This window comes from Sturnira hondurensis, unplaced genomic scaffold (assembly GCF_014824575.4).
Source record: "Sturnira hondurensis isolate 20B ecotype Veracruz unplaced genomic scaffold, ASM1482457v3 Scaffold0012012, whole genome shotgun sequence".
In the NCBI taxonomy this organism is placed as follows: Eukaryota; Metazoa; Chordata; class Mammalia; order Chiroptera; family Phyllostomidae; genus Sturnira; species Sturnira hondurensis.
Genome location: NW_028084643.1, coordinates 5,612,126 through 5,900,483, shown reverse-complemented (window position 1 = coordinate 5,900,483; position 288,358 = coordinate 5,612,126). Strand labels below are relative to the sequence as shown.

The following is a 288,358-nucleotide window of genomic DNA, read 5'->3' as shown; positions in this document are numbered from 1 at the left end:
TTTGCTTTTAAAGCTGAAAATTCACAGAGTAATATATGATTATTGTATTGATGTTAACAGAATAGATATTTGACAAAATTTTGAGATATTTAATCTGTCTTTGTAAAAATGTAATTATAATTATGCTGTGATACATATTTTATAATAAAATTTTTACTCTATTATTATGTATGACAAGACAGTATTTGATATCCAGTGGGAAAATGTTTTATCATTAAGGACTATCAGAAATCTAGTGAATATTTTCTCAGAATTTATGGACATTAGATATAGTTTCTATTTCCATAATTTCATAAAACAGAACATATCTCTAGAATGTATATTCCAATTAGCTATCAAAGCACTGTATTTTAAACAATTTTGCATAAGATCACATGTATCTTTGGAAATTGCTGTATGTTACAGAAAGCATAATGAAAGTAAGACAGTTATATGTTAAAAAATAGGAGTAGAGCATCAATAATAATTACTGACAAAATAAGGGTTGTGTCCTGGAAATGAAGCCAAACATGGAATGAAATGTATATTGAAAGTAATAGATGACTTTATCAATTAAATTTTTTGGTAGAGAGGTATGTACACTTCTCCAGAGTAAGTGGAATGAAATCTTGTTTCAAAGAAACACACTATTATCAAACATGAGGTAACTTCCTAACTAAAGGAGCCAATAGCATAATATATTGTATAACATGAATTCAAAGCACGGGAGGAGGTAACATTAAGGTGATAGAAAGTCATGTTCAGGGCAGTACAATCAACTTCGTCATGTCACTAGAAGTGATTTTAACAATGCCTTGTATGCAAGAAGGGGAAGTCAAACAGTGTGTTGCGTTGTGGTTGTGTGTTCTTTGGCCCAAATGAGGCTTTGTATGATCAAGAATTGTTATGGCAGTGCTGCCTACTCAGTCCTAAAGTTAAAAAACTTCAAACATTTTTAAGCTTACTTTGAACATTTAACATTAATGGGGAGAATCATATTATTATGTTCACATTTATGACTTTCGATCACAACCTGCCCTTTGATGTGTGGAAACCTCGGTATCTATGCTTCGACGACCTCCCTTTCCCTTTCCCACAGTAGATATTCCAGACTTGGATGACTAAATACAATTCATCTACCATTCATTTTCAGAATTTTGAACATTTTTCAAAAGAAATGTTATGCTTTTTAGAAAAAAAATTGAGGCTATGGGCTTCAAACGCTGTTTTTCTTTCCTTTTTAATGGTAAGCCTTTTAGGTACAAGCTGTGTCTCCATGCTGAGGGTATAAATGCAGCAGAGTAGCAGTATCCTCTTCCATTAGCCCTCGTCTGCCACTGGTCAGGCCGTCCTCCAGTGCAGGGTAGAGTCCTCAGGCAGGGAATCAGTCACACGTGCTGTCAGACCAGCCCAGTCAGCTACCATATGGCACCTGTCAGACACTGCTGTTGTTACCTCTGCTGAGAAATGTCTGTCCACCAGGCCTCTCTGCTTCTCCTGGGCACCAGTGCCACAGCCACTTGGGTGCTACAGTGTTGGCAGTGTCTCAGCACAAGCGTTGAGTACTTCTGCTGCTGTCATTCGATATAAGAATGCCTGCCAAGTATTGCTGACATCACCTGGACAAACAGTGGACAAACAGTGGACCACCTGGCCCTGTGGCTTCTACCATTTTTCCAAGAGCTGCTGGAAACGAATGTGCAGGATTAAAACCTATCATGTGGTCTGTGAAAACATGGGGAGAATGAACCCCACTTCATCTCTAATAATATATATTCTGACAGACAATCTTATTTCTTGCTGCAATTCACTAAAATTTGTCATTCTATTATTCAAAGTTCATCCTGGAGCCAGGAGAGCCAAAAGAGACCCCCAAAAGCTTTTAAAATTTTATGTGCATTAGAGTTCAAAGGAGATATGGTTTTCTCAAATAAACTTGACTAGAAGATTTCCTATGATTTTTTTCAAAAAGTCATGCATTTTGAAACTGAAAGGGCGTTAGTGAGTGTGGACAACCTTCCACCTTTGCACCTGCTTGAGATTTAATACCTTGCAACTATGTAGAAAAGTATCACCTCCTAGATGTCAGAGACAGCACTAATAAGGCCGTTATAATAGCTGTTACATTGTTAACATCTTTTATATTGTTCTTGTAATAATTATCTAACTTGAAAAGTATATAAGACAAGGAAAAACAGAAAAAAATTAACAGATGTACATGTTCTTATCAATAGTTTACTTACTTATTTTTTAATTTTAACTGTTTTTCAAGTACTGTTTTCTGCCCTTTACCCCCATCCCAGCACACTAGCCTTCCCCACCCCCTCACTTTTCCATCCCTCCTTGTTATTGTCCATGTGTCCTTCATACTAGCTCCTTCAAAGCCTTCCCCTCTTCCCCTGAAATTCCCCGCCCCTCCCTTCTGGTCACTGTCAGCCTGTTCTCTATTTCAGTGTCTTTGGTTATATTTTGTTTGTTTGTTTATTTGTTTGTTTTGTTTAGGTTCCCATTAAAGGTGAGATCATATGGTATTCGTCTTTCACCACCTGGCTTATTTTGCTCGACATAATGCTTTCCAGCTCCATCCATGATGTTGTAAAGGGTAGGAGCTCCTTTCTTTCTGCTGCATAGAATTTCATTGTGTAAATGCACCATAGTTTTGGGATCCATTCATTTACTGGTGGGCACTTAGGTTGCTTCCTGCACTTGGCTACTGTAAATTGTGCTGCTATGAATATTGGGGTGCAGAAGTTCTTTTGGATTGGTGTTTTAGGGTTCTTAGGATATAATCCGAGCAGTAGAATTGCTGGGTCAAAAGGCAGATTCATTTTTAGTTTTTTGAGAAAATTCCATAGTGTTTTCTATAGTGGTTGCACCAGTCTGCAATCCCATCAACAGTGAGCTAGGGTCCCCTTTTCCCCACAACCTCTCCAACATTTGTTGCTTGTTGCTTTGTTTATGATGGCCATTCTGACCAGTGTGAAGTGGTATCTTATTGTGGTTTTAATTTGCATCTCTCTGTCTCTCTGATAGCTAGAGATACTGACCATCTTTTCATGTGTCTCTGGATCCTCTCTGTGTCTTATCAATTGTTTAAAGATACATTAACATTTGATCAAAATTGGCTCAGTTTTCTGTTCTGTGCCAAGATGATAATGCTGTAAATTCACCTAAAGTGTCATAGTTAATTTTCACCCCTCCTCCCAGCAATTACTTCCCCTCCAGAAGGGGTCATTTTCTAAAGAAGACATGCATTATTTCTTAGCTTTTTTCCTTCTTCTTTTTGGTAAGTTTGCTACATTTGTATGTAGAGGTATATACATAAATATTATCACACTGCATATATAATTTTGCTATGAACTTGTTTTGCTCAACATTTTTAGATAAATTCTTTTGATACTTTTAGATCTAATTTATTCATTTAAGCAGCTGTATAATGCTGTGTTTCATAACATTTTCTCAGTGAGGTACACAGTTATGCTGTGTTCCTATTTTACTGTTAATCAAAACAGTGCCAATTATATTTTATGCCTGCTGTATACCTAAGCAAAGTTTTCCTATAGCAGATGTGATGTTACCAAGTTGTAACAGACACGCATCTTCCACTTTTCTTGGTTTATTTTTTTACAAATATATTTTAAAGAAACTCTTTACTCACAAATAATTGTGAATTTTCTAAAAAACTCATAATATTTAATTAAATTTATTATTTAATATTTCTAAAGTATTATCTTTAAGATAATGGACAATTATGATTTGGGCTATGTATATTTATTCATTTGATGACTTTTCTTTAAACTGAATTTAAATTTCACTTGCTGTGAATTATGATAGCATTAAGGATATAGAAGCCTAATATCAAGATTGAGTTAGCTGCAGATTTTGAGGGGCCAAAAGCTTTCAATTTTGTTCCCATATTTCAGTCTTAGAGTATCTACTAAAGCAGAATGTTTTTCATGATTAGCCATATGTAGGTTTATAGGTAGGTTTTGTTTTTCTTCTCCACTAAATACATTTGAACACCTGTTAAATAAACCTACCTCAAGACTTTTGTTCAGATATCGCTCTCCAACCATTACTTCCAAGGCTATGGTTGGAACTGGATTACAAAGGTATGCTTTTAGAGCTACCCCAAATTTAATTATTCTTCATGAAAATCTGTCAAAGAACAAACTCTCCAGTGCAGATGGCTAGATGCTGGCAATTATAAAATGCCAAAAGTTCTCTAACACAGCATAAGAGATTCACAATTCCAAGCTTTCTTGATTATATTTCTTCTAAGACTTTCCTTTTCCTGTGTAATGGGCAGGCCCTGGGTTGGCAGGGGTATGAAAGTAGTGAAAAGGGCCTTGTTTTGTTAACTGAATTAAGAACTATGGTGATTATATTTTCTAAACCTCTGGATCAGGTTTGGTCTGGAGTGTTGTCTGAAACCTATGGCAAAGGGCTGTGCATATGGCCAGTAAAATCTCTAAGTATTCTGCTGCCTTATATTGCAGTCTCTGCCTTAACTTTAAGTATCTCAGAATTTTAGAGTTTATAACTTCATTGGGAAGTGAGCACTGAGATGAAACACAGAAAGATTTTGGATAAAAGAATTTATGATGGATTAAAAATAAACACCAATTTGTGTAATATCCAGGGTACTTTCATATACATTTATTACATAGTAACCCCCACCTTTAGAGGCTGGTAGATGTTATTATTCCCATTTTACAGATGAGAAGGTTGAGGCTCATAGAGATTAAATCACTTGCCTAAGACCACAGAGCTTGGTTCCAGATTCAATTATTTCATACCTGGGACTTATACATTAATATAGTCAGATGTCACTTAATTTTTAAGAATTATGTTACAGTAAACCTTGTTGAAGTCAATTTAAGGTATGCATAGAACCTTCTGTCTTCTTCCAAACTCTCAGATTAAATCAGTGATCTTGATCCTGCTATGGGACTGAGATAGAGAAGTTCAATTTTGTCACCTTTCTGACCTACATATACAAGGTCTTGTTGCGGGGATGGGATTTAAAAGTAGCCACATTACAGCCTATCTGGAGACAATGGTGTAGGATTTAAGAGCAAACTGTAGCCTCTGGTTCAATTCCCAGCTCTGCCATTTGTTATTAATATGGCTGTACACAAATTACCTTACTTCAATTTCTCCTCTTGTAAAATGGTTTTAATAACCCCTATCTGAAGAGAGTTGTTCTGATAATTAAATGAGTATCAGAATCTTCATAGAGTGTCAGAGAATAGTGCTTGCTATATAATAGCTGTTATCTATTTGTTTGATGTTATTATTATTCCAGTTGGGAATAATTGTAATTAAGCAGGACATATTCCAGCACAGATTCTCTGAGGGGTGATGCATATCTGGGCTGTTCAGTTTATGCACCAGGATACCGTTTATAAAATAGCTGCCAAGCCTTCCTAAAGTTCTTCTTCATGGACTTTTTAGAAATTTAATTTAGTAGGGTGACCTTGGTGCATAATTATATGTTTCAAGTGTAAAATTTGATGATAATTCATCTGTGTATTGCATTGTGTTTGCCACCCAAAACCAAGTGTCTTTTTGTTATCATATATTTGATCCCCTTTTCTCCAGCCAATAAGTGGTGGAGTTGAGCATGGCAGTTATGACAAGAATATGAACAAAGTAGAGTTTTCCAAGTTAAAGTAATATCAGGTAAACACAAAGAGTTCTGGGGTATTAACTGCAGTGAGGTTCTGCTGCCTAAGGAACTGGTGAAACAATAGGTTAGGGCTATTTAATGTCTACCAATCACTTACCCCTGTGTTTGTGAGGCATGGATGAAAACAAACGATGAAGTTTCTAACAAAATGCAAATAGAATACAATTTTTTGTATCATTTAATAATGAAGATATAATAAAACACACAAAGATCTGTGTCCGTGTCCTCATCTCTATTCACCACCCAACCCTCTCTAGTTTAATTTCTTTCTTCATGGCTCCTTTCCATTAAAACATGAAACACAACAAACAACTGTGGGAGCATTAAGAACTAAACTGCACTGAGAGATTACTTGTGTGACTGACTCTAGTTGTAATAATAAGATAGCCACTGCATCGTTAAAACAATGAGTCCTTTTTGTCCTTTTTACTCAGACTGTTGGTGGTATTAAACACTGCTGGCCATTCCCCTTGTAGGGCTCTCTGACCACCCATTTTGTCTTAAGTGAGATTTTGTCTTCTTCTGACTAACAAAGTATAGTTCTGTGCAATCAACATCCTCATTTTTATTATCCCTTCACTGATTATGACATCTTCAGTGACTTTATCTACCTTCTTGATTTAATTGCCATTTATACATTGATAATGTTGAAATAGATGTACTTAGTCTTGATTTCTCTGATGGAAAAAATACCAATGTGAGCTTTTCCAGAAAATACAGCTTGAGCCTTGTAAATGTTGAGAAGTCCTTAAAAATATAGCCCTGGCTGGTGTTACTCAGTGGATTAAGCACAGGCCTGTGAACCAAACAACTGCAGTTCAATTCCCAGTCAGGGCACATGCCTGGGTTGCAGGCCAGTTCCCAGCAGGGGATGCACAGGAGGCAACCATACATTGATATTTCTCTCCCTCTCTCCTTCCCTTCCCCTCCAAAGATAAATAAATAAAATCTTATATATACACACACACGCACACACACACACAGAAACTCACCAATTTTGATGTTTTTTTAATGCATGCTGATATGACAGCTGTCAAAATACAATTTAACAAAATCAGTTTGCATGAAGGTAAATACAACTAAACACCATCTTACGGAAAAATAATTATTTCTTCACATATATATATGATATATAATAAATTATTTTATATATGTATATGAAGAAATAATTATTTCCAGTTTGTCTTTGTGTCTTTCACAGTGTGACACATATTGGCTTGGCCGAAAAGTTCATTTGGATTTTTCCGTAAGATGGTGTTTAGTTGTATTTACCTTCATGCAAACTGATTTTGTTAAATTGTATTTTGACAGCTGTCATATCAGCATGCATTTAAAAAATATCAAAATTGGTGAGTTTCTGTGTAGCCATTTTAATATTAAACCTGGAAGAAAATAAATAACATTTTGGCATATTATGCTTTATTATTTCAAGAAAGGTAAAAATGCAACTGGCATACAAAAAATGATTTGTGCAGTGTATGGAGAAGGTGATGTGACTTATTGAACATGTCAACAGTGCTTTGAGAAGTTTCATGCTGGATATTTCTTATTGGATGATGCTCCATGGCTGGGTAGACCAGTTGAAGTTGATAGAAATCAAATCAAGATGTTAATTGAGAATAATCAGTCTTATACCAAGTGGGAGATAGCCAACATACTCAAAATATCCAAATCAAAAAAGTTATTGTGAAAATGAAAAATGTGTCTTTTATTTTATGGAAAAAGCTAAATGAACTTTTTGGGCAACCCAATATTACTTAACAATGTTCAGGACTTAGATGGTACTCAATACATATTTAATGGAAGACTTTAATTTCTTAAATAATTATAAAATGCAAAAGCAGCTACTCTATTTATCTTTTTGAATTAAAAACTATAAGTGTATTAATGTCAAGCATAAATTTTCAGAAAAATACCTTCTCACAAATTGAAAAACTTTCATCATTGTTTATAAAATACAGCAACAGAACTCTGTGTGTCCCTGAAGAGCAAGCCATGTGTTCCCAACATATTCCCAGAACTGCAATTCATTACCCAGCTGTTCATTAGTTTATGTAAATTATTATTCCTGAAAAACTTACGGTTGTAATGAGTCACTCAAAAGATCAGTTAGTGCAGGTGGATCCACAGTGCTCCCAGCAAAGGCAACATTCCACATCCCTCTTTCCGTTACTGATTTGTGATCCTGGAAACGATCCCAGGTTTGCTGTGCCTTGTTCTTTCTAATGTTAAAATAAATCCTTAATTTGTAGTACAAAGATTATTTGAGATACAACTTTCTAAGGAAAAGATAAATTATATTGATCATTAAGTAAGTTATTTCATTTAGGATGGTTTTGCTGTAAATTATAAATTCATAGGATTTCAGTAATAGAAACATCATTGTGGTGAAAGTGATATGCTGAATGATTTCTCACTTCCCCCACCAACACACACAGATTCCTAAAAATAAGCCAATGAAATAGGTATTACTTCTCTGCTTTGGAAATGTGGAAATTGCACAAGGAGTCTGAGAAGAATAGGTCAAAATGGAGGTATAGTGGGTAGTGATGCTAATGCAGAAAGAGCAGAGAACAAGAATAAAATAGTTTCAAGGAAATTGGAGTAATCAAGAGCCTCTTGAAAAAATAAGTGGTCCATAATATTAAATATCAAAGAGAAGTTTTGTGAGGTAAGATAGGAAAGTTACTTTCCTATCTTAGGAAAGTAAGGTTAGGTTAGGTAGTTAGAGAGTTCTGGTGAACTTATTAAAATATATTTTTGTGGAATGACAGAAGAAGGACCAGGGTCCTAGGAGTGAGGGAATATGTGGGAGTGAGGAAACTGATCAGCAAATACAAGCAAATATGCACCACCTGGGGAAGTTGGTGCAAGGTAAGACACAAAAAAATAATTGCTAAAGGAAAGTAGCTTCTCAAGAGACTTTTTTTTTCCAATTTTTTTATTTAATTATTTTTCAAGTACAGTTTTCTGTCTATTACTCCCATCCCCTCCCACCCTCAAGAGACTTTTTATTGTGGCTTTCAGAGTACTTTGCTTTTTTCTTTGTTAGTTTTAAAAATAATAATACTCTAGGAAATTCATGTGATTACAGCAGGAATCAGGAGAGGTGGAGAACTGAAGACCTAATAAGTAGGTGTGATGACAGAGAAGGACCCCAAGGTGGTGAGAAGGTGCTGGGGACCAAATGAAGGGTTTAGTGTCAGTTAGAAATAATAGGTAACACATAAAGTGTCAGGGACGGGTAGAGAAAAGAATTTTAAAAAGTAAGTTGGGAGCAGATTGAGAAGTTGACTTCTCTTAAGGGCAAAACACAAGGCCCAGAATCCCAGGACCCTGTATTCTTGGGGCTCGTTGTCTGATGAGTGATCACACTTTGTGATAAACTTCAGTGAATGAGGATATTAGGGGCCCTGCAACAGAACATTTCAGATAATCAGGGAGAATTCCAAGCCAGGTATGCAAAGACATGGCAAGCAAGTTGTGTAGGGAAGGATTAATTGGATTGCTGAAAATCTACCCATTAAAACAACAACAACAACAAAAAACAAAACAAAACAAAACAAAAAACCCACACCTCTTTTGGGTTCTGGCCCTTCGCTGACCCCTGGGACATAAATTCAGATACGCTGCCTGAAATGAGCACTTCTGTGTGCCTGTTAACTGTGATCAGATAAGTTCATCCCAATAATGTGAGTGACAGGGGCTGACTGAATGCCCAGTAACACTCCTAGACACTTAGGTTTGAGTGACCTTGCCACATTTGACAACACTTTGTCTACATCGTCACATATTCCTGCTGGGAGAATTGTGCCCTCATGGGACTTCACTGGCAGGGGACACCTGGAAGTTTGCTTGCTCTTGGTTTCTCCTGGACTTTAATTTATCCCATATGTTTTCCCTCTGTCGATTTCAATCTCTATCCTTTCACTGTAGTGAACTGTTTCTAGGAATATAATGGCTGCCCTGACCTGAGTCCTAGGGTCCTAAGTTCTAAGTCCACTTAGTCCTGTGGGTCCTAGTGAATCCTCAAGGATTCCTTGACATGACCTTGGGATCCCCAACTTACAAGTCAAGCATTATTTACAACCTTTTAGAAGGCATCTGTCCTTATGATTTTGTCATTTGATTATTTATTATTTATTTGTGTATGGAGTGCTTGCTATGGTCCAAGCATTGTACTAGGTTCAGAACATGTAGTGAGCTGAGGTCTACAGAGCAGCCTTATAGAACTTGGAAGAACTACAGAGGAAACTAAGTAAGAGAAAACTAACAACCTCAGGCATGATAAGTGCTAAATAGTAAACACAAGCAAACTCACCAAGAGATACCCTGGCTGTGGGGAACTAAAGATTATGTGATCTCTATAGGGAGAGATGCTTGCTAGAAGGATCATGAAATCATCAGGGGAAGAAAGGAAACTTAAAAACCCTGATAGTGGGAATATATATATATATATATATATATACACACATACATACACACACACACATACATACACACATATACATACATACACACACACACATATATATATACATATATATACTCTAACTACAAAATAGATGAGTGAGAAAAATTGGTAAGAATTAAAATCAGAGCTTAAATATATAGGTGGTATAAAATACATTTTAAAATATTCCATAGTGACATGAATAATCTCTGTGACTTTGGCACATGGAAGTGTTTTATTTTAAAAAATATTTTATTAATTTGTTTTTAGAGACAGGAAGGAAGGGAGAAAGAGGGAGAGGAACATCAATCCTGACAGGGACCAAATCTGCAGCCCACACATGGGTCCTGACTGGGAATCAAACCAGCACCCTTTCTCTTTGCAGGGCAGCACCCAGTCAACTGAGCCACACCAGTCAGGGCTGGGCAGTTTTTATTTTAACTTTGTCTCTAAACTCTGATATTTCATTGTGGTGTTTTACCTTGATATGGTAACTATTAATCATTGCTATGACATTAACCAAAATTCTTTGTATTTGAAGTAAAGGCACATGGTGAGTACAATGCATTTGAACACATGCCTTAATCTTTATATTTTCTACAGTAGCAAAGATTATATGAATTCGTAGTATAGTTGCCATAGAATTATAATAATTTTCAAAATCTCATTGGTAAATACTTCTTATTCAATCAAAAGCAATTAAGGGATATATAAATAGGATATACAAAATTATCTAGAAGCTTTTCACATTGAATTACTGTCTTGTTTAAATACTTCTTGATATAGACACCCATTAATGACATCCTTCTTTCCTCAAGCACCTGTTCCTGGTAAAAACAAGGACTGTATTGATTTTCTGCAATTTATCTTCTCTCAGGATTTTTGTCTTGACAATGTGAGAAGATTAATTGGAATTAATGGCATTTGCACAGCTAATTAAAGTCACTCTTCTTAAAGTCAAATCAATCCCTTTAATCAAAGGAGTGACAAAGCTTTGCTTATGTGTGTTATAGTCTGCATGTAAATGTTGACTAGATGAACAAGAATCTTTGCAAGCATTGGGCATAAAATATGGTACCTGCTTGGGTTGGAAAGGAATTTCTCTTGTACTTAGTAATTTATAAATTTTTTTCTAATGCCAATTACATATACACAATGAACATTTGTAATCAAATGCATTTTGATAGAATTTACATGGGTTTTATATATAGCTTCTGTTTAAAATTCCTTATAGTGATTGACATGCATAAATTCTCAGAATAGTTCTTAGGAAAAGTTTACATATGCAAGACGAAACAGAATTCATCAACTTAATGCTTAGTTTTTTTGCCCTGTGGCTCAGTGGATTGAGCACTGGACTGAGCATCAAAGGGTCACCAGTTCAATTTCCATTCGGGGCACATGCCTGGGTTGCAGGCCAGGTCTCCAGTAGGGGACTCTCAAGTGGCAACCACACATTGATGTTTATCTTCCCTCTTTCTCTCTCTTTCCCCCTCTCTAAAAATAAATAAATAAAATCTTTAAAAATTTTGATGCTTAGTTTTTCATTGTTTGATTTTAGTAAATTCTGCTAGCTCCTTTCTCCACATTGGTTATGCAGCTATAATAAAAGTGTTCACCAAAGACCGAATAATTTGGGCAAAAAGAAAACATTTCTGAGTGAAGTTTAGAGAAATGCGTCAGTCAACATTTTTGTCTATATTGCTGTTTGCTGTCAATGTAGCAATGATAACGACATTACATACAGGAGCAGAGTGAGGGGATAGGGACCTGCACATTCTCTTCCTCCATTTGTCAGAAATAAATATCTTAATATCCTAGACACGAAGGGAGCATAGTGAATGTATGAAAAATAAAGCAGTGTAGTATTTGGGATCAGCTAAAATATTCTGCAATATAAGTGGCAGTAATCTGTGCTCTGTCATAGTGTAAATATCAAACACCAAATGTCCAAGTCTATGTTTTAGTGTTGGATACTTCCTAGACACACCTTACTCTCTTGTCCTGGACACAACCCAGTCATAGCTGTAATGGCTTTCAACACTTTAGTACTACATACCTTACCTCAAATATTTAGAGATAGTGTCTTCCTTCCAGGAGTTTCTCAAATTCTGACAAAGAACCAATGCATTCATGTACCTGCAACTCCAAAATTTAGGAAAGTAATGCCTTATGGATCAACTCAAACAACATGGTACAAGAAGTGATAGATGAATGTGTAATACATTCTGTAGGCTCTTCAGGAGGTTCTGATTGTATCAGCACCTGAGTGGCTTGCAGATAGAGCCAACTAAACACGTTTTGTCCCAGTTATCATGCTGCTTCCCCTTCCTCCTTTTGGTTTCTCGTCCCTCACTCTTGCTCTTTGGGCCACTTGCCAATTGGCCCAATTTATCTCTACACAAACATTTATTTCAACCTCTATGCTCCTGAAATACAAGTTATGACAGTTTTGATGAATGTACTTGATGGTATAATATTGCATTAAAATAAAATCTTATGAGAAAAATCTTGTGAGAAATAGTGTAGAGTATAAAAAATGTAATGATTGAGGAAAATAACTCATGATTTTTCAATATTTTAAAGCCACACAGAACAAGTAATATTTTGTGGGGTTATTTTGGGAGGGCGGGGTTGGTGGTGCAGGGGAATGGAATTCCCAATGTATCAACATGTAAAAATCAATATATTGACATTTGACAATTTATACATTGCAATGCAATTTATGCATTGGTTTGAATTTATTCAAATNTAGTGTAAAGTATTAAAAATGTAATGATTGAGGAAAATAACTCAAGATTTTTCAATATTTTAAAGCCACACAGAACAAGTAATATTTTGTGGGGTTATTTTGGGAGGGCGGGGTTGGTGGTGCAGGGGAATGGAATTCCCAATGTATCAACATGTAAAAATCAATATATTGACATTTGACAATTTATACATTGCAATGCAATTTATGCATTGGTTTGAATTTATTCAAATGATTTATTGATGATAAGAAGCTATTTAATGCATATTTTGCATTGATTAATAACATGAGAGATAGATATGAACTTGGAATCTGGTGATCTCCAGTTATTGAAGCATCAACAATATGTGGATAATATCCACCTTACACAAGTTTTAGGGACTTAAATGAGACTTAAATGAAGTTTTTCTCATTGCAAAGTTACCTATTCATCTAGAAAATATATGTAAACATATAGTTAAGTGTTTACTTAATAAATGCTAGTTTAACTAAATATTTAAGACCAAACATGAACTAAGATCCATAATAACTATGTCTTCCCATAGTATTTCAGTTGTTTTATCCCAGTTCATTACACTTCATCAATCCAGTTAAATCACAAAATTTTGTGACTCCTTGCCATGATTTTATCTCTTCTAGTTATTTGGAATGAATAACAAGAGATGCAGAGAATTTTTTTTCTCTCCTCAATAATGGGAAATCTGGTTTCAAATCAAAGCCATAATTTTCTAAATAAGGATGGTTGGAAGGAGCTGCTGTTCTTTCTCAACAGAGGGATATGTGTGAAAAGAAAATCTTAAATAGTAGCCAAATCAGAATTCTTAGAAATTATTGAAGACACATCAGTTATCTTTCCAAGTTCACTCTTGGGGATCCTTCTTTTGATTGCAAATATTTTTTTGTAAATTTCAGCTATGGGAGAAATATAGCAATGCCAATTTAGTAAAAGATGAATAAAAAACAGAATCAGACAAACTAAAAAATACTTTCTGATATTTTACAGTGTCAATACTATAAATGAAACACAGCAATCATTGGAGACTTTTTTCTTTGTTTTTGGATGTGTGGTGGAGTGTCTTGTAAAGCAGAACTTTGAATTGTTTCTAACTACGTCCATGTCTGTAGCTATTTCAATACTTGTTAAGGCTTTACCTTACTTGTGTGGACAGTAGAAATTTCCTAATAATGAGACAAAGCATAAGAGTATCATCCTTAGTAACAAAAGTAAATATCAAAGCAGACAATGATTACATGAAGAAACAAGGGCTCCTATTTTTTTCTTTTAGTGGTCAATAATGACTTCTTGATTTCTTATTTTTTAATAATCCTTAAATGGAAAGTTCGGGTAAAGTCAATAAAACACTTAAAGTCTAATGAGCATCTTCTTTGGAAACCCAACTTTACTACATACATCCCCTTCCTGATTATAATCATGTAATTATGAAGTCTACTGCACATCAAGAACCAATCATGTAGGTATAATCCATGGAACCCAATGTATTATTTTCCATCTTCACCCAGAGAAGATATAAAAAGCTATATTAAAGTGGGAAAAATAATTTTATATTTATCATTATATGAAATAAATATAGCCTGGGATTTGGAATGAACCTTGAATTAAGGGGAAGAGTTGACTTAAAATGTTGAACAGGTTGGGTACTTACAAAAAACTTCAAATTATGTTCCAATTAGTGTTGATTCTAATTATTAAAAAGATTGATCATTACACTACTATGAAGAACAAATAAATGCAAATACCAGTGTATAGTAGTAATAAGACTATAGATTTTAGCCCTGGCTGGTATAGCTCAGTGGATTGAGCACGGGCCTGCGAACCACACGATCGCAGTTCGATTCCCAGTCAGGGCACATGCCTGGGTTGCAGGCCAGTTCCCAGCAGGGGACTCACAAGAAGCAACCATACATTGATATTTCTCTCCTTCCCTTCCTCTCTAAAGATAAATAAATCAAATCTAAAAAAAAAGATTAAAAAAAAAGACTATAGATTTTAAAACTAAAATGACCTGAGGTGCAATTGCTTCTTTTTTGTCACTGTGAGTTATATTCTATCATATGTTTTACTCTCAGGAAACAGAGATTGTTGGGAACCACCCCGTCTAGTTTCAGGAGTCATAACCCACTCATGGCTAAGGCTGAGTGAGCGACCTTTGGACCAAAAGCCACTAAGGAGACAAAGCTTATCTCCCTGGCAGGAGGGCCACTTCTGCTTCTTCTTTCATGTTGAAAGAAGTATTGAGGGCCAGTATTGACTGGCCCTCAATATTTGATCAGTTAGCCAATGATGGGTAAGATTTCTCAAGGGAGAATGACCTAAGCCAGGCACTATCACAGGGAGGCCCCAGGGAAGGACTTGGGGGGCTATGGAGAAAGGGGTTGGACCCTGATGGACCCTCACCCCTCGGCTTTGACAAAGCCTGACTCCCCTGAGTCCGTGAGAAGTCTCCAAAAATTTCTTGGCTATCTGCCTCCTCTGCCTGACTTAAGCCTGAAATAATGACAGAGCGCAGTGCAGCCCTGTTCTGGAAAGGGAAGGCTACCTGGGTGATCAGGCCTGAGAAAGGATATATAAAATCCTCTGAAGCCTGCTTTGCTAACAATGCTGTTAGTTAAATGATAAAGGTCCAAGCAGGAAATGAGTGTGTTCCCCAAAGTTTTGTAGCCTTTTAGCTGATGGACCCTGACTCAGAAGAAGTTCTAATAGTTCTTTGTATGCTATCTACTGTTTGATCCTTACTGCCTGACAATGATTAATGAGCTGTACCTCTATTCCTGTGCAAATTAAACCGAATAAAAGCTTGTCTAGGCAAGGGTCAGGGTGCTCTCCCCTTGAGAGAGTGGTCAGGCCATTCTGAGGTGCTCCCTCCTTGAGGGACTGACTAGTCATGCCATCCCTTATCCTCCACAGGACACGGTACTCCATGTGGATTAGTCTCATGTCTCAGCCATAATGCTGCAGGCACTGTGGGCCAGTGCATGTGTCAGAAGATACCCAATTTCCCTAGTGAAATAAAAGTTTCCCCATATATACATTATCCCAGGTAATATTTCAACCAAATTATAAACAAGCTCCATGAATTAATTTTTTTGGAAACTAGATATAAGTGGGCCTTGCCAAGAAGTCTTCTTTTGATGACTTATCCTAAATTTATTTTCCCCTAATTATCTTGTTTGATTCTCCACTATACTTTCTTTCATCTTCCAAACAAGAATGATTTCTGGCATTCTCCCAGTGAAACTATTGGTCACCAGGGACTGTGTCTTTGGCCAGTTCTTTTAGCCACCCCCACTAAAAGACTCTTACTTATGAGATTTCTTTCTATGTGGTTATTTCTCTCATGAAAGAGAGTTTCCCATACATAATCATATAGTCACGCATTTCGTCAGTTGTTTCAACTAAAACAGGTACATTGCTGTTATAAAACCTTTAGCATTTCACTTCATTCTTTGTAGGTCTATGTTTCCATATAAATTCACATTTAATTTGTTTCCCATTAACACTCCCAGAAATCATTCAGTAATAATGTTTTCTATCATCTTTGCTCATTTAATATCTATTACCAGTTATGCATTCTTGGAGATATTAGATTGTATCCTTCCCAGCAAAATTCTATTTTGTTATTTCGGATTCAGAGTTCTGTGACTTTTGCAACTATTTCAGTTTATTTCTCTCAATCACCAATTTTTCAAAAGTTCTAGACTTAATATTATTGAAAACATTATGCATGTACTATGTATTTCCTGCTACCTATCATGCTAGTGCTTTGACATAAGGTCAAAGGAAATGCAACCTGTAGACTTTATATAAAGCTCTTCTGTATATATTACCTCCTACTTGTCAACACCTTTCATTTTGCTTAAGATTTTTTTTAATAAGACAGGTTTTGCCTTAATGCTATGTGAAAAAAAATACTAAACAAAGGGAGGTATATGGAAAAATAAATGCATATACATTTGGGGTGATTATAATGGCTAATAATAACAGCAGTACATCCATTCATTGAGCTCAAATCATTTGTTTTGCAATGTTACAAGGACTTTATATATGTTCTTTTAGCTAAGGCTTGTGATACATGTTTAAGCTAGTGACTGTTTTAATCCCCATTTTTGCAAATAGGTAAATGGAACTGAAAGATTCAGTAACTTCTCAAAAGTCTCACAGCTAGTAAGCGGGAGATCAGAAAGTCTGTTTTCAACCAGTATGCCGTTATTCTTTAATTGTGCTGTTTATTGTTATTTTATGCTTGTAAAAGAATACACACAAAGCTCAAAATCATTTCCCACCCTCCCACAGTGGGAAAATAAGCAATAAAAAGAAACAATGGCTTCTATCTTACACTTAATATGATTTTCTCAGTCTTTGAAACTCTCTTATTATAAAAATTTAAACAAAGCAACAATTTTACCCATTGGTCTAAATATTTACTTATTTTCCAGATTTCATATTCATCTCTTAATACACTCTCTTCTTTTTTTGTGGTTGTCTCTTCATACTGACAACTTTACAAAATCATATTTTATTTCTTCAGGTTAAATTCAAAAAGTTGTTTACCATTAGTACACTGCAGTGATCTTCAAATGATGCAATTAAATACAGAATTTTATGAATAAGAAAATGTTTGACGGTTTATTATTATAATCTACCAATCATAAACAAGATACTTTCTCATATTGCTGAATATGAATATAAATACTTATGAATGAGAAAATTATTATAAAGTAACAATTAAGAAACTCAGTAAACTACATTTATCTCCTCTTTAAAATTATGTTTTTCTCTGTGATGAGTATAAAAGAAATATCTAGGTAAATCTTTCATTTCTGGAATGGTTGCCAAGGTGTTAGGATTTAGTTGTTACAGCAAGTATGAAAATTCTGTTTTTCATTTAGGTTTTTGTTTATAACATACATTCTAAATACTACCTGTTTTGACTAAATATCAAAGTCCATTGTTTACAGTAGTACTCATTGTGGAACTTTTCCTGAAAAAGAAAAGCCAGCATTTATCAGTACAAGAATAGCATATAAGAAATGAGCACCCATATATCACAGATTATGATCATGAACTAAAATTAAATTATGTTAACATCTGGCCAGATGCCAGCCTCTGATCATCAACATCAAATGCCTTTTAGTTTTCTTATGATCACTTTCATTTTTAACCAATTTCAGTACTAATTTTGTGATTTACCAAAGTAGACAAGCATGAAATGAATTTTTCATAGTAAAGAGATATTCTTGTGAATAATAATGTTGTGTGATGGTGTTGCTTTTCTAGATTTGTTTTAACTTCACTACGTAACCCCTCATTCACTGCAATAGAAATGTGTACCTCTTGCTCTTCCTATGTTAGGTGGGACAATAGAACTGACCTCAGGCCAATGAAAAATGGGTATAAGTGATATTACCACCTTTACATTAAAATCATTTTCACATAATTCCACTTTCTTTTCCCTTCTATAGACACCCTCGAAGCCAAGTGTGATAGATGGTTAAATAGTGGATCATAAATCATAAGAGGCCAATGTCCTCTTAGCCTCTTTTTCCAACACACACACATGAACACACATATCACTGTACTGTGGTGGGATTGAACAGTGATGTTGCTACTTGTGAGCCACTGAAATTTGGGGTATTGGAGTAATAGTCTTGCTTGAATAATACAGTTAAAGTTTTTCCAAATGTAATGTAAAGTTGCATAGTAATTAACACTATGGATTTTGTGTAAGAAGTATCTGAATCCACGCTCTGTTTTTCCTTTTGTTAGTTGTGTGATAAATTAGTTAAACTCTTTGTCTCATTTTTATCATCTTCAAAATTAGGAAAATAGCTATGTGACAGGTTTATTTTAAGTATTGACTAATATTATACAAGGTCTGTCCAGAAGGTATCCAGCCATGTAATATGAAAAAATAGAAACATTTATCGAAGAAGATATAAGAGACAAGAAACATTGCATATAGGGCAATGACTCTCCAGTCCCCTTCAAATTAGGCAACTTGGGTCCTCATACAGTTCTTCCAAACAGCTGCCCCATTATATTTTTCTGAATCTCATGGACAGTCTGAAATCTTTTCTCTTTCAAAGGTGATTTTAGTTTTGGAAAAAGCCAGAAGTTGCAGGGTGCCAAATCTGGGCTGTAGGGGAGCTGAGTCACCTGGGTGATTTGGTGTTTTGCCAAATAACTCTGCACAAGTTGTAATGTATAAGGAGGTGTGATGAAGCTGCTCATAGCCATGGCCTTCTGAATCACCTGAATATTAGCTATGGAGCAATGTTCAAGCAAACTTTGATGCAGATTCATTGCTCTACTTTCCTAGTCACTTTGAATGCTATGGCCACACATTCTCACTGAATGGTATCTATAGTCCCCATTGACTAGTACAGTGAAGTCATCATTGTTTGTGCATGTGCATTCCAGTCCACTCTCCTTGGCTGCCAGGTTACACCAATGTTGCACAATACGTTCTCATTATATTAACAATGGCTGGGCGTTTTCCAGAGACATGGACCTCATATCTATTACATATTTGGTAGATGTTAGCTTTTTAAAAACCTTTTTTAAAATAATAAGAATTGCAGTTTATTTAGTTCATGTTCCATCCTTAAAAAGACAAAATTGAGATAATTAAGTAATGAATACCATCAGTAGGAAATGGTGGAATGGAAATCCCCATGTGAAAACTCAGAATTTCATTATGTTTCAGCCTTGTAAAATTTTACAGAGAATATTTCTCCACTTTATTTCTGATTACTTTAATAGAACTTTGGATTCTTTTCCCCAATCCAAAATCTCTACTAGTTTCTCTACCTTCAGGTATGTCCCAGATTTTTCCAGGCCAAGGGGGAATTTCTGGGTTTCTACTGACGAGAAGATCATGTTTCAGTTTGCAGCTTCTGTGTCTTTCCTAGTTGTTCACGGCACCCTCAATCTCCTATTTACTCTCAGAGCCTGTGTTTCCCTCTAATGCTACTGCAATAATCACATGCACTCTTCTTATAACCCCCCACAATCCCTGAATGCAGATAAAAAAAACTTTCTTTAACATTCTACATATTTCACCACTCTTATGTCACAGGCAACAGTTATAAGACATTTTCTACAGGCACAATTATCTTAAGGATATTGCTTTTCCTATGCTAATTATGGTTCACATTCTGTAGACTAATTTCAGGGAGCCTGCAGTGGGCATTGCTTGGAAAAACAAGCATTCTTTCATACTTTGAACTCTTCTTACTTAGAAGAAGAAGAGGCAAGAACAAAGATTTACATATGGAAACAAAATTTCCAACAAAAATGACAACTACAAATTCAGATTTTTTCTTTTTCCACTATATGTTAATCCACTAAATATAAAAATTTTGCTGGACCTCCTGAAGTTTGTTGAGGTAAATCTAGACAGAGAAATCTGGGCCTATGAGAATATGTGAGCAGTTCAACTTACTTGGAATTTAGTGTAATGGAGAATACACCAGAAAGAGATAATAGTGCTGTATAGTAAAGAAGATATCTCACATCTCAGATATTGTTGTAAAGACAATAAGGACTTCTGGGACAAGTTTAACACTACAGAGGCTACAGTAAAAAATATTACAGCATAGATCATGTATATCCGAGAGATACATTCATTATTAGTATGTGCTGAAATGCAAAAACAAGCAAACAAAAAAAACCAAACTGCAAATTTGTATTTATTATAGTTATATAATAAAATACAAAATTTTTATCTATTTTCAGTTACAGTCTAGAAATTATTAAACAAAAAAGTAAAAACATAAAGAATAAACATTTTTCTTCCAAATAACAGAAACATGAATATCACTAAAAAAGTACAACCAAAAACCTGTCTGTAACATTAATTAATAAGAATCTTCAATAGTTGGCTTTGCAAAACCTTTGTAATAGTCATTGCAAACAATATTGCCATGCTTAAAGCATGAATACTGTTCACAACACTTGCAAAAGTATTTTGATAAACAATCATTTTGGATGCATAGCACCTAGTACACTTTATTTCTGCTTGTCCAAGGAGCTGTATCTATGTTGTCATTAGAATTTTCTTCAATTTGTCTTTGAAATTGATGATGTTTCAGGTTTAAAGGCTTATGCACAACTGTAGAGATTTCTGAATGTTTTTTATTTGTTCTGACACTAACTGCATTACATTTCTAATAAATATTCTACACCTTATTTTTGCATTGTTGTTCAGCATGTGAATAGTCTGAGGACTTATTGCTGCAATGTTCAAAACTGTATACAATATAACCATAGACCATCTTCTGGTGTTCTTCACCACATTACATGTACCTATCATTTGGTCCACAGTGTTAAGTCCTGACTTCCTTTGGTTGTAATTTTTTATTACGTCAGGCTTTTGCAAACATAAATTTACAGAATCATTACAATGCATACTTGAAACTAAAATTACACTTTTTCCCTTTTGCATATATGAAATACAAGTGTGCAGTCTGTACCAAAAACAAATAAACTGGATTTTCCAGGCCTATTTCTAAAAGACATAAATTCATGGGGTAGTTGGGATTTATTCTTGTGAACAGCACCTACATATGAAAGTCACTTTTTTTTCAAGTTGGAGGTAAAATTTATATCAGTGAAGCAGTTATCTTCTGTAACATTATATCCTGATAAATAAATGGGTTCCAAAACTTTCTTGATTACTTTTGCTACTTTTTAGTAACCAAGTAAGGACCTTCAGGATGCTTACCAGCATATATTTCAAGATTTCCTGTGCAAAATACTTTTGAATCAAACATAGCAAACCATTTTTATGCCATAGTTACTGGGCTTGGATGAAATATATTGTCTGAACCCACATTTGCCTCTAAATCTAGGGAACATTTCATCTATTGTTACATTCTGTCTCATAGAGTAATTTACAATTTTCTGCAAATACTGAGGAAATGTCTCTCACAGGTGCTAATTTGTCCACTTTCAAGCGCACTAAGTGAGAAAGTTTCTCATCAAAACTGATGCCATTATGAATACATCAAAATCTCTGTAAAGATATCCTAAATTTGAAGAGTTCAATCCGACTACCACCCGTAGCCCATCAATCCTGCAAGTTTAGCTGATTGCTGCAATGTAAACCAGCTAGATATGAGAACTAAACATTCTTTCAATTCAGTTTCGTATGTTCAGTAACATCTCTTCTCAAGAAAAACAGGTTTAGATGTAATCAAAGTATTTATTTGCATATCATAAAATTAGATGTAAAATGCAATTTGTGATAAAGCAGATTCAAATTTCTTCAAGTTCTGTCTTGGCATTTTTTTGTGTGTTTGGCTGAACTAATGAAAATTGACACAAGATATCCTGTGGCTATTTTCTAATTTTCCTTCTTATTAGATTTTTTTCTTCCATTTTGATTCTTTGTCCTTTCTAAAAAAAACTCTTTTATCATTTTAATTGTCATTCTAATACAGTTGTCTCAATTTTTCCCTTTGCCTTCCTCCACCCATCTCACTCCCAGGTTCCACAGTCAATCCCCATACTGTTGTTGTGTCCATGGGTCATTCATACACATTCTTTGACTTGTCCCTTCCCCTTCTTTCCACCATTATTGCCTCACCCCTCTCCTCTGATTGCTGTGAGTCTGTTCCATGTTTGTGGTTATACTTTGTTCATTAGTTTATTATTTTCATTAGATTCCTGTGTAGGTGAGATCATATGGAATTTTTTTACACCAATTGGCTTATTTCACTTAGCATAATGCTCTCAAGTTCCACCCATGCTGTTGCAAAGGGTAAGAGTTCCTTCTTCCTTTATGTTGTGTAGTATTCTATCGTGTAAATGTACCACAGTTTTTCATCCATTCATTTACTGATGAGCACTTAGGCTGTTTCACCATTTGGCTATTGTAAATAGTGCTGACATGAACATAGTGTGCATAAGTTTTTGAATTGATGTTTTAGGATTCTTAGGGTGTAATCCCAGCAGTGAAATCACTAGGACAAAACGTAGTTTCACTTTTAGGTTGTTTTTTTTTTTATAGGAAATTCCACATGTTTTCCACAGTGGCTGCACGAGTCTGCATTCTCACAAACAGTGCACTAAGGCTCCCTTTTCTCCTCATCTTCATCAGCAGTTGTTTGTTGATTTATTAATGATAACCATTTTGGCAGGTGTGAGGTGATATCTCACTGGGGTTTTAATTTGCATTTCTCTGATGGTTAGTGATGTTTAGCACTTTTTAATATTTTGGGGTCCATGTGTATGTCTTCCTTGGAGAAGTGCCCATCAGATCCTTTGCCCATTTTTTAATTGGATTATTTGTCTTTCAGTGTTGAGTCATATGAGTTCTTTTTTATATTTTGGAGATCAAACCCTTTTCTAGTGTATAATTAGCATATGTATTCCCACATACAGTCAATTTCCTTTTCATTTTGATGATGGTGCCAAATCTGTGAAATATGCCATTGGTATTTTAATAGGAATTATATTAGATCTATAGATTACTTTGGGTAGTATGGACATTTTAATGATGTTAATTCTTCCAGTCCTGAACATGGTATATGCTTCCATTTATTGGTATCTTCCTTAATTTCTTCCTTCAATGTTCTATAATTTTACAAGTACAGGCTTTTACCTCCTTGGTTAAATTTATTCATAGGTATTTTATTTTTCTTTTTGCTATAGTAAATGGGATTTTCCCCCTAATTTCTCTTTCTGATATTTCATGGTTGGTGTGCAAAATACCATATATTTCTGAATATTGTATTTTATATCCTTCTGTGTTGCTAAATTCATTTTTTAGGTAGAGTGGTTTTTTGATGGAGACTATAGAGTGTTCTATGTACACTATCATGTCATCTGTTAATCATGACAGCTTTACTTTCTTTTCAATTTGGATGTTTTTTATTTCTTTTTCATGTCTGACCACTGCAGCTAGAACTTCCAGTACTATGTTGAATGAGAGTTGTGAAAGTGGACACCTTTGTCTTGTTTCTAATCTTAAGAGAAAACCTTTTAGTTTTTGCCCATTGAGTATGATGCTGACAGTGGGTTTGTTATATATTATGGCCACTTTGCTGAAAGTTTATATCATAAATGGGTGTTGGATTGTATCAAATGCTTTTTCTGCATCTATTAATGCGATTATGTGGTTTTTATCCTTTTGTTTGTTTGATGAATTGTATTTAATGGTTTGGAATATTGTACAAACCTTACATTCCAAAAATAAATTCCACTTGATCATGGTGTATAATCTTTTTGATTCATTGCTGTATTTGATATGCTAATATTTTGTTGAGGATATTAGCATCTATTTTCATCAGGGGATATTGGCCAATAATTTTCTTGTTTTTTAGTATCTTATCTAATTTGGAATTAGGATAATGCTGACCTAGTTAAGATCAGCTTGAGAACCTTCTTTCCTCTTAAAAGTTTTGAAATAGTTTCAGGAGGAGAGATGTTAGTTCTAGGAATGTTTGGCAAAATTCACCTGCGAAAACATCTGGCCCAGAACTTTTGTGTGTCGGAAGTTTTTTGATTACTGCTTCAATTTCACTAACTGCTGTCAGTCTATTTAGACTTTCTGCTTCTTGATTCAGTTCCAGAGAATTGTTTGTTTCCAGAAATTTGTCCATTTTGCCAAGGTTGTCCAATTTCTTGGCATATATTTGTTCATGCTAACTTCTTACAATCCTTTGTATTTCTGTGGCATTTTTTGTAACTTCTCTTTTATTTCTGAGTTTATTTGAGTCCTCTCTCTTTTTTTTCTTGATGAATCTGGTTAAAGGTTTGCCAACTTTGTTTATCTTTTCACAGAACCACCTCCTGGATTTATTGATCCTATGAATTGTTCTTACAGTATCTATGCCATTTAATTCTGCCCTAATCTTCATTGTTTCCTTCCTTCTATTCGCTCTGGGCATAGTTTGTAGTTATTCCTCCAGCTCTTGTAGATGTAAGTTTAGACTGTTTATTTGAGGTTATTCTACATTCTTTAGGTGGCCTATTTTGCTATGAACTTCCCTCAGTGTTGCCTTCATTGTGGCCCTTAGGTTTGGGGTTGTTGTGTGTTCATTTTCACTTGTTTCATGATAATATTTGATTTCTTCCTTGATCTTATCGTTGACCCTTTCATTATTTAATAACACATTATTCAGTGTCCAAGTTTTTAAATGTTTTTGATTTTTTTCCTTGAGGTTATTTTCTAGTTTCAATCCATTGCGATCTGAGCAAATGTTTGATATCATTTCAACTTTCTTATATTTGTTGAGACTTGTTTTTGTGCGTCCTACCATGTGGTCTATCCCTGTTAACGTCCCATGTGCATTTGAAAAGAAAGTATATTTTGCTTCATTGGAATTAACGTTTCTGCATATGTAAATTAAGTCCATTTGATCTAGAGCGTCATTCAGTAGCACAATATTCTTGTTGACTCTGTTTGGAAGATCTATCTGTTGTTGACAGGAGGGTGTTAAAATCCCCTATAATGACTGTGTTTCTTTCAATATCTTTCTTGAAGTCCTCCAAGTTTTTATTTACATATATGGTTGCTCATAAGTTGAGTTCATACATGTTTACAAGGTTTATATCCTCCTATTGGACAACTCCCTTAAGTATTAGGTAGTGACCTTATTTGTTTCTTATTATGGCTTTTGTTTTGAAGTCTATTTTGTCTGATATAAGTATTGCTACTTCAACTCTCTTTTCATGTCTGTTTGCTTGAGATATCGTTTTCCATCCCTCACGTCAACCTGTGTAGATCTTTTGTTCTTAGGTGGGTTTCTTGTAGACAGCATGTATGCAGGTCATGTTTTCTTATTCATTCACTATGCTATGTCTTTTGACTAGAGCATTTAATCCATTTACATTTATGGTTGTTTTTGATTGGTACTTATTCATTGCTATTTTCTATGTCTGTGCTTACTCTCTCTCTCTGTCTTTCTCTCTCTCTCTTCTTTTTTCTAATAGCAGGAGCCTCTTTAGTATCTCTTGCAGTGGTGGAGGTGTACTCATTTAGCCTTCTTTTGTCTGAGAATCTTTTTTTTTTTTTTTTTTTTGCTTTTCAGTTTAAATGAGAAACTTGCTAGATAAAGTAGTCTTGGTTGTAGCTAAATACACACCTAGTCATGAGCTTGAACCTATGTATCCAACATATGTAATGATATTTAATAAAATAGTTCATTTGCATCTTTGAGATCATCTGCTACCTCAGCTGAATAGGAAAGGTTTGTTCCCAGAAGCTGTAGATAGATTATTTTCAATATGTTTATTCATCAATTTAAAGATCAAAGAACCATCACATTTTAGAAATAGGAAAGTCTTGGAGATGTTATTCATTTTCTCAACTTATATAGGCAGAACTATATAGTGCTCAGGTTCCAGATACTCCATGACTTGTCCAGTGCTCCCCCCGCCCCCCGCCCCCAGCTGGTTACCATAGTTGGGGCTAGAATGCCTTCTGATTTCAGACATGTATTCCTTCTAATACCTTACTTTTCTACTTACTTCTTCCTTTTAAATTTTACACTTGCAGCATTTTTTCAAAAGTAGATATATTTATATGAATGTTGTCACTTTTTATTTTTTTATAATTCTGGTAAAATAAAATGTTAATAGTATAAATATTAAACTAAGATTCATTGTAGAATAATGTATGAATGCATTATTATTCACTGTAACCTAGTAAGTATGTTTGATATTTAAAGCACTCAACAGGTTCTAACCTGACTGTCTTTAAAATGTCTATCAATTTATGTTGCTTCTACCAGTCTAGGCCTATCATCTTGCTTATCCTCTAACTCTGTATCTTTCTAAATCTCTCTTTCTCTCTATAATCTACCTATCAATAGATTCTTCTACTGAATTATAAAACTGTATGAAAGCCTTCCTCATAACTATACCTACAGCCAAATCAAAATTCACACCTGGCAGTATTATCCTGCTATTCAGATCATTTGTATTAGTTTGTCTGAGTTTTTTTCTTTTTTTTCTATCACAGTGATGGATGAGGACATACCAGATCCTTCCTTCTCTTTCTCTTTCTTCCTCTCTTTCTTTCTTCTTTCTTTCTTTCTTTTCTTTCCTTCCTTCCTTCCTTCCTTCCTTCCTTCCTTCCTTCCTTCCTTCCTTCCTTCCTTCCTTTCCTTATGACCAGAGTAGCTTTTTTCCCATGTATTCTTTACTATCTCCTCTATGTTGTGAAAGGAGACCCAACTAATCTGGATGAGCAGAAATTTGGTTTCTTCCTGGTCCATGCTCTGAGATTGTATCAGTTTGGAAAAGAAAAGTGTCATAAGGTTATGCCCAGCTCACTTTTTCTTTGGCCCAAGAAAGAAGAAGAACACAGGTTTATTTGGTGAACTCTTCACAATATTTGTCTTGGAAGTTTATTTGAAATATACTCCAAATGACTATGTTCTGAAATAATTCTCCCAGGATGCTTTAGTATCACCAACATCAAATCATTTAGCAGCATAAAGTTTCTTCCCCTGGTGTCATTTCAACATTATGATGTTTTCAAGGCAACACATCAAATAAGGCTTAAACATCTCAGAATGCATTTTTTCAGTAGGGCTTCTTCAGTCTAAGAATCCCCAAGTTTAGGGAAAGAGAGGAGACCCTCACTTATCTATACTTATGAAGATATTACAACCTTCTATAAGCCCTTGTGAGTTCCATACTATGTGCCTCAAAGATATTCTGTCTGATTAATAACAAATTATCTTTCTGTAAAAATTTTCTGGCTACAGAAAAAAGTGAAGTAAATAAAAATCATCCAGCTTACTTTTTCACTCTGTCTCATACTTGCTTTGGTCTCTAATAGTTATCACTGTGCATTTGAGGCTGTGCCCATGTTCTTATTTTGCACAAACAACCAAAACATCATAAAAATCCAAGATTCATTTGAAGTATAAGGTTTAGAAAGAGATAGGAAGTTATGTTTAGATTTCTGGTGTAAACTTATTAAAATAGATTTTTATCAGACTATTATATTGGGATAATAAATAATTTGATTTAAAGATACCATGGTATATCATTTTTAAAAATGACTATGGTTTCTTACATATGTCAACACAGACAATGAGAGGTGAGATACAAAGTAATGGATAGGTTAGTGTTTGGACAGCTCTGTGTCTCACTCTAACAAGACTGACAAAATGAGGTGTGGTAGTAATGGAGAAGTATGGCAATTCATTTAGAATATAGTATTGGATAGTGGGCATGGCTACCACACACATTAATTCTAGAAAAATGGGTTACATATGCGAATAGATTTTTTATGTTTGTTTCTCTAATTAGAATGATAAAATCCTGGAATTGGAAGAGCAACTTAGCTAGGCTATTTAATGTCCAGTTAGTTATGTAAATGCTAATCTATGTGTTACCATTGATTTTAAGTTAATAAAATTATCCTCAATGATATGGGTGGATGTCTTCCATTCAGTTGAAAGGCTTGAAGGGCAAAACCAGAATTTCCCTGAAGAAGAATAAATTCTGTCTCAAGACTAAAGCACCAGCTTCTGTCTCTGCCCGAGACTCTCCAGCCCTCTGGCCCATCCTACAGATTTCAAATTTGCTTGCCTCTACAGTCCTATAAGCCAATTCCTTAAAATGAAGATCTCTGTGTCTGTGCATCCATCCACACATCCATCTATTCATTAATACATCTAGATAATCTATCTATGGGTCTACCTGCCCAAACCTATCAATCTAATTTCCTATCATTCATCTACCATCTGTCTATCTAACCAACTATCTATCATTTATCAATAGAGACTTTTACTGGTTCAATTTCCTATGAGAATCATAACTTATATTTCTATCCAGTCTGATTTCCTACCCAATGCAAAAATCTCTTTTACATATCTGACAAAAAGAGCTTTCAGTTTTTCCTTTGAGTATTTTTATTTATGGAAAGCACCACTTTGAGAGGTAGCCTTTTGCATTGTTGTATCAATGGAATAATCCCAATGTTCTACGTTTTAAGCTTTAAACTAAAATAACTAACTCCTGTTTAACTCTCCTATGGTCTTTAAAATTTATCTTAATATGCTTAGGGTCCCTTTTTTGTTCATTAGATATTATGATACCCAATAAACAAATTGGCATAAGTATGTAGTGTATTTCAGTACCACATAAACATACTTTCATCTTATAACAAAAGTTCTTTGAGGCTAAGGACTGTGAAGGACTATGCTGTATTCGTGTGCTTATCCTTGTGCATTTTTAGATACTCAAAATCACTGTTGAATTTTATGTCAATCTTGGGGTTAGTGAAATCTGTCATACTATTACTTGTTGGTTTTTTTTTCTTTCTTTCTAGCTTTGACTTCTAGTTAGAATACCACTCAAGTACCCGTATCCAGCCCCACACCATTTAAATCAATGTTTCTTGCACTGGTCCAGGTGCGTGAGTTTTCTAAGAGCTCCTCAGATGACAGTCGGCCTGAGCCAGGGTGAGCGTGCTCTGCCTTGGGACATCAGAGAACCTCCTCCTGCCTCTCCCCACAATGGCACTTTAATATCTGGAAGATATTTTTATATCTTCCTGTCTTTTCCCCAAATGAAACATTGTATTTGTAACAAACATTTATTAGTATTTATCTAGAACCTGCACTGTGTAGTTTATCATCTTCTGGGGCTTATATTAATGGATCAGAACCTTCATTAAATGTGGCATTCTCAGCATATAGTTTCTGTGAACCTTTCAGAGATTAACAGCCTCCCAACTGAGATTCAGAATTTATGAGACAAAAGCTCTGTTGTTATAGAATCAGATTTTATTTTTCTTGTTTGAAAGTGATACTCACAGTAGTTGACATTGGTTATTGTGTCCTAATTTACTGTTGAATAACTTTTAAAATACATTTCCTTTCTAATTGAATATTAGTCTGAGATTATTATACAAAAAAATGTACAGTATGAAATCTGAAACATCATGAATGGTTTCTGGCTCTACCAATTGGTAACCAACTGGTTCCCTAAGAAAAGCAGCAATAGTTGGTAGAGATTTGTTTCTCCTATCTGTAATAGGAGTGAATGCAGCAACATTATTGTGCATTATTAGTGAAGATTATAAATAGCATTTGTAAAGGATTTAGTACAGAATCTGGCATTTGGAAGGTGACCATTAAATTAGATCTATCATCACATCATACATGGATTTAAAACAGCTATACCTCTTCTATTTCAACCTCCAATGAACTATGCTATAACGGTTTTCTACCAATAACTGAAGTATTAGTGAATTAAGTTTTGATATTATGCTGTTTGGAAGGTAGAGAGGTCTACACAGACTGTAAGCACCTACTTTGCAGAACTCGTCTGACACTTTCTGGCTATTTCAGACACACTTGGGTTTTGTATCTATCCCAGACAGTGCTGGGAAACCCAGCAGAGACTAGTGCTCAGGCTGATTTTGTACTTCTTGCACTATTAGATTAGAATCACAAAGTATGGGGTTAAGGGTGGATTAAGTACAAAACCAGAGTCTGCAAGGAAACAAAAGCAGGCACAGGTTCCCCATCTACTACATGACAAAAAGGCATGGTGGCAGCTAGGACATTTTGCTTGATTCCCGAATTTGGGTTAATGTTTCAAAAAAGGGATAATTTATCTCTGTGAGTTTCATTTTCTTTTGGGAGGGGGGATGAGAATTAAAAGTATAAATAGGACAACCTCGTATGTGAGGCAATATTCAGATGATTTTGATTCCTGGCAGCAGAAACTGAAAGATAGCTTTTTATAGGTGTTGCTGGAAAAGAACTCAGGTTCTCAGGGGATGTTCTTCTGGGGAAGAAAGTCACTGTTTCTACTGAAATATTTATTGGATAAATTCACTCTATTTGGAGCACAAAAGCCTGAGTTTCCAGCCAGTCAGGCAACCCAGAGTGAGCTTTTGGGGATCTATACGTTGAAAAAAAAGAAAAAAAAGAGTTAATAAAAATGACATCTTAAATTTCCTGAATATCTTAAGTGAAGCATTAAAAAATGTGTGGCTTGCACAGGGATTGCCCTGAATATATGGCATCTATCAATATGTTGAAAAGATATGGTGTATATATTAAAGCATATTATAATATAAATAATAGATTTTATTTCAAAGCAGCTACTAGCACACTTGCCATTTCATCAAGACTCCACCATGCTTTCCTTTATATCTGTGTTTGTATAAATCGCTACCTCTTTTTGAAATAATATAATTACATGACTCAAGTAAAAGTCATATAAAATCATTTATACAAAGAAATTTTTTTTTTTGGCCAAGCATTTTGAAAGTATAAAATTTATTTTGAAATAATTATATATTTATTTATATATAGTTATAAGAAATAATGCAGAGGAATCCTGTGAATACTTTACCCAGTTTCTCTAAATGATAACTTCTTCCAAAACTATAGTAATTGTGTAGTTTTTAATATAAGCTAATCTTATTGGAATGTTGAAGACATTTTTTGTTTTGCAGGCAGTTCTGTTTACCTACTTGGTTTAACCAAGATATTGAAACCTAGTTTTTGATCATCACTGTAATAAAATCCTCATTCTCTTTGCTTTAATGACTATTTTACCCATTGGCCTCTGTCTTACTTAAAATAACTTTTTAATTTAATCTTTATTGTATTATTTTCCTTTATCATTTAGTCCATTTTCACTCCTCTCCCTGAGTACTATTACCCTCTCATCTCCACTTACCAGTAGAAATAACCATTTTTATAATTGTAGGATTTTATCATGCTTCCATTGTTTCTAAGGCAAATGCAAACAAATAAATTTATCTATGTTCTTATATATACAGAATTCTAGCATATGAGAAACAACATATTGCATACAGTGTTCTGATGAAAATTTTGATAAATTTTTACAGCATTCCCACTGGGAGTAGATGTGAGGAGGAAGTGAGAATATGAGGGATTGTTTTTCTTTAATACTGGCTTATTTTTTTAAATTCTCTATCAGTGGCCTTACTCTCTCTTTTCCATGATTATCTTTAGTATTCTCCCTGACTGACCTTGCTATAAATTGTGATCACTTCTCTCCTCTTGTGCCTAACACCATGCTGGGATCATGGAAGGAGAAAATAACAATGTGGTAGTTGAATGAGTGACAAAAACATTAAATACCCCAGGGCCTGAGACATGGGGTCTTTGTGAGGCACGCCACAACACTTCTATCAAAGCATCTCTTTCTGTTGCAAATTGATGTCTTTAAGAATTTTATTAGTCTTGTGAGTGTGGGGAGGGCTCTGCCTGAAGGGCCCACCCAGCAGCCATGGATGAGAATAAGTCTACCAAGACAAGATCTGTTTGGGGAGAAAAGGTGGCCGATCTCTCAAAGGACAAGGGCAAACAGCCTGTTCCTCAATGGGCTTTTATTGGGTTTAATTTGCATAGGAATACAGACTGCATACATAAAGATCATCAATTATTGTCAGGAAGAAATGATCAAACAATAGATAACATTCAGAGAACTCCGAGGGCTTAGTTTGAGTTAGGATTACACAGCTAAAGGGCACTAAAACTTTGGGGAAACAAACTCATTTCATACTTGAACCCTTATCATTTAAATTGAGGGTATTAGTGAAGTAGGTTACACAGGATTTTATGCATTCCTTCTTAGTCCTGCTCATCCCAGGGAACTTGCCCTTTCCAGCATGGAGCTGTACCCACCTCCAGCATTGTTCAGGCTTAAGTCTGGCAGGGGAAGTAAGGTGCAGGGAAAGTAAGGCAGCCAAGAGGTTAAGAGACTTCTTGAAGACAGTATGAGGACTCAGGCTATGTCAAAGCTGAGGGATGAAGGTCCATTGCCCCCTTTTTCTATAGCCCACAAGTCCTTCCCTGAGGATCCCTTTGTGAATGTGCCTGTCTTAGGTCATCCCTCCTTTGAGGAATCTTACCCATCATTGTATAACCAGTCATTTCCCCGGGGCCAAGCAGGATGAAGAGAAAGGGGGCAGAGACAGCACCCCTACAAAGAGGATAAGTTTTGTCTCCTCAGTGGCTTTTAGGCCCAAGGTCTTTTTACTCAGCCGTAGAGATGGGGATTACTGCTCCTGAAACCAGGAAGGGCAGTACCCAACATGTGGGGATAGTGTTTTAATGTGTCAAAGCAGTATGAAAAAATGCATTATTTTTTGTAATGAGACATTTTCAGGTGCTCATAACACACTGCAAGTTTTACCAGAGCACATGCAATTAGTTGCTTGTTCACCTCTAAGAAATATAATATTTGAAGAATTTTTTATTTTCATGTGACTTGCAAGGTGTAAACAAATAAGTCTTGGAGATCTAATGTAAAATATAATAAATATAGAAAAAGTATTGTACTATAATCATCAAGCTTGTTAAGAGACTAATCTTAATTATTCCCACCACAAAAAATAAATGACAATTATGTGATAATAGAGGTACTATCAATAGAATGGTAATCATATTGCAGTACATAAATGTAGCAAATAAATATGTTGCACACCTTAATTTTATAAAGTTTGGTATGTTAAACATATATTTCCTTAATATTTATTCATTATGTATAATTTTTAATTTTTATCATCTATGCTATTACAGTTGTCCCAATTTTCCCCTTTTGTGTCCCTCCACTAGGCACCCCCCACCCAACTCCCTCAGGCAATCCCTACACAATAGTTCATGTCCATGGGACCTGCATATATATTCCTTGGCTACTCTATTCCTTGTGCTATACTACTATACATCTCTATGACTATTCTGTAACTATCAATTTGTACTTTTTAATCACTTTGTTTTTTTGCCTAACCCCCTGAACTCCCAACCCATCAAAATGTTCATTGTATCTATGATTCTATTTCTGTTCTGATTGTTTGTTTATTTTTTAGATTCAATTGTTAATAGATATGCATTTATTGCCATTTTATTGCTCATATTTCTTGTCTTCTTCTTCTTAAAGAAGACCCTTTTAGAAAATTATTTATTTTGACTGCTGGTCAAGTACAGCTTTCTGTCTTTTACTCCCATCCCAGACCACTCTCAGCCCTCCCCACCTTCCTCCCATTCCCCACCCCCCGCCAGTTTTTGTCCATGCATCCTATATACTTATTCCTGTAAACCTTTCTTCCCCTTTTCCTCTGAAATTTCCTTCCTCCTCCCCTATGGTCCCTGTCAGCCTACTCTCTATTTCAGTGTCTTTGGTTATATTTGGCTTGCTTGTTTGTTTTGTTGTTTAGCTTCCTGTTAAAGGTGAGATCATATGGTATTTGTCTTTCCCCACCTGGCTTATTTCACTCAACATAATGCTTTCCAGTTCCATCTATGCTGTTGCAACGGGTAGGAGCTCCTTCTTTCTTTCTGCTGCATAGAAATTCATTGTGTAAATGTACCATAGTTTTTGGATACATGAATTTACTGATGAGCACCTAGGTTGCTTCCAACCCTTGGCTATTGTAAATTGTGCTGCTATGAACATGAGGGTGCATAAGTCCTTTTGGATTAGTGTTTCAGGGTTCTTAGGATATAATCCTAGCAGTGGAATTGCTGGGTCAAAAGGCAAATCCATTTTTAGTTTTCTGAGAATATTCTATACTGTCTTCCATAGTGGTTGTAACAGTCTGCAATCCCACCAACAGTGAACTAGGGTCCCCTTAAAGAAGACCCTTTAACATTTCATATAATACTGATTTGGCAGTGAAGAACTCCTTTAGCTGATGTGTTTACTTTAACTGGGTGATTTCTGATTCTGGTCAAATAAAGATAAACCTTGAAAACAGGATTTTTGAGGCAACTACCAAACACCTCAAATAATAAAGGTTATGTGGGAACTGGGTTTTGGAGAAGCTCTAAATCCTTCTTCAGAGGCTGTGAAAGTTCTGACTTTCATTGTGATTTAGGGGCTATTAGTTTTCAAGGCTATCATAATTTAGAGATCTGGATTATATTAGGGTAATTAGTACAGCACAAAGCTCCCTCTTCTTATCACGATGCAGCTGTTTTTTTCTTGAATAATCACTTTTCGGTGTTGCAAGCTTTTTTTTTTTATTTCCGGAGTTCATAAATAGATGATTTTGACAATTTCTACCAGTGTTCTCATTGCTATGGATGAGAGAATTTTTGGAGATCATTATTCACCATTTATAGTGACCACTTTCTTTCTTAATATATGTATTTGTTTTCTTATTTTCCAATTTGACTCATTCAAGCCTTATTAGACAAAAACTCATTCTTTCTCTCACCACTGTTATCAGATGCAATACTTCACTGATAAAATAAATGAAATCTGGAGGTGCTAAATTATATACATATGTAATTACATTACCACTTACCCTGCTTTTTTAATGGAAGAAATGATATCTGTTTTATTGAAGTCTAATACACTCTCCTGTGCTATAAATCTTATCGCTTTCATACTCCAGAATTTCATTCTTTCAAAATTATTCTGTCATTTGAATTATCGTGTATCCCTTCTCTACTATGTAATAACCAAGGATCTGCAACTATGTTGTAATATATTCTTTATTAAAATTCCAACCTATCAATTTTACTCTTAGGTACACATCCAAGAGAAATTAAAAACATGTCCACACAAAAACTTGTATGTGAGTATTCCTAGCAGCATCATGATAGCCCGAAATGAAAACAATCTAAACATGCATCACTTGTTATAGCCATACAATGGAATATTATCTATCCTGAATAGGTGAAGAAGTACTAACATACACTACAACATAGATGAACTTTGAAAATATTATGAAACAGAAAGAAGCCAGACAGAAAAGGACATATATTTTATGATTCCATTTATATAAAATGTCCAAAATAGGCAAATTCATGAGGACAGGAAGCAGATAAGTGATTGCTGTGGGGTAAGGGGAAATGGGGAACAACTATTTAATGGGTGCAGGGATTCTTCTGAGGATGTTTAAAATTTCTGTAATTACAAGTAGTAGCTGCATAACATTGTGAATATTATACTGTAAGCCATTCTAAAATGGTTAAAATACTGAGTGTTATATGAATTTCACAGCAGTTAAAAATAAAGCAAAATTTCTTTTTTTTTTTTGACCCTTACCCCAGACCTGTCCCCTGATTTTAAAGAAAGGGAATGAAAGGGAGGGAGGGAGGGAGGGAGAGAGGAAAAAAAAAACACTGATGTGAGAGAGAAATATCCATAGGTTTCCTCTTGTAAGAGCCCCCACTAGGTATCAAACCCAGAAAAACCTGGGTATGTACCCTGAATACAATCTTCTGGTATACAGGATGACGATACTAAAACAATGCTTTTGCCCTGAACAAGCTGGTCAGGGCAACAAACTTTCTTCTTGAAAAAAATTATTTTCCCCTCCTTTGACCACTCATTTTTCTACTTTTTCTCTTTCCTTACTACTAACTGAATTATTACTCTACTCATCTTTTTTGCTTACAGTTCACAGATTTGCTGTTTTTAACTCTCCCCATTTTCTTAATTCCAATTTCCAAGAAAGGAGCCTTTCTTGAGCTGTGTCATCTCTGGGGGCTGACAGGGGTCAGAAGGTCTTGAATGAACACAAGCAGGGGTGAATTGAATTATCACTAAAAGCAGGGACGAATTTTACAGATTCATGTCTGGAAGACCCATAATCAGCAATAACTTGACATATCAATTATCCTTAATATCAGTAATAATTTAATAATTTCTAAATTATATAAAATAAAAAAGGGAAAGGCAAAAGAAGCTTGTGCCATCTTGCATTTGTGATGCATAGGATCATCAAGACAAAAACAATACCATTCCAATGCCCTCCTAGATCCAGGCTTAAACTCTTTTTAAGTGGAATAATCTCTGAGAAGACTGAGCAGTGGGCCTTCAACTGCAACTTTAGATTTTATATGTGGGTTATTTAGAACTGTATCCCCAATGTCCAAACCTCTTAAACTAAAGTGAAATCACAGATAATTTTAACTTTTTCTACCACTTTTTACCTTAGCAATGAGACATAAGAGTCTCTATTCTCTAGGAAAAATATATAATATTATCCAATCATCACTATCTGTACTATATCCAGTATTACAATGAAAGGATATAAATGATATGAAGAAACAACATGGAGCATATATTTAAGCAGAATTTATGCCACACAAACCAACACAGAGATGACTTGTATATTAGATGTAGCAGACAACTTTACAGTAGCTATTATTTTTTTAAAGATTTTATTTATTTATCTTTAGAGGGGAGAGAAAGAGAGAAGGAGAGAAGTATCAATGTATGGTTGCCTCTCATTAGCCCCCTGCTGGGAACTGGCCTGCAACCCACACATGTGCCCTGACTGGGAATCAAACCGCGATCATGCGGTTCGCAGGCCCGCGCTCAATCCACTGAGCTATGCCAGCCAGGGCCAGTAGCAATTATTAATCTCCTTAAAGAGTCACAGGAAAGTGTAGAAAATGAGTGAATAAATGTGGATATGGAAACCGTAAAAAAAGCAATATAAATTCTGAATCTGAAAAATATAAAATAACTGAAACCTAAAACTGAAAGATTTGACAGGAGAGTGACAACCATGGAAGAAAGAATTAGTGTAAATACAGGTAAAATAAATGCTAAAAATTGAGGCAAAAAGAATAGAAAGATAGCAACAATAACAACAAAACACTTTGAATTGAGTCAGTATGGAGGACAGTATTAAGCCTAATATATGTGTAATTTGAATCCCAGAAAGGGTAGAGCGACGGTGGAAAACATATTGAAAAAATATTGACCTAGACCTACTCAATTTGATGAAAACCTTAATTCACAAATCACAAATGGAATAAATGTTCAGAAATCCACACCTAGGCACATCATTATCAAGTTACAGTGCACTAGATAAAAGAGTAGATTTTAACACTATTTAGGGTCATTGGTTATTTATTCTACACAGGGAAACAACAATTAGAATAATCATTAAATTTTTATTTAACACTTCAAGCTAGAAAACAATGGAGTGATATCCATCAAGAGAGAACTAGCTGTGTCTTTGAGAAATTATTAATTAAGTAAGCCAAACTTACTTAACAACCGAAGGAAGACTTTCAAATATTGTTTAAGAATTAGAGGTGAGATGGCAGGTAAATTTCAGGAAGTAGAGCAGAGACACAAGTGGAGAGTCAAGAAACAGTGATGAGGTACAGAAACAATTAACGAGGTGAAGGATAAGTTAATGACAGGGAGTTTAAAGCACCCAGAATGCAGACTTACACATATACAAATGCTTTTTGACAAAAGTATCAATATAATTCATTGGGGAAAGAAATCTTTTAAACAGATGGCAGTGGACTAATTGACTATCTGTATGAAGAAAGTTGAACCATGACTTATACCTCTTATTATACAGAAAATTACTGTATAAAAAGTAACTAAAGATAGATAATAGACCTTTAGGTAGAAGCTAAAGTTATGAAGTTCATAGAAGAAAACACAGAATATCACTGCAGTGTGAAATGTGACTTCAGATTTGAAAGAATGCAAAAGCACTGAACTGCTCTTTATCAAAATTAAATATATATCCACCTATGAACCAAAAGTTTCACTCCTGGTATTTACTCAAAAGATATAGAAGCACAGAATGACATGTGTAAAATGTTTATAACACTCCATTTATTATACAAAAAAACTGAGAATTTCCTTGTTTCTAACAACTAGAGAAAAATAAAGAGATGGATATAATGATAAAAACATATCATTCAGCATTGGAAAGAAGTAACAAACAAAAAGGAATAAATACATGCAATGACATGAATGAATTAGAAAAAAAGTGTCTCCTTCAAACCCTCATCCTTGATTGTATTTCTAATTTTCATAAAGTAAAAGAATTAGGTAAGTGGATTTTATTTTATTGTAAAATTTTCTGCATATTTTAAAAATACATATGCTACAGAGTATTGTTTTTGTCATGTTGAGATACACACACAAAACATGCAAACTTTGCTTGCTACTACATAAAAGAAACAAATAAATGATCTCAGTTTTAACAGGAACCTAAACAGCAAAACAAACAAATAAGCAAAATATAACCAAAGACACTGAAATAGAGAACAGGCTGACAGTGACCAGAGAGGGGAGGGAATTTCAGGGGAAAAGAGGAAGGGTTTACAGGAACAAGTATAAGGGACACGTGGACAAAAACTAAGGGGAGTGGAAATGGGAAGGAGGGAGGGAGGACTGGGGGAGTGGGCTGGGATTGGAGTAAAAGACAGAAAACTGTACTTGAACAACAACTAAAATTAAATTAAAAACCCTGTTTTTTAACCATATTTTTTGGTGATCAGAAAGTAATGTTTCAATAGAAGACAAGCAACCCAATTAAAAAATGGGCAAAGGACTTGAACAGACACTTCTCCCAGGAGGACATACAGAGGATCCAGAGACACATGAAAGCATGCTCAGTATTGCTAGCTATCAAAGAGATGCAAATAAACCCACAATGAGATATCACTTCATACTGGTCAGAATGGCCATGATAAACAAAGCAACAAACAACAAGTGTTGGAGGGGTTGTGGAGAAAAAGAAAGCTTAGTGCACTTTTGGTGGGATTGTACACTGGTACAACCACTATAGAAAACAGTATGGAATTTTCTCAGAAAACTAAAAATGGATCTGCCTTTTGACCCAGCAATTCCACTGCTAAGATTATATCCTAAAACCCGGAAACACTAATCCAAAAGAACCTATGCACCCCCATGTTCATAGCAGCACAATTTACAAGAGCCAAATGTTGGAAGCAACCTAGGTGCCCATCAGTAAATGAATGGATCCAAAAACTATGGTACGTTTACACAATGAATTTCTACGCAGCAGAAAGAAAGAAGGAGCTCTTACCCTTTGTGACAGCATGGATGGAATTTGAAAGCATTATGCTAAGTGAAATAAGCCAGGTGGTGAAAGACAAATACCATATGACCTCACCTTTAACAGGAACCTAAATAACAAAAAAAAAAAAAAAAACCAAGAAAGAAAATATAACCAAACACACTGAAATAGAGAACAGCCTGACAGTTACCAGAAAGCAGAGGGGAGAGAATTTCAGGGGAAAGGGGGAAGGGTTTATAGCAACAAGTATAAAGGACACATGGACAAAAGCTATTGAGGGGTGGATATGGGAGGAAGGTGGGGAGGGCTGGGTGGGTTGGTTTAGATGGGAGTAAAAAGACAGAAACTTGTACTTGAACAACAATTAATTAAAAAAATAAAATAATAATTTTAATGATAATTTTGTGGCCTTATACACAGGTTCTATTTTTTTATTTTTTAAATATTTTATTTATTTATCTTTAGAGGGGAAGGGAAGGAGAGAGGAAGAGAAACATCAATGTATGGTTGCTTCTCGTGCATCCCCTGCTGGGAACTGGCCCCTGCCGGGAACTGGCCTGCAACCCATGCATGTGCCCTGACTGGGAATCGAACCGCGATTGGTTCACAGGCCTGTGCTCAATCCACTGAGCTACACCAGCCAGGGCACAGGTTTTATTTTTTTGATTTTGTTTTAGGAAATTAGAGGTTGGTGTGGTAATACAATGCAATATAATTTTTTAATGTAGTGGAAACAAGTTATAGTTTTTTGAAAAAATATATAATTTTTATAAGCAGTTTACTATTAGGCAAGAGATTGCTGTAGTTGATTCAACCTTCATGTGTCCCTATTTGATCCCATGAAGTGTCTCTAAGAAGTCTCCATGAGGGGGACATGTACAAGTAAGTAATAATGCCACAGACATCCAAGTAACAGATTTCCTTTTTAACATACCTCTCTTTTTTCTCAAATACCAAAGCAGCAGTTTCTTCTGAATTAGGGTATGTGAATATATAGGTTATCTCTTTCACCTTCCATAACTCTGCAGTATTGTGCTTATGCCATGTTGTTGCTTGCCGTATGAAGCTAGAGAGAAGATGTGTCAGGAGAACAAAGCTGACCTGGCTATCACTGAGTGAGAGCTTGCCTTAGATTAATTGTTGTTCCAGTTACCGGGAGAAAGAGTATCACCCTGATTTTTTATTTTGTTCTTCACCTCTCATTATGCACAACTACCTGACTATGATAGTTCATCAGGATAAATTATTTCATGAGTGCTATGTGATACTAATATGTATATAATGGGGTGCCAATATTCATATAAGAGAAATCCAATTTTATACAGGGGAAGCTAAATTGATTTCCATGGAGAAGCTAGCTAAAAAAAACCCTGATAGCCCTTGTCATTTTAAACATATGCTTTAAAGTGCTACAAACTATAATAAATATGTCAAAGAAATGAGTTTTAAAATCTCTTTTCCCCAGTTTCAGGGACAATTTCTTAAGCATTTCATAAAGTCCTTTGGTCTGCTCCATGTTACATGTTGGTGGGTTTTTATATGGCTCCATAAACCTTAAATTGACATGTGAACTACATATATAATCTCACATTTATCAACATATTCACTCACGAATTTTGCCAATTACCTTTTGTGCCTGGAGTCTCTATCACAGGTCATTGTGTTGTTTCTGGTTAAACGGAGAAATGCATCTCATAAAATACTAGTATGTTATAAAGAAAAGTAGAATAAACTCCCTTTATATACGTTCAAGTTTGTCAAGGTTTCCTCTAAGACTGTTTTAAATCATTTTTGTTTATGGATTTGATTTTTTTTTGCTACAAGCTCAATACTATTATTACCTTTCCAGGTGTTATAATTTTTGTTTAATGATGACAGTGTAGTGACAGCATAATCAAAATTTTAAATTATTCACTAGATCTACATTCTTTCTTATTTCCTCAAAATACAGAAACATTGCCAATTTTCTGAAATGTTTAAGGGAGATGTAAATATGAAACCATTTTTATGAGTCTTATAAGGAAGAAAAAACTCAATAACTGATGAAAAATAATAAAAATGGAAGCAAGAGCACTATTTTACTGTGTGTGCATGTGTGTGTAGTTCTATTTGTAAGCAAACAGATGTTTCCAACCCTGTGATTATCATTTATCTATTTGTTCCTTTAAAAAAGTACAGTTTTAATACTCTAGTTCTTAAGTCATATATTTTCAGAGAAAAAATCAAGTGGGACAGAATAAAAATCATTTTTAAGTTTCATCTGATCCTGATCCATTTAATCTCGATGTCAGCTACCCAATAGCACACTCTTCCCTTGAACCTGGTTATCAGTAGAAAAGCCCTACTTGCCAGATGGCAGAGAAAATCTGTCTGAACCCAGACTCCTGTTTTTAGTAAGTCAGAGAGCTGGTATGATATATTTGTTTGATTTAGGATAGAGTTGTGATTTTTGTTGCTGTATTTGTTCATATTGTGTTTATTTCCTGGAAAACAGAAGTTTTAAATCAGTCTATGTAACTTATAATGGCTTTAGATCAGTTCCATGGAAGCTTTCATTTCAAAGAGTTTAACATTGGGTAAATAAAAAATATTCTTCACATAAAACCATTTCACAATGTTTTTCTAGCAACGCTGAACAACTTGTTGGATACCATATATCCCTGTTGCAAAATATGCTTTTTGCTAAAATGAAGTTCAGCTTGCAGTCAACTGCCTGGGAATAAACTGAAAGACCTGAAACCAGCTCTTGCCCTTTCCGACATGTCCAGAGAAGGCAGCATTGCATATGAACCTAGCAGAACAAAAGCAGATCTCTGACCCAAGTGGATATGAAGCCCATAACAGTTTTAAACTGCTATTCAGTGATCCACACCATAAAATAGTTTTATTGAAGCGTTAGTTGAGACAACACTGGTATCCTGTCAATTCACAACAGGGGCCATTGCATCTAGACTGTCGACCGCAGTATATAGTTTGTGATAGGAAGGGATGCAGTTAAAATCCTCTGTTAAAATCCCTTCCCTTGTTCCAACTGTGATTATAAGCACATTTCCTTTCCTCAGCCAACTTCACAGAAGATTTAAATAAAAAAGTGGTAGTGCCATGTTACACCAAGATGAACAGAGATTTTCTACTTTAGCAAAAGGAGAACTGTGTCCTTTTTTTAAACTATCAAATTTTCAAGCAGCATAACTGATTGATGCTCTCAAATTGATACTTTCTGTGTCTTGCTAAAAACACAGGTGCGTGCGTGTATATCTCAGAGAAGCTCATCAGCACAACACATCCTACAATGTGATATTTTCCACTTCAGATAGAAAATGCCTGTCCAGGACCTTTGTTTTTCAGCCCAAGAGTGGATCATGTGCACCATTCCAAGAAATATCATTTCCCTTGGCAGCTTTTCATTTAAACAAAGAGTGAATTTGTCTTGTAGAGAGTTGTATTTATATTTACCAGGGGTTGCATTTACATATTACAAGCTCCCTGCTGCCCCGAGAATACATGAAGACCCTTTAGTCCTCTGCGTTTCTTGTCTATTCAGTTCAAACAGCTCAGGAATGGGCTAGGCCCAACTTACACACCAAGCATTGCAGAGCAGTTCATCTCTTTTGCAAGAGTTAAATCATGATATTTTTTAAAGTTGTGTTTTGTTATTAGTTAAAAACCAATGGCACATTTTAAAAAAAGAAAAGCACTTTTTCCTGGCTGGTGGTGCTCAATGGGTTGCCGTGTTGTCCTACAGGCATGGGTTATGGGTTTCATTCTGTCAGAACACATGCCTACATTTCGGGTTTAATCCCTGATCAGGAGCATTCTTCTCTGGTCCATGCTCATACAGGAGGCAACAAATCAATGCTTTTTCTCTAGCATAGATGTTCTTTTCTCTTTCCATTCCTCTCTCCCTTCCACTCTCTCTAAAAGCAATGAAAAAATGTCTTTGGGTAAGGAAAATAGATAAACAAACAAACAAACAAACAAATAAAATTACCTGTCATTATTAGTTGAATTTTTATGTGATAATTTTGGCTACTCTTCCAATTAATCTCTTTGTATTTATTTCCTTGAGAAAACTCAGTACGTATCGCTTTCTGGCTTAAGGAGAAGTTGCTTCACAATGTTGAGATTCAGTCTATGCTTTCTAGTTTTACTGGTGACGCCAGCTTTCTTACTTGTTACACATTATCTTAATTAACCATGAGACAGTCACAGCCAAGATTAAATTATCAAAGTATTTGAGACAAGCATACAATTTTACTTTGTTATGTCTCTTTTTTTGTGTTATGATATCAAAAGTCAGTTTTTAGTAAATTTTGCTTCTATAGAATCTCCATAAATACATTAAACAATAGGCTTTGTGGTTTTATATAAAATACACAATAAAGTGCTTTATTTTTTTTAAGATTTATTTATTTATTTATTTTTAGAGGGGAAGGAGAGAGGGAGGGAAACATCAATGTATGGTTGCCTTTTGTGCATCCCCTGCTGGTAGTTAGCCTGCAAGGAACCGGCCTGCAACCCAGGCATGTGCCCTGACTGGGAATCGAACCGAGATCGTCTGGTTCGCAGGCCCGCACTCAATTCACTGAGCTATGCCAGCCAGGGTCACAATAAAGTGCTTTAAAATACTTAAAAATGTTAGGCTCTATACCATCAAAGAGCAAGTTTCTCACATTCATTTGAGGAATATATGCACCCCTATATTCATAGCATTGTTATTCACAATAGCCAAGATTCAGAAATAGCCCAAGTGTCCACTAGTAAGAGTAGATTTAAAAAAGTGGTGATGCATTTACACAATGGAATATTATACAACTCTAAGCTGGAAGAAAATCTTACCTTTTATAAAAACATGGATGGACCTGAAGAGTATTATGTTAAGTGAAACAAGCCAGTCAAAGAAAGATAGGTATCGTATAATTTTATTTATGTGAAAAATCTAATGAACAAAATTAACTGATCAAAAAACAGAAAAATAGAAACAGATGCATGGGTACATGGAACAGACTGCAAGACGTCTGAGGAGAGGGGGAAAGGAGGGAGTGGGTGGAAGAAGGTAAAGGGGTTAGAGAAAAAACCTATAGGCATGACTCATGTACACAAACAACAGTGTGATGACGGCCAGAGGGAATGGTGGGCAGGGCTGGGTGTAGGTGGGCAAAGTGGGGGAAAAGAGAAACATCTGTGATATTGCCAACAATAACAATGAAGTTAAAGAAACAGCAAATTTATTATGATCTCAGTTCTTGTTTCCTGTTTATCCAATCACCAGTTGTGTCATTCAGTAGGTGTGTGTTAATTTATCTGATTAGTGTGCTAAATGTGACAATATAAAAATGGTTAAGATGTGATCACCTTCTTTAGGAGTTGACTATGTTATGTAATCTAAACTCTTCGTACATTTAATCTCACTCTTCGTAATTTTTTTAACATTTTCTATTTTTGAATTTTATTGTATTTTTTACATTACCATTTAACCCCTGTGTAGCTTCCTCCTCTCACCATCACCACCCTCTTGTCTATGTCCATTAGTGCTTTTTCCTTTTGGCTCGATCCCTCCACCCTCTGACCTCCCCTTCTAACAATTGTCATCTTGCTTCCTACCTACAAGTCCATCTCTGTTTTGTTTGTTAGTTCATTTTGTTCATTAGATTCCACATATAAGTGAAACTACACAATAATTGTCTTTCTCTGACTGGCTTATTTCACTTAGCATAATGTTCTCCAAGTCTCCATAATGTTCTCCAATTTTACACCATCACAAAGGGTAAAATTTTCTTCTTCTTTGTGGTCAAGTAGTATTCCATTATGTAAATGTCCATAGCTGTTTTATCTACTCATCTACTCATGGACACTTGGGCTGCTTCCATATCTTGGTGATTGTAAATAATGCTGCAATGAACCTGGAGGTGCTTATATATTTTTTGAATTAATGTTTTGGGTTTCTTCAGATATATTCCCAGAAGTGGGATCTCAATCTTCATAGACTTCTTTTTTTAAAGATTTCATCATTATTTTTAGAGAGAGGGGAAAGGTGGGAGAAATAGAGGTGGAGAACTATCAATTGGTTGCCTCTCATAGGCACCCCAAGCCAGGACCAAACTCACAACCCAGGCATGTGCTCTTACTGGAACCCCACTGGTGATCTTTCCCTTTGTGACATAAGGCCCAGCAAACTGAGCCACACTGGTCAAGGCCATCTTCATAAAATTCTTGCATTAACTGCTACATCAAGAGGGGAGACACTAAGAAACTATGACCAGACATCTAATAAAGGGGACATAATATTGTGGAAAAGTAGGGTATCAGAAGGGCAGGATTTGAATATCTAGGTTACAACGTCTTCAAGTTGCACAATGAAAATAACTTAATTATTAAAAAGATTAAAAATGATATACAGGGTTAAAACAACATTTGGCATATACTTTGCCTTTACTAAAAATAGTAGAAATCATAATTGATAACATCATTGACAGATACTTCTGAAGATAAACCAAGAATTTGCCTCTCAGTTAAGGTATTTTGCCCCCCTTTAAGCTATTTTGCCCCATTTGCTATGTTCTAGTGACATTGAACTAACTCCTGACAGGGCTGATTTATTAGATCTTTTTCCTTTATATTAATTTTTAGATAGACTAAAAGAGAACAGCAGGAAAAAATACCAGACAAGGAGAAAGAAATGGAGTTTTGTAAACATAGGGACTCTAAATCATTTATTTCTGTGATTCAGAGCCAAAAGAGTATCTGCCACATAGTCAGTTCACAAAAAGTTTTATTCAAGTAAAACAAACAAGATATCCTGATGCCTCTACTTTAATAACTATAGTGGTAAGGAAAAATGCTTTTATCATTTTTTGAACAAATGAAAAATTTTAGGAATCATAGTTGATAATCAAATGTCAAACTTCTCAAAATAACTTGTATTTGTTCTGGTATTTTTGAATAGCACTGGAAAGAAAAATGTGATTCAGAGAAGTACCATTCAGAAAAAAGCCACTGCACTCATATGAAAGCTGGCCCACTTCCTATGACATCCATTGGAGTCATTGCCATTTATTTTGAGCCAGGTTTATGGTAATTAGAACATACACTATTATGGTGTATTTTTACATGAAATATAGTAACACTGATGATAATTGTAAGATCTAATATTTCTGGAGTTAATTCACAGCTATGAATCAGGCACTGTTCAATATGTTTACATATATAATACTATTTATTCCCATGAATACTGTAGTAAAGCACATATATCATTGTTTTCAATTAAAGCAATTGAAGCACATGGAGGTTTGGTAATTTGCCCAAAGTAATGTAGTTGTTGCTACACACAAGAAGTAGAATTTGAACACTGGCACTCTTACTCCAAGATCTATAACTGTAATCACTAGGTTTTGAAATGTGAAAGGAGTGGAATATTCTTGTGTTTGTTGTATGAGTTTACATCTAATTCTAAAAAGGGCAATGAGAACATTGACAAATATCTGTTTTGTGGCTATTCCTAATTAATTTTACTTGCTCACCAAAAATAAACATCAGTACTATTGTGTCCACCCTCCACTCTCCTGCCTAACATTCACACATTTCAAGCAACTTGATCCATATAACTTCAATAATCTGAGACATTTTTAACATATTCATGCTTGTAAATACAGTCCCTGCCCGACCATTTTTAGAGTCAAAAGAGATAAACATAAGCATGTTGCTAGTAAGATGACTGCCTAACAACCTATGTGTTCATTATACATTGCCTACACTTTGAGCTTGTCTAAAACGAACTTTGTCACAACCATTAAATTCTACCCTTACAAGTTTTGAAATACTTAAGAGGGATGCTTGAATAAGGTGCCTGAATGTTCTAGCAAAATTAATATGTACTTATATTCTTCCATCTTCCAGTTTAACATGACTTACATCAAAACATCCATTATGGGAAACTAGTCCTGTGTCAGTCTCACTATTACTGGATGTGTTTCTTTAGGTTAGCTTTTAAATAGTGTGTATCTAAGTTACACCATTTTAAGAAAATTACCATCTTCACAGTGCTACTGGTAGAACAAATCATTTGAAAATGTGTGCTGTTTAGCTTACTATGTGCTACACTAGAAGTGCTCAGTAATGACTGGTGATGATAATAAGACCACCAGTTGATCAGAAGATGTAAATGTTTCATTACAAGTATGCTCTAAAATGAACACGGTCTTTTTGCTTGGGTCTGTCCAGCAGTCTGGTTTACCAAGCAAGACATCTTATAAAGTAAAAGTGCAATATATTGTTTGGAGTGAGAATGTCTAAACTCTAGTGGCTCTTGAGTGAGCATTGAGAGGTCTCTTATTGATTATGAACTGGCACGCTACCGAAGAATTCTGGTCCTGGCTACCTTTCTGACCCCCTCTCTCTTCATCCTCCATGTCCTTGCTACACTTCAACTGACTTTTAAAAAACAGTTTTGTTAAGTTATAAACGATATACAAAAACTACGTTTAGTTAACATTGGTTGACTTTTGTCTGTTTTGAAACCTAACTAATATGTTAGTCTATAGGGCATTTACTTGGGAAAATCCCCATAACATCTACTCACCCAGATCTTCTTCTGGCTGATTTCATTGCTTCATTTAAGTTCTAATGTTTAAAGTCACCTTTTCATGGGAGGTCTTCACTGGCTAGCCTATATAAACCTGACTCAGTTCCCAATTTTATTAACTTCTTAGCAATTGTCATTATCTGAAATTATCTTATGTATCACTTTGTTCACATGTTATTGTCTGTTTATCCCTGATAGAAGGCCATTTCTATGTAGGCACAGACCTTGTCCATCTTTTTAATGCAGTATATCCTGACACAAAGTAGATTCTGAATAAACACAAATTGAATAGAAGAAAGAAAAATTACCCTATTATTATGAGACAGTTACTGAGGACAAATACAATTACAGATAAGAAAGCATCTCCTGAAATGTAATGCACATTAAAAATTACTCCTATTAGATCTTATTACTTCCGTGTTACTTGACCAAGGTGACAGAGCTATTGCATAAGAGAAACAGAATCTGAACTCAGGCAGTCCGACTCAAGGACCTATAATCATATTCACAGTGCTGCAGTTCATGTGCAAATCACAGAAGCTAAGCAATGTAATGATGGCCAACTTTTTCAAACAAAATAATCATTTCTTTCTTAGATCAATTTGGTGCATCAAAGGGATTTAAGCCTATTGAAGCTTCCAATTGCACAGATAAATGAAACAACAAATCAATGAAAAAAAACAGTCACCAGTGGGTAGAGCCTAACATGATATGGGAAACTAATCTATTTTAAGAACTTGGTATAGGGCATTTAACTTTTTGTTAATATCTAAGCTCTCTTTTATTGCCAATGCCTGGTCGGGATCATCACAATGAACTATTCTTTATTTTTTACCTTCCTAATGATATGTCAAGTAAGAACTTATTGGTGAAACAAGTAGTAGAAAGACTGTAACTTCTCAACCAATTCATCCATAACTTTCAGAGAGAAATGTGGCTATATTTTGATTTCTGTGTTAACGCATATTTGTCTAAAGTGAAGTCTTTTGGAAATTCATTCACAGCTGCTAGAAAGAAAATGTCTTAAGAAAACCATATGTGCTTATTTTATAACTGTTTCAGGCACTTGACAAAAACTTTTAACCTTAAAATATTTTTATGTAACTGGCTTAGATGATGTAAGTGTCGTGAGTTTTTTTCATGACATAATCAGGACATTAGGTAAATATGATTTTTCCTCATCCGTTTTTCCTCTGTGTTATTTTAATGTTCACTTATTTATATAATTCTTATATAATGATGAGTGAATTTTTCTTTAGATCTAAAACAAACTTATATTTGGGTTTCTTCATCAGTTGCTTTATTAAATTTTTCATGGAGACATAACTCTAAAAAACTAATTTTCTATCTAGAGAATAATGAGAATCTATTGGGAGGATAAAGCATTAAGAAATTCAAATTTTCACTTTCAGTCAAACATGGTAAATAATTAAGTAATAAAAACTGCGTAACAAGAAAACCCTTATAAATGTCTTTGAAAATGAGATTCAGATCTTATGTAATGACTTTACTCATATGTTAAGAGCAAGAACAAAGCAGTATAATTAGAATGCTAAGAGGGCTCAGATGTGTTTCATCCAACACTAAGGAAACAGGGCATTTAACCTAAGAAAGAGGTGGTTACAGAAAGTCTTATTATTACTCTCAAACATTGGAAGAAATGCCATTTAAAAAGCCATAGCACCTTCTTTGATCCATTCCTTGGACAGCAAATGTTGTGTTAGTAGGTGGTAAGTTTCCAATAACTGGAAATGTTTAAGTGTGGGTAGAGGACTGCTTCCTAGAGATGTTATAGGTAGGAATCAATTTGAGGAGGTTGAGAAAATGAATTTTTTCTTTCAAGTCCTGAATTTTTTGAGATAGTAACTGGCAGGACCAGAGCTCTGGATGTCAGAAGAGCTGAGATGTAGAACTAGTTCTCTCACAAACACTGAGGTTTTTGGCCACATAATTTAAGCACAATTTTATTATCTTTAGTGTCTCCTTTAGATCCAGCCAAGCACTCAAGTGGAACAACTCTCTGGGGTAACTTTTTTGAAAAATGTAAGTTTTGCTTTAATTACCTGGGACAAGCCAGGGCTAGCAGTATCCAGCAGGGTGGCCCCACATCAGTGAATGGCAGGGCCTATTGGCCCCCACTCTCCAATCCACATCTACATGTTCTCTGAACTCTAGCTCCATGCAAGAGGTTGACCATATGACCCAATGAGCTTCATAATTGACTTATATACAGTTGTCTAAGGTCCTTACGTTCCAGTCCAGGTCTGTCAACTGACTCAATTATTTCCACTGACCAGCATTATATTTTTCAATAGATCATATGTGCTGGGATTTCTGAATGGTGCTTTCTGATTCTTAATTATTTAACACAGAGAAGGTTGAGGTCAGGCTCTGGATTACTAATAACCCACTACCAAATGTTGGACTTAAGCTATCTGTGTGGTTTCATGTATAAATTCTTATTTATGTATGTTTCAACTGTGGTGCAGCCTCTAGTCTACAATAACTGAGAGCAGCAGGACTGGAAGTAGATAGCTTTTACTCTGTGCATTCCATGCTACTGGCAATCATGGCGGTCACTCAACACCCTCTACAGTCTCTGTGCTACATGCTGGAGCAGAGCCTATTTCTTTCAAAGACCTTTGTGACTTTTTCTCCTCAAAGACAATGAAAAATTTCAGTTGATGTCTTTTCTTGTATCCAATCCCAGTGATATTGTGCTATTCCCAGGTCAGTCTTAAGTCATGCTAGATAAAGAACAGGCACTCTTCCCATCAATTAAACCAATTATTCTGAGAAAAAGAAGATAAAAAATACAAGCACTAAAATGACAACAAACACAACTATCAACAACTGAACCTAAAAACAAAAACAAACTAAGCAAACAACAACAGGAATAGATTCACAGAAATGGAGATCACATGGAGGGTTATCAGTAGGGATAGGGAGCTGGGAGAATGAGGGAAAAGGTACAAGAAATAAGAAGCATAAATGGTAGGTAGAAAGTAGACAAGGGGACAGTAAGAATAGTAGGAAATATAGAAGCCAAAGAACTTGTATGTATGAACTAAGGTGGGCGAATTATCGTGAGGGGGGTACAGGGCAGAGGGAAATAAATGGGAAAAATTGGACAACTGTAATAGCATAATCAATGAAATATATTTAAAATAAAAAAAACAATTATTCTGCCCATGAGACCTTTGTCTATCCTTCCAATGTTGGTTGTGTGTGGAAAGTAGGGGTATGGTCAACATTGTAATAAATTACCTCCTACGAAAGCATTGGTTGAGACCTCAAGAGTTCAGGAGAATGTATTGTTGGAAGATGTGTTATTCTATGTTTATCCTATATAAAATTATGAATGGTACAATTAACTTGATAATAAAATAATCATTGCTTAAATAATTTCCATTTAATATAAATGACATAGTATTTGTGGCCCAAATTGTCAATAATGCAGAGTAGTAACTTTTGAGTTGATGGAAGTCAATATTCATGGTTAGCACAATGAACAGCACAGCATTATAAGAAATTGTACAATTTGCAGTATGTAAATTGTATTAGAGAACTATAGGGATGAAAAGTTCCATATTATTTCAACAAACACTAGTTATATAAAACCTGGTATTGTGGACAATAAGTATTGCTGCATTTTCTCTAGCTAGGCCATGTAAAATTAACCAGGAGCAGCATATTTCCCAATGTAGAAAATAAAAGAGATAATTTATGGATTTGAGGAGAAAGAGATGGACTTGGGCACTATATAGAATCTTCATGTCTAATGACTGGACAATAATAAATACAAGAAACTCTTCCCTATCTATCATTTTAAATTTTTATTAATAACTTACTAATTTCGGGTTCCATGAGTTTTCTAATAAAATTTAGTCAAAGTAGTTATTTGGGAACCCCACAAATAAATTGGTCAGTGCTCCATATGCCCTAGGGGTGGTACTGCTCATCTATTTTAGAAATTGGCCTGGATTTGGTAAAAAAAAAACAGCTTCCATCCTGTATAAAGATCTATCATATCTTTCTTAAATATATTTGTGCATCATTTTTAGCAAAAAAGAATAAGCAGGCAAATAATAAACTTGATGTACAAATGAAGTAAAATATTGTGTGATGGGCAAGGTAAAAAATGTGGATCAGATTTCACTTCTGGTAAAAATAATAATTGGATCTCTCTTGAGTCTGTTAACCAATTGTATATTTCACTAGCAAATAACTTATGCAAAGAATTTCTGTATAAATACAAGATCAAATATAAGTTATAGCACAAGTAGCTATGACTTTGAAGATTTTTATTAGTTTCTCATGGTTAATGTTATAAGAACTCACCAAGAATATAGAATCTATTCAGTATTTACCGTGGTAGGTGAACCCATCACCCTGGGAGAGTTTGTATGCACTTTAATCTAAAGTCTAGGGAGGGAAGGATATCTTTGCTGGAGGTTGTTCTTGGTTACCATAGCCACAGTGATGGTAATTAGCATACAATTAGCCAATTGATTTATTGCTGCACCATTCAACCCACTGGGCAGTTCTTCAGGTGGGTCTTGCCACAGATACAGGTAGTGACTCTTTCATTTACAAAGGTGTCTTTCCTTTGCACATATGTTCAGTATGAATTCCTTAAATCAAAAACAAACAAAATTCTGAGAACAATTAAAATACCAAGGCATTCGTCAAGAATTTAAATTTCCCAACTTTTTAGGTTCCTTGCCACATGAAACAAGTTAATCTCACACCTTCAACCAGGGTCTAATAGGCTTGACTAGCATTTAATTAATACATTAGTATTAATGCTTTTCTCCCTGAAGCACTGAGCATAATGTGACTCAGGAGAGAAAGGAGAAGATGCAGCAGCCATGGGTGCTGTCATTAAGTTTGGAGTGGGAGCTGGGGAACTGTAGGTGATTTGTAGGAGCAATGTTGATATAGGAGCTCTGAAGATATCACAAAATATGTCAGGTTTCATACTGAAATGGGAAGAACCAGAGATTCAGAGATTATATAGCATAGTGGATACATATGTATGTTGGTGTATGACAACTTGGCTTTAAAACAATGACTTGCTCGCTTTGCCACATAGAGCAGAGCAATCGTGTATAGTTGTGCAGGGTGTGCACTGCCCAGATTCTCTCAGTTGGCTGATCATTCAGCCAATGATCTACTTGCACCTGAAGAGAGGGAAATCTTTTTCTCATCCCCACAAAGTTGTTTGATTGTTTGTTTTTACCTTGAAGGTACTAGTTAATATCTTTGAGTTTCAGTTCCTTCATCTTTTTTTTCCAATTTTTTTTAAATTTAATTATTTTTCAAGTACAGTTTTCTGTCTATTACTCCCAACCCATCCCACCCCCATGCTTCCCCCTCCCATTTCCACCCTTCTCATTTGTTGTCCATGTATCCTTTATATATGTTCCTCTAAATCCCTCCCCTATTTCCCCTGAAATTCCCTCCCCTCTCCCCTCTGGTCACTGTCAGCCTGTTCTCTTTCAGTGTCTTTGGTTATATTTGGCTTGCTTGTGCATTTTGTTGTTTAGCTTCCTGTTAAAGGTGAGATCATATGGTATTTGTCCTTCAACACCTGGGTTATTTCACTCAGCATAATGCTTTCCAGTTCCATTTATGCTGTTGCAAAAGGTAGGAGCTCCTTCTTTCTTTCTGCAGCATAAAATTCCATTGTGTATATGTACCATAGTTTTTTGATCCATTTATTTACTGATGGGCACCTAGATTGCTTCCAACTCTTGGCTATTGTAAATTGTGCTGCTATGAACATTGGGGTGCATATGTTCTTTGGGATTGGTGTTTTAGGGTTCTTAGGATACAATCCTAGCAGTGGAATTGCTGGGTCAAAAGGCAGTTCCTTCATCTTTGAGATATGCTTAGTAACATTTGTCTTGCAGGGTTGTTGTGATGGTTACAGAGAATATGTGTAAAGAGCCTCCCAAAATACATGAACTTAATTGGAGGCTGTTGGAGTAACAGGACTGTTGTTTTGTGTTCAGCTCTGTGTTTGTATGGAGGATTCTCTGCATCATATGATATCTTCTGGGAAATTATGAGATATTTGTGAAAAAATGTACACATTAACCATGTTCAGTAGGAAAGGCAGGGTAGCCAAAAGAATCAATCTGTCATGACAGAGGTTGGAGTGTATTACTATTTGTAAAATTATACTTCTTTGAAAAATGTTTTTTTTAAATCCTTTGTTCAGGAAAAGTCCATGTCTACTATGATTAATAATATGCAAAATAGTCCTTGAAAGGAAGCCTGTGATGAAAAATAGCAACATGTCATCAGCACAGAAAGAACACAGTGGAGTGGACTCTTAAGTTAGAGAGATCTCAAATTAGATCCTTTTTCTGCTCTTTCCTAGATTCATGTCTTTAAAAGGTTATTCCTGGAGCTCTAGATTCCTTAGTAAACACAGGTTATATAATAGACTATATAACAGAACTATCTTATGCTTTTTCTGTGATAATTAAATGAGCTCATAACATAAATAACTTATAAAATACTAATAGTTTTATTATACAAAATAATAATTTTTAAATATTTTATTTATTTACTTTTTTTAGAGAGTGGGGAAAGGGGAGAAAGAGAGGGAGAGAAACATCAATGCGTGGTTGCCTCTTGCACACCCCATACTCAGGCCCTGCCCTGCAGCTCAGGCATGTGCCCTGACTGGGAATCAAATTAACTACCCTTTGGTTCACAGCCCACACTCAAATCCACTGGCCTACACCAGCCAGGGCATAACAGTTTTATTATTATCATCATTGAGTAGGAGCAAGCACTTTGACTTCATCCATTTCTGAATTTTTAATTTTTCTAGAATGAGCATGAATTATAACAAAAATATAGTCATAATTATAAAAATATGGAAGACAGGTGAAAGCTGTGAAAGCTGTATGTAAGGAGGCAGATACTTTTTTCAAAATCAAAATCAATGAAATGTTTTCAGGATCATGTCAGTTAGAACAGTGATTTTTTTATGTAAGTAGATTTTTTTTCCTATTTTTTTTAAATCCTCACTTGTGGACATTTTTATTTGCTTTTATAGAGAGAATGAGGGAAGGAGAGAGAGAAGCATCAATGTGACAGAAGCATCCATTGCCTGCCTTCATGTGCACCCCAGGCCAGAGATCCATGCTGGAACCAGGGATCCTATGCGTCCCGAATGGGGATTGGATACACCTGCGCCTGGACCTGGGCTAAACCCACAACTTAGATATGCACCCTGACTGGTAATAAAACCCTCAAGCGTTGGGTTACAGGATGATGCTCCAACCATGGAGTCAACACAAACCAGGGCGAGATTTTTTTTCAAGTATTGGGAAAAGTTTTCAATTAGCAATAATCACAATTCAGATAAACCTCGTTGACTACAATACTGCCACTGTGTGAAGCTGAGGGGTTTTTTTTTCCAAGTAAATGCTTCTATGTACCTATTTTCCAATGACCTGCTGAGGTAGTGTCTGAGTCACCAATAGAGAGGAAAGGAGTGAGTGACCAGGGTAAGATTGCCAGATTTAGGGGGAAAAAAATAACAGGACAAGCAGTTAAATTTGAATTTTAGATAAACGATGAGTTTAAAATTTTACTATAAATATGCCTCATGTAATATTTAAACTAAAATGGTATTCATTGTTTTATGAAATAAAATTTTAACTGGGCACTTTATGTTTTATCTGCCAAGTCTACCAAGGGCTTAGTCATTGAAAAACTCACATCAGTTACCTTTCCTAAAGCAAGGAATCTATTTCCCAAGGTTGAGCTAATTTCTCCCTAAGCTACTAAAAGAGGAAACAGAGCAAGCCACCAAGGCCATCTACAGCTTTCTCTTTACTTAAGGAATAATGAAGTCGAAAAAAAGCAAAACAAAACACACACACATAAAAACTGAGCAGAGCTGTTGAGGAGAATAAAACTGAGCAGAGAAGTGACAGTGTGACATCACAAGGCTCAGCCTTTGGTGTAGTAGCATAAAACAGAGAGGGAGTGATGAAACGAGGAGGTACTTGCCATGTAGTATCAGCAAGGCTAGCAATGTCTTAGAATGGTCTTTGAATCAATTTTTCACGGCAAGCATAAATTCATTTTTCCTAAGTGATCAAGGTATGAGAGGGGTTATTTTTTCAAATTTAAAAACCTCAGCAACTTCTATTGATGTGGGGAGTTACGAAGGGAAAGCATATTAGGGAAAGGAGTTGAATGCTGTCAACACTGGAACCTCAAATGAGACGTGTGTAAATCTGAAGTGTATCTGGGACCAGGAGCACTAAGTTCTCAGAAAGATACATCTACACTTGCATTCTATAGTGTTCCCCGGGGCACATGTTTTTAAAGGGACCATCTCTAATATTCTGAGGTGAAGACAGTTTTTGTATAGTTGAAGATTTGGTCAGTTAAGTAGTTATTCAGATTAGTGATTACCTAAGTAGTAACTAACAGCATGTTAATATATCATTAGAAAGTTAATTTGTTGATTGAAATAAATGAAAAGGTGGAAGGTAATTTCCATTACACTTTCACCATTAATATTTTCCATCTGAGTGAAAGAAAATTTAGGTTGACAGTCCTGATTGTTTTATTATTTATTAAAATTCGTAAGCATTACTTTGAACACTGTAGAATTATTTTAATGTAAATTAAAAAATTACTATGTAGGTGGGTTCTAAACTTTAATCTTAAATCTGCTTTCTTGTGTATGATAAGGAAAGTGCTTTAGCATGCATTTGTGTGTAAAAGATTTTGCCTTTTAGTATATTTTGGTGAGAAGAAGTTTTAGAACAATTAATAATGCATTAGTTGACAGTTTATAATTGCTTTTAAAAAAATTCAAATGTCTCACTATACCAATTTGTGATTTCTCCCTCAGCCATCTGCCAAGCTAGGTTCTTTAAACGTGTTTTGTTTTACATATGTGGCCTACTTTTAAAGTCTCAACATTTTTTCTGGCTCTGCTTTGAACAGACACTAAATTCAAATTACTGAATATGTTAATGTTCCACAGTTTTATACAAATATAAGCATTGCAGAAAATTTAGATACTGTTATCACTTGAGAAATATTGCTTGTTAAACTGTATTTAGTTGAGTGCATTCTTCTTGATAAAGTAATCTTAGTATTTCTCTTCTATTTAAGAGACTATGTCTGATAGCTAGAAAATAAATCAGTTTTAAGGTTGTCCTGGACTTTTGATTATTCTCAAATTTTTGTGAAAAAATATTTTTCCTGCACCCACTAGTGATAGGCCAGTCTCACAAACATACTTTCTGAAAGTAAAAAGGATAAAATTCTTTTTATTTGTTTGTTTGTTTGCTTGTTTTTATTTTAATTGTTGTTCAAGTACAGTTTTCTGTCTTTTACTCCCATCCCAGACCATCCCCAGCCCTCTCCACCTCCCTCCCATTTCCAACCCCTCCCCTCTTAGTTGTTCTCCATGTGTCCCTTATACTTGTTCCTGTAAACCCTTCCCCTTTTCTGCTGAAATTCCCTCCCCTCTCCCCTCTGGTCACTGTCCCCCTGTTCTCTATTTCAGTGTCTTTGGTTATATTTTGCTTGCTTGTTTGTTTCGTCATTTAGGTTCCTGTTAAAGGTGAGATCATATGTATTTGTCTAAGTAAAATAAGCCAGGTAGTGAAAGACAAAATTCTTCTTCCTCAGGCTCACATGGTAGATATGAACAGATTCTGTTTCAGAAAGGATCACATACTGTATTTTTCAGACTATACCACACACTTTCCCCTCAAATTTGGGAGGAAATGGGGGTGCGTCTTATAGTCTGAATGTAGCTTACCTGGCTAGTAAATGTAGTTTACATTTACATTGGTGAAATATTATGTTATTTATGTTATGAAGTATTTTACCACATTTTTTGCTTCAGACTTTTTTTCTATTTTCCTCCACTAAAACCTAGGTGTATCTTATGGTCTGGTGCATCTTATAGTCCTAAAAATATGGTATATGACAGAGAAAGCCTCTTAACCTTTACTGAGCACAGCGGCAGGCTAAAAAATGCCAGTGATCCATCAAAGATGGTCCATGTACTAATCCCTGGAACCTGTGTTACTTTATTGAAAAAAAGTGTGATTAAGAATCTTGAGATAAGGAGATCATCCTGGGGTACCTGGGTGGACCAGAATGCTAACAAGAGTGCCCTTATAACAGAGAGACATAAAAGAGAAAACACACAGAGAAGGTGGCTTTGTGAAGATAAAGGCAGAGAATGGAGAGACATGGATCCAAGCAAAAGAACCACCAAAAACTGGAATGATTTTTTTCCTTTTCTTTTCTTCTTTTCTTTTTTTTCTTCTCCTCTCTTCTTTTCCTTCCTTCCCTCCCTCCCTTCCTTCCTTCCTTTGTTCCTATTTATTTGGAATTTTTTGGAGCGACACTGGTTAATAAAATTATATAGGTTTCAGGTGTACAATTCTGTAATGTGTCATCTGTGTATTGTATTGCTTGTTCACCTCCCCAGCTCAAGTCTCCTTTCGTCACCATCTAGCCCTCCTTTTACCCTCTCGTACCTCTTCCCACTTCCTTTCCCCCCAGTAATCACCATACTGTGGTCAGTGACTGAGTTTTTTTGTTTGCTTTTCCTTCATCCCTTCACTTTTTTTTTTCACTCAGGCCTATGATATGCCTCACCTCTGAAAGCTCTCAGTCTTTTCTCTATCTATATAAAGTCAATTTCTATTTTGTTTGTTAGATTATTTTGCCCATTAGATTCCATACATGTGTGAAATCATATGGCACTAGTCTTTCTCTAACTGGCTTATTTCACTTAGCATAGTGTTCTCTGTTGCATCCACCAACTGCGAGAACAAACGTCGGAGACTTTCAGGGTTTCAAAGATGTTACTTTATCGGCCAAGTTTAACCTGTGCAGGGGCGAACTCTCAAAGTGTCCGGAGACACCGTGCCCACAGGGGCTGCAAGTGAGAGTCACGCCCAGCAATTACAGTTAAGTCCTTATATAGAGGCAAGCAAGCAAGCGTTGCACAGAAGCAGATGTGGCGGTTAGCTAATGGCTTACAGAGCCCACTCGGGAACAGGATGGGGTCTGACTCAACTGAGAGGAAAATTTGAAACTAAACAGATTGCAATCAACTTACAGGATGTTTGCTAGGGACACAGGCTCCTTGGGGCTGAGACTATTTTTCCTGTTCCCAACATTCCCCTGTTTTCTTTGGGGTATGTCAAACCCTTGACCCTTCATCACTCGGAAGGATGGTATAAGGTTGGGAGAGTACCATTAACTTGACTACTTCTATCCTCTCTTTGATAAAAGCAAAAATTCTATTTAGGATGATAGGCCCTATGGTGACCAATAGTAGGAGCAGTAGAAGGGGACCAGCAATAGCAGATATAAGGGTAGTTAGCCAAGGTGATGTTTTGAACATAGAGGCAGACCAACTGGAACTTTCCTCGTCTTTATCTCTATCCTTTAATCTTTTGGTGAGGGTCCTGATATTTTCTCTAATTACTCCAGAGTGGTTAGCATAAAAACAACATTCTTCTCCTAATGCAGCACATAACCCACCTTGCTGGAGGAAGAGAAGGTATAATCCTCTCCTATTTTGTAAGGCTACTTCAGCAAGGGAGTCTACTTGGCACTCTAAATATATTAACCTGATCTTGGAGGAGGGAGATGTCTTTTGAAACGGTTTCAAATAGTTGTCTAAGCTTGACTTCCCCTTGAATGAGTGATGCCACTCCTACAGCGGCAGAACCTACGATTCCTATGGTAGCCACAGTAGGGATGAGGTGTGGGGTCCGCTTAGCCCGCCTTGGGGAAGTAACTAGGAATTCAGGGTTTCCTCCATACAAATATACTTGAGGAATGATATAAGCACTCACGCAAAGCTCAGGATGGGTGGGGACTATGCACTCAAAAATGCCCTGAGTGCATACAAACCATAGTCCCTCAGGAGCCTTTGTCACTGCTGGGCTCTCTAGGGTGTCAGGCAGGGTTTCTTGGTTAAGGCAATAATCACTATAATTGGATGTATCCCAGGTGAAGTTTGCTAGAAGGTAGCAAGTTCCCTTCCCATGGAACTCTGCTAGGGTGATGGATCTTTCAGAAATACAATCGTTTATCTGATTCTGATCTTGGTTTTGAATACCCATGAGGGTGACTGTGGTGGGAGCCAGTTCCCCTCCTCTCGAGGTGTTGGCCCCCAGCCCTACATAGAAAGGAGGTCTGGGACTTAGGCACAGCCAGTAAGACTCTGTAATACCCGGCTGTGTGCTATTAAAGAATGGAAATACCTTATCTAGTAAATCTAGGGCATAAATCTCTGGGTGGTGTGGCCTTTCTAGTAACAGGCTGGGAGTATAAAAGGGTAACTTGTGGTTCTGCTCTTCTGGCTGGATCGGGAACGAATCAGCAGTAGGAGTCGCAGTGGCTCTGCTCTGGTCTGGGTCTGTCTCACTGCTCGGGCTCTCAGGCACTGCCGGGGAGCTGACAGGGGGCCTAGGTGGCCTGGGTGGCAGCCCGCTTCCCACTCCTCCAAGGAGTGGCCTGTTTTTAGTAGGAAGTTTTCTGACGGTGAAGAAGGTTCCAGGGTCAGTCCTGGACACGTAAAGTCTAACCCCCCATGTACGACCCTTGATCCATTCGGGGTCTCCTGGGTTTAGGACTGTTACCGTGGTTGGATTGCATTTGTCTAACATACAGTCTTTATTATTTGGTTTTCCGCTGCGATCGCGGAAAAGGGTTATATGTTTATCGTTCCTACCTCCAAGGTTCCAGTCTATGGCCAGGGTCTCACAACCCCATTGCCTACAATAGAAATCCTTGTAGGTTCCACAAGGGCAAACCTTTTTCTGAGGTGGTTCCGGGCATCCATAATGAGCAGCATACCTAAGGGCGTAGTTCTTGACCGTGTTATCACATGGAGTGAATGGGATTGAGAGGCGTTGACTATCAGAAAGGGAGTTTACAACTGCTGCGGCTGCAGAAGACTCACAAAATTTATCATCAAAGAATTTAGAGAAGTCAGCCTTTAGGGTTATTGGAGTATTTCCCCCCCAGTATAGTTGGAAGCAATTACTGTGCCATCAGCAGTTCTAATTAAGACCCATTCTTGCTCTTCTAACCCACTACTAGGCAAACAGCAGAAAGCTCTCAGTCCTAAATAGTGGAGAAAGTAAGCTTTAGGGGCTCCTCCGGTTTCCGTTTGACTTGCCATTTTCGAAGTATCTCGTCTGGTGGATGGGCCGGTTTCACGTGGGAGAGGTGGATCCAGTAGGGTTTCTCAGCTACCGTAACAGCCGTGGGTGTGCTTAGGAGCACCTGGAATGGTCCATTCCATCGTGGCTCCAGGTTGCCTCGCCTATGATTGAGAATCCATACCCATTGTCCAGGTTCTGGTGCTTCTGGTAATTTGGCGCCGTCAACCTTATCCAACTGGATTGACCATTGGAGGGCCCGTACTTCACTCTGAATGTGTTGCAAAGCCTGTAGGGACTTGAGGAAATTGTGGTTAGAAATCTCTAATTCCTCGGTGGTCAACTGGGGTATAAGGGGTATTGGTTGCCCAAATAGAATTTCACAGGGGGCCCATTTCTTAAGGTAAGGAGTACATCTTGTCCTAAAAAGGGCAAAAGGGAGTAGCTCAACCCAGTTTTCACCGGTCTCCTCTTTCAGTTTAATGATTGTTTCCTTTAAAGTCCTATTCATTCTTTCTACTTGTCCTGAACTCTGGGGTCGGTAAATACAGTGTAGTTTCCAATTAATGCCTAACTTAGTGGCTAATTCTTGTGATATCTTAGAGATAAATGCTGGTCCATTATCTGATCCTAGGGCAAGGGGAATACCATATCTGGGTATAATTTCTCTTAGTAGAATTTTGCATACTGTGGATGCTGTCTCCCCTCGAGTGGGGAATGCCTCCACCCACCCAGAAAAGATATCTACTAGGACTAATAAATACTTATAGCCAGATTTCCCAGGAGTCATTTCAGTGAAATCTACTTCCCACAGTTCCCCAGGGGCTTTCCCGCAATACCTTACTAAGGGAGGCAGCTTCTTAGTTGGGGAGTTTACCTTAGCACTAATAATGCATCTAGATACAATTGAGTGGACGATATCCCTAATGTTGGGGCCTAAGTAATATTTCTTTATTAATTGTTCTAACTTATTTTGTCCTAGGTGGGTGCTGGTGTGGATGTCCTTTGCTATCTGCCTTATAACTCCTTGAGGTAGGTAAAGCCTAGAATCAGGTAACTCTATCCATCCTTGCTGATTTTTCTGGCCTTTTAACTGAATCCCTTCTTGTTCTTCTTCTGGTGTGTAGCTTGGGATAGGAGGTAAGGTATGTTGCGGAAGGAGGGGAAGGAGGTTTTCTGATTGTCCAGAGGCTGCTTCTTTGGCAGCTGAATCTGCCAGTTGGTTGCCTTTGATGATAGGGGAATCCCCCTTCTGGCGCCCTTTACAGTGGATAATAGCAACTTTGGTGGGCAGCCAGGCGGCATCTAGAAGGGCAAGAATCTCACTTTGATTTTTAATGTCCTTTCCCCCCCGCAGTCAAGAGGCCTCTCTCCTTATATATGGCCCCGTGTATGTGAGCGGTGGCAAAAGCGTAGCGGCTGTCAGTATAGATATTGGCCACCTTCCCCTCTGCCATCTGTAAGGCCCTGGTCAGTCCGATTAACTCTGCTCTCTGCGCAGAAGTCCCTGCTGGCAACGCCCTTTGCCATAGGACTTTATCTTCTGTGGTCACTGCTGCTCCTGCATATCGCTGTCCGTCCTTGACGAAACTGCTGCCGTCAGTGAACAAAGTCAGGTCGACCTTTTCATAGGCCTGATCTCTTAAGTCCGGGAGGGACCCAGTCACAGTGTCTAGGATCTGCTTGCAACTGTGAACTAAAGTAGAATCAGGCACTGGCAACAGGGTCGCTGGGTTTAGAGCCATTGTCTTGAGGAACTGGACAGACGGTGGATTAAGCAATTGAGCTTGGTACTGTGTCAGTCAAGCATTGGACAACCATCTGTCGGGAGGTGCCCAAAGCACTTGCTCTATGTAATGCTCACCAATTACTTGTATGTCTTGTCCTAGGGTCAACTTGCTGGCCTCTTTGACTAGAATGGAGGTGGCAGCGAGGTCCCTTAGGCACGTCGGCCATCCAGATGCCACGGGGTCAAGCTTCTTGGACAGGTAGGCTGCTGGCCTTTTCCACGGTCCAAGCTCTTGGCTAAGCACCCCTAGGGCAACTCTCCCCTTCTCAGGTACAAACAGCTGGAATGGCTTGGCCAGGTCAGGCAGGGCCAAGGCTGGGGAGGCGACTAATGCCTCCTTGAGGGCCTGGAATGCCTGTTTCTCTTTATTAGTCCATGTAAATTGCTCTTCCTTTCCTCTAGTCAACTCGTGTAGGAACCTGGCCAGCTCAGCTCATCAACTGAGCTCAGCTCAGTTCCCACTGCACCTAGGAACTCTCGCACTTGTCTCTTGGTAGTAGGCTCAGGGATCTGCAGGACCGCCTGGATTTGTTGACTGGATAGGGTTCTCTGTCCCCCCCGGCCCCCGTAAGCTATATCCCAGATAACTTACAGTTTGCATCACGATCTGGGCTTTCTTGGCTGAGACTCGGTACCCCATTCACTCGAGGTCCTGCAGCAAGTCCGTGGTAGCTACCTCGCACTCCTCTTCACTCTTTGCAGCTATGACAATGTCATCTACATACTGAAACAGCACTATAGATGGATGGGACGAGCGGAAAGCCTGCAAATCTTTGCTCAGAGCCTCATTAAAGATGGTGGGGGAGCTTTTGAACCTTGCGGCAGACTAGTCCATGTGAACTGACCTACTAGTCCATTCTCTGGGTCATTCCACTCAAAGGCGAAGATCTCCTGGCTCTGAGGTGCTAATGGGATGCAGAAGAAAGCATCCTTCAAGTCCAGGATTGAATAATAAGTGTGAGTAGGGGGTAGTGAACTCAGCAGGGTATACGGGTTAGGCACCATGGGGTGGATTGTCTCTACCCGTGCATTCACCTCCCGCAAGTCTTGCACCGGGCGGTAGTCTTGGGTCCCAGGTTTCTGGACAGGGAGTAAAGGGGTGTTCCAAGCAGACTGACACTCCCGGAGTATCCCCGCCTCAAGTAGGCGCTGCAAGTGTCTTGCAGTACCCTGTTTGGCTGGTGCTGGAACTGGATATTGCTTGATCCTAACTGGGCTGGCGGTGCTCGACAGTTGCACTAGGACAGGTGGCTGGTGAGAGGCCAAACCTGGTGGATTGGTCTCCGCCCATACTCCAGGTATCTTAGTGAGCAAGACATCCGGGACCCCCGCCGTCTCCCCCTTACCTCCTTGACTGGTGGCAAGCAGGTACTCTAAAGACAGTGGGACGGTTATCTCCAAGCTGACCTCCGTCTCTTTGTCCCTGCTTCTCGAAGGGCTCTCCTCACGTCTGAAGGTGATGGTAGCTTGGAGTTTCTGCAACAAATCTCTTCCAAGCAGTGGGTAAGGACAGTCTGGAATGACTAGGAAAGAGTGGGTAATGGTGCCTCAGCCTAGGTTAGTTATTCTTGCAGTAGTCCATGGGTAGGCCTCTGCTTTGCCCGTGGCCTCCACTATCTTGGTAGTTGCCTTCTGGATTTGCCCCTGTGGTTGCTTTAGGACTGAGTAGGTGGCTCCTGTGTCGACCAGGAATTCTATTGGCTTATCTTCGACTGTTAAGGTGACCATAGGCTCCTGGGAGCCAATGGGAATGGAGCCCTGTCAGTCCAAGGTCTGAAGCAAGACTTCAGGGCCCTGCCTCAGCCCTTGACTGTCAGCCTTCAGCTTTGGGCACTCCCGCTTCTAGTGCCCATTTTCTTCACAATAGGCACATTGATCTTTGTCTATTCATTGCCCTTGGCCCTTTCATGGTCCCCCTTTTCCTTTGGGAGGAGGTTTCTGGGCGGCAATCAGGATCTTAGCAACCTCCTTCGCCCTGCCTACTCCTGGGTCATCTCTATTCACATAAACTTTCTGGGCTATCTCCAATAGCTTACTCCTATTCTCTCCCTCAAATCCTTCTCTCTTTTGAAGCTTCTTCCTAATATCTGAGGCTGTCTGAGTTACTAAGGCTATGTTTACTAATCTTCTATTTTCCTCTGCCTCAGGGTCAAGGGGAGTGTACACCCTATATGCTTCCATAAGCCTCTCTAGGAACACTGCTGGGGATTCTTCTCTGCCCTGGATGACTTCACTGACCTTACTAAAGTTGGTAGGTTTTCTCGCAGCTGCCTTGAGCCCCCTCAGCAGAGCCAGGCGATACTTGAGGAGTGCATCCCTTCCTCCAGTAGTATAAAAGTCCCAGGTTGGGGGCTGAGAAGGGAAAATGTCTTCTATTTCCCTCCTCCCGGCCGTAGTCTCTCTCTCCTTCCCCAACACCACCTTTGGGGCTTCCCACATTATCCTATCTCTCTTCTCAGAAGTGAAGAGAGTTTGCAGAATCTGTTGACAGTCATCCCAGGTGGGCTGGTGAGTTCTGAATGTGGTTTCAAGGAGGGAGATTAGCCCTTGGGGTTTCTCAGAGAAAGGGGGATTCTGATGTTTCCAATTATATAAGTCACTGGTGGAAAAGGGCACATAAACTAGACTGGGAGGCGCCCAAGGAGGAGCATCTAGTGCCGGTGGTGCCTCCCGGAAAGGCAAAATGGTAGCGTCCCCCGTCAGAGGCTCATTGGAAGTGCCACTCGCCACCGGAGGCAACCTCCCTCCCCGTAAAGTATGCCTCCCCAGGTATGTGACGGGCTCACAAACCCGCCGATGTCCTGGCGCGAGGAATCCGGTTCCTCTCTATGCGGGTATGGAGGGGGTGCATTCACAGGGTCTAAATGATCCTCCGGTGTTTCTGGCAATACTGGGTAGAGCCTGGGCTGATTTGGGGGTGCCTTTGGGGCGGTGACCCTGCTACCGCATCCCTTTTCTCTTGCCTTATTTTTGCCTGGGGCTAGGCAGATCACCCATCTGCCTCCCCGATTCCCTTTTAGACATTTCCTAGTGTACCCAGGCCTCTCTGTTGCAATATCTACCCAGACATCTGTGTACCGATATTGATCGGGGTGGGGGACCCTGTACACTGTGGCTCGCACTGCGAACAAAGTGGAGAGGTCAAAAGTACCCTCCATGGGCCACCCTACATCAAAAGTGGGCCACTCTAACTGGCACAAGGCTTGCAGGAATTCAGGATCCGGTGGCGGCCCGTCGTAGCCCCGTGCTCCTCTCTGGAAATCAGAAAAGTTCTTTAAGAGACAGTCAAGTGGGGAACCGGGCACCGATTCCTTTTGTCCCATCTTGAGAAGACTGGGGATTTCAAAGGAGAGGAAACAGACCGCACAGGCAAACGACCAAACAAATAACACAGTTCCACAAACACACGGACTATCAGACGTGCCTGGCATACAATACTGAAACTAAACGCAGCACAGCTGGGCACGGGGGAAGGGAAACCTAACGTGACCAGTCGCAATCCAAATTACCAAAACCAAATTTCAGAGGGCGGCGTCCCGCCTCTGAAAGTTCCTGGGTAGGTCACAGGTGGCGTCCCACCTACTACCTCAGGATTATTTGCTCTAGAGCACCAAAACCGGAAGAGGGTCCTCACCAAATACTTATTCAGCCCGGGCTGCCATCCGGTCTCCGATCCGAAGTTCCACTGAGGGAGATCTCGCTGGGTAGTATTCTATTCTGTAAAAGCACCACAGTTTTTTTATTCACTTATCTTCTGGTGCGCACATGGACTGCTTTCAAATCTTGACTACTGTAAATAAGGCTGCAATTTAAACATAGGGGTACATATATTCTTTCACACTGGTATTTCAGTTTTCAGGTTACTTTGGACAAATTCCCAGAAGTGAAATCACTGGGTCTTTAAGCAGTTCTATTTTTAAGGTATCTGCATGCTGCTTTCCACTGTGGCTGTGGCTGCACCAGTCAGCATTCCTACCCATAGTGCACAAGTGTTCCCTTTTCTTCACATCCTTCCAACACTTGATGTTTACTGATTTATTGATGATAGCTATTCTTACAGTTGTGAGGTGATATATCTCACTGTGATTTTTCTTTTCTCTGACAATTAGTAATGTTGAGCATCTTTTCATGTGCCTGTTGGCCATCTATATATCATCTTTGGAGAAGTGTCTATGCTGGTCCTTTGCCCATTTTTAAATTAGATTGTTTGGGATTTATGTGTGTGTGTGTGTTTCTGTTAAGTTTTCTAAGTCCTTTATAAGTTTTGGGTATTAACCACTTATTAGATGTATCATTGTTGAATATGTTCTCCTATTTAGTGGGTTGTCATTTCATTTTGTTAATGGTTTCCTTCACTATGAAAATGATTTTCTTTAGTTTAATGTAACCCCATTTGTTTATTTTTTTATTTTGTTTCATTTGCCTGCAGCAATATAGCAGAAAAAATAATGATACAGGATTTTACTGCCTAGGTTTTCTCCTAGAATTTTTATGGTTTTGAGTCTAACATTTAAGTCTTTAATTCATTTTGGGTTTATTCCTGTCATGGTATAAGAAGATGGTCTAGTTTCATTTTTTTGCATGTATCTGTCCAGTGTCCCTGACACCGTTTATTAAATAGACTGTCTTTACCTCATTGTATGTTTCCTCCTTCATCAAATATTAATTGACGGTAAGAGGTAGAGTTATTTCTGGAACATAATTGCTTTAAGACCTCCCCAAGGGGCCCTGGCTGGCGTAGCTCAGTGGATTCAGCGTGGGCCTGTGAACCAAAGGATTGTGGTTGGATCCCCAGTTAGGGCACATGCCTGGGTTGCAGGCCAGTTCCCAGCAGGGGACGCACAAGAGGCAACCATACATTGATATTTCTCTCTCTCTTTCCTTCCCTTCCCCTCTAAAGATAAATACATAAAATCTTAAAAAAAAGAGCTACCCAAGAAAATACAGACCTGCCAATACCTTGATCTGGCTGCCAGACTGGTAGAAAATAAACTTTTATTGTTTTGAGCCACCAAGGTTGTGGTAATACATTAAAGCAGCCATAGTAAGTGAATACAGGAACCTACTATATTCTAGCCCTAAATATGTAGTAGGTCTTTTTGTAGTGTTATCCTACTTATTCTTCAGGATTTTCTATACTATGGGAAAGATTGCTTTTATCTTAATTTTATAGATGAGGAAAATGAAGCTGATGTAACTTTCCCAAGGTCCTGTAATTAGAGAGAAACTGGGTCAAGATAGAAGAGTTTGTCTACCTGACCCAAAGTTTATGGTGCATTTACCTATACACATTTTACTCATAAATTCCTTGAAACACCACTTCAGACACTGAGAAAGCCTGTTACCTCTGAAAATGATAAATTTTCATTTATGGCACCTAAGAAAAATATTAAATGAGGTATAAGTATTAAGCAACATGCACATATTAATGATTCAAATGGTTTCTTGTTTTAAAGTGAGAGAAAAATACACTCTGTATCTCTTTTTCCATTCACATTTATTTTACTTGTGACATGCTAACAAAACACATTGTATCCTGGATTTGATTTTGTGCTTAGTATCTCATCATATTAGGCATAGAGTTTACCAAGCTTTTAGTGAATTATAAATCGGCCCCACAAAGTTCATTCCCCTTGCTCATTGTTTTACCTTCCTGCTTTGAGATTCAGCCCTCCTCTCTAGTTATCATGTATGAATTTCCAGGAGGAAAGAGTTTGTTCTATAATTTATAGATAATCTGTAGCATAATCAGATAAAATTAATAGGATACAGTCAGTGATTAGAGAGGTTCTTTCTCTGTAGACATTATTTAAAATATTCATTAAAATTGAACAAACTCATTCAAAGTAGTATAAAGAAAATGCTTGCTTTATTATGTAAAATGTATGTTTTGTATACTTTTATTCCCATGAACAAACTCACAGTTCTTTGTTATTAGAGAAACAGTGATTCTCCCCAACCTGGTAGGTTAAGTCGTAGTCACTGCTCTGGGGGAGGCCTGATGCCATTGTTCTTGTGCTGCATCTAATAAACTGACCCCTTTTCTTCTGAGCCCCATGGTATCACTTGCTGTTTACTGTTGGGATGTTGTTTCTTCATTTCATGACCTGAATTGTGACTTCAACATAGTCCTTTTATGTAGACTATCTAAATGTCAAAGTTCACCTTATATGCAGCCTTTTGGGTAGCTTGGTTGATTTCCTCATGCTGTTATGCTGTGAGCAATCCAAGTGCCTTCTTTACTTGTTAAGTCAGGAATGTCTTTTGTCTTTGTACTTGGCATGGCAGTTTTCTCTTCACATGGAGTGCCCAGGTCTGCTCCATCAGCATCCTCTTTATACTATGGAAATAGCAATTATATTTTCCTCCTGGCATAAAAAAATTACCTCGTAACTAAAACTGGGTTCCACCATGAAGACTGCCATAAGGCTTGCTGACAACATCACTTTGGTGGCAGTATCTTTTTATCCATGGGATACAATTTATATAGAATAAAAGGCATAAATCTTAAGTTCACGGCTTGACAAATGTTACCCTCTAGATAAAGAATGTTTTCATCCTCTTTTGTAGGTTGACTCTTCTAAAATCAATGTATCCCCTTCCCCAGGGAGTCTTTTTCTCTTCCTCCCTTGGAACATGTGAGAGGCTTGAGAAGGTAAGAGCCAAACTGTGTGAGACTGGTTGGATTCTAGGCTTTTAAAAAAGGAGTGTGGTAACTCTAAGAACACACAAGCTTTTTAAGTTTTGTCAGTTGTATGCTTTGAGGTTTAAGACATATATGTACTTGCTCTTCCACACTGACCCTGAGGTGTAAGCACATTTAAGGGAGCATTTTGATGACTGAAGTATAAGTGACAGAACCTTGGAAACAACAGCAAGGAGAGAGCTGCGAATTAGTCCATAGCATCAGCAACTCATGCCCTTGAATGGCCCACGCAGCCTTGGACAATGAACATCTTTGTGGGGAAAATGAAGCATAAACCTGTGGTCTTTACTCAAGCTTCCCAAAGTTATTAAGTATGTAGTCCCACATGTCTCCAAGTAAGAGAAAATACATCCTGCACAGTGATGGACTGAATTTCTCATTAACCATTTAGGGTGAGGGCAGACCTAGGGAAGTACTTAAAGCCAATTGAGCTCAGTTTGGAACACATGGGGAGAGTTCATGATCTCAAGTGTCGCTAATCAAATTTATACCTGTTTCACATTTAATGGTAACTGAATCTATGAAATTGTGACCATACTCTCTTGAGTAAACCATCCATATCAATGTTATACCATCTTCCCTTCTTATTTTTGTTCACAGCACTTAACAATATGCGATGTAATAATACATTTATCGCTTTTATCATTTACCAATTTTAAGCCCTGGAAAGGAAGAAGCTCTGTGTTTCTTATTCACTGCTCTTTCTTCAGGGCTTACAATAGTGCCTGGCATATAGGAGGTGCCCAATAATTATTTTTGATTAAATAAATAGTGTTCAGAAATTCTTATGGTAAAAAATAGAAGGAGATCCCCTGACCAGTGTGGCTCGGTTGGTTGTGTCCTCTAGCAAAGCAAAAGGTCACTGGTTTGATTCCCAGTCAAAGCACATGCCTGGATTGCTGGCGGGTTCCTGGTCAGGGAGCATGCCAGAGGCAACCAATCGATGTTTCCCTCACACATCAGTGTTTCTCTCCCTCTCTTTCTCCCACCTGTCCCTTCTCTCTAATAGCAAAGAAGTTTAAAAAAATAAGAAATAATAATCATGCCAAAATATTTATTTTTTATATCTTGACAAGATGAAACTATTTATGAAATGAAAAATGCTTCCTGGACTTGTTAAAGATAGTGATATATCATCATTTTGTATTTTGCATTAACTCTCCTTTTGATTCATCCAATATCCCAATTTGCTTTCAATTTATGACTTATCTTTGTTCAGCAGATGATCCTCCTGGCGTGTATCAGAAACTGGGTAGGTGCATGATTTTATCAGTTAACTCCATTTATTTGATAATCTTAGACTTCCAATAAGTCTGAAGTGACCTTATTTATGTACCTCTTTGCATACAGCTCATATATCTTGCAGTTTTAAATAAATCCATATTTTATGTTGTCTTTATTCTTGATTGAACAAAGTAATGATAGATCATTTTATATGGTGAATATTTAATATTCTTTACTTTCATTTTCTATTTGATATATTTAATTGATGCCAGCATTGGAGTCTAACTAATTTGTGGGTCGACTTCCACGACTCTCACACTTAAAACTATCTCTGTGAGGTATTATGTACAGAGAGAAAACACAAACATTTCCCCAACTGCGTCTGCCCACATTAACTCTCTTAATATTTTTGCTACCTAATCTGATAATCAAAATTTACAATAACCAGCCCTCCAGGAGTTTAGGAAAAATTCAAATGATGTTCATATACACATGAAGAAGACAAGCAGAATATAATAAAAATATTTCATTTTCTTCTTTTTAAATTTTTTTTCAAATATCAAACTTGGTAAAATTAACCTGTCCTCATTTAAATATTAGAAAGAAAGTAAAAAAAAACAAGATCTGAACTTTTCCTTAGCCTGTTTTCTCTTCTAGTTTCTTAAATATAATTTCTTGTCTCTATTCTTCTCAAATCACTAAGCCTATTCCTCTGCTCTGTCAAATGTCCTTGATTATTAGTTCCTTAACAATAGACTCATTTCTATAAAATTAAATTAACTTTTATACATCTGTACCATATACTTTCTCTCTCACTTTAGTTATTTAGGGAAAATTTGTGCAGCTTTTATCTACTACTAGTCCTTCCCATCACATACTAGAATGAGTCATTTCTTCCTAGTATATACTTCTCCAGCAACCGTTTCCTTCTGTTTCTCAAGTTCCAAGTTTTTTGTTTGGGTAGATAATTCTCATTAGCTAAAGAACATACCATTAATTTTTCCATTTAATTTTTTCTTTACCTCACAATTATCTCCAAATGCTGTCCATTTCTATTTTCCCCATTAGGAAAAGTCCTCAAAAAATTAAGCAAACTTGCAGTTTCCAACTCCTCTCTTCTCATTCTTTCTTGAACCAACTTCATTTGAGCTTTTATTCTCTAGTTCCACAGAAACAGCTCTTGTAGAGGCCAATAATCACCATTTCATTATGTCCAAAAGTTAGTTTTAAGTCCTCTTCTTATATGACTTGCTAGCATTTAACACAACCAATCACATCTTTCTTCTTAAAACATTTTTTTCATTTGTTTTCCAGTCAAATGTCTATTTGTCACAATGGCTGCTTGTCTTTAGTTCATGTTGTTCTTTCTTCTGGACCTTCCTGGTCTCTTCAGAACAATACATAACAGAAATAATTACAGAATCACAAGAGGTTATTTTTTTAAAAGGCAAAGGATTTATGTGACCTGAAGAGAAACCACAGTGTACACTTGAAACCTGTATAATCTTATTAACCATTATCACCCAAATAAATTTAATTTTAAAAAAGTAAATAATTAAAAGAAAGTGTTTATAGAATTAAAGGCTATACAGAAGAAAATGTAGAAAATTAGTATTGAAAGAATCATTTAAATGGAGCATTTAACATGCTCTCATTTCATGACACAAAGAAAAAAGGAAATATAAAAATATGGCTAACACAATTATAATGCCCATATATTACAGATGTGTTCCAGATTAGCCCTGGCTGCCTGTTTTTTAGGAGGAGCTGCCAAACCTCCATTCTAATGTGTGTGTGACTGTTCACCTCACTTACATGCAGTCTATTCACAGACTGAAGATCTTGTTGATTTGTTTATATTCTTTTGTTATTACTGCCTGTTCTTCTCTGTTAGAAGAAAATAATAGGAGAACATCGGAGAGATTCCACTAGCTCTAAGGAAAAGAACAGTCATTTCAGCAGCCACCAGTCTGTAAAGATTTGCCTATCTTCCTCAAAATTGGTTGTGTATCGTAGATGCAGAAAGCCAGTGGAGAAAGAAATTAACAACATACTACAATGAAGTAGAATCTAACATTTTAGGTGGGATTACTGGACATCTCCAGGTCAGAACAGAAAAATAAAACTTAACTACTAAAATTTTCCATGCCAGTGGTTTTGGTTGTAGGTAATGTGTTGGAAATTTATGTGTGAGGTTTCTCAGAAATTCTTATTGTCAATAAATAGTATATACACTTTAATATTTGGAATACATTTACTTGTTGATGTTAATTCTTTGAATATAATCAGACAATGCCAGTAGTAAAGATTTGGGAAAGATGAAAAAGAACGACAAGAATATTCCATAAATTTTCTATGTAGGAAATGGGAGTATAGAAGCAGAACCCTTGATAATCCAAATAGAAGCCCTTTACATTGGGAAAACTAATATAGACCTGCCTTAGCAGGCATGGTAAGTGTCCACTAGTTATCAACTTTATGGCCCTGTCAGGTTTCATTGTTGTTTCAAAGGTGAATAAATACCAGTATTACATTATTAGATGAGAAATCATAATAGCAGTTCTTATGAAAAACACTTTAACACCTTGCATGTAAATGTCCATTATCTTTAGTAATGCAAATGCTCTCTGACATTCACATTAAGTACTTGCATTTTAATGTACTCTCTTGTCCCTAATCTATAATTCTAACTACTTTGTTTAGTGCAGGATTAGAATCATTATTATTAGGAGAATGTTCTTTCCTACTTAGAGTCAATTTTTGTCTGCGTGATGATCACTTGATTAGATACACCTGAAAATCATGAAAGAAAAATATCTAAACAAGAAATTTTAAAATATTTTGCTGCTCAGACAAGTGTAAGCATGAAGGATACTAGGAACACTCATGCTATAAAAATCAAGCTATTTATCTAAAACCTGGATTGATGATACTTATTGACATTGTGTTCTCACAGCAGAGAGCAGAACTCTGCTATCAGGCCGAATAGAAACTATGCCTCAAAGAATCAGTGAATAATTTTATATAATAACTTGAATAGCTGATTTAAGTGATATCCACCTGTTCAGATTTTCTTAACCACTAAATGAACAATTGTATGGGAAATCTGATCTTTCAACTGTAATATTCATTTAGAATTTTCAATGTAGAAGGTATGGAGAACAAAATCAATTAAAATATTGTTGAGATGAGAAGTGGCTAGAAAGAATATCTAATAATTTTAGTGATTAATTAGAGTCTAGAAAGATAGGAATGCAAAAAAATTCCAAAAACTAACATAAATTAAGCTATTTAGCAAATTTTAATTTAATTAATCAGCATTTAAATACTTTATCAGGTATCTGTTAGTGGAATGCATTTTCTAAGGTACATTAAGGCAAGTGTTATGAAAAACATTATGAGACCTGTCTCTGTAATTTTATTCTTAAATTAGTACAATATGTGCTTTGATGTACACTCCTGGTAGTCAGTAGTACAATCTCTATAGGGGTAGTTTTAATATACATTTTATTGTTCATGTTGGTTATAGTAATTTATTAGATCATCTATTAGAGATTAGTTGGGAATACAACATTATATTACAGGTAAATGTAGTAAGCCTATGTTGTGAATATAAGTCAGTGCTAATAAAAGTGGAAAGAATTCTATTAATGTAGAGAATGAAAAGTAAACTCCTGTATTCTTTTTTGTCTCTTTTTATCAAATGACAATAAGTATTGAAATTAATATTGCTTCAAATAATATATAAATAAGACAGAATAAGTTTTGTATCAGTGAATGTTTGATTAGGATGATTTGAACTAAAATAAATATTGAAATGTAGACTTTTACTACTTCAGATAGGCAAAATTTGCTAACAATTAGTTTTAACAGTGACAATCAGTCTTGTACCTACTGGTAAGAGTGATGAAAGTGAGTTAAAAAACAGTTAAAATTAAGTTTATTTCTCTCTATATTTATTAAATAATGAGGTGGCAGGATATAGTTAATTAGAATTTTATTTGTTTTGGAACATCATACTTAAGGTAGGAAGGTAATTTTTAAAGTTGAAATGCTTTGAGAATTTTGGCATTAAAAAATGATACATATACCTACTACTCTTATAAGCATGTTAAGCTTACAGCAGATTTCTATGGTGCAAATATAAAATGCAGTGCTTAATGTAAATATTTAGTTTTAATAAAGCATTATAAGAAATAAAATAATATCATCCCTACTAAATAGTGCAATGAAGTTATCATATTGAATAAATTTTAAAGATTAGAAGGGCTATTACAAATCTAGTGAGAGGCTGATTGTTGATAGGCATTTTAGGAAATTATGTTGTAATTCATAATCAAAAGCATCAAAATTATTTGTCTCATTGTTAAACTACCTAATTTTACTCTTACAAGTCTTTTTTGTAGGCTAATTTAGTGGTTCATAATATAATAAGAATAATTTTTATTTTAATTGTATTAATTTTAGTTTTATTTCATTTATTTACCTCGTTTATAGTTTCCAGAGAAGCTTAAGATAGTGTTAGTACGAATACAATTTTGGGGTCAAAAAGTAACAGTTTGATTAATTCTAGGAAGGATTGTGTTGTAAATTATAGACGGTTCTAGATTTTCAAATCTAATCCCAATAGACTTGCTTTTTCTATATTTAGGTAGTAATTGTAGTAATCTGAATGTGAAATTACTAACATAGAAGCTAATAATGTCCAACAGTCTTAACACTAATACATTAATCACTCTCCCTTGGCATTATAGCAAAACTAACAGACTGAGTTTGTTAGTAACTAGTACAAGAAGCATAAAATCAGTATCAATACAGTGTTATGTAAAGAAACAGGTGACAATGAAAAGAGTCATTATTGGAGTCAGTTTCAAAACTGAACTGGACAGGTGTGAAGTAAAATTTTATTTGGCACACAAATCATGTAATAGGGTAATGCCTTACCAGCAACTAATGGTAAATTATTGTAATTATATGAAATATATTTTTATAAATAATATTGAGTCACAGATGCTATCAGAATTACAATGTAATGTTTCATAATAATTATAATGTAAATATTTAGGATAACATTGATAAATAATATTTGTGGCTTTAAAAAACTTATTTCCTTTAGACTATTGCAACTCAGCAGATTCTCCAGGAAATAGATATAAATAGTATCTCTAGTATTTGTGAGCCTTAAAAAGTTTATTTTCTTTAGATTATGGAGACTCAGCAGATAGATACTCCAGCAGCTAGAAAGATAAAAATGTTAAGAAATGATACTACTATTGGGTTTAGCTGTTTAGTAGTTTAATTCATGATAATGATAAGCTTCTGTCAAATTCTGGCCTATGGGCCACAATACACTTGAGTGGCTAACAGCTCGAAAATATCCTGCAATAAAAATACTTATAATTTATTGAGGATTATTTTATATAAAAGTTTTTTGTACACCTATTCCTTCATTATTAGCATACTGTTAGTGTATTGTTTAATAGTCTGAGTATCAATAGGGTTGATGATTTAAAATGAAATTATCAATGGTGCAGATAAGGACTCTGTTAGTGGGCGGGCATTTAACTTTATTACATGGTAAGCAAGTGTGTGGAAAGTTATTAAGTATTATCTGTACATACAGGCTTCCAAAAGGGGTGAAGATATGTGATTGAATTAGGAACCCTGTGAACACTATAACTATAAGTACTAGATTAATAAACATGATCGAGGCTGGGAAGCTAAAGTAGCTCCTCCAGTTAGGTGAAACAGCACATGACAAGCTATCCTGTTTGCTGTCAATGACATCACTGAGGCTTGGATAGATGAATATAGAAGTTATGACAATTATAGGTGGGTATAAATATGATGAGTTTCCTCAAGACAGAAAACACATTTATGAGGCTTCAGTTTTACAGTGAGAACAAGTGATGATTGTTCCTCGCAGAGCGAGATGACCCTTCCTAGGTTTACTGTGAGTTGCGTGACTGTGGCAGATCTGTAAGGTTCACAAAAAGTAACCCTATTATTGCTGGGTGATGAAGGGGGTGAGTAAGAATGACCACTCATTTTGTTACTCAATTTTGGCATTTGAATTGTTTTGGGCAAGGATGATAGTTCAAAATATAGCAACATTGTTATTGACAAATAATAGTGTTAGGATTATACATAAGTTACTAATGGTTTATGGTGTTTATGTAATAGTGGCATGTTATTGGCAAGGGATTTGAATTCTCGATCTTTAACTTAAAATGTTAATGATAAGTTAGGTGCCCAATGAATTCATTGTATTGATGTGGGTCCATATTCAAAATCTTCTAAAGCTGTTGTCTCAGGCACAATGTCTATGAAGTCTACATTTCAAAGCACTGTTTAGAGTAAAAACCACATCTAGTGGATGATAATATTTTTCACTTTATTTGTCCTGGAACAGAAACTGTTTTTAAACCTAAAAAAGGAACATCTCATAGATAAATCACATTTTTATGGGACTAATGTTTAGATTGATGTCTGTGAGAATCTTTACATGACTATCAGTTTCTAGGAGACTAAAATCTTGTGAGTCTAAATCAAAGTTTACACCTCCATTGTTTATATAATTATAATTTAATTTATTGTCATCCTATTGTTCCTACAGATAGAAATGGGCTATTGTTTTTCCCCAATAATTATACCATACATAATAATGGAAGAACTAAGAATTAACATGACGATAAGATGGCTTATACTGTTTCTAATTCTTAGACATTTTGTGATTTTATGAGTTAATGGAAAACTAATATCAGATGTATAACATATGTTAAATGATAAATTAAGGAATATTAAAAATTTAAGACCTCATTTGAGCAAATGTCTATTTGAATTGTGCAGCACCAAACTGGAAGTAGTTGGGAATGCTCCACCAACAGGAATCTGGGGAGAGGCATTGATAGACAGGAGGACCAAAGCAAAGTACTGATCCACTATAGCTTTAAGCCTAGTTGATTGTTTATTATGTATTGTCCTTAAGTGTTTTGATTTTGTAATCTTAAGGCATTTATATACTTAAATTATGATTTGCTTACATAAGCAACCATATTTGAGCCATATCAATCTACTGATCTCCTTGTTTAATTGATTTAACATTATAGTACTAAAAAGCTAATTATACATGCTATTATAAGACTTGGAAATAGAAGGATTATTTTATAATGGTATATACCTTGAAAACCTTGTTAGAATAGATATGCTAAGGAACAATTAATTTTTTAAAGATTTTATTTATTTATCTTTAGAGGGGAAGGGAAGGAGAGAGAGAGAAATATCAATGTATGGTTGCCTCTCTTGCGTCCCCTGCTGGGAACTGGTTTGCAACTCAGGCATGTGCCCTGACTGGGAATCGAACCGCGATCCTTTGGTTCGCAGGCCTGCGCTCAATCCACTGAGCTACACCAGCTAGGACCTAGGAACAATTATTTTTAATTTATAAATTAATTTTGATAAGGTTAAGTTTCTTTAAAGTTCTTCCTAAGGTAAATTCAAAGTTGAAGTTAAATTCTACTTTGGGTAACCAACTATCACCTAGCTCAATTTTTTACCACTACCTGTAAATACTTTTCATTATTTTGTATACTCAAATATTTTCACCAATATCCTATTTGACAAGAAAAGCTCATAAAGGTTATGATGTTGTCTTCAAATCAATTACTGTTGAATGGATTTGATTCCTTCTTTTCTTGATATTTATATGTTTGTGGTGGTGTATTATTTAAAGGCAGAATGTGTTGTTGGTAAACACCTGGGAAGTCACTCAATGTTTATAGTAAGCTTTCATGTTTTTTTTTCTTTTTTGAGGTAAAACACTGTTTATTATTATTGCTGTCAGTGAAGTAATCATTACATAGATAAGAAAGTATTTCATGTTGTTTTAACATCAGTATAGGCTGGGTATTATCACTGTGTATCAGAAAGGCCAAGAAAATGTTGGGGAAAGTTTAATTAATGCCTACAAATAATTGTTGGCCTTTGCCTCTTATAAGGTATGGCATGTACCTTGAAAATAATGAGAATCACTATACAAAGCTGTCTATGATAGGGAATACTGCTTCTATAGACAGAGGTGATAGAAATGGGCAACAACATAATATGTATTTTATAGAACAATATATAAATAATTCCTGTTAACCTATTTGCAGTAAGTGTGAAAATAAAACCTATAGCTTATGGGATAGCTGGTGATCATTTATTAGTTCATTTCTTTAATCCTCATCAAGGGATGTGTTTATTGACTTTATAAAGAAAGGAAGTGGGGAGGAGGAGTAGAAGGGGGAGAGAGAGACACACACAGATGAGAGAGAAAAACATGGATCAATTTCCTCCCGTACATGCCCGACCAGGGACGAAACCCACAATCTAGGTCTGTGTGTGCCCTGACCAGGGATCAAACCAGCAACATTTTGGCGTATAAGATGACACTCCAGCTAACTGAGCAACCTGGCTAGGACTGTCACTTCATTCTTGTAACATAGTTAGTATAATTACTGTGTACTATGTACATAGTATAAATACTATGTTGGTTGCAAAAATGAGATATGCGTGCATATCTACTTCAATACTGGGGTACCGTTATCATGTATATAATAAAGCCTAAAACACCAATTGATAGTTCTTCTCAGAGTATTTTTATGAAGCTAAAATATTTCATTCCTAAACAATATTATAATACATGGAATTATTCTACAGTATCTGTACTTCAGGATGTCCAATTAATCAGAATAAATGTTGATATTAAATTTAGATCTCCACCCACTGCTGTATCAGAAAGGTAATACTTAGATTCTATTTATTGCTTCTGAATTATCAAAAGTGTTAGTTAAAATAAAAGTGCAGTGATTAATATAAATCATTATATATTTTATTATGTTGTTTTGAGCAATTACTCAAGATCTGATCATTTAATGGCTTATCAGTGCTCTGAGGTCACCTGAACCAAAATATTTCAGGTTATGCTTACTCCAATTTCTTAGATAACTGGCTTTCATATTCAATTAACAAATTTAAGTTTTATGAATTCTTTTAGTAAGTAGAGGGAAGGTTTAATATATTAAGTTACTTTAACTTCTTTTAATGATTCATCATTGCATTTATGTTATAGGTTAACAATATATTAAAGTGAAACATTTAAATTTTACTTTTTTATTCTCTATCAGTGTCTTATCCATTTTGTAACTGATTATGCCAAAAGTATTTACTTATATAAATTTTCATCTGTATATATAGGTTAACCCAATATGGTACTACAAAGGGGTTTTTGCTTATAGGTATTTAGTTATGGTTGAGCTAGAATCCATTTGTAGCTGGTGCTGCTCTTAAGCCAATTATAAATTTGTGAGCAATTATTCTTTAAGAAAGGTTTTATCCTATTTCAAATGATCTGTACATCTTCTGATTAACATTTAAATTTATATTAGAATTGGGTCTTCATAAGGTAAATTCAAAGTTGAACTTAAATTCTGCTCTGGGTAACCAGCTATCACCTAATTCAATTTCTTACCACTACTTGTAAATACTTTTCATTATTTTGTCACAGAGAAGATTTTTTCATATTAACTATTTGCAAGTAGCTCATGTATTTTCTGTACCTTAAATGTCAAAGTTCTCTGTTTATGTTCTAGTTAATTTATTATGCTCAAATATAAGATTCAATCTTTCCCTTTGTATTCTGAATGTGTAATAAGAAACACTATGTATATTGCGCTCAATAACATTATGTTTGGTGTACCACTGGGTCAGTGGTTGCACATACACAACAGAAATAGCAAACAGAAACTTTGCCCATTTTTTAGTTGAATTGTTTGTCTTCCTGGTTTTGAGCCATATGAATTCTTTATATATTTTGGAGATTAAACCCTTGTCTGATGTATTATTGGAAAATATGTTCTCCCATATAGTCAGTTCCCTTTTCATTCTGATGATGGTTTCTTTAGCTGTGAGGAGCTTTTAAATTTGATGTAGTCCCATTTGTTTATTTTTTCCTTTATTTCTCTTTCCCTAGGAGGTATATCAGCAAAAAATATTGCTACATGGGATATCTGAAATTTTACTGTCTATGTTTTTTGCTAGGACTTTTATGATATCACAACTTATGTTTAAGTCTTGTAACGATTTTGAGTTTATTCTTGTGTACGGTGCATGTTGGTGGTCTAATTTCTTTTCTTTTCTTTTCTTTTCTTTTCTTTTCTTTTCTTTTCTTTTCTTTTCTTTTCTTTTCTTTTCTTTTCTTTTCTTTTCTTCCTTCTCTCTCTTTTCTTTCTTCAGTCTAGTTCTCCCAACAAACAATCCAATTAAAAATGGGCAAAGAACCTGCCGAAGAGACACTTCTCCAAGGATGACATACCAATGGCCCATAGGCATATGAAAAGATATTTAACATCACTAGCCAACAGAGATGCAATTAAAACCACAGTGAGATAGCTCTTCACTGCTGTCAGGATGGCCATCATTATTAATAAATTAACAAACAACACATGCTGGCAAGGATGGGAAGAAAAGGGAACCCTAGTGCACTGTTGGTGGGAATGCAGACTGGTACAGCCACTGTGGAAAACAGTATGGAATCTCCTCAAAAAAAAAAAAAAAAAAATGGAGATTAACCTCTTGTCTGATGTATGGTTGGCAAATACGTTCTCTCACATGGCCAGTTCCCTTTTCATTTTGCTGATGGTTTCTTCAATTGTGCAGAAGCTTTTTAATTTGATGTAGTCCCATTGGCTTATTTTTTCCTTAATTTCCCTTGCCCTAGGAGATACATTGGCAAAAATATTGCTATATGAGATATCTAAAATTTTCCTGCCTATGTTTTTCTCTAGAACTTTTATGGTGTTACAGCTTATATTTAAGTCTTTTATCCATTTTGTGTTTATTCTTTTGTATGGTATAAGTTGGTAGTCTAGTTTCTTTCTTTTTTTTTCTTTTGCACATACCAGTCCAGTTCTCCCAACACCATTTATTGAAGAGGCTATTTTTACTCCATTGTGTGCTCATGACCCCTTTATTAAATATGAATTGGCCATAGAGACTTGGGTTTATTTCTAGGCTCTCTATTCTGTTCCATTTTTCTATGTGCCTGTTCTTATGCCAGTACCAACTCTTTTGATTACAGTGGCTTTACAGGGTATTGTGATTCCTCCAACTTTGTTCTTTTTTCTCAAGATTGCTGAAGGTATTCAGGAATTTTTGTGTTGTTGTTCCGTATAAACTTTTGAAATATTTGTTCTAGATCTGTTATGTATGCCATTGGTTCTTGTGACAGCATGGATGGGACTAGAAACTATTATGCTAAGTGAGATAAGCCAATCAGTGAAAGGCCAATATCATATGATATCACTGATAAGAGAAATCTAATGGACAAAATAGGCTAATGAACAAAATACAAGCACAGGCATGGAAAGAGACTGACAGTGACCAGAGGGGACGGAGAAGGGGCATAATGATGGAAAGAAGGGAAAGGACTAGTCAAAGAACATGCATGAATGACCCACAGACATGGACAATGGTGTAGAGATTGACTGTGGGAGTGGGGGTGGGCTGGGAAGAGAAGGGCTGAGGGGGAAATATTGAGACAACTGTAATAAAGTAATAATTTTAAAAATCCTTAAAAATAGCTAACAGAATATACATAAAGATACATACTGTCAGAGAAAGAAAAACTAGTTTCCAGCAGCATGCAGATTATCCTTCTGCTTTACAGGGTGCCCACCAACATATCCATCTCCAGCAACAGGTGATGTACTCTCTCAGGAATTTCTCATCACCCTCACACCTGTAAATTCACCCAGTGGTACCAGCTACCTCCAGAAAATTTGCTCATTTCACCTTGGGTATGAAATGCCCAGGAAGTAAGATCTATCCAGGATAGATGCTGGCCTCATTGGTCTGAAGGCACCCGGAAAAGCCATGGGGCCTCTCTCCTCCCACCTGTGGGCTCAGCTGGTTGTAGGTTGGCAATTGCACAAGGAAAATCAGAATCAGAAAGAGGCCAGCACTCTGCTTGCCACACTTCCCGGAGCTCCTCCCACTCTGCTGCTGGACGTCTGGAAGAAGAAGATGCCTGAATTTGCTGGTACTATTTCCTTTTAAAAAACAAAACATAAAAACCTTTATAACACATTTATTTAACATTTAAATTATCTTCCATAGTGTACTTTTTTAAATATTTAGTTTAATATTACTATATTTGTATTTGTTTCATTCGTTGTAATTGTATTTTTTTTCTTCTCTACTTGAGCTAGGATTAGTTCATAGTAATTTCATATTTACTTTAAATTCCCCAACAACATTGTTGTTGATGGTGTTTTAAATTTAAATTGTGTTAGACCTTGTTTTGCCCAAATGACTTTCTAGTATACTTACTATGTTATTGTATTACACTTCAGATTAATAGTACAAAATTAATATTTTGTATTATTTGTATTCTGGTTGGGTTTTTATTTGAGGCAGGTAAGCTATGTGCACATTCAAAGGCCTGGTTTAATTGTGTTTTATTGTTAATTTACTTTTAAATTTAGTTTCCTAAAGGTTCTGTTAATGGACTCAGAATGGTTATTTATACCTCATCCTCTACCTGCTAACATTGTTATGGTAATACCTGTTTTATTGTATCACCCTTTATAGAGTTTGGTGAAACGGTATCATACTGGTTAAATCAGTAAGTGGTAATGAAGATTTATTGTTTATCTAACAGGGTTCTTTGGAGGAATTTAAAGCATTGCAAAATATTTTCAACCTTCAGCTACTACTAATAGTTCTCTGGAGCACTTTTTAAAATTTTTATAAATAACACAGTATGTTCTAATGCACTTAACCTAGCCATGACAATTCATGGATGTGCTTTCTAAATATAGTTCCACAAAATATGGATTTCATATATCTTTAGAGAATTTGATGTTAAGTGATTTGATTTTGAAGTGGAGATCAGTTGTTTTAAAATCTTATCTATAGGATAGGTGAATTGGGAGAATTGTTTCCTTTTATTTTTTATTACAATTTTTATTGTTTTTCGAGTACAGTTTTATGCCTTTCCCCCACCCCTCCCCACCACCCTAGCCCTCCCCACCTTCATCCCCCGTTTCCACCCTCCCTGTTTTTGTCCATATATATGTTCTTTATAATTGTTCCTGTAAACCTTTTACCCTTTTCCCCCTTTTATCCCCTCACCTCTACCTTCTGATCACTGTCAGCGTGTTCTCAATTTCAGGGTCTTTGACTATACTTTGCTTGCTTGTTCATTTTGTTGATTAGGTTCCTGTTGATAGGGAGATCATATGGTATTTGTCTTTCACTTCCTGGCTTATTTCACTTAGCATAATGCTCTCCAGTAGCATCTATGCTGCCACAAAGGGTAGGAGCTCCTTCTTTCTTTCTGCTGCATAGAATTCCATTGTGTAAATGTACCATTGTTTTTGATCCATTCCTTTACTGAATGGGTTGCTTCTAGCACTTGGCTATTGTAAATTGTGCTGCTATGAACACTGGGGTGAGTAAGTTCTTTCAGATTCGTGTTTCAGGATTCTTAGGATATAATCCTAGCAGTGAAATTGCCAGGGCTAAAGAATTTTCTATTTTTAGTTTTCTGAAGAAATTCCATACTGTTTTCCACAGTGGCTGCACAAGTCTGCAATCCCACCAAGAGTGCACTAGGGTTAACTTTTCTCCATATCCTCTCCAACATTTGCTGTTGGTTGCTTTGTTTATGATGGCCATTATGACTAATATATCTCCAGAAAGATACAGAAGTAAAAATGAGTGAATATTGTTAAGGATATTATAAAGCCTTCTGAAATCCAAATAAATAACTTTTACATCCATTGGTTGCACATTTATCCCCAGTAAAGTGAGAATCTCTGTGCTATTTGGATATTTTTCAAGGTGTTAACCTCATGTAGAGCAATGTTGTTTTCATTTTGGAACTGGGAAAAAGAATAAGATAGCTTATGAATTGATTTTATGAAAAGACACTTTAATTAATTTTATATGTTTTATTTTGTTAATCAGTATTAATACATTCATGTATTTCTTCTACTTTTTTAAAACACATGCATACATTTAAGAAGAGGGAAAAAAATAAAAAAAAGAAAGAAGAGAGAGTTGGAGAAAGTCCTGGAAAGAGTGCTGTTGAGATTTTTCAAGCTCTGAGAACTGTTTCTGTCAACACTCATAAATTAGTAAAAGCACACATCTTACTGAGGACTCCTCCACCTTGTTTGGTACACCAGGATGTGGAACTTGACTTGGGTAGTGAGAAAATGAAAAACGACTGTAGCAGCTCACTGCTGAAACTTGACAGCTTGGCCATAGGGTTCCCAACTAAATATAAACAACTTTCTCAAAATATAACCAATACTCAGACAAGACCTCCATGTGACCACAATAGAGTAAGACAGAAAAAGGACACTTAGCATTCACAGACATAGCTAAACATCTCCTTTTCAGGAAAGCAAGAGTGACGAATGTTTATTTAGCAGTGACAATTCTAGCTCCACTTTGAACCATCTGCCCCCTAGTTAAACAATGTGAAAACAGCCAGTGACTTGTTCCAGCTATCTGGCAGCAGCGCATCCAAAATCATCAACATGTCTCTAAATTCTTTTTAGACTTTCTCATCATTGGTCCAGATATTACAATAAGCTTCTCCTAACTCCATTTTACAGAGATGCATCAGTGTTTCATTACAGAAGTAATGTGTGTTCTCCCTGCTGCAAAAAGCTAAATACATCTCAATTTATTGGGTTACAGGTAAATGGTGGTTCTTGGTTTATAGGCTTTGACAGTCATGGCAGGAGTTGAGCCTATCTAGTTAGGCTGGAAGGAGATTATAAAGGCACACTAGAATGTGTAAGGCCAAGAACATGTCCTTTGATTTACTTTGTTATGGACAGTTATTGGAAGATGTAGCACAGATGGAGGTACATTTCAGAAGTGTTTAAAACATCATTTTGATAGTAGTCTGGAAGACAAATTGGTGTAGGGGCAATATCAAAAGGAAACTTAGAGACAGTTTCGGCAATCTTGACAAGAGGTGATGAGGACTATTAAAGACTGCCAGTATGAATGAAATGAAGTAGACAGAGAGGAAAAGTACAGAGCTTAGTAACTGATTCTGGAAAGGCAATGTGGAGGGAACAGTTTTGGGGAGGGTTGAATAAGTTGGAGTTGCTTGTGAGACTAAGTTTGATTAATAATTCAGGTGGCGACTCAGTTCATTGATCTGAAACTCAGAAAAGTGTGTTTGAATTGGAAATACAGATTTGGTTGTGATCAGCAGAGGGATGACAATTACAACCATTTAATTGTTACCTGACATTTGCCATATTTTGCCATGTACAATGCATACATTCTTGGCCAAATTTTTGAGGGAAAAATAAGGATATGCATTATACATGGTAGTACTAATTATGTATCTATACAAATGTTTTTAATTCTTTTATTTATGCTTATGTGTTAAAAGTGTAACTTAAGAAAGCAATAATGATATCTATATGCAAAATGATACACTGGAATGATATAATCGATTTTGTTTCTAAATATAAATAAATAATTGAATTAAAAATTAAAATTAATTTTTTTCCTGAAAGTTTGGGCTGAAAACATGGGGGTGCATTATACATGGGGAATGCATTATACGCAGCAAAATATGGTACTTATGTCCCATACTGCATTAAATCAGAGGGCTCTGGTATCCTATTAATAGTCATTATGCTCTCCTTCTAGCAACTAATTGATGCATTTCAATTGCAAAATATCAAATGAAATTGAATAACACAATTTGTATCTGTTTTAAGAAGGCAAGTAGCTAGATTCAGATACATCTCGGCTATGAGTTAAGATAATAGATATCATCTCCTCTTCATGAATCAGGCTGCCAAGCAAAAAATTGCTCAGCTAATTTCTCAGATCCAGCCAAACCCATGACAATGATGGAGATCAGAAAAATAAATGCATAAATGGAGGATTTTCTTTCCTCCTTTTCAGGGGGAGTAATAGTCGATAATTCCTAAAAGGTAGCTATAAGAAAGAGAACTTAGGTAATCCATGGTCTGAGGAATTTTAATAATTATTTATTTCCACATTCATTTAACTTCAAAGATTTTTTCAAGACATCCAAAATCTTAAAGGCTGTGTGAATTCTCCCAGAGTAAAACAGTCTTAGGTCATTGCTAGGGAAAGCCTTTTTAAATCAGGATTTTGTTGTTGTTTGTTTTTGGTCCCTAGTACTTGGAGACCATGAGAATTTATTATTTGACTTCACCCTTATTTTTTAACCACAACTTGGAATGATAAAAGAGAATATGTTGTAAGCATAACAATTCTGAACATTTTTACAGTAGAAACTGAGTTACATACCTTACATATATTTTCAAATATTATCATTATCAAAATAGCTAACAGATTATGAATTGTCTCCAAAGATAGAACTCTTAAGTACTACATTTTTATTTGCATAAATTGTTTTCCTCTGGTGAGAAAAACAAATGTGTATGACCAAATCATTATACTGTCCAGAAGGTACCCAGCTATGTACTGTGAAAAATAGAAGCACTTGCTGGAGAAGATACAAGATACAAGAAGCATTGTACATGGGACAATGACGATTTAGTCCCCTTCAAAGTAGGCACCTTGGGACCTCACACAGTTCTCCCAATTGCTATCATCTGCCCAATAATATTTTTCTGAATCTCATCCATAGTCTGAAATCATTTCCCTTTCAAAGGTGATGTTAGTCTCGGGAAAAGCCAGAAGTCACAGGGCATCAAATCTGAGCTGTAATGGGGCTGAGTCACCTGGGTGACTTGATATTTCACCAAAAATCTCTGCACAAGATGGTGATGTATGAGTGGGTGAGTTGTCATGATGAAGCTTCCAGTCAAATGTTGCCCATAGCTGTGGCCTCTGAATCATCGAAATAATTTCTGCAGGTTTATGTTCAAACTTAATGCAAAATTAGATACAGATTTCTGGCTGTACTCACTCAGTTATTATGGATGCAAAAGCCACGCAGTATACATGCTCACTCAATGGCATCTACTATCCCTACAGATGGTACAGTGAAGTTGTTATTGTTCACACATGAGCATTCCAGCCCACTGTCTGTTTATATGGATGTTGTGCAAACCATTCTCGTTATATTAACAATGGCTGGACTATTTATGCACAGACCTCATATTTTTCTTATTTGATAGCAACTGATATTGCAATTTTCTTTCTATTTTTTAAAACATTTTATTTATTTATCTTTAGAGGGGAAGGGAAGGAGAGAGGGAGAGAAATATCAATGTACGGCTGCTTCTTATGCATCCCCTGCTGGGAACTGGCCTGCAACCCAGGCATGTGCCCTGACTGGGAGTAGAACTGCGATCCTCTGGTTCGCGGGCCCATGCTCAATCCACTGAGCTACACCAACCAGGGACAATTTTCTTTCTATTTTTGTTTGGTTACAAAATTTAATCACTCTCTGCCAAACTTAAAATTGTATATAAATTAATCTTTCATATTTTACACAGTACTGTGGTTTAAATTCAGAAGTTTTTTTATTATCTTTTATAATTACTCCTCCTTTTAGGTATATTCTCTCAAACAGCAAATGGCTCTAACCTGGATGGGTTGACCTTTTAATTTTCTGCTGTTTATTTAGTTTTAATCTGTATAGCATGAGGAAAGTTCTCTTTGATCTATCACTTTATAGCTTGCTTCTCCTCAGGCCACATTTGGCATCCTGCCTCTGAACTGATTTAAAAGTTTCCTGGACTCCACATCACTTATACTAAATCAGCATCTCTGGGCATGAAGCCTCTAAAAATGTGAATTTTATCAAAGATTCCAAGCAAGTTTTATGCATACTATAGATTAACAACCACAGCTCTAGGGAGAGATTATTGGACATAACTTTCTAGACTTTTTTAATCCAACTATGAATCTTTATTTAATGAAAAAATATAAAATTTGTTTACTTGTTTTTGTTTCCTCTGAAAGTACGAGTAATGCATTATCATTCCGTAGTCCTTTTTTTACAAAATATTTTTAGTATTGCGTAATCAATATATTAGTATAATTATACATATAAAACTTATGTGTGCAAAGATGCATTTTATTTAACATACAATTCAGTGTTAGAATTTGCAAAATGAATCACCACTTTTAGAGAAGAACAAAGAAGAGTCATGGCCATCAGCACAGGGATAAAAGTTTTATTCTGAAAGGATGAAGACGACAGCAGGCGGTTCTTACCATGTCACTAAAAAAAGTTATTTTTTTCTTTATTTTATAGCTAGTGCAACTGAAAGAAGGGAAAAAGCTAGTACAATCACATAAACTAAAGGCATCTTGATTCAGCTTATCAATTTCTTTAGAATAAAAATAAATAGTCTTCCACATTTAAAACTAATATAAACATAAAATTACTTTGTGTTGGTGAGGTATTTGCTTATTTTTCTTAACCAATACTGTATCCTCTACCCATAAAACACTGCTCAGCATCTTGGCTTCATGTCTATGTGCCCCGTGCACTTGCACGTGGCCCCAAATTTGGAAGGGCCCCACGCTTGGGATTTAATACTCTGTGGTTGCCATTTGGAAATGTGCTTCTTGAATGTCATTGTTAATGATATTCTCTTTGAATTTTATTCATAGGTGGCGTCCATTTACATAATAAAGAGTGTGTGGGGCTTGGAGCCTGTGCTCCAAGGGTCTGCCTCCTGCTACCTCTCTACCACCTCTAGCAGATTCTCAGCTACCTATTTCTCTGACCTGGAAGATCTCAGATTCTGTCTAATTGTCCCGATTGCACTCAGCCCCTGACATCCTGGTTAGGTCATGACAATGGCAGGCCCTGGACTGGAATTATCAAAATGCATTTGGTGGGTGACTCAGTGGAGTTGAACCTCTTCTACCACCTCCTCAGGTACCAAAGGTGATTAAATGTCATAGGCTGTTTCTAAGCATCTCCATTTTATAACCATCAACTTTTCCTCATATTTGTACTGATTTTAAGATCTAAGTTTTAAGATCTAGTCGTTACCCCCCTGGATTCTGCAGTGGCCTAGCTGGTTTCTGACCAGTTCTCTTTCTTCTTTCCAGTCATTCTAGGCTCCACAGTTAGGTTCTCTCTCTCCTAGCAAACCCTTTCATTTCTCTCTCTTTCTCTGTCTCTCTTCATCTCTACATCTCTCTTTCACTATCTCTATGTCTCTGTCCTTATATATCTTTGTTTTGTAGCGGTATGTGTTATATGAAAGCACAGTCTTTTTATGGAAGCAATAATTTACAAGTTGAGTTTTAAAGACATGTAGTTGTGAACTGAAAATAAACTGTGGACAGCATCCCTACTATATATAGGCTTTCAAAGATATTTTAGTTTTCAGAAAATATATTTATACTTTTAAGAAAGTATTTGATTTAAATCATTTATTTATAAATTATAATAGTACAATAAGTATTTCCACCCAGTTACTGCAGAAGGTGTATCTTAAAATTGATATGTAAGAGTCTGAATTTCTTAGTCAAAATTTTACTAAGCCTAATTAATTTTTCAGAACATGAAAATATTTTTCTCAGGCATCTCATTTTAATGAAAAAATGTATGCTCACAAATTGTCCAGCTAGTTTTTTCCTCACCTATTCAACTTGGCTGAACCCAAATATCCTGGAAGTAGGCCATTTTATAATAAGAAAATAGATTTTAGTTGTAGAATTCAAAGGTAAATTTTTATGTTATCTTATTTTGATTACTTTTCTCTAGATTTTTTTTCTGCACAGCATAGATTGTTGATGCTCCACATCCAGCTTGATGTGAGGAAGTAAGTAGGCATAAGCAAGCATAGTGAAGTAGAAAAAACAGTGAATGAGAAGGGAGGATAAAAAAGAAAGGAACTTTCATAAGGAGTAATGAGAAAAGGCTACAAATCACCATCAGCACATTCTGTTGGATACCAAGTTACCTAATTCCTAGGTCTGAATCTATATATAGACAAAGGTCAAATCCAGATTAAATCACCAAACTAAAATCTACTCAGAATTTCTAATGCTTATGCATTCTTTAAATACTTATCTATTACACAAAACCCTATTTCAGATAAATTACTAATTTAACAAGTTATAATTTTATTTGTGACTAACAATCCAGCTCTTTCAGTATGTATACAATAGTTCCCAGGAAATAAATGTAATTATTTGAAAAGTAAAATTCTAAAAATAAGATTTTTCAAATACTCCTAAGAATTGTTAAAAGTGAATATTCATTTGCTGACCAGTCATTAACATTTATTTACCATCTTTTTTGTAGTCTCCAGAGATGGTGGAGAATTTATAAAATTTGAAGATATACCAAACCTCAAGAAAGTTACAAAAAACAGAGTATTTGCAGCTCAAATGTGTAAGATGGGCTACTAAAAAGAGCCCAGGCAGATAATGGAACAATTAAAATTAGTATGTGTGACGTGCTCACTTTGTGTGAAGTTTTGCACCAGGCACCAGAGGTGAAAAGGTGAATGAGAAACAGTAGTCTGGATGCTGGAGTACGTGAGAGGATTGGAATTAAATGAAGTTACATGGAAAACTATAATGGGAATTATTTCTCCCACATATTCTGGGATAAATAAGAAAAAAGTGGGAATGAAATTGGTATCATTTCATTTACTGAGCATGTAAACCATACAATAATAATACCTAGTGTTTATAGATTTTTCAGTGGGTGCCAGAAGCTTAGTTAAGATTTTAAATTAATTATTTAATTTAATGTACAGGAAATAAAGACTACCCTTATCCTTCCATTCCAGATTTTTACCCTGAGGCTCAGAGAGGTAACTCTAAGTTTACACAGGCATTAGCGGCAGACTAATCCCAGAGGCTGTACCCTTGATAGCTATACTGCAATCTAAGAGTTAGGTGTGAGAAAAATAATGAGGGAATTCAAACCATAGTAACATTATCAGGTCACAAAACTTGTACAAGAAAAGAATGCTATTAAAAGTAACATTTACATGATTTTAAATGACCTGTTTTTTTCCTACTACACCAAAGCTGCCCCCTGATAATATTAAAGTGGAAGTTTGGGATGAGCAAAAGCTAGAACTGAGCGCTGTGAAGTAGACTGGGCACAAGGGTGAGAAACCAGTGGGAGGCTCAGTGTAATTTCTAGCTACGCAAGCTGTATATTTTTATATTACTGTTTGACACCTTTTCTACATTTTAATTTGCATGAATTCTGGAAGAATTAATTTAATGAAAAAGCATATTTAATCTTTCAGAAGAAGCAAACAATGTTTATTTTTACTTCTCTATACAAATATCACAGACTCTACAGTGGCTAGAATATAAATGAATATTAAGTGAATAACACTCTAAATCTCTCAAGAAATATGAATTCTTTAGATCTTTGAGGCAGATAGTGTGGTTTCCAGAACTGATGATGTGCACTTACTCTACACTTGGAGAGAGGTAACTCATTATCCTCCTACACACGGGGGAGCTTACACTTCACGTATTGATGCTTGTGATGCTGCCCTGACGCATGAACAAGAGATATTTGTTAAAATAGTGGCTGTCGCACATCTGTGTCTGGGGTGGGGAGGGGTATTCTATTTAGTTACATTTTGTAGCCATTCTAGGTTAAGATGTTTTTTGAGATATAACGCTCAGTATTTATTCTGTTTATGATAATACTAACATTATTATTATTATTCTTTCAATGTTATGTTTTGAAAGACATCTGAACTAAAAATTAAAATATAAATATGTTCTCTTATTTTTTCTGATGTTTAGTAATAATAGTTAATTTTCAAACACACCTATTATAGGCAAAGTAATTATAATATTGCAAATCATTGAAATATAATAGTGATAATGATCAATTGATTGTCACTTGCTCCATTTAAAATCTTTGCATGCTTTATCATATTTAAGTATTTTTTAAGGTGTTACTGTCTTTAGCCCTATTTTGCAAGTAATATTCTGTGGCTTAGAGAGTTTAATAGTTACCCAAAGCCACAGAGAGTGTTTGAGTTGGGACTGTGTACATAGACTCCATGCTCACTGCTGTCATATTCATTCTTGAGATTTTAACATGGTACATTTCTTAGCCAGATTATGTTCTTTTCTATAAAACTGTATTACCTAAAGAATTCAGAATTTCAACATAATGACTACATTTATTTTTACAATCACAGACTGGTATTGAGGTAACAGAATAGCAGTAATTGTATTCATTGCTCCAAAAACAAGTAAAAGTGAAAAAAATCACTTTCACATGTAATGAATATGTGCTGTTCACTCTTCACCAACAGGAAAATATTTTAAATTCTCACACAATTCCATACCCTCATACTCTACCAGGCAAGGCAAGTGGCTATTTACTATACTACCAGGCCAGATCTGTTCAAAGACATATTCAGTAGCATGTTAAATATATATCTATCTTATATTGCCTTTAATATGAAAGTTTCCTTTTAGGAGGAAGTTAAATTATTTATGAACAATAAATATTATGCATTGGAACTAACTGAGTTAGCATCATAATCTTAATCTTCTTCTCTTACTGTTTTTCTTATCATATCTCTCCCCTACTTTTTTTACTTGTACTTTCAGCCCTGGTTACTTTGTTTACTTCCACATAAGATTTTCCTCTACCCTGTCATGCAGCAAAATTGTTTTCATATATTTTCCTTTGTTTTAGTGGCCTCTTTGTACAATAAAGCTGTTACTTGTTGACAGCAATATTTTCATGTCTTCCAGATTTTTTAAAATATAACCCTTGGCTGGACTCGGATACTTTCCTATGGCCTGGAGGTGATACTAAAAGCAAAGTAAGAAAATGGTGCACAATGTTTATAGGGTGCATTGGGCTCCTTGCAATTCCCATTTGTTTCCTTTTAAGGAGGAATACAGACTTTCACTTCTCTCTTTGTGATAGCCCTTGGCCGCTTTTATGTTTTCAGTTTATTTTTTTTAAGTCCTGGCCTTCCAGAATACACATCATGTGATATTCATCTCTTGTTTACTTAGTATCTCTTTGGTCACTCTATCTACTTACCTATCTATCTACCACCCCCACCCCCCAACTTTCACTTCTGGCACTGTCTGCAGGGGACTCAATTTAGTGCCTAGAATAAATCTTGATAAGTATTTTTAGAAAGGATTATTCCTGATATTCCTTTGAGCACTTGACTATCTGAGAATGGCTTTCAGTTACCTTTTACGTAAAAGAGAAATTGGATAAATACATTTCTGGTCATCAGTTTACTATAAAACTTTATAATTATTGTTCATTATATGCTGGGATTCCATGTTATAGTGAATAATTCTGTAAATGGCCTGATTCTAATCCTGTTTGTAAATGATCTTTTATTGTTATTATTATTTGCTCTAGTGTTTGTAGGATTGTTTACTGTTCAAATACCAAGGAAAAATTTTAAGAAAACAAAAGCAGACCAAAAGGAGAAAAAAATTTTTTTACAAGATTTCGTGACATCTAGATCCCAGCCTTTCTTCAGCTTAAGAAAGGGTTTATTACTATAACTTCCAATCAGCTTTCTGTTTACTCTCTTCTTATACTTCTTATCCACATATTGAACATGCAGTAACTAAATAAGTAATCTTTTTACTTAAATTTGTCTTTTTTCCTTTGTTTAAAATATTTTGCTTTATTATTTTACCTTATCAGTTTTACTTTATTAGTATTATGTGATGTGTACACAGGTCCGCAGTGTCCATGTCATTATGGATGAAATGAGACATTCACAAGGACTACCCAGTCCTGTGGAGGAAAAGGGCAGGCGTGGCTTTTCACTGAAGGGGAACAAAAGCCTTAGTCCTTGCGGGGACAGGCCTTTATTGGCTTTCTCAGCAGGTTAAGTGATGGGCCTCATTTACTATGCACAGGTTGCTTTAGGGGGTTACCTTTTACAGAAAACAAAGGAGCCAATGCTGCTAATCACATCACAGAAGAGGGATATTTGCAAGTGAAAAGGCAAAACTGGTTGAACCTGTTACACTCATCCTTGGAAGGTTTAGCATGGATTTTAGGAAGTTACTTTGCAGTAAATGTTTGCCACAAGCTGGGTGAGGGAGTTTTTAGCAAAAAACAAGACTCAAAGTGGCCTAGGCACATAGCAGGCCTGATTCCCCATGGGAGAACCTATCCGTGGGTGTGGGTCCTGTGCATCTCCGAGTGGGGGCTGGGCCCACACCATGCAGAACGGTCTCCTACAATTATTCCTTAATCCTCTGTAGTATTTTACTACTATAACATTTGTGATATCAACTACTTTATAATTTCTGTTTTCTTCCAGTCTTTCCTTATTCTTTAGATAAGAGAGAGAAGTAGGTAGGTATAGATATAGTAATAGTTATAGATGAATATGCATATGGGTGTATAATAGATATGAATAAAGATTTATCACTTTTCCTTGATCTCAAATGGAGTTTATTAAAATTCATAATTAGAGAATAGAGAATACAAAAGTCAATCTATAATATCTCTTTCCTATAAGAAATATTTTTATTAATCTTACTTTTTCTCTTGCCTAATTTAATGCATTACTTTTATAGTTTCACTCTATATGTGAATCCTTTTTACATACCCTTATGTTGGACAGTTTTCTATTAATGCATTTTTTGTTTGAGAAGTTCTGCCATGTATTCTTCAAAATATTTTGCAACATTTTCTTGGGATAAATATCTCTTAACCAGGACAATGTTAGGTTCCTTCTCTAAGAACTTAATTTAGAGAAATGGATAATGAAATTCTATGTCATCAGTTCAGGGATCGTGTCATAGGGTAGGTAGGAGAAAGCTAAGGCTGAATTCAGTAGTTAACTATCTCCTCATTCATACTCTTCTTGCTTGTTTGCTAATCCATATCCCAGGAACCGACTCTGATTATCAGTGTTTTTGTGGCTTTTTTTTTTTTTTACCTTACAAACACTGCTTTTTTTTTTTTGTAGCTGAAATCTTTTCTAGCATTAAGAAGTATTAAATCATTTAAAAATGATTTGATGTTAGAAAACTATTTCTTCTGAGTTTTCTTTATCCCACAAATGCAAACCTCTAAATTGCTTTAACCAGGCCTACATTTGAGTATCACGTGAAGCTACTTTCCAATGAAGTTTCTGTACTCTCTCCATTACTCACAGATACATATGTTAAGGTAGTTTTACTAGGCCTCTAATACTTCCACTTAGTTTTTTAGCTGTATCATACTGCTACCATTAAAAAGTGATGAGTTAACTTAAGAAATCCCTTTCAATCATTTGTTATTTGCATTACATGTAGCACAAATGCTTAAAATATAGAATTATAAGGTTAAAAAACATATTTGAACATCTCAGAAAAACATTAAAATTTTATTTNCATATGTTAAGGTACTTTTACTAGGCCTCTAATACTTCCACTTAGTTTTTTAGCTGTATCATACTGCTACCATTGAAAAGTGATGAGTTAACTTAAGAAATCCCTTTCAATCATTTGTTATTTGCATTACATGTAGCACAAATGCTTAAAATATAGAATTATAAGGTTAAAAAACATTTGAACATCTCAGAAAAACATTAAAATTTTATTTTATTTTTGAAGGCATATGAAATACAAGCTCATATATACAAGTGCTCAGAAATATACTAGATTTATACTCCTCTGGAGGAAAAAACAAAAACAACAACAACAACAAAAATACTTAAAGACACACTCTAGGAGAAAGAGACATGACTGAAAACTAAGGAATCAATAATGTGCAGAGCACTGTATTTATTTGGGAATAGAATATCAAGAATTTTTTTAAATTATAAATTAAGACGTTCACAACTTAACTCCACTCTGCTCTTAGCTAAAACAAAATCTGACCAGGTGGATATAATATAACTGAACATATATGAAGGTTTTGAGTGACGAATTAATGTATACCTATAGGTATGTCATTGGAATTTCCAAATAAATGTGCGGCTGACATTGACTAGGAAAAAAAGAACGAGTAAAAAGAGAAAAAATTCAGGGCTCAGCCTTGAGAAAGCCCAACATTAAATGTGGATAGTCAGGCAGAAGAGTCAGCAAAGTGGCCTGAGAAGAGTGGTCAGAAAGATAATAGGAGGGCATGGTTCTCCAGAGGCCAGAGCAGAATTGCCTTTCAGGGGGGACCTGGTCCAAAGACTCTGATGATTAACGAAGGATGTGGTCAGTGGTGGTAAAGAACATAGAACACTGATGTAACATTATACAGAGAAATACCCATTCTCTTTGTCAAAATTCTCTGGTGACTTTTGTGAGTGTAGTTCTGGTGATCTGTTGGGGAGTTAGACATAAATCACAATGAATTTAAGAAGAATAAGAAAAAAAGGGAATGGTATAAGACTTCCAGAAATGTGGTAATAAAGTGGAGAAGCAAGACTAGTTAGTAACTTGAGGTGAGGGGCCTTACAAGGACTTATTTTTTGAAGATGTAACAACAGAAACAAAATACAGAAGAATTTTAGACAGTTTGTGAGTTATTGTAATTATGAGATTAAATTAGAAACTGTACAAAAAGTATAAATACTGCTATTAATAACCTAAAATATGGTAGAAAGGATGATACATGTATATATGAGGTCTGTATATAAAAATTCCAGCTATTGACAAAATGGGAATGGTTTTTGTGACTTTGATATAACCTGGCAGCCAAGGAGAGTAGACTGGGGTACACACCTGTGTGAACAATGGTGACTTCAGTGTTCTAATTAGTGGGGGCAGTGGATGCTGTTGGGTAAGTGTGTGTATTATGTCGTCATCAAATTCAAAATGACTGAGTTTGTAGAGCAATGAATCTGCATCAAATTTTGCATTAAGCTTGAACATTCTTCCATGGAAACCAGTTGGGTGATTCAGATGGCTTTTGAGGATGATGCAATGAGTGAAGCTCAAATAAAAGTGTCGCACAAATGCTTCGAAGATGGTCAAGGATCTGTTGAAAGTGATCCATGTTCTTAAAGGCCTGCAACAAGCAGAACACCTGAGAATGTTAAGCATGTATGGGCTGCAATCAATTTACAGCTTTTCTCAAAACTAAAATAAGTTTTGAAAGGGAAGGATTTTAGAGTGTTAGTGAGATTCAGGAAAATATGATGGGGAAGTTGATGGTACTTCCAAGAAAGGATTTTGCAGAGGTTTTGAACAGTGGAAAAGATGCTAGGAGAACTGTGTGAGGTACCAAGGTACCTACTCTGAAGGGGACTGAGGCATCATTGTCCTATGTACAATGTTTCTTGTATCTTCTTCAGTAAAATTCTCTATTTTTTGTATTACATGGCTGTATGCTTTATGGACAGACCTTGTATATGTATGTGTGTATATATATGTATATCATATTTAAAATACTTGTTTTTTACTGATATTTCCAAATTTTCTACTGTGTGCCTTTCTGCTTTTATAATTCTAAAATATGTAATATAATATAAGTATATAAACATTTATTTATAAATTATAAATAAAAGCATTTTATAGAAATATGTCAGATATAGTTGGGAAGTGGAACTGTTGATGGTTTTATATTTTGTTCGTCTTTTTTAGGTATTTTCTACAATAAGTATATACCACTTTCATACAACAATGCATTACTTTTAAAAGGGCAGGGACTCCAACAGGAATTATAGCATCTAAATTTGTGTTTTATTGACTTATTATGTTCCTTTACATTATGTGGTTTGTGAAACCATTGTTTAGAGATTTCCTGTGGCTTATAGTATAATAAACTCAGGGATAAATGTATGAGGTCTCAATGGAAGTAGCTGCGAGTTATTATGTGGCATTTGGTTAGTGGTTTCTGACTGACATTCCCTCAACCACAAAGTACCTGTAAACTACAAGGGGAAAAAGGGCTGTTTTCTTAATTTTTAAAAAATTTCTTTATTAATGTTCAAATACAGTGGTCTCCATTTTCCCACCGTTTCACTCACTCCCCCCCCCCCCACCACCACCCAGTCTCAATCCTAACCCCTTTGGCTTTGTCCATGGGTCCTTCATACATGTTCCTTGACAACCCTTCTCCTTTCCCCATTATTTCCCTCCCTCCTCCCCTCTGCTTACTGTCAGTTCTTAATTTCAATGTCTCTGGTTATAGTTTGCTTGCTTGTTTCTTGTGTTAATTGGGTTCCACTTATAGGTGAGACCATATGTTTTAAAGTAGTTTCAGAACTCGGAAGTTCCACTAATCTAATCCTGATGATCCCAACTATGTGAGTAAACAGCTGCTGCCCTCCCTCACCTTCACCCTGAGTGAAGAAGGTGAGGCAGTTGGTGCTTTCTCTCTTACACCCTTGAATCCAATAGTCAGCTTCTATTCTACACAGAGTGGCATTTTCACTAAAATAATGAAAACATACATTTACAAAAATTAGAGGTTTTTTTCCCTTTCATTTATTTCTTCTTCCTTTTTTTTACCATTGTATTTGTCATATCTAGATTAGGCAAGGTTTTACTAAGTATGGATGAAAATGAGAAAAAAAACAGAACAAGAAAATTAAATATCGCTAAATTCCAGTAAATAAAATATATCTTCATGTCAAATATAAATTATGAAGTCATGTTTACCTTGCAGAATAAGTGAATGGGAACATAATAGTGAATTCTCAAAGAGAAAGATCAAGACAGTGCAAATTAATATTAGAACACTTTAGAAAATTTTTGAACATATAAAACTGAAACAAGCAGTGACTTTAATGTCAAACTACTAGATCTCCTATAAATAATAAATACCCAGACAAATTTGGCATATTGAAGGACAAATTCTGATTAAAGGACATATGGACGATATGTGGGAGAAGTCTAAGGACCTTAAATCTAAGTTTTAAAAAGATATACCTTTAACTGAGGTAAAAGTAGTTTAATACTTGAAATTGGATGAACGTTTGACAAGATAATATTTATCAAAAGAAATACTTGAGACCCTTTAAAATACTTAACAAGAGTGGCAAGAATAATCTTTTTTAACACTATATAATCTAGTAGTTCAACATTTAGAAACATGTTTTAAAGAAGTAATAAAATATTTTTATGAAAGTTTGTGCACAAATATATTCATGAGATTCTTAATTAAACATTAAACATTGAAAACCCTCTGAATTTCCAAAATTAGTAAAGGAAATAATGCTACATAATTACAAAATAATATTTGGAGTTTAAAAATATTTTCAAATAATTTTATTTTATGGGAAAATATTTACTACAATATAATGTTAAGATGGAAAAAAGAAATCTCTAACCTGCATATTTAAATATTTCTAATTTTGCAAATGTATATAAATATGAGATATTTGATTAAGAATTATTTATTTTTTTAAAAAAGTTACCTTTGTAAAGAGCAAGAGTAACCAGTGTCTTTCTTATACACTTAATGGCCACAAACATTTTACTGTCAGAAATGCAAAAGCAAGAATCTTATGGAAGAAGATATGAAAAATTAGGCTAAACATGGCCTGTTGTAAAAGTTGGGACCAAATGATTATTTATTATGTCAGTTTAGGTAAATTGCAGATGTATTATCGGAATTGTCTCCCATACTTAAACTGGATGAAGTTGGCAAATTTGACCAAGATTCAGTATGGAACAAATGCAGTAGTCATGTGCTCTTACAGGTCAGTGTAGGGTTAGATGAGGTGGCAGGTCACATATATGGTCCCCGATGAACCAGAACATGCTGCTGGTGAGGGGCAGCAGATGACCCGTGGCTCCTCCCGTGGCTCTTCCTTCATTTTTGTAAAATCCTGAGCTAGGTTCCTGAACAGTTCCATGGTGGACTGCGCTGGCCTTTTTTTTTAGGTTATTGGCACTATCTATCCAAGTTGAAGACATGGAGGAGACCAGAGATCGATGTGTGTTCCAGAGAAAGACATATAGTTTAACTTTATTCTCATGGGTTCATTCATCTTCCTGGGTTCTGTATTGTCCTTCATTTCTCTTACACCCTGTCCATCTTTCCTCCATTCTATCATTTCTGCTAACTTTAGGCCTTGCACCAGATTTAGCTGCAATAGACTGGCACCAGCTGCTCAATGAGCACCGGCAATCGTGAGAAGTCTAATGCATTCCTACAATCTGTTGGACCACTCTTAGTAGTTCTGCCTCTCATGCTTCATAGTTCCATTTATCAATTTTAAATACATTGAATATATTGATCGATTGTCATGAATTGGCATGACAATTGGCATAATGTATCTAGTAATTTAGCAAAAGTGCATTATAACTACACTGTCATATCAAGTCACTGAAGTAGGTCATGGTGTAGAAAAGCCACTGCTATATAAGCCTAATAAAAATCATATTTCTGAAAAGTTATGGTGAAAAGATTAAAAACAGAATTCTACTTCTATTACTTTCTCCCTGCCCGTTACTTCTCTCACCTGCTCACAAGCATCTATGTTCTCAAGGGGGAGGGGATTCCTTTCTTTTCTGACATACCCTGGGGGTTAGAAACACTTGAAAATAGTTTGCTAAAAATAGTTTCTGACATCAGCACTGCTATACTATTTTTCCCCTCTTTTGTTGAGAAACTATACCTGAAAGTCATGAGGTTCTATTTGTAGGCTGACAAATATATTCACCTTCACTCCTACCTTTACCACTTGCTGAGGAGCAGGAGGTCTCTGCTCTGATGACTTTGGATTTTGTTCAAGCAAATACTGGCATGGAGAGGAATATTCTCAGACATGACTGTTCCTTCTTATGTTCAAGGGTTTCCTAAAATATCTGAATTTCAGGAGGGCAATAATTTCAAATTAATTTTTTACCTACATGTTTTTCTTTATTCTTCTCTCAGTTTGGAAACTCCATTGTCTCTCTGGAGGTGTGGAGAAGATAAAAAGAGGATCTTTGTATATATGAGATTTCTCTCTGGAGGCATGATTAATTTTTCTGGAGGATAGAACATATTTTAGAATAATGACTCTAATTTAGACAGGAGTCAATACTTTCTAAGAATTAGAAAGTCTTGAATATATAATGCAAAGTGAATTGTCAAGCAAGAAATCAATAACAGCCCTACAAAACTATTCATTTTATTTAAAAAAATTTAAAATATGAGTATAAATCATGGTTGGTCATCCATTTCCATAAGAATCTGATAAATCTAATATGAGTTTTTAGATTTATGAGGTATGGGAGAATTTTCTATTCACAACACACGAAGCCTTGCATTTTCTTTGCTTTGCTCCCAATTTTATTGGCAAACTGACATCAGAGTACCACCTCAATCTAATTGAAAACATTTAAGTAGTACTAAACATCTGTGATACTTCACTACATGCAAGTTAGAGAAACGCTCTGTTATTGTCAAGATCAATACCAGAAATATCTTGTTATAATACAAATGCTTTAGCCCTGAAGAATTATGCAGCTATTTAATGTTTTTTGTAAAAGGTAATTCAATAGTAAATATAATCCTTTAGGTATAAATCATGCTTTAATTAGGATAAAACAATAGATTTAGTGATGGGAAAAATCAAGGATCTGACTAAAGGACAGAGGTCATTTTTGTAAACTATTGCATAGGTTTAGCCACAACCAAAATATATAGAGTTGATTCTTGTTATTTTCAGGAGTTATGTTCTACAAGTCACCATGCACACTGAGTTTGTGAATAAGGAACTATTGCTCCAAGGGGAAATAAAAACCAGGGTTATAACTTCCTGCAAACCTTGTCACAGCATTTTTTCAACTGGAACACCATTTGTGTTATCTAGGTCTGGTTGCAGCATTCTTGTGAAACAAGTTGGTCTGCTCCTCTATGTAACTCTCTTCACAGGTATTAAAAATGTTCTGCATCCTCTTAATTTGCAGAACCTTCCTCAGCTGCAGGTTTAACATTTTTCATGCCATATCACCTTTTGAAATGTGAGCCAGCCAGCCCTATTAGGGAAGGGCTTAACGTTTTCCTAAACCTAGGTAATGTGACAGGTATTTCCTTTAGTTTTTAGGTTAACAGTGCTGTCCAAATGTGCTTGTTTAAAAATAATTAGACATTGTCTCATGAATCCACAAATGTAGCCACTTTTCACAGCTTCCTAACACCCTATAGATGTGACTTTAGGACTTTTCACAGCCACTTTACATACAGGTTGGTGAATTTCCTCTTCTTTTTCATTGATATATCTTGTTGTCAATTCATTAGCATTAAACACACAGCGAATAGCATTATAATTCATACCTGAACAAAGCTTATCTAGCACATTTTTTCATAACACACTTCACAATGTTCTCACACTTAAGAACATGAGACAGCACCTCAGAGGTATGCTTGGGGGCCCTTGTAAACAGCAGACTAACATAAAACACAAAAATGGCATTTCATAGACTTTAAAGGACACTTGTTTTCAGTGCAAGAACTGAAACCAGGAGACAGAAAGCGACGCCTTGTCTACCTCAGTTGTGAATATTTATGTAGGGTGACTCAAAAATTTTTGTTACTTGGCAAATATCTAACATCTGAGCGTGATAGCTCTCCAAGTATCAATTCAGAGGTTACAGCACTAATAAACTGTAGTGATTAGGGCACTTCACAAATATGGAATCTGAAGATAATAAGGATTGACTGTATTCATGATAAAGATCCCATCAGTGAGGTAGTTTGGTTGAGCATGTTTAACAGTGAATCAAAGTTGCACTTTGCTGGCACTCTTCTTTCCTAGTGGATTTGGAATTTTATTCTTTAACTGTTCTTATTACTACCTAATAGAATACAGATGTTTTCTCCAGATAGAACTGAACCGGGACATTTTATCTTGCATAACTGAAGTTTTGTACCCATTGAATGACAACTCTTCATTTCCCCTTCCCTCTAACTCTTGGCAAATTCCATTCCATTCTAAGACTTTAACTATAGATACCTCATATAAGTGGAATCATGCAGTATTGTCCTTCTGCAGACAGCTTATTTCACTTATAATGCCCTCTAGGTTTATCCATGTTTTCACAAATGGTAAGATCTCCTTATTTTTATCAATATGTGGTTGCCTCTCATGTGTTCCCTGTTGGGAACTGGCCTGCAACTCAGGCATGTGCCCTGACTGGGAATCAAACCATGATCATCTGGTTCACAGGCCCATGCTCAATCCACTGAGCTACACCAGCCAGGGCAGATTTTCTTATTTTTAAAAGAACAATGTTTTACATTTTCTTTATTCATTCATTTGTTCATGGATATTTGTGTTGTTTATATATCTTGACTATATTGGATAGCTTGAACATAGGTGTGGATACAGATGTCTCTTCAAGATTCTGATTTCAGTTCTTTTGGACCATATGCTCAGAAGTGGAATTGCTAAGTCATATAGTAATTTTATTTCTAACTATTGGAGAAACCTACATATATCAACTCTACCATTTTACATTCTCATCAGCAGTTTAAAAGAATTCCGATTTCTGCACATCCTTGCCAACATGTTATCTTTTTTCCCCTGGTAATGGACACCCTAACAGGTGTGAGGTGACATCTTATTGTGGTGGTTTTGATTTGCATTTCCCTGACAATTAGTGATGCTGAACACCTTTCTGTATATTAAACAGATTTTTTTGCTATTGAGTTAGAGTTTGTTATGTATTTTGAATATTAATACTTTATCAGATAATGATTTGCAAATATTTCCTCCCTCTCCATTGCTTGCCTTTTGATTCTTGATGGTTTTATTTGCTGTGCAAAGTTTTTTAGTTTGATGCAGTCCTCCTTGTCTATTTTTGTTTTGGTGCCTATGCTTTAGGCATCATTTCGAAAAATTGCTAAAGCCCGTGTCAAAAAGCTATTTCCTTATATTTTCTTCTTCAAATGTTGCATTTAAGTCTTCAACTCATCTTGAGTTGATTTTTGTGTATGGTATAAAATAAGGATGTGATTTCATTCTTTTTTACATATGGATGTCCAGTTTCCCTAACGCCATTTTTTAAAGAGACTATCCTTTTCTGATTGTGTATTCTTGAAATTCTTGTTAACAGCTATGCCTGGGTTGGGAAAGCCAGAGGAAACTCTGATGGAGGTTCTTATGGTCCTTATTGCGAATCAGTTGTTGTCTGAACTGGGTATTGGGGCACAAGAATAATTGAAGCATGTAGTAGCTGCTTCCCTCGGAAGTTTGTTTAGGGTGGCTGGAGTGCTTGCACGTGAACATGAGCAGTTGTTCCTGGTAAAGGGGATGATTAGAGGTCTTGGGGCAAAAATGATTACAGTTTATTCTCAAACTTTAAATGGGTAAGAACTGGTATTCTCAAACTTTAACTGGGTAAGCTCTGGTACTATACCTCTTTGGAAAAAAATAAAGTAGCCCCCTAAAATCCAACACAGTCAAAAAAGAGGAAAAAAGTCTGTATTTAAAAGAAAGTAAACAATGTGGAAACAAACACACAAAATATTCTCAAATTAATAGTCAAAATTTTACCTAAAATACTTTATTAGGCTATCTTTAGTTAAGAAACTGTGGCATTTGGGAATTTTTTTTGCCTTTGTAGTATATTCTGCCATTTAACTGGATGTTTGGACCCTCACCATCTTCCACAGTTCTGAACCCACTGCCTCCTCATGCACAAATTTGTGTGTGTATTTCTCCAGAGCACATATCTGACTATTTTTGATGATAACTTCATGGCACAACATGATACATTATCAGAAGTAGACTATTTTTAATAAATCTTGGGATATGATTATACTTTCCAAAAGAAAAGTGTTGAAAATTAGAAGAATTCAACCATATAAACAGACTTCTGATAAACATATTTAATTGTTTTTTTTTATAAAAGTTGCATTTTTTTCTTCTTTTATACTTGACAACACTGCATTCTGTATACACCCAGGGGACTGTAACATTTAAAAGCATCATCTCATTTGCAAATGTCCCAGAAATACAACTGAACATATGGGTAAATTCAGAAATTTCCCCAAGGCCTAACTAATATACAGCATGCAGCACAGAATGTGGAGCGCACCTCGAGTCAGAAGTTCCTGGAATAATTCTGCTCCTTTCCTCAGTAGAGTAGTTGGATAACAGGCCCCGAAGAGGTGGCAAACAAAAGATAATGTTAAAAGTGAACAGTTAGCCTTGTTGTATTCTATCGTAATTGTTTCTGAACATAGCAAATGATGTAATAAAAGGGAAGAACAGGTAGAGTGGTGTGATGCCTATTCAAAAGTGGGACAAAAATTATTCAAAATTTAATAATCTTCATAGGAAAATTTTTTTAGCTTTTTTCTTCAATGAAATTTGAAAGAGAAAACAGAATGAAATCTCATTGTTAAATTTTTGACTAGTTCATAGCAGAAATATAACATATTAGGTCAAATAAATATTTCCTACCAGTAGAGTTCATGAGAATTTCTAGAAATATATGGATCTTTAATGTAGACACTAGTAAAAAGAATGGTTCTATTATTTTTGGTAAACACCATGAATTTTCCTTATAAATAGATTTTTTCAGTAAAACATTTATTAGGTTTCCTAGTTTTATCACAGTCATATTTTGTGTACTTTTATGAACAACTAGAGACAATCTGAATATCTTATTTTAGAGATTAGGAAATCAAAACACACAAAAAAATTGCTCAGTTGATTTGTTAATGCAAAAGCCAGAACAAGGATGGAAATTTTTTGACTTCAGTGGTGTTTATGCTCTGCCAGAGGTTCTTTCTGCTGAATCTCAAAACTAAATGTTCATCACAAGGGCCTTCTGGTACTGCCAGATTATGTTTTTGAGATTTTTTTCAGATTTTCCTAGAACCTTTTGTGAATATTCTTCATAGGTTGTTCCTAACAAATTTGAATATTGGGCATATGCTCCAGGATTAGGAATTTTTTTTAAAATTATTTTTCTGTAATTAGCATTAATTTCTCTTTTCACCTATAAAATGTTATAAATCACTTTCAAAGTGATATTCCAATTAATGATGTGCAATTATGTGTTTGATTGCTTATCATCTCTGAATCTCCTGAGAATTAAAGTAGTTTAATAATGTAAGGACTGTGATCAACATATCACAGTAGTGGAATACATCTCTTCTGCTGTTTGCTTTTTTATACAGTAAGCCTACCAATATTTTTCACTCCTATGTATTTCAACAAAATGTAAATGACTGTATCTCATCCTTATATGTATGTCTTGTTATCTTGTGGTATTTACAAAAATAATAAAAATAAAATATCTATTATCATTAAAGAATTAAGAATATTTCAAATTGCTTATTTGGATCATTTCTGAATTCAACCTGGAAATTATAACTTTCTTATCAATAGGTGTCATCATTTGACTAATTTTGAGGAAAGCTTTATTTATTTGATGCTTATTAGAAGAAATGAGATATAATTTTAAGTGTTTTGAGATAGTCCAAGGGCAGACTAGCTTCAAAGAAGTTAAATTTCTCTTGCTTGTGATCTTTTATCACTGTCAAAGTGAGCGAGATAGTGTGGCTTTGTCATTCCTTCAGAAAGAAATCTTCAATATGTGTGTGGAAATGAGAACATGAATAATAGAATGTTGTGTAACTGTCCATTATAAAGTTTGCCTTAGAGCTATACATTTTTATGTTTTAGTGACCCATAACTTTGAGTATGCAACAAATTCAACTTTGTAATTAATTTAAATGTTATATATTGTCTGAAGCTGTCAGTTACATATTGCAAAAGCATATTTAAAAGATATGCGAAATGAAACTAGGTAGGACAACAGCAATGCTGAAGTTTATTTAAAAACTGATTTGGACTCATTGATTTTGCAGCTGAGGCCCATTAAAGTGGAACAAGTAGATGTGACTAGAAAGAGCTATATGTCAACGCCTATTTCTTTTTAGATTTGTTTGAGAACTAGTTGAATGTTGTGAAATGGCTAATGTCAAGACATTCTCAGAGAAAAATTATTTGAATTAAAAATATTGATTAAATTTATTGCCTGTAGCATTTATGAAAGTGAACTTTTACCAGTAAGAGAGATGCTTTTTTGCCTGTATTCTGTGCAAGTTGGACATCAGTGATTCTTAGAGGATTACCCTAATAGATCTGACCACAGTAGCATTGTACTAAAAATTTCAATTCACCCTTAAGATAAAATATGTTGCTTTCACCTTAAAAGTGACAATAAGTAATTGGAATAAACTTCGCATAGCTTATTAAACTTTAAATTTTGGTAGCTATTTTCAACTCTGTTGCCTTAGCAATAATTTACACATCTAATTTGTTCTAATTTTTGAAATTTTATCATCATTACTTCAATGTTTAGACTTACAACAATTGATAATTTGGTAACAATATTTTCTGAGAAACTATATACATTGGACAACTCTTTATTCTACCATTTACCATATAAAAAATTAGAGTGGTTGGATAAATCTTAATTTTTTCTAGAAGCTAGAGGTTCACAATGTAGGATCAGCTAAGATTCCAACAGCTAAGAATGCAAGCTTTGTTTCTCATGGGTTAACTACATAAGTTGAATTCTATTTTAGGATCAACTTTACTGGTTTGAATACATATATTTTGCATATTTACTACTTGTACATGTGAAGAGTTTCTACCATGGGTGTCATCACAATCTACTACTGGGTTTTAGAGTGCTGAAAAAACCAGACAGCACATTCATGAAGCTTGATTTATGGAAAAATAGGAAATTAACATTCATGTATACATATATAATATGTACAGATATTTGTGTATGCATATCAAAATGTATTGATGAATGCTGTGAAGAAACAAAACAAAGGGATATCATCCCTGATGAGGTTATCAAGGTATATATGGTGATCATTGTATCATATATATCATTGGATCACCATATGTAAGTGTAATTGGACTTTATATGGTGGTTGGTCATCATTTGATAAAGCTACATGCATTTGCCATGTACAATGTGCATCCATGTTTTTGGTCCAAACTTTCAGGAGAAAATATTTCATTTTAATTTTAATTCAATTATTTTTATTATATTTAGATACTTGTTTTTATATTATGAAGGAATTTTAGCATTTATTTTTGAACAGTTGATGGTACAATAAATTTTATGTAACAAATAATTACAAAACATGAGAACAGATATGTTACAAGAAATTTTATGTACCAGTAACAAATTAGTGCTACCCATGTATCATGCACATCCTTATTTTTCCCTCAAAATTTGGGGTAAAAAAGTGTGCATTATACATGGCAAAATGTGGTGATTGGTAAGGCAAATTTCTCATAGCTTCAAATATGCTCAGGACCAGATTCCTCTTGAGCCTAAGCATATAAAAACTAGATATTAGATTAAATTGTTGAAAAAGAACAAGAAGAAATAAATGAATACCTTTTGCAGTTGAAGAAGAATAATAAACATGTATTTATGTATGTATGTATGTATGTATTTGCTGTTTGAGAAAGGAAAACAGGTAGGTAGAATGAGAAAAATATATCAGCAATATTGCTGCTAAATTAGATTATAGGGCATGACTCAGAAACATCCTTCTTCATTTTTCTCAGTGTTAGATCCCAAGATAGAATTAGACCGTTCAAGCATGGATGATAATGAAGAATCAGAGCCCTCTCCTATAGGCTACTATTGTCCTTATAAAATGTAATTGGATTTTAAAAAGTTTGAGTGCTTATTGTGCTCAACACATATAATACATTTTCATATGCCACTATCCTTTATAATTTTACTGCATGGAGAAAACTTTCCCCTTGGATCACTATCCCAGGTCACTGTGATTTTTGCTTACTTTGGGATAAGAGGCATGCTTGCAGTCACTTTAAAGTCACAAAAAATGTCAAATCTGTAAAAAGAATGCCTAGGTCAAGAAGTAATACAAAGTGTGAGCTTGGTTTACTTCCAAGTTCAAGTATTCTCTTTTCTCCTAGGATCACATACTGTCAGAGCAAGTTTTCAGAGAACAATGCATTTGGCTCCCTCTCTACTTGTTTTCAGTGTTCTTCACTAGTTGCTATTTGATGGAGGTGGGGGGCAAACTTTCTAGCATTCTTAATTAGTTTAGTTTTTCTTACATATGAATGCAAGCACCTCCTGTCACAGAAATCTGTTGAAGTCTCTCTTAGAACTGGTCAAAAGAGCATGACCTTTGTCTTCCTAAGGCATTCAAATCTAAAAGTGTTAGACTTAGTAATAAGCTCACAGTAACACATTTATTTGAGAATAGAAACAGCTTATTTGGTTCAATTTCACAATTTAATCACGAGGTATAAAACACATTAAGTTAAATACTACTGAGACTCAGACTTTTCTTTGAATGATAGTACATAAAGAAGAAATCAATGAAAGTCATTGTTTTCCAAAATCTTTTGTTCACATCCAGTGCATGCAATTGGATTGTTGTGGATAAGAGTAGAGATGTTTGTCCATTCAGGTTGCTGTAATAGAATATCATTGACCGGGTGGCTTATTAAAAAAAATTTATGATAGTTATGGAGGCTGGGAAGTTCAATACCAAGATGCCCCAAAATTCAGTGTCTTGTCTGGCTTCCTGGTCCACAGACAGCATTGTTCTTGCTGTGTCCTCACATGTTGTAAAGAACAAAGGAGCTCTCTGGAATCATTCTTATGAGGGCACTAATTCTATGCTTGAGGGCTCGACTGTTATGACTTACTCACCACCCAAAGGCTTTAACGCCTATGTCATCACAATGGGGGTTAGGGTTGACACATACGATTTTTGGCAAAACATTCATGATTCAGTCAGTTCGTTGCAGATACTAATGGCTGCTCTTGGAACATGAAGAACTTCTTTGGTGATCTGACCATCTTTTTTCCGGGTGGAGGAGTGAGACCAGAATCAGGCAAGGACTCAGCTTCCTTCCAGTTCCCTCTTGGCTTCTAAGAATCAAGAGCTTGCTACCTACTTTCCATCTCCCTTATTTTCAATTTGAAAATGTGTGAAAATTTTCAGTTAGTGTATTCATTTATATCATTAGTTTTCCCAAGTCTCATATTACAAGCTAGAACTTAACATTTTATTGATTTAACTATATTTTTTGGTTCAAGGGACTCATTAAAAGGGAAACTTTAATGAAAATTTTATCTACAGTATAAAAGAAATCTCCCCAAGACAACGTTCAAAATGAATCAAGCTAAAAATTTCAGACTTATCCTCACTAGAAAAAATACAAGAAAAAGTGACCAATATAATTTTTAGGCTCTATGATAGAACCATAAGGATATTCAAAACATTATGCATATTCAGTATGAGCATTTTGACTAAATATAATTGAATAGATTATGTGTAATACTTCACCTGGATATTTTCTTGGGGAGTATAAAAAATACTTTGAAAGGAGTTTATTCACAAAAGAGAAAAGTTCTATTTTTTTATTCTAATAATTAAAGAATTTACTTGTGCTATTTTATCTATCATACTCAGCTTTTCCAAGATATAGAACATTGACAAGATATCCCAGCATTATAAACAAATAGATATAATAAATCAATTCTTGTCAATCAGACCAAGCAATTTATAAAATATTTATTTGATGTCTCCAAATTTAACACACTTTTAGCACATATTATATACTCAATAAAACTAAGTTATTTCAAATTAATCTGTTGCATATTGTATACTTATTCTATACAAAACTAAGCAAGGAAGAAAAAGTTAGAAAATGCCACTTGTTTTAACAGATGATTTAAATTTTAGTAGCTAGGCTGAGAGAAACAGACAATAATTATGCAAGATGAAATAAACTGAAAATCACAAGACAGAAAATATGTTACAGAAATTCAAAGAAGTAAATACATGTTTAAAATTTGCTTGTCTCTTCACTCTAGGACATGAGGGAGTGGGGAGAGAGACAGAGAGAAACAGAAACATCCATGTGAAAAATAATCATCAATTGGTTGCCTTCTCATACATGCCTGGGCTGGGGATTGAAACTGCAATCTGGGTATATGCCCTGACCAGGAATCAAACCTGTGATATTTTGGTTTATGGGACAATGCTTCAACCAACTGAGCCACACCATCCAGAGTCTAGAAATACATATTTCTATACATATAAATACATTTATATAGAGAAATATGTATTTTGAATCAGTATTTTTCATACATGTAAGTTTAAAATTACAAGGCAAAAAATGTGAGCTGTAAAAATGTCAAGTCAATAGAAACATAGTAAATATAGTTTAAATGAAGAAATATAATGATTTGCGTATATTGAGATTCAGTAATGTGGGAATAATTAGATGGCTAATTAATTCAAAAAACATATGTTGAGCTGCTAGATTTAAGATAAATAAGATTAACATAACCACTTGCTTTTGATCACTCATACTTTAGAGGAAGAAACAAGTTAGTAAACAACTACTTATAAGAAATTTGATAAATTGAAAGAGGGATACTATGAATGTAGGTACAGCTAACTCAGATTTTGTTGATCAGGTAAAGCTTTTCTAAGCCACAAAAAAGAAAAAAATGTAGATTTTATATTGGGCTTTGAAATGACGCGGAATCATCCTGTTGAAATGAGGGCAGGTACAGTGTGAACGTACTTCTGGGTAAGCATATGAGTTTATCTATAAAGGCATCGTGGACCTGCATTGTAAATGTCTGTGTAACTATTTTCTGATTCCTTCATTTGACATTTGTAACAACATTGTGTAACAATCCTTTGTCTCTGTTAGCATTATAAATGTTATTGTGTTGTCTTTTATTTTTGATTCTACTTTTGGCTTTATGACAATAAACTTCATATGTCTTTACAGGGAAGTATAATGATAATAATGCAATTTTGAAATATTTTACCTTCCAAATTGCTTGAGAGAAACATGCAGTTACAGCAAAATATGAGTAAAAAATATTACATAGCTAATATTAAATAGCCAAGATTGTTAAGGAAACTATATGATAAGTGATCCCCATGATCCACAAAATAAGGGGCAGGATAAAACCACGTAGAACCTAGACCTCACAAAGAAATAACCCAGATTACTGGCAGCACATACATGGCTGGTAAAGGCAAGAAAACGAGGAAGTTCAACGAGCCAGAGCACAGGAACAGAGTTGCCGATGGATATCCACTTGCAGATTGAGAGGACCTCTTATCAGCAAGTACCTCAGGTAAAATAACCAAGGAAACAGGGAGGCCTCCACAAACTTAGTTTTCTAGACAGTTTTATTGAAGTATAATTTGCATCCCATAAAATTTACCTGCTTAAGTGTACAATTAAAATTTTAGTAAGATTATAGGGTTGTACAACTATCACAATAAATGCATTCTAGAATATTTTCAATACTCCAAAAAGATTACTTGTAACTTTCTTAAACACCCCACATTCTCACCTCTGATTCCTGACATCACTAACATTCTTTCTATACTTTTTATGGACAATTCATGTAAATGGAATCATAAAATGTGTGGGACTTTTTTGTGCCTGGATTATTATTTTTTATTTAATTCTTGTTCAAGTAGTTTTCTGTCTTATATTCCCAGCCCTGCCCCCTGACAGTGCTCCCCACCTCCCTCCCATTTCCACCCCCACCCTAGTTATTGTCCATGTGTCCTTTATACTTGTTCATGTGAGTCCAACCCCTTTTCCCCTGTGATTCTCTCCCCTCTCCCCTCTGGTCCCTGTCAGCCTGTTCCGTATTTCAATGTCTTTATAATGTCTTACATATGGCAGATGTCAGTACTTTCCTCCATTTTATTGATGAGTAGTGCTCCATTGAATGGCTATACCAATTTTGCTATTCACTCAGTGGTTGACAGATGTTTGGTTCTTAGTTTTGGGGTGTTAAGACTGCATTGCTATAAAACTCATATGTAAGTCTTCCTATATGCATGCATTTTCATTGCTTTTGGTTAAATTCCCAGGAGTGGTAAACGTGGGTTATGTGATAAATTTACACTTAAGTTTGTAAGAAAATATAAGAGAGAAACCTGTACTTGAACAAGAATTAAATAAAAAATTATATTAAAAAATATTAAACTGGTTTACAAAGGCACTGCACCATTCTTACACACAGCCACCAATAGATAGTCTCTGTCTTTTTGACTAGAGCCAATCTAGTGGGTATTCCGTGGCATGCTATCATGATTTTAATTTGTATTCTCCCCAGTATGATGTTGAACATCTTTTCCTGTGTCCCATGGCTAATGTTGTATTTCTGATGAAATGTCTGTTCAAATCTTTTGCCCATTATTAAATTGGATCATTTGTCTTTGAGTTATTTACTTATAAGATTATACCTGACCTTTGAACAACATGGATTTGAACGGTATGAATCCATTATATGTGAATATTTTAAAATAAATACTATAATGTATTTTCTCTTTCTTATGATTTTCTTTCTAACATTTTTCTCTAGTTTACCTTTTCATAAAGATACAGTATATAAAACAAAAAAGATTAAAAAATATGTGTTAATCAATTGCTTATGTTATTGGTATGACTTCTGGTCAACAGCAGGCTATTAGTAAAGTCTTTGGGGAGTTGAAAGTTATATCTGGATTGTTGACAGTGTGGAGGTCAGCACACCTAAGCCCCATGTTGTTCAAAAGTCAACTGTACTTCATGAATTTTATATACAAGTCCTTTATGAGATATAGGATTTGCAAATATTTTCTCTCAGACTGCATCTTTTCATTTTCTTAAGGATCTACTTTGAAGTGCAAAAGTGTTTAACCAAGTTTAATTTATATTTTTCTTTTATGCATGGCCCTTTTAGAATGATAGGTAAGAAATATTTTCTTAACCCAGAATAAAATGTGTTCTTATCATGTTCTTCAAAAAGCTTTATAGTTTTAGCTCTTTCATGTAGGCTTCAGGTCCATTTTGAGTTCATTTCTGAGTAAAGTGTGAAAAAATACTTTAAACTCATCTTTTTGTATGTGGACATTCAATTATCTCAACACCACTTATTCTAAAGACTAGCATTTCTCCATTGAGCTAATTGCCTTCAAACCTTTGTTAATAATAATTATATAAGTATAAGAGTTTATTTCTGGACTCTCAGTTCTCTGGCCCCATACGCCCATCCTTCTCTCCAGACCACACAATCTTGGTTACTCTAGCTTTGCAGGATGTCTGGAATTGGGAAGTGTAAGTCCTCCAATTGTGTTGTTCTTCTTCAAGATTGTTTTTGTTTTGTGGTCTTTGCCTTTTGATTTACAATTTAAGACCAACTTCTAAATTTCTGATGGAATAAAAGCCTGCTGGGATTTTGATAAGGATTAATTTGAATGCCTAATCCACCACTCAGGGAATAATTGCAATCTTGATAATACTTAAGTCTCCCAACCCAGTACATGAAACTTTTGTCAGCAGTATTTTTTAATTTTTATTGTACAGGTCTCACAGTTCTTTTATCATTTTTCTATTTCTTATGCTAACGCATGTGAAATTGTTTCTTAATTTTATTTTTGAATTATTGTTAATATATATAAATCAGAGGTGGCAAACACAAGGCCCATGGGCCGAATCCAGCCCTCCACCTTGTTTTATCCGGCCCAGCACCTTGTTTCTACCCAAGAGCAGCACTGAGTTCTCAATTAACTGTTAAGGAGTAGTTACATTTACACTGTCCAAAAATTATATTTGGTCCTTTGAAGTCAACCGCAAGGCTGATATGGCCCCTGGTGAATATGAGTTTGACATCCCTGGTATAAACACATTGGACATTTATATTAATTTTTATCCTACAATCTTGCTGAATTTATCTTTAAATTCTAATAGTTGATTATTTTTGCATATTTCTTAGAGTTTTATCTGTGAATAGAAATATTTTTTTCTTTCTTTTCAACCTAGGTAACTTACATTTTTTTCCTGATTCTGAGATCAGGCACACTTGCTTTGTTTGTAATCTTCAGTCAGAAAGCACACAGCCTTTCACCATGAAATGTGCAGTTAGCTGTTAGTGTTTTGTAGTTTCCCATTATCAGGACGAATAAGGTCTTCCTATTCTTATATTTTGACTTTTTTGAACTTCAACTCAATTTTATGTGCACAAGAGTTGAAAAATCTGAGCCATGTTAAAGAAAAATTGATTCTAAAATTTATAAAACCTATAAATAATCAAAGGGCAAACCTTGTTTTAAACAGATTCTCTAGCAAGTAAAAATCTTGCAGTTTAAGCAAAAGCTTGTTCCAGTATAAGAAAAACACTTTTAAAGTGCCTCCACCTTGGCAGATACACATATTTGTAATGAGTGCACACCTGCTATATGTTATTTGTTACTGAAAACACCCAGCTAATTTACAAAGCTCTGATGGCATCTGTTTCATCTTTATCACAGGACTGCCCCCTCCCCCACTGGATATCTTTGTTTAGATTTCCTATCTCTTCACATCAATGAACTGGAAAATTATACAGAGTAAAAATTAGCAATAATTCCATTTCTGTGGCAGTACAAGTATTCACTTTTAAAATTTTCAGTTTAATATTTTCTATTAATAACTGATCAGTTAATTCACCAGAAGTGGTGATTTCACATAGTGATACCAGATTTTGTAGAAAGAGTTAAAGATTACTGTAAATCAGGTTTATGTTAAATAACTGCAGACTGTTCCTCTACACAGATTCTTGTTTGAATCTTTTACGATGTGAATATGCTTTTAGAGTAAGATGTGAATTAACTTTCCCAATATGCAACCAAATGACCCTTCTTAATATTTGCTGGTTTGTGGCCAACAACGTTATCAAAAGCACTGGTTGGTTACTAAGTAAAGATGTATTTTAAGATTAATTTAGAATAAACATTAAAGCTCTACATTTTAAACCAAATATATATCAACCATATCCAATTCCCAGTTTAAAATGAAAGTATTAACTACTGAAAGCAAAAATTTTCTTTTTTAAAATTTATTTAATTATTTTTCAATTACAGTTTTCTGTCTATTACTCCCATCCCATCCTATCCCCCCCATGCTTCCCCTCTCCCTCCCATTTCCACCCTTCTTAGTTGTTATCCATGTATCCTTTATATTTGTTCCTCTAAATCCCTCCTGTATTTCCCCTGAAATTTCCTCCCCTCTCCCCTCTGGTCACTGTCCCCCTGTTCTCTATTTCAGTGTCTTTGGTTATATTTGGCTTGCTTATTTGTTTTGTTGTTTAGCTTCCTGTTAAAGGTGAGATCATGTGGTATTTGTCCTTCAACACCTGGCTTACTTCACTCAGCATAATGCTCTCCAGTTCCATCCATGCTATTGCAAAAGGCAGGAGCTCCTTCTTTCTCTATGCTGCATAGAATTCCATTGTGTATATGTACCATAGTTTTTTGATCTATTCATTTACTGACAGGCACCTAGGTTGCTTTCAACTTTTGGCTATTGTAAATTGTGCTGCTATGAACATTGGGGTGCATAGGTTCTTTGGGATTGGTGTTTTAGGGTTCTTAGGATACAATCCCAGCAGTGGAATTGCTGAGTCGAAAGGCAGGTCCAATTTTAGTTTTCTGAGAAAATTCCATACTATTTTCTATAGTGGTTGTACCAGTCTGCAATCCCACCAACAGTGGACCAGAGTCCCCTTTTCCCCACACCCTCTCCAGCATTTGTTGTTTATTGCTTTGTTTATGATAGTCATTCTCACCAGTGTAAAGTGGTATCTCATTGTGGTTTTAATTTGCAGCTTTCTGATAGCAAGCAATATTGAGCATCTTTTCATGTGTCTCTGGATCCTCTGTATGTCCTCCTTGGAGAAGTGTCTGTTCAAGTCCTTCGCCCACTTTTTCATTGGGTTGCTTGTCTTCTTGGAGTGAAGTTGTGTGAGTTCTTTGTATATTTTGTATAAACCTTTGTTTAAGGTATCATTGGCAAATATGTTTTCCCATAGATTTGGTTGCCTTTTTATTTTAATGCTGTTTTCTTTAGCCTCCCAGAAGCTTTTCAGTTTGATGAGATCCCATTTGTTTATTCTTTCCTTTATGTCCCTTACTCTAGGGGATGTATCAGTAAAAATATTGCTGCATGGAATATCTGAGATTTTCCCGCCAATGTTCTCCTCTAGGACTTTAATGGTGTCAGGGCTTATATTTAAGTCTTTTATCCACCTTGAATTTATTTTGGCGTATGGTGTAAATTGGTGCTCAAGTTTCATTCATCCCAGGGATGCAAGGATGGTTCAATATTCATAAATCAGTAAATGTAATACATCACATAAACAAAAGCAAAGACAAAAACCACATGATCATATCAATAGATGCGGAAAAAGCCTTTGATAAGGCACAACACCCATTTATGATAAAGGTACTCAGCAAAGTGGGAATAGAGGGAGCATTCCTCAATATAATAAAGGCCGTATATGAATGACCTACAGCCAACATCATACTTAATGGGCAAAAACTAAAAGCTTTTCCACTAAGATCAGGAACAAGAAAAGGTTGTCCACTTTCACCACTTCTATTTAATATAGTATTGGAAGTTTTAGCCTCAGCGATCAGGCAAGAAAAGAAAATAAAAAGCATTCAAATTGGAAAGGAGGAAACAAAACTGTCATTGTTTGCAGATGACATGATAGTGTACATGGAAAATCCGATAGCCTCTACCAAAAAAAACTGCTCAAACTAATAAATGAATTTGGCAAAACAGTGGGTTACAAATTCAATATCCAGAAATCAAAAGCATTTTTGTATCCTAACGATAAATTTTCTTTTTTTTAATGTCACACAAGGTACCCATTGTTTTAGGGAGGCTTCTTGTGTATTAGTATTGGATTTGGTCTAATGCCCTTTTCTGCATTTGTTGAGGCTTTTGTCCTTTATTATAGTAATATAATGTATGACATTAATGAATTTTTTGGTATTAAGCTAACCATGTATTCTTATGATAAATTCAAAATGGTCTCATTCTTTCTAAATATTTTTATATTAGGTTTGATAATATATGCTCACCTTAGCACATTTGTACTTATTCAATACATAATAAGAATTTATATGCCATACCTTTGAGTAAAAGGTATTCTCTGAGAAAATGTATCAAAATGTATGCATCTTTGCTTTACACCTGAGACACAGTTGAAAATCTTGTGATGTATTTTTATTTTGGTGTGTAAACAAGGGGATAAGAAAATGACCTGATCCATTTAGAAAAACAAAGACTTATTCTTGCATGTGAAAAGAGTGCTAGACATAAAATTTTGGTTCTGTCAGCAAAGAATTGAAAGTGGGAATAGCTGTCATGTAGAAAACCAGCAGGGTATAAAACAAACTAGTATCTAAAAAGGAAATGTATCTCTTGCCGAACAGTGTGGATGACTTGGTTGGATGTCCTTCCATACAGCAAAAAAGTCACTGGTTTGATTCCTAATCAGAACACATGCCTCGGTTGTGGGCCTGGTCCCCGTCTGGGTCATGTGGGAGAGGCAACCAATCAATGTTTCTGTGTCACATCAATATTTCTCTCCCTCTTCTTCTCCCTTCCTTCCCCTCTCTCTAAAAATAAATAAATAAAAATCTTTAAAGTAAATATATAAATAAAAGAAAATGCATCTTCATTTTGAAGGTTTGTTAAAACATTGAAAGGTATCTCTGCCAAGTACATTTTAGAGTGAATTTAAATGGTTTGGGGATTAATTCATGTTCAACATTTTTCCTAATGGGAATAGGTGACAATTTCAGTGACCCCTAAGTGATATGAGGAAGATGAAAATGTATAATGTATTATTGGGTATGATTTGGAGGTAAGAAGTTGTTGAACATGATAAGGAGAAAATGTAAACTTGATCTTAGTTTTTTACATTTGGGAGAACTGATAAGGATAGAGATGAAAAAATGAGACTAAAATCAACAAGCTTACAGTCTAGTAGGTGAAATCATACACAGTAAGTTCATTAATAGTTCAGCCTTGAACAAAGACAAGCATAACAAGATTATGACAAGAATGCAATGGGAAATACCTAGCTGACGTATAAAAATAGTTGAGGTATTAAATGAGGTGATTTGAAGAACTACTGCCAGAAATGCCTTTGAAAATTATTTTACAGCAGATACCAAATTTGCATCCATGGAAAGGACTGGTGAGGATATTCCTTTTTGTGGTACTATAAGGACAAAGATGGGAAAGCTAAAATGATCAGAGACCAATCAGTGCTACTAGATTCATAAAGATGACAACAGTAGCTCATAATTGAGATTTTTAAAAATTTAATTATTGTTCAAGTACAGTTTTTTATTACTCCCATCCCAGCCCACCCCCCCAGTGCTCCCCACCTCCCTCCCATTTCCACCCCCCTTAGTTATTGTCCATGTGTCCTTTATACTAGTTCCTGTGACTCCTTCTCCTTTTCCCCTGAAATTCTCTCCCCTCTCCCCTCTGGTTCCTGTCAGCCTGTTCTCTATTTCAGTGTCTTTGGTTATATTTTGCTTGCTTGTTTGTTTTGTTGTTTAGTTTCCTGTTAAAGGTGAGATCATATGGTATTTGTCTTTGATCATCTGGCTTATTTCACTCCAAAAACTATGGTACATTTACACAATGGAATTCTATGCAGCAGAAAGAAAGAAGAAGCTACTGCCCTTTGCAACATCATGGGTGGAAGTGGAAAGCATTATGCTCAGTGAAATAATTGAGATTTCTATGAGCAAAACACTCTTTGAAATGTTTCACATGTGTTGTCAGTATTTACTACGAATGCTGTTAGGCAAGTATTGCTATTCTGCTCTATTATGTGTGAGTCTGAGGCAAATAGATAATATATAATTTGCTCAATAATTTAGAAAATATTAATATTCTTAAATAATATATTTCTCAAAGGAAAATTAGATATTAATTTGGAAAACTTAGGTAAAGCAGCCTTTTGATGTTTTGCACATAAATTGAGGATGCTGAATGTGAGCTCAGCGTGTATGCAATAGGTGCCAGTTTCATTACACTATGAAATTTGTCAGAAATGCAAAAGAGTTAAATACTAGGCTAGGAAAGAGAACAGTTAAAAGGCTCTTGAATCCACTCAGTCCGGAGATAAGGACCTGAACAGCCACAGTACATGCCAGGTTGTAAAGAAAAGAAGTGTAAAAAATAATGGAGTGAAAGTAGTATGTGAAAAATGATCAAATTAGAGAAGCAATTTTCAACTGCTGTGCTGCAAGAAATTTAAAACATGTGATACTTGACAATTTAGTCAGGTGCACTGACTTGCTTTTACTCGGATTGTCAGATTTTAAAAAATGAAAACAGCCAACACAACAATAGCCTTCTGATATGAATGAATCAAGATTATATCTATTTTTGTCAGATTTGCAAAAATATATTTTTGGTGAGCCACAGAATTTTAGTAATTAGTTTGTGTGTGCTATGAGATGGAAAAGCTTGAACATTGCTGAATTAGAGTATTCAGATCCACATTTGAATATTTTTACCTCTGCCTGTCTATATATATGTAAGCAGCAATAAAACAAGTTCTACACCACAATATTGTAAACCCTACTTTAGGTCTGAAAATTTATTGCATATCTCTATTTATACCTACTTCTCCACTAATCACAATGAAGTAGTATTCTTAGAACATTAATTAATGTAAGTTAAACTCACACAAAATTTGCCTTCAGTAAATGTATTGTCTCATCAAACCATTTATGTTGGAATTTTTTCCAGAATTCAGTAAGAATTTAGGAAGATTACATTGTTGGAATAATTCAAATTGTTGCAGATATTGTTTTCAACCATTAGATTATGAATATTGTTTCATTAATTTCAGTGCTAATGTCTGCATATCTGTCATGTATGTTTTAATCACCAAATCATTCTTTTCTGTGATTCGACATGGAGATTCAGTGTTTGAAAATATTCAGGAGAACTGTTTCTCATATCTAAATTCATAGTCCCCTCTTACCTCCATGTAATCATCTTTGTGAGATTGGTAGTTTACATCCATTTTAAATTCTTCCTGGAACTGACAATTACCATCTCTATTATCCATGATGCCTAAAATTATCCTTTCGTTTTCATTTTAACATAAATTTACATTCCTATTTTATGACCCACTTCAAGACTAGATCAATCTATGGAAACTTTATTTCTCTATAGTCTAAGTAGTCTAGTTTGCTTCTTTAGAGTAGCTGTCTATAAAGGCCAGGTATGAAAGGTAAAACCCATTGGATGCCATATATTTCTGAATTTAGATGGTATATTAAATACTACAATACTAACCACCCCATAATCTTGTATTTAAATTGTTTTTACTTCCTTTGTTAATTAAACTGATTCTTTTTAGTGAATTCTTATTTGTTTTTTTATGTCTATGGCCTTGAATCTTCTCTTGACAAGAGTTTGCATATTTCCTGTTTAGAAGATATTTTCTGGCAGACATATTGCCTGTCCTGTATTTACTACTTTGTGGTATGAGCACAAGCACGTAGTAGTAGATGTATTGATAATATGGTCCAGAATGAATTTTAGTGCAAGGAACTATTTCTTGAGATATTTAGAAGACCTAAATTGTATATGGCAGTAAAATAAAATTAGGAATTTGAAAATAAAGTTATTTCTCTATCAGTTGAACTGTTCTACAGATTTCTTTGGTGGATAACATGCTGATTTATTATCATTTAAACAAATTAAATATTGGCTAAATCTGTTTAAATTTTACTCCAAGCCACTATAATTTACAGTTGGGAGGTAGACCCTAAGCTTCTATTATCTATCAAAATTTTACTTAAAAGATAGAGAAACTATCTTTTCTCTATCTTTTTATGAAAGAGAGAAAAGCTCATAGTTGTGAGTGTTGGCTGTTAACGGATATAAGTCTGGTAACTTCATACATGATTATTTGAATCATGCAGTTACGTAATTTTTTTAAAAGTTCTATTTTTATAATTGTTTTAGATTTATACAACAGTTATAAAGATAGTATAGCTATTTCCCATATGCCTGACACTCAATTTCTCCTAGTACCAGCATTTTACCTTAGTATGCTACATTATTAGTTAACCAACACTTTACATTTATTAAACTTAGTTTGTTTGTACTTCCTTAATTTTTACTTAATTTATTTTTTCTCTGTTTCAGGGTCCTATTTACAATATTTCATCACATTTAGTTGTATAGCTTCCTTGTCTCCTCTTCTATAACCTTGATCATTTTGAGGAATCCTGATTAGTAGATCGTAGGATGTCCCTCTTGATGGTGGTCTGATGTTTTTTTGTTTTTTTAAATCATGATTAGATGGGGTTTATGGGTTTTGGGGAGGACATTCACAAAAGCAAAGTATTATTTTCATCACATCATATCAAGGCACAAGCTATCAAGATGATATATAACTGGTGATGTTGACCTTGATCTGGCTGAGGTAGTGTTGGCCAGGTTTCTTACCTGTAAAGATTTTCCATACTGTGTTTTTGGGTAGTAAGTCACTACGTGCAGCACAAAGAATCTACATAAATCGTTTGGAATTTTTCTTCATAGGGAATTTTTCTCTTCTGTCCTTTTATTATATTAGCATGCACTCATAGGTATTTATTTTATACATTGGGCTTTAATCTAATATTACTTTTATTAACTTTGTTGTTCATTTGGTCCAGTTTGGCCATTAGGAGTTGTTTCAGTTGGATCATGTACCCGTTTGCCATATCCCATCTACCTGTCTGTCTGTATATCTCTATCTATCTATCTATCTATCTATCTATCATCTATCTATCATCTGAGAATGAGAACATTTAATTATTTTTGGCACTACGAGATGTACTACAAGGATCATTTCTGCCTCACCTGTAGAATTAGCCATTTCTATGTGGTTCTTATTATTGGAGTTTCTGATAGGAACTAGGGTTCCTATTATTGGAGAATAATATTAGAAACCAATATCTGGATAATAGGTGTGCTCATTTCCACAAGGTGTATCATTTATTTTAGGCCTTCTCACAGAGCTGAGAATTACATATATGTATATTAATCCAAGTAAGATGGGAGCTGTACTTTTTTAGATGTCCCTTATAAAATTAAGAAATTTCCCCGCAATCCTAGTTTCTGAGAGATTTTTATCATCAGTGTGTGTTGGATTTTGTCAAATGATTCTTATCGTTGGACATAATCATATGATTTTTCCTCTTTAGCCTGTTGAATGGTAAATTAAATTTATTCATTGTTGAATGTTAAAACAGCACTGCATGCTTGAAAGAAGTCTCACTTGGTGCATATATAATAATGTTTTTATATTATCAAATTTAATTTCTAATGTATTTTGAGTGATTTTCCTTGTTTTTTCGATAAGAGATATTGGTCTGCAGATTTTTTTTCTTGTAAAGACTTTGTATGCTTTTTAATTAGGTAATGCTGGCCTTATAGAATCAGTTGGGAAGGAAGTATTTGCTCTGCTTATATATTCTTGTTCTGAATGAGATTATAGGTAGTTGGTATCATTTTGTTCTTAAATTATTGATAGAATTCACCATTGAAACCACCTTAGTCTGGTATTTTCTTTCTATATTGTTATTAATTATTGATTCTACTTTTTAAATAGATGCAAGCTCATTCAGATTATCTGTTTCACTTTGTGACTTTTGATAGTTTACGTTAAGGTATCAGTCCATTTTATCAGATTATGAAATTCGTAGGCATATATTGTTCATAATATTTCTATTTTTTAAGAAAGACAAATTCAAAGACAATTCAAAGCAAAATTGAGAGTAAAGTACAGAGATTTCCCATTTACATCCTGTCCCCACACATGTATGTCCTACCCCAGTATTTTATTGTGGAGTTTCAGTTCTTTGTACAGCTTAGATAACAGTCCTTTGCCAGATGCGTCTTCTGTAAATATTTTTTTCTCAGTCTGTGGCTTATTTTTTTATTCTATTGACATTGTCTTTTGCAGCAGAAGTTTTAAATTTTTACAAAGTTTAGCTTATCGAGTATTTCTTCTACATACTGTGCCTTTGGTGTTGTGTCTATAGTCATCACCATAGCCATGGTTTTCTCCTCTGTTATCTTTTGGGGGTTCACAGTTTTGTTAATAGTATAAGGTGTGTGTCTAGAATTATTTATGCGTGTGTGTGTGGATATCCAGCTGTTCTGTCACTATTTGTTTAAAAGGTTTATCTTTGCTCTATTGTATTACCTTTGTTCCATTGTCTAAGATCAGTTGACTATATTTATTTGGCTGGCTCTCTGTGCTGTTCCATTAATGTATTCATCTGTTTTTTCTTTAATAACACACTGTCTTGATTACTAATATTCCTTTTCTTATCCATTCAATGTCCATTAAATAAGTAGTGATAACCTTTCTTATATTTCTGATATTAGTGATTTGCCATTTCTTTCTTTTTTTCTTCTTGCCTAGCTTGGCTAGTGGTTGATCAATTTTAATAATCTGTTCAAAAACCACCTTTAATTGTCATTGATTTTCTATATTATTTTTATATTAATATTTCCAATTACATCATGTTCTGATGTTTTTAAGCTAAACTTGATTTTTTCTCTAGTTTATAAGCTGAAATCTTATATTATTGCTTTAAGATCACCCTCCTTTTCTAATACATCCATTAGATATTACAAATTTCTATTTATGCACTCCATCTAAACAATTTTGATAACTTGTATATTCTTTTTAATTTGTTTTAAACTAATTTAAATTTATCTTGAAGTTTAATTTTGACTCATATGTTTTTTTAGAAGACTTTGTTTAATCTCAAAATATTTGGGGATTTTTAAGCTATATTTCTTGTATTGATTTTTAATTAAATTTCTTGTGGTCTGAGAATATACTTTGTATGATTTATTTACTTTTAATTTTATTAATGTGTGCTATGGCCCAGAATATGGTCTATATTGGTGAATATTTCTTGTGATCTGAAACTAAAGTGTATTTTACTATTGTTGGATGAAGTATTCTATAAATATTAATTATATTAACTTGCTTGATAGTGATGTTTCAGGGAATTCTGATAGAGTTGAAATAAAAATAGATAATTCTACTTTTATAGTTGGAAAGTTTAACAAGGCTTTTTGATAAATTGACAGTTGATTAATCAAGCAGGCAGGAAATCGGTAAGATATTTGCGAAAAGCAACGAGGCTTGAGTGGCTGGAGGAGAGTGATCATGTGGAGGACATGTGCTAAATCTTGGGAGGGTAGGCAGACCATGTGGCCTGAAATGAAATGTGAAAGAAGGGATTCATTTGGAGGAAAGATGATGAGATCATTTGTTATAGACAATACGTTCAAAGTGAATATTAGAGATTCAAGTGAAGATGTCAAATAGACATCTGGGATATTAGCATCTACATTTTACAAACTCTAAGAAATACAATGCCTCAATGAAATGCTATTAAATAATCATCCATGACTGAACTTTTCATGCCCTCCCACTAGTGGGAAATGCATTTTGAATGTCTTCCAGAATTAAGGCCCACTTGGGAATTTTTTCATCAATTGAAAATAGAATAAATTAACATGATTTTTATCTTCAGTTTAAGGTAGGTGCAGAAGATGTGGGAGTTATTTTTTCTTTGTTTTCTTTTGTTTTTGTGGAAGTTATTCCTAACTAGGTTGAATGTTGAAAAGGAATACTAGGGCATGAAAAATGTGCCTATATTCAAGAGGAAAAAGTTGTTTGCAGACAATAGATTCTAAACACTTTGAAGAAGATTATCAAGGCATGAGGAATATAAATATATGATATGGTCAGTGAAGGACTAGTCTAAACATCGTTGGTAAATTATTTGTTAGAGTACTAGTAAAAGTAAGTCCTGAAAACAGGAGGCATTAGTAAAAGAATATGATGCATGAATGAGTATACTGACAACTTATTGGACATGCTAGTAACAAAAAGGTGGGCTGTGGCCATAGATGCGAGTGGCTAATACAGGGTTGAAGACCAAGTCATTGAAAGAAAATAGTTCAATTATGAAATTTTAGTGTATTGGAGGGAGCATCAAGGTGAATATTAAAATGACCAAGGATGGAGATAACAGTGTTGAGCAGATGGAGAGTGAGCCATGTGCTAAAATTAACAAGGAATAAAATGTAGGGACCTGGGTGGAGCTGCTTAGAAGGTAGAACAGAGTGAAGCAGCATCTAGTATAATCTGATAAAGTAAAAATCAAAATTCAAGAACTTTAGAGAGGAAAAGGAGACATGTTGTGGAACTAGGGATGAGGAATAAAAAGGTAACCTGCCCTGTTTCCAAGTGAAATGGTAGAGGTGTATAGAAAAACACATGATTGAATACCTTGACCAAAATCACAGGTGGCAGAGCTAGACTCACATTCAGATCTTCCTGTCTTGATAAGTATACTCTTTTTATTTATTCTTGGCAATGGGAAAAAATAAGACAAGAGAAAAATAAATAAATGATTCATTGTTCAAACCTATTGTGAATGAGGCTGAGAGATGTAATGTCAAGTGGGACCAAGACAATGAAATGGTCTGTTCAAGTCCTTTGCCCACTTTTTAATTAGGTTGTTTGTCTCTCTGGAGTGGATTCATGAAGTGGAGGCAACTGTACTTGAACAACAATAATCAATCAGTCTCAAAAAAAGAGAAAATGAAATGGAGCTTTGAGTATCTCACCAATCTGCCACAGATAGATATAGTCTATTTACATTCTTAAGAAAAAAACAAAGTTCTGGGATAGGAGGGTGTGAAAAGGAAATTATGAAATTACATACAGATTTGTTGAGAAAAAATAGGGAGAAGTATTTAAATATATCAGTGAGCCAGATAGGAAGCTGTCAGATGAGTTCAGAAATAAAAACAGCAACTTGTATGTCAAGAAATCTTGATTGATTTCAGTTGTTTGATAGAATTATGTTATTAATGCAGGACATGGACAACAGGGTGGGGAATGACTGTGGGACTGAGACAGGGCAGGGCAGGGGAGAGCAATGGGGGAAAATTGGGACAACAGTTATAGAACAACAATAAAAATAAGAAAGATAACAATATTTTAAATAAAAAAGAAAGCATTATAGAAAAACTGTAAAATAATATAATATGCTATTGTAGAATATGCCAACATAGAAAAAATTTAAAACAGTATAATATTTAAAACAAGATTTAAGAGTCTCCCATACGTGAGATCACTATAGACTTCTGTTTTTCAGAAATTTGAAAACACTTAGAAGTATGTCCTACTTTATGAGACATTGAGAAGCCCTGAAATGTATCTGAAATGAGGAAACTGAAAGGAAAAACATTATGTAGCAGATTACCTGTGTAAGTAAATAATTAACAGGGTAGTGAGGGCTAGACACTCAGTGTGGAATGAAAAACAACTGGGAACAGTGGCATATACAGTTTCAGTATTACCTTTAGTTTGAATGTTTTTGGTGTCCCTTAGAGGTTAGGCCATACAGTATAAGTTGGTACAGCAAACAGGATTTGTTTTCTATAACATTTATATAAGAAGATTTAACTTTGAGAGATAAGTCTAAATTAGTCATTCTGATTATTTCTTGCATATTCAACTAATACTAGTGATAGTTGGGATATTCTTGGGTATATTTTATTATGTATATAAAACTCATGGTAACTTAGTCTAATAAAATAATAGAAAAGTGAATGACATTTCTATGCATTGCAACCATTAACTGATTTTTTAAATATGTGTTTTCTCCCTGCAAAAATGTTAACAATACGTGTTAAATAATGTTTACAAGAAAACATAGTATTCATTACAGTATTTCATAAGTATTGGGCACATGACAAACAAAACAGAATCTCTTACCTATTATACTATTTTTAAATAGCTATGTATTTTCATAAGAAAGTTTTTAAAAGAACTATAAAAACACTCTCTACAGAACAATAGTTTTAGAGTATTTTGAAGTTTCTATTTTATTTTGCATCTCTGGATATTTTAATGTTTGTAAAATTAACATATTTTGGACAAGAAAAATAATATAATATATAAAAGGCTTATACAAATAAAAAATATGTAAGGAGGCTGTTCCAAAAATGGTAAGTACACTATTTAAAACTTATTTTTTGAAAATTTTTAACTACATACAAAGTGGATAAGAAATCGCCGAAAACAGCAGCACCATCTTCTTCGGCCCATGGTCCACAGTGAGCCAGTAATGTGGCAAATTCCTGCAGTCCAGGTTCCCAAAGTAGGCCCTAGATACTCTGATGCCTTAGTCAGAAAGATCTTCCAAATCTATAAAGGCCATCAAATTAAATTACTGGATGCAACACCTTTTTCTGGAATACCAAGAAATGACTATAGGCATCTGGAATAATTCAGGGGATTATGGGGAAATATAACAACTGAAGTTGAGGTATAGAGTAAAATAATGTAACTATGTAATCCCAATCTTTATAATTTAGTAAAAAAGTGCTGAAGGATCTTAAATGTTTTATTTTTTATTTTTTCCAAATTTTGTAATTCATAGTTGCAAAATAATAATGGAGATTTATTTATCCTTTGAGTAGATCTAGTAGTTGTTTATTTATCTTTTAACATGAATGTATAATTCAGCATTTATTTTTTAAAATATTTTCAAAAGGCATCATGTCAATTTTGTCCTAAATATTGCAATGTGCATCTCCTAATTGGTATATTCTTCTTCACAACCACATAACTATAAAAGTATCTTACACAAAGTTATTGTCTTATTTAAGAAAAAAATAATGATACTTTAAAAGTAAAACTTGCTATACAAACCATACTTAAATTTCAACTTTTTAAATTAAAAAAATCCTTTATAACTTCCTTTTTTATGAATGATTCAATCATGTTTCATTCCTTGCATTTGGATGCTTCATCTGTTCACTTTAATTGAGACTAGTCCTTATGCCTTAATTTTTATAAGAATTTATTTATATATGGGAGGGGAATAGAGGAAGCAAGAGAGGGAGATAAATTTTGATGCAAGAGAGAAAGATCATTTGGCTGTTTCTAACACACACCCCAACTAAAAATTGAACCTGCAGTTCAGGCAGTATCCTGACCTGGAATTGAACTGGTGACCTTATACTTTGCAGTAAAATGCCAAATCAACTGAGACACATGGGTCAGGACAATGCCACCTTTTTAAGCAAAATTTTTATTTTAAAAGTTTTAGATTTCTGAGAAGTCCAGGGAAGATGGTGGTGAGATAGATGAGAGCAGAGTCCACTTCCACCTAAGCATGAGTGGAAACACCTAGCTGATCTGAGAAACACAGCCAACAGCCAACAGCCAACAGTATCCCAGCATATATGAAGACTGTATACCAAAAGTTGTAGAGGACATTGAAAAATCAGATGATCACAAAAAAGAGTAGGTGGAAGCTATGAACACCAGGATACCTGCTAGAAGAAGAAACCCATCAACAAAGGAACCGCCAAAAGATAACAACAGAAGAAGGTGAACGAGGGAGTAGAAGCCACACTAACAACCCAGCATCTACCTGGAAATACAACTAAATGGTGGAAAAATTACTCAGAACAAACACCTGAACAAGAGCAAGAGAGAATCCTCAAAACCTTGTATACATGGAAGGACCAGCTTCCACACAACCTGTCCATACCTGAACAACAGAATACAAGAGGTGGTGGAAGGAGTGACCCTCAGTGAACCAGCTGGAGGGAAAGACCCACCAAAGAAAGACTCAACAGCAATCAAAACCCAAGGACATACAGACAGCCAACATAAATGACAGCCCAAGACCAGAGAACTCAGGAGATCAAGGAGACTGTACCACTAAATCTCACAGGTCTTCTACCATAGAAATTCACATCATAAATTCAGGAAGTGAGAACAGATAAATTTAAGAAGTGGAGGCTAACAAGAAGACTCTCACAAACATGGGAAGACAAAGAAACAATCCCCAAAGGAAAGGAGGAAGCCTCAGAAAGAATTCTAAATGAAACAGGGAAGTCAACTATCAGATAATGAGTTCAAAGCAATGGTTATAGGGAAGCTCAATCAGCTCACAGAGAATTATCAAAAACTACAGGGAAACTAAAATGAACTCACTGAAAGCTATATCAACATGAAAAAGGAAATAGAACTATCAACAAGGGCCAAGAAGAATCAAAAATACAATTTCTGAATTGAACAGAGTAGAAGGAACCAAAAGCAGACTAGATGAAGCAGAGAATCAGATTAGTGACCTGGAGGACAAGGTAGAAAAAAACATCCAGAATGAGCAAGAAAATGAAAAGAGGCTCAGAGAAAGTGAAAAGGGGTTAAGGGAAATACAAGACAACATGTAACATAATAATATCTATATAATAGAGATACCAGAAGAAGAAGAGCAAGGGATAGAAAACCTGTTTGAAAAAGTAATGATGAAAAACCTCCCTAATTTGATGAGAGAAAAAGTCACACAAATCTGGGAAACACAGAGTCCCAATCAAGAGGAACCCAAAGAGGCCCACTTCAAGACAAATCATTACAATTACAATGGCAAAATGCCAAGACAAAGAGAGAATTTTAAGGGCTAGGAGGGAGAAACAAGAAGAAACTTACAAGGGAGCCCCAATAAGGCTAGCAGCTGACTCCTCAATGGAAACACTCCTAGTCAGAAGGGAATGGCAGGAAATATTCCAAGTAATGATAACCAAAGGCCTGAAACCAAGACTATTTTATTCAGCAAGGCTCTCAATTAAAATGGAAGGCCAAATAAGGAGCTTCTCAGACAAAAGAAGCCTCAAAGAATATATCTTCTCCAAACCAGCTCTGCAAGAGATACTAAAGGATCTGCTTTAAGATCAGGGGGGGAAAAAGTAAGAGAGAGAGTGGGGAACACAGGCATGAAAAAATGGCAGTTAGTAAGTACCTATCACAATAACCTTAAACATAAATGGATTAAATGGCCCAATCAAAAGACACAGAATAGCAGAATGGATAAGAAAACATGATCCACACCTATGCTGCCTAAAAGACACCAACCACAGAACAAAAGACCTACACAGACTGAAAATGAAGGACTGGAAAAAAAATATTTAAGCAAACAGACAGAAAAAAAAAAAGCCAAGGTAGCAATACTCATATCAGACAAAATACACTTCGAAAAAAGGGCCATAAAGAAACCCAAAAGGTCACTTCATAGTATTCAAGGGAAGTATTATGTCTCCATCAAGAAGATATAAACATTGTAAGTATATATGTACCTAGCATAGGAGCACCCAAATACATAAAAAAAATCTTGGAGAACTTCTAGAAAGATATTGACAGCAACACAATTATAATAGGGCATTTTAACACCCCACTGTCAACAATGGATAGATCTTCCAAACAAAATATTAACAAAGATATTGTGACATTGAACAATGCCCTAGATCAAATGAACTTAACTGATATATGTAGAGCCTTTCATCCCAAAGAAGCAAAATACAAATTCTTTTCAAATGCACATGGAACATTTTCAAAGATAGACCACATGCTAGGACACAAAAGAGCTTCAACAAATTCAAGAAAACTTAAATTATATCAAGCATTTTCTCTGACCAGCAGGGACTGAAACTAGAAACCAACATCAAGGGAAAAAACTCAAAAACACCCAAACTCATGGAGATTGAATAGCATACTATTAAAGAATGAATGGGTCAAGAATGAGATTAGGTAGGAAATCAAAAAGTTTCTGGAAACAAATGAAAATGAACTCACAACAATCCAAAACTTCTGGGACATAGCAAAGGCAGTCCTGAGAAGAAAGTTCATAGTGATATAGGCCTACCTAAAAAAAGATAGAAACATTTCAAATAAACAACCTAACCCTATGCCTGCAAGAACTTGAGGAACAATAACAAAGACAACCCAGAGCAAGTAGAAGAAAGGAAATAACCAAGATCAGAGCAGAATTAAATGACAGAGAGAGTAAAAGCAAAATTCTAAGGACCAATGAATCCAGGAGCTGGTTCTTTGTAAAGATAAACAAAATTGAAAAGCCTTTTTGCAGACTTATGAAGAAAAAAGAGAGAGGACCCAAATAAACACAATCAGAAATGAAAAAGAAGAGATTACAACTAATGCCATAGAAATACAAAATATTGTAAGAAATTACTACGGATAACTGTATGCCAAGAAATTTGAAAACCTAGGTGAAATGGACAAATTTCTAGAAAAATATAATCCTCCAAAACTGAATGAAGAAGAGGCAGAAAGCCTGAATAGTACATTAAGAGCTGATGATATTGAAACAGTAATCAAAATCTTCCAACACACAAAAGCCCTGGACCTGATGGTTTCACAGGAAAATTTTACAAAGCAATTAAGGGAAAACTAACCCACATCCTCCACAGATTACTCCAAAAAATTCAAGAAGATGGAAGAATCCCAAACTCTTTTTATGAAGCTAGCATCATCCTAATCCCCAAACCAGATAAAGACATAACAAAGAAAGAAAACTTCAGGCCAATATCACTGAGGAACATAAATGCTAAAATCCTCTACAAAATATTGGTAAACCACATCAAGCAATATGTTAAAAAGATCACACATCATGATCAAGTGGGATACATCTCAGGGATGAAAGGATGTTATAATATTCACAAATCAATAAACATAATACACCAAATAAACAAAATGAAAGACAAAAATCACATGATTATTTCGACAGATGTGGAAAAAGCATTTGATACGAATGCTTTGGTACAACACCCACTTATGATAAAAACAGCAAAGTGGGAATAGAGGGAGCATTCTTCAACATAATAAAGGCCATATATGAGACACCTACAGCCAACATCATACTCAATGGACAAAAACTTAGAGCTTTTCCACTGAGATCAGGAACAAGACAAAGATGTTTGCTCTCACCACTCCTCTTCATAGTACTGGAAGTCCTAGCCATGGCAATCAGACAATAAAAGGAAATAAAAGGCATCCAAATTGGAAAGGAGTAAGTAAAACTGTCATTGTTTGCAGATGACATGATAGTGTACATAAAAAATCTTATAGACTCCACCAAAACACTTTTGAAAATCACCCTGACTGGTTTCAAAAGCTATAATCCCCCATGGCTAAGGCTCAGTAAAAAGACCTTGGAACCATAAGCCATTAAGGAGACAAATTTTATCTTCCTCGTAGGGGCACCACCTCTGGCCCCTTTTACTTCACCCTGGTTAGCCTCAGGTGGATGACTGGTTAGCCAACCATGGGTAAGATTCCTCACAGAAGGGATGACTAAGACATGAATGGTCATGAGAGGGCCTTAAGGGAAGGACTTGGGGGGCTATAGAAAAAAGAGGTGATGGGCCCTCACCCCTCAGTTTTGACATAGCCTGAATCCTCATTCTGTGTGCAAGAACACTCCTAATGTCTTGGCTGCCTACTTCCCCTACTCAACTTAAGCCTGAAACAATGCCGAAGATGGGTGGGGCCCTGTGCTGGAAAGGGTGGGTTCCTTGGGGTGATCAGGCCTAAGAAAGAATGCATAACATCCTTTGAAACCTGCTTAGTTAAGAATACCCTGAATTTAAATGATAAGGTTGTAAGCATTAACTAAGTTTGCTCCCCAAAGTTTTATGGCCTCTTAGCTATCTGACCCTGACTCAAAATAAGCCCTCAGAGTTTTTTGAGTGTTGTCTATTGTTTGATCATTACTGCCTGACAATGATTGATGAGCTTTACATATACACCCTGTATTCCTATGCAAATTAAACCCAATAAAATCCCATTGAGGAACAGGTTCCTAATCCTTCTCCTTTGAGAGATTGGTCACCTTTTCTTCCCAAGTAGATTATGCCTTGATAGACTTATTCTCATCTGTGGTGGATGAGGGACTCAGTGTGCAAAGTTCCCCCACAAAAAACTGCTCAACCTAATAAATGAATTTGGCCAAACAGTGGGATACAAAGTTAATACTGAGAAATCAAAAGGATTTTGGTATACCAACAATGAACTATCAGAAGGAGAAATCAGGAAAAAAATCCCATTTGATATAGCCTCAAGAAAAATAAAATACCTAGGAATATACCTAACCAAGGAAGTAAAAGTCCTGTCCTCAGAAAACTACACAACACTAAAGAAAGAAATTAAGGAAGACACAAATAGAAACATACACTGTGTTCATGGATGAGTAGAATTAATGGCATCAAAGTGTCCATATTACCCAAGGCAGTTTATAGATTCAGTGCAATACCTATTAACGTACTAATGGCATATTTCACAGATTTAGAACAAACACTTCAAACATATATATGGAGCCATAAATGACCCTGAAAACTGCAGCAATTTTGAGAAAGAAGAACAAAGCAGGAGATATCACAATACCTGATATCAAACTATATTACAAGGCCACTGTAATCAAAACAGCATGGTACTGGCATAAGAATAGACACATTGACCAATGGAACAGAACAGAGAGCCCAGAAATTAACCCAAATCTCTATGGTCAGTTAATATTTGACAAAGGGAGAAGAAGCATAAAATGGAGTAAAAATAGCTTCTTCAACAAATCGTGTTTGGAGATCTGGAGAGTTGTGTTAAAAAAATGAAATTCAATAATCAACTTACACCATACATAAAAATAAATTCAAGGTGGATAACATACTTAAATATAAGTCCTGACACCATGAAAGTCCTAGAGGGAAACATTGGCAGGAAAATCTTGGACATTTCATGCAGCAACATCTTCACTGATATGTCCCCTAAAGCAAGGGACATAAATAAAAGAATAAACAAATGAGACCTCATCAAATTAAAAACCTCCTGAATGGCTAAAGAAAACAGCATTAAAATGAAGAGAACCACCTATATGGGAAAACATATTTTCCAAAGGTACCTTAGAGAAGGGCATGGTCTCCAAAATATATAAAGAACTCACAGGACTCCACTCCAGGAAGACAAAGAACCCAATATAAAGATGGGCAAAAGACTCAAACAGACACTTCTCCAAGGAGTACACAAAGTTCCCAGAGATATGTGAAAAGATGCTTACCTTCACTAGCCATCAGAGAGATGCAAATTAAAACCACAATGAGATACCACCTCACACTGGTCAGAATGGCCATAATAAACAAATCAACAAACAAATGTTGGAGATGATGTGGAGAAAAGGAAACCCTAGTTCACTGTTGGTGGGAATGCAGACTCGTGCAGCCACTATGGAAAACTGTGCAATTTCCTCAGAAAACTAAAAATGGGGTTGCCCTTTGACCCAGCAATTTTTAATAGTATTTACACTATTATAGGTATCTCCATCCCCCACTATACCTACCTCCTCACTATCTTGGATCCCTTTTCACTGTGACCAACATCACACTGTAGTCTGTGTACAAGGGTTTGGCATATGTGTTCTTTGACTGATCCTTCCACCACTGGGATTATACCCTAAGAACCCTGAAACACCAATCCAAAAGAACCTGTACACCCCAATGTTCTTAACAGCACAATTTATAATAGCCAAGTGCTGGAAGCAGCCTAGGTGCCCATCAGTAAATGAGTAGATCAAAAAACTATGGTACATTTACACAGCAGAGAGAAAGAAGGAGTTCCTACCCTTTGCAACAGCATGGGTGGAACTGGAGATCATTGTGCTAAGTGAAATAAGCTAGGCGGTGAGGGACAAATACCATATAATCTCACCTTTAAGTGGAATGTAATCAACAAAAGAAAAAAGCAAACAGAATACAACCAGAGACATTGAAATTAAGAACAATCTAATAATAGCCAGAGAGGAGTGGGGAGGGGACAGAGTGGAGGAGGGTTTTCAGGAACTACTTTAAAGGACACATGGACAAAACCAAGGGGGATGATGGAAGCAAGGTAGGAGGTGGGTTTGGCTGGGGTGGTTGGGAGTGGTGGGCAGAAAATACACACAACTGTAACTAAACAATAAAGTACTTTAAAAATAAATATGTTTTAGATTTGAAAAAAAATGAAGATAGTGTAGAGTCTGAGTTCTCATATACTGAACACTGTTTTCTTTTTTGTAGATATTTATATAAGTATGGTAAATTTGATACAAACAGTGAATTAATATTGATACATTATTATTAACTGAGCCATGAATAGTTAGATTTTCATAGTGTATTTTTCTCCTAAACTTTTTATGTTCCAGAATCCCAGCCAGGATAAATTTAGTTACCAAACGTTTTTCAGGTCTACAGTTTATTTTCAAATAGTTCAGGAAAAAATATTTACATCTATATTTATCTTTCTATAAAAGAAAGAATGATAAAGCAAATATAGCAAAATGTTAACAATTACTGAAACTAGGTAACAGGTGTATGGGAGTGCTTTGTACTAATCTTGTAACAAATCTGTAAGCTTAAAAGTATTTGAAAATTAAAATAATAAGCAATAGACCAATTAATAAACCAATAAACCACTCAGTTAATAAACCAATAGACCACAACAGTAAGTGACTGGGAAGATGACCTCGGACATTCACACTCAGCTCAATTCTCTAATTATGTTATGCTTCTCACACTTTGAAAGTCACTTTTCTTTAAAGTATAGTGATTTGAACATTTTTACTTGATTTATTTTATTTTTTATGTTATTTTTAATAGTATTTACACTATTATAGGTATCTCCATCCCCCACTATACCTACCTCCTCACTATCTTGGATCCCTTTTCACTGTGACCAACATCACACTGTAGTCTGTGTACAAGGGTTTGGCATATGTGTTCTTTGACTGATCCTTTCACCATTTTTCATCCAATCATCCCCACCTCCCTTTCCTCTGAGTTTCTTCCATGAATCCATACTGTCAGTTTGTTCCATGAATCCATGCCTCTGTTTCTGTTTTGATAGTCAGTTTATTTTATTTATTAGATTCCACATATATGTGAGATTGTATGGTATTTGCTTTTTACCAACTTGTTTATTTCACTTAGCACGATAATGTCCAAGTCCACTCACATTGTCACAAAAGGTAAGAGTTTCTTCTTCTTCCCCCTCTCCTTCTTCTTCTTATTTTTATTTTTATTCTTATTCTTCTTTTTACATCTGTGTAGTACACCATTGTGTGGATGTATTAGGTTGGCCAAAAAATCCATTTAGTTTTTTCCATAAAATAAGAGACATATTTTTTATTTTCACTAATAATTTTATTGATTTGGATATTTTGAATTTGATGTTGAATTTGATGGCTACCTCTTGCATGATAGAACATTGTTCTCAATTTATGTCTCAGTTTGTCACTATCAACTTCAACTGGTCTACCTGACCATGGAGCACAGTCCAGCAAGAAATATCCAGCATGAAACTTTGCAAACCACTTTTGACACATTTTATCAGTCACAGCACCTTCTCCATATACTGCACAAATCTATTTTTGTGTTTCAGTTGCACTTTTCTTAAAATAAAGCATAATATGCTGAAGATATTACATATTTTCTTCCATCATCAGTATTAAAATGGCTATACAAAAATTCACTAAGTTTGCTGGGGTTTTTTTCCATGCATGCTGATATGACAGTTGTCACAATACAATCTAACAAAATTGTTTCAAATTAAGTTAAAGACAAAGAAGTGCTATTAGAGCCATCTTATGAGGAGTTGGGGAAACAACAAAAATTTTTTTTGGCCAACCCAGTACTACAGCTATTTTACCCACTCATTTAATAATGGGCAGTGGGCTGTTTCCAGATCTTGGCTATTATGAATAATACTGCAATAAACATAGGGGTGCATGTATTCTTTCAAATTGGTGTTTCAGGATTTTAGGATATATTCCCAGATGTGGGGTTGCTGGGTCCAAAGACAGATCCATTTTTAATTTGAGGAAACACCATATTCTTTTTCTGCAGTGGCTACAGCAGTTTGCATTTCCACCAACAGGGCACTAGTGGTCCCTTTTTTCTCACATTCTGACAAATACTTATTGTTTGTTGATTTATTGATGATAGCCATTCTTACCAGTGTGAGGTGATATCTCACTGTGGTTTTAGTTTTCATTTCTCTGCTGATATCATATGTCTATTGGACATCTTTATGTCCTCTTTGGAGGAGTATTTATTCAGGTCCTTTGCCCATCTTTAATTTGATTGTTTGTCTTCCTGGTTTTGAGTTGTACAAATTCTCCACATATTTTGGAAATTAACCCCTTATCAGATTTATCATTAACAAATATGTTCTACCATACAGTGGGTTTCCCTTTCATGTTGTTGATGCTTTCTTTTGCTGTGCAGAAACTTTTTAATTTATGTAGTCTCATTGGTTTATTTTTCCCTTTGTTTACCTTGCCCTGGGAGGTGTATTGGCAAAAATATTGCTGTGAGAGATGTCTAAGATTTTACTAGCTATGTTTTCTTCTAGGGTTAGTATGATTTTGCAACTTACACATAAGTCTTTTATCCATTTTGTGTTTATTCTTATGCATGGTCTACATTGGTGATTTAGTTTCTTTTTATTATTTTTCATGAAACTGTACAATTTTCCCAACAGCATTTATTGAAGAGACTGTCTACTCCATTGTATGCTCTTACCTCCTTTGTGAAATATTACTTGACCATAAAGACATAGTTTAACTTCTGGGCTCTCTGGGTTTTTTTTTTTCCATTGATTTATATGCTTTCCTTTATACAAACACCAGGATGCTTTGACTATTATGGACTTGTACTAGAGTTTAATATCAGATATTGTTATGCCTTCAACTTTGTTCTCAAGATTATTGAGGCTATTTAGGGTCTTTTATGGTTTTATATAAATTTTTAGAATATTTGTTTAAGGTCTGAGAAAATATGCTGTTGGCCATTTTAATGATATGGTTTTCTTCCAGTCCATGAACACAATATAGGCTTCCACTTATTTGTGTCTTCCTCAATTCCTTTCATCAGTGTTCCATAGTTTTCTGAGTACAAGTCTTTTACCTCCTCAGTTAAAATTAGTTCTAGGTACATTATTTTTTGATATTGCAATAGTAAATGTAATTGCCTTATTAGTTTCTCTTTCTGATGGTTTACTATTGCTATATAAAAATTCCTGAATATTAATTTGCGTTCTCCTACTTTGCCATATTTATTTATTAGATCTAGTAGCAAAAAAAAGTCCTGAACCACATGGCTTCACAGACGAATTTTACTGAACATCCAAAGTAGAAGTAGCACCTATCCTTTTAATACCATTACAAAAAAAAGGAAGAAGGGAAGACTCCCATGCTCATTTTATAAGGTCAGCATAATCCTAATTCTAAAAACAGAAAAAGATACTACAAAAAAAAAAGAAAATTATAAGCCTACATCCCTGATGAATATAGATGCTAAAATACCCAACAAAATATTGTGAAACTAAATCCAGCAACACATTAAAATATACACCATGATCAAGTGAGATTTATCCCAGGGATGGAAGGTACATATAATATTTTGAAATCAAGAAATGTAATACATCACATAAAATGAAACATAATAATCACACAATTATATCAATAGATGCAGAAAAAGCATTTGATAAAATCCAGTAACAATCTGTAATAAAAACTCTCAATAAAGTGTGGAGATAGGAATCATACATCAAGATAATAAAGGCCTTATATGAAAAGCCTACAGCCAACATCATACTCAATGGGAAAAACCTAAAAGTGTTTCCCTTAGTATTAGGAACAAGCAGGGTTGTCTGCTTTTACCACTCTTATTCAACATAGTCCTGATAGTTGTAGCCATAACAATCAGACAAGAAAAAGAAAAAAAGCATGCAAATTAGAAAGGAGGAAGTAAAACTGTCATTATTCATAAATGACGTAATATTCTACATAAAACACTCTTAAAACTACACCAAAAACTTTTAGATCTTAGTTATTTTATTTTCATGGTACAGGGTAAGTGGAGGCAGTGTGGCTTCCTCACCCAGCTGTCTGGGTAACTAAGGGAAGCAGTATTCCCACAGCGTTGAATGGGCCTGATAAGTAGTATTCTCCTAGCCTTGAGACTGGGTCCAATAGACTGCTGCCATAAGATGAAGTGGGCTTGCATGTGTAGAATTATGCTATGTTATATGATTTTCTTGCTGGGAGCAGGCTTCGTTTGCCTCTACTACTTAAGCAGATAGGGCTTTCTTACTAGAGGAAATGCAGCTTGCAGCATGTGTGGCTCGCTCACCTGTGAATAAAAGCATGTCAAGCATCCCCATAGCTCAGTGCATTTTCTTTTGTATTCCCAGAGCTAGAGTGACCTGCCAGGCCTTGGCAGGCTGTAATATACATGGGTTCCTCTTTGCTGTGAAAGTTTCACAATCTTTCTTTGTTTTGATAACCTAAACAATTTTTAGAATTATTGGTTAGATTTTGGTAGAATTTTCCTTCACAGGGAATTGTTTGATTTTTTGGTCATAATTTTATAGTGGTTATTGGTTTTATTGCTATATACTCAAGTTCAGGTTCTATTCACAGCTGTGTACAGTCCACCAGTAAGTCCACCAAAGGGTTTCTTAGAAATTTTTCATTTCTGTTACAGTGCTTTTGATTTCTGGTATTTTTGTTTGTTTGGTTAGTTGGTTGTTTCTTCTTTCTTCCTTTCATCTCTCTCTCTCTCTCTCTCTCTCTCTCTCTCCTCTGGCATTGTCCATGTGTTCTTGCATGCTGTATACTTTATCTATTACAGATGATCTTAGCAGTTGTTTTAAATTCTGGTCTGATAGGGCCAATGTTCCTGCTGTATCTGATCGTGGTTCTGATACTTAACCTGTGTCTTCAATTGGTGGTTTTTTTAATTTTTTTGCCTTTTTCTAGCCTCTGTAATTGCTTCTTGACAGACAGACATGATCTGTGTAAAAAGAAATGCTGTAAACATGCATGTAGTATTGCTGCATTATGGTTGGGGGATGAGATACATTCTATGATTTGGTCTGTCTGCCTCTGGAGGGTGAATTCACAAGTGTTTCTCAGTTTATTTATGTCCCCTTAGTTGATACCAGATGGCTGAAGTGGGCCTCAGTAAGGTATTTCCCTTCTCTTCAGTAGGAGGCTACAGTTGACTAGAGTTGGGTATTTCCCTTCCCCTGGTCAGTTAGGCATGGGTAAAGTCTCAGCAAGTGAGGCTCTCCTTAACTGCTTTCTTTTCAAGATCTTGTTAAGAACATAGTGCTCTGCTGTATTTCGAAGTTCTTACTCACCCCCATGCTCCTCACCCACTGTCCCTAGCTCCACCCAGATGCATTAGGGGCATCTCTAATTTTCTCCAGTGTGTATTGTGAAAACCTGATTGAGCTCCTGGAAGTAAATCTCACAAAATTATGGGGACTGGGCATGACTGGATTCTGCTGAACTTTTTAACTCGCAGAATTGTCCACACTGAACCTCCAGAAATTCATCAATTATAATTCAGTTTTTGGTCTTCCTACTTGGCACAGGATCCTGCTGCAGCTTCCATTCAGAATTCTCTGCTCCAGTAAGTCATGATTCCTTGTGTTCTCCTGTCTCCACTACTGGGCGCAATGGCTTGCCTGGTATCCTCCTTTCTTGCAGCTCCACAAAAAGTTGTTGATTTTTTAGTCTGTTCAACTTTTTACTTGTTGTTAGAATGGAATGGTGACTTCGAGCTTCTTATCTGTAGATGCGGAAACACATTAGTTAATTTTTTAAGGACTTTCTCTTAAGCATATTTTCATATGGGCACAAGTAGATTAGAGAGCATAATGGTTCTTCGGTGTACCCATTTCAATTCTGTCATATTGGTATGTATGTGGCCTAGCCTGAGCTTCCCTCTCCTACTTTGAATTTGGTTGACAATACTCAAATTAGAACTATACTTTCTATCAATATTATTTTTTTCATGTCTCTTTTACCTTCTTACTTGTGACCAAAGGCTACTTCATCAAATATATGGTGATCTTTCCCCTCCATTGACACAAATGCACTTTCAAATTTCTTTTTTTTATAATGTAGACTTGGAGGTTTTGTTTATTAAAATACTGAAAAACTATTTGGGATTTTTTAAAGTTTATTTTATTTTCATGAGTAAAAAGGCTAATAACGAAAAACTTGGGGTTCTTTTAAAATTTAGTTGTCCAAAGCCCTTGGCTGAGGAATTTTGTAGTAGATTTGAGCTTTCTAATATGGATTGTTTGAGGAGGTACTGATAATACTGTCTCTGCAGATATTCAAGTAGATATTTGACATCCAGGTGGTAAAGATATTGTAGAAGAAACTGGAAAACCACATGAGAATTAGAGTACTCACATCCTAAGGTCTCTTCCTGACCTACGTGCCTGTAAATTTATGCATTGATTTTTATTTGCTATAGTCATGAATTTCACTTGAATCAGCCTTCACAATCACATAATTTTCTTGCTACCTCAAAAACTAGAGTTATAGTGAAGCAAAATATTGACCCTTGCTGTTAAATGACCAAGAATATCACTTAAAACAAACAAATACACTCACTTTAAGTATTTTAACTAATATTTACACAAATATGATTTCCTGATTAAAAATTTTAGTGTCATTTGTTGATACCATTATAGTAGCTGTGGAGTAGAAAAAGTGATGGAAACTTACTTCACCTGTGCAGGCACCTAACTTGCTATAGAAGACAGCAGAACTGAAAGATGAAAGCAAAGGCGAGCTGACTTGTAAACAGTTGACTTTGACTTGTGAGGGTGAGAATGAAATATTATTGTGGAGGATGGAGCATAAGAGTGATACAAAGAAACAGTGTAAAAGATTTGTGAGTGATGTGAAGTAATATATAGTTTTTGTGATATAAAATTGATGTAAATGGATTGAGCTATCTGGAAGCATTGAAGCTCCAAAGTAGCAGAATTGGAAACAACCTTAAGGAGCAAGTGAAGAGATTTGAAAAGAAGTGGCTTTGAACTATGTGCACCTTTAAAAATAATGCAATTTGTTTTCAAATTGTCTAGCATTTATTCATGTGATTTTCAGGGCAGCTAGTAAATGAGATCTATATTGATAGTAAATTGAATTTTCAATAAAACACTCAAGCACTCATTTTAAGTAAATAAAACAGCAATTTTTATGAAATAAAACACTTTAAAAAGGCATTACATTAGCTTTAATGATGTCAGAGTTGGTGGCTAGTCATACTAGTTTGTTCACTTTATGCCATTGTGTTTCTACTCTCCAGTCATTTCCATTAATTTTGTTTGAAATGAAGTTTATAAAACATGGTGGTGTCTTTTAAGTCTCTTCCAGTTATTCATAAGTAGAATATGCATTGGCAGGTAAATCTTGTGCAGCCTTTTTATATATCACTCGTTCTTTGGAAATAACGGATGCATTATTAAACTTTGTGGTGGATTCCATGACCATGATTGAGCTGACTGTCTTTTTTGGTACTGTGAACTTTACTAATTCAATATATTTAATTGTTAGAAAAATAGACTTGACTTTCCTTGATGTAAGATGAATTAGTAGCCCCAGGATATCATGACATTAATTTTTAAAGTAAAAAATAACAATTTAGCTAGGAGAGTATTCAGTAGTCTCTTTTTTACCCATTTTGGTCTATAGGATACAGAAAGATAATGTGAAGACAAGTGTAGTGTTTAATCTGAATTACCAAATATTCAGTTAAACAATGAATGCCAATATCATAAATTTTCATAAGATTTTATAGAGCCCTTGGCATCCTCAAAGAGGAAAGAGTGGAGGGTTTTCTGTTTGTTTGCTTATTTTTCTTTTTTTAAAGTAGATGCATGGGTTAATGGACTCATACATCCATGTAAATTATTATTTCCATCTCAATTAGACCTGTTATACAGGATTAAAAATCACAAGGCTGGATATGGTTTTAACAGCTTAACCTGTTGAGAGTAAACAAAAATTCTTTATAGAACAAACTAGAGGTCCTCGGCAGGATTCTGGAAATAACTTTTTGTTAAGTAAAAGTTTTATAAAGTCTAGGGTTGTAAAGATATTTATTTAAGATTACTGTGTTTTAATCACCTTTAAATCTTTAACATCTTTTTTATGTGTTCATAAAAACATATTTCCTAAAAAATTCCTTGTGAAGTGTTGATTTTTTTCAACTACAAATCTTTAAAGAGAGTTTCCTGCAAATGAGCATTACACCAGGCACTTGGATTATTCTAGTAAAAATGTAATCAAGTCTAAAAATAAAATTAGGGATTTCCTTGGTTGTTTTTGAGATCACTGCTTTAAAAATCTGTATCAAGTTTTATATAATTTAAAAATAAAAATAATAGAAAGTATATAAAATATAACGTGTTGTTGTTTCAATGGAGTCCTGGTGTTCTTAGATTTTCTTCACTTATTTGCTCATGGAATGTGCATAAATATGTCTTTGTTTTACTGTCTAATCATATCTGATTACTTTATATTTGAAACTGGACACTAACATGCATATTTCTTCATGTCATGAAGAAATTAAATGGAATGAACACTTGTTTTCATTCAGAATTTTCAGTTCATGAAAATATATGAATATAATTTCTATATTAAACAATTCTTCCAATACACTATCAGCAAAGAAAATGATACAGCTGTGAAAATTAATGAACAAAAACCTTATTTAACATGGAGACAGGTGGCTAGGTGAGAAAATTTTATGTATGTCACTCAGAACACACTACTGCCTCCAATAAGAAGAGGTTTACCTGTCATCTTCTACAGGAAGTGATGATATTTTACTACCTAGCAGGAGGAAGAAGGATTTCTTCTTGCCCAGTAACAGCTCACCAAATGAGAGAATGCCATCTGCTTCCTCAAATGGACTCTACAACAGCCTCTCAAAAGTCTTTTGATTTGTTGACTTGGACATAGTTTATTATTAGACCACATGTCCCAAATGCATTTTTTTCAAAATATAATAAATATAACATTACTTTTATGAGATATTAAGGTCCCTCAATCCTTATGGACATTAACTGGATTTTACAAGAAGTAATGAGTAAATAGTTCTTGAAAAAGAGAATTTGTGTGCTTTACAAGGCGATTTATATCACTGATTTTAACAACAGGTTCTTGGCCAGCTATTAGGAGAACAATTCTACCCTGGTCTGTTCTACATGTCACTAAGGCATGTGGCAATTCCATGTAAGTTTAAACTTCCTTTTTTATCTTTTTTTCATCCCTGCCAACCTCCGACAATCACCACATCATGGTTTATGAGTCCTTTTTCCCTTTTGTTCAATCCCTACACCCCCTAACTTGGTGGTTTTAATCTGCATGTCTCTGATGCTATGTCTATTGGCCATGTGTATGTCCTCTTTAGGGAATTGCTTATTCAGGTCCTTTGCACCTTTTTTAATTGGATTCTTTGGTGGTTTTTTTTTTGGTGTTAAGTTTTGTAAGTACTTTAAAATTTTAGGTGTTAACCACATATCAGATGTATCAGTGAATGTGTTCTCCCATTAAGAGGGTTGTCTTTTTATTTTCTTGATGGATTCCTAGCTGTGCAAAAACATCTAAATTTGATGTAGTCTCATTTGTTATTTTTTCTTTTGTTTCTGAAGAGATAAATCAGAAAAAAATGCTACAAGCAATGTCTGAGATTTTACTGCTTACGTTTTCTTCTAGGATTTTTATGGTTTCAAATCTAACTTTTAAATCTTTAGTCCATTTTGAATTTATTCTTGTTTGTGGTCTAAGAAGGTGATCTGGTTACATTTTTCTGCATGTATCTGTCCAATTTTCCCAACATCATTTATTGAATAAACTATCTTTAGCCCATTGTATGTGCTTGCCTCTTCCATCAAATATTAATTGACTATAAAGGCATGGATTTACTTTGCGACTGTCTATCCTGTTCCATTGGCCCATGTGTGTGTTTGTTTTTTTTTATGCCAGTACTATGCTGTTTTGATTACTGTGACGTTATTGTATAGTTTGATATGAGGTATCAATGATTCCACTGACTTTGTTCTTTCTCAGGATCATTGTTGCTGTTTGGGGTCTTTGGTAGTTCTGTATAATTATTAGAAATATTTGTTCTAGTTCTGTGCTTCTTGGGCTCTATGTCTTTTTCCTTTACCAAGTTAGGGAATATTTTGAGCACTATTTCTAAAGCAGGATTTCGACCCCTTGCTTACTTTTCATGTATCCTCATGGTGAATATGTTGGTACACTTTTGTTGTCCCAAAGGTCCCTTAAGCTGTTCTCATTTTTTAATTTTTTTTAACTTTTGCTGCTCTGCTCGGGTGTTTTTTTTTCTACCTTGTATTTTACATTGATCATCCAATCTTCTACTTCATCTAATGTACTATTTGTTACTCCCTGTGTATTATTTATTTCAGATATGGCATTCTCTTTTTCTGACTGGTCCTTTTTCATGGTTTCTTAGTCTTTCTTCATGTTACTGAGTATCCTTACATTATTACTTTGAACTCTACATCTGATAAATTGCTTGCCTCCATTTTATTCAGCTCTTCTTCTTGAGAATCTTCTTGTGGACCACTCTGCCTGATTTCAGGAATTATAACTCTACCACCCCCCCCCCCATGGCTAAAGATGAGTGAGTGACCTCTGGAATTTGAGCCACAGGAGACAAAGCTTGTCTCCGGTAGCAAATGCTGCCTCAGTTTCCTCTCCCTGCCCCTAAAGCTTGGTCTATGTTATTGACGGGTAAGTCTCCTCACAGTGGGGAGCAATCTAAGCCAGACATGATCACTTGGGAGGCCATCATGGAAGGACTTGTGGGGGCTGCAACAAAGAGTGAGCAATAGATCCTTGACCCCCAGCTATGTGACATAGCCTGAGTCCCCATGTCCTCTGGGAGAAGTGCTTCCTGGCTCTAATCCCCTTTAAGCCTTGGAGGAAGTTAGTATATTGTCCACTTAATCCCCTGCTATCTTGGATCTCTTCCAAATGCAATTTACTTTTTCTTAATAAACTGATTTTTTATCTGGAGAAATATTTGGCTGATTGTTTAAGATCAACACACCATGAGGCAGATTTAAAGAATACATTTTTGTTTGTTTGTTTGGAAGCAGTCTTAAAAGTACCCAAATTAAATTTGGATTTTAATAAATATAAATATGTCAAGGATGGAAGTATTATATTTAAAATGTAATACACATGCATAAATGTTATAAGATGGTGTAGAGTATATATACTTGTGTGTATAAGAAGGCATTAGAACATAGTATTGAACATATACGTACCTTAGAATACTACATATATAATGAAAAAATTCTAGTGGCATATTTACAGTAGCAGAAAAAACAAGTATCATTAATATCAAAAATTCACTTAAGTCCCTGGCTGGTGTAGCTCAGTGGATTGAGCACAGGCCTGTGAACCAAAGGATCATACTTCAATTCCCAGTCAGGACACATGCCTGGGTTGCAGGACAGTTCCCAGCAGGGGACACATGAGAGGCAACCATACATTGATATTTCTCTCCCTCTCTCCTACCCTTCCCCTGTAAAGATAATAAAATCTCAAAAAAATAAAAAATAAATAAAAGTTTTAAAAAATTCACTTAAGTCAGCAATCTATGCAAAATATTATCACTTCAATTGCAAATAATATAAAAATGTTGATGCTATTTCTCTCCGATACCAACCCTTCAGAATTGGCTATGTATTTTACAATTACCACATATTTCAGTTCAGACTAGCTACATTTTAAGTGTTCAATAGTGATGTGTGGATATGTGGCTAGTGGTTCTTATCAGCCAGCATGGTTCTATAGAAAGAAGGAAAAGATTTTTCTTGACATAAACTGTAAAAATGGAAAGAACAGACATTTTCCCGCTAGCTAAATATTTAACAATACTACTCAGTTGGAAACAGAAACTTTAAATTTATAATAAACAATAGTCTTGTAAACATGTAATCTCATAAATATTCATTTATGAAATTCAAGTTGTTATTTAAAGCTAGTAAAAACTTAAAACTGTGGTGAGTATAATAATATTCCACTTGATATACATTGATAATTCTAAAATATTTCTGTGATTTGCATCTGAAAAATACCTGAGTATTGAGCTGAAAGAAATCAGAAAATCACGCCAAAGATTGGAGGCTTTGAACTTTAAACAAGAATACTTTGTCTCAAAGATGGATTTACATGTAAGCAACTATCTGGATATAAGAGGAATAAACTACTTACATTATCTCTGCTAAAATTATTCATTAGAAAGGGCTTATCATTGTAAATCACATAAAAATACATTCCAATATTATCTTTTGCTCTTGTTTGATATGTAGCCTAGAGAAAGTTATTTAATCTCTCTGAATCTGAGTTTTCTCATGTCTAAAGTGATTGTACCTTCTTTTCAGAATTGTGACAATTAAAGAAATATGATCTAAGACACCATTTCAATTTCTGTATAACAATGAGTTTGTTGATTCACATATAATATGTGTCAAACAATAGATCTTAATACATACCAGTATTGCTTTTTTTTTCTAAAAATATTTTATTCAGTAGTCTGGACTCACTTTGATTTTTGTAGTCTCAGAAACAGTCTGAACCATATCAAACACAGATTTTAAGATTATGGAATACTGTTTGCTCTTAGCAAATTAAATGTATCAACTTCTTGTGTAAAATATTTACCAATTAATGGCAATACTGGGTACTTTATAATCAAATAAAGATGTTTATAAACACACTAACTTCTATTATAAAAAATCTCATTTGTGTTTTATTTTTTTTAGTCAGTAATAGCTACTAGTAAATCAGGTAGTAAACACGGGACCCATAAAGTCAATGGAGTAAGTTTCTTAATAATTTTATATCTTACAGTTACATTAAAATTTTTAAAAATCTTATTGTCTACAATTTAGTTTTCCTATTTTTTACCATATTTTGGGAAGTAGAAAAAAAGAATATTGTCCTACTTCCATAATAATTCTCCCTGTATAAATTTTGATACTTTATGCTTTCAAGAAATTGGTTTATATCATCCAAGTTACCAAATTTTTGTGCATAGTGTTCATGGCGTTTTACACCCCCCTTTGTTCTCAGAATTTTTGTAGTATTAGGAGTAATCAAACTTCTTTCATTTTGACATTGGTAATTTGTGTTTCATTTCTCTCTCTCTTTTCTTTTTCTTTTTTTTTTAGATAGCCTAAATGTAGGTGTATGAATTTATTTTATCTCTTGATAGAATCAGATTTTTATTTCATTGATTCCCCCAACTGTTTTCTTGTTTTCAATTTCATTGATTTCTTCTTCTTTATAAGTTTGCTTTTTAGACTTCCTGCCAAGATGGAAGTACAGGTAGATGTACTGTGCTTCCTCACACAACCAAAAGAAAAACAGCAAATTTGAAAATAAAAAACGACAGAACTGACAGAAAATTGAACTGGGTGGAAGTCCAACAACCAAGGAGTTAAAGAAGAAACATTCGTGCAGACCAGTAGGAGGGGCAGAGATGGGAAGCTGGGTGGAGAGGACATGCAGAAAGGTGGTGGCCGGAGGGACAGATGAGGTGGTAGCTTGCAGACCAGGCAGTTTCACATCTGAGTGCAGATGAATTGGGAGGAACAACTGGGGAGCGAGATAGACCACACAACCCAGAGTTCCAGTGCAAGGAAATAAAACCTCAAAGCCTCTGAGTGAAAACACCTGTGTGGGTTGAAGTGGCAGTGGGAGAAACTCCAAGCCTCACAGGAGAGTTCTTTGGAGAGACCCATAGGGTCATAGAATGTACACAAAGCCACCCATTTGGGAATGAGCACCAGAAAGGACCAATTTGATTGTGGGTAGCTGGGGAAGTTACTGAATACTGTCAGAGAGAAGAGCAAGCAGCACTGTTCCCTCTTGAGCCCCACTCCCATGAAAGCATCACAATGAATTGAAGTGTGTTGCCCTGCCCTGGTGGACACACAAGGCTCCACCCTTTACTAGCAATGGGCGCGCCAAGACAAAAAAAAAAGCTACAAAATGAAAGAACAGTTCAAAACTCCAGAAAAAAATACAACTAAGTGATGAAGAGATAGCCAACCTATCAGATGCAGAGTTCAAAACCCTGGTTATCAGGATGCTCCAGGAACTCACTGGGTACTTCAACAACATAAAAAAGGCCAAGGCAGTAATGAAGGTTGCATTATGTGAAATAAAGAAAAATCTACAGGGAACCAACAGTGACAGGAAGGAAACCAGGACTCAAATAAACAGTTTGGACCAGAAGGAAGAAATAAACAACCAACTAGAACATAATGAGTGAGCAAGAATTTTAAAAAATGAGGAGAGGCTTAGAAACTTCCAGGACATCTTTAAATGTTCCAGCATCTAAATCACAGGGCTGCCAGAAGGAGAAGGGGAAGAAAAAAAATTGAAAACTTATTTGAAAACATAATGAATAACTTCCTCAATCTGGTGAAGGACATAGACTTTCAGGAAATCCAGGAAGCTAAGAGAGTCCCAAAGACATTGGACCCTAGAAGGAACAAACCACGTCACATCATAAGTACATTACCCAAGATCAAAGATGAGGAGAGAATCTTAAAAGTAGCAAGAGCAAAGGTGAGAATTTCCTACAAAAGACTGCCCATAAGAGTGTCAGCTGATTTCTCAAAAGAAATCTTGCAGGGAAGAACCTACATCCAAGATTGCTCTATCCAGCAAAGCTATCATTTAGAATGGAAGGGAAAATAAAGTGCTTCCCAGATAAGATCAAGTTTACCAGCCTTTATTATATAAAACATTAAAGGGACTTATCTAAGATAAGGTAAAAAATGTGAACAGTAACATGACAACAAATTCACAGCTATTAACAGCTGAACCTTAAAAATAAACAAACTAACTAACTAACTAACTAAGCAAACAACTAGAACAGGAACAGACTGGAAATCACATAGAGGGTTATCAGTGGTGGAATGGGAGAAGTACAGATGGGGAAAAGATACAGAGAATGAGTAGCATAAATGGTAGTAGAAAATAGACAGGAGGAGGTTAAGAATATTATAAGAAATGGAGAAGTCAAAGAACTTATATATATGACCCATGACCCATGGACATAAACTAAAGGGGGGAATGCAGGTGGAAGAGGGTGTGCAGGATGGAGGGGAATAAAGAGGGGAAGAGGACAACTATAATGGTGTAATCAATAAAATACATTTTTTAAAAAATTATTTTTGCCTCTCTAAGTGTAGTTTACTCTTCTTACTATTTACAAAATGGAAGCTTGTATTATTTATTTTTAAACTTTTTTATTTTCCAATGTATGTGTTTAATGATATAAATTTTCTTCTGTTCACAGCCTTGACTTGCTCCCACCGATTTTTGTAAATTGTGTTTTAATTTGGCTCAAAATATCTATTAATGTTAGCAAGGTATATCTTTTGTCATCATTTTACTTTTATACTATCTACATATTTTCAGTGAATTTCTTATAGATGACATGTAGTTAGGCCTTGTTTTTTAATCTGTTGTAAAAATCTTTGTTTTTTTTAAAGATTTTATTTCTTTATCTTTAGAGGGGAAGGGAAGGAGAGAGGGAGAGAAATATCAATGTACAGTTAACTCTCATGCATCCCCTGCTGGGAACTGGCCCGCAACCTAGGCATGTGCCCTGACTGGGAATTGAAGCATGATCCTTTGGTTCACAGGCCTGTGCTCAATCCACTGAGCTACACACGCCAGGGCAATCTTTGTCTTTTAATTGCTCTGTGTACACCATTCTCATTTACTATAGTATAGTCATAGATTAATAGCTACATGATCATTCATAGCTAAAGAAAACAATATTAAAATAAAAAGAGAGCCAACTGTATGGGAAAACATATTTGCCAATGATACCTCAGACAAGGGTTTAATCTTCAAAATATATAAAAAACTCATAGGACTTTACTCCAGGAAGACAAGCAACCCAATTAAAAAATAGGCAAAGAACTTGAACAGACACTTCTACAACAAGGACATACAGAGGACCCAAAGAAACATGAAAGGATGCTCAGTATTCCTAGCAGTCAGAGAGATGCAAATTAAAACCACAATAAGAATGTGGCTTTAACCAATCAGAATGGCCATCATAAACAAACAGCAAGTGTTGGAGAGGTTGTAAAGAAAACGGAACCATAGTGCATTGTTGGTGGGATTGCAGACTGGTACAACCACCATGGAAACTAGCATGGGATTTTCTCAGAAAATTAAAAATGGATCTGCCTTTTGACCCAGCAATTCCATGGCTAGGATTATATTCTAAGAATCCTGGAATACCAATCCAAAAGAACCTATGCACCCCAATGTTCATAGCAGCACAATTTATAATAGCCAAGTGCTGGAAGTAACCTAGGTGCTCATCAGTAAATGAGTGGATCAAAAAACTAAAAAAAATATATGAACAGTGAAAGGACAGAAAACTCACAGTTATTAACAACCACACCTAAAACAAAAGCAAACTAAGTGGACAGCTAGATCAGGAGCAGAACCATAGAAATGGAGATTACAAGGAGGGTTATCAACAGGGGAGTGGGAGGAGGAGAAGGGGAGAGAAGGCACAGAAAATAAATTGCATAGATGGTAGGTAGAAAATAGACAGGGGGAGGGCAAGAATAGTATGGGAAATGTAGAAGCTAAAGAACTTGTGATACATGGACATGAACTAAAGGGGAGAAGTTGGTGGGGTGTGCAGGGTGGAGGGGAATGAAGGGGGAAAATGGGACAACTGTAATGGCATAATCAATAAAATATATTTTAAAAATCAAACTATGGTACATTTACACAATGAAATTATATGCAGCAGAAAGAAAGAAGGAGGTACTACCCTTTCCAACAACATGGATTCAACTGGAAAGCATTATGTGAAATGAAATAAGCCAGGTGGTGAGGGACAAATACCATATGATATCACCTTTAAGAGGAACCTAAACACAAAACAAACAAGCAAGCAAAATATAACCAAAGACAGTGAAATTTAGAACAGGCTGACAGGGTCCAGAGGGAAGAGGGGAGAGAATCACAGGGGAAAAGGGGATGGACTCACATGAATAAGTATAAAGGACACATGGACAATAACAAGGGTGGGAGTAGAAGTGGGAGGGAGGTGGGGAGGCCTGGAGGGGTGGGGTGGGATGGGGGTAAAAGGCAGAAAACTGTACTTGAAAAACAATTTTAAAAAGTTCTAAAATAGAAAAAAATCTACCTGTTCACAATAGTTTTTTCATTGAACTTGTTCTTTCTCTTTTTCTCTACTTTCCCTAGTTTAATTGAATATCTGTTTCCATATTCTTTCCTCACTTAGCTTATTAATTATATTTCTTTATTTAAATACTTCCTTTTAGAGCAGTTTTAGGTTTTTTGAGAATAAGCTCTAATTATGAATCCAACAGTTCTTCTCTTCAACCATGAGCATGTAGCAATTTCAAGTGCCTTTCCATTCTTATTATAATTATGCCCAGTTTTACATGACAGCTGCTCACTCAATCAATTATAAGACGACTGCACAGACAACAAAGATGGGGAATTATCTTTAGCCATGAGCTCAATCATGTTTTCTGACCATTGTGACAATCGTTTCCTTTCCTTTTACAGCTATTGCTTTACAATGGAGAAACTCTGTGTGGAGAGCATCTTGTTAATTTTACTACTGCCACCACCTTCTGCATACACTCGTCTAAGATCAAAAAATCTTCAAGATTCTTTAAAAAAGAAGATAAATCTCCAAGGGAGGTGGAGCCCACTAGTTAAATCTAAATTATACAGCCACTCCACTCCCAGAAGAAAATCTGTTGTTGAAGGTCTTTAAATTCTCCTAGACAGTAAGTCAGGGTTTTTCACCTACATTTCCAGTATACACACTCTGCTTTTACCCATTTCTTCAAATTTGTCTTCCTCTATATCACTTTATTGACTAAACATGTCAATTAAATTATTGTCAATACATAATAAATTAAATGTATAATATACACAAAAATTATGAGATACGACCCTGTAAAAATATAATGCACTTTTAAAAAGAGCAGTGTCTGGAAATGTAATATCCATATAACTGCCACATCTGTTTAATAAATACACCATTTTCTCATCACCACCTGTCTTTGAGAATAAATGCATTATAAGTGTTACACCTGAAAGTTAGTATATATCCCTCCATTCCATCAAAAGCTGATTTACCTATGCCTATTCAATTAATGGTTTAACCCAAACTAAAAGTGCATTTCATCCACCCTGTGTAATAGGATGTAACTTGGAGCTGACTAGAAACCTCTTACTGCTATATGTGAGTTATTAGAAAATAATTTTTTATTTAGGAGATTTGATACCATCCATAATTATTCAGTTGTGATTATTATTTAGAAAGTAAATGCAAGAAATAATTTGTAGAGTCTCTTTACCTTTTTATTGTATTTTTCCATCATCAATTAGTTACTTTATAGCCTTCTAGCCCCCTGCAATCACCACACTGCTATCCATGTCCATGAGTCCTTTTTCCTGTTTGCTTAATCCTTCCACCCCTTACCCTCCCCACCCACTAGCTGTCATCATGCTCTCTATCTATAAGTCTGCCTTTACTTTGCTTGTTCATTTTGTACATTAGATCCCACATTTGAGTGAAATCTTATGGTATTTGTGTTTCTCTGACTGGCTTATTTCACTTAGCATAATGTTCTCCAGGTCCATCCATGCTGTCACAAAAGGTCAAACTTCCTTTTTATGGCTGAGCAGTATTCCATGGTGTAAAAGTCCCATAGTTGTTTTATCCACTCATCTACTGATGGGCACTTGGGCTATTTCCATATCTTGGTAATTGTAAATAAGGCTGCAGTGAACATAAGGGTGCTTATGATCTTTCAAATTAGTGTTTATGGTTCCTTCAGACACATTTCCTGAAGTGGGATCGCTGAATCAAAAGGTAGTCACATTTTTAATTTTCGGAGGTACCTTTGCTTTCTAAGGTGACTGCATCAATCTGCACTCCCACCAAAAATTCAAAAGTGTTCCCTTATCTGCACATCCTTTCTAGCACTTGCTGTTTGTTCATTTAGTAATGATAGTCATTCTGATATTTAGTGATGTCGAGCATCTTTTCATATTTCTATTATCTATGTGCATGTCCTTTTTGGAAGAGTGTCTATTCAGGTCCTTTGCCCATTTTTGAATCGGGTAGGTTTTTTTTGGAGGGGTAGGTGTTCAGTTTTGTAAGTTCTTTATAAATTTTGGATGTTAACCCCTTATCAGATGCAATGGCAAATATGTTCTCCATTTTGTGGGTTGTCTTTTTACTTTGTTGATGTTTTCCTTTGCTGTGCAAAAATGTTTAGTTTGATATAGCCCCCCCTTTTTTCCTTTTGTTTCCCTTGCCTGAGGTAATGTATCAAATAAAACATTGCTTGGAATTATGTCTGGGATTTTGCTGCCTATGTGTTTTCTTAGGATTTTTATGGTTTCAGTTGTGACATTTAAATCTTTGGTCCATTTTGAATTTATTCTTGTATGTGTATAAGAAGGTAGTTTTTGGTCATTATTTCTTCAAACAGATCTCAACACCTGTTGAGATCTTGCTATCCTTCTGGTATTCCCATGATGCATATGTTATGCTTCAAGTTGTCTCAAAGGTTTCTTAAGCTCTTCTCATTTTTTTCATTCTTTTTTTTTCTTTTTGTTGCTCTGCTTGGGTGTTTTTTTCTAGCTTGTCTTCCAAATCACTGATTTGACCCCCTGCTCCATCTAACCTACTGTTTATCCCTTCCAGTGTATTATTTATTTTAGATATTGCATCCTTTATTTCTGGCTGATCCTTTTAATGGTTTCTATGTCTTTTTTCATGCTATTGAGTATCTTCATAATCTGTATCTGATATATTATATCTGATATATTGCTTGCTTCCATTTCAGCTCATTCTTCTGGAGAATTCTTTTGTTCTTTTATTTGAAGCTTGTTTCTTTGTCTTCCCATTGTGACTGCCTCTTTGTGTTTTATTGGGAATGGTCCTGCTTGGTTTTAGGATCTGTAACCCCACCAACAGGTGAAAAGGTCCCATGGCTAGGGGATCTTGGGACCATAAGCCACTATGGAGACAAAACTTATCCTCCCAGCAGGGGTGTAGCCTCTGCCCCCTTTATTTTACCCTAGTTGGCCCCTGGAAGATGTCTGGGTAGTCAATGGTGTTTAAGATTACTCAAGAAAGGAATAACCTAAGACAGGCACAGTCATGATGGGGCCATCAGAGAAGGACTTAGGGGATTGTGGAAGAGGAACAAAAGACCCTTCCCCCTTGGCTTTATCATAGCCTGAGTCCTCATTCTATCTGTAAAAAGTATCCTAATCTCTTGGCTGCCTTGCTTCCCCCACCCGATTCAGGCCTGAAACAAAGCTGAAGGGGGGTGCAGCTCTGTGTGGGGACCATGGCTTCTGGGGGCAATAAGGCCAATAAAAATGCATTAAATCCCATGAAGACTGCTTTGCTAAGAATGCCCTCAATTTAAACATTAAGGGTCCAAGCACAAAATAAGTTTGCTTCCCAAGGTTTTATAGCTGATTGACATCATCCTGTCTACCAGACACTGACTCAAAAGGACCCTCATGATCCCAGAAATGTTATCTGTAAACCATACCTCCTTTCTTTGATATGCATCCCTAAACTGAATAAAAGCCCAATTAAGAGAATGGCTCAAGACCTTTCTCCTCTGAGAGACCGGTCAGCCTTTTCTCCTCAAGCAGATCATGTCCCAGTAGACATATTTTCATCCACAGTGGCCAGGGGGAGCTCTGCAGGACAGATAGCCCCACAGTGTTTATTTACATGTATGAGGTAGATCTGTAAGACTTTGTGCAGCATTATGTCAGATACTACCTGTGACTGGCCCTGAGCAACCTGTTGGATCTATTAGTGTTCAACACCTATGTTGGGCTAGGGTATGTACAGAAGGAACCAGGCTGTACACCAAGGCTGGATTTTAACAGCACCAGACCTGGGGGAGGGTCAGCTATAATCTAAGAAGTCCCAGAGGTCTGCCTCTGCCTCCCAGCTTTCTGTAGGGTTAATCAATGAATATCTTCCAGCTGTACTCCTCAGCAGAAGAAGGGCTTTAGCACCACATTGTTAGGCAGAGTAATTTTTCTTGGTGGGGCTATTGCTTTTCCTCAGGCTGATGCCGTTCAGAGAAGAGTGCTCTGCCTGAAAAAGATGAACCCTGCGCTACATGGAGTGACTCAGTATAGGGATTCTTGTGGCTGATCTGCAGTTCTCATCCCAGACCCACCAATCCCAGACTCTCTTTATACATCTCTAGTCCATTTTGCCCTCCCTCTGCTGGATCCCGGGGTAAGTGTCTGCAAATGGAATTGTATGCATTGGCATTTTAAGAGGCTTCCTGTGTCTCCAGCCATCTTTCCCTGGTGGACAGAAGCCCCACTGCTTTTCATAGCCATATATTTTTTTCAGTTTCTTTTCTGGTTCTGTTGCTATAGGCTGGGGAGCCCAGCTTGGTATTTAGTGTCCACATTTCTTAGGGGGACCCCGCCAAACTCTGAAATATCCCTTGGGAACTTCAGGTCCCACCTTTGGGAACCCAGACAACCCTCTTGTGCCTCTGCACTCCCTATCAGTCACGTTGTGGTGATGTGGCATCTTCCATCTGTCCGTGGATATAAGGCTCCTCTCCAGCTAGTGTTCAATTGGTTATTCAGGATGTTTTTTCTATAATTTAGTTGTAATTCCAGTTTTGTTATGGGAGGAAATTATGGTAGCTTGTACTTACTCATCTGCCTTCTTAGGTCTCTCCCATTTGTAGTTTGATGGTGAACAGTTAAATTGGGGGATTTCCTGCTGTAGCCAAAATGTAATGTTGGGTTACCAGGCTCTTGAAATAATGAATGGAATGGAATATTTTTTTTTGCTTCACAATGTAATTTGTTTTTTACTCAAACAAAGCTTAATTTTTTTACTAAATAGGTAATTATAAGATTTAAAACTTCATTATTTACTACCCAGTTAGGGAAACAATATATTTAATGCAGTAAAGATTATAGTAATTTGAGGAATTTGAAGGTTTTGTTTTCTATTACCATGTGTTACAGAAATATTGTTGAAAGACTATATCCTAATCAGATTTGTTTAATAGAGTTCGTAGACAACATTTACAGGTAATCATTTCTGCCACTTTTGAGTTTCTGTCTAAGCAGGTGACTATGTAAATAAGCTGGCTTTTCCCCCTGATGGGTCGTATAATTTAATGCCAGAAAACACTGCTGAGCAAATTGAGATATAATATTCTATTTTGCTCGTGAGTTTATATCAAGAGAAGATATTGATTCAGAATTTTATAGTAATGTGGCTCTTATTTCTCCAGAGTGCATCTGTTGCTCTACACACAGAATATTGTGTCTTTGTCTCTTCTGAAATTTAATATTTCAGTTTCATTTTTCTCATTTTTATTATTGTTCAAGTACCGTTGTCTCCATTTTCTCCTCACCGCTCTTCCCCACCCTACTAACACCCAATTCCCACCCTCAATCCTACCCCACTTTGGTTTTTCCATGGGTCCTTTGTACATGTGCCTTGACAACCCTTCCCCATCTTTCCCCTGTTATCCCCCTCTCTCCTCCTCTCTGGTTACTGTCAGTTTGTTCTTAATTTAAATGTCTCCCATTATATTTTGCTTGCTTATTTTTTCTCTTGGTTAGGTTCCACTTATAAGTGAGATCATATGGTATTTGTCTTTCACAAATGGCTCATTTCACTTAGCATAATGCTCTCCAGTTCCATCCATGCTGTCATGAAGGGTAGGAGCTCCTTCTTTCTTTCTGCTATGTAATATTCCATTGTATAAATGTGTAGGGTTTTATGAAAAACCCTATAGACTCCACCAGTATCATTTTTTATTTTTCTCCTTTTTATTGACTTTATTGGGTTGACACTGGTTAACAAAATTATATCAGTTTCAGGTGCAAAATCTACAATACATTATCTATACACTGTATTGTGTGCCCACCAACCCAAGCCTTTGTCCATCAGCATTTACCATTCCCACACCTTCTTTTAACTTCTTCCTGCTGATTGACAATCATCACACTATTGTGTGTGTCCACACTTTTTTTTTTGTTTTTTCCTCCATAATTTGACCCTCTCCCCCCAACAGCTGTCAGCCTGCTCTATATATGAGTCTTTCTCTATTTTGCTTGTTATTTCATTCTGTTCATTAGATTCTACAATGAGTGGAATTATGTAGTACTTGTCTTTCTCTGGCTAGCTTATTTCACTTACTGTAATGCTTTCCAGATCCATCTGTACTGTCATACCAGGTAAGATTGCAATGTACTGATGGGAACATGGGTTTCTTTTCAATCTTGGCTACTGTAAATAAAGCTACTGTGAACATAGGGGCACATATATTCATTTGAATTAATGTTTCAGGTTTCTTCAAATAAATTTCCAGAAGTGAAACAACTGTGTCAAAAGTTATTTCCATTTTTAGTTTTTTGAGGATGCTCATAATCTTTTCCACAGTGGCTGCACCAACTTGCATTCTCACCAACAGTGCATGAAGGTTTCCATTGCTCCACATTCTTACCAGTACTCATTGTCTGTTGATTCATTGATGGTAGTCATTCTGATATTTGACAGTGGAGACAAGGACATACAGAGTGGGCAGTCTATTCTATAAATGGTGTTGTAAAAATTGGGCAGATATACGCAAAAATAAAAACAAAAACTAGGACACCTTTTAATCCATATAGACAAGAGTAAAGTCAAAATGGATTAAGGGTGTAAATGTAAGATTCAAAAATCATAAAATTCCTGAAAGAAAATATATACAGTAAAGTCTCTGACATTTCTCTCAGCAATATATTTTTTAAAAAATATTTATTTATTTATCTTTAGAGGGAAAGGGAAGGAGAGAAGAAGAAAAACATCAATGTATGGTTGCTTCTCGTGCATCCCCTGCTGGGAACTGGCCCCTGCCGGGAACTGGCCTGAAACCCAGGCATGTGCCCTGACTGGGAATCAAACCGCGATCATCTGGTTTGCAGGCCCGTGCTCAATCCACTGAGCTACACCAGCCAGGGCTAGCAATATTTTTTTACATATCTGTTGGACAAGAAAAAAAAGTAATAACCCAGATTACATCAAAATAAAAAGAGTTTGCACAGCAAAAGGAAAAGACAGACTAGTGAAGGGGAAAACATATTTGCTAATGACACATCAGATAAGGGGTTAATATCAAAAATTGGTAAGGAAATCATTCAATTATACACTAAAATATAAATAAAAATTAAAAATATATCAAAAATCAAAATAAAAAATTCACGTAAGAGAATATAGGGATGGCCAATAAACATATGACAACATGCTCAACATTACTATTCATCAAAGAAATGTAAATTAAAATCACAATGAGATATCACCTCACACCTGTCAGAATGGCTATCACTTAGGTGTTTAAGATCTCAGAATATTAAAGGTATATAGATTCTAAAATCATATTCCAAAAGAAAAAGGTAAATACCAAGTTTAAGACCTTTAATAAGATTATAATAAACTAGGAGGGAATAAATATGAATAGACTATAATTAGTAAAATAAAATATGTAACATTCAAGTATGTAAATAAACTTCATGATTGTAGGATCATAGATCAAGACTCATAGCAACAAAGATGGTTTGATGAGTAGGATCATGGATGTTCATGTTCAAACAGGCCTGAAAAGAGACAATATTTCCAAAACTTGTATTAATTTTGCTGAATAATTGTATGAAGGAATTTTTAATTGCATGTAATTTTAAAGTGTATTATTATGTTTGTTTATAATGATTCTATTAGTCTTTTAAGTGTCTATATGGTCTGTTATGATATCCCAGCTCTCATTTATTATATCATAATATTTTATATTTTTCTTCAGGTCATTCTATTTAGATGTTTATAAATGTTCTTAAACTTTTCAAAAAATGAAATTGTAGCTATGTTCATTTAAAAATATTTTCTCTGTTTTCTAATTTATTAACTTCTATATTTATTGTTATTTCGTTTTTTTACCTTTTTGTTTTTTGTCTTTTTCTTTGTTTTCTAACATTAATATTTAAATAATGGCTTTAATACTTTTTTCTATTATAAGAGTATAAAATATATGTTTTTCTTTTAGAACCACACATTTTAAAAATGTCCTGTTGATTCTTGATTTATTTAGATATGTGTTGCCTAATTTCCAAATTTTGGGCTTTTCTAGAAATATTTTTATTTATATTCAATATTTTTATTTTTTATTAATATTTACTTATATTACAATTTTGTCAGAAAAAATACTTTGTAGTTCAATGTGTAAAATAATTTGCTGAGAGGATATTATAGCTCTACTTATATCCCAGTTGCATGTGAGAAAACTGTGCATTCTGATCACTTGACACAATGTGTTACAAATATTGATGGTATTTTATTTATATTAATTTAATCAGTTTGTTTCATAGTGTTTTTCAAATCATGTATAGCATTTATTGATAATTTGTCAAATTTCTACCAAACATAGAACATGCAAAGTTAAAAATATCAAAACATGACTATGGATTTCTCTATTGATACATTTATCCTACCAGTTTTGCTGCATGTATTTTGGAGCTCTGTTATGAGATGCATGCATTTGGGGAAACATAATTTAAAACAAACTCTCTTGAAAATCTACCAAGCCCCTTCACAAAAGTCAAAGAAAATGGAAACAAATTTACTATTGAGTAAGTATTAATCCAGAATGTGATGTGCATTACTGGCACTTCACTAAAAGTACAAGAACAGAAACCAATTTCTTCCTTTTATGTGGTCAAGCAGATACAAACCATGTCACACATGTTTTCAAGATAAGTTCTAATTCAAGAAAGGGGACTTGATAGCACCTTTTGTCACACGTAGTTCATCCTAAATTCATTTGTTATTTAGGCAGCACTTGTAGTTACTTATTGCATTTATTTAAAGAAAAATTAATTTATTCTATTTTTATAACAGATCATAGGTGTCTGACTTGGAGCCAGATGAAGGTAGGCTCTTACCCTCTCAGAGAGACTATGAGACAGGCACTATCTTTCTTGATGGTTATCTTTTCAGGTGGTTCTCAGGTCCTTGGGGAAGAGATTCCTTGGTTCTAAAGCTGGCAAGATGGTTATTTATGTTTTTAGAAGATATACATATTTCTCAACGGGTACAGAGACAAAATTCACAATTACAAGTTTTCTGAAATAAATGTTCTAAGAGAAAGAAAGCCTCTTCCCTACTTTAACTAGAGAAAAAAATTATTGATTTTTGAGGTATCATTGGGTACTAAATTATATAGGTTTTAAGTGCATATTTCTATGATACAATATTAGTATATCACATTGTATGCCCATCACCCAAAGTCAAATCTCCTGTCCGCATATACTTGGCCCTCTTTGCCCTTTCCTACTCTCTTACCCACTTCCCTTTGGTAACCACCATACTGTTGCCTGTTTTTGTTTGTTCATTAGTTGCTTTCAGTTTTATATCTTACACGTTGTCCCAAATGCTAGGATTCCATTTTTTCTTATGACTGAGTAGTATTCCATTGTATACTCACATATATGTACCATATCTTCTTTATTCAACTCTCTATTGAGGGACATTTTGGTTGTTTTCATGCCTTGACCTCAATGAATAATGAATATTTTTTTACCCTTACAATACACATTTAAGTTGTCATGCCTTTTTAATTTATTAATTCTCTAATGCTATGAAATTGTATTTATTTGTAATACTTCTCGAGTGGAATTTTATTTTGAATTTATATTAGCATACCAGTTTTTCTATCTTTACTTTTGTGATATATTTTTCCCATCTTGTTAATTTTTCTCTGCTCGTTTTTGGATTTTTAATTTAACTAAATATGTTATTTGTCTGTACTGTCTCCTATATTGATTTTCTTTTTTCTGTTATGCCCACTGTGATGTTAATCTTATCAGTGAATTAAAATTTATGAAATTTTCGTTTTCACTTCTAAGTTGTCCACTTTTTTTACAAATCTTAGATCTCTTTTTATATTTTCTTTTTACTCACCTAGTTTACTCATTGTTTTTTAAACTCTACAAAATGGGACCCCAAATGAAATTTATTTTTTAAAAATTATGCATTTATCCTTACATGTTTGAACTTCAGTCACCTTCAAAGTACTTTCCACATGATGCAATACATCTATTGAGACTTCTTTCCACTGCTCTAAACAGTTTTTTAACTCATTGATTTTGATGCCTTTTGGTATTTCTACCATTTTTTTTGTGTGTGTTCTCTCTTCCACATTGGCAAAATGTTTTCTTTTAAGAACATTTTTCATCCAAACAAAAAATAAGAATCAAACAAAAAATAAGTCGCTCAGGGTGAGAATTAGTGAATAGAGAGGATGGGGCATGGGGATCATGCTGTTGTTTTGATCAAAAACTGCTGGATACTAAGTGCATTGAGGGCAGGTGCACTCATAAATCGCCCATCCAGAGATGGGCAAACCTGACAAAAGAGTATTCAAAAAGAATTCACAGAAGCCTAATCAGTCTCTCACAAGAATGCTAGCTGGTACACTATACAGATGAGTTTCTAGAATACTCACCTAGTAGGAGAAGCCTGTACTACATGCTGCCCATCCTCCAGAAGATAATTCCATTTTGGGGGGACTCCCCTTATATTTAGTGTGATCATTTCCATATCCTTCTGTGCTAATTTTAACTTTATAACTTGTAACTTTTTTGCCTACTGACTACTAGTATTTTCCTTGCCCATGGTTCCTATTCCCCTTCTTTTCCAGATGGGTGATAACTTTGTTTTATACACTGAATTTTTTATTAATATATTATAGAAACCTTGACTCTGTTTGATTCTTCTGTCAGTAACTCTTTAGGAGGTCACCTTGGACTCCTGTATGTGTGTGTGTATATATATATATATTAAATTTCAATTTGCCCATAATCCTACAGTTAATCCTCATAATCCAATAGTGAATCCCATAGTCTAGAAATACATGTTTTTGCTCCTAAGACAGTGCTCTTTGGTGTTTCAATTAAAAACAAGAGTTATTTTCTAAACTATGTTTCACTTGAGGAAACTCAAATTCTGCTTTCTCTGTGATACAATAATTTTAATCTCTGCTGAGCTCTTTGACCCTTTCACATTTTGTTTTTCCTTGTACTGTAAAGTCTTGCCTGTGTGTGGTTTCAGGGTTTAGTCAAGTATTTAGTCAAAGTTTTTACATGGAGGCTGGGGCTCCCTCCACAATGACTGTCTTTTTCCTGATTTGTCTAGTCATGCGACTTAGGCAGTCGCAGTCTTCTGTGGTTTAGGAGGCAATCGGACTGTGGGTCTTGATTTGAATCCTGTCCGGAGAGTATGTCATAGACATTCGGGTTTCCTCAGTGGAAAATCTATGTAAATTTGAATTTTTGTGAGTGTGGTTCCTTTTTTACTAGGGTCTGATCCCATCTAGTGTTCCCCTGCTTTTGTTTCCTATTCAGTAACTTCAAATTTAATTGCCAGGTATTCAATTGCCAAAGGACTATTACTCCAATGGAATATATGCTACCATCACCAGAACTAAAACTTGCATTATTTTTATCTTTGTATATAAATTCATTTTCTTTAAAAGTTTTTGGAAACATACATTCAATTCCAGAAATTATCTCCTTATAATTTTTGTAATTAATTTATTTCTAATTTATGATTTTAAAAAATTAATCTACAAAGCACTCTGGATTCTTTATTAGAACTTTAATTTTTAGGCTATTTTACCATTAATAGTCATGTTTACAATATGGGGATTCTAATGAGGTTAATGATCATGAATTTCTAATTATGATTTCAAAAATATTTGCTCTTATTTTTAATGAGTAACCAGAGAAGGATATAAATATTTTTTTTCATCAGCAGTTTGGTCTCAACAACAGCTTTAAGTTCAGGTTCACTTTGAGTTTAAGTAGATAAACTGCCTGAACTATTATTCAGCTCAGATATAATTAAACTCCTTATTAGAGCATATTAGTTTACTCCCGAAAAATGTTGTTTAAGGAGAAAAGTGTATTGGAACATAAACAAAGACAACATAAAATATAAAATAATCAATATATTGCCCAGAAACTAACAAATTATTGATGCATGTATATGCATTTTCACCGGAGAAAACCAAGACCTACAATCAGTTAAATAAAACTTTAGAAGAGAAGTTTCTTAACTAACATGAAGATTGAAAAGGAATTTTTAAAAGTGAGAGTCTTATATCTGGGCATAGTATGGTCAACCTATAGTTTTGGTAAATCTTTAATTTCATTTAGAGAACTCTTTAATTTCTTTTATCTGTAATACAGTGCCACATTGTTCTGCATGATAGATAATACCATCGCTTTGTCATCATGCTCACAACAAGAGGGAGTATGAAAGTAAAGCAGTGTGACAAGTGTGATATTCCCAAGTATTTAACAATCTCACCAGGGGTTCATAGTCCCTACCTAAGTCCTGGTCCACACAATCTCCCAGGTATCTAAGGTGGACATAGTAGCAGCACTTCATAATGGAGTAATGGTCATCTTTTTTTTCTGTGCCCAGTTCCCTAAATTCTATATTGCCTAGTTTTGTTCTGCTCCGGCTTTGACCTTGAAGAATCAACCTCTATACTCCTCTTGCCATAAAGAGTTCCTCTCACCTAACAATGACCTTAGTGGGGTTTTAATTCAGGCAGCTCCTGAAACACTGAGAGTCTGTTAACCATACCTCTACTCTCCGCCACATGCCACAAGTGATTCAACAGCAAAGGCTAGACTGTCCTCTTTCCCCATAACTCCTAATTTAACAAGGAAAAAACAAGTATCTTAATTTTTTGTCTTATTTATTGCATTAGTGAACTTTTTTCTTCCTAGTTTAATATGCAGACACAGAAATTCCAATATGGCATCTTCACAATCTCTGGGTTTTCTAGAATTTTCAGGGGTAGGGGAAACTAGAAGGAGCATCATGCATTTATAAAACTATATTAGATCTCTCAGTTTTTTCCTAATTTAAGACAGAAGCCATCCTCTCATTCTTGTATATCACAGATACTATAAAAATAAATTAATACAATAAAGTGTTATCTTAACAGAATGCACATTCTAGAATTTGATGGACTATTGATTCCTTGCCAAAAGGAGAAGGATGTTGAACTTTCCTTACTTAAGAAGAATTATACTTCGAAGATTGGCTGTCAGTTCACAGTGTGAAGCAAATGTTTCAAAAAACAAGCTGTTGTTGAACTACAAGATGTATGAGAATGTGAAAACTATAAATTCCATATTTTTCACTTCTTTCATTTTTAAGTGGACATTTATAAACTAAATCCATGTTTCTTAAGTTTTGACATGACAGTCAAAGAATATAGGCCAAATTGTTGCAGCAGTTATAATTGTGACAAACTGACATATCTTGGTTTGATTCTTCATATGGATAAGAAACAAACACCAGGAAAATACTGGATAAGCAGTCCACCAGAAATTAGCTAAAAGAGTTGTTAAATCCAAGGTCACTAATGGCACAATTCTTATTAAGATTCTTCTTACTCTGTCATTCAAAGAATCATGTGATGTTGCCCTAATATGACTTTCCATCTTTTTAAAGCCATTCAACTGAAATTATACTGCAGTTTCACTAATTTTATTTTCTTGCCCCCGTTCCTCCCCTTCTTCTCCATCTAATTTCATTATTCTATACATAAATGAAACACATTGATTTCCTCTGTTCACTTTTATCTTTTTGGTGTATGGTCCATCCAATTCTGAATTGTTCAAAATCTACCCATCATTCAAGGCTTAAGTCAATTTAATGCTACCACTTAGGCAAATATCTCCAGAGACATAAGTAGTTCTTTTCCCTGAACTAGTAATGTTCTTTAGAAATCTATTTACACCTAATATTGTATTACATGATTTATGATAAACTCTAATCAGATCTTCCCTGATTTTAAGTCTTAGGGTGAATTTACCCTTATATATCTTATAGTGGCATCTCAAGCTCAAAAACACTGAGCCTCATGGACAATGGAGTGCATTGCTACAAGGATTCCAGGGATCAGTCATGGTGTCTGCATTTATGAAAAAGATCTAACGAAATCATGGGAAGACAAGTTGTTGTATAAATTTGATAGTTTCCAAATTTCTTCAGAGAATCCTGGAGGAAATTATGAAGTGATTAGGGCCACCTGCCTTAACTCAGCAATACTTTTACTAATTGCTATACTTAGTGTACTTTGGGAGCAATATGAGGCTCTGTGTGATGCTTTACATTTCTCTTAGATATTAAATTCTAGTTACAGTAAGCCCTCCATATCCGTGGATTCTCCATCCTTGGAATCAACAACTGCAGATCAAAAATGTTTGAAAAAAATGTTATATTGTTGCTTGTGGGGGCGACTTCCCTCACGAGTCCCCCAGGGTACCACGGATGAAAGTGAATAATGACCGAGACATGACAGATCTGCTTGGGGAGGAGAAGTGAGCTGTGGCCAGTTTCTCAGGGGAGACAAAGGCCAGCAGCGGCCAGTTTCTCCAAGGAGAAAAAGACCCTGAGTGCCTTCCTCCAGGGCCCTTTATTGGGTTGTAATACACAGGAATACAGGCCAGCAAGAATCAAACAGTAGATAACATTTCAAAGATATCTGAGGGCTTCAGAGTCTGAGTCAGTGTCTGTCAGGAAGAGAGTTGCAGAAACTTTGGGAGACAAACTCATTTCCTCTCAGACCCTTAACATATGAATGAAAGCACTCTTAGCAGAGCAGATTTCACAGGTTTATCAGGAAGTCTTTGGGATGCCAGATTTTTCCCCAGGACACACTCTAACAAGGCAAGGAGCTGCACCTCTCCCCAACAGATATTTGGGTTTAAGGGGTTTCGAGTGAGGAAGCACTTCTCTCAGAGAACATGGGCACTAGGGCTATGTTAAAGCCAGGGCTGGGCCGGGGGTGGGGGGGAGTGGGAGGCAAGAGANTCCAAGGAGAAAAAGACCCTGAGTGCCTTCCTCCAGGGCCCTTTATTGGGTTGTAATACACAGGAATACAGGCCAGCAAGAATCAAACAGTAGATAACATTTCAAAGATATCTGAGGGCTTCAGAGTCTGAGTCAGTGTCTGTCAGGAAGAGAGTTGCAGAAACTTTGGGAGACAAACTCATTTCCTCTCGGACCCTTAACATATGAATGAAAACACTCTTAGCAGAGCAGATTTCACAGGTTTATCAGGAAGTCTTTGGGATGCCAGATTTTTCCCCAGGACACACTCTAGCAAGGCAAGGAGTTGCACCTCTCCCCAACAGATATTTGGGTTTAAGGGGTTTCGAGTGAGGAAGCACTTCTCTCAGAGAACATGGGCACTCGGGCTATGTTAAAGCCAGGGCTGGGCCGGGGGTGGGGGGGAGTGGAAGGCAAGAGAGTCCATTGCTCTTTGTTGCAGCTCCCCAGTCCTTCCATGAAGGCCTCCCAAGTGATCGAGTCTGGCTTAGGTTGCCCCCCCGCTGTGAGGGGCCTTACCCGTCATTGACTTCCAACCAAGCTTTAGGGGCAGGGAGAGGAACTGAGGTAGCGTTTGCTACCAGAGACAGGCTTTGTCTTCTGTGGCTGGTATTCCAAAGGTCGTCCCTCGACCTTAGCCACAAGGGGTACAGATACAATTCCTAAAACCAGGCAGAGCCATCTACAACGGTTGCTGATGTGTATTATGTAGTTAGGCCTATAAAGGTTTTGTCCTGAACATGTACAGACTTTATTTTCTTGTCATTATTTTCTAAACAATATAGTACAACAACTACATACATGGAATTTACATTTTATTAGCTATTGTAAGCCCAACATGATATGAAGTATATATTGAAGGATGTGCATAGGGTACATACCAATTGTACACTGATTTATAAAATGACTTGTCATTTTGATGTCTGTAGGGAACCTTGGGACTAATATCAGTGGATGCCAAGGGAGCAACTGTATGTTCAGATCACCCTGCCACGTGGGTGTGCCAGAGCTTGCTGAGAAAAGGAAAAGTCCAATTCACGTAGAAATTCTGAAAATTCAGCACAAAATTCTTTGTTTCCTAAAGAATAAAATAATGATCCTGATTAGTTATTGGGTACTAAGAATTCATAATGACCATTAATAAGTATCTAATGCAATCAGTAGGAATTTGTATGTGACAAAGAAGATGTGGCATGATTTCAAGGGGATTTGTACGGATTTCTTTTAAAAAAAATAAAGATTCTTTTAAAAAGTATTTTATTTTTAGAGACAGGAGAAAGGCGAAACAGAGAAAGCTAAACATCAATGTGTGGTTGCCTCTCATGCACCCCCTACTGGGGACCTGGCCTGCAACCTAGGCCTTTTGACCTAAGCAGGCCGGCACTCCATCCACTGAGCCACCTCAGCCAGGGCAGATTTATTTTTCCTAATGTAATTTTCAATATATACTTAGCAATCATATTAGCATAAACTACCACCATAACCCAGGTTTAATATACTAAGGATTATAAATTTTTCTCTAAGGTAAGGCTTTATCTGTATTTTTAAATGTAGTAAGTTGAACAGTTTCTACAACTTTTTGTCTTAAGGTCAACTACACAAAGGGAGGTCTTCTAAAATAAACTGAGATTGCTTTGGTTTTGAAGTAAAAAGATTTACACATTTTAGTTAGTTCAAAGATTTTGCAGTCTTTGAGAATCAATGTTAGGTTGCCAACAACATCAAAGAGGTCATGGCTGTCTCATCTAATACACTTATTCCTCTGATAAAAGATTGTAATTATGGAGGTTATGAACAAATATTGTTAATTAATTTACATAAATTTGAGATCTTCTGTTCTCAACATTATAAGAAATTAAGTGAGGAATTACTCTCTGAGGAGTTAATTCTTGAGGTCACTAAAATTATTTCATCTAAATACATATGTTTATTTTTACATTTTGATAAAATTTTTTTAAAAGTATTTTATTCATTTATCTTTAGAGGGGAAGGGAAGCAGAGAGGGGGAGAAATATCAATGTATGGTTGCCTCTCGTGCATCCCCTGCTGGGAACAGGTCTGCAACCCAGGCATGTGCCCTGACTGGGAATCGAACCGTGATCTTCTGGTTCGCAGGACTGGGCCCAATCCACTGAGCTATGCCAGCCAGGGCCATTTTGATAAAATTTTTATGAATTTATTTTCTTGGCTTTGTAAACATTATATTGAAGATAAAACCTTGAACAAGGTAGAAACTTTAAAAATGTTTACGTAAGCCCATTGATTTTGCTGATAAAGAAAATAAGGACTGCCAATGGCCAAACCGACACTATTAATGAAGGTTCCTTATTCTTTGCGATATTGCATGTTGATTCCCAATAATTTTATGTATACTTATTATACCAGAATGATCTCCTCCATTATCAAAAATACCCTACCTTCTGTTTGAGTAAGTCCTAAGTATGTGTAAGTCCTAAGGACGTTTGGATATGATATGGTTTGTTGTGTTTTAAAGTAATTTAGAAATAGTAACTTTGTGCCCTGGCTGGTGTGGCTCAGTGGATAGAGTGCTGGCCTATGAACCAAAGGGTCATTGGTTCAATTCCCAGACAGGACACATACTTGGGTGGCAGCCCATGTCCCCAGTAGGAGGTGTGTGAGAGGCAACCACACATTGATGTTTTTCTCTTTCTCTTTCTCCCTCCCTTTCCTTCTCTTTAAAAATAAATGAAATCTTAAAAAAAAGAAAGAAATACTAACCTTGAAAAAGTGGGTGATTTTAATTTCAAATTTATGACCAATTTTTAAATAAATAGATGATAATGAAGATAATTAACATTTTCCTTAGTAATTAGGTATCATGATATTGTTAGACATATCTCAAATAAAAAACATAAGGCTAAGATATGAATTTCTGTACCTCTAACTAGCTCTGTGGGCTATAACCACAGGTTTTTCAGAAAACTAAAAGGTATACTCTAAACACCCACCATTAGTTCAGTTTTAAGCCTATTTCAGTCTTCCTGAAATTGATGTATTGTTTGCCTGAAATCTGAGGTAAGTGTTGGTTTCCCTGCTCAAAACTAAGTAAAATTTCTACAGAGATGGGTCAGAGAACCTGCATTTTGAACAAGCAACTGTAGGATTCTTCTTTTGTTTTTTGTTTTTTTAATGTATTGACTTTAGAAGGAGGTGGGGAGGGAGGAAGAGATGTTGGGGGAAAGAGAGAGAAACATTGATTTGTTGTGAGCTACCTGGCCAAGGCCAAAAGGATTCGTGTACACATTAAACATAAGAACACTGGACATTGTGGCTGCCTAATCAGGCATTAACAAAATATAAACATTTTGTTCATTGAATTTTGGATCAGAGCTTAAAAGGGGATAAACACCCTTCACGATCCCATCAGCAATGGATCCAGGCTTTATATTTGGAATCTGACTCTTGAGGTCACATATGTGAAGGTAGGAACAACCGTATTTCAGTCTCTCTAGACTACTTACCCTCTAGAAATAGAACAATTTTTTTTCTATCTTGAGACACATGATTGTTCCAAGTCCTTGTGGCTAAGTTTCAAGTATGTCATCAGCTATTATAGGGATCAACTCTTGTTTTATATTATAAAATCATGAAGTTCTCACAGGCTACAAAGAGGCAGAGAACTATTGAATTGATTTGTTCATTTATTCAGTGAACATTTATTCAGAACCTATGAGGTACTGGAAATAGTAAAAATTTTAAAAAACTGATAAAATTGTTGTTCTTTTAGAAATTACATTTTTATTGGTTGGAGATTCATAAGTGTATACCCTGATTTAATACTGTCAGGATGGGCAGGGTAGGACAAAATGGTGACTTAACTACAACCTGGGAAAGATGGCTGACATCAAACCAGAGAGCCGAAAGGGCAGGCTTTGCCAAAATGGATATCCACATAGCAACCTGAGCCCAAGGAGAACCACCAATGATATATTGCCGCTTTGTTCAAAGGGGACCAATCCCCAGCTCCCATGAAGAGAGCCAATCAAAATAAAACCCTGTCAAATCCCCTGCTTGGGCGTGACTTCCCCAGCCCGACTCTGCGAACCGGAGAACCTTGCCCAGGTGCGCAAACCCCAATAAAGCTCTATACTGCCTAACTTTGTGGTTGATTGGCGTTTCTTCCTTGGCAGAGCCTAAGAAAATCTTTCAAATACAATGTGCAAAAGGACTTAAAAGAGATGAGAAAAGAAAATACGTGGCTATTGGAATAAAAGTACCTGGTAAAGGAAACAGCAAGCAGAGCACTCTAAGAGAGAACATTCTGGATATGTTTGAAAAACAGTAGTTGTGACTGAAATAAAATAATCTGAGGACACTAGTCATAACAGAGAGGTAAGGGGGCCAAGACAAGGTAATGGAAAGAGCTGGTTGGCCTACCTAAGAACTTCAACTTTTACTCCAGGTAAAACAGGAAGCCTATGGAGGGTTTTGCGTGGAGCAGTGACAATGTTTTTATATTTTAAAAAGCCACTATGATACTATGTTGAATAGACTATAGAGAGATAAGGAAGGAAACGAAGTGGACCACCAATGTAATCCATATAAGAAATGATGAGTTGGGCCAGAGCAGTAATAGTGGAGGTGGTAATATGTGGTCAGGTATGTGTTTTCTCTGTGATTTTATTGACCAAAGTAGAGTCATTGAATCAGTAATATTGTAGCAACTCAGAAAGAGTATAGGTACTCCCTGTTGGTCAGAATTTAAGATAGTACCTCAGAGTTAGCTAGGTTCCCTTGTGATCACCTCCACATATGGTTGTAGTACAGTATGTGTTGAATTCCTAAACAAAATTATTATCAGGAGAAATGTGGTTTTACCTGATGAAATGAGTATATTACAATTGCAGTAGTGAATTAAGATGAATAACAAGATCAGAAGTTGATTTATATGTGTTTTAAGGTTTCACAAGCAGTCATATCTAGAATGTGTATTTGGAGAAGTATAATAACAAAGAGTATAGAATAATAGCCTGGGCAATAAAACTATTAATAGAGCAGATAGCTAATCTATTTTTATAGACAAGATTAAAATCAATGGTAATTTGTAATGCCTAGATATTTTTTTTCTGTAAAATCATCTTCTTTTCCAAAGAAGTATAGTCTTCCTTCTTTTTCCTTTTCTTTTCATTCTTGTTCATTCTATTGCAGTTGTTCCAATTTCTCCCCTTGCCCCCTTCACCCCATTCTGCCCCCCATAGTCAATCCCCACACCATTGTCCATGTCCAAGGGTCATCCATACATGTTCTTTGACTAATCCCTTTGCCCTCTTTCCAGCATCCCTCCTTACCCGCTTTCCTCTGGGAGCTGTCAGTCTGTTCCCTGTTTCCATGTTTCTGGTCTTCTTTCATTTTAAGCACTACAAAAAGCTTATAAACATAATATTTACTTAATTATGGAAATTCTACAGTAAAAGGATTGGTCTTGGAGGCCCCATGTAACGGGAAAATAGAGAACATTCCACTTGGCACATAAAATTTTATGTGTGAGTCCCACTATTGTATTTTATTAAATCTATACTACTTTTGACTTTAAAGAAATATGTAAAAAATAATCTTAGAATTAATACATTGTATCTTTCATTTCAAAATCCTCTTTATAAAGGAAAGAAACATATTTCACATTATTTATTTATTAAAGTTTAAAACTTTAATGATTGCCCATATGTGTAAAACATTATAATAGCTTTCTGTGAAAAAGCCCATGTTTAGCAAAGAACATTACCTTTCTAAAATAAATGAAAAACTTATATGAAAATAAGGTGCTTAAAATATTGAAACATAATATAAATTGGTAAGATATGTTAGTATGATACCACCTACTAGGCAGATTATGAAGATGTTTTTGGATAAAAATCTTCCCTATCTCCTTTGGAAATTGATGAGATACTGTAAATGCAGAGACTGGGCAAAGAGAAATAATATAAGAACACAAAAATGGCATGCCCATGAAATTATTAATAATTTTATTCATTTTGTTTAAAACTTTTGCTAAACAATACCTGTTCATTTAACTGATTTGAAGATGTTTCTGTCTCTTTTAATTGCAAAAATTTTATAATACAAAATATGTGTATATGTGTATTTGTAAGTAAGGAGAATTAGAAAATAAATACTTATGTACCAGTGTTGGGAACCACCCTGCCTGATTTCAGGCATTGTAACTGCCTCCCATGGCTAAGTGAAGGACCTCTGGAATGTGGGCCACAGGAGACAAAGCTTGTTTCTGGCAGCAAGCGCTGCTTCTGCTTCTTCCCCTGTCCCCAAAGCATAGTTGATGTCCTTGGAGGGTACGACCCATCAAAGAGGGGCAACCTAGGCCAGACATGATCACTTGGGAGGCCATCACGGAAGGGCTAGGGGGCTCCAACAAAGAGGGAGTGATGGACTCTCATCTCTCTGGCTATTTTGACATAGCCCAAGTCCCCATTTTTGGCTGGGAGAAGTGCTTTCTGGTTCTAATCCACTTAAGGCTAAAAACCTATGATGGGGAAGGTGGTGCAGCCCTGTGCTGGAAAGAGCAGGTATCCAGGGTAAATCAGGCATAAGAAAGAATATGTAAAAATCCTGTGAAACCTTCTTTGTTTAGAGGCTCTCATTTAATTGATAATGGTCCAAGCAAGAAGGTTGTTCCTCAAAGTTTTCTGGCTCCTTAGTTATCTGACCCTGACCAAGAATAAGCCCTCACACTTCTTTGAATGCTATCTATTGTTTGATCCTTAACCTGTATTTTTGTGCAAATGAACCCAATAAAAGCCCCTTGAGCAGGGAGTTCATGGCCCTTCCCTTTTGAGGGACTGGCTACCTTTCTTCCCCAAACAGGTCATGTCTTGGTAGTGTTTACTTTCATCTCTGGTGGACAGGGGGATGGGTGGGAAAAGTCGCCCCCACATACCAGCATCATATTTAAGGAATATACTGTTATGTAAATTATCATGAAGCTCCTTCAAACTCTGTAGGGCTTCCGTCATATCACCTTAGATCCCAGAGAAAGTAATGACTCTGAATTTTGTTTCTTGAATTCTTTTTTTCCTTATATTTTTCACATACACAAGTAAAATAATAGTGTTTCATTTTGCTTATTTTTAAACTTTATATAAATTGTATATGTACTGGATTATTTTTATTTTCCCCTTTAGCTCAAACAGCCATTAGTGTTAATACATGTGACTGGGGTAAACTGGTTTTTATTCATTTTGTAGGATATAGCAAATCCATTGTATGCTATATTGTATTATATTATATTATAATTTTATATTATAATACATGCTATATTATATAACGTATCCATATATTATATTGTATCAAATTAACTACATAGTAATTTCAAATTTGTTTTCAGTAGCTTTATCTGGTCAAGTATTTGAATATTTTTCTCAAATTTAATACATATTACATTACAATGCACTTTAGGTTTTCACTAAATTAAAAAAAACTGTCAAACATTGGGACTTGAAACATAATGAATGATGTTTATTTGTGTAACAGCTTCTTATTTTGCTACCCAGAATAATAACTGTTAATATCTTTTTTTCTTTTCAGTGGTAGGGACCTGTTATTTTATATAAGTAACTTGATGGCTTAATGTAAATCAAAAACCTAGCTAGTAAGATCTTTGAAATGGATATGACTTCTTAATAAAATGTGGCTTGTGGATATATAAAGTTTTCAATAAAATTATGAGTATTTCTGAGTCATTAGAATAATTGTGGTAATCAGTAGGAGCCATTAAGAAAACATTAGTTAAAAGTTACTAGTTCTTAGCAATTATTTTGGTTTACTTAATTCTGTCTTCTCACAAAACCCCACCCCATTTCAATTGAAATGACTAAAAAATATTGCAAAAGAAAATGTGCTACAGTAGTTGAAATAGGAAAGTGTATCTTTCATATGCCAGTTGAATTAAACATTTTTACTTTTTTTCCCTGCAAGATATGTTAAAAAGAGTTTACATTTCGGCAGGAAACACTGGACTGTAATTTATTATTATAAACAAAATGGACTGACTTGTAAAGAAAGAAAAGGTATTCCAAGCTCCTCTGGTTCTGTATCCTAACAGCTACAATTTGGTCAGGTCTCAGGGATTTTTGTGATTTTTAGTTTGACTACCTAAGGACTAAGTAAGTGACCCATAAAGTATACTTGCAACTGGGACAGAGAGAATATAAATTGTTTACTCTTGGCAACTTGGGTTCTAATAAAGCAAGAGCATTTTCATGGTGCGCTTCTGCTGAGGATAATCATGGCAACTAAAGAGGTAAGAAAATTCCTCTGCTATCTTTATGGTGCCCTACAAACAAGCACAGAAAAACTGTGACTGTCAGTGAAGTTAGCTTTGATGACAAAGGCTTATTTACTAACAAACTGTCAAGCTAAAGCTATGGGAAAGCTCAGAATGGATAAAGCTTAGGGGTTAATACAAATTAGTTTACTGGAACAGACAAGTAGAATACTTGTAATTTAGAATAAAATATTCAGTATTCAGCTTTTATTTTCATTCATTTGTTAGCAAATATTTATTGAATAACTGCTTGATTCCAGGAACTATTCTAGACACAGAGAATAGAACAACAAACAAGAGTCCCTACTCTACAAAAACATTAGATAAATTTATAGCATGTTAAGCAATCATAGTGCTACAAAGATTAACACAGAGCTACAGGAGGAGAGACAGTGAGAGAAATGTATATAAAAACAATGAAAAGAACCTTGATTCTTGATAAAAAGTGAAATTTCTGCTATACACAAAGTAGAAAAAAAAGGGTATTACCTGCAAATTAAATGAAAAAACACATATAATGGAAGAAAAGGCACTAAGTTGGAAATAACCTTGAATATATAGATGGAGTGAGCTCACTATAGATGCAATTAATAAAAAACCTCATATTTATTTTGTATATATATGTATTATGTAATATATGCTGTGCAGATTTTTTTTTTGTCTTCGTTATATCATTTCCTCCTCTCCTTTCTTGTCCTTCACTCTCCTTTTTGTCTCCTCTCCATTTATTTTGTATCAGCAATCTCATGGCATGGCTCAATTGTGAATTTTTTTCCTGAGAGAAATCTGAAAGTTAAAGAATTTGCCAACTTCCCATAGTGCCATAACAATTAAGAGTCAAAGGCAATCTTTAAACTCATGTGTGTCTTATTCTAGGGCCTAGGCTGTAAACATTACCCTCTTCCTACAATTTAAAAATCATGGAGGCAAAACATAAATCTATTCATAAAGGAAAAAATGATAACATTAGACCTCACTTCATGAACTGTCAAAACAGAACGTAATATGTTCATAGTGATTTCTAGAGGGTGATGTTGGGAAAGGTTTCAAATGAGAACTACGTTCAGACACATTATCAATGATATGTAAAGTCAATAGAAACATAGGTAGAGTGTGGAAGGACTCAGAATATATCTCCAGAGTTTCATATATGAACAATGGTCAGAAAATATACCATGCAACTTAGAAATAAGCATAATATAGGAAGCAAGAATAAGAAAAAGATGTCATAAAATAAATGCCAATACAAGGAAAACAGAGAACCTTATTCTTTTAGCCTAGTGTGGACATGGGATATAAAATTAATATCAAATTAAATTGATGAAATAATATGGGAACAAAAATGAACAAAAATGTGAATATAAAAGACCATCTAGAAAACACTGGGTGGTAGGATGAGACCAAAAAGCAAGCAATGTAGCTTAAAATGTTAAAATTATCATGTTATAATACAACACTGGTTTTTTTTTTTAAAGATTTTATTATTTATTTATTTATCTTCAGAGGGGAAGGAGAGGGAGAGAAACATCAATGTATGGTTGCCTTTCGTGCATCCCCTGCTGGGAGTTGGCCTGCGGGAACTGGCCTGCAACCCAGGCATGTGCCCTGACTGGGAATCGAACCGTGATCCTCTGGTTCACAGGCCTGCGCTCAATCCACTGAGCTACACCAGCCAGGGCACAACACTGGTTTTATTAGGTTCAAATTCTGAAAGAGAAATATAAGTTTAAATATTCAGACATTAAAGGTATCAACAGCCTGAAGAAATGCATCTATTTATAGCAATAAAAAGAAGCAAAATGACAGTATAAACAAACTATCAAAAAGTTAAGACAAAAAAAAAAGTGGAAGGAAAAACAATTGGGAAGAAAAAACAATTGGGAAGGAAAAACAAACAAGTTAGGATGGCATTATTTAAGAAAAATCAAGAGATGTTAAAATGGACAAAGAGAAGAACTTCAGTATAGTAGTTTAGAAAAATATTAAAAATATATAATTTTCTAAGTAAACTACAAGTGTTTAAATCTTGCTGTAATTAATAATATGCAAATCAAGGCAAATAATGAAATATAATTAAAATGACCATGGTTAGTCTTTGTGGTGAGGCTCATGGTTATTTACCTGCCATTAATGAAAACATAAAATGTCAATCCTTTAGTAAGATAATTTGGGGTTTTTATTTTATCGAGAGCTTTAAAATATGTAGTTCCAGCTACTTAAGTATTTTTATATGAGAATTTATCTTATAAAAGCATTAGACATACTCAGAATATTTCATATATTCAAATTTTGAGAGAGGAAAATGTTAAAGTATAACTAACATAACTGTTAAAGTTATGGTTTTGTAGGCTCTCTTCTATGCTCAGACATTATCATGTAATATTAACTAAAAAGATGTGATCTAAAACTCTGTATAGATCATGACACACATTTCAGATAATATATCTTAATAGCCTCACATGTGTATACAATGAGGAAATTGTTTTTCTTTTGGTGGTAGGAAACTAAGTGAATTTTCGTTTCAGGTTTTGTGCATGTGTGCGTTTATAGGTCAAACCAGAAACAATATTTACAATAAAATTTTTAATACAAAATTTTTGTGATTAGAAAAAAGGTATATTGACCCTATAAATACAATAATAAAATGACTCTAACCAAACCTTTCTCCAAATATGGTGTTCATTATCATGTCTTACTTGTCAGGGTCTTCTACAACTCAAGAGATAGCACCTTCTTNTTAAGACGCCAAAAAAAAAAGTGGAAGGAAAAACAATTGGGAAGAAAAAACAATTGGGAAGGAAAAACAAACAAGTTAGGATGGCATTATTTAAGAAAAATCAAGAGATGTTAAAATGGACAAAGAGAAGAACTTCAGTATAGTAGTTTAGAAAAATATTAAAAATATATAATTTTCTAAGTAAACTACAAGTGTTTTAATCTTGCTGTAATTAATAATATGCAAATCAAGGCAAATAATGAAATATAATTAAAATGACCATGGTTAGTCTTTGTGGTGAGGCACATGGTTATTTACCTGCCATTAATGAAAACATAAAATGTCAATCCTTTAGTAAGATAATTTGGGGTTTTTATTTTATCGAGATGTCCTTTATGTTGTTCCTATAAGCTCTTCACCCTTTTCCTCCATTATCCCCCTCCCCTCTCCTTCTTAACGAATGCAGGTGTTATTAGCAGAGTTCAAAAGGTGTTAACTGTAATGCATATGCCGTGAAACTGGAACAGCACTATGATCTTGTAAAAAATTTACAAAAATCCAAGTCAGTGTATTTGTTAACCTCCAGAGTTTTGTAACTGAAACTACTGTGAAGTCTCCCAGAAATCCCCTGATATCAGCTCTTTGGCATAATTTTGTACTGTGTCAGCACATTAAGTTGTTAGCACATTTATTAGAAGACGTGGCTCTACAGCTGTTATGGGTGTTTTAGGTGCTCTGCAGCATCCAGATCACAGTACTCTCCTAGTAAATGAGTGACTAAGAGACCCTAACAATAATAGCAGGTCGTTACAGCAGTGCCCTTTCCCCACAGATCTCACTCTCTAAGAGCCTAGTTAATGTTGTTAGGCCTCTGAGAGGAGTAAAGAGTAAGGATAATTTATCCATTTACAATATTGAGGATAATTTACAGTAGTACAGATAATTTCTCCATTTACAATATTGTATCTCAATATATTTATTGAGATACAATAAAATTGTATCTCAAGCAGCAGCAGTCATAATCAGAAAGTGATGGTGGAAGACAAACTAAAAAGATCTGTCAATTTTTAATGCCTATCACAAAAAAGTTATTGGTTGTGATTGTATACATAAGAAAGTGAGCCCAAACATAGTTCACAAAGAGCTAGGTCTATTGCAATATCGTGCACCATATTGATTTAATGTCTTGTCATGTCATAATATTAAAGAAAAATACAAGATTTAGATTGGGAAAGATGTGACAAAAATGTTACTTATATTGAGGCAGGATAGTAAGAAATTAGAAAAATTCCTTGGCAAGTGGAATGGGGAAACTGAGACAGAGAGCTGATTCAAACTGTTGTCATCTATCCCCCTGACTCACCCACCTCCTTCTCCCTTGCATGTCCTTGTCCTTAAGCATTAACCATCCAGACAAGAAGACTCTGATTAGTATCAGATAATCTTAGTAACAAAGCCTTATGTCAGTTGACCACAGAGATAGAGTTTTGGTCAAATGAGAGACAACATATAGGCCTCAGCTGTGTTTCAGCTCCAGGCCCAGAAAAGCAGTAAAATTAGATGAAGTGATCCCATGGCTGATATCAGGACCAGATACAGTGACCAGTGACCATACCCTAGCACGGATTAATCAGTAGAGACCATGACCCTGACCCTATATGCTCATTTTGATGAAACAGGATATTAAAGGACATGCCTAGAAAGCTAATGGATATTCTATTGAGATTCTCCCCTGAGAATTCCCATAACATTTTTGCCTTTAGAAAACAGATAAAAACCTTTAAGAGAAGGGACTCAGTGCATGCTCTCTTTCTAGAGCACACTCTTGCCTTTTTTTCTTTAGGCTTGTATCTTTGCTTTTTTTCTCCTAAGCTCTAAGCGTCCCCACAAGACTTGCAACCAGGAGAGCAGTGGGCAAGGGCAACTCATCCTGGGTTAATCCCCTAAACTGGTCTTCAAGGGCCCTTCTTTTGCCTCTGTAAGTTGTTTTCTGAGTCCTCACAGCCCAGCTGGCTCACGTCTAAGAGGCCAAGGCAGCTGTCTGAGCAGCTTGCTTGAATCTTCTCTTCAAGTGTACTTTCGCTTTGTGTGCTAAATAAACTTCCTCTCGCATTAGAATTCTTGGCTCTGAATTCTTTCTTTGTAGAACTCAAGAACCAACAGCCAACATTGCCAATATCAATATCACTTGTATATGTGATAAAAACGAATTTGGGACTTACAAGACAATTTTCAGAGAATTTTAAACTGGTTACATTATCTTAACCTGATGTACGACATTAAGGGTGCATGTCAACCTCAATGGACAGGGAATAATCTAGTATTAAATGGTAGGGGCTTATTGCTAGTTGCAGTGTGTTAATACATTTTTATCATTGTGAATGAGGCATTAGGTGAGACAAAAATTATCACATGGAAGGAATCTATAGTGATAAAGTCCACGCGTATTGACATATTCAGGATCTAAAATAGTTGCAGAGAAATGGAAGAGTGGAGCAAGTCTAACTGGGTCAATTTTCTTGAGATTAACATAAAGATTTGTACTTATATTTAAAAATGTGAAATAAAGAAATAAAGAATTGAAGAAATAATGAATTTTGCAGAAATAAAGAATTGGCTAAATGGGAATGTAATAACCAGCCTAAAGTAAGGTGTGGTCGCAAAAGCATTATCTACTACATTTATAGGCTGCCTTACTATAATAAAACAAAAATAATCATAATGATTTTAATAATAATTAAATTATCCATGTTTTTATACATTACTTCCTGTTTAGAATAACACTGTGTGTCAGAGAATACAGTACTGCAAGACAGTCAGATTCTCCTTGTCATCACATGCTCACTCTACATTTTAGGACTAGGAAGTATACTGGACCTCTTCAGCTTGTATCAGGAGAATGACAGATGATTTGTGAATAATTGAGACTATGAAGGGCATTCTTAGCATCACATTAAGGTAACACTTCCATTCATAGTAAACAGAATAAAAGTGATGTGTTGGGGAAATAAATAGGGGGGTTTGTGAAGGAAATTAGTCTTTGTGAAAACAAGGCAGTGTTGGTTGTTAGGTGATACTTGCCCTAGCCCAGACAAGTATATCCATCCATTTGACCAAGGCCTAGAACTCCATTTAGAAACTGTAAATTCAGATAACCATGTATTTTAGTAAAAGTTTCATTGAAAATTAGAGGTCTCAAGAAATATAAAAAACATGCCCTGACTGGTGCGGCTGAGTGGATTGGGCGTCGTTTTCCAAACCAAAATATCACCAGTTTGATTTCCAGTCAGGGCATATGCAGGCCCGCTGGATGGCAAGCCCAGTCCCAGTTTAGGGGTTTGTGGGAGGCAGCCATTTGGTTTTTCTCTCCCTCTCCTTCTCCCTTCCTTCCCCTCTCTCTAAAAATTAATACAATCTCTTTAAAAATTTGAAATATATATATTTTTTGCAAAAGAGAATGTTGCAAAAAAGATATGCTGACATGGAAAAAGATAATTTTTTTATCACACAGAGGGATTACTACTTACTGACATTTATCTTAGAAAGGAAAATGTTAGATGACAAGACAAAGTGTTCCTAATACAGATAGTTTTAATACCCAAGGTGACCTATAAAAATCTGTACAATCTGATCCTATTTTCTTTTCTACTTTCTTTTCCTACTAATTTTCTGACTCTTGTCCTGCTCCAGCCACTGGCCTACCAGTTGTTTCCAGAACTGGACCTGCACTAGCTAATAGCTCTTCTGAGGTGATCTTTTAAAAAAATGTCTTCATGATTTCCTCCACCGTATTCAAATATTACTACTCAAATATCTCCACCTTAAGGAAAATCACTCAAATACTTTTTTGCCCCCAACTATAGATTCTACTCTCCACTTTACTTTTCTTTGTTACTCATCAGCATCTGGCATATTTTACATTTTATTTATTTATGTATTTATGTATATATTTATTTATTTATTGCCATCCTCCTAAGTCCTATGCATACAGAGATTTTTATCTGTTTAGTTAATTGCTGTGTTTTAAATGGTCATTCTCACATAATATGTGTCTAATATACATCTATTATTAAATATAACATGTAGATTATTTTTCATATATGTGGTCAATATAGCAATTCCATTTTGGTAGTTCCATTTCATAAATTAAGTTTTGTTTTTGTTGTTTTATATTAATATTAAAAGATTTAGTTAAACAAATGGTGTATTATATAAACAGGCATTATGTGAATAGTTGCAAAATTTATTATATCATATTTTATAATACTTCCAATATAATAAAACTCATGAAAGATGGCAAATTCTATGTTAAAATCCGCAAATTATCAATCACTTTGACTTTGCTGTCTTTACATTATATTATTAAACAATAAAATGACAACCACAAAATAAAACAACAGGAGAGAATAAGTGGAGATATTTAATTTATATTGAACACTAAATTCTCAGCAATAAGTGGGAACCGGAGCCCCATGAACAGGGAGAGACTGCAGAAGTGGTTGCATTTGCCGCCCACATCCATGCTGCTCTTTTCTCTTCCTTTATCTAATACTGCATTTCAAAGGTATTGCAAATGTTGCAGGGACCTACAGAGAATGAAATGAGGAGGTGGACCAGATACCATGTAGTTTTTTCTTCTGGAATTCTCCTTTTACTGTGTTTTTATCTCTTCCCACTTCTGCTTTTCTGCCTCTTGCTCAGAATGTTGTACTTTCTCTCACATGTATTTTTCAGACTCTTGATGAACTCATCTCTCTCAACTCTCAGAAAGGCTTTTGAAGCACAGAAGTGGAATTGTTTAGGAGGATGGTTACATTAAGAGTAAGAAATAGGCAGCCAAAGGGCAGTTCCTGAGTGACAGGCAGTTGACAGAAGACCATAGACCTTTTATAGAAAAAGACAGGAAGCTAGATTTCTGTTATCAACAACACAAGAGGCAAGGAAGGTGTCCAGAGTTTCAATATAAATTACTGCATTCTGTGTGGAAGGTCATGAGTCAACATTCTAAATAGTTACCAGTCATCAAACTCTTAGAGACATATCTCTGGTTGCCAGATTCAGATTTCCCATTACGCTGAATGCTCTGATTCAAAGCCCTAGGCTCTCACTACTAGTAAATTTGCCTTCCCCATTTCTAAGTTGCTGCTATAGGTAAAAGCAATGGCTGGGACAGTCTTGCACTGGAGATCATTTTCTCTGTTTTTGTTTGTTTTTTTGTGGGGTTTTTTTTGCAAGAGGAAATAACCAAATTTAATTACATATGCATATATGGGAACCCCACATACATGAGAGGTTCAGAGACAGAGGTTAAAATGAGGCACATATAACATTCTGAGCTCAGGATGAGGTCAGATGCCTTGGGGCCTCAGAGGACAAAAAGCTTTATTTGCACAATGATAAGAGATGTTCAGTAATTAGAAATTTGCCCTGCCCTACAGATAAATCACAAAAAAAAAGTTGTTTCTGGTGATAACACTTATTATGGGCAAGGCCCCTAATACAAATTCTATTTTTAAATATATTTTATTGATTATGCTATTACAGTTGTCCTGTCTTTCCCCTTTTTATTCTCTCTGCACTACACTCCCCTCCCTCCTGCATCCCCCGCTCCGTAGTTCATGTCCTTGGCTGGTACATGTAAGTTTCCTGGCTTCTACATTTCCTATACTATCCTTAACCTCACACTGTCATTTTGTACCTACCAATTATGCTACTTATTCCCTGTACATTTTCCTCCATTACCCCCTCCCATCCTGCTCATAACCCTCCACATGATCTCCATCACAGAGATGTGGCCTTCATTTCTGTGATTCTGTTCCTGTTCTAGTTGTTTGCTTAGTTTGTTTTTGTTTTTGTTTTTTTTTAGGTTCAGTTGTTGATAGCTGTGTTTGTTGTCATTTTTCTTTTCATAGTTTTGATCTTCTTTTTCTTAGATAAGTCCCTTTAACATTTCATATTATAAGGACCTGATATTGATGAACTCCTTTAACTTGACCTTATTTGGGAAGTACATTATCTGCCCTTCCATTTGAATTGATAGCTTTACTGGATAGAGCTATCTTGGATGTAGATCCTTACCTTTCATGACTTCAAATACTTCTCTCCATCTCTTTCCTGCCTGTAAGGTTTCTTTCGAGAAATCAGCTGTTAGTCTTATGGGAGAATTTGGACCCAAGGAAGCACACACCAAGGTACATCATAATTACATTACCCAAGATTAAAGATAAAGAGAGAATAATTTTCTTTGATGGGGTCTATGGGGTCATTTCTGTTGAGTAGTTCTGTAGTATGTCTCCTTTTTCTGTGAATGTACAACCGAGGAGGGGAGTGCAAGTTTTACATTCTTTTTTCTCAAGTCATATAGTCAGAACAAGGCAGAGATTCTGGGCTTACGGCAAACCACCTTTTCACCTTACTTTTAACTGAATAATTCACCTACAATGATCTGTAAATGTCTGTTTTCAGAGAAATTCAACCTTATAATAAATAAACATATAAAGTATTATGTCAAAAATGATCATTGTCCTGAAGAAAATGTGAGGAGGATAAGGTGCTAGATGGTGATGTTAATTTATATCATTTGATCACAGTTTTCTCTGAAAAGTGACATTTTATGAGAGATCTGAGTTTCTGTACTAGATAACACCCTGCTACATGACAGGGAATGTTTATCCCTACTCTAAACCTAGCATCTAAACAGTGGCGACACTTATTATTGGTTAAAAATATTTATTGAAAACTTTTGTAAATTAATATTTTCTTCAGGCTAGTCTTTTAAAAGGGCCTTCAATTTGGTACACAAATAAAAATATTCCTGTTAAAATTGTTAATGATATAATCTGTTTCTAAAAGTTTCATCATCAGATATATTGGCTAATTGAAGCAATTAATTACAAAAAAGATCCTGTCTTTTTGTTTAAAGCAAAAAGGAACTCACAGAAATTACAAAATGACACAGTAGACACAGTCAAAGTAGAGAGAGTCCTTTATCCTTTCAGTTCGATTCATTTAATTTGGATTTATTTCTTCTGCCTTTTGGAGGAATGACTATTTCTCCACTCATATATAAGAAAACAAATTATTCTTCAGTGTATTTTTCTTACTCCTAAAAGAAAAGAGGAGTATGAATATTAGATTCAAGCCAACCTTTTCAAAATTTATCTTTCATGTGTATGTCTTACATATAAAATAGCAAAGCAAAGAATAATGGCAAAAAGACACTTGAGGCCGTTAGAGATTAATAGGTTTTGGAGTCTTTCACCTCCAAGTCAGTACTTCAGTTTGACCTAGTTTAAAGTGGTCAAGGTGAAGCAGTTCTGTTGAATATATTTATATTTCTATTTTAGTTCCAAGAAGTAGTGTTTAAAGGCATATAGGACAATAAGAAGGGCCAGCAGATAGGGTAATTGAATTGAAATACATTTTAAGACATAGGTAGTGCTTAATTGTTTTCTTTTTCTAAGCACATAAATTAATCTAAATATTCTTTATAAAATTTTTATTCAGATTTTAAGCATAATTTATGAAGTGAATTTGGAATAATATGTAACTCTTTTATTTCTTAAATGAGTGCCTTGCTACAGATAACAGGTAGTTTGAACGAGAAGATATTTTTTCAAGTGCAAAACAATAGAAATTGAAATAGAGAGAGTAGTTAGATGACAGTTAGATTTTGCATAGCAACAATTCATGTAATTTTTCTATGTAGCTTTTCATCATTCACCTCTAGAGGGATCTAGATAAGCTGATGCAGTATCTGTGTTTTTGGGAAGGGGCAAGCAGCAAAGGGCAACTTCAAAATGGCCTTAATTTTTACTGTTTTAGTAGATAGAAGCAGAAAAGATACAGCCAAAAAGTGGTTTTGTTAAAATGCTCCATAGAATTTAGGCAGAGAAAAATAGTATGCCAAGCACATAATTATGTAAACATCTAAGTGCATGCATATAACTGTGCACTCACAGATATTTCTACCTTAAAATGTGGCTGTGAATTCTTGTTGGGAACTGCTCTGCCTGGGTTCAGGAATTGTAACTGCCTCCCATGGCTAAGGAATGCGAGCCCCAAGGAGACAAAGCTTGTCTCTGCTTACTCCCCTGCCCCCAATGCGTGGTCGGATAGTCAGAGACAGGTACAACTCCTCAGAGGAGGGGCAACTTAAGCCAGACATGATCACTTGGGAGGCCATCATGGAAAGACTCGGGGGGCTGCAACAAAGAGGGAGTGATGGACCCTCACCCCCTGGCTATTTTGACATAGCCCAAGTCCCCATGTCCTCTGGGAGAAGTGCTTCCTGGTTCTAATCCACTTAAGCCTGAAAACCTGTGATGGGTGAGGCAGTGCAGTCTCTTGTCCAGCTAGAGCGGAATCCAGGGTGATCAGGCATAAGAAAGAGTTCCTAAGAGTCCTATGAAGCCTGCTTTGCTAAGAGTACTTTCATTCATATGATAAGGGTCTGAGCAGAAAATGAGTACGTCTCTCAAAGTTTCTGTAATCCCCTTACCTGACAGACACTGACTCAGAATAAGCCCTCAGATTTATTTTGTTATCTACTGTTTGATCCTTACCGCCTGTATTCCTGTGTATTACAACCCAACAAAAGCCCCTTGAGGAAGGGGCTCCTGGCCTATTCCTCTGAGAAATTGTCCACCTCTCCTCCCCAAGCAGATCATGTCTTGGTATTGTTACTTTCATATGTGGTGGATGGGGGGACTTGTGGGCAAAGCTGCCCCCACAAATTCTGTCATTTTCTGAGGAGAAAACATACATAATATCAGACATGTGAAGCAAATATTAAAGGTGAGATTTTATACTTTTTTATGTATTAAATTATATTTTTGCTCTTCTATGTTTCTCATTATTCATGAGTTTGTAATTCATTAAGCTCATTCACTCATTGCTTATCTCTACTTTTTTCTAGCTTTTATTTATTTATATTTTTTATTAAATATTTTATTTTTATTCTATTACAGTGTTCTTGATTTTTCCCCCATAGCCCTCCTCCATCCAGCCCACCCCCCACTCCCACAGTCATTCTCAACCCTGTTGTCCATGTCCAGGGGTCATTCATGTATGTTCCTTGACTATTACCTTCCCCTTCTTTCCACTCTTACCCCTCTCCCTCCACCCCTCTTGTCACTGTCAATCTGTTCCTCATTTTCAAGCTTCTTATTCTACTTTGCTTGTTAGTTTATTTTGTTCATTAGGTTCCTCCTACAGGTGAGATCATGTATTTGGCTTTCACCAACTGGCTTATTTCACTTAGAATAATATTCTTCAGTTCCATCCATGTTGGAAAGGTAGGAGTTTCTTCTTTCTTTCTGCTGTATAATATTCCATTTTGTAAATGTATCACATTTTTTGATCCACTCATTTACTGATGGGTACTTACGCTGTTTCTAGCACATGGCTATTGTATATAGTGCTGCTATGAACACAGGAATACATAAATTCTTTTGAGTTGATGTTTCCATATTCATAGAATACATTCTCAGCAGTGGAATTACTGGTCAAAAGGCAATTAGTTCCATTTTTTATTTTTTGGAGGAAATTCTATACTGTTTTCCACAGTGGTTGTACCAGTCTGCATTCCCACCAACAATGCACTAAGGTTCCCTTTTCTCCACATCCATGGTAGCACTTGTTGTTTATTGATTTATTAATGATGACCATTCTGACTGGTGTAAGATGATTCTCATTGTGGTTTTAATTTACATCTCTGATGGCTAATGACGTTGAGCATCTTTTCATATGTCTCTGGGCCCTCTGTATGTCCTTTTGGAGAAGTGTTTATTCAGATTGCTTGTCCATTTTTTAATTGGATTTTTTTACTTTCTCGTTTAGAGTAATATGAGTTCTTTATATATTTTAGAGACCAAACCATTGTCCAACGTATCATTGGCAAATATGTTCTCCTGTATTGTCAGTTCTCTTTTTATTTTGATAATGGTTTCTTTAGTGGTGCAGAAGCTTTTTAATTTGATGTAGTCCAGTTTGTTGATTTTTTTCCTTTATTTCCTTTGTGCTTGGAGATGTATCATCAAAAATATTGCTATGTGGGATATCTAAAATTTCACTGCCTATATTTTCTTCTAGGGCTTTTATAGTGTCACAACTTATATGTAAGTCTTTTATCTACTTTTAGTTTATTCTGGTGTATGGTATAAGTTGATGGTCTGGTTTGAGTTTTTTTGTATGTACCAGTCCAGTTTCCCAAAAACCATTTATTGAAGAGGCTATTTTTACTTCATTTTATGCTTCTGAGCCCTTTGCCAAATATTAATTGATTATAGAGACTCATGTTTATTTCTGGGTTCTCTACTCCATTTCATGGATCTATATGTTTGTTCTTATGCCTATACCAGACTGTTTAATTACAGTGGCCTTGTAGTATGGTCTGATATAAGGTATTATGATCCCTATTATTTTATTCATTTTTCTCAAGGTTGCAGTGGATATATGGGGTCTTTTTCGGTTCCATATAAAATTTTAGAATACTGTTCTAGATCTTTGAAATATGATATTGATATGTTAATAAGAATTGTGTTGAATTTATAGATTGCTCTGGATAGTATGGACATTTCAATGATGTTAATTCTTCCAATTTGTGAGCATGGTATATGCTTCCATTTATTTATATCTCCCTTAATGACTTTCTTCAGTGTTCTGTAGTTTTCCAAGTACAGATTTTTACCTCCTTGGTCAACTTTATTCCTTGGTACTTTATTTTACTTGTTGCTATAGTAAATAAGATTGTTTTCCTAATTTATATTTCTAATATTTTATTGTTAGTACATAAATGTCCTTGATTTTTAAATATTGATTTTGAATCCTGCTGTATTGCCAAATTCAGTTATTATGTCGTCATTTTTTGGTGGAGCCTATAGGCTTTTCTATGTAAAATATCATGCCATCTGCAAATAATGACAGATTAATTCCTCTTTTCCAATTTAGATGCCTTTTGTTTATTTTTCTTGTCTGATTGCTGTGGCTACAGCTTCTGATACTATATTGAATAAGAATGGTGAAAGCAGACACCCTTACCTTGTTTCTGATCTTAAGGAACATGATTTTAGATTTTGATCTTTGAGTATGATGTTGGCTGAAGGTTTCTCAATTGTAGCCTTTCTTGTGTCAAAGTATGTTCCCTCTATCCCCACTCTGCTGAGTGTTTTTAGAAATAGGTGCTGAATTTTATTTAATGCTTTCCCAGTATCTATTAATACGATTATGTGATTTTTATCCTTCACTTTGTTTATGTGGTGTGTTATATTTGTGGATTTGCAAATATGTAACATTCTTGCATACTTGGGATGTATTCCAGTTGATCACAGTTTATGAAGTTTTTAATGTATGGCTGGATCCAAACTGGTGATATTTTGTTGAGGATTTTAGCATCTATGTTCATCAGAAATTTTGGTCTGTGGTTTTCTTTCTTTGTTGTGTCTTTAAATGATTTTTGGATAAGGATAATACTGGCTTAAAAAGAAGTTCAGAAGTCTTTGCTCTTCTTGAATTTTTTGGAATAGTTTGAAGAGAATAGGAGTTAGATCTTAATATGTTTGGTGGAATTCACCTGTGAAGTCATCCAGTCCAGGGATATGTGCGCTGGGAGTTTTTCTTTTTTTTATTGTTACTTTCATTAGTTCTTACTGGTCTAATTAGGCTTTCTACTTCTTCTTGATTGAATTTTGGAAAATTGTATGTTTCTAAAAATTTGTCCATTTTGCTCAAGTTGTCCAATTTCTTGGCATACATTTACAGTAGTTTCTTAGAATCCTTTGTATTTCCATGGTCTCAGTTTTAACTTCTCCTCTTTGTTCATGATTTGTTTATCTGGGTCTTCTCTGTTTTTCTTGATGAATCTGATTACCAGTTTGTCAATTTTGTTTCTCTTTCCCAAGAACCAGCTCCTGGATTCATTAATCCTTTAAATTTTTTTGCCTCTATGTTATTTAATTTTTCTCTGATCCTGATTATTTCTTTCCTTCTATTCACTCTGGGCTTACTGTTTTTTTTTCCTCTAGTTCTTTTAGATACAGGGTTAGAGTATTTACTTGAGAATTTTCTGTCTTCTTTAGGTAGGCCTGCATTGCTATGAACTTCCATCTTACAACTGCCTTCACTTTATCCTGTAGGATTTGGGCTGTTGTATGTTTTTTTCATTGGTTATTTTCATTGGTTTCCTGAGGCCTTTTTATTTTTTCCTTGATCTCATTGTTTATCCATTCATCATGTAATAACCTGTTATTCGACTCCATGTATCTGAATGTTTCTGAGTTTTTTCTTTAGGTTAATTTCTAATTTTAAGCCATTGTGATCTGAGCTTATGCTTGAAATTATTTCAATTTTTTTGAATTTGTTGAAGCTTGTTTTGTGTCCTACCATGTGGTCTATCTTTGAAACTGTTCTGTGTACATTTGAAAGGAATTTATATTTTGTTTGTTTGCATTAAAAATTTCTGTATATATCAATTAAATCCATATGATCTGGAGTGTAGTTCAGTGCTTCGATATCCTTGTTGATTCTGTTTGGAACATCTCTTCATTGATGACAGTGAGGTGTTAAAATCCCCTATAATGACTGTTTTGCTGTCAATATGTTTCTTAAAGTCCTCCAAGAATTTTCTTATAGATTTAGTTGCTCCTATGTTTGGTGCATATGTGTTTATAAGGGTTATATCTTCTTGTTGGACTACTCCCTTAAGTATTATAGTGACCTTGTTTTTCTCTTGTTTTGCCTATATTTTGTTTTTTTTTTTAAAGATTTTATTTATTTATTTATTTTTAGAGGGGAAGGAGAGAGGGAGAGAAACATCAATGTATGGTTGCCTTTTGTGCATCCCCTTCTGGTAGTTAGCCTGCAAGGAACCAGCCTGCAACCCAGGCATGTGCTCTGACTGGGAATCGAACTGCGATCGTCTGGTTCGCAGGCCCACGCTCAATCCACTGAGCTACGCCAGCCAGGGCTTGCCTATATTTTGAATTCTACTTTGTCTGATATAATTATTACTACTTCAGCTTTTTTTCATGTCTATTTGCTTGAAATATTTTCTCTATCCATTTACTTTCAGTCTGTATAGATATTTTGTTCTAAGGTTGCTCTCTTATAGATAGCACATATATGGCTCACGTTTTCTTATTCATTTAAATGCTCTATGTCTTTTGATTAGATCATTTAATCCATTTACATTTTAGATTATTATCAATAGGTATTTATTCACTGCCATTTTCCCGTCTTTATCTGTGTTTCTCTCTGTTTTTCAGCTTCTTAACTCAGTCCCTTTAGCTTCTCTTGCAATGCTTGTTTGTTGGAGATATTATTTTAGCCTTTTTTCCCCTTGGGGTTCCTTTTCTCACTTTCTATTGTGAATGAGAGCCTTGCTGGATGGAGTAGTTTTGGTTACAGGCCTTTGTTTTTCATTAGTTATAACACTTCTTGCCATTCCTTTTTGGTTTATGGTGTTTCTGTTGAAAATTTAGCTGTTAGCCTTATTGGAGCTCCCTTGTATGTTACTAGCTGTTTCTTCCTTTTTGTCTTTAAGATTCTCTGTTTATCCTTGCATTTTACCATTTAAATTATGATGAGTCATAGAGTGGGTCTCTTTGGGTTCTTTTGATTGGAACCCTTTAGGCTTCCTGGGTTTGCATAACATTTTCTCTCACCAAGTTAGGGGATTTTCTGTCATTACTTTTTGAAGCAGGTTTTCCATCTATTGCTCCTCTTCTCTCTCTGGTATCCCAAGATGCAAACATGTTACATTTCATGTGGTCCTGGAGCTCCTTTAAAAGATCTTCATGCTTTTTGAGGCTTTTTTTTCATTTTGCTGCTCTTTCTGGGATTATTTTCTACTTTGTCCTCCAACTTGCTGATTTGATTCTCTGCTTCATCTAGCCTGGTTTTAATTCCCTCTAGGTTATTTTGGATATTTTATTCTTCATTTCCTCCTGGCTCTTATTAATAGTTTCTATGTCCTTTCTCATACTTATGTAGTCCCAGTAAGTTCCTTGTGGCTTTCATAGAGTTCCTTGTAGTTTTCACTGAGCTCCTTGAACATTCTTAAAACTATTATTTTGAACTCGATGTCTGATAGTTTGCTTGCCTCAATTTCATTTGGCACTTTTTCTGAGGATTCCTCTTTTCCTTTTGATTGGGATATGTTTCTTTGTCTCTCCATTTTAGGTGACTACCCTTATTTGGTTCTGCTCATTAGATTGATCTGCTTTAACTCCCTGTCTTTGTGGAGTGTCCTTCTATGGTAGAAGACCTTCAGGACTCAGTGGTCCTGTCTCCTTGATCTCCTGAGCTAGATGTTCTTGGGATACACTTTATGCCATTCATGTGGGCTCTCTTGTTGTATTGGGGTTATAGTAGTTGTTGGGCCCTTCTTTGTTTATTCTTTCCTCCAGCTGGCTGATGAAAAGCCACACTGCCCACCACGTCTTGTATGCTGTTTTACAGGTGCTGCCAGAACAAAACAAACTACCCAGGAAACAAACTCCACACCTGCAAAAGTAAACCCCACCCACATCCACACTATCAACTGAAAATGTACCAATATTCATGAAGTTGTAAAGAGATTAACACTATTATAAGAAAGGAAAAATGAATATGAGATGACTGAAAGAAATATGATTTTGAGAGAGTAGAGGGAAAATAAATAATAAGAGTAGGGAATAGAAGCAAGGCAAAGAAGGAAAGAAAATATATTTACATTGTAAATAGAAAAGAGGAAGAAGAGGGCAAAATGGTGTATTTAAATTTCTTTAGAGTGAAAATAATAGGAACAAAATTGGAAGAAAAGATCTACAACAGCAATATCAATGACAAATGAGCAAAGATTAATACAGGTGGAATGGGAATAAGAAGGAAAGTAGAAAAAAAGAGAAGTTTATGAGATGTCTAAAGGAAAGAAAAGTGATTTTGAGGGAATAAAGGGAGAAGAAATAACAAGAGTGAGGAATGAAAAAAGAGCAAAGGGAGGTAAAAAGTAAAATTTGAAAGAAAGTACAGGAGGAAGGCAAAAGGAGTAGGAGAAGGGAACAATAAAATTTGAGATTTGAAATAGAAAAATAGTAAATATATAGGAATAAAATTGTAGAAATGCAACAACTACTTTATCAACAACCAATGAGCAAAGATTAATAATGGTGGAGAGAGAATAAGGGTATTTTAGTAATGGGAAAAAGAATGTGAGATGACTAATTACAAGAAAAATGGTTTTGAAATTTTGAAGTGGGGAGAAATGTAAAGAGTGTAAAAGAGAAGCAGTTCATAGCAAGATATAAAGTAAAAATTAAAACAAAAGTAAAAAACAGGAAGGAAGAGGAAAAATGGGGAAATAGAAGGGAGGGTAAATTATGAGATTTGAAATGAACTAAAATTAAAAAATCCCAGCAAAATAAAAGGAACAAATGGGAAAATAAATGAATGTTAAAAAGCTACACAGGAAAAATAAATCAACCTAGGAATCAATCTAACCAAAAAGGCAAAAGACCTTTACTCAGAAAACTACTCAACACTAAAGAGAGAAATTAAGGAAGACACAAATAAATGGAAGCATATTCATGAATTGGAAGAATTAACATCATCAAAATGTCCATACTACCCCAAACAATTTACAGATTCAATGAGATCTCTGTTAAGATACCAATGACACATTTCACAGATATAGAACAAACATTTCAAAAATTTATATGAAACCATAAATGACCCAGAATAGCCACAGCAATTTTGAGAAAGAAGAACAAAGTAGGAGGGATTACAGTACCTGACATTGAACTATATTATAAGGCCACAGTAATCAAAATAGTCTGGTATGGGCACAAGAACAGACACATAAATTAATGGAACAGAATAAAGAGCCCAGAAATAAACCCAAGTCTCTATAGTCAATTAATATTCCACAAAGGGAGAAAAAGCATTAAATAGATTTTAAAAAATAGCCTCTTTAACAAATGGTGTTGGAGATCTAGACAGCCACATGCAAAAAAATAAAACTTGGCCACCAACTTACACCATGTACAAAAATAAACTCAAGGAGGATAAAAGACACAACACCATAAAAGTCCTAGAGAAGAATATAACCAGGAAAATCTCAGATATTCCATTCAGCAATATTTTCATTGATATGTCCCTTACAGTGAGGGTCATAAGGGAAAGAATAAACAAAGGGATTTTATCAAAATAAAAAGCTTCTGCACAGCTAAAAATATTAGCGAAATGAAAAGGGAACCAAATGTATAGGAAAATATATTTGTCAGTGATACTGTGGACAAGGGTTTGATCTACAAAATATATAAAGAACTCACAAGACTCCACTCCAGGAAGACAAACAACTGAATTAAGAAATGGGTAAAGGGCCTAAAGAGACACTTCTCCAAGGAGGACATACAGAGGACATAGAGACATATGAAAGAATGCTCAGCATCACTAGCCATTAGAGAGATGCCAATTAAAACCACAATGAGATACCATTTTCACTGGTCAGAATGACCATCATGAATAAGTTAATAAACAAAAAGTGCTGGTGAGGTTGTGGAGAAAAGGGGACCCTAGTACACTGTTGGTGGGAATGCATACTGGTACAGCCACTATGAAAAACATAATGGAATTTCCTCAGAAAACTAAAAACAGAACTCATTTTTGACCCACCAATTCCACTGCTAGGATTATACCCTAAGAACCCTGAAACACCAATCCAAAAGAACCTATGCACCCCAATGTTTATAGCAGCACAATTTACAATAGCCAAGAGCTAATCAACCTAAATGCTCATCTGTAAATAAGTGGATTAAAAAATTATGGTACATTTATACAATGGAATACTATTCAGTAGGAAGAAAGAAGGAACTCCTACCCTTTGCAACAGCATGGATGGAACTGGAGAGCATTATGCTGTGTGAAATAGTGCAAATGGTGAAAGAGAAATACCATGTGATTCACATATAAGCAGGAGCTGACCAACAAAACAAACAAGCAAGCAAAATATAAACAGAGACCTTGAAATAAAGAATTCCCCTGACAGTAACCAAAGAGGAGGTATGAGAAGGATAATGGGGAAAATAGGTGAAGAGTCATCAAGGAACATGTATAAAGGACACATGGCAAAAAACAAAGGTGGAAGGTGGGGTTGTGTGGGGGGGGTGGGAGGGAATGAGGGTGAATGGAGACAACTGTACTTGAAAAGCAATTTTAAAAAAGAAAGGAAAATACAGACTTCATTTTAGTTTTTTTTAAAAGGCTATGCAGGAGAGAAAATAATGCAATTAATAAAGAAGACCACAGTGGAATTCATCTCAGTTGAGTCCAGTGTTTGCCACTGTCTTCTCTTTCTGGATCCACCCCTGGTAATGTTAGATGGTGTTCTTGCCTGACCCTAGTTCACCTGTTTAAGACTACAGGAAATCCACAGTCTGTAGCTGTCTCCTTCAGATTTGGCAGGTCCCTACTCTTCTGCCCTGCTGACTTTCTGTCGGCTCAGGGCCCAGGAGTGGTTCATTTAATGACCTGAGAAGACTGCCAGTACCTTCTTCACCTGCCTCCAGAGGAGGCCTCTGGTAAAATTAGGAGGGTAGGAACCCTGGGTCACCCCTGAGGGTAACTACTCAGTCTTCAGGGAAGTTTCTTGGAGTGTTTCCCCGTCTCCTCACTGCACATCTTGGTCCGTTCCAGATTCTTTCCAATATATGATTCCTGGTTAATTAGCTCTCTATTTCCTGTGAGGGGCCAATTTGTGTAAAAGGGGCAGATCTGGGCACAGACAATAGCTCTGTCAAGGTGCCAAGGCTGGGTGGGGACCCTCAGGCCCACTTGTTGCACCTGTCTCTAATCTCTCTGCTCTGTTGGTTTCAGTGGATCAGGTCCCGAGGAAGGGTGTAGCTCCTAGTTTCTGGTAGAAAGGGGCCTTTCAGAGCTTTTCCTTCTTTCCTTTTGGCTATGTGACCAGCAAAGGGCTCCTGAGCCTGGCCTCACTAGTCTGCAGAGCCTGTAATCCTGCCGGTGGGGGTTGGGCACACCCGTACATGAGGGGAACAGCCTAGCTGCAACAAATCTCAGCCATTCAGCTCCTGGCCATCCAGTCCCCAGCCTGCCACTCTAGCTGGAGACTCAAGCCTGAACTCTCGATCCTGACCACCTGTGCTGTGTTGGGTCTCACAGTCCATTCAATATGACACTATCACTCTGGTTTCTTTGTTGACAGAGCTATTGTGTGCATGCACACATGTGCACATGAGCACTGGGTCCCTGTCGAACCTCCAGTCTGTCATAAACTCTTCTTTTAATAGTTTCTAGGTGGCCCCCACAATGCAGCTACAAGCCTTGGGGAGGGCTGTTCTCCACTTACTCCCCTTCCCCCCAAAGCTGAAAGTCTCTCTAGGTCAGAGCTGACAACAGCCTGCCAGAGCCTCCAACAGTTTTAGATAAAGTTATTCTCTGGATCTATTCTGGATGTCCTAGGAAAGAGTCCATCAGAAATACTATAGCACAGGATGGTGATGGGGTGCTCTTGCCACTCCCTCCAGTGGTTCTTAATCCTGGGTGGGTCTGGTCCCACAACACTGTCTCTGCAGCCAGCATTGCTCCAGCCATCTCTCTCTGCCCTCAGAGGCTGTGGCTCCTGAGCCGATCTGCAGCTTCCTCAATGAACTCTCTCCTGTCCGTGTTTCCAGTGGTGCCTGGGGTCGGGAAGGCAACAGTGCCCTCCCCAGTAAATTCTGCAGTCTCTAGTGCCTGGCTCCTGGTAGTAGCAAAGTGTACAGCCCTGCTCTTGGTAGAGGGCACAAAGACACATGTGGACGCAAATGTAGGGACACTCCAGTGGCTTCTTCCTGAGGAGGATGTTTTAAATTCCTCAGGAGGGATCCCACCCCAAATCTAGACAGCTAGAAGTGTCCAGCTGGGCAGCAGCAGCTGCTATGCTAGGAGAGCCTGGGATGCCTGCTCCTGAGTACCCTGCAGGTGGGTATGTTACAGAACAGAGGTCCAAGGGGGGCAATATTTGGCCTACCCAGGGACGCCAAAAACTGTTACAGAACAACAGGGCCCCCACACCCCAAGGACAATTTACTAATACTGTCTGGACCACCTACTGGGCTTGTCTGTCTGCCGCCAGAGGAAAGATATCTCTCAGAGATATGTGAAAAGGAAAGAAAAGGTTTATTTAAAGCTTTAGAGACTTATAGTAGTGACCCAATGTCCCCCGTTAAAATATCAAAGTCATTTAGGATAACCACAGACACCCATAGTGCTTCCTTCTCCCACTGCCTTAATTTGGGGTACTGTTACTCAGGAAAAGAAGCACACGTCCGTGCTTCAGGTCTGCTTGGCATTGTCCAAGCAGGATCTTTAATTAATCCAAAGCCATGTGGCACCTTCTCATGGTCTACTGGCAAAAGTTCTTTCTCCCTTCTTCCAGGCAAAGTCTCTTCTTTCCTTCACCAAAGCTATGGAGAGGGTCAGATCGCCACTCTGACAAAGCCCAGTGGTGATTCTGTCTATGCCAGCTGCAGGGGTCCCCACTCTGTCCAACAGTGCGTGTCTCTCTCTCTGCCCTGCCATAGCCGTGTGGTTCCCTCTTCACATGGCTGCGGGGGTCCCCACTCTGCCAAAGCCATGTGGTACTCCTCCAATGGCTGCCATGTCTGGGTTTAAATCCCAGAACCAGTCCTCTTTTGCAGCCCCATTTCCGACTCCTCCAATAATTGTCTACACCTGCCAGCACTCCCATATATTCCAAGTTTACTGGGCTGCCACAGGGAGTCTGGGCAGGTATGGCCCCATGTCATGGAGCCAATCCTGTCCAAGCTCCCATGCAAGCTCTGTAACTCAGGGGACCTGCCCCCAGTTATGTCTTGGATGGAAGTCACTTCCATCCCCCTGGCTCAGAGCATGGCCACAGCTATTTAACATATCTATGAAATCAGTTAAAGGTTATAGATACGTTAAATGACCATGCCAGAGCTTAGCTACAAAGCCTCTGCTGTACAAAACAGCTCTCAATGGCCTTGCTGCATTTGTCCCTTCCCCACCTTACAGGTGTAATGTTTACAACTCACACTTGTGGGGCTGGGTGAGGCCATCTTAATATTTCCTGGACATCTTGAGTTCTGGACCCCGGACCCCCTTCCAAATCTCTTTTGGGGGCCCCCTGTTACAGGTAGGTTCTTGCCCACTCACACACAAGCTCTGCACACTCTTCCCCATATAGACTCACACATGCTCTCACTCACTCTCAGCTGAATTTTCAAGTTGATTACTCTGTGGCTTACCTGCAAGACCCATCTAGGTTGGGAGCAAGTGTTTGGAGTTTTCATCCACTCTGCAGCCATCATGGATTCCCTTACTTTTTCTGACTTTTAAAACCCTGCAAAATGTTTATAAATTATAGAAAATATGTGTACTTAATATTTTTATTGTTTTAAATATTTTGTTTATTTTTAGAGAGACGGGAAGTGAAGGAGAAAGAGTGGGAAAGAAGCATCAATGTGTGGTTGCCTCTCATGTGTCCCCCACTGGGGACCTGGCCTGCAACCCAGGCATGTGCCCTGACTGGGAATCGAACCAGAGACCCCCTGCTTCACAGGCCCGTGCTCAATTCACTGAGCCACACCAGCCAGGGCAGTATTTTAATTGCATATATATTATTAACATTTTACAATGTTTAGATGACTCTTTAGAGCAGCTTTCAAATGTACTATAAATATAAATAAGTGATCTTAAAATGTAAACATACTTGGAATTTTAATATGTAAAATATAAAATGGGGCACAGGACTATCAGGTTTTCAGCATATTGCTGCTTTATATGAAGAACTGAAAAAAAGAGATATTTGAATCTCTTTCACAAGTGATTATTTCTCCTTGTTCATAAACATAATGCAGTGATTTTCAACCAGTGTGCTGCAAGAATTTTTTAAAACAAAAATATCTGACTATTTTGTTAAGAACACTGACCTTTTTTCTCTTAGACTGTCAAATAAAAAAACACAATTGCTGTCTGGTGTGAATGCCCTGCCTTGAACCATAAATATATATATGTCATATAATAGAGTTGTATCTTATTGGGCCCATTGTATAATTAGTTTGCATCTGATTGGTTAATTCTTGGTACCAGAAATCTTTATATGCAAGTATAGACAACTGATTTTTTAAAACGTCACTTTGGAAGATTTTTTTTTGAAACAAAGGGGAGAAACAGATACGCAAAGTAAGTCATGAAAAGAAAGTAAAGGACATCAAAATGGAGGATGTTCCAAAAATCACAAGAGACCACTGTGTACAACTGTATAAAAATAAATTTGAAAATCTAGATTAAGACCTGGCTGGTGTAGCTCAGTGGATTGAGCATAGGCCTGCGAACCACACAATCGCGGTTCAATTCCAAGTCAGGGCACATGCCTGGGTTGCAGGTCGGTTCCCTGCAGGCTATCTCCCAGCAGGGGATGCATAAAAGGCAACCATACATTGGTGTTTCTCTTCCTCTCTCCTCCCCCTCTAAAGATAAATAAATAAATAAAATCTTAAAAAAAACTAGATTAAATGCATAACTTCCTAGAAGAGAAAATGTATACAAACTGAGATATGCTCCATAGAGACAGAAAGTTCAAATAGAATAATTTCATAGAAGAAATAGAGAAATGTGGCAAAGAACTCTCATGCACCAAAGCATCAGGCCCAAATAGCCATGGGTATTCTCAAACACTTTTAAAGATTTGTTAAAATTTAAATAATACTTAAGTTACCTGAAAGCATGGAGAAATAAAACATCTAAAAATTTTATATAGCAGTCATAAGAATTATAGCAAAACCTGAAAAATGTTAAACACAAGAAGAAAACTGTTGAATAACCTCACATATGAATAGCAGAGCAAAAAATTTGAAGTATTCAATTAGAGAGAATCCAAGAATACATTAAAATTATAACACACTATGACCAAGTGGGGCTTGTTCTAGAAGGGCTATGATAATTATTAGTAACTGTTAATATGCATCAGGTTAATTTGTATGATAGAAAAAAAATCATGTGATTTTTTAAAAAAAATTAAAACCCATTTCTTAAATAATACTACTTAATAAAAAGGAGCATATTGATTTTTACATGATAAAGCACCAGTGGTGGATCATGTATTACTTCAAAGATATTATTAGATACTTGTCCATAATTTCAAGAAAACTGACCTATTTGTGTTTTGCTACTATTTTATGTGTTTGTAGAAGTACTAGCCAATGTAATAGGCAAAGGAAAACTCTTAGAGGTATAAATATTGAAGAGTAAGAGAGCAAAATTGCACTTACTTTATCAGGGAGAAAGAGATGATCTAGACTACTGTACTTATTTTTCTCTTTGATAAAGTGGACACTAGTCTTGATAACATGTGGTTACACCACCTTCAGAGAGTTGAATGGGAAAGAGGATAAGAGAACATCACATTTAAGACACATACTCTACTGGTAGAGCAGCCTTGTCCCTCAACCCATTAATGTGCCTTACCTGCACAATCATTTGGTTTTCTTGCCATTATCAAGTGGATTTTACTTGGTGTTGTTAAGTTAAAAAGAATGTAATTTTCATCTTTTAAAACTGCCAAATTAATCATGGACATTGGGCATGTTAGAATACAAGTCAATATTCAAGGACTTCTATGCATATTTGTTTTCATTTTTATGCATTCTGTATTTCTAATTTCATCTTTATATGCAATGTCAATGACTCCCTTATCATTTTATATAGAGACCTAATAAAGAGAAGCTTGTGGGCAAATACAAGCATCCTATAGAAGCTTTAGAAGATTGTTTTTATAAGAAGTATGGCCATAACTCACCATGTGCTCTTTACTTTTTCTTTTCTAGGCATCTGTTTCATTATCTGTGAAATTATGCTACGTCTCATACTGACACTGTTTATGTGGGTTGAATGAAAATAGCATTGACATCACAAAATGGAGTGTTCTATAAAAATAAGATATTTTTACAAAAATGAATTATTTAGGAAAATTGGAAATAACCACTTAAGGGGTGGAACATAACAGCTGTTGAACAGTACACTTATAGAACTGAAGTACATTTGGAAAAGGGTGCCAGGATCTGCTGTCTAATTTTATTTTTCAAAATGAAATTACTGGAAGAATCTAGCTCTGCAGCACAATCCAATTATCTAAATGTGAATTGGCCTGGGAACAAAGGTTAATAACCTCATCTCTTTCAGGGTCTTGGTCTTAATTCGATTCCAAAAAAATGAGCTGATCTACACATTACCAAAATGGAACACGCATTAGTAATGCTTAAATTATCTAGTGACCAAGTCCTCTCCTTTATTCTTGGGACCCAGAGTTTTGTTTTGGTTTCCGTTTTCCCATTGTTAGAACTGAAAACATTTATACTATTTGGAGCTAGACTAATCAGATTATTGAAGCCCACAACCTTAAAAATGAAGTGGCAAAACTTGATGAACTTAGCACATCAACCACAAAAATAGCATATGAGAGAGTCGTTGTTATTATCCTTTTTAAAAAATCTAGATCAACTTATGTGTCATTAGGCAGAAATTTTCTTTTTTCCACCACCCCGTTATTAATTTTCTCAACCTTAAGGTACTCAGGAGATCAAATGTAATTCAGTTATGAGGAGATTAGATAAATGCCACTTGAAAAGACTGCATTGTTAAGCAGGTTGACTGGGTCGAACACTTAACTTTTATACATATGACATCTTTGAAGTTTTTCAACTAGATCTTACCTTCCCTCTTTTTATTGCCATTAACATAGGTCCTTGAGTAGCTACAAGAAAAACAATGCTCCTTGAAACTGGTCCTGGAGGGGTAGTGTAAAGGAGAAATTGACCATTTTTAGTTAAATCCACTGAGAGTTATAGTTTTAACCACAGCACGAACTAGCCATTTATATTATACACCTTGATAGTAATAAAAGTGAGGTGTGCACATAGGTAATGAGGTAAGAAGACATATTCAAAACAGTAAACACATAAAAATAAGTTGAACCAGGATAACCTAAATAAGTCTTTCAATGTTGACTATAACTGATTGTAAATTTGTTTTTACCAGGGAAGTAATAATAAATAGTAAACCAGCATTTTAGTTAACACAAAAACATCTAACATACAGATTAGATAACTCATTTTAATATATTTTGAAAAATTTACAAGAGAACTTTATGAATACTGCTATTATCTATCTTACTAAACGCATGTGCTAAGAAAGATAAGGATCATTAAAGTTTTCAATATGCTAATAAATTAAGCACATTTCTAGGTGTTAACAGAATGGTGTGAAAGTTCAAATGTTGGGTACATTTACATTCTATGTTTCATATTTCTGAAATATATTCATTTTTGTAAGAAGTATCTGCTTTACTGTATGTAAGGAAGTATACAGGTTAAAACACAGGACTTTATAATAAAGACTACACAAAATTTGTTTCACTTAATCAAGTTTTTTTTTAAAGATTTTATTTATTTATCTTTAGAGGGGAAGGCAAGGAGAGAGGGAGAGAAATATCAATGTATGGTTGCCTCTCATGCATCCGCTGCTGGGAACCGGGAACTGGAACTGGGAACTGGCCTGCAACCCAGGCATGTGCCCTGACTGGGAATAGAACCGGGATTGTGTGGTTCCCAGGCCTGCGCTCAATCCACTGAGCTACACCAGTCAGGGCTATATCAAGTTTTATGTATCATATTTTGATACCCATAGCAAAATATCGGAAGAAAAAGTTCAGATACTGCTAAATCAAAAAATATGGAGGTAAAAATGTAAGTAATCAACCTTCAAATCACTGATATTCCAATCAATAAGGATTTAGCAAATCAAGCTAATGATTTTTTCGTCTTTAGCAAGAAAGTGTTCTCTGTATTTGGAATATATCATTCTACCTCAGGTGACATTGAAATTAAGGAGGCAATCAGTAAAAAATATACATTGAATTTTTTGAAATGGGCACAATTTCCTTTTTTACATAAATGCCATAAGTACTTAGCATTCTGTTGGGGCCCAATAAGGTGTTCTTCTCAGTGGTCCTGGCGAGTCATTATTAGTATTATCATAGATGAAATTCGTAGTAAAACAGAGTTATCTCTTACATAAGCAAAATTAATAAAAGTCCTGAAGTTTGGAAGACTATGAAAAGCAAGACAAATGGAATGACAAAACAGCTCTCTTCACTTCAGTTGTTATCCTGCAGCCCTTCTGAAAAATAAACAACAGCTTCCATCGCGAACAATTCTAATAAACCCAGGAACTTTGCTTGCTTTTACTCCAAGACCACCCACAGAGAGCCTCAGAAAAAAAACAAACAAACATAGTTACATTATCTTACTTTAATAGTGCTTCCTTTAACTTTCTCTTCAGATAAATCATATTGTAAAGTGAAGAGAAAGTCAGATTTACTGTGAAACTAATTAACTGAAGCTTTGGGTTGTTTGTGCACATGTCCGTAAAGTGTTCCAGGTGGAGGGTGGAAGCCAGATTGCATTTGTGAAGCATTTCTAGGCAATCTTTTCTGCTAGAATGGCTAAACAAACCATGGAAGATAGTTATGTACTTAGATTTTCAAGGCTTCTGTTAATTATTTTCTCATTCTACATAAACGAAAAGAGGTGGGATGGCTAGCTGCATTCAATAGTATCTTTCTTAAGGAAGAAAGGTTAGGCATATAGTTATGAGAGAACGTCTGGTGTCCATTACAAAATAATAAAAAAAAATACATTTATGTTCTAGAATAACAAGGATCTGTCTGAATTTTAAATCTCTATTAAAGATGTGTAATTATAAATATCAATGTATAATATGTGTGAGTACACAAAGTAATTTTAGAATTTACTGTCTGGACCATGTAATTAATATTTCTAGGTTGTTTCTTTTTATGTTAGCTCCAGTGGCACCTATGACAATACTTATGGCTCTATGTGCTGCCCAAAAGGAATTAAACACAGGCGTTCAAGTCCTTGCAACATAAGAAAAAAATAATAAGCAGTTATTTCTCAGAGTTCCACATACAAGGATACCATGGTGTTTTGCAAATAAGGCTTTGCTCAGCTCCATGTTGCTATGTTCAGTAAAAACACAGAAAAAATGACTTGATTTTATGACTGCAGTACATCAAGACGTATAATGTCAATGCAATATTTTTGGTTTTTTTTCTTTTTTTGGTAATTTTACTTAATTTTTCTCCTTTTAAACACTAAATCACCTTTATATGTAGTAATGGCAAATAAAAAGATAAAGTCACTTGCTTCCAGGTTAGTACTTACAATGAAGGCACTTTATTTCCTCTTCTTTAGAAAATTCAAGTGTAAAAGATTATAGATCTAAGAAATTAGGTTAAATGCAAAACAAAAAACCCCCAAAGCATACTAGTCATATTATGCCGTTTCTGACTTTGTGGTGTCAGCGAGTATTTATTCTACCTTGGTGGTGTGCTCACTTATGTAAGTTTTTGAGTAATATAAAGTTTTTTAGAGGATTTTTTACAACGTAATTACTCAACCAGAATGTGGACAGACAGTAAAATCTGTGTTCTGGAGAGGCAGAGCATGGATGTGGTTTGAGAGGTGACATATTCGGAAAGATGTGTGAGTCCCGTCTGAGACCCTGTCACCCTCCACCCACTTTTCTAGGTATTGGTCTTATATTCTCCTCAGAGAAGTAGGACTGTTGTTGTCAAAAGACAACAGAGCTTTTCTTGCCTAGGTTCTGATAAGAAAAATAGTCACTAGAAATCATGAAAATTCTAAAGAATGGTCACTCCTCATATTTCTCCACAAATAAAAATTCAAATTCACTTTTCACCCAAATCAATGTTACAGTGTGGGGGTGACTTCCCTCGCAAGTGCCCCCGGTGCCACTGATGAAAGTGAATAATGACTGAGACATAACGGATCTGCTTGGGGAGGAGAAGTGAGCTGTGGCCAGTTTTTCACGGGAGACAAAGGCCCCGAGCGCCTTCCTCCATAGCTTTTTATTGGGTTGTAATGATACAGGGTGCAGCCAAAGGGGGGTGCCCAGGAAAGATTTGGAATGGTGTCCAGAACTCAAAGTGTACAGGAATATTGGAGGAAATATTAAGATATCCTCACCCCACCCCCAAGGTGTGAGTTGGGGGAAGGGACACATAGACCAGGAACATGCAGGGCTGTTTTGTAAAGCCACAGCCCTGCAGCTAATCCATGGCCTGGTCATTTAACATATCTATAGCCTTTGGCGGGTCACTTGGATATGTTAAATGGCTATGACCATGCTTGGAGCTAGGGGAATGAAATCACTTCCCCCCAAGATGTGACTGGGGGCAGATCCCCTGAGTTATAGCACCTGTGTGGGGGCTTGGAGGAGATTGGCTCCAGGACATAGGACCATACCTGCCCAGACTAACCATGGCAGCCCAGTAAACTTATAATAATACAGAAATACTGGCAGGTGTAACTGATCTTGGGAGGAGTCGGAAATAGGGGTACAGAGGAAGATGGGCACTGGGGGATTTAAGCCCAGACACGGCAGCCATTAGGGAGAGACACGAGGTTTCAGCAGAGTGAGGACCCCCTGTAGCCATTAGGAGAGAGAGAGAGCCACACGGGTCTCAGCAGGGTGTAGACCCCCTCTTGGCCAGGTGAGGGGGAGAGCCACGCAGCTTTGCCAGAATGGAGATCCCTGAGGCCAGGTGAAGAAGAAAGACGCACTTTTGGTGGAGTGCGGCTTTGGTAGAAGAGGCCCACGCAGCTTTGGCGTGCTCCCTTTGGCTGAGTGGCCTGGAAAGCGGGAGAGACTTTGGAACTTGGTACAAAGAACTCTTGCCAGTGAAAGGTGCCACATGACTTTGGATTAATTGGAGATCCTGCCTGGACAGGCAGGCGACACAGCTCACGTGCCAGCTACCTGAAAAACGGACGTGTGCTCTTTTCCTGATTTACGGTACCCGGAGTTGGGACAGTGGGAGAAGGGAGCGCTGTGTGTGTGTGTGTGTAGGTGTATACCCTTAAAGACTTTAATATTTTAAGGAAGGCATTAGGCCTAAATAGCATTAAATAAGGCATTAGGCCTAAATAGCATTTTGTTTCCTTTTCACAAATCTCTGGCATTGAGAGATGTCTTTCCGATTGGCAGCAGACAGAAGAGCCCTATAGATATTAGTGTATCGTCCTTGGGAGGGGCCTCTGTTTTCTGTAGCAGTTTTTGGCATCCCTCGGTGGGCCAAGTATTTCCCCCCCACCCCCCAGGACCCTTTGTTCGGTAACAGTAATACACAGGAATACAGGCCAGCAAGGATCAAACAGTAGATAACATTTCAAAGATATCTGAGGGCTTCAGAGTCTGAGTCAGTGTCTATCAGGAAGAGAGGTATAGAAACTTTGGGAGACATACTTATTTCCTCCCAAACCCTTATCATATGAATGAAAGCACTCTTAGCAGAGCAGATTTCACAGGTTCATCAGCAAGTCTTTGTGATGCCAGATTTTTCCCCAGGACACACTCTAGAAAGGCAAGGAGCTAGCTGCATGCACCCCTCCCAACAGGTATTCAGGCCTAAGGGGATTAGAGCCAGGAAGCGCTTCTCCCAGAGAACATGGGGACTCAGGCTTTGACAAAGCGGGGGTGGTGGGGGGGTAGTGGCTGAGAGTCCATTGCTCTTTGTTGCACCGCCCCCAAGTCCTTCCATGAAGGCCTCCCAAGTGATCAGGTCTGGCTTAGACTGCCCCCTGCTGTGAGGGGTCTTACCCGTCATGGAGTTCCTACCAAGCTTTGGGGGCAGGGAGAGGAAACCGAGGCAGCATTTGCTACCAGAGACAAGCTTTGTCTCCTGCGGCTCGCATTCCAGAGGTCGCCCCTTGCCCTTAGCCACAGGGATACAAATACAATTCCTAAAACCAGGAGTGCTCTACAACACTACAGTCCAATTTTCCAAATAAACTCAAGAATAGGGTGATTTTTGCACACAGGGAAAGTGTAGTCATCCATAGTTTAGTCCGTTCCATCTTAGAAAAAAGGTTTATGTTGCACAGAGTTGGGGAAAAAAACTGACTAGAATTCAGTTAGATTTCTTTCACTCTAATGGAAAGTAAACAGGGTAAGTGATTACTTCTAAATTACTAATTTAAAAAAAAAAGAAAAATTGTTGAACAATTGTTGGATGAAATGTTATACTGCAGTACCTTCTATAACTTATTCAATAAAATAGCACAGTTTTGATTTTATATTTTTCCAAAAAGAAGAAAAGCATGATGGGTTTTATGGTGAATGTTAAGGTGCTTAGATTTACAACTGGGAACTTAATCAAAAAGCTTCCCAAAGATTTCTCAGCTTTTCTCTACCCACAGTATTTCCTTTAGTGGTTCTCATCTATCATTTTGACTGATAAGAACATTGCTGTGCATAAGGCTCCCAAATGGACTCTGACTGAGACCCAAATTTATATATGCAGTAGACGACTTTACCAATTCCATTTTTTTTTTCAGAATGACCAAGACAAGAGCTCATGATTCCTCCCTTTTACAGACCCAAATGTGTTCTCCCAGTGTTCCCATTACAACAAATAAAAGCACCCGGTAGCTTTACCCCGAATCTGTAGAATTCTTCCTTCCATCATATCCCTTATCACAGATTTCAGTAACCATATATGTAATGAGTCACTTCTCTTCTCTCGACTTTCACAGCTGCTGTCAGGGTTCAAATCACTTCTATTCCCATCCCCCCCTTTACTTTATTGTTGTACTGTTCTGTCCTTAGCTCCCCTACAGTTCATTGTCTACACATCTGCTAGAATAATCTCAAAATGTCAACAAATGTAGATTACTTCCCACAGTAGAAGTCCTCTGCCTCTTTATCATATCACGACATAAAGTTCATTCTTCTTAGCGTGGTCTGCAAGTACATAATGATTTGGCCGTCTAACTCTGAACTTGATTCCTAACACACTTCCATAAATACCTAGGCTCAGATTCTAACTTTCTTTATGTTCTTTGAACAGTGACTGCATTTCCACTGCAGAACTTTTGCATTTGTTTGCCCAAATGTCTTTTTCTTCAACTAGACCGAGCTCCTTCTTATCTTTTACAGCTCAAGTTGTTACTGAACAAGGGTCCGAGTGGGGGGGCAATACTTGGCCCACCAAGGGATGCCAAAAACTGCTTCAGAAAACAGGGGCCCCTCCCAAGGACGATACACTAATATCTATAGGGCTCTTCTGTCCGCCACCAATCGGAAAGACATCTCTCAATGCCAGAGATTTGTGAAAAGGAAACAAAATGTTTATTTAATGCTATTCAGGCCTAATGCCTTCCTTAAAATATTAAAGTCTTTAAGGATATACACCTACACACACACACACACACAGCGCTCCCTTCTCCCACTGTCCCAACTCCGGGTACCGTAAATCAGGAAAAGAGCACACGTCCGTTTTTCAGGTAGCTGGCACGTGAGCTGTGTCGCCTGCCTGTCCAGGCAGGATCTCCAATTAATCCAAAGTCATGTGGCACCTTTCACTGGCAAGAGTTCTTTGTACCAAGTTCCAGTCAAAGTCTCTCCTGCTTTCCAGGCCACTCGGCCAAAGGGAGCACCCACCAAAGCCGTGTGGGCCTCTTCTACCAAAGCTGCACTCCACCGAAAGCGCATCTTTCTTTTTCACCTGGCCACAGGGATCTCCATTCTGGCAAAGCTGCTTGGTCTTCCCTTTTACCTGGCCAAGAGGAGGTCTGCACTCTGCTGAAACCGCTCGGCTCTCCCTCCTAATGGCTACAGGGGTCTACATCTTCCTAAATAGCGTGGCTCTCCCCCTCACCTGGCCAAGAGGGGGTCTTCACTCTGTTAAAGCCACATGCCTCTCTCGCAGGCACTCTCTCAGAGAAGCAGCTTCCAGCCTGGTTAGCTACTCACTTCTCCCTGTCCCAAAACCTGGCCACAGCTATTTAACATATCTATGAAACCAGTTAAAGGTTATATATATGTTAAATGACCATTCCAAAGGTTAGCTGCAAGACTGTTGCTATGCAAAACAGCTCTCAATGGCCCTGCTGCATTCGTCCCTCCCCCCAACTGACACCTGGGGCGGGGTGAGGACATCTTAATATTTCCTCCAATATTCCTGTACATTTTGAGTTCTGGACACCATTCCAAATCTTTTCTGGCCCCCCCCTTGGCTGCACCCTGTATCAAGGTTAAATTGTACCCTGCCAGCAAGGCCTCCCATTATTGCCCCCTCTTAATACCTCCCTATTGCCCCCAATGTAATCCTCTATCACACCACCTAGGTTTCCATTTTCATTACTTTCATCACTGTTTGAACTTATGCTACCCATTTGAAATGTGTCTGTTTGTACACTACAAGCTTGGTGACTAGAATGTGTGTGCACAATTATAGGGTAAGTAGTACAGGAAGGAAATATTTGTTAAAAATGAATATTTTTAAATTTTTTAATGTATTCTTAATCCACTAATAAGTTGATTTCCTTGTACTTCATGTGAATTCCTCTTAATTTTTTTACTTTCCTGTTTTGGAATTTATAGCTGCTCCCATTAATTTCTATTATAATTAGAACTTTCTAGAAAATATTTACTGTATTTTTACATGAGTTGAGGGAAAATGTATACCACCCTTTCTACTAGAAGTTACCTTTAAATAGTTAGTTTCCCTACATCTAGCCAACTCTTTTCTGTAATGCTCTTCAGTATTTGCCAATAAGGTAATCAAATATGTATTTGATTGTTGTTTAATTTATGTTTATTTGGTTTCTGGTGAGTTGAACATCGTTTGCAGATTTGAGGTATTCACCTTAAGTCCTTCTTTGAAGGACTTAAAAGAAGTCCTTCTTTGAAGGACTTAAAAGAAGTCCCTTTAAGGACTTAAAAGAAGTCCCTTTAAGGACTTTTTAAAAGATTTGTTTATTTTATTTAAAATGCTGAAAATTAAGAATATATATTTGTGGGGGCAACTTTGCCTGCAAAGTTCCCCCATCCACCATAGATGAAAGTGAAACTACCAAGACATGATCTGCTTGGGGAGGAGAGGTGGTCAATCTTTCAGAGGAGAAAGACCAAGAGCCCCTTTCTCAACAACTTTTATTGGGTTGTAATACACAGGAATACAGGCAGTAAGAATCAAACCGCAGATAACATTTCAAAGAAATCTGAGGACTTAGTCTGAGTCAGTGTCTGTCAGGTAAGGGGGTTGCAGAAACTTTGGGAGACATACTCATTTCCTGCTCAGACCCTTATCATATGAATGAAAGCACTCTTACCAAACCAGGTTTCACAGGACTTTTAGGAACTCTTTCTTATGCTGGATCACGCCAGATCCCACTCTAGCCAGCTAGGGGCTGCACCGCTTCTCCCATCATAGGTTTTCAGGCTTAAGTGAATTAGAACCAGGAAGCACTTCTCCCAGAGGACTTGGGGACTTGGGCTATGTCAAAATAGCCAGGGGGTAAGGGTCCATCACTCCCTCTCTGTTGCAGCCCCCGGAGTCCTTCCATGATGGCCTCCCAAGTGATCATGTCTGGCCTAGGTTGCCTCTCCTCTGAGGAGTCGTACCTGTCTCTGACTAAACAGCCAAGCATTGGGGGAAAGGGAAGAAGCAGAAGGAGAAGCAGAAGCAGCAGCAGCATTGCTACCAGACATGAGTTTTGTCTTCTTATTGGCTCTCACTCTGGAGGTCAATCACTCAGCCTTAGCCGGGGGGGGGGGGGCAGTTACAACTCCTGAAACCAGGCAGAGTGGTTCCCAACAATATTTTAAACACAAAATATGTCCAAATTATACAAATGTAAGGGGTTTAATATAAATGGTTTATACATCATTCTACATACAAAACTTTATGGAAAATTGTTTGACACATTCTTTCTTGACCTAGTTTAACCCCAGAAACTTTAGCAGAATGAGAACTCTGCTTTTCTATAACTTCATTCCTGTCTTAGATTCAGATTTTTGGGTACAGACATTCTTATGACTGAATTGTATTTTTTAGTTTATTAGTATAGGGAAGTAAAAGTAGAAATATAATTTTGACTCCACACATTCAAATAATTGAAAAGAAATAAAAGGAAATAATTAGATAAGACAGACTATAAGTGTGTAAGATTGCAACATACCCCAGACAAATCTTAACACAGTATAATAAGTAAAAGTATCTGGCTTGTGGTATGTAGAAATTAACAATACTAAAGTACATATTTGTTAGGCTAGACTTTGTGGTGCTAAGAAACAATCCCCAAATCTGTATCTTAACACAACAAAAGTTCATCTGTGTATTCTAGGTGTCCCTTGCTCCACACTGTCACTCAGAGATCCATCAAAGCTCCAACATCTAGTAACTTCATGATGTGGGATGTGCACTCTGCCAGTTGCTGTACTCTGAATACAGTATGGAGACATCATACTAACCCTTCCATGATTTTGTATAGAATAGACACACGTGCCATCTCTGCCCACCATCCATGTGACAGAATGAGTCATTAGCCACCTTGGGATTGGACAGCGAAGTGAAAATCTCTACCTGAACTATCTCCGCCACAGAGTATAGGTAGTGCCGCAGTGACGTGATTTCCAGCAGAATTAATAATAAAAAGGCACAATTTATACATTTTAACAAAACAGTCTCCAAGTTCCTTATTTTATCTTGGAGGTATATAATATATACAAAATATATACAGGTCTCAAATGCTTTGCTTCACTATATGATCTAGAAACAGCAGGGTAAGTGATTAATTATTGTCAAATGGAAGGAGGGATTTTTTCCCTTGGGATCATCCTGTTCAATTTAAATTAGTGATTAAGATAAGATATGTACTTTCATAAATTTTCTACTGATAAAAAAATTCTGGCCCTGGCTGGTGCAGCTCAGTGGATTGAGCTTGGGCCTGCAGACCAAGGAATCGCGGTTCGATTCCCAGTCAGGGCACATGCCTGGGTTGCAGGCCAGGTCCCAGCGGGAATGCACGAAAGGCGACCATACATTGATGCTTCTCTCCCTCTCTTCTTCCCTTTCCCCTCTAAAGATGAATAAATAAAATCTTTTAAAAATTCTGTTTATAAATCGAGAATTTAGGAATATTAGTTCAGTGAATGCTAGAAGAAAATTGCCATTTTATTGCCAAGTTATAGTTAATAACATATATATATATATACATCATTTTTAAAATTGATTTCATACAGAGAAAGAAAGAAAAAAATATCAATTCTGTTGTCCCACTTATTTGTGCATTTATTGGTTGATTCTTCTATGTGCTCAGATCAGGGATCAAACCCACAAACCTGGTATATTGGGATGACACTCTAACCAATTAAGATACCTGGCTGGGGATATAGTTAATCACAAGCATATTTTACCTCTTACATAGAGAGTAATTGTTTTATATGTCAAAATATTACTTTCTCTGGCTTTCTGATGATTAGAGAAATGGATTTTATTCCATTTATGTTTAATGATTTTGGTTACTTATTATTATGAAATTGTTATATTTATTTATAGATATTTTATTGAGATTATAAGTTGTTATACATTATATTTTTATATTTTCATGTGATAATTTTATATTATCAATGATTTTTTCATCATAAAAATATCTAACCAGTATAGTACTTAGGAGTGATAAAAAAGAAGTAAGTGTAAAATTTAATGAATGTGGGTACATTATCTGGGTCACAATACTGTATTCATGTGTTATATTTTTATATGACTTGAATATTTAAGTATATTTCATTGCTAGATTATTCATTGTTTTCTTGTTTCTCCATCTAATTTTTAGAGTATAATGTTAATTTTATTTTAATTTGTTTTTATTTTTGTTTATGCAGTTAAAGTTGTCCCAGTTTTTCCATCTTTGCCCCCTTTTGCCCAGCCCACCCACCATGGCCATAGTCAATCCCCACAGCATTGTCCAGGTCCACGGCTCCTTCATATCTGTTCTTTCACTAATGCTTTCATCCTCTTTCAAGTAACACCTATTCCTTCCTCCCCACTTACAGCTTTCAGTCTGTTCCGTGATTCTACATCTCTATTTCCATTTTAAACTTTAGTTTATTTTGTTCATTAGATTCCTCTTATAAGTGAGATCATATGGTATTTTTCTTTCATCAATTGACTTATTTTACTTCGTATAGTAGTCTCCAGTTTCACCCATAATTGCAAAAGGTGGAAATCCCTTCTTTTTTTTTCTGCTGTCTGGTACTTTATTGTGTAAATATCCACAGTTTTGAAAACTCATCTACTGTTGGGCACTTAAACTGTTTCCAATTCTTGACTATAGTGAATAATGCTGCTATGAACATAGGGATACATAAATTCTTTTGAATTGGTGTTTCTGCATTCTTAGGGTATATTCCCAGCAGTGGAATTACTGGGTCCAAAGGTAGCTCCATTTCTAACTTTATTTGAGGAACTCTGATACTGTTTTTCACAGTGGTTGCAGTAGTCTGTATTCCCACCAACAGTGCAGTAGGGTTCCCTTTTCTCCATATCTTTGCCAGCACTTGTGGTTTGTTGCTTTATTGATGATAGCCATTTGGGAAGGTATAAAGTGCTATCTCATTGTTGTTTTAATTACCATCTCTCTGATGGCTACTGATGTTGTGCATTTTTTTATTTGGTTGTGAGCTATCTGTATGTTCCCCTTGGAGAAGCGTCTATTCCAGTCCTCTGTCCATTTTTAATTGAATTATTTTACTTCCTGGTATTGAGTCATATGAGTTCTTCATATGACTTGGAGATTAAACACTTGTCTGATGTGTCAATGGCAAATATGCTCTCCTATACAACTGGTGCCCTTTTCACTTTGATGATCATTTCTTTAGCGGTGTAGAAACTTTTTAATTTGATGTCCTTTTTTTCTCCTTTATTCCTTTGCCCTGGGAGATATATCAGCAACAATATTGTTACATGGGGTATCTGAAATTTTACTGCCTATGTTTTCTTCTAGGACTTTTATGGTGTTTCAGTGTATATTTAAGTCTTTAATCCACTTTGTGTTTATTCTGTTGTATGGTGTAAATTGGTAGTCTAGTTTCATTTTTTTTGCATGTACCAGTGCATTTCTCCCAACACCATTTATTGAAGAGGATATTTTTGCTCCACTATAAACTCATGACAACTTTGTCAAATGTTAACTGACCATAGAGACATGGGTTTATTTCTGGGCTCTCTATTCTTTTTTTTTTAGTTTATTTTTTATTTATTTTTTAACTTTTTTATTGTTTTTCAAGTACAGTTTTCTGACTTTTCCCCCCACCCCTCCCCACCATCCCAGCCCTCCCCACCTCCCTCCACTGTTTCCACCCTCCTTGTTATTGTCCATGTGTCCTTTCTAATTGTTCCTGCAAACCCTTCACCCTGTCCCCCTATAATCCACTCCCCTCTTCCCTCTGGTCACTGTCAGCCTGTTCTCAATTTCAATGTCTTTGGTTATATTTTGCTTTCTTGTTCATTTTGTTGATTAGGTTCCTGTTAAAAGTTCCATTGATGTATATGTATGTTCTTATGCCTATACCAAATTCTTCTAATTACACTGACCTTATAGTATAGTTTGACATCAGGTATTGTGATCCCTTATAGGAAATTGTTCTGCATGGCATGAGAATGTAGCCCAGCTCCCACACAGAAAAGCCAGTGGGAAGCGAGGTACTGATACACAGGAGCCATGACCAAGGATTACTTCTCCCATGAGGAAGCAGGCTTACATTGTACCTAGGCTGCTATGAGGCTTGCTTTTGCTAAAACTCCCTTACCCTGAATTAGGGCAGAAGGGCTTACTGCAACTTCCTAAGATCTGAGTTAAACCTCCCAAGTATGGAGTGTAACCAGTCCAACCATCTTTCCCTTTACATTTGCAAATATCCTTCTTTAATGTAATTAGCAACATCCTCTCCTTTGTTGTCTGTAAGTGGTAACCACCTAATTCGAACCTGTGCATAGTACATGAGGACCATCCTCAATGTAACATGCCCAGAAAAACAGTAATAGCCTTTCCAGGCAGGAGTCAGGGCCCTATCACTTACAGAGTGGCCCTGCCGTCCCTTTTCTCCACAGGATTTCTGTAGTCTGTGTGTTCATCGCAGCCATGGCACACATGGATCCTGCGGGCCAGTATCCACATCAATCCCTCAACTTTGCTCTTCTTTCTCAAGATTGCTGAGGTTATTCAGGGTCTTTTGGGTTCCATATAAATTTTTAGAATATTTGTTCTAGATTTGTGAAATCTAGAACTGGTATTTTAAGAAGAATTGTGTTGAATTTATAGAATGCTTTGGATAATATGGACATTTTAATGATGTTAATTTTTCCTATTCATGAACACAGTATATGCTTCCACTTATGTGTATCTCCCTCAAAATTTTTTTTTAGTGTTTTATAGTTTTCTGAGTACAGGTCTTTTACCTCCATGGTTAAATTTATTCCTAGATGCTTTATTTATCTTTTTGAGTGGCTATGGTAAATGGGATCTTTTTCTTAGTTTATCTTTCTGATAGTTCATTGTTGGTGTATGAAAATGCCATCAATTTCTGAATATTCACTTGGTATCTCACTATTTTGCCAAAATTGCTTATTAGGTTGTGTAATTTTTTGGTGGAATCTATAGGGTTTTCTATGTACACTCTTTTGTCATCTGCCAGTAATGACTGTTTTAATTCCTTCTTTCTATTTTGAATGCCTTTTCTTTCTTCTTGTCTGATCACTGTTGCTACAATTTCCAGAACTATGTTAAATAAGAGTTGGAAAAGCAGACATCCTTGTATCGTCCTGATCTTAAAGGAAACACTTTTAGTTTTTGCCCATTGAATATGATGTTGGAAGTAGGTTATTTGTATATGGCCTTTACTATGTTGAGGTAAACTTCCTCTATAATCACTTTCCTGAGTGTTTCTTATCATAGAAGTATGCTGGATTTTATCAAACATTTTTCAGCATCTATTGATAAGATCATGTGATTTTTTACCTTTTATTTTGTTTGTGTGATATATTATGTTGATTTGTGAATATTGTACCAACCTTGTATCACTAGAATAAATCCCACTTGATCATGGTGTATGATATTTGAAAATGCTCTGAATTCAGTTTGCTAGTATTTTGTTGAGAATTTTAGCATCTACGTTCATCAGAAGTATTGGTCTGTAATTTTCCTCCTTTGTTGTGCCTTTACATGGTTTTAGGATTAGGATAACACTGGCCTCATAAAAAGCATTTGGGAGCTTCCCTCTTCTTGCATTTTTTGAAATAGTTTCAGAAGGACAGGTGTTAGTTCTTCTTTAAGTATTTGGTAAAATTTGCCTGTGAAGCCATCTGGTTCAAGGTTTTTTTGTGTTTCAGGAGTTTTTTGAATACTGCTTCAATTTCACTTGTTGTTATTGGTCTATTCAGGTTTTATGCTTCTTCTTCAACTCATTTTAGAAGATTTTATGTTTCTAGAAATTTGTCCATTTTGTCCAGGCTTTCCAATTTCTTGCCACATAGTTGTTAACAGTAATTTCTTAGAATCCTTTGTGACATTAGTTGTTACTTCTCCTATTTTGTTTTTGATTTTTTTATCTGGGTCTTCTCTCTTTTTTTCTTGATGACTCTGATTAAAAGTTTGTCAATTTTGTTTATCTTTTCAATGAACCAGCTCCTGGGTACTTTGATTTTTGAATTGTTGTTTTAGTCTCTATGTCATTTAATTTTGCTCTGATCTTAATTATTTCCTTCTTTCTATTTGCTGTGGGCTTTTTTTTCTATTTCTTTCAGATGTAGGGTTAGGTTGTTCATTTGAGATTTTTCTATCTGCCTTAGTTAGACTTCTATTGCCGTGAACTTCTCTCTCGGGACTACCTTTGCTGTGTCCTATATGCTTTGGGTTATTGTGTATTCATTTTCATTTGTTTCCAAGTAATTTTTGATTTCCTGAGGTGGATGCTGTAGAGATGCCTATATGTAGTTTATGTGGGCTATCTTGTTGTATTGGGGGTTGATTTTTTTGGTCTCATTTTTTGGTGGGTTCTTCCTTCTTGCTGGCTACTTGAAAGTTTCAACCCATACCATGTCTTGTATGTTGTTTTACAGGTGCTGACAGAACAAACAAAATAACGCAGAAAACAAAATCCATACCAGCAGAAATATTCCTCAACAACAACAGCAATGTCATTGTCAAATGAGCAAAGATTAATAACAGTGGAAAGAGAAAAAGAATATTATAAGAAAGTAAAAAAGAGTATGAGATAATTAAAAGGAGAAATGAAATTGAGAAGGTGGAGGGAGGAGAAATAATAAGAGCAGAAAATAGAATCAAAGAGAAGAAAAGGAAAAATAAAATATAAAAGATAAAGAATGAAGGGAAAGAGGAAGGCAAAATGGAGTAAAAAGAGTAGAGAGTAAAATATGAGGTTTGATACTCAAAAATTGTGGGAAAATAGGAACAAAATCAAATAAAAATAAAAATGTCGATATCAAATGGGCAAAGTTAATAAATGTGGGAAGAGAATAAGAATATTGTAAAAAAGAAAAAAGATATGAAATGACTAAAGGAAAGAAAATGATTTTGATAGTATAGAGGAAGGAGAAATAATAAAAGTGAGAAATAGAAAAGAAGACAAAATGAAGTAAGAAAAGGGAAGAGTAACTTTCAAAATGAGATTTAAAATTTAAAAATAGTGAAAAATAGTAACAAAAATTGAAGAAAAAGAAAAAAAATTTTAAAGATATGCAAAAAATAATGCAAACAATGAAAAAAACAAGATAAAATTTGTCTCAGCAGTTTAGTGCTTACCTGCTGTCTTCTCCTGGATATGTCTCTGACAAAGTAAAATGCTGTCTCCATCTAGTCCTAGGCAGCCTGTTTGAGGCTACAAGCATTCCACAGTCTGTGGCTGTCACCTACATGCTTGACTGCATCCAGGATGGACCTTGCTGCTCTGCAGTGCTGGCTTTCTATCCGCATAAGGCCCAGGGTTGGGTCCTCTCACATCTGAAAGCATAGCATGTACCATCTCCACCTCCTCTATCTGTTTCCTCCCATTAGTCTTAGCTTTACTGCTGACCTGTCAGTTTCTAAGAGGGCTTCTGATGCAATCATGAAGATGGGACCCCTGTATGTCCCCTGAGAGGGACTGTTCAGACTTCAGAGAAGAATTTGGGAGTGTTCCCTGCCCCTGTGCCATGTCTTGGTCTGTCCCAGATTATTTCTAGTAATGCACCATTTCTGATGAGTTAGCTGTCTGTTTCATATGAAGGGCCAATCTGTGTAAAAAGGTTTAGCTCTTTTCTGCTTTGTACCGATGAAAACCCTGTGTATGAGCAGAGGCTAGGTGGGTCCTTAAATATCCCTTGTTGTGTCAATTTTTGATCTCTCTGCCCAGCAGGTTTTAGTGGAAGAAACATGGGGAACCAGGCTGGCTTGGCAAGCTGAAAAAGTTCTGAAAGACTCCTTTTGGAGTCTTTCTTTCTTTCCCCTGAGGAATGTACCCAGTAAGGGGAACTCGAGCCTGGCAAGAGTGTTCTGCAGAGTTTCCCTATTGGATATAATGTCTGGGAGTCTACAGGAGGGGTGTGGGCATGCCTTTCCCTTCCCAGAGGTTTGTACTATGTGAGAAGTTTGTACTATGTGTTTGTACTATGGGCAGAGGAAATGGGGGTCTGCCTGGCTCTAAATAATCTCAAGGGTTTAATCTCCAAAACATACAAAGAACTTATATGACACAACTCTAAAACAAGCAACCCAGTTAAAAAGTGGGCAAAGGACTTGAACAGATACTACGCCAAGGAGGACATACAGAGCATCTAGAAACACATGAAAAGACACTCAATATTACTAGCTATCAGAGAGATGCAAATTAAAACCACAATGAGATACTACTTCACACTGGTCAGAATGGCCATCATAAACAAATCAACAAACAACAAGTGCTGGAGAGGTTGTGGGGAAAAGGGGACCCTAGTTCACTGTTGATGGGATTGCAGACTGGTACAACCACTATGGAAAACAGTATGGAATTTTCTAAGGAAACTAAAAATGAATATGCCTTTTGACCCAGCAATTCCACTGCTAGGATTATATCCTAAGAACCCTGAAACTCCAATCCAAAAGAACCTATGCACCCCAATGTTCATAGCAGCACAATTTACAATAGCAAAGAATTGGGAGCAACCTAAGTGCCAGTCAGTAAATGAATGGATCCAAAAATTATGGTATATTTACACAATGGAATTCTATGTGGCAGAAAGAAAGAAGGAGCTCCTACCCTTTGCAACAGTATGGATGGAACTGAAGAGCATTATGCTGAGTGAAATAAGCCAGGTGGTGAAAGACAAATACCATGTGATCTCACCTTTAACAGGAATCTAAACAACAAAACAAACAAGCAAGCCAAATATAACCAATGACACTGAAATAGAGAACAGGCTGACAGGGACCAAAAGGGGGAGAGGAGGGAATTTCAGGGGAAAAGGGGAAGGATTCATAGGAACAAGTATAAAGGACACATGGACCACAACTAACAGGAGTAGAAATGGGAGGGAGGTGGGGAGCACTGGGGGGTGGGGATGGGGGTGGGATGGGATGGGAGTAAAAGACAGAAAACTGTACATGAACAATAATTAAATAAAAAATAATAATCTCAGGTGGTCAACTCTTGCCTGCTACAGCTATGGATGGGCTGCTCGCTGTGTGTGTAACCTGGGTTTCCCAGCCTCCGTATATCCTCCCAAGTCAGTCCCAGTTAGGGTTGGAGGTACCTGTGGGGACTGGGGCCCCCTACTCTGACAGGGGAGGTGCTCCAAAGCTGCAATTTCTTTCTACTTTCCCCACTGCTGCAGGTGTGCCATGCACAAATTATTTTCCCCTCAACCTACAAAATCTACTTACCAGGCTGTATGAGGCATCTCCTGTACTCCTTGGCTTTAAAACTTCATATCAGCTAAGATTCCACTGATTTTTTAGGTTAATTGTTGGAAGATCGGGTGAAAATCCTCACTGGGGACAAGATCAAGTAGACTCAGCTTCCACCTACTCAGCCACCATCTTCCAGAATCTCTAACTATTAAATCATTAAGATTTTGTTCTAGCAAGAAGAAGTAGAAGCAAATCTGCTACAAAAGTTTTAAGAGAAACTGTGAAGTGTAAAACAGCCAGAAAAAGGAGATACCTTTCAAGAGAAATATTATACCATATTACACAAGACGGTATTATAAAATGTCAAGCCTGGTTTGAATGTGAGATAGCCTGAACAAAAGAGCAAGACCTCAAGAAGCCAGAACAGGAATACTTGACTTCCCCAGAGATGAAGGCAAATGAAAGAAAACAAATAATTTTATATCTTGGCCATTTAAAGGAAGAATGATGAATTAGGAGTTGATGAAGAAGAACATACAGGGAAAAAAACTAACCCTAATAACAATTTGAATTTGATCATTTATATTTTATAAATTACTTAACTATAGCATGCCCAACTAGTATTTATTTAGAGAGTAATATATTTACTTTTCTGCTAATTTCCTGGTACTAGTCACTATGTATAAGAGAGGAGGGAAGAGGGGAGAAGAGAATGAGGGAGAGGAGAGGAGAGGAGAGGAGAGGAGGGGAGGAAGGAAGGGGAGAGAGAGTGATAGAGATAGAGATAGAGGAAAAGAGAGGTTGACTTATTTTTCTGGAAAATCCCAGTTTGGGTTTTTGTTTGTTTGTTTGTTTTCAAGTATTTAATGTATTTGTAAGTTTGCTGCAACCAATATAATCTTTGTTTAAATTTATTTAATTATTTTTGAAGTACAGTTTTCTGTCTACCACTCCCATCCCAACCCCCCTCCCTGCCCCGGTGCTCCCCCCTCCCTCTCATTTCCCCCCTTCTTAGTTGCTGTCCATGTATCCCTTATTTTTATTCCTCTAAATCCCTCTCCTATGTCCCCTGAAATTCCCTCCCCTCTCCCCTCTGGTCGCTGTCCCCTGTTCTATATTTGAGAGACTTTGGTCATATTTTGCTTGCTTGTTTGTTTTGTTGTTTAGCTTCCTGTTAAAGGTGAGATCATATGGAATTTGTCCTTCAACCCCTGGATTATTTCACTCAGCATAATGGTTTCCAGTTCCATCTATGCTGTTGCAAAAGGTAGGAGCTCCTTCTTTCTTTCTGCTGCATAGAATTCCATTGTGTATACGTACCATAGTTTTTTTATCCATTCATTTACTGATGGGCACACAAGGTGCTTCCAACTCTTGGCTATTGTAAATTGTGTGCTATGAACTTTGGGGTGCACAGGTTCTTTGGGATTGGTGTTTTAGGGTTCTTAGGATACAATCCCAGCAGTGGAATTGCTGGGTCAAAAGGTAGGTCCAATTGTAGTTTTCTGAAAAAATTCCACACTGTTTTCCAAAAATGGTTGTACCAATCTGCAATCTCACCAATAGTGGACCAGAGTCCCCTTTTCCCCACAACATCTCCAACATTTGTTGTTTATTGCTTTGTTTATGATGGCCATTCTCACCGGTGTAAAGTGGTATCTCATTGTGGTTTTAATTTGCATCTCTCTGACAGCTAGTGATTTTGAGCATCTTTTCATGTGTTTCTGGATCCTTTGTATGTCCTCTTAGGAGAAGTGTCTATTCAAGTCCTTTGCCCATTTTTTAATTGGGTTGCTTGTCTTTTTAGAGTGGAGTCGAGTGAGTTCTTTGTATATTTCGGACATGAAACCTTTGTCTGAAGTATGATGGCCAAATATGTTTTCCCATACAGTTGGTTGTCTTTTTATTTTAATACTGTTTTCTTTTGCCACACAGAAGCTTTTTATTTTGATGAGATCCCATTTGTTTATTCTTTCCTTTATATTCCTTGCTCTAGGGGACATATCAGTAAAATGTTACTGTGTGAAATATATGAGATTTTCCTGCCAATGTTCTCGTCTAGGATGTTAATGGTGTCATGGCTTACATTTAAGTCTTTTATCCGCCTTGAATTTATTTTGGTGTATGGTGTAAGTTGGTGCTCAAGTTTCATTTTTTTCACATAGCTGTACACTTCTCCCAACACCATTGTTGAAGAGGCTCTCTTTACCCCATTTTATGTTACTGCCCCCTTTGTCGAATATTAATTGACTGTAGAGAGTTGGATTTATTTCTGGGCTCTCTTTTCTGTTCCATTGGTCTATGTGCCTGTTTTTATACCAGTACCAGGCTGTTTTGATTACAGTGGCCTTGTAATACAGTTTGATATCAGGTATTGTGATCCTTCCTACTTTGTTCTTTCTCAACATTGCAGCTGCTATTCGGGGTCATTTATGGTTCCATACAAATTTTTAAAGTGTTCTATGTCTGTGAAATATGCGTTTGGTACTTTAATAGGTACTGCATTGAATCTGTAAATTGCTTTGGGTAGTATGGACATTTTGATGATGTTAATTCTTCCAATCCATGAACACAGTATATGTTTCCATTTGTTTGTGTCGTCCTTGATTTCTGTCTTCAGTGTTGTGTAGTTTTCTGCATACAGGTCTTTAATCTCCTTGGTTAGGTTTATTCCCAGATATTTTGTTTTTCTTTTTGCTATATCTAATGGGATTTTTTCCTTGATTTCTGCCTCTACTGTTTCATTGTTAGTATACAAAAATGCCTTTGACTTCTGGATATTGACTTTGTAACCCGCTGTTTTGCCAAATTCATTTATTAGTTCGAGCAGTTTTTTAGGATTTTCCATGTACACTATCATGTCATCTGCAAACAAGGACAGTTTTGTTTCCTCCTTTCCGATTTGAATGCCTTCTATTTTCTGTTCTTGTCTGATCACTGTGGCTAGAATTTCCAATACTATATTGAATAGAAGTGGTGATAGTGGACAACCTTGTCTTGTTCCTGATTTTAGTGGAAAAGATTTTAGTTTTTTCCCTTGGGTATCATGTTGGCTGTAGGTCTTTCATTTATGGCTTTTATTATATTGAAGAATGCTCCCTCTATTCCCACTTTACTGAGTGCCTTTGTCATAAATGGGTGTCATACCTTATGAAAACCTTTTTCTGTGTCTATTGATATGACCATGTGGTTTTTGTCTTTGCTTTTGTTTATGTGATATATTACATTTACTGATTTGCGGATATTGAACCATCCTTGCATCCCTGGGATGAATCCCACTTGGTCATGGTGTATGATCTTTTGATGTATTGTTGGATGCGATTTGCCATTATTTTGTTGAGGATTTTAGCATCTATGTTCATCAGCGATATTGACCTGAAGTTTTTTTTTTTTTCTTTGTTTTGTCTCTATCTAGTTTTGGATTTGGGATGATGCTGGCTTCATAAAAAGAGTTGGGGAGTTTTCTTTCCTTTTGGATTTTTTGGAATAGTTTGTGAAGAATAGGGGTTAGCTCTTTCTTGAAAGCTTTGTAGAATTCTCCTGTGAAACCATCTGGTCTAGGGCTTTTGTGTGATGGGAGTTTTTTTATTAGTGCTTCAGTTTCATGTGCTGTTATTGGTCTGTTCAGGTTTTCTACTTCTTTTTCATTGAGTTTTGGAAGATTGTATTTTTCTAGAAATTTGTCCATTTCACCTAGGTTTTCAAATTTCTTGGCATACAGCTCTGCAGAGTAATTCCTTACAATCCCTTCTATTTCTGTGGTATCAGTTGTAATCTCTCTTCTAATTTCTTATTGTGTTTATTTGTGCCCTCTTTCTTCTTTTCTTAATGAGCCTACTTAACAGATTGTCTATTTTGTTTATCTTTTCAAAAAACCAACTCCTGGATTCATTGATCCTTAGAATTTTGCTTTTAGTTTCTATGTCATTTAATTCTGCTCTGATCTTGGTTATTTCCTTCCTTCTACTAGCTCTGGGCTGTCTTTGTTGTTTTTCCTTGAGTGCTTGCGCACATAGATTAGTTTGTTTGTTTGAAATGTTTCTATCTTCTTTAGGTAAGCCTGTATTGCTATGAACTTCCCTCTCAGGACTGCCTTCACCGTGTTCCATAAGTTTTGGGTTGTTCTGAGTTCATTTTCATTTGTTTCCAGAAACTTTTTGATTTCTTCCCTAATTTCATTTTTGACCCATTTGTTGTTTAATAGCATACCATACAGTCTCCATGATTTTGGATATTTTGGTTTTTTTTCCCTTTGGTGTTGGTTTCTAATTTTCATCCCTTGTGGTCAGAGAAAATTCTTGGTATAATTTCAATTTTCTTGAATTTATTGATGCTCGTTTTGGTGTCCTATCATGGGGTCTATCTTTGAAAATGTTTCATGTGCATTTGAAAAGAATGTGTATTTAGCTTCTTTTGGATGAAGGGCTCTCTATATATATCAGTTAATTCCATTTCATCTAGGCTGTTGTTTAATGCTGCAATATCTTTGTTGGTACTTTGTTTGGAAGATCTGTCCATTTTGACAGTGGGGTGTTAAAATCTCCTACTATAATTGTGTTGCTGTCAATATCTTTCTTAAAGTCCTCTAAGATTTTCCTTATATATTTGGGTGCTACTATGTTGGGTGCATATATATTTATGGTGTTAATGTGTTCTCAGTGGATTCTTCCCCTGAGTATCATGAAGTGACCTTCTGGGTCTCTCTTTATGAGCCTGTTTTTAAAGTCTATTTTGTCTGATATGAGAATTGCTACCCTGGCTTTTTTTTTTTTCTTGTCCATTTGCTTGGAACATGTGTTCCCAGCCTTTCACTTTCAGTCTGTGGTGGTCTTTCGTCTTGAGGTGGGTCTCCTGTAGGCAGCATATGTGTGGGTCATGCTTTCTTATCCATTCAGCTATTCTATGTCTTTTGATTGGAGCATTTACTCCATTTATGTTTAAGGTTATTATTGATAGGTACTTATTCATTGCCATTTTTGTACCTGAGTTCCCCTCTGTCTTTCTTTTCCTTTCTTTCCTTAAAGCAGTCCTTTTAGTATTTCTTGTAGAGCTGGTTTGGTGGAGGCATATTCTTTTAGACTTCTTTTGTCTTGGAACCTCTTTATTGGGCCTTCTATCTTGATTGAGAGCTTTGCTGGGTAAAGTAGCCTTGGTTGTAGGCCTCTGGTTCTCATTACTTGAAATATTTCCTGCCATTCTCTTCTTGCTTGGAGTGTTTCCATTGAGAAGTCAGTAGCTAACCTTATTGGGGCTCCCTTGTATGTTACTTCCTTTTTCTCCCTTGCTGCCTTTAAGATTCTCTCTTTGTCTTGTAATTTTGCCATTTTAATGATAATGTGTCTTGAAGTGGGCCTCTTTGAGTTTCTCTTTTTTGGGATGCTCTGTGATTCCTGATTTTGTGTGACTTTTTCTCTCATCAAATTGGGAAAATTTTCCATCATTACTCTTTCAGATAGGTTTTTTATCCCTTGCTCTTGTTGTTGTTGTTGTTGTTCTTCTTCTTCTTAATCCTTCTTCATTCTTTCTGAGCCTCTTTTTCTTTTCTTGCACTTTCTGGGAGATTGTTTCAACTGTGTCTTCCAACTCGCTGATCCGATCTTCTGCCTCATCGATCCTGCTTTTCCTTCCTTCTAATGTGTTCTTCAGTTCCGAAATTTTATTCTTCATTTCCTCTTGGCCTTTGCTGATAGTTTCTATTTCCTTTTTCATGTTGATATTGTTTGAGGAGATCTCATTGTAGCTCCCCTCTAGTTTCTGGTAGCTCCCCTCTAGTTTCTTGTAGCTCATTGTGAGCTCTTTGAATTTCCTGATAAGTAGTGCTTTGAATTCAATATCTGATAGTTGACTTGCCTCTATTTCATCTAATATTCTTTCCGAGACTTCCACCTTTTCTTTCATTTGGGCATTGTTTCTTTGTCTTCCCATTGTTTGTCAGACTCTTCTTGTTAGCCTCAGCTTCTTAAATTGATCTGTTCTGTCTCCCTGGGTTTATGTTGTGAACTTCTGTGGTAGAATACCTGTGAGATTCAGTGGTGCAGTCTCCTGCAGTTATCTTGATGTTCTCTGCTTCCACCTACTCCTTTCTTTGTGTGTGTGTGATCAGTTGGCGGGAGGCAAAATGGTTTATGACACCAGGAGAGTACTTTATGATATTTACAGTCAAAGCCGGTAGAGAAGAGATAGAAGATCTTTAGGCTATATATAGTGTTAACCGTAATCTTCAACCCAACTTGCCACTTTTGAGAAAGGGTGGAGAAAAGATAAGTCTCTTGTTGAGGAGGGAAGTCTTGTGAGCTGGATCTAGAAAGCAGTGAATTTGCAGGCAGTCAGATTTTGAAGTAAGATGAGAGTAAGGAATAGTAAATAGGTGTAGCGTGTGAGCAAGTAGAGTTAATCACTATAGTAATAGAATTCAGGAACCTGTAAAGTGGGCTAAGACCTCAGAGATATGTTGTGAAGTATTTACAGTGGTATAGAAAACAACAAACATACATGCAAACATTAAAAAAATAAGGCAGAAGAAGGGAGGAAATGCGATAAGTTTGGAATGAAAGAAAGGACTAACAGAGGAAAAAAGAAAGGAGAGGAACAAAGTATCGAAAGATAAAGCAATAATAAAATTAAAAAAAAATACACGATTACTGGAAACAAAGTTAAACACACACACACACACACCCTCTCTTGTTCATTTCAAACTGTCCAGTCCGTTTTTTCTGGTTTCAGCAGGACCCCTCTGTGGGCTGAGTTGTTGGTGCAGGCATACATTTGAGTGCCAGCCAGGCTACCAGACTGGGGTGCGGACACCTGCCCACCCGACAGGCTGTCCCCACGTGATCTGGTACTGGTCCTTATCAGCCCTGTGGCTGGGTGAGAAGCAAGGCAAGCTGCCTTCACAGGAGAACACCTCAGTCCATTTTCCAATAAAAAATTCTCCAGAAAGCCTATCTCTCAGCCTAGCCCAACCCTCAACTGGACTGGTTACAACAATGCTACTTCCAAATCTCCCAGGCTGGTGGGCTGGTGGGCTGGCGGGCTGGCGGGCTGGTGGGCTGGAGACCACAGAGATCACAGCTGAACACGGCCCCCTGTCCTTGCCACCCTCCCTGCAAACCTAGGCAGACAGGTCTCTGCCCTGTGCCACCCAGCCCCGCTTAGATGGGAAGGAAGGGAACCAGCTCTCTTCCAAGGACCCTGCAGCCAGCCGAAGGCTCCGCCAGGTGCTGGGCTCCAGATGAGTCGTCCGTGACAGATGCCCCCGGCGCTGGCCGAAGACAGAAGCCTCTGGACCCTGACCGAAGTGGCAGTGGCAGTGGCAGCTCAGAGGCCGCTAGGCACTGGCCGAGGGCTGCGGGCCCTGCCGCTTCCATCCTTACTCATGTCCCCGAGACCCCACTGACCTGTAGCTGTCTGGTCCGTCACTATATCTGGTTTCTTATTTTCATAAATGCTGGGGAATTGTTAGTTGGGGAATTGGTTGTGCTGTTCCTCAGTAGATCTGCCAGGATTTTCTCCCCGGGGTATGAGAACTGGAGTCACTTCTTCCTACTCTGCTGCCATTTTCATTGTCCCTTCAGTTTGGGTTTTGGTCTCCAATGAAAGGCCCTGTGACATAATTGCCATTTTATTTAATCTTTTTCTCAAGAAATATCACTAATTTCAAGAAACAAACTGACTGGAAATACATTCCTTTCAGTCCAAAATCCTCTTCATGATTATGTGTGTGGTTTGAGATTTTTCTAGAAAATCAACTTTTTAAAAAAAATCTGTTTGCACAAATAGTGCAAAATCAAATTATTTTGAATCCACATATATCTCTGAGGAGCTAAATTGCTTCATAGTAGCTAAACTTTGTATTAGTTTTCCAAAATATAGACAATTTAGACAATTCTGCTTTGAATACTGCCTAGTTCCTCAGAGTCCTGTAGCTCAGAACTTTGAGATTAATAGCTTTTTTAATTTTTAATTATTTTTAAAACGTATTTTATTTATTTATTTATGTATTTATAGAAAGAGGGGAAGGGAGGGAGAGAAGGAGGGAAACATCAATGTGTCTCTCACGTGCCCCCTATTGGGCTGCTGGCCTGAAGCCCAGGCATGTACCCTGACTGGGAATCAAACTTATGACCCTTTGGTTCATAGGCCTGTGCTCAATCCACTGAGCTACTCCAGCCAGGGCTGCTTCTCAGTTTTTAACATATCTTTCTATATGTTATTTCTAGAAAAATAGTAAAAAAATAAAAAATAGAAAAACAAGCCAAATTAAAATTTTTGCTATGTAGAATAGCACAACTGGTATGGAGAATGAAATCGTGATGTGAACAAAATAGATAATACTATAGTTCTTGCTTCATACCCAAGCTTTGCTTTAAAGAACATTAACCATGGGTCATTATTTCTCCTGTGTAGAGTTTTTTTTTAAATATTTTATTTATTTATTAATTTATAGAGAGAGGGGAAGAGAGGAAAAAAGAGAAGGAGGGAAGCATCAATATGTGGTTGCCTCTCATGTGTTCCCTACTAGACACCTGGCCCATTTCCCTGGCATGTGCCCTGACTGGGAATAGAACCAGCGACCCTTTGGTTCACAGGCCTGCACTCAGTCCACTGAGCCACAGAAGCCAGTGCCTGTTTAGAATTATTTTTATGCATACTCTGAATTGGAAAGAAAACTAAATCATATTAAAGTTATCTACTTAAATATCTGCTGCTTCATTTAACTTAATTTTAACACAATGATAACAATTTGTGCTCTCAAGGTCATTGTGGTGATTAGAAAACAGAACATCTATGATTATTTGTCAATAAGTGTTAAACTCATGCTCAAATCCAGTTATAGTATGTGCTTAGGTGAGAAATCATATTAATAACTTGGAAATAAGTATGTACTTTTATTTATTTATTTTTAAGCATTATTTTTATTTAAAGATTTTATTTTTTTATTTTTAGAGAAAGGAGAAGGTAGGAAGAAAGAGAGGGAGAGAAACATCAATGTGTGGTTGCCTATCATATGCCCTTCATCTAGGGATGTGACCTGCAACCCAGGCCTGTGCCCAGACTGGGAATCAAACTGGCAACCCTTTGTTTTGCAGGCCGGCACTCTATCCACGAGCCACACCAGCCAGGGCATATTTTTAGAATTAAAAATTCTAAAACATTCTAATTTTAAAACATTTTTTATTTAAAGATTTTGCATATATATTTTTAAAAAGCTCTCCCTTAAGTGAAATTGAGCAAATATAAACCCATCAGCAATTATTAATTGTCTAGATTGTTGTTATAATATTTAGTAATTAACTGAAAAATAAATGCATGATAAATGAAAGTATTAAATTGTTTTGAGCAAAAGAAAATAGTGATCTTGACAAGTTTTTGTAGTGAATCCAAAATCCATGTTAACTTCTTCTTTTTTTTTTAATATTTTATTTATTTATCTTTAGAGGGGAAGGGAAGGAGAGAGGAAGGAAACATCAATGTATGGTTGCTTCTGGTGCATCCCCTGCAGGGAACTGACCCCAGCCGGAAACTGGCCTGCAACCCAAGCATGTGCCCTGACTGGGAATCGAACCGCGATCGTCTGGTTCGCAGGCCCGCGCTCAATCCACTGAGCTACACCAGCCAGGGCTCCATGTTAACTTCTAAAGGAAGAATTAATCAATAATTATCTACTTATTTTCTTATTACAGTATATTGTACGAAAAATGTCTTTATATTTAACTACCTTTCCCAATCAAGAAAAAAGGTAAATTCACAAAGGTGAATACATTTCCATAACTGAAAAAGCCCATGGCTGTTTTATTATTAATGAAAAACAATTAATTGCTATCAGTTAATTACATTGAGTTTAACCAGAAAATCTCATTATCTCACTGCAGGTGTAGTAACAATGCACAATTCCTAGATGTGTAAGGTAATCATGCTCTTCAGTATAAAGTGTCTCTGAAGCTAGCTAGCCCTTCTACTTTTGGCAGAAATGCTTTCCTTTCAGTATCATTTCTTTTTCTATTACAAAATTTACCGAGCAAAATGGGCAATAATTAGAGTTATCATTATAATTCATGAGAAATATTCTGTGATGATTTTTGAAAAGATAACTTTACAAATAGATTTTTAAATGTTCAATTTGTAATAAGGAAATAATTTTCTAACACGGTAAAGCACTTCTTTACTATCTCGTAATTTATTGTGGTTTATTCAAAGCCATACTACAATTACTGTAGCTCTTCAGTGGCCTTGTTCAGCCTAATTGTCTAACAGATCACTATTGTTAAATAAAATGAAAATGTAGGATGAGATCTCGTCTTAAACCTTCATTAAATTGTACATTTGCATTTGATATACAAATATGTAAATGTGGAAAGGCTTTATTCATTTATTTTTTACAATTACTATGAGAGGAGAAGATCCAACACTGGATAAGAAGAAACAAATTTAAATTTCTCTGAAAAATAAAAAAAATAGATATACATAGTGAGTGTATAATTGAATGCAGTGAATTCTGATTTCTCTCTTTTTCCCAAGCCTGTTTTTAACTTCTGCTTCTAGTCATTTTAAGTTATTTTGTCTTGATAATCCATGACATTCTCTACCACCCCCAAACTTTTACCTGATAGTAAACAAAATGAAGATCAAAGATCTATAGTGTAGATTTTACATTCCTGATTCTACACTCTGATCAGTTAACAAAAAGTGTTTTTCTCTACCTTTGGAGAAGATGCAATATACATCTATCTCAGCGTAAGGTAGTAGGGATTCTTTCTATTTGTTTTGATTTTTTTCCTGACACTGATCTGATTTTCTAAATCCCTTGATTCCGGGAGGATTGAACTAATGAAAATAAAATAAAATCTGTATAGAGAAGACAGGAGAAGATAAAAAGTCCATCTATATTAAGATTACACCTTTTGAGTTTGACCAGGGACAATATATACACTTTTAATCAATATTTTAAGTATATATTTAACATATGTATTTTTAAAATTAACATATTATAATATTTATAACTCTTATAAATCCTAAATAAGTAGCATACATTATAAAATCATAGTAAATATTATTTAGTACTTTATTAAACATATTATATCTGTATATGATAACATGATAATATTTAGTTCACTAAATATTATATTATAAATAGTATTATAATGATTAAACATTTAAAATAAATGCTATATTAAATATATTTAATTCAAATATTTTAATATATAAATTATATATTCTACATATATAATTTAAGGTCTCTGACCTTAATATTCTGAATAGTGTGACTTAAAGTAAAAATAAATATAAGGAGTATTAAAGATGTTATTAGAGACCTAACCATGAAGTGCTAGTTATTCTTTCTGGCTGTGAGGGTTAGGAAATAATTCTCATTATTTCTTTGTGACATTTGTGAATAAGATTTTAGTTATGAGGAAAGGACAGGGAGGAAAAATCACTTACCAGATTTATAGAATAACATAAAACATGTATTATTGAATGTTTTCCATTTTTTGGAAAAAGTTTGGAGTCAAGGATTGTTCACAATCTATTTTACCTGCTATTTTACAAGTAGATTGTCTCACTTGGTTTTTTCACAGCTTCTCTGGAAGTTATTTGTATTCCCATTTTAGAAAGTGAAAGCTCCATTTGTGTTTAAGCAAATTGTCAATTATCAACTAGTGCTGGCTAACTAAATGTGAGACGTGATCAAAACCAGAATTTCTGCCTCCAAAATGTGTTCTTCCAAAAGTCACACTGCCACCTAAAACTAATGACCTCAGTATGTGATCTGGCTGTGAAAGTAAAGGTCACAAGGACTTTGAAAGCAGAAATGATCACTTAGGTGTAAATCACATGGATGAGTAAGTCTTATTTTTTTCCAATTTTATTTATTTATTTATTTATTTAACTTTTGTTCAAGTACAGTTTTCTTTCTTGTATTCCCAGCCCTGCACCCCCCCCAGTGCTCCCCACCTCCCTCCCATCTCCACCCCCCATCTTAGTTATTGTCCATGTGTCCTTCATACTTATTCATGTGAGTCCATCCCCTTTTACTCTATGCTTCTCTCCCCTCTACCCTCTGGACCCTGTTAGCACGTTCTATATTTCAGTGTCTTTGGTTACATTTTGCTTGCTCGTTTGTTTTGTTGTTTACATTCCTATTAAAGGTGATATCATATGGTATTTGTCTTTCACTGCCTGGCTTATTTCGCTCAGCATAATGCTTTCCAGCTCCATCCATGATGCTGCAAAGGGTAGGAGCTCCTTCTTCCTTTCTGCAGCATAGAATTCCATTGTGTAAATGTACCATAGTTTTTTGATCCAGTCACCCACCAGTGGGCATTTAGGTTGCTTCCAACTCTTGGCTATTGTAAATTGTGCTGCTATGAACATCGGGGTGCATAGGTTCTTTTGGATTGGTGTTTCAGGGTTCTTAGGATATACTCCTAGCAGTGGAATTGCTGGGTCAAAAGGCACGTCCATTTTTAGTTTTCTTAGAAAATTCCATACTGTTTTCCATAGTGGTTGTACCAGTCTGCAATCCCACCAACAGTGAACTAGGGTCCCCTTTTCCCCACAACCTCTCCAGCACTTGTTGTTTGTTTCTTTGTTTATGATAGCCATTCTGACTGGTGTTAAGTGGTATCTCATTGTGGTTTTAATTTGCATCTCTCTGATAGCTAGCGATATCGAGCATCTTTTCATGTGTCTCTGGATCCTCTGTATGTCCTCCTTGGAGAAATGTCTGTTCAAGTCCTCTGCCCATTTTTTAATCGGGTTGCTTGTCTTCTTTGAGTGGAGTCGAGTGAGTTCTTTGTATATTTTGGAGATTAAACCTTTGTCTGAGGTATCATTGGCAAATATGTTTTCCCAAACAGTTGCTTCTCTTTGTATCTTGATACTGTTTTCCTTAGCCATGCAGAAGCTTTTAATTTTGATGAGGTCCCATTTGTGAATTCTTTCCTTTATATCCCTTGCTCTAGGGGACATATCAGTAAAAATCTTGCTGCGTGGAATGTCTGAGATTTTCCTGCCAATGCTCTCCTCTAGGACTTTAATGGTTTCCCAGCTTATATTTAAGTCTTTTATCCACCTTGAATTTATTTTTGTGTATGGTGTAAGTCAGTGATCAAGTTTCATTTTTTTGCATGTGGCTGTCCAGTTTTCCCAACTCCATTTGTTGAAGAGGCTATCTTTACTCCATTTTATGTTACTGCCCCCTTTGTCGAATATTAATTGACTGTAGAGAGTTGGGTTTATTTCTGGGCTCTCTGTTCTATTCCATTGGTCTATGTGCCTGTTTTTATGCCAGTACCAGGCTGTTTTGATTACAGTGGCCTTGTACTACAGTTTGATATCAGGTATTGTGATCCCTCCTACTTTGCTTTTCTTTCTCAAAATTGCAGCTGCTATTCGTGGTCTTTTGTAGTTCCATATAAATTTTTGAAGTGTTTTTTCTATGTCTGTGAAATATGCCATCGGCACTTTAATAGTTGAATTAACATCATCCAAATGTCCATACTACCCAAAGCAATTTACTGATTTAATGCAATACCTATTAAAATCCATTTTTAAAAGCAAATACAATTGTGTTCAGTAAGATATTTTATTTTATTTTTGCTAAGCTCAATATTCTTATCACACAGTGAATACCAACATACCTCAAAATAAGTAAACTGGGATACTGCCAGACCCCCGAAAGGCCCTTTTTGTAACAACCTGATTGCTGTATACTCTCACCTCAAATGTAATCACTGTCATGACCAGTAGGTTAATCACTTTCTTGCTTTCCATTATTAGACTCATGGTGAAATCAGCAGGAATCCCTAAACATTATAGATCAACCTTGTCTTCTTAAAAATGTTTATATAACAAAATCATATATTATGAGCTTTTTCATGTACATTTTATGTGCTTGTTACATTTGTAAGATTTATCCATGCTTTTATATGTAAGTGCATTTTCTTAATTTTCATTATCTTTGGTATTGTATTGATTGTATAAATCATGATTTAGTTATCCATTCTACTTTTTTCAGCTATATTGAGGTATAATATCTATTCTACTCTTGGTTTGTACATTAATTACATTTATTTGCTTTTGGTTATTAAAAACAATGTTGTTGGGAATATTTGCATACATGACTTTCAGTAAGTTTGTGAATATATTCTGTTAGATATGTACCAGGAACGTAACTGAATGCTCTTAAAGTATATGTATTTTCAATGATAATGGATGATTGAAAACTCTTTTTTGAAGTATAACATTATAACAGTTTACTCTTCTTGCTAGCACTTCTCACTGGTTTGAAACCTCACCAACACTAAGAATTAACAAACATTTTCTTTTCGGACCTTCTGGTTGATATCTAGTATTATCTGTTGGTGTTATCTTATTTAACTCACATTATCCTCATTACTAATGAGGTGGAACATCATATGTTGGATATTCTTCAAGCTGATTATTCTCTATTAATGGACATCTGCTTCCAGAAATCCATTTTTCTGCCTTTTCTGTTTTGGCTAGGCTGGTATGAGTTTGACTTCTCTGTCCTACAACTCTGTACATTTCTTGTATTTAAGTATCTGGTTGGATTTTGCCAATAATAGAGGTTATCAAAAATTAAGAGTGACTGTGGAGCAAATAATCAGAGTAGTTATTTCCCCCACTGGTATTGCCAATAATTTGAGGTTGCACCTCCTGCTAAATGGCTTCTCTTCTGGGCTTGAGGGTATTTTCATGTGCTGGCAACACTGTTCTTTGCTATTGTCTTATCAGGTCAGGGTAGTAATATTTTCTTGTTTTTAGTTTTGAACATTTTATAATCCATAACAGTAGCCAACACATTTGTAAATAATCTCTTCCTGAAATTCTCCTCAGTCAACATTTTAGCATATGATCATTTGTTTTCTAATGGATCCCAAATGATATGGTCAGTGAGGTGGATCTTCCAAGTGGGTTGGTTACTTAGTTATGTATGTATTTGTAGGCTCCTTGTGGGGTAGAAAAGGTACCATTGTAATTTGCAAATGCAGTAACAGTATTTTTTTTCTGCAAATTATTTTGTCATAGGATGGACTGATTTCAAAGGTTAAGGTATTGTAGGATAATGTGGCTGTGACAATTAGTAGATCTGGCAACAATAATGATTATAATAATTGTGTGGGCCCTGACCACTGTGGCTTAGTTGGTTGGGCATTGTCCTGTAGAGTAAAAGGTTTCTGGTTGCCTTCCTGGTCAGGGCACAAGCCTAGGTTGTGGGTTTGTACTTGTTTGGGGCATGTATGAGAGGGAACCATTTGAAGCTTCCTTCTCACATCAATGTTTGTCTCCATCTTTTTATCCCTCCCTTACCCTCTCTTTAATACATTTTTAAAAAATTAATAATAAAATTAAAATAAAACTGTGTGGTGTGACAGTTTGTGACTTCCCAGAGATACACCAAGACAAAAAGTTAAGTTCAGGCATTGAACTCGCAATCCAAGAAATGAGTTCTTCAGATGTTTTTTCCAGAGGAAGGTTTAAAAGTATCTTCCTTCCAACTCTTGGCTATTGTAAATTGTACTGCTATGAACATTGGTGTGCATATGTTCTTTGGGATTGGTGTTTTAGGGTTCTTAGGATACAATCCCAGCAGTGGAATTGCTGCATCAAAAGGCAGGTCCATTTTTAGCTTTCTGAGAAAATTCCGTACTGTTTTCCGTAAAGGTTGTACCAGTCTGCAATCCCACCAACAGTGCACCAGAGTCCCCTTTTCCCCACACCCTCCCTAACATTTGTTGTTTATTGCTTTGTTTATGATAACCATTCTCACCAGTGTAAAGTGGTATCTCATTGTGGTTTTAATTTGCATCTCTCTGATAGCTAGCGATATTGAGCATCTTTTCATGTGTCTCTGGATCCTCTGTATGTCCTCCTTGGAGAAGTGTCTGTTCAAGTCCTTTGCCCATTTTTTAATTGGGTTGCTTGTCTTCTTAGAGTAGAGTCGAGTGATTTCTTTGTATATTTTGGAGATTAAACCTTTGTCTGAGGTATCATTGGCAAATATGTTTTCCCATACAGTTGGTCGTCTTTTTATTTTAATGCTGTTTTCTTTAGCTGCACAGAAGCTTTTTATTTTGATGAGATCCCATTTGTTTATTCTTTCCTTTATATTTCTTGCTCTAGGGGACATATCAGTAACAATGTTACTACATGAAATATCTGATATTTTCCTGCCAATGTTCTCCTCTAGGATGTTAATGGTGTCATGGCTTATATTTAAGTCTTTTATCCACCTTGAATTTATTTTGGTGTATGGTGTAAGTCAGTGATCAAGTTTCATTTTTTTTTTCATGTAGCTGTCCAGTTCTCCCAACACCATTTGTTGAAAAGGCTCTCTTTACCCCATTTTATGTTACTGCCCCCTTTGCCGAATATTAATTGACTGTAGAGAGTTAGGTTTATTTCTGGGTTCTCTATTCTATTCTATTGGTCTATGTGNTATTGACTTTGTATCCAACTGTTTTGCCAAATTCATTTATTAGTTCAAGCAGGGTTTTTTTGGTAAAATCTATAGGATTTTCCATGTACACTATCATGTCATCTGCAAACAATGACAGTTTTGTTTCCTCCTTTCCAATTTGAATGTCTTTTATTTCCTTTTCTTGCCTAATCACTGAGGCTAAAACTTCCAATGCTATATTAAATAGAAGCAACCTAGGTGCCCGTCAGTAAATGAATGGATCAAAAAACTATGGTACATATACACAATGGAATTTTATGCTGCAGAAAGAAAGAAGGAGCTCCTATCTTTTGCAACATCGTGGATGGAACTGGAAAGCATTATGCTGAGTGAAATAAGCCAGGTGTTGAAGGACAAATACTATATGATCTCACCTTTAACAGGTAGCTAAACAACAAAACAAACAAGCAAGCAAAATATAACCAAAGACACTGAAACAGAGAACAGGCTGACAGTGACCAGAGGGGAGAGGGGAGGGAATTTCAGGAGAAATAGGGGAGGGATTTAGAGGAACATATGTAAAGGATACATGGACAACAACTGAGAAGGGTGGAAATGGGAGGGATGGGGGAGCGTGGGGGGTGGGGTGGGATGGGAGTAATAGACAGAAAACTGTACTTGAAAAATAATTAAATAAAAAAATAGAAAAATAAATAAATAAATAAAAGTTCAGTGATACGTAAAAAATAAATAAATAAAAAATAAAACTAAAACAAAGTATATTCCTTTACTAGTTTTTCTTTTTTATTTGATTAGAACATTGATATTCTCTCCTCTTAGCAAATTTCAGCTATAAACATAGTGCTATCCATTAGTCACCATGTTTTACATCAGATCCTCAAACCTTACTTACCTCATAAATGAAAGTTTGTACCCTTTACCAACCTCTTTTTTGCCATTTTTGCCATCTCCAGCTGCTCTGGTGACTACTTTTCTACTCTGTTTCTACCAGTGTGACTTTTCTTTGTTTTTTTTAGATTTCACATGTAATTATACCATGTAATATGAGCCTTTTTCTGTCTGTCTTATTTCTCTTAGCATAATGCACTCAAGTTCCAACATGTTGTCTCAAAATGCATGCTTTTCTTTGTTGATGCTAAGTAATGTCCCACTGTAAGCATATGCCATATTTCTTTCATCCATTTATCTGTCGATGGACACTTAACATAGTTTCCAAACACCGGCTATTGCTAATAAAGCAATGAATATGATAGTATAGGTATATCTTTGAGAAAATGATTTTGTTTTCTTTAGATATGTACCCAGAAATGAGGATGTTGGATGACCTGGTAGTTCTATATTTTTTAATTTCCTGAGGACTCTACATACTGCTTTCCATGGTGGATGTACACCCACAGTATACACACGTTCCCTTTCCTCCACATCCTTGCCAGCACATGTCTCATGACTTTTTGATAACAGCCATTCCAACATGTATGAGGTGATATCTCATTGTGGTTTTGATTTGCAGTTCCTGACGATTAGTGATGTTAAGCACCCTTTCATGTAAGTGTTAGGGATTTGTATGTATTTTTAGAAAAATGTCTATTCAAGTGTTTTAAAACAAATGTTTTCCATTTGTTTAATTAAAAAAATATTGAATTGTATATGTTCTGTGTATATTTAAAATATTAACTACTTTTTTGTATATATGGTTTTTCAATCTTTTCTTCCATCCCATAGGCCGTCTTTTCATTCTGTTGAGTGTATTCTTAGCTGGACAAAATCTTTTTAGTTTGATGTAGTCTCAGTTATTTATTTTTGCTTTTGGTGTCAAATCTAAAATAAATATTGTCAAGCTTGATGTTAAAAACTTGCTGTTATATTTCAATAATTTATATTTTCAGGCATTATGTGTAAGTCTTTATTCTGAATTTATTTTTATGTATGATATATGTTGGGGTTCAGCTTCATTTTTTGCCTGTGACAGTTTAGTTTTCCCCACATCATTTATTGAAGGAACTATTTTTCCCCAATGTATATTCTTATCCCTTGTGGTGAAAGTTAGTTGACTGTATACGAGGTCTGTCCAGAAAAAGTCCAGCCATAGTTACTATAACAATAATTTGTGCAACGTCAATGTAACCTGGCAGCCAAGGAGAGTGGACTGGAATGCACATGTATGAACAATGACCACTTCACTGTACTAGTCAGTGGGGGCGGTAGATGCAGCTGAGTGTGCATGTGTACTGTGTGGCCTTGCATTCAAAATGACAGAGAGTAGAGCAAAGAATATGCATCAAATTTTGCTTGAAGTTTGAACTATTTGGATGATTCAGACAGTTGCAGTTAGGGGCAACTGGTGATTGGCAGCTTCATCATGACAACCTACTGCTCAGGCATCACATCTTATGATGAGTTTTTTGGCAAAACATGAAAACACCCAGGTGACTCAGCCCCCATACAGCCCAGATTTGGCACCCTGTGACTTCTGGATTTTACCAAAACTAAAATTACCTTTGAAAAGAAAGAGATTTCAGACCATTGATGAGATTCAAGAAAATACAGTGGGGTAGCTGATGGTGACTGGGGGAACTGTGTGAGGTCCCAGGGTGCCTACTTTGACAGGGACTGAGGCATCATTGTCTTGCATACAATGTTTTTGTTTCTTGTATCTTGTATCTTCTTCAATAAATGTTTCTATTTTTTCATGACAAATGGCTGTATGCTTTCTGGACAGATCTCTTATACCTGAATTTATTTCTGGGCTCTCTATTATGTTCCGCTGATCTATATGTCTTTTATGTGTATACCACAGTCTTTTGATATTATAAGATTTTAAACATATGTTAATATTCTTTTTAGCTTGTACACTTCATGCTATTAATGAGAGAAACTTGTAAGAGGGAAGTATTAATTAATAAGAAACACTTCAGGATAGCTAACTATTTTCTGATGTGGGAAGATCTAAGGAATTTTGATTATCACGGTTTTTATCAAGATTCATATTAGAATTATTTCTCTTGGGTGGTGTGGAGGTGTTTTAACACATATGCACATATTCCCTGTTATCCATTAATAATGATTTTCAAGGACAGTATATGAAAATCTAAAACAAATACAGATAATATTTGCCTTTCTGAAACATTTTCAAAGATAACTAAAACTTCAACTATTTATTAATCTATTATATTCAGTAGCAAAAGAGTTTAGTCATCACTAATGTCATTCAAGGCCAAAATATACAGTGGAAGTAATGTTATTGTGTGTGGTGAGTAGGGTACATGAGTGTCTCACACGAGATGGACAGCAATTTAAACATTTCACCTAAAATGTCATATGGTGTGCTTGAGTGTGATATTGTTGTTATAGAATTATGGGCTTATAGTTTTGTAATAATTTTTTTTACGTAATAAGAAGGGGCATGTATTTAGAGCCTGTATTCAAGGATAGTATGTTTTTCAAGATTGATTCTGTTTTAAAGGATAAGTATGATATTTTTATGTACTATTTAAAAAGTGGTTGGCATATCTGTAATGTGAGCATACATAAGTATTTTTAAATTTGAAAATAATCCTACTTTTTATAATCAGAGCTGACACTGTATATTTTTAATGACTAATTGCTTAAAACTAATCAAGCAAATTATTAGGCATATAAATCAATAACCAAAAAAAAGTAAAACTAAAACAACAACAGAAATACCCAGGTGCTCTGAATACAACTCTCTTTTGTACAGTTTGTAATTTCACATAATTCATCTTGTGTTTTTGGCTGTTCACAATTTATAATACTCTATTGAAAAGCCCTAGCCTTACTTATTGTTTCGTGATAACAGATAAAAACATGCTAAGCTTTTAGTAAAATCAGAGCTGTAATATTATTGTACTAATGGGAATAATTTAACTTTTATGCCTAAGCATTATTGTTTACAAGAAATAAGATGATGCCAAAAATAGCAGTGATTTTGCCATGCTTTAAAATAATATCTTCTTAATAAAGTAATTCTTTGAATTTGACAGAATTTTATCAACTAATTATAGGTTTATATGACAAGTAGAGAAAACCTTATTATTTTAGTACATATCTTTATCACTATATGAGAGAGTTTTTATAAACACAGTATATAGGAATACATATATATTGATAATAAATATGGCAGGAGATGGAGATATTTCTCACTTTCAAGTGTATAGTTAAGAACAAAGAGAATTAAAATTGAATGTGTATTATTCAAATTCCAATACACTGGAAATTATCAACAGCAGCAAAATTCATCTTAACTAGGCACTACTATTGAATGGAATCAATAATGTATGAACCAATAATGTTGTATAGCACTTAAAACTGTGGGATAGTTTAAAAGTCAGAATAAGTATCTAAGAAACTGGGGGAGAGGAATTCAATCTAGTTATAAGACAGAAAATAAGTGATTCCTCTTGACAGATTAAATATATATATGGTATGTGTTTATATATAAATATGTATATATATATGGTGAATATATATATATATATATATATATATATATATATATTTAGTTAATAAGGTCTGTTCACAGATATGAAGAGGAAAAGTACTTGGTAAGGGAAATAAACAACTTGGAACCAGGAGAGGTATGTTTTAGTTTTAACTCTGTAACAAGTGACTTCAGGGAAAAATATCTTTAATATTCCTGTACTTCATTTTTTACACTTGTTTACTAGAAATAAAACTCCCACCCTTAGTAATTAACTGTTTGATTGAAGATTAAATTAGAAAAAACATGTGAAAGTACCTTGTAAACCACAATGTGCTACATATCATTATTTTAAGACTATTGAGAAACATTTGCTGCTCTGTTATCATACACTACATAACAGGGTCCTCAGTTTAAATATTACTCCAACTTCGGATAGAGGCAATGTTATGCTATACCATGATGGCTAATTACATCAATTTATTCAACTATGAAATTACTTTGCAATTACATAAAGGAACAGATTTTTTATGTGGGTTCTTGCAAGGGAATACATTTGTGTAAATAGTGACCTTCACAGGATACTTCATTTTATTTCTTTCTTTATTCTTTTCCTAATAAAATCTTAATTGCAGACATAACTATTACTTGTAAATGCAATAAGATTCATCTGATTTCACACGTGTGGTCAAGGACAGTAACAATGAAACAGGATACTGTTAATGAAGAACATAAACTTAAAAAATGTAAATGTTTCTGTGGGTTAAATAGTTATATTTTTATTTAAATTACTAGACCCAACCATTAATGTGAAAAAAATAGATATTAGTGTGGTGATCTTTCTAACCTAGCATCTTCTCTGGGATCTATCTTATAGGTATTAGAAACATAAAGGTCCATGTCACAAAAATTCTAATAATTTCATAAGAATACGTTTTGAAAACTAGAAAATAATAATATACTATAACAATAAAATGTGAAAACAAAATTTGAAAGTTCAGGACACCTACACTCACTAAATCATATTGAAACTTACTAATATTTGAAGAAATGCTAAATAAAACAAACACAAAGTACAGTTTTATTAATTAATTTGATAATGTGAGATAATTACATAGGCAAATATATATGATTAAAAATTACTAAGAAATAAATTTAAGTAAAATTATACTATAAGGCAGTTTGGAAATATTAAAAAGAACTTATATTTCTATAACACTCAATCTAATATTTATGCTTCTAAGAATTTATCCTGAGAAAACAATCAGGAATATGTACAAATACAAGAATTTGCTTTACAAGATTCTCATTTTGTAAAACAAACATCCTAGGAAAAATTATTAAATACATGAGAATGTAAAAATTAATATTTCTGAATGATGAGATTATGTGCATTTTACAACAAATTTTCTTATATGATTTTATGTTATTTAAAAGTAATAATTTACAAAGCAAGAACAGAAATATGCAGCACACTTGGGATTCTAACCTAGGTCTCTCTGACTCACGTTTATTAACTTATACTTGACACAGAAGTGATATGTGGATTATAGGAGATGGGAGTAAACACAGGGTATTCCTGAAATTCACTGAATGCTCAATAAATACCTGTGGTTGCTTGTTTTGTGCTGGTGATAGAGTTCCTGGTGGTAGTAATAGAATCAGTAGCACTGGGAGAACAAACAAAAAATGGAATGGAATGGAAACAAAAAACAAACTGCCAGTAGAAGTAGCAACAGTAACAGTCATAACAGAACATATAAATATAATTAAGGTTCCTAATTATTGACAGTAGACAGAGATAGTCAAACCAGAAAAGTAATAGAGTGGTGAATGTTTAGTTTGAAATGTGATACATCATAAAAAAGCAAACTTGAGATGCCACATAATAATTTTGTGGCCTTGATCAATCTATTTGATATTGATCTCTGTTTCCTCAACTATAAACCAGGATATATACTATATTTATCTTGACCGTTTGTTATTCTCATGTAAAAATGAAATATTATATAAAATGTGACAAGCACACAAAACAACAGATTCTCAATATAAGGAAATATTTTTTCTTCTGTTTTGTTTCCTTAGAATACTGTATGAATGGTTTTGTTTAGAAAAAATAAATGTTTTTTAAATAAAATGCTCATATGATATTAAAATCTAAAATCTCATATGCCAACCTGAATACAGAACTTGACATTTTTAAGCACAGTGACATCATACCCTGTACTATTTACTACATTATGGTTTCATTTTTTTTTAGTTTTTTAAAATTTAACTACTGTTCAAGTACAGTTTTCCGTCCCCCACTCCCATCCCAGCCCACCCCCTGCACTCCCCACCTCCCTTCCATTTCCACCACCCTTAGTTGTTCTCTATGTGTCCTTTATACTAGTTTCTGTGAATCCTTCCCTTTTTCCCCTGAAATTCTCTCCCCTCTCCCTTTTGGTCCCTGTCAGCCTGGTCTGAATTTCAGTGTCTTTGGTCATATTGTGCTTACTTGTTTGTTTTGTTGTTTAGGTTCCTGTTAAAGGTGAGATCATATGGAATTTGTCCTTCAACCCCTGGATTATTTCACTCAGCATAATGGTTTCCATTTCCATCTATGCTGTTGAAAAGGGTAGGAGCTCCTTCTTTCAGCTGCATAGAATTCCATTGTGTAAATGTACCATAGCTTTTGGATCCATTCATTTACTGCTGGGCATCTAGGTTGCTTCCAACTCTTGGCTATTGTAAATTGTGATGCTATGAACATTCATGCACATAGGTTCTTTTGGATTGGTATTTTAGGGTTCTTAGGATATAATCCCAGCAGTGGAATTGTTGCATCAAAAGGCAGGTCCATTTTTAGTTTTCTGAGGAAATTGCATACTGTTTGCCATAGTGGTTGTACTAGTCTGCAATCCCACCAACAGTGAACTAGGGTCCCCTTTTCCCCACAACCTCTTCAACACTTGTTTGTTGCATTGTTTACGATGGCCATTTTGACTGGTGTAAAGTGATATCTCATTGTGGTTTTAATTTGCATCTCTCTGATAGCTAGCGATATTGAGCATCTTTTCATGTGTCTCTGGATCCTCTGTATGTCCTCCTTGGAGAAATGTCTGTTCAAGTCCTCTGCCCATTTTTTAATTGGGTTGCTCGTCTTCTTAGAGTGGAGTCGAGTGATTTCTTTGTATATTTTGGAGATTAAACCTTTGTCTGAGGTATCATTGGCAAATATGTTTTCCCAAACAGTTGGTTCTCTTTTTATCTTAATACTGTTTTCTTTAGCTGTGCAGAAGCCTTTAATTTTGATGAGATCTGTTTGTTTATTCTTTCCTTTATATCCCTTGCTCTAGGGGACATATCAGTAAAAATGTTGCTGCGTGGAATATCTGATATTTTTCTGCCAATGTTCTCCTCTAGGACTTTAATGGTTTCATGGCTTATATTTAAGTCTTTTATCCACCTTGAATTTATTTTGGTGTATGGTGTAAGTCGGTGCTCAAGTTTCATTTTTTTGAATATAGCTGTCCAGTTCTCCCAACACCATTTGTTGCAGAGGCTATTTTTACTCCATTTAATGTCATTGCCCCCTTTGTTGAATATTAATTGACTGTAGAGAGTTGGGTTTAATTCTGGGCTCTCTGTTCTGTTCCATTGGTCTATGTGCCTGTTTTTATGCCAGTACCAGGCTGTTTTGATTACAGTTGCCTTGTAATACAGTTTGATGTCAGGTATTGTGATCCCTCCTACTTTGTTCTTCTTTCTCAAAATTGCAGCTGCTATTTGGGATCTTTTATGGTTCCATATAAATTTTTGAAGTGTTTGTTCTATGTATGTGAAATATGCCTTTGGTACTTTAATAGGTATTGCATTGGATCTGTAAATTGCTTTGGGTAGTATGGATATTTTGATGATGTTAATTCTGCCAATCCATGAACACGGTATTTGTTTCCATTTGTTTGTGTCCTCCTTGATTTCTTTCTTCAGTGTTGTGTAGTTTTCTACATACAGATCTTTTACCTCCTTGGTTAGATTTATTCCCAGATATTTTATTTTTGTTTTTGCTATATCGAATGAGATTCTTTTGGTTTCATTTTTGAGCAGGTATATTTTTTCTCCTAATTCAGTGGCAATGACCTCCAAGAAAGAGGCTAGGAGTAATTACCCCTAGCACTTGACATTATACCCTCAGTTTCCCTCACTAGAGTTTTATTCCTCTTGGGATTTTTCTTAAGATTTATGAACCCCTTCTCTCTCTCTCTCATTTCCATTTTATTTTCCATAGTATTTACTTTCACCTAGCGGTGATTTTAAAAAGAAAAAGCCCTGTGACCATGAATGACATTGCTATATACTAAAGGAGATGGGACACAAAAACCAGTTTGTAGTTCAACAGTTTTCAGGATTTTTTCATTGATAAAGAAGTTCATCAGCTCAGCAGAAGAAAGGAAAGCCATATTAAGAGAATCATGAATCCAAACCTGAAAGATAGTTTTAAGCAAACCCCGCTGATTAAAATGAAAAGAAAACACTAAGTCCTGAATCAGGAAAAGTACTAGCAAAAGCATTAGTTTATTTAGAAAGGAAAAAGGATAATCAAGTGCTATAAAGACTTAGTGATAGGAAATGAAAATAATCCTGAAAGGAAGCACACTACCTAATACTTTTATAATGAAATGGTACAGAAAGACCAGTATATTAGCTACGGTTTCAAAAGCCTGTCTTAGTAATGAAGCAGAATATTCATATATCATATTTTTATGCTAGAGTGGTATCATATATCTGTTATATCTCCTACCTTCAAAAAGAGACAGAAATTAAGGGGTGATTTGTTTTTCTTGCTTTTGTCTCCACTTTTAGCATATATGTGAAGTGAAACACGGAGAACATTGAAACGTAAGTTGAGATTACTGAAATGTTCCTTCAATTTAAACAATGTTTGCATATAATATGTGATTTTGAACATTATTTAAGCCCTGAGTGGTGTGGCTCAGTGGGCTGGGCATTGTCCTGCAAACCCAAAGTTCACCCAGTCTGATTCCCCGTCAGGGCACATGCCGCGGCTGAGGGCCAGGTCTATAGTTGCAGGTGTGCAAGAGGCAGCCTATCAATGTTTCTCTCATACATGGATGTTTCTCTCTGTCCCATTCCCTCTCTATAAAAATAAATAATAATTTAATCCAATTAAAATATATAATTATAATTTAAAATCTCATAAGGTAGTTAGAAGATATTGCCCACTTATCCAACTGGTGGAAATCAAAGTCAACCCCCCAAACCTCTCCAATTTAAAACACTAAAATGAAACTAAATAATCATGGGAAATACACTGTCACAACTTATGCTGACCTCAGTCAGATTATAAGTCAGCACTTCACATAAATCCCCTCCTTGGTGCTATATTGCCACATCAGATACTGTTCCAAAGGCTTAGGGTATTTTCAGTTGAAGAGCAGCCTAACATTTGCCCTTCTCCCAGACTGTACACATTGTGGGGTTCAATCAAAGGCCTTTGTACAGCTTCCTGTATAAATCATAATGCACTTCTGTCTCCACTTCCCTAAAAATCACTGTGATAAGTAAGCAAACCTGTAAGGTTCCCTATGTCTCATTCTGACCCACAGTTCAAAATATCAGAATTATTTGCATATTAGCCTGCTTAGTTGCTATTTTCATCTTCACCATTGGTTTCACCATACTGTAGACCTGTAATTGAATTTCTCTGGGACTCTGAGCATGAAATGGGATCCATGCCATGATGCCAGTACCTACTTATACTGTAATGTTTACTTCAGTACACTCTACTTGCATATTTTTTGTTCTCATTTGTAGGTCCATATTTTCCTAGATTCTTTGGATTCTGCATCTAAGATTATAAAAGATATCTATTTCAACCTGTCATAAGAATCCACAGTATGCCACTAAGAACTGAATGATATACTTGTCAACTATTAGCTGAAATTAATTTACTAAAATGTATATCATTACCTTTTGAGTATTTGACTGTCAATCAATCACTTTGCTTGAATGTTGAAAAATGTACTTCTGTAGGCGATTCAGTTAATATATTTAGTCTGATGTTTTGCAGCTTACTCTACTGAAGCCACAATGTGATTTTCCTGCATTTGCTGAATTTCATTCTTCCTTTATTAATACTAATTTCTTGCTATTTCAACTATTCTAGGTTTTCCTATTATCTTGACCCTAACTCCAATGGCCAGTTTTGTTTGGGGATGAAACCTTTCAGTTTTCTATTTTTCAGTATTGTTTGGAATATTTAAATTATGGAACAAATATATGGATACTTTTCACACCTTTGCTAGCTGTGGTCTTTGAATAGAAAAGATTCTTTATATCAACTCACAAGTATTTCCTTGCTCATATAAATAAAAGGTATCACAACAACTTACTGATTAGTTCTCTTGGTTATTTTTTATCTTAAACACACTCTTGACTGATTCACATTATGTGCTCATTCAAAGTTTAGTATAGTCTTCTTGTTTAATACTCTTTAACAATATAATGATACCAGTTGTCTGATAAAATTTAACTCTCTTTTCAATATTTTAAAGTCCCAATAGCTTAATTCAAAACAGTTGCCATAGTCCCAATGTCCAGGCTTAAAAACCAAAGCGAGCTTACCCATCTCCAGGGACCCGAATGCAGTCAGTGAATACGTGCACATCTGCAGAGATGTGCTGAATGTATGGGTCTGCACTAAGTAATCAGACAGAGTTCTTATCCTTGACCCACAGCAAAATCACAACTTTTCTTCTAAATATTTTAGTTAATTTTAAATATAAAGAACAAACTTGGACATTAAAAAGAATAAACCCTCAGAATTCAATATAATAAGTAGAGTATAATATTTGGGTATGCATGTGTAATACTTGTGAGTAGGTTGCTTACCTGTGTATGTATGTGTAAAGGAAATATTAGGAAGGAAATATGCAGATACCAGAAAGATTACCTTTGAGTGTCATGATTCTAGAAAAAATTATTTTTCTTTTATACATTTTAGTATTTTTCTGAATTTTCAAAACTGAACATGTATTACCTCAATATGAAAAGTAGCATAAAAGAATCAATTTTAAAATAAAAATAAAACATATAAATAGTACTCTTCTACTTTAAGTGCTGAATTTAAGTTGTGATTTTTTGTCAATTATCTTTTCGCAAAATATCATTGAGGAAAATAAGCATTGATCTCTTCCTCTTCTTCAAGGCTTGTTTTCATCTAAGTTTTGTATTACCATTTTTCTTAAAATAAATGTCCTAAAACTAAGCTATAGAGAATAAAGCACATTTTGTTTTGGTTTTACCAAAAACCATAGGTGAAATGTCAATTTGACTATATAAATTTTAAGGCACCTCAAAATGTATAAAACACTTCAGCAAATGTAAAAATTTATGTATAAGGATATCTATTAAATCCTTATACATAAAGTATTGTTTATAACAGAAAAAATTCTGAAATCAAGTTTTGCTACATTAAATTTTAATTTTCTATACCTAAGAATCATAACAAAGTAATGATGGAAACACAAGGACATATATTTAATAATCTTTAAGTTATTAAATATAATAACTTCAAAATAAAGAATCTTTATTATCAGCATTTATTATAACAATTTATTATTTAGAAAAATTTTAAAAATCTTTAATTATGAAATAAAAATTTATGGTACATCTATTCAATGATATATTACTACTTAAGTTCTAAAATGGCGGTGATACCATATGTATTGATGCAAAACAATACCATGATTCAGTGTGAGGGGGTGGTGAATTACAGAACTAGTAAGATCACCAATGATTCCATTTTGTTATAATATATGTTTGTAAACATACTGATATTTTCAGAAAGAGAGAGCAGGGAGAGAGGGATGAGGGGAGGGTGATGGAGTGAAGAAGGCGAGAGAGACAGAAGTTAGCAAGGAGACAGGAGGAAGAGTTGTGAGGTAAGGATGAGTAGAGTAAAGACAGGTGAAGTTCAGCTGAAGCTAGAGAAAGAACACGGAGAATCTGTATACAAATGGACTAAAATGTCACTAATAGATTTGACAAAAAGGTGATTTCACTTTTAACTTTGTATGATTTAGTGATGCTAGCAATGCTTCAAGTTAGACATATTACTTTATGATAAAATGTGAAGGTTTTTTAATCATAAAATGAAAGGACATCCCACAAAGGGGGAAAAATATCACATATAACAAAGGGTTGCTAACTTTACAATAAAAATAAACTCAAAATCAATTTGGCATTACAAATAAAAAGACACAAATAGACTCTCACAGAAAATAAAATATAAATAGCTAAAAATATGGGAACATATGTCCCTCCTCATGTGAAAAATGAATTAAAACATTGATTAGATATTTGTATATTTAATTTTAATAAAAATGTTTGAAATATACTATTAATGGTGATAAAATTTTTCCTACACTGTTACAAATTTAAGCAAATTCTTATTTGGGGGATATATGAAAAATTACAAATAATTTGATCTAATAATTACTCATGTAGATATGTATTTTAAGGATGCCATAAGAAACGTGAATTAAGATTTCTTTACAGTAGCCCTGGCTGGTGTAGCTCAGTGGATTGAGCACAGGCCTGCGAACCAGAGGATCGCGGTTCGATTCCCAGTCAGGGCACATTCCTGGGTTGCAGGCCAGTTCCCTGCAGGCCAACTCCCAGCAGGGGATGTGCGAAAGGCAACCATACATTGATGTCTCTCTCTCTCTCTCTCCTTCCCCTCTAAAGATAAATAAATTAATTAATTAAAAAAAAGATTTATTTACAGTGTTGTTAATCACATAGATATATCAAAACAAAGGTTAGCTCTGACTGGTGTGGCTCAGTGGGTTGAGCACCAGTCTGTGAACCAAAGGGTCACTGGTTTGTTTCCCAGTCAGGGACCATGCCTGGGCTGTGGGCCATGTCCCCAGTGGGGGATGCATGAGAGGCAACCACACGCTGATGTTTCTTTCCCTTTCATTCTCCCTCCTTTCCCCTCTCTCTAAAAATAAATAAATAAAACATTTAAAAAAAAAACTAAAGCTTATATTTTCTACAAGATAATAATGCTTAAATAAATACATTATAGAGAAATTGTTCTGCCAGTAATTTTTTGAAAAATAATATTGAATGGCATCGAGGAAGAATAAAATAAAATTCAAATAAGAAAATATGGTAAATTGTTTAAGTAGTAATTTTTCTATAGAGATTATTTGTGTGCATGTATATACATGCATGATTTATCTTATTTTGAGAAGCCCTTTATATTATTAAAAATAATTACAATAAAAGTAATACTATTTTACAAATAAATTTCCATAGAGATCATTCCACTGCAAATTCTCTTGTTCTTGATAATAACAATGTGTCCTGTTATAAATTATGCAAAGTAATTTTAGATGGGAAAAGTATTTCTGAACTACACTGCTCTGCTCATAATCAACAGACCTTGGCCGGGGGAGACACTGAATCCTCCTCTGCAAGACAAGGGACAACATGCACAGGCATGGGAAGTGGTAGCCAAGCCCCCATTCTCCTAACTGGTAACTACTGAGCTTTGGCTGACTTGCTGGACCCCTGTTTTTCTCAGTTACTGCAGCTATAAAATGGGAGATATAATTATACTTTATAAACTTGTGAAAAGTGCAAGTGTTAATACATTTAAAAACACTTAGAGTTATGAATAACAATGACTAAACACTAAGGAAATCTTATCATTGATTTTACATTATATTATTAAATGTGATAGCTTCCTGAATAACTGCATGAGGAAAATTGATCATTATTTTCACTCAAAAATGCAAGTTAAAAATAGTTAAAACTAACTATTCAAATTTAACTGGGAGCCATGGACTAGTGACATTATTGATACTTATTTAAAAGACATTTCATTGAAATGATTTCCAATCAATCCCAATTTCCCACTGACTTAAATAAATCTTATAGATGATTTTTATGTGCAAAAATTTCCCTAAATAGAATGCATCAAATATTTTAACAAAAATACATGAGCCTAACTAGTTTGTAAGTCATCTTAGTTTTCTAGAAAACTAAATAATTGTTCAATGATTCAATAACAAACTGCTAACTGGATAATGCATCATTACACATGTTGAAAAATATGTACTAATTGATACAATATCAAACATATTGTGATTTTATCCACTATTTCATTAAAGCTATTTTGTTAGATCTTATCTATCTATATATACATAAACATATATAAACATATATATTCCTACATAGGCATATACTTAATTTAGAAGATCCATACAAACTATTTCTATATGATATTGTCACATACGAAATTTATAACTATATATATACATATGCAAATAGAGTATATACTCATATATCATTGAAATTTTTGCTTTAGTCAGATTAATGTCCACCCTTATGCTTTCTTCTTTAACCTGAGGTTGTGGATACTTTCTTTCATTGAAACAATAGGTAAACACATGCTGGAGGGATTGGAGGATCAAGTGCAAAGTTGTGCTTACGTGCTATGGATCAGAATCCAAACATACACGTTCGACAAATGATGCAAGGCTGGAAACTAGGTCTGCAGAGCAAACGAGTCTCAGCATCTGCCCTGCCCACTGACGCTTTCATCAATTAAAAAACATTTAGTTTTACAAAATGCCATCTATTTGATGCTGTTCTGTGTCAGGCCCAGCTGTCCAGCTGTGGCAAAGAGTATGAGGTAAAATACCCCCAACAATGAGAAGCTCAGTAGCAATGCAACATGGTTCACACCAATACAGATAAATGTTTATGGGGATTAGAATTTGGATTTGTGCTTTAAAGTTAGGGCTCAATTAAAATATTTGGTGAAATGTGTTACAGTAAAGCCTATTAAGGGGAAAAAAGTACTCAATTCATGTTATTTCCCCTCGTGCATGCTGCTGCTGTCCTCCAATGCGACATATTCTAGCAGCATGGGTTGCTAAAATTTTGCCAAGCTTTGTGTTGTAATCTCCTTTGCCAACACCCAGCAAGACTGAAGAAAAAAAAAAGTGTTGTTATTCTTCAGTTCTACACTGTAAGAAGTATTTGTTTTTTCACTTGCTCATGAAACATTACCAATTTAGAATCTAAACTTTTGAGAATGAAAAATAACTACTAACAAATAATGAAATAAAAGTAACTTATTTACTTACATAAAAGCTCTTACACCACACATGAAGCAAATACTTTTCAAAGATTTTCTTTAACTAGGAAGTAGAGGTTGTATTTGTTATATTTGCAGAAATGATTTGGGGAAATTAAAAAGTACTTGGGAATTTAGGAAAAAGAGTATTTCAGCAACAAAACTGGTGTTGAAGACGATTGCTTATTTGTAATGGAGTGAATATTTGGGGATTTTTAATTTTCAGCTTTTCCTGTGACAATTTACACAGGCGCTGAGAAATTGTGGACACTTTGTTTTATTGTTTTTAGTTTTTCATACATGTTAGTTAAATCTCCCTATTATTTGTATGTTTTGTTTTGCTTTGCTTTGTTTCATGGACATTGGAGATCCCAGAAAGGAATGGTTTGTTTTCAAGTTATCTTCCTCCTTGGAAGGTGGCAGTAACAGTAACAGTTGACACTGACATATGCCAGGGACTGTAACAAATAATAAATACTACATATATAATTTGTTTAATGCCCACTACAACAGTAAGAAGTAGATACTATATCACCTCCTTTTGAAATATGAGGAAGTGGACACACAGAGAAAATAAGTAATTTGCCAAGCATAACACATTAGTGGCAGGACAAGAACTGAAGACCAGAATATCTAGCTCCCCGCCCTGTTTGCTCTTCACCTCCAGCCATTCTACGAAGTGTGAGCACTGCCAGAAGTGGAGGTTCTGTATTGTTAAAGGTAGCTCTTCCCGGGATGAAAGAATATTCTGTTAGCAAAAGGAAAGTGAGCTTACAAAAAATATATATATGAAAAGAGAGGTCAGCACAATGGAGAAAAGAAACAGAGACGTGGGAAGAGGAAACACGTGAACAAATCAAGACATCATCATAAAAGTCAAGTGAAGTATAACATGGTCAAGTACAAGAGCACAGGCTCAGGGAGTTTTGAGAAAGTCTTGAATCTAAAATGTTGCGTGTGATTTGTAGTACTTCCTTTACTGTTGTCCTTACGAGTGTTGGGTTTCCCGAGGGCTCTACCTTTGTGATTACAATAAAATTGCCTTCCCAAAAGGCTGAGCAGCTGTGCATCTCTCTTCAGAAAAAAACACGTTCAGAGGTGACGGAGAACCTGGGTTGTCATATCTAGATTAGGGTTAAATGGGGTATTTGAAGGATTTACAGGTAGCAAAGAAAGCTGGGAGAGTTGGAAGATGCATGATAGGCTGAGTAAATAAAGGTATACTACACTGTAGCTGGAAGGGCCAGGACAGAAACAGTTTGACAAAAAGCTGCTGTTACTCTTTAGGCAAATATTCAAGTTTTCTTTTTCTTGTGCTTCTGTCATTTTTATAGTGCCTATTTTTTATTTGATAAATATCTCAATCGTACAAAAAACACATAGACACAACCTATAGATAGCCCTGTCCTTTCAGGACAGAAAAATAAACTTTCTTTTAAACTCAGATATACTTTCATCCAAAGCTGAAAGAAAAAAAGAAAAATGGAAATTGAAGTTTTTTTTTCAAATAATTTTTTTATTTAATTATTGTTCAAGAACAGTTTTCTGTCTTTTACTCCCATCCCAGCTCACCCTCCCAGTGCTCCCCCCTCCTTCCCATTTACTTTTGAGGTCAATGAATCATTCAAATAAACAAACAATTGGACAAACAATCTGCAAAGTAACGTAAGTCAAGAGCAATATGGGGTTAATGACAGATTCTAGTAAACAGAAGGGAAGGTGGACAGCAGGCCACAGGGATGCCCTGCATGATCTCACCACATCATGACCTTACATTCTGGGTGCAACAGAATAAATTATTCACATATAATTCAGTTTGCTGTGCTTTTATTTATAGGCACTATGTAAATTTTATTTAATTTTAATTATACCTTAATAAAAAGTTCTGTTTTACTCAAATAAGCATTTCCTTAAAAAAAGATAAAATAACCTAGAGGTGGTTGAAGAAATTATTGTGCATTCATATAACATATTTAAATGATATTATCCATGGAGGAACAGTTGGGGAGAGGTTTGGGAGCGCCCCTTAGCCAGGGCCCAACTTGAAGGGGCGGCCTGGACAGGAACAAGGGGCTTGTCATGCAGGGCTTTGTTCAAGGACCGGCCAGTGAGTGGGAGCTGTCATTGCCTGCAGGGCAGTGTGTTCCTCACCGTCATAAAGGAATAATGATATGAGCATTTTAACATTTAAACGTAATGCAAATCTTATTTATAAACATTAAAATGATATTGGAGAGCCCTGGCTGGTGTAGCTCAGTGGATTGAGCTCAGTGGATTGAGCACAAGCCTGAAAACCAGAGGGTCGCGGTTCCATTCCCAGTCAGGGCATATACCTGGGTAGCAGGCCGGTTGGTTCCCTGCAGGCCATTTCCCAGCAGGGGATGCACAAAAGGCAACCATACATGGATGTTTCTCTCCCTCTCTCCTTCCCCTCTAAAGATAAATAAATAAATAAAATTTTTTAAAATAAAATTATATTGGAGATCTAGTTATTTTCTTATAACATGCCTCAGATATTTTGACTATCTCTTAATTTATGATTATCTATGGATATAAAATATATACCATATTGAAAAATAACACAATATAACTTACAGTGAACATGTATGCCCAATGCATAATCAAATCTCCTACAAATCACCACTTTTTATGTATTGTCTTCAATTTTCTGAACTGCAATAAAGTTATAAAATTATATATGACTTAAAGGAATAATGAATTAAATTAACTTTATTTGCATATAAGAATATATCCTATCCTAAGAGAAACAAGAAAATAATCCCTAAATGTGTTTATTAATAATCTGTTTTATACAGGGTCCAGCACAAATAATGCCCCCCTTTTATTACAAAATCTTAAGCATGTAATTCTGTAACATAACAAGATCACACTCAAGCACACCATATGACATTTTAGGTAAAATGTTAAAATTAAAACTATAAATTATTGCACACATATTATTATCCTACTCACTACACACAACCAGGTGTGAACCTTCTGCTGGACCCTGTATTTTGGCAATTTAATAAATCAAAATGAACATAGTTTTTCAACATATTCTCTTCATTAGATACATAAATAAAGTTTTTGGGGGGTGGGGAGAATTCTGTTAGCTATGTTGAGCTAAGTTTTATACATGTATACACAATTTAGTCAGAGTTCTCAAAAATAAAATAAAAAATATTAGAAATAGCTTAATAAAGAAAGTCATGAAAACCTACAGGAAGAAAACACCCACTCTAAATATTAGTTACTAGATGGAATACTAAAGATTTTTAAATTTCTCCCAAATGAATTGAGAGTCTTTATGCAATTAATATAATATTTAGTTTAAAAGAAATTTCACAGATAATCACAAAAATAATGGAACAAAGACATACTGAAAATAAAATGAGGTAGTTTAACTAATGGTACTTAATGTATTATTTTCCAAAAGCAATTCAACACATTAAAGAATTGCAAATCAGTGGGGAAATGACTATTTTTAAAATATGGTACTGGACAATTATGAAAATGAGAAAATGGGTATAACACAAAATACACTTACATGAAAAAGTTAGTTCTATACCCAACATCTTTAAAAAATAGCAGATGGCCTGAAGAGATAGATAAACAATATAAATAAATATCTGTGTTAAAAATTAAAGGTGAATGTTAGGTGCATATTTATATCCTTGAGTACCTTAGGCTCTTTTTATACAAAATAAATGAATCATTTAACAACAACTACAAACAAACTGGATGCAGAAGATTCTAAGAAAAGAAAGATGACCAGTTTGACTCTTACCTCTTGCACTATCAATTCTGGGTCTTCTGTTTCTCCAAAATAAGTAGCTGCTGAACTGCAAGGAGTGGAATGCAAGTCAAGTCTTAGGTGCTACTAACGTTCTAACAGAGACCAGCAATCTCTTTATTGACTGGGCTAGCATCCAGAAACTGATATTAATAAGAATTAAGTTCCCTGGCTTGTGTGGCTCAGTGGATTGAGTGTGGGCCTGAGAACCAAAGGGTTGCTGGTTTGATTCCCAGTCAGGGCAGGTGCCTAGGTTGCCGGCCAGGTCCCCAGTTGGGGGCATGTGAGGGGCAGCCACACAATGATGTTTCTCTCCCACTCTTTTTCCTTCCCTTCCCTTATCTCTAGAAAATACATAAATAAAATCTTTTTAAAATAATAATAAATTGTTGGTTTCAGGGATGGTTTATTTCAGATTTCTGACTTCTAGAAAGGATGGTTTAGGACAGAGGTATCTCTGTCCTTAGTTTCAGAGAGGCCAAGGAGTGGCTGAATGACTGAGTTAGGAAATAAGCACATCTTATCTCTGAGGCCTCAAGCCACAGAAGAAATTGAGGAACAGGACACTTTTCTCTAACACCTACTGAAGGGCCTGCCACATGCCTGCTTCCTCAACCGCATGTCAAAGGGAGAGGAAATGCTTTGACTTGGACTCTAGATAGGAGAACTAAGTAGCAGACCAAGATAAATAAAAACACGTTCAAAAGAGACCAGAAATCTGAGAGAAAAAGACACCAAATGAACAGAACACACAGTCAGTAATATAGAATTTGGAGTATGACACAGTACAATTGAACAGCACATATTTTATGTCAGAATATGATGACCATTAAAAAGAAATGTGGAAAAATAAACTGAGAAAACTTGCAACATAATGCAGTTTACCTTATTATGTAAATGCATCTTGCACATTAATAACAAAATGGCAGTTCCAATTTTTAAAAACAGAGCAAAGAAACTAACCCTAAGGCCAAAACCCCCATCACAAACATATCCAGTTTTACTAACAATCAACAATGGCCAATTAAAATGTAATATATATTTGAGCTATTAAATANTGGAGTATGACACAGTACAATTGAACAGCACATATTTTATGTCAGAATATGATGACCATTAAAAAGAAATGTGGAAAAATAAACTGAGAAAACTTGCAACATAATGCAGTTTACCTTATTATGTAAATGCATCTTGCACATTAATAACAAAATGGTAGTTCCAATTTTTAAAAACAGAGCAAAGAAACTAACCCTAAGGCCAAAATCCCTATCACAAACATATCCAGTTTTACTAACAACCAACAATGGCCAATTAAAATGTAATATATATTTGAGCTATTAAATACCATATTTCATCAAACTAAGAGGACACTATGTCTAAAATGTACCAGTATGTTTTGTAAACATTGACAAAAATAAATTGCTAGTCACACTCTGCTATGGCTCAATGATATAAATCCATTAATTGTAAATTAATCTCAAATTCAGAGATTGTAACACATGAAAAAGTGGATGCAATAGATAGAATATGACATAAAAATTAGTGGTTAAATGTTTTTTATGTTTCTTTACACTGCCTTCAATAAATTTTTACAAAAATTTAATTATAAAAATGAAAGAAAAATAGGTTAAAAAGTACAGTAACTTAGGGAACAAAATACAGAATATGCTTGTGCCATATCTGATAAAATGGGTTCACTAATTAGAAGTACTAGAAGTTTAAATCAGAATACTTCATTGTTTTAAATGCATTGCAAATTATTCTGCTTAGGTTACATACAATAATTTGCACTGAGCATTCACATCAAATTATAATTAGTTCATCTTATTCCATTCAGTGTCTGCATGTGTGTGAGAGAGAGACAGGGAGAAGCATGAAAGCACTACAAAAATGTTTTTAAAGTATTAAATGAAATATAGAAAAATGAGTTGCTTTCTACTCAAAATTACTGTCAGGTTGGTTTTAGTATTAGGAGAGGTACTTTTTGTTTTTTTCCTTCTCTTCCCCTCTCTCTCTCCTTCCCTCCCTCATTCCCCATTTCTTCTCTTCTCTCTTCCTCCCTCTACCCTCACTATATTTTCTTCCCCATCTTCTACTTTTATTTTTGAAAAAGAGAAAAAGAGAGAAGTGTATATTTTATAAATTAGTTGACAAATGAAAAATTAGTGACTAATGAAAAATAGTAAAATTTTTAGTGTAAGCTATATATTCCACACTGTCAGAAAGCCTTATGAGCTCATTTGTGAAGGCATGAGAAATTCCCAAAAGCACATTTAATAGAAGAATGAGAAAAGCGGAATATTTCATACTTTGATATTGTTACTGATAGGTAGGAAAGAGAGCAAAGGGAACTAGACATTGAGTTTAATAACCTGGGGAGCATAAGCCTATTGTCTAGCCAGGAAGCTCTAGCTCTACACTCCAGGGGATTCTAGCATTTCTCCAAGAGGTTTAACACTTCTTTCCCCACTCTGGTGAGAACTTGGAAGGCAGACACATAAGCAGCAGAAGTCAAAATGGCACAGGGGCTAATATAATCCCAGGGGAACGAAGAAGCTCTTTCTGGCCTGGGTGAGTTACACTCGCCCTGTGTGTTCATGCATCCTTTCTGATAGGACGCACACGGCTGTGTGGCCCTAACAGCCACATGGCCCTTGGCTGTGCAAGTGCAGAGGGAACTTGTCCCAGGAAGAGGGAGCCTGAGATAGACTGCGGCAGGAAGCACGTTAAGCTAGTTGGATGCTGGACTGGACTGGACTGGACTTTAATGTGGAGCAGGAACTCTGGACACTGGCTTTAGTTTTGGCCTTGCTGAGGACACAGTTGGACATCTTCCATGGTGGAACAGAGGGAGGTAGGACATTGGAAACTCAAGAGACAGCTTCTAGGTCCACGTGAATAAACCACGCCACACCACAGTTTCACATGTGTGGATCTTCGAAATGCTTCCCTCGTGATCCTGCAGAAGGACCTAATTCCCACGTACAATGGTATAATTCAAAGATTTAGTTAAATTCTCAAACCTTTCTTTAAAAACATATATAAGTATATATATAAGTATATATATGTATGTGTATATACTTATATATATATATAAATTGATTACAGTTGCCCCATTTTTTCTCCCCTTTATTCCCCCCCACCGTGCACGCCCCCTCATGTCCTCATTCGTCCTCACTTGGCTCATGTCTGTGGGCTGCACCTGTAAGTTCTCTGTCTTCTCCATTTCCTATACTATTCTTAACCTCCCCCTCTCTATTTTGTACCTGCCAATTATGCTACTTGTTCTCTGTACCTTTTCCCCCATTCTCCCCCCTCCCTCTCCTCACTGATAATCCTCCATGTGATCTGCATTTGAGTGATTCTCTTCCTGTTATAGATGTTTCCTTAATTTGTTGTTTGTTTTTATTTTTTAGGTTTAGTTGATAGTTGTGAGTTTGCTGTCATTTTACTGTTCACAGTTTTGAACATCTTCTTTTTCTAAATCCCTTTAACATTTCATATACTAAGGATACACTAAGGACTTGGTGATGATGAATTTCTTTAACTTGACCTTGTCTGGGAAACTCTTTATCTGCCCTTCCATTCTAAATAATAGCTTTGCTGGATAGAGTATGACTTTGAATGTATCATAAATAGATCTTCTAACAGAGTGTTACACTTTGTTTTAAGAATAATGATTCCATAATTCTAGAAATATTACATTCAATATCAGGGATTCAAACAATGTAGATAATGCAAAGGAATAGTACACTATTACTTGAAATTCCTCCAACTGAGAAATAAACTCAGTTGCATATATTTTCAGACACTTCTTTACACCTACACAGTTGGAAACATACTGAGAGAACTAGACAGATGTGTAAACATTCAAATGAAAATTATATACTATACAACTGTGTTTAATATAAAATGATCAAATTGTTTTACTTTAATTTATAAGAAAAAACAATAAAAGTGAAACCAAATTAATTTTGAGTTTCAAATAAATATTTATTCTTCTTAATAGATTGTGTTTACTTGAATATTCCTCCAAGGCAAGTTGAAAAGATTATAGAACACATTTGTATATCATAGTCATTTTTAAACACCATGTTTCAAATTTAGAAAGAGCTATTTTATCCCCTGCTATGTAAGATAAACAAATTGCCTCTCTCACATCAATTTCCAGTACCCAGCCCTCATGTTTGAATATTACCACTTTTATTTTAATAAGGTATGTTTATCTATTATATACAATGTTAACACATTTCCTCTGAGTTGTTAATATTAATCCTGGATGTGGACTCACAATATCATATGTCAGAGCGTTATTCTTCCAGATTTATGTATTTGATAATCACTAGATTGTCTGGGTTGTGATGTAAACTTCTCTCTACCTCTCTCTCTCTTTTTTTTTCTCTCTCTCTGATTTAAAATTTATTTAGGAATGACTATCTATTGCCTTTAGTGTTTAACACTCCTTAATTGAGTATTTGTTCTTTCAGTCAATTCTGTTTCTTCTGAACTTTGTAGAGAGTTCCATTTTTTAAAAAATTATATTTTATTTTTTTATATTGAATGTGGAAATATCAAGGAAATACATGCAGAAAAATTGGAAGCAAGGAACTTAGTTGACTCAATGTAAATCTTAAATTCTAATTTGGGTATTTATTGTTTATTTCAGTGCATTTCCAAAAATGAAATTAGAACTATGATGATTTAATGTCAACTGTGGCTTCTTTTCACTCTCACTAGGAACCTGGAATCAGCCACTATATGTTGCATAGGATGTATATTTAAAAAAATCTTCCTTTAGGTTTTTTAGTGAATCACCTTGATTTCTGTGCTAAAAGCAGTGGAGGAAATAATTCGAGCACCTTGAAGTTGATAAGTTACTATTTTACTGTTAAAAATGCTTATTGCGCCCTGTCTGGTATTGCTCAGTGGATTGAGAGCAAGACTGTGAACCAAAAGATTGCAGTTCCATTCCCAGTAAGGGCACAGCCTAGGTTGCAGGCCAGTTCCTGACAGGGGATGCACAAGAGGCAACCATACATTGATATTTCTCTCCCTCTCTCCTTCCCTTCCCCTCTAAAGTTAAATAAATAAAATCTTAAAAAATGCTTATTGCTTTAGAAACTTAATGATTGAGGTCTTGCTTTTTAGTCTTTTAAACGTTTCTAGAGTATGTTTTGTTATACTAAGCTCTCCCTACTGCCTTAGATTGACTAGCCCTCTTTGCATACTGTGTCCCAGTCGGTTACTCAGTAACCTCTTGAACCCTGAGAGATTGAACATGGCAACAGTTTATACTTACGGCAAAGCAAAAAGAATCCTTTTGTAAACTTCCCTACCTCATGATTTAAAACATACGCTACTGAATTATTAGAGAGAAAATAAGAGATTGGTTGCTGGCAATCTTCAACACATAGACAGCTACTTCCTAAGTAGTCTCCTAAGCAATAAATATATTTTATACAGATTATCCACAAAAAAGCAGTTCCCTGCTTCTCTTAACTGTGACAGTGCCTTGGAGTATTGCAGACTGCTACACAGGGAACAAAGTCATATTCCCAGGACGCTAGTTGGACAAAAGGAAACAGATAGAAACCAGTAAAAGCTAATTAAATGCCTTAATTAGAATATGGACAAACTGATGTTTATTTTGATTTAGTTCTGGAAATTTATAATGCAAACGAAGATTATAAGAAGAGTATCTAAAATTTCAGAGAATAAACAGTTTTACACAGTCAAAATAATAAAAATGACAATTTGTTTACAAATAATTGATGTGTTAAACTGAACTTCTTATTATCTAGTAATTATACCATCACACTGTGGAAAGTTACCAAGCATGAGTTTATTTATTTTGTGTCTAGTTGATAAACAATAAGTAAAACTAAACAAAACCTCCTGAATTTGTGAAGACTCTATGATTTGGAATCTTTATTAACTCAGGCTTGTTTTCTACTCAGATAATTATTAATTCATTTTATAATAAATATTTAGCATCTGCTGTGCATAATACGCTTCTGCAAGAGATTATATAAAAGTTTTCTTAAAGCATGATTTTATTATATATACGCATTTTCTCTGTAAAGTAATGGAGAACTTAAAATTATATATGAAATCGCAGGAAGAGAACACGTGCAGGGACAGGGAATAGATTCTGGCTGCGCAGGCAGGAGCTCAGCGGGCAGCCCGCGTCCTGGCGCGCACTCTGCTCTCCACTGTGGTTCGTAGTTCTGTAGGGCTACAGACGTGAATTGTCATCTCTTCCAAAATGAACTCAGTAAAAGCTAATTAAATCAGTAAAAGTGAATCTGGTTTTGGAAACTAGTCATGACAAAGAAATCCTGAAGCGATAGGTATAGAAATCAAATTCTTAAAAAATTGAATCATAAGAGATTCATTTTTAATACTAGATTATGACGATCTGTGATTAAATTCTCCTGGAAATTATATTTTGTTTTCATTGGTTTGTCAAATATTTATTTGACAACATTATAAAGTAATCTAAACTAGTTCATTAGTTATATGCTTTTATTTCTTAATAATGCAATGTTATACGGAAAATTATAATGCACAATTATTTGTTCTATAAAACAATTACACCAGATAAAAGGCACCCATCAGATTCTACTTTGAATCATTGTTAAGGAAACAAGCCAAAAAGTTTATATTCTTTTATATAGGCTTAAACTTCATGGAGATATTGTATACCTACTACTTCAAATTTAGGGAACAAATTTGTCATGTAAGAGTATTTAATACTGATTGAAAAAATGCAGATGTCAATCATAGAAGTAGTAGTTTATTTATGGAAATGTGGGTTTTCTTCTATTTATGTCATTCATAGTGACAGTTGTTTTGTGTGTATATACACACAAAGGGGGACTTTACTCTTTCTATTAATTTGTATTATTGAACCACATGAGCTACAAAAGAACTTGAGTCAAAGAGGAATATTATTTGCACACCCTTCATGAAGCAGTCATCAAGTGGAGAGTTGATAATGAATGAAATTGAAGAGCTGAGTTGTCAGACAAACTAGCTAGTGTTAAACACAATATTATCTTTATTTTATAGATTAGAAAAAAAGCATTATTATTTCTAAGTAATCTGCCCGTGTTAGTATGTCAGGTAAGTAGTATAGTCAAACTTTGCACCCAGACCACTGTGCTCAAAGGCCCAATGTCAATTCTGATGTATGCTTCTACATTAAGTAGATGAGAAAAATAATGAGGAAACAACAACAATAATAATAATTATAATAACATATAAGTATTAGTGGAAATAAGAAGACCAGAACCAAGGTGAGTCAAGCTAGCCACCTAGGTTGCAAAGTTGTAGTTGGCATTCACTTTTAGGTATGTGCAATCCTGACCTGGCTCCTACTCAAGAAAAAGAATTCCTCCTTCAATTAAAAAAAAAAATTATTCTTTTTTTAATGAGAAAAAACTTCCATTTACTTTGGGTATCAGTTACCAAGAAAATAGAACACATGATATGTGCTTTTTTGAGTGTGTGCACATTTGTTAAACTTCCAAATAAGACCTGAGGTTTATGGATTTAGAGTATATTCCTGAGGATGACCATGTGGAAGGTTATATGCTAAGAGAATCCTTAGGCAGACACTTACAAAGTAATATTCCCCACAATATTGAAGAAAAATAAATAAGAAAGTGGTAGAGTAGGTGAGTGCACATCAGATGCAAGGAGTATACGCAAGACAATGGAAAAGAGCTTAGTAACTATATAATTTTATAAACTCAAGTACATTATGTAGAGTTGATTATATTTTGCAGAGAAAAATGTGACCATTTGATAGTGGGTGATGGGTGGTATAAGAGGGACATGAAGGAGTCTTTTTTTAAAAATTTTATTTATTTATCTTTAGAAGGGAAGGGAAGGGAAGGAGAGAAGGAGAGAAATATCAATGCATGGTTGCTTTTTGGTGCATCCCCTGTAGGGAACTGGCCTGCAACCCAGGCATGTGCCCTGACTGGGAATGGAACCGTGATCGTGTGGTTCGCAGGCCCGTGCTCAATCCACTGAGCTACACCAGCTAGGGCTTGAAGGAGTCTTTTTAAGAGAAGTAGAGGCAACATTTTTGAGTCATGGTGCTCTTTGTATTAAGTGCACTTTAATGTAATGTTAAACATGAAGTTCTAACAGAAAAAAAACCTTTAGAGCCATATACAAGATAACATAAGTGAACAAAAAAACACTTGGGAAAAATCCATATAAATGATAAGACTAAAGACGTGAAGATTCTACTCATATAAGCTTTTCCCTTAGAATGTGAATATAGAGAAAAAATTTCTGGTTCATCCAAATATGGAACAATTCTACGTTGTTCCATCAGACATTCTCTAACCAGAAACCGTGTGTCAAGTAAATTAGTGAGTGTGCCTTAGCCTGGAACCAATGCTGAAATGTCACTTGTAATGGCGTATTTATGTAATAGGTGCTATTGGGTGTGAAAATATTGGACTGAAAAGCAAGAACAAAACAAAAAATATGATCTGCCAAAGGAGTTGTCTGAAGTGTAGTAAACTTTGAAAGCCATTTTAGCAAAACTTTGCAAAAACAGTTGTGATGACAGAAAAATACATACATCTAGAATCTGGCCATTTCTTCGATGCCCTTTGTAATCCCCATGCTCTGAACCACAATTTGCTTTTCTGATAAACTGGTCCCCTAACCCACTTGTACACTGGTCCCCTAACCCTTATGAAAAGTTTCTTCATTGGTGGGAGCCAAGGTGATCCTTATCATATATGACTTTCTTTAATGACTTTCCATTGATTTTGCATAATATCCATCTGTTTTGGTGTACATATTCTTCAATGGCCCATTCCACTTTAGCATTCACTCTCTCTGGTCTTCCCACACTGGCCTTGCTGTTACTCAGCTCCTTAAAACCTCCACTGCAGCACAGCCTTTGCATTAACCATTCTCTCCAGCTAAATGCTTCCCCCCAGAAACTCACATGGGTAACTTTCTAATTTCCTTCACAACTTTACTCAAGTGTTACCTTATTTAAGAAATGTTTTCTAACTGCACTGTTCAAATAACAACCCCATACCCACCCAAGGAATTCTTATCCTATCCCTGCTATAGAAATTTCAGACACATTTAACATTACCTGACTTATTGAATAATATATTATCAATTTGTTTTGTTTTCTTTTCTACAATGTAAGATATCAGACCAAAAATTTTTTTATGTTGCTAATTGTTGAGTTCCCAAAGCCTGTAACATGGCATTGTCTAAAGTAAGGACACAATACACATGTTGAGAAAAGAATGCTTTGGCCTTTTGGTGGAAATTACTTTGCAGTAACAGAAAATGTATCCATATTCTAAGGGATAAATGATTTTGAGAGCTGGAGAAAGAGGTTGCTGTTGGCAGGATCACTGTTTCCAAGAGACTTTGAGATCCAAATGAATAGGGGCTATTTTGTGGTTTCATTTTTCAGCTACATCTCTCCAATAGGGGGTTAGCCCATGGAAACCTCTTACTAGAAATGGTACTTGAGAAATCTATTTTTGTTCAGTTTTTCTAACTCAATACATAAAGCTTTTCTAACATAGGTACACAGAATATTACTAGTTCAGGGGATGCCCAGAGAGTAGTATATTACTATACTTTTTACTTTATTATTGCATTTCTTAAATATTAGAAGATGACATTCCTTAGTCAAAAATAAGAAAAGGAGTAGAGAAGCATAGTAGGGCTGACTTTAAATGATCAGCTTCCTTATTATGAAATGATGGCTAATACGTTTCTATATTTCTTATTTAGGAGACAGGTGCAGCCTTTCAGAATGTTGAGTTATTTCATGAGGATCAGCATATATAGTTCAATAATTATTTTTCTCACCGAACTAATAGTTAAAGAAAATTATTTCAGTTTATTGTTGGTGTGACAGGATAGTAAAAAGCTAGGAAAATGAACAAGAAGAATAGGTAAACTGAGAGAAGAAAATTAAATAAGGCCAAACAGTTTGAGTAACTTACAACTGGCTGGTGAATCACAAGACATTATCTCCCCTAACTAGGACACTTGAGAATGAATGGTTTATACCTCTCCTCTCTAACCACATAATACATACCTTAACTCTCCCTGACCTGGGAAAATAGAGAACAATGACCCAAATAATGTCATTTTTATCAGCTAAACCCAAGGACAGATGAAGTCAGGGTAACAAACAAACAACAACAACAACAACCACAACAACAAAGTATTAAAAGCCAGACAGACCCAAGATAAAAGTAAAAAGTATAACAGACCAAAGAATATTCCCAAACCCCACTATGTGTTGATTTTGAAGCATCAGCATATTAACAATGCCCCTGGCAAGCTGATGAATATTCTACTGAAACCCTCCTCCTGAGATTCTCACCAGCAGGAAAGAGATTTAGAAAGAATCAGAATAAAGACTCAGGGTGGGCTGCTCTAAAGCATTCCCATGTCCCTTCCCGGGGATGAAACTTTTACGTCCTCATAAACAATATGGATGCCCAAGAGACTTGCAGCCAGGGGAGCAGAGGGCACCTGACCCTATCTTCATGGTCACCCTTTTCTCTGACTTGGCAGTGAGCGAAAAGCAGCCCTGACTTGGCTCACCTCTGTCTCTGTGGCTGTCACTTTCCAATGAGCCAACAGCAGCTCCACTCTGGCTCTCTCCTTTCCTATAACTTTCTAGGGAGCCAAAGCAGAGCATCACTTTGGCTCTGTCCTGTTACTTCTTTTTCCCTAAGTCCTTCCTTTGTCTCACTATCTCCAGCCTTGAAGACATACTCTCAAAATTATCTGGACAGGTGTTGTGAAATATTTCCTACATGAAGTCAAGAACATACTACAGACTGGCCTGAGACAGATGCACTCTGGGCTGGTTCCTGTCCAGTAACACTGGGATACGCATAAATTTTAGTATATAAAACTGTAAGATAATTCTTTTATCTGTCTTTTTAGGTTTGGGGGCTGGTACACTGGCAGACTGCTCATGAGTAGTTGATACTCTGCCCAATTTAAACTGGAAGTAGGCCTTTCTTTTTAAAACTAGTAGTACTGATATTACTAAGTCATTAAAAAGTGTTAAATAGAAATACTGCCTCAGCATATCACTAAGAAAACTGCTGCTTGTAACACACAAACAAAGGCTAAATTACATATAAAGATAGTATTAATGCATAATTTATAGTATAGTTTTGTTGGTACAAGTCTCTTACATACATCAGTAAAAGTAGCTATGTTTTACATCTGTGAAAGAGAAGGAAGGGAGAAAGGGATGGAGAGAGGGAGAGAAAAAAGGAAGTGAGGGAAGGAGGGAGGAAAGAAAGGATAAAAGGAAGCAAGAAGGAAGAAAGGAGAAAATACTTCAAATAATTTATTGATATAGGTAATATCTGTGATAGTTAATTTATATCTAAATAAGCAAGTTATTTAACTATAAGCTTAGTGTGATAATTAATATCCTGATAATCATTATTTGTAACTCAAGAATAACGAGGACTGGAAAGGGACAATAGCCTCTGCCTACCTTTCTGTCTCGAAGAAAGCCGTCTCTCAGCTGACCTTGATGCTGGAAACTTCCGTTCCTCCTTATATGTCACTTGGTGCCTTTAAGCTGCTACCCAGTGGTGGAGCTCAGACAGAGTGAGTCTGAGTAAGTCCATCTGTGGATTCTTCAAAAAGAACTGCTTGTGATTCAAGAAGTTTCTTCCATCGACCCAAACCCCACTGGCTTTTGCAGCCAGAAGTTATGGGGACTTTTTCTGGCACTGGAGCTCTGCACTGGGGGCCTGGTGTGGGACTGGGACTCCTTGTTCCTGAGATACCGTCCCAAACTTTTATCCACTACACATGGATATGGAACCACCATGTTCCATGTCTATGCCTCTCCTACCAGTCAGGATGGATGTGGTTTCTTTAACTCCATAGTTGTTGGACTTCATTCAGCTTGATTTCTGATGGTTCTAAGTGATGGTTTTTCTATAGTTTAATTGTACATTTGTTGTGTTTATTCGAGAAAGTGAATGTGTTCACCTAAGCCACCTTCTTGACCAGAAGAGCAACCCTCCCCACACAGAGTCACAGAGACAGCAGGTGGGTGCCATATCTAAAACTCCATCCACCTGGCTAACACTGTTTGCCCTGCCCTGGAGATTTCCTGAGACTGTGTCCCACCTAAATTATGGGCCCAAACAAGCTGTTAATGGTACTTTTCCATATGAATGACTGGATTTGGTTCATGTTTCACAACTTCCTAAATCCTCTCAAACAAGCAACACCTGGCCTCAATTCCTCTTGCTAAGTGGCCCTACACCTGGCACTAACAGTAGACAGCCTAGATTCACAGCTTGGGTATTCACATGGGTATCACAGGGGTATCTCTAATCCCAGCACAACTAGTAGCCCTCTGCAGACTGCTTTATATCTCATACAGGGTGGCCCTGAGCAGAGCATAGAGGAGGTAGGACTTTTGCCTGCATCACCTGGGAAACCGTAGAACTGCACATCCAGTGGACAGCTATAGACCATGTCATAGTGATACAGGGTGCAGCCAAGGGGGGGCCCAGAAAAGATTTGGAATGGTGTCCAGAACTCAAAGTGTACGGGAATATTGGAGGAAATATTAAAATGTCCTCACCGCCCCCCCCCAAGGTGTCAGTTGGGGGAAGGGATGAATGGAGCAGGGCCATTGAGAGCTGTGTTGCATAGCAATAGTTTTGCAGCTAACCTCTGGAATGGTCATTTAACATATCTATAACCTTTAACTGGTTTCATAGATATGTTAAAGAGCTGTGGCCAGGTTTTGGGCCTGGGAGAAGTGAGTAGCTACCCAGGCTGGAATTGGGAGCTGCTTCTCTGAGAGAGTGCCTGCTTGAGAGCCATGTGGCTTTAGCAGAGTGGGCGAACCAGGCTGGAATTGGGAACTGGGGCTGCTTCTCTGAGAGTGCCTGCAAGAGAGGCATGTGGCTTTAACAGAGTGAAGACCCCCTCTTGGCCAGGTGAGGGGGAGAGCCACCCTGTTTTGGAAAGATGTAGACCCCTGTAGCCATTAGGAGGGAGAGCCATGCAGTTTCAGCAGAGTGCAGACCCCCTCTTGGCCAGGTGGAAGAGAAAACCACGCAACTTTGCCAGAATGGAGATCCCTGCGGCCAGGTGAAGAAGAAAGACGCGCTTTTGGTGGAGTGCGGCTTTGGTAGAAGAGGCCCACGCGGCTTTGGCGTGCTCCCTTTGGCTGAGTGGCCTGGAAAGCAGGAGAGACTTTGACTGGAACTTGGTACAAAGAACTCTTGCCAGTGAAAGGTGCCGCATGACTTTGGATTAATTGGAGATCCTGCCTGGACAGGCAGGCGACACAGCTCACGTGCCAGCGACCTGAAAAACGGACGTGTGCTCTTTTCCTGATTTACGGTACCCGGAGTTGGGACAGTGGGAGAAGGGAGCACTGTGTGTGTGTGTGTGTGTGTAGGTGTATATCCTTAAAGACTTTAATATTTTAAGGAAGTCATTAGGCCTGAATAGCATTAAATAAACATTTTGTTTCCTTTTCACAAATCTCTGGCATTGAGAGATGTCTTTCCGATTGGCGGCGGACAGAAGAGCCCTATAGATATTAGTGTATCGTCCTTGGGAGGGGCCCCTGTTTTCTGTAGCAGTTTTTGGCATCCCTCGGTGGGCCAAGTATTGCCCCCCCCGGACCCCTTTGTTCAGTAACAATAGCATGACCACTCTGCTGTTGCAGACCCTCCATAGAGGGCAGAGATTGCTAGTCAGTGAGCAGTCTTGTCCTTGCAGCTAAATGGCCTGGGTAAATCTCTCCCATTGGCCTGCCAACAGCAATCAAAGCTCAACTACAAGAGGAGGGTATACTCAACCCATACAGAGGGTACTCCTCATGTACTCAGCTATAGTGTGAGGGAAATCTCAGCCACTAGACCCTACAGAACACTTATTACATTAGGCCATGCTACCAAGACAGAGAGTCATAGCAACTCTAATACACAGATACAAACACAAGGGGGCTGTCAAAATAAGGAGACAAAAAAAAAGCCCCAAAGGAAAGAACAGATAAAAACTCTAGAAAAAGTATTTTAAAAATGGAGAGAAGCAATCTATCAGATGCAGAGTTCAAAACACTGGTTTTAAAAATGCTCAAGTAACTTAGTGAGGACCTCAACAGCTTAACAATGACCTAATCAGAAATGAAGAATAAACTAATTAAAATTTTAAAAAAATTACAGGGACACAACAGTAGAGTGAATGAAGCCCAGAAACAAATTAATAATATGAAACATAAGAAAGCAAAAAACAACTAGAACAACAAAAAGAAAAACATCCCCTCAGAAAAGGATAGTGTATAAGCAGAATCTGGGACAACTTCATCATACAAACATTCACATCACAGGGGTGCCAGAAGGAAAAGGAAAAAAAGAAAAAATGGAAATCTGTTTTAAAAAATAATGAAAGAAAACTTCCCTAATTTGGTGAAAGAAATAGACATGCAAGTCTAGGAAGCACAGAGAGTCTCAATTATGATGGATGCAAAGAGTCCCACTCCAAGAAACAACATAATAAAATGCTAAAGGTTAAAGTTAAAGAGATAATTTTAAATACAGCAAGGGAAAAGCAATTAATAACCTACAGGGGAGTTCCAATAGCTGTCAGGTGATTTCTCGAAAGAAACTTTGCAGGCTAGAAGGGACTGGAAAAAATATTCAGTGTCAAAAGACAGTTCCATTTTTTAATTTTTCTGAGGAAATTTTATACTGTTTTCCACAATGGCTGCAACTGTTTGCATTCCTACCAACAGTGCACTAGGGTTCCCTTTTCTCCACATTATCTCCAACACTTGCTTGTTGATTTGTTTATAATGGTCATTGTCCTGCTGGAATTATACCCTAAGAAACCTGAAACACCAATCCAAAAAAACCTATGTACTCCAATGTTCATAGCAACACAATTTACAATGGCCAAATGCTGGAAACAACCTAAGTGCCCATCAGTAGATGAATAGATAAAAAACTGTGGTACATTTACACAATGGACTGCTACCCAGCAGAAAGAAGGAGCTCCTACCCTTTGTAGCAGAATGGATGGAACTGGAGAGCATTATGCTAAGTGAAATAAGCCAGGTGGTGAAAGACAAATACCATATGATCTCACCTTTAAATGGAACCTAATCAACAAAACAAACAAGCAAGCAAAATATAACCAGGGACATTGAAATTAAGAACAGACTTGTGGAGGGGCTCTACCTCAGGGTCCTGTGGCCACCATGGATGAGAATAAGTCTACCAAGACATGATCTGCCTGGAAAGAAAAGGTGGATGAGCACTCAAAGGAGAGAGGCCAGGAGCCTTTTTCTCAATGGGCTTTTACTGGGGTCATTTGCATAGGAATACAGGGCATATACATAAAGCTCATCAATCATTGCCAGGCAGTGAGGATGAAACAAAAGATAACATTCCAAGAGCTATGAGGGCTGAGATTCAGGATCAGATAGCTAAAGGTCCATAAGACTTTGGAGAAACAAACTCACTCAATGCTTAGAGCCTTATCATTTAAATTGAGGGTATTCTTAACTAAGCAGTTTTCAAAAGATTTTATGCATTCTTTCTTAGGCCTGATCACACCAGGAAACCTGTCTTTTCCAGCACAGGGCCACACCCACCTCTAGCATTATTTCAGGCTTAAATGCTGTGGGGGAAGTAAGGCAGCCAAGAGATTAGGAGATTTCTTGCACACAGAATGAGGACTCAGGCTATGTCAAAGCTGAGGAATAAGGGTCCATCATCCCCTTTTTCTATAGCCCCTCAAGTCCTTCACTGAGGGACTGTGCCCCTTTATGACTGTGCCTGTGTTAGGTCATCCCTCCTTTGAAGAATCCTAGCCATCATTGGCTAACCAATCATCTCCCTGGGGCCAAGCATGGTGAAGAGAAAGGGGACAGAGGCAGAACCCCTACAAGGAAGATAAACTTTGTTTCCTAAATGGCTTATGGTCCCAAAGTCTCTTTATTCAGCTTTTAGCCATGGGGGATTACAGCTTCTGAAACCAGGCAGGGTGGTTCCCAATACAAGCTGAAAGTAGCTAGAGGAGAGGTGGGAGGGGATATGAAGGGGAAAGAAGGAACATCTTTTATCAGGCACATCTATAAAGGACATATGGACAAAACCAAAGTAGGGTAGAATCAAGGATGGGAAGTAGAGATGGCTAGGGTGGGGAGAAGTGGTGGGAGAAAAATAGAGTCAACTATACTTGAGTAATACTAAAAATAAGTTTTTAAAAAGTGTATTTAAATTTTTTAAAAAAGAAATCTTCAGTGTCATGAAAGGCAGGGACATACAGCCAAGATAGTTCTGCCCTGCAAAGATATTATTTAGACTCAAAGGACAGATAAAGAGTTTCCCAGATAAGAAAAAAACTAAAGGAGTTCATCATCACCAAACCATTATTACACCAAGTCTCTTCAAAGAGACTTAGTTAAGAAAAAAGAAGATCAGAGATATGAACAAAATATGGCAATAAATACATATTACTAACACTTGAATCTAGAAACACAAACTGAGCAAACAAAAAGAAGAGAGACAGAATCATAGATATAGAAAGCATTTTCATGTTCACCAAAAGTGAAAAGGTTGTGGGGGAATGGATGAAGAGTTGAGGAGATAAAGAAGTACAAATAAGGAGTTACAGAATAGCCATAGGAATGTAAAGTATACAGTATAGAAACTGGAGTAGCCAAAGAACTTACACGCATTACCCATGGATATGAACAGTGGGTAAGGGAATTGCCTGAGATAGTGAGGGGTGCTGTGTGCAGGGAGAAAAGGGGGAAAAATTGGGACAACTGTTGTAGCATAATCAATAAAGTGTAATTTAAAAATACACAAAGAAGGTGTTAAATACACATGAAAATATATAAAATACAGCGCTTAGGGAAAACTTAAATAAAAATGTAATCAGAAAAAAGGACCATATTAATGACCACAGATTTACCAACATTTTTTATATGAAGATTGTGTGTCTGTGTAATGAGCCCATGTGTTTGCTGCTAAAAGTTCTCTGCAGAAAGATGCAGGCCTATTTTTTAAATATTAATTGTGGATATTTGTTTGATACATTCTAAATTGATATTAAATGAAATAATTACAGAGCGTACTATTAAGATCCATTTGACCCACTAAAATGTATGATTTAAGGCAACAGAAAGTTAAATATATATATGTATAAAAGATTAGGCTGTGTAAAGATGGCAGTGAGATAAGTGGGAGTAGAGTCCCCTTCCCCCTGTGCACTAGTGGAACACCTGGCTGATCTTCTGAAGAACAGAGTGAATAGCCAACAATATCCCAGAATATATGAAAATTGGAGGCCAAAACTTCAGAGGACATTGAAAATAAGGCAGTTGGTACTTTAAAAACCATGGAATACACTCCCCTTGTATTGAACCATTTTGCCTTCTCCCTCCAATTGAAAACAAACAAACAATGGAAAAACAAACAAACAAACAAATACCCAAATGAAAGGAAAGGAGGAAGTCTCAGAAAGAATGCTAAATGATATAGAGACAAATGGACTATCAGATATGGAATTCAAAGCAATGGTTATCAGGAAGCCCAATGAGCTCATGGACAATTATGAAAAACTACAGGCAAACTACAATGAAATCACCGCAAACTATATCAACATGAAAAAGAAAATAGAAACTATGAACAAGGGTCAAGAAATTAAGAATACAATTTCTGAACTGAAGAACCCAGTGGAAGGAATCAAAAGCAGGATCGACGAAGCCGAAGACTGGATCAATGAGTTGAAGGACAAGGTAGAAAGAAACACCCAGAAAGACCAAGAAAAGAAAAAGAATCTCAGAAAGAATGAAGAGGGGTTAAGAGAAATGCAGGACAACATGAAACATAATACTATCTGTATAATAGGGATACCAGAAGAAGAAGAAGAAGAGCACAGAATAGAAAACCTCTTTGAAAAAGTAATGGTGACAAACTTCCCTAATTTGATGAGAAAATAAGCCAAACAAATCTAGAAAAAACAGAGAGTCCCAATCAAGAGGAGACAAAAAGGCACACTTCAAGACACATTATGATTAAAATGGCAAAATTCCAAGACAAAGAGAGAGTCTTAAAGATAATAAGAGTAAAACAGGAAGTAGCATACAAGAGAGCCCCAATAAGACTAGCAGCTGACTTCTCAATGGAAACGCTCCATGCCAGAAAGGAATGGAAAGAAATATTCCAAGTAATGAAAACCAAGAGCCTGCAACCAATACTACTCTACCAAGCAAGGCTCTCAATTAAAATGGAAGGCCAAATAAGAAACTTCCCAGAAAAGAGAAGCCTCAAAGGATAAACCTTCTCCAAACCAGCTCTGCAAGAGATACTAAGAGTCTACTTTAAGAACAAGAAGAAAAACAGTGAGCAAGAGAGAGAGGGGAACACAGGTACAAAAAATGGCAGTGAATAAGTACTTATCAATAATAACCTTAAATGTAAATGGATTAAATGCTCCAATCAAAAGACATAGAATAGCTGAATGGATAAGAAAGCATGACCCACACATATGCTGCCTACAGGAGACCCACATCAGAACAAAACACCTACACAGACTGAAAGTGAAGGCCTTCAAACAAATTTCCCAAATAAATGGACAGGAAATAAAAGCCAGGATCGCAATACTCATATCAGACAAAATAGACATCAAAGAAAGAGCCATAATAGAAACCCAGAATGTCACTCAAGGGAAGAATTCATCAAAAAGACATAAACATTGTAAATATACATGCACCCAACATAGTAGCACCCAAATACATAAAAAAAAATCTTGGAAGAATTAGAAAAAGATATTGACAGTAATACAATCAGAGTAGGGGATTTTAACACTCCAATGTGAACAATGGACAGATCTTCCAAACAAAATATCAACAAAGATATAGCATCACTGAACGATGTGCAAGATCAGATGGACTAAATTGACATACACAGAGCCTTTCACCTCAAAGCAGCAAAATACATGTTCTTTTCAAATGCACATGGAATATTTTCAAAGATAGACTGCATGATAAGACAAAGCAACTCTTAAAAACTCAAGGAAATTGAAATCATATTAAGCATTTTCTCTGACCACAAGGGACTGAAATTAAAAATTAACTTCAAGGAAAAAACTCAAAAAACACCCAGACCCATGGAGATTGAATAGCGTGCTATTAAACAATGAATGGGTCTAGAATGGGATTAAGGAAGAAATAAAAAATTTCTAGAAACAAATAAAAATGAACTGACAACAATCCAAAACTTATGGGACAGTGAAGGCAGTCCTGAGAGGGAAGTTCATAGTGATACTGACTTACCTAAAAAAGATAGAAACATTTCAAACAAACAACCTAACCCTACCCCTATAAGAATTTGCAAAACAACAACAATAACAGCCCAGAGCAAGTAGCAAGAAGAAAATAACCAAGAGCAGAATTAAATGACATAAAGAAGGAGAACACAAATCTAAGGATCAATAAATCCAGGAGCTGGTTCTTTTAAAGGTTAACAAAATTAAAAAGCATTTAAGCAAACGCATTAAGAAAAAAAGAGAGAGGACCCAAATAAACACAATCAGAAATTAAAGTGGAGAGATATCAACTCATACCACAGGAATACAAAGGATTGTAAGAAATTACTACAAAGAACTGTATGCCAAGAAATTTAAAAACTTAGGTTAAATGGACAAATTTCTAAAAAATATAATCTTCCAAAACTGAATGCAGAGGAAGCTGAAAGCTTGAATGGACCAATAACAGCTGACCAAATTGAAGCAGTAATCATAAAGCTTCCAATACACAAAATCCCTGGACCAGAAGGTTTTATCTGAGAATTTTACAAAGCCTTTAAAGAAGGGCTAACCACTATCCTTCACAGATTATTCCAAAAAATCCAAGACGATGGAAACCCCTGAATTCTTTTTATGAAACCAGCAACATCCTAATCCCAAAAACAGATAAATGCATAACAAAGAAATAAAACTTCTGGCTAATATATCTGATGGACATAGATGCTGAAATCCTCAAAAATATATTGGCAAACCACATCCAACAATACATGAAAAAGATTATACACTATGATAAAGTGAGATTCATCCAGTAATTCAAGGATTGTATAATATTTGCAAATCAATCAATGTGATATATCACATAAACAAATCAAAAAACAGAAATCACATGATCATATTCATAGATGAGGAAAATATTTGATAAGGTACAGCACCTATTTATGATAAAAAAACTCAGCAAGGTGGGAATAAAGGGAGCAGTTTCCAACATAATAAAGGCCAAATATGAGAGACCTACAGCCAACATCATATGCAATGGGCAAAAAGGAAAAGCTTTCCCACTAAAATCAGGAACAAGACAAGAATATCTGCTTTTACCACTCCTATTCAACATAATATTGAAAGTCCTAGCAACAACAATCAAAAAAGAAAAGGAAATAAGAGGCATCCAAATTGGAAAGGAATTAGCAAAACTGTCGTTGTTTGCAGATGGCATGATAGTGTACATAGAAAATCCTATAGACTTCACCAAAAGAACTGCTTGACCTAATAAATGAATTTGGCAAAACAGCAGGATACAAACTCAATATTCAGAAATCAAAACCATTTTTGTACATCAACATGAAATATAAAAAACAGAAATCAAGAAAAAATCCCATTTGATGTACCAACAAGAAAAATAAAGTACCTAGGAATAAACCTAAACAAGGAGGTAAAAGACCTATACTCAAAAAACTATACAACACTAAAGAAAGAAATTAAGAAAGACACAAATAAATGGGAACATATACCATGTTCATGAATTAGAATAATTAACATCATCAAAGTGTCCATACTAACCAAAGCAATTTATAGATTCAATGCAAAACCTAGTAAAGTACCAATGACAAATATTACGATATAGAACAAACATTTCGGAAATTTATATGGAACCATAAGCAACCCTGAATTTCTGCAGCAATTTTGAGAAAGAAGAACAAAGTAGGAAGGATCACAATACCTGACATCAAACCGTATTAGAAGGCTGCTGTAATGAAAACAGCCTGCTACTGGCATAAGAACAGACATATAGATAAATGGAATAGAACAGAGAGCCCAGAAATAAACCCAAGTCTCTGTGGTCAATTAATATTCAACAAAGGGGGAAGAAGCATAAAATGGAGTAAAAATAACCTCTTCAACAAATGGTGTTGGGAGATCTGGAGAGCTATATGCGAAAAAAAAAAGAGAGAGAAACTTGATTAGCAGCTCGCACCATACACAAAAATAAATTCAGGGTGGATAAAATACTTAAATATAAGTTGTGGCACCATAAAAGTCCTAGAGGAAAACATTGGCAGGAAAATCTCTTGTTGTGCAAGCAGCAACATCTTCATTGATTTGTCCCCTAAAGCAAGGGACATAAAGGAAAAAATAAACAAATGGGACCTCTTCAAATTAAAAAGCTTCTGCATGGCTAAAGAAAATAGCATTAAAGTGAAAGGAACCAACTGTATGGGAAAACATATTTTCCGATGATACCTCACAGAAGGGTTTGATCTCCAAAATATATAAAGAACTCACACAACTCCACTTCAGGAAGACAAAAAACCTAATTAAAAAATGGGCAAGAGACTTGAACAGACACTTCTCCAAGGGGTATCTACAGGGCTCAGAGACATGAAAATATGCTCAGCATCACTAGCCATTGTTGAGGGCAAAGGGGAACTAGCCAGAATATAGCTGTAAGGAAGCAAAATGTGTTTTACTAACTAACGCAAAGAGGCTCCGGGACACACCCGAAGAGCAGGGTGTGTTCCAGGATGTGGTGTAAGAGCAACAAGGTTAGTCAGGCAGATAGCCATCTGGACAGTTATTAGGGAGAGAAATTTTACCCCTGTGCACAAGCTCAACTTACCAATCAAGTAAAGGAGCACGAGCCAGTGCACACCCCTGTGCACGAGCTCAACTGACCAATCAAGTAAAGGAGCACGAGCCAGTGCACACCCCTGTGCACGAGCTCAACTGACCAATCAAGTAAAGGAGCACAAGCCAGTGCACACCCCTGTGCACGAGCTCAACTGACCAATCAAGTAAAGGAGCACGAGCCAGTGCACGAGTTAACTCACCAATAATCAGTAACCCTATTGTGCCCCTGAGCCAACTGCTAACAGCCACATCTGCTTCTGTATTCAGCTTGCTTGCGCGCCTCCATAAAACCCTAAGCCTGTAAGCGTTTGGTGCAACTCTCATTTGCAGCCCTTGTGGGCACCGTGTCTCCGGACACTTTGGAGAGTTCACCCCTGTGCAGGTTAAACTTGGCCAATAAAGTAACATCTTTGGAACCCCAAAAGTCTCCGACATTTGTTCTTGCGGTTGGTGAATGCAACACCATCAGAGAGATGCAAATTAAAACACAATGAGATACTACTTCATACCAGTCAGAATAACCATCATAAACAAATCAACAAGCAAGGGTTGGAGATGATGTGAAGAAAAGGGAATCCTACTGTATTGTTGGTGGGAATGTAGATTGGTATAACCACTGTGGAAAACAGGATGGAATTCCTTCAGAAAACTAAAAATGGAATTGCCTTTTGACCTGGAAATTCTACTGCTAGGATTATATTCTAAGAACCCTGAAACACCAATCCAAAAGAACCTATTCACCCCAATGTTTATAGCAGCACAATGTACAATAGCCAAGTGATGGAAGCAACCTTAGTGCCCTATAGTAAATGAGTGGATCAAAAAACTGGGGTACATTTACACAATGGAATACTATCCAGTAAAGAGAAAGAAGGAGCTCCTACCCTTTGCAACAGGATGGATGGTATTGAAAAGCATTATGTTAAATGAAATAAGCCAGGAGTTGAGGGACAAATACCATATGATCTCACCTTTAACTGGAACATAATCAACAAAAGAAAAAAGCAAGCAAAATATAACCAGAGACATTGAGATTAAGAATAATCTGACAGTAACCAGGGCTGAGGTAGGAGGGGATAATGAGGGAAGGGGTTTTCAGGAACCCTTGGAAACATGGACATAAAGTACCCATGGACAAAACCAAGGGGAAGGGTGGGAGTGTTGCATTCACCAACCGTGAGAACAAATGTCGGAGACTTTCGGGGTTCCAAAGATGTTACTTTATTGGCCAAGTTTAACCTGCGCAGGGGCGAACTCTCCAAAGTGTCCGGAGACACGGTGCCTGCAAGGGCTGCAAATGAGAGTCGCGCCAAACGCTTACAGGCTTAGGGTTTTATGGAGGCGCCGCAAGCAAGCTGGATACAGAAGCAGATGTGGCGGTTAGCGGTTGGCTCAGGGGCACAATAGGGTTACTGATCATTGGTGAGTTAACTCGTGCACTGGCTCGTGCTCCTTTACTTGATTGGTCAGTTGAGCTCGTGCACAGGGGCAAAGTTTCCCTCCCTAGTGACTGTCCAGATGGCTATCTGCCTGACTAACCTTTGCTCTTAACCCACATCCTGGAACACACCCTGTTCTTCCGGCGTGTCCCGGAGCCTCTTTGCGTTAGTTAGTAAAACACCTTTTGCTTCCTTACAGCTATGTTCTGGCTAGTTACTCTTGCCCTCAACAGGAGCAAGGGAGAGAAGTGGTTTTGGCTGGGGTGAGGGGGAGTGGTTAGGAAAAAATGCAGACAACTATAATTGAACAATGATACAATAATTATTAAAAAGCTTAAATTTATTTTTATAAACATGTAACCATTCTACTTTATGCAAACATCGCAATTTAAACAGGAATGTCTTAACTGGTATATATGAATATCTATTAAGATTGTTTTGCCGCCCTGGCGGGCATAGCTCAGTGGACTGAGCACAGGCCTGCGAACCACAGGATCGGGGTTCAATTCCCAGTCAGGGCACATGCCTGGGTTGCAGGCCAGTTCCCTGCAGGCCAACTCCCAGCAGGGGACGCATGAAAGGCAACCATACATTGATGTTTCTCTCCCTCTCTCCTTCCCCTCCAAAGATAAATAAATAAATAAAATCTTTAAAAAAAAGATTGTTTTGCCAATATCAATGACACAATTGTCATTCTTTATAGTATTTTATTGTTTATGCTATTATAGTTGTCCCCACTTTTTCCCCTTTGCCCCTCTTGACCCAGACTCCACTCCCACAGTCAGTCCTCTCACCAATGTTTGTGTTCATGAGTCATACATGTAATTTATATATGTTCTTTCACCATTCACCTTCTTTCATCCAGTTTCCACCCACTGCCCTCTGAGAGCTGTCAGTCTGTTCCCTGTATTTACACTTTTGTTTCTATTTTGTTCGTTAGATTCCACATAAATTAAGATCATATGGTATTTGTCTTTTTCTGAGTACGTTATTTCACTTAGGATAATACTGATACAGGGTGCAGCCAAGGGTGGGGGCGGCAAAAAGATTTGGAATGGTGTCCAGAACTCAAAGTGTATAGAAATATTGGAGAGACATATTATTAAGATGTCCTCAATGACCCCCCCCCCCNAGACGACCTCAACGACCACCCCCCCCCCCCCGCCCCCAGGTGTCAGTTGGGGGAAGGGACAAATGGAGCAGGGCCATTGAGAGATGTTTTGCATAGCAACAGTTTTGCAGCTAACCTCTGGAATGGTCATTTAACATATCTATAACCGTTAACTGGTTTCATAGATATGTTAAATATCTGTGGCCAAGTTTTGAGCCAGGGAGAAGTGAGTGGCTTCTACCCAGGATGTAACTGGGGGCTGATGCTCTGAGACAGTGCCTGCGTGAGTGCCATGTGGCTTTAGCAGAGTGAGGACCCCCTCTTGGCCAGGTGAGGGGGAGAGCCACACAGTTTTGGAAAGATGTAGACCTCTGTAGTCATTAGGAGAGAGAGCCACTCGGTTTCAGCAGAATTAGGACCCCCCCTCTTCTAGTCATGAAAGAGAGAGTCATGTGGTTTTGCCAGAGATAGGACCCCCTCTTTCCCAGGTGAAAAGGGAAAACCACACAGCTTTTCCAGAATGGAGATCCCTGTGGCCAGGTGAAAAAGAAAGACATGTGCTTTTGGTGGAGTGCAGCTTTGGTAGAAGACACCCACCAGGCTTTAGGGTGCTCCCTTTGGCTGAGTGGCCTGGAAAGCAGGAGAGACTTTGACTGGAACTTGGTACAAAAAACTCTTGCCAGTGGAAGGTGCCACATGACTTTGGATTACTTGGAGATCCTGCCTGGACAGGCGTCACAGCCCATAGTGCCAGCGACCTGAAAAATGGACGGGTGATCTTTTCCTGATTTACGGTACCCGGAGTTGGGACAGTGGGAGAAGGGAGCGCTGTGTGTGTGTGTGTGTGTGTGTGTAGTTGTATACCCTAAAGGACTTTGATATTTTAGGGAAGGCATTAGGCCTGAATAGCATTAAATAAACTTTTCCTTTCCTGTTCACAAATCCCTGGCATTGAGAGGTGTCTTTCCAATTGTCGGCAGACAGAGAGCCCAGTAGATATTAGTATACCATCCTTGGAAGGAGCCTCTGTGTTCTGTAGCAGTTTTTTGGCATCCTTCGGTGGGCCAGGTATTGCCCCCCGATCCTGCACCCCTGTTCAGTAACAATAGTGTCCAGGTCCATTCATGTTGTTATAAAGGGTAAGATTTCCTTTTTTTTTTTTTTACTGGTCTAATATACCATAAGTTGTGGTACATTTAAATGACTTACATGTACTAAAAACCCTTATATTCACTGACTCAAAAATGAAATTTGAAACAAAAATAAAATTATTCCTTACAGTTTTCTGTGTCTTTGTGTCTCACCTAAGCACATATATATTTAAATAAGTTATTCATACACAGAGAGACAACACAGAAAGTATTCATTTCCTGAGGCAACGCATAACTTACAAGTATCCGTGAGAAGACACTACCATCCTCACACTGAGGGAATCTCTAGGATTTTCGCCGTGATTTTCTTACCACTTCAAATGCATCTAATTTTCTGTTATTAGCATCTGTAGATGTCTTAGCTTTTAAAAGAATTTATGTAAACTTTTAAAGAATATTGCTATTTTTCTAGAATCTGACTGTAGTTTCTTCTGTTTTTGTTATAATCTCTAATGCATATAGAAACTAGAATAGGTGCTCACAAAGTATTATTAATTTTGATTGTATTAAAAGCTAGGGTTTATAGATAATTTCCGAGTCATATTGTAGTCTGAGTGATGTGGACACCAGCCTGCAGTGTCCGCGTCATTATGGATGAAATGAGACATTCACACGGACTACGGAGGCTGTCCGTGGGGGAAAAGGGATAGCACGGCTTTTCTCTCAAGGGGAGCAAAAGCCTTTATTGCGTTTCTCAGCACATTACATGATGGTCCTCATTTACTACACACAGGTTGTTTTAGGTGGTTACCTTTTACAAAAAACAAAGGAGATGCTGCTGCTAATCACATCACACAAGGACATTTGCAAATGAACAGGGAAAAGTGGTTGGACCAGTTACACTGGTCCTTGCAAGGTTTTAGGAAGTTACTTTGCAGTAAATGTTTGCCACTGGGGGCTGGGCCCCTACCATGGAGAATAGTCTCCTACAACTGAGAGATTTTAAAGAATTTTCAATAATAGTCTTCTCTGGTGCCTGAGGTTTTACCAACTTGATAGAAACAGTATGTGAGATTCAATGTGCATCTTTTCTTTTTTCTTTTAAAAATATTTTATTTATTTTTATAGAGAGGGGAAGGGAAGGAGAAAGAGTGGGAGAGAAACATCAATGTGTGGTTGCCTCTCATGTGTCCCCTACGGGGGACCTTGCCTGCAACCCAGGCATGTGCCCTGACTGGAAATCAAACCAGCGACCCTTTGCTTCACAGGCCTGTGCTCAATCCACTGAGCTACACCAGCCAGGGCAAATCTTTAATAATGTTTTAAACAAAAGCTTATATATATTTCAAAATTATATACCATGCATGTATATGCATACATATGTATATATTATATTTATATGTCAATCTTATATATTTATGTATCATTTGCTTTTTCAGTTCTTTAGAAATCTACCACCATCAAATGCATTTTATTCTATTACGCAAATTACCAAACCACCTCTGCAATCAATATACACATTGTGGGGGTTTTTTGTTTTGTTGTATGCTGTTCAAAATCAGCTTTATTGAATATCTTTAAATTTATTGGTACCGTTACATATTTTGAATCTAATTTCTAAAGACTGTATATATATATGACAAAATTATAGACAATTTTCATTCCTATAATTACTACCAAGTTATTATTTCTAAAAAAGTTAGTTATTGGTCAGCTGATAGTGTAAGAGGTTTGTTTTTGGCCACTGTGTCTGGTTTCCATTTCCATCACTACAGTCTCTGTGACCTCAAGTGAATAGCTTATTTTCTCTGTGCGTCAGTTTTCTCATCTCTAAATGTAGAACTATAATTGAACCCACCACAGAAAATGTCTGTAATGATTTAATTAGATAAGAAAAGTATGTAGCAACTGCATATATATATATATTGATACATATTAGGTGACATATCTGTAGAGTTAATGTGGATATCTTAAATTTCTAGCTAATTTCTGTGCTGCTGTTTACTTATATGCTCATTTTGATAATGGTTTTAAACAGCTGAGGATTCACTAGAGGATAACTATAATTTTTATTCTAAATTAGAAATTATCATTTATATTTCTTTCATTATGTACAATTCACAAGTAAAATTTCCATAAATACTGAGTTTTCATGAAGTATAATCCTACTGATTGATTGGAATTATTATTTTTTTCTATTGAGCAGTTTTATTTAGAGTACAGCATTTTTTGTATTATTTCCTGCAGAAGTTATAAGAATGTTTGATTTATGGCAAATGGTAATTTTATTCATATTTCTTCCTGATATCTGACTATGTGTTTTAGGACAGAAAATGTCATGCTTATTTAAGCACTATTTTTTTTTTCTGAGTAAGATCTATTAAACTATTGTGTAGTAAATGAAGCATCTAAGATATAATGAAATGTTTATTCACTTGTTTAGCTCAGAACAAAAATATGCAATATTGCTTCTTTGGTATTTTTCTCTATAGGGTGCTTATGCTCAATTCTCTAGAAACTGGCTTTTTTATTTTAATGTTTTATGGCTACATTGCATTCATGCAACACTTCTGTATTTCTTTTCAAATGAATTTGATTGCGTTACCATAAAGTAGGCTTGTCCCCAGGTGATAATCAGAAAAGGCAAATCTTGTAGAGGCAGAGAATGAGAGAATCATAGTGGAAAACTTATCTTACAGAGCATTTGGTCAATAAAAGCAATGCTTTTTAATGTGAGTAAACAGACCAAGGATACTTAAGGTGTTTGCCTGCGCATACAACGCTAATGAAAAGCAGATTTGGCGTAAGAATTGGAGTAAGAATTCATGTTTTTCCCATTTAAAGCCTATTCTACAGTGATGACAGCTTTTTCTAATTAATGTATAAACCTATATGTCACTTAAACTATGTATTTGAATAAACTGCCTTAAGAATTTGAATATTTTCACAATAAGTACACTAATATCTTTTCACTCTCTAAAAAATGATACAATCTGAAGAATATTTGACTGATTACACTTAACATATGTAGCTATGTGGTAGAAAGTGCTTGTAAAAATGTGTAATACTGATTTGCTCTTAAATCATCACTTTATATAGGTCATTTTCTCCAATTGTCCCTAAATCCATCTCATATTAAAATTACATGACTAGGTAAAACCTAATAACTGAAACCTAATACCAAAAAGTTTTATGACTCTTTTTGAAAAATCTGCTCTTCCAAAGAAAATATGTAGTTTTCCTCACTTTTCTTGCCTTCTATTTTAGTTACATCATTTACAAAATGGGTCCACTTCAGGATCCTGGGCTGTGGGTTCCCTAGAGAAACCCCTCTGTATGACATTACTCTGCCAAGATGGAGGTGGAAGCACTGTGCCTTCTCCCACAACCAAGTTTGAATACAACAAAGGTTTGGAGAAAGAAAGACACAACCAAAGGACAGAAAATTGAATTATACGGAAGTCCGTCTACATCTGACCGTTCAACGGGGACGGTAAGAGGGGCGGAGCCAGCAGCGAGCAGGGTCAGCAGGACAGGTCCCCCAACCCAAGCGCGCAGGCAGCCCGGAACCAGTTGGGGTGCGGGGCAGACTGACCGCGGTCGCACATTCGCGCACAGTGAGGCAGACCACGCAGGCCCCAGGGGGCGAGGGCTGACGGCGGTGGCATACTCACGTGCAGTGGGACGAAACGAGTGGGCCGGGTGATGGCAGCAGCTGGGGCACCGGTGAGGTTCGCGGTGCCAGGCGGCAGACGGGATGCCATAGTCCCTCTTTGACCCCACCCAGACATACAGCGTCACAACCCAGCGACTTAGTTGCCCTGCACTAGTGAACACCTTAGGGCTCTGATCCTGCTACAGAACAGGCACGAACAGCCCGAAAGATGGTGCAAGAAGAACTCAAAGTCCCAGAGCCGATAACTCTAAGCGACCAAGAAATTACCAGCCTCTCAGAAGCACAATTCAAGACACTGTTTATCAGGATGCTCACAGGACTGGTAGAGTACAGTCACAAATTAGAGGAACATATGAAGGCTAAACTAATTGAAATGAAGGGAGATGTCCAGGAAACCAATAGCGATGGAAAGGAAACTGGGACTCAAATCAATGAAATGGACCAGAAGGAAGAACGAAACATCCAACAAGAAAGGAATGAAGAAATGAGAATTCAAAAAAACTGAGGAGAGGCTTAGGAACCTCCAAGACATCTTTAAACGTTCCAACATCCAGATTATAGGGGTACCAGAAGGGGGAAAGAAACAGCCACGAGTGGAAAACTTATTTGAACAAATAAGAAAGGAGAACTTCCCCAGTCTGGCAAAGGAAATAGACTTCCAGGAAATCCAGGAAGCTCAGAGAGTCCCAAAGAAGTTGGACCCAAGAAGGAACACACCAAGGCACATCATAATTACATTAGCCAAGACTAAAATGAAGGAGAGAATCCTAGAAGCAGCAAGAGATAAGGGGACAGTCACCTACAAAGGAGTATCCATCAGACTGTCNAAGGACAGCAAACTCACAGTTATTAACCACACCTAAAACAAAAGCAAACCAAGAGGACAGCTAGATCAGGAGCGGAACCACAGAAATGAAGAACACATGGAGGGTTAGAAACAGGGGAGTGGGAGGAGGAGAAGTGGGGAGAAGATACAGAAAATAGCATAGACAGTAGGTAGAAAATAGATAGGGGGAGGGCAAGAATAATGGGGGAAATATAGAATCTAAAGAACTTGAGACACGTTGTTATAAACCAAGGGGGGAGAATGGTGGGGCAGGGGAATGAAGGAGGGGGTAGAACAACTGTAATGGTATAATCAATAAAATATATTAAAAAATGACATTACTCTGGGACCCAGCCTGATGGGGCATCTACATCATAGAGAATGTTCTTATAACCAACAACAGAGGCACAAGCTGAAAAACCCAAGTGCACAAATGTATTTCAAATCTCTATTAGCCTGATAGCTGCCAATATTCCAATGAACAAAGCAAGATACATGGGCAAGACCTAGTCCAGTGGTGGGAAAGAATATTCTTTCCACTGTAAGTTTGTGGCAAGTGTTGGATGTATTATACAACTGATGTATTAATCAGGAGTCAAGAATGGTTTAAATAGTTTCATCTATTACACATATTTACCCTCACTTTCATCCAGTCTTGAAATTACGTATTGCCATATACAGGGTTGGGCAACAGCAGGTTATGAGTTGTTCATATGGAAAGTGATATAATAATACATAATACAAAAATAAATTGTTTTTCTCACTCACAACTATAAATCTACTTTTGCCACCCCTGTATGTGTAGAATTCTATTTTCCATTCAGATAGGGCTACACTTTAGTCTTCCAAAATCCTTAGCTAAGAAATTATTCTTGATAGTACTTTCCAAATCATGGATATGGAATGTCTTTAAGTAACAAATTTC

General features: G+C 36.0%; 1 pseudogene; it reads right to left on the bottom strand.

Annotated features, from left to right (window-relative positions):
* Positions 1-55,510: 55,510 nt before the first annotated feature.
* LOC118996994 (uncharacterized) lies at positions 55,511-55,663 on the bottom strand (annotated as a pseudogene).
* Positions 55,664-288,358: the final 232,695 nt, after the last annotated feature.